This window comes from Nomascus leucogenys, chromosome 10 (genome assembly GCF_006542625.1).
Source record: "Nomascus leucogenys isolate Asia chromosome 10, Asia_NLE_v1, whole genome shotgun sequence".
Classification (NCBI taxonomy): Eukaryota; Metazoa; Chordata; class Mammalia; order Primates; family Hylobatidae; genus Nomascus; species Nomascus leucogenys.
The window spans coordinates 35,268,309-35,556,666 of NC_044390.1; the positions used below are offsets into that span (position 1 = coordinate 35,268,309).

Sequence of the window (288,358 nt, forward strand, 5' to 3'; positions counted from 1 at the left end):
ATGTACAAGATTTAGTCAAATACCTTCCAAAATCTATTGAAAAATGAGTCATGTCATTTCTTTTTTAGCCATTTAATAGAGTAAATTATATCAATTATATCCATATAGTTTTTAATACTGAAAAATTATGTTACTCAAGCATTAGGAACCCAAATGGCACTTTTAGGATTAAAGACTTTTTAAAATATGCTTATCACAAAAACACATTTTTAAAACACTTCCTTTTAAAAACAATCAGTAAGTTCTCACAATACGTAATCCTTGAACTGACCTAATCTGGGAGATTTCAGTGCTCTGAAGCTGATTCACAGTTTATCCATTTGAAAAATGTGAAGCTATCCCAAAATTCCTCTGAAAGAGGAGCTTTCTAGAAGCAGAGCTTTGGACTTTCTGCATTTCAACCACCAGAGCACTGGCTACAGAGCGGATTCTTTGTCCCAAGTGTTTCATAAATCGTTCTCTTGTTGTACAGGCCTTTCCTCTTTAGCAGTTTTACCTCCTGTTTCATTTTGTCCACTTTCCGACTCAAGCTGCCAGTGCCAGCCCACCTGTTTTATGAAAACATTAGTGCTAAAGGAATTAACATTTATTGTATACAGAGACTATTAAAATTTCTTCTTATTTATTTGTGTTCTGGCTGCTAAAAGAAACAACTCAAAGAGCCACATTTTCACTAACAAATTTGTGAATTTATTAATATGAATTTTCTCATAGAAACATAAAAATTAAATCATGTTATTGGACTTTTAATAAATTACTTTTCTCAAACAGTAAATTACATGAAATTAAGGATATCTCAGGAAATTTCTAATCCTTTAAGTTTAAAATGTGCTTTTTCAATTCATTTCTCATTTAATCTCTATGTGTAAACTGGCCTTTTATATTTTTGACTACATTTATTTTTTATTCTGTGAATATAAATATTTCCCGCTGTCCTTGGATTTAGGATGGCAAGGATTATTCTTTTTTCCCATAGATTCCCTTACATTTATGAGTTTTTTTACCTGGATACAGTGGATGTCTGATCTCTCTTTGTGTATACTTTCCTGGTTCTTTAAATGTGCATTCTGGGAACCAAGACTCCCCCATATTGCTGAAGCCAGAGTTCTAAACCTGTTAGGCAATAACTCTGAGGACTAGCATATTATTTCACCAGAACCTCACAACCTGTAACTCTTACTCCCTAACTGCTAGGGGCATTGTCTGAAACTGACAGTGTTTTCTCCTCACTGGCATCTCTAGCTAATCTAAGGCTACACTCCAGAAACCAGCAATAACAGCTGGGCGGTTTATTGGCTTGTATATCTGCTTTGGAAGTGTTCTCTGGTGCCACATATCTGGGCCAGTTATTTTCAAACATTTATTAATGTGTTAAGGCAGTGTCAGACTATCTTCATGTATAATCTTACATGGTAGCCCCAAAAGTAAACTAGATAAAAAGGTTTTTGCTCTGGTTGATGCAGGGATGGGGACTGGAGACCTGGCTGCTCAGTGCACCACATCCCCTGCTCCTTTGCCTGAAACAGCACTCAGAGCCTTGTTGGAAGCTTTAGTGCAAAGGTCTCAAGACAGTAGAGTCACAAATGCTAGACCTCAGGTTAAATGATTCTGTTAATGTATTTGTTTAGTCTGCACAGTGTCACTTATTGCTGCATTTTTTCCCCAGCATTTTTATCTTCAAAAGAACCACACTTCTCTCTTTCAGCTGCTTAACTTGATATTTACCTTCATACTTAATATACATTGTGTTCATTACTGTTTTGGATTTGTTGGTGTTAGACACACTCTATCAACTTCCTGCCATGGAAGATGAAGAGTAGGCTCTCTTCCTTCTCCTTCCCAAATATCCTCCTCCTATCTTCACAGCATAACTATATGAAAACATTATTTATTTAACCAATATTTAGTGTTTCCCTTATTTTGATAATGTAAATATTACACACTTCTGAGTCAAGTAGTACATCAGTTTTAGTACAACTTTTAATTTTTTAAGTCAATAATTGTCATAAATTCATACTTTTTTTGGTACCTTCATTTTTTCTATACATTCGAGTATCTTTTACATACTCGAATATATAATGTTTCAAACAGTCAAACATGTCAAAAAATACCAGTTCCATTCAAGTTCTTCCTTCTCCTGCCTGTCTGGACTACCTGCTCGTTAGGTCTGCTGCTCAGCTAATGTCACAAGCCTTGTATTCCTCCATTTGGGATTACTGTGTTCCTACATGCCAAGTTTTCTTCTTTTTTAGTTTATTTCCTCTTTTTTCTGGAGCACATACTCTGATCAGCCTCCTGCAAAATGATGCATGGAAGGTAAATATTGAATGTTTGCTGTCTGCAAATGACTTGTTTCACCCTCACACCCGATTGAATATAGAATTCTAGCTTGGAAATAATTTTCTTCAGTGGCTTCAAGACATTGTTCTGCTGTCTTCTAGTTTTATCTTTTCATAAGGATGCATATTGCTGTGTGTCTTTTTACATTTCTTGCACTGGATGTTCAGTTGGCCCTTTCAATCTGGAAACTTGAGTTACTTCAGTCCTGGGAAATGTTCTTATAGTCTATACTGTATTTTTGCAGCAAGACATTTAAAGAATTAATTGATTTTTAAAAAAGAATTAGTTGAGCCGGCCGGGTGCGGTGGCTCATGCCTGTAATCCCAGCACTTTAGGAGGCCGAGGCTGGTGGATCACGAGATCAGGAGATCGAGACCATCCTGGCTAACACGGTGAAACCCTGTCTCTACTAAAAATACAAAAAATTAGCTGGGCATGGTGGCGGGTGCCTATAGTCCCAGCTACTCGGAAGGCTGAGGCAGGAGAATGGTGTGAACCTGGGAGGCAGAGCTTGCAGTGAGCCGAGATTGTGCCACTGCACTCCAGCCTGGGCGACAGAGCCAGATTCCGTCTCAAAAAAAAAAAAAAAAAAAAAAAAAAAAAAAAAAAGAATTAGTTGAATGCTGCAGAAGAACACAGATTGAAGACAAGTTAGAGGACTGATTACATTTTATAGTAACAACAATGATTATGAATAGGTAGAATCAGCAAATTAAAATATTAATACATTTCCTGAAGTGGTCCAAACTTCAAATGTTTTGAATATTTAATTTTTGAAAAGAATCCACCTGTAGAATTATATACTATGCTATTAGGAGTTAACCAACTCTCTCCTGGCCTAATTTTTCCTTGTGCAAAAGGTCTGCTAAAGTAATTATACTGGCCTCTCTTTTTACTTGCTCTCTTAGGAGAAAAATTGATTATGTGATTGGCAAATTTTATGAGAAGGAACTGAGCATGCTCAGCTCTGTGCTTTCTGACATCTCTATTTGCATTCAGCCTATCCACAGAGGTATGCATTCCAATTTTTTTGCTTCCATATGTTTAGGAGCTTGTTCCTGTGGGGAAGGCCTATAGTTGTCTATCATGCTTGTGACTAGGTGGGTACATTGTTTAGTTAAGAGGAACATATTAGAAACTTCATTATAATCATGCATCCTGTGTTTTCCAATATCTGTTCAATAATAAAAATAATGTTTGATTTCCGTGTAAGTGACTTTTATGTCTATTCTCAATTGGCTCTGAAATCATGAAAGAAAAAAAAATTATCATCCTTTAAAATCCCAGCATGTAGGTTACTACGCAAAGCATGCATTCATGTGTGTGTGTGTATGTGTGTGTGTGTGTGTTGTGTGTATAATGGTAGAGGATTATTTACAAAAAACCATGAGTAGTTTAAAGAATTCAAGAGCAGTTCTGATACTGCTTGGTTTTCCCTTTCTCACTGACTTTGAAACCAAATGCACACATCATTTGTAAAACTACCACATATTTTTCCCAGCAACAACTGAAAATAGTGAACCTTACATTTGCCAGTGTATTCTCACAGCCTTGTTGAGTGCATCCTGTCAAAGCTAGAAGTGACCTTTTTCATTAATAACACAGAGAACATCTGAAGAGGTTCTCACTGTTTGTGATGAATTCCCGCAGAATTCAGTTTAATGAAGACATTCGTCTCAATGCACTTGTGTGGCAGTCACATATCTCTAAAATAATAGCTGAGACCCTGCTATTAATCCAAACAGGATTCAGGTGTACCAAACTTTTAAAATATCATGTTTGTTAAAAGGGTTTATGACTCCATTACTTTTTCGGTTTGACAAGATTTACCCTATAACAAATATGTAGATATTCCCAGCCCTTACAGATACACTACATGAACAGATCATAAAGTGGAAAAAAAAAATGCTGTCACATTTTTTCTCAGGCCAAAAATAGTCTTTTTAGTCATCCATTTAATTCATTCATTTGTGCATTTATTCAGATATTGCATGTTTATTATGGTCAAGCACTATGCTATATACTTAGGAAATAAAAAGGTCATTATGGAGTAGGTTGACAGAAAATAATTGCAAGTATTATAGCATAATATAAGTTGTATAAAGACATGTACAAATTAGTTTGGGAACAGAAAAGAGTGGGGTGATTTTCTTCAGCCAGAGGAGCCTGGAAAGGTTTCCAAAAATGGTGAATTGCTATACCATCTTGAGCTTTGCAATCTCATAATTAAATATTCATGTCAATTATATTTTGACCAAAGGGCAATGATATAAACAGATACTCTAGTGAAGATTTGTATAAGATTTTGATCATGTTGAATTTGTCTGTATTAAGTATCATGAAAAACATAATGAATAAAAAGAGTTATCAAAAAACAGTGGGGAACAGGAGTAAGACTGTATTTTATTCCATTTAGTATAATGTTTGGTCCCCACAAATGTGCCTTGGAAAAGATCACAGAGAAATAGAAGGGTAGAAATTAGTTATTTTTTGGTAATAAAATAATCTGGTTTAGAAACTAGTTTTTTTTTTTCAGAACTCCAAGTCTAATTTGCCTACTTAGTAGCAGAATTAATTGGTGAGCTATGCTATTTGAAATTAGTGGTTAATTAGTTCATATAACAGTTATTGAACACTTACTACATACTATATATAAAAGAATGCACTAGATCTATGCAGTGGTAAAAAGTAAAATTCTTACAGTGATGAGGCTGATAACATGAACGGATGGATCTGGCTGGCTTTTACACAATAGAGAGTGGTGAAGCCTATGATATAATGCATAATATATTCTGTTTATTAATCAATTATAATATTGTTGATTATAACTTTTGAAATTGAGTACTTAATTTTTTGTTTTCATTCTTTCTTGATACTGTAAACGAGGTATTTAATGTCTTATTAGCATAAATTTGGCTATATCATTGTAATTTTTTTCACATAGTATTTTTCTCTCCTTTTTTCTTTGTCAGTCTAACTAGATCTTTGTCCACTTTATCTTTCCAAAGAACAAGCTTTGTTTCATTATTATTTATTATTTTTCATTATTACTTATTATTTCTTTATTATTTTTCTGTTTTCAGTTTCATTGCTTTCTGTTCTTATTTTTATTATTTCCTTCTTTCTGCTTGCTTTGGGTAAATTTTTTCTCCTAGTTTCTTAAGACGGGGTCATAGATTATTGGTGTGAAACCTTTCCTGTTTTCTAATGTAGTCATTTGAGGATGTGAGTTTCTCTTCCATAACTGCTTTAGATGTGTTCCACAAATTGTGATATGTTGTATTTTCGTTTTCATTCAATTCTGTGTATTTTTTGTTTCCCTTGAGACTTACCCTTTGACTCATGAATTATCAAGTGTGTTATTTCCACATTTGGAAATTTGCTTATCTTTCTATTATTGATTTAGTTCATAAAGTTTTATTCCATTTAAGAACACATCTTGTATGATTCAATTCTATTACATTTGTTAACATTTATTTTATGGCCCAAGGTATGGCCTATCTTGGTGAATGTTTCATGAACACTTGAAAACAATGCATATTCTATTGTTGTTCAGTGCAGTGTTCTGTAAATGTCAATTAGACAATTAAATTTTCTTTTTTTTTTTTTTTTTTTTTTTTGAGACGGAGTCTCGCTCTGTCGCCCAGGCTGGAGTGCAGTGGCGCAATCTCGGCTCACTGCAAGCTCCGCCTCCCGGGTTCACGCCATTCTCCTGCCTCAGCCTCTCCGAGTAGCTGGGACTACAGGCGCCCGCCACCACGCCCAGCTAATTTTTTGTATTTTTAGTAGAGACGGGGTTTCACCGTGGTCTCGATCTCCTGACCTCGTGATCCACCCGCCTCGGCCTCCCAAAGTGCTGGGATTACAAGCGTGAGCCACCGCGCCCAGCCGACAATTAAATTTTCTTAGTCAATGATGCTGTTAAGTTCTTCTATGTCCTTGCTGAATTTTTGTATAGTAGTTGTATCAATTGTTGAGAAAAGGGTCTTGGTATCTTCAACTATAATTGTGGATTTATCTATTTCTCTTTTCAGATTGATTAGTTTCTTCTTAATGCGTTTTGAAGCTCTGTTGCTTTGTGCATATATACATAGGCTTGTTATGTCTTCTTGATGGATTGACCCTTTTATCATTATGTCCCTGTTTGTCACTGCTAATTTTATTTTCTCTAAAGTTGACTTTATCTGAGCTAATATAGCTCTTCTTGCTCTGTCCAGATTAATATTTACATGGTGTATTTTTCCCATTCTTTTACTTTCAATCTATCTATATCATTATACTTGAAGTGAATTCCTTATAGATAGCATATAGTTGGGTGATAGTTTTTGTTCAGCTGGTTTTTGTCCATTCTATTCTGCCAACCATTGTATTTTAATTGCTATATATAGGCCAAATAATTACATTTAATGTAATTATTAATTGGTTAGGGCTTAAGTATGTCATTTTATTTTTTGTTTTTTGTTTGTTCCCTGTTTTTTACTCCTCTGTTTTATGTTTCTTGTCTTACTGCAGGCTACTAGAACTTTTTTTAGAATTCTATTTTGATTTATCTGTAGTTTTAGAGTGTATCTTTTTGTATAGATATTTTAAAGGTTGCCCTAGGTATTACTTTATACATATGTAACTTATCACAGTCTTTTTGTGTCAGCATTTTGCCAGTTTGAGGAAAGTATAGAAACATTACCTCCACTTAGGTTCCTTTACTCTTCCCCCTTTATAATTATTTTAAATCTTTCTTTTATATACACTGAGAAGCACATCAGGTAATGTTAAAATTTTGCTTCAAAGCTATTCTATTTACCCCATGTTTATACTTTACATTGTTGTTTCTTCATTCTTGATGTTCCAATTTTCTTTCTTTTATCTCCTTTATGTTTGAAAAACTTTATTTAAACTTAGGATAGGTCTACTGGGACCTACCCTTCACCTGGGAATGTTTTCCTTCACCTGGGAATGTCTTTTGATTTCCTCTTTATTTTCCTGAAGGATATTTTCACTTGAAAGAAGATTCTGGGTTAAGAGGTCTTTTCTTTTAACGCTTGAACAATGTGTATCATTTCTTTCTGGCCTTCATGGTTTCTGATGAGAAACGTACTGTCATTTGAATCCTTGCTCCTCTGCAAGTAGTGCTTCATTTCTCTCCAGCTACTTTCACGATGGTTTTTTGTTTGGTTGGTTGATGGTGGTTGTTGTTGTTGTTTGATCTTCAGTTGTCTAAAGTGTGATTAAAATGTGTCTAGGCATGACCTTTTTGAGGTTTACCACATTTAAGGCTCACTTACCTTATTAAATTTCACCAAATCTGAGGAGTTTTTAGCCATTATTTACTTGAATACATTTTCTTCCCCAGACTCTTCCTTCTCTCTTTCCAGAAATCCAATGTATGAATGTTAAATATGTCATTTCTGTGTTCTAGGTCACTCCTGCTCTGTTCATTTTTTTTTCATTCAATTTTCTTTCTATTGTTTAGATTGGGTGATTTCTATTTTTCTAACTTCAAGTTCTCTGATTTTTTTTATGTCCTATTCATTCTGCCATTGAGTTCATCCAGGGAGAGTTTTTTAAATTGTGTTTTTTCAGTTCTAAAGTCTCCGTTTTATTCTTCTTTACATCTCGTGTTTCTTTTCTGAGACTTTCTATCTTTTAATGCACTTCAGGTATATTCACAATTGCTTTTTAAAGCATTTTTACAATAATTGCTTTGAAATCCTGTCAGATAATTCCAGTCTTTCTGTATTTTCTTGTTGGCATTGGTTGATTGTCTTTTCTAATTCAAGTTGAGATTTTTTTGGTTATTTGTATGATGAGTGATTTCAATTGTACCCCGATATTTTGGATTTAATGTTATGAGACTGTTTCCTCCTTAATCTTTTTTGAAGGCAGTCATCCTGTTTAGGTTTGCATTTGTTAAATGTAGAAAATACAGTACACTACACTTTTTGAAATCTTGTTTTAGCATTGTTTCACTTTTCTATTCAAAGAGCCTCTCTGAGAAGCCCTGCAGACTTTCGCTCCTTAATTGTTCACTTTAAAATTAGGAAAGTAGGGAGAACTACCACTTGTTGATTTACTCCTCATTTAACTTTTAATATCTCCTCTTCTTTCAAGATCTACAAATATTTTATTATTTATCTTCTCCCACTGAAGGCTCATCCAGGCCATTTTTCTCTCTTACCTAGTCCAGCTATATTGTCAGCAGCTAATTAGAATACAGATATTTAGCTTTTTATAGTCTCACAAATCTTTCTGAGATGTAAAATCTTGTAGCTTTGAGGCTCTCTCACCATAAGTACTCAGTCTGGAGACAGCCCGAGGTTCCAACTCTCTGTCTCAGTTCCTCCTTTTCCATAGCTGTACCATTTTTCCTGCAGGGTTCCTAAACCGCCTTCCAGATGGGCTGTGTATTCTCACACCCAATTTAGCAACAGCCGCTATCAATCAACTTATGCAGGCTGTTCCTCCTGAAGAGTGATATAATGGCTTCTAAGTATTAGACAAAACTTCTACTTTTGAGCATTGTGAGGTTATTCAACTGGCAAAACAAATCAAAGTTAAATAACTTTCCCATCTATACCTAGGCTCTAGGCTCTAGAGGAGGAGTGCCAATGGAGCTTTGAGAAACGAGGTAGGAGGAGAGAAAATTAGAACCCCAGATTGTCTATGGAGTAGGGACTTAGAGTGAGATAGGCCAAAGGCCCCTGAAAAGTTCTAAACCCTGAAAAGGTTTGGGGAGCATTAAAAAGTTAGTTAAATGTATACACTCTAGTTAATGAGTGACAACATGGCTAGACCAAGTGGGATGTGAAAATGGCCTGGGACAGCTATGGGAAAGGGAAAACGGTAAAATAATTGTTGAACTTGAAAAAAGAAGCAATAGCAAACATTAAGTGATAAGAATAGTAAACGAACAAATAGCCAGTATCTTTGTTTCCTTAATTTTAAAATGGAAAGTGAAGTCAGCCAAACTATGTGCTGGGCTTCTCAGAGAGGCTGTTTGTATAAGAAATGAAAAAATGCCAAAACAAGATTTTTAATACTGTGGCATATTTTAATTGTTTACATGGAACAAATTAATAGTCTTGACATCAAAACAGGGACAATGTAATTATGTTCTTTGCAAGAAACTTCTAGATTTTCTCTTTTAAGCAATGAATGCCTGTGATGTAGTTTTCTCAGTTTAAAGTATTAATATATGAGGAGTATTCCCTTCTTTCAGACCCGACTGTGTAGCTTTCGGATAAAGTATGTAACCTTAATAGGAAATGGAAGCCTTTTTCATGGGAAGCTTGGGCCAGAGAGGAACTCCTCCCACCCATCTGGCCTCACAGGTAATGTGCTGAACAAGGTGAGCCTGCTCCTCCTCACTGTTATTCATGAGGGAACTTGTTTTAACTGTGCTTCTCTCATTAGGCAGATCAGTTGCCAGAGGGAGGCCTAGCACATGAGTAAATAAACTCCTATATGGAACTTGGCCTACCACCTCAAACCTGTTTTCAGGCCGGCTATGTGACAGACAGTAGGAAGATAGCAGGAATCAGAGGAAAGGGAAATATTTTTCTGTGAGCGGGAATCAAGGACCTAGGTACCTAACAAGCTGAGGGAATGAGGCCTCTGATATCTGTGCCTCAGAGATGGATGTGTAATTGTGGGCATGCAGTGAGTCTGTTGGCTTGTACAGCAGCTATGTGTGTCTCTGTCTTTGTTGTCTCTTCTGCATTTTGTCTCTATCCCACAGAGATCTCAATAGCTGGCCTCTGCTCAGCTCAGCCCACTTTCTGTGCCTCTTCCTGTTCTCTCATCTTGTTTATGCTAGTGGGTCTGGTTATTTGATCAAGGAGCTCTAGGAAAAATCTATTTCTTTATCAAACCCCAAATTTTCTCAGAGGCAATCTCTCTTTTCCACTCTGAGGGACTCTTTAGTCTCTTACAGTCTCTGTCCTGCTTCTTATCAAATCTGGCTTTCAGAAGATCTGATAAGCCTGCTTGCACTCAGGAGACACAAGTGTGCCATTCCCTTCCCAAAGTTTTTGCATCTTAAGAAGCAACAAAGTTTCATGTCAAATCAAGCACTCTCTAATTGTGCAATTTCAAGCACCAATAGAAAGAGAGACTCTCTTTGGAAGAGTTTATTGGGTGTTTCTGTGTGTTTGGAATTTTAATTTAATAAATAAGCCATCATTTTCTTTATCTATAAAATATAGATTACACTAATACCTACACAAAAGGAAATTTAGGGCTTAAAGTGAGATAGTGCATATGCCTAGCCCAGTGCTACATACAAAAGTCTGTGGTAAATATCATTTGCTGCTGTGGCTGTTAGTATTCAGCTGTGCCTCTATTATAGGCCCTGGGCTAGGCAATGAAGACCACTGGATACAATAACAACAAAACAGTTTTCCAGCTTAAAGAGAAATAATTTGTATTTGGACAGCTTAGTTTACTCTTCCCCAAAAATGTTGTCTTATGTATTAACTCACCCAACTCTCTTATTCTCCCCATTCCCTCCCAATTTCTTTTCACATTTTCTTAATCTCCAAGAGACAAGGAGATTCCAAGTACTTGCCAAAGGTCCACATCTAGATTGAAACAGGTGTTTTTTTTAGGTGAACATGAGTTAAAGGTATGTATATCACAGCAAAATACACTCAAAACAAAACATCCTCACCGAATTACTGAACTCAAGGCTGTGGGAGAGGAAGGCCAAAGAAGCCGAGAAAACCTCCTCAATGTTTTTTACTTAAAGCATGCATGTGAGTTTGGATTCAGAAAATATTATCTCTGTAAATGTAATATGCTAATGGGAAGTGATTAAAAGCTGTTTCTTAAAACTGAGGTATTATTCATATTGTCACATTGGAAGAGCCGTGTGTGTGTTTGTGTGTGTGTATTCAAGTGGAGTGGAGGTTAGTAGAAGGATACTCAGGATGAGTAGTTAGTAAAATAAGCTCTATGTTGCAGTATATCTTCTATAAAAGTGAGCACTTAATTAATTCAAGAGCACACCTGTCATTTTAATTACGATTCTGTCAGTAAATTTTAGTGCCCGTGAGAGGTACTGAAGTGGAATTGCATTTCACCTTCTCTGGCACAACAAAGGAAGACAAACTCCATTGACTCTACCCCTCTTTGCCACCATATGGAACCTGAATACCAGAATCTAGGATTCTAACTGAGTGATCTGTTCCTACTTGTTTCACAGTTTTTTTTGCCATTGTGAAGGGATCTATTCTATTTAAAGGTTAACTGGTTATTGCTACAATATACCACTACATTTCCATGACTTATTTTGGTGAACTTAGATTTGATATTCTCCCAAAGCTCACTCTCTCGCTGTGGCGCCTTGAGAGTGGAAAGTGACCATGATGGCAACAACAAAGCCAGAGGAGAAGACTGCAGGAGGAAAGCAATGTTCTAGCAAATGTGGGGCAGAGACGTCTGCATTCTTCAGTGCGACAGTGGAGAAGCTCTGGGAATTCAGCACCACTGGGACTGGAAAGTAGTGACAGTGGGTCTTTGCTACAGAAATCCCTCCCACCTCCCTAACCCCATCCCCAAACACATATACACATAGAGATACGGGAGGCGGGTAGGGAAGTGCTGGGTGGTGAAAGGCAGGGTCCCAGGCAAGGGCTTCACCCTCGGGCCTCTGCCCACAGACCTAGATGAACACAGGCACTCCCGTTTTCATGCCCAAGAGTTGCATTTTCCAAGACCACCGTGGCCCGCCACACCCCCCATCCTGTGCCTTTAAAAAGCCCGAGACCCTAGGAGGCACACACTTAAGCTGGACATCAAGAGGAACACACCAGCAGAAGAATGCACAGGTGGCTAGATGTCGAGAGGAACAGGGGAGTGGAAAAGCACACCAACAGGCACCGGCAGACGTCAGCGGGCCATTGACTGGCGGAAGGACTCGGACACCAAGGGGAATTTGGCTGGGGTGGTCAGAGGAGAGGCCAGCCACCGAGCAGCCCGACTCCAGGGGAAAGCCACCTTCCCACTTCGTACCCCTTCTAGCTCCCCATCCATCTGCTGAGAGCTACTTCCACCATTCAGTAAAACCTTGCACTCATTCTCCAAGCCCATGTGTGATCTGATTTTTCCAGTACACCAAGGCAAGAGCCCCGAGATACAGAAAGCCCTCTGTCCTTGCAATGAGGCAGAGTCTAACTGAGCTGATTAACGCAAGCCGCCTACAGACTGCAAAACTAGAAGAGCACACTATAACACACGCCCACTGGGGTTCAGGAGCTGTAAACATTCACCCCTAGATGCTGCCGTGGAGTCAGAGCCCACGCTCTCTGTTTGTGTGCCTGCTCCAGCTAGGGGTTTTGAGCAGCGGGGCACGAAGAAGTGAGCCACTCCCACATCGCTCACCCTGCAAGTGGGGACAAGGGAACTTTTCCTGTTTCCGTAGTGTGATTGGCCACGGTTCCTGGCTGTGTGGTGGCTTCTGGCTCTAGTTCTCCTGCCCTGTCGCAAATTCTGTGAACTGGCTAATATCCTTTAATATGTTCCTTTTAAAAAATTTAAACCGATCCCAGTTCCCTACCTAGTCTCTATGAACTGCTGTAATAGTTAAAAAATTAATAGGTTATATGCACTGACATGGAATGCCCAAAACATTGTGATAAAAGCAAAATGCAGAATCAGAAAACAAAATGGCAATTTCTTCGTGTGTGTGTATGTATGTGTATATATATATATATTTAGTATGTATATATACACACACATATATACATATACACACATATACACATATATACACACGTGTGTATGTATATACACACATACATATATACACACATGTATACATATATAATATATATATTTGTAAATGCAAAGAGAACCTCTGAGAGAAAACAAACTTAACTGATATAACTGATAATAGTGGCAATCTCTGGCAGGGGAGTGGGAATAGGAGGTGGAATGGGAGAAATACACCTAGACTTGTGTCTTTTACTCTTTATATTTTTTCTTGAATTTTTATAAGACGATGCTTTCAAATATTGATTATATACTCAACACAGCAAAACAAAATGAACAGAACAATCAGCAGGCTAGAGTGTAGCAAACAGAGAACAGGAGTTGCCAGCTCATTTTCAGCTCGATTCTATTCAATTAATGTTATAAGCACCACCCGTGTGCTGAATATATCATAGATGAAAATGAATAAGAAAGGACCCCACCACTCTCCATGGACTAGATAAGCAGATACACAAACAGATGAAGACCATATAATGTTCTAAGTGGAAGGATAGCAACACAGAGAGTTTTTGTGGGGAGCCCCTAGAAGGATCCTCCTAACCCGCTTGATGAGTTATTCTCTCTAGGTAAGGGATTCATATTTTATTTTTTATTGAGATACAATATTCGTACATTTATGGGGTACATATAATTTTTGCTACGTGCATAGAATGTGTAATGATCAAGTCAGGATATTTAGGGTATCCACCACTCAAGTATTTATTATTTCTATGTGTTGAGAGCATTTCAAGTCCTCTTTTCTAGCTATTTTGAAATATATGAATCATTGTTGTTAATTATAGTCATCCTACTCTGCTACCAAACATTGGAATTCATTTCTTCTGTCCCATATGTTTGTACACATTAAGGAATCTCTCTTCATTTCCCTACTTGACCCTTCCCAGACACTGATATCTGTCATTCTACTCTCTGCCTCCATGAGATCAACTTCTTTAGCATCTACATATGAATGAGAACATGCAATATTTGTCTTTCTGTGCCTGGCTTATTTCACTTAACATAATGACCTCCAGTTCCATCTATATTGCAGCAAATGACAGGACTTCATTCTTTTTTATTCTTTTCATTCTTTTCATGACCATACAGTATTCCATTGTATATATATACATATACACCACTTTTTCTTTATCCATTTATCCATTGATGGACACTTAGGTTGATTCCACATCTTTATTTTTTTTCATATACCTGCTGGCTATTTGTATGTATTCTTTTGAGAAATGTCTATGCGTGTCCTTTGCCCACTTTTTAATGGACAGGAGTTGTTGGTTGTTTGGTTTTTACATAGTGATTTGTTTGAGTTTCTTATATTTTTTGGATATTAGTCACTTTTCATATGAATAGTTTGCAAACATTCCCTCCCATTAATCCTCCCTCTTCACTCTGTTGATTGTTTCCTTTGCTGTGCAGAAGCCTTTTAGCTTAATATAGTTCATTTCATCTACCTTTGTTTCTCTTGCCTGGGCTTTTGAAGTCTTTGTCATAAAATCTTTGCCTAGACCAATGTCCTGAAGTGTTTTTCCTATGTTTTCTTCTGGTATTTTTAGTTTTGGATCTTAAATTTAAGTTTTAATCCATCTTGAGTTGGGTTTTGTATGTGCTAAGAGATAGGGGTCCATTTTCATTCTTCTGCATATGGATATCCCATTTTCCCAGCACCATTTATTGAAGAAAGTGTCTTTTCCCCAATGTGTGTTCTTGGCACCTTTGTCAAAAATCCGTTGGCTGTATATATGTGGATTTATTTCTGTGTTCTCTATTCTGTTTCATTGGTCTATGTATTTGTTTTTATACTAATACTATGCTGTTTTAGTTAGTTTTCATACCAATGCCGTGTTGTTTTGGTTACGATAGACTTTTAATGTATTTGGAAGACAGGTAATGTGATGCCTCCAATTTTGTTCTTTTTGCTAAGAATCGCTTGGCCGTTCATGCTTTTATTTGGTTCCATACACATTTTAGGATTTTTTTTCTATTTCTGTTAAAAATGACATTGTTATTTTGATAGAGATTGCATTGAATCTGTATATTGCTTTGGGTAGTACGGTAATTAAACAATATTAGTTTTTTTTATCTGTGAGCATGGGATGTTTTTCCATTTGTTTGCCTCCTCTTCAGTGTTTTTCGGAAGTGTTTTATAGATGTCTTTCACCTCCTTGGTTAAATGTATTCCCAGGTAATTTTTTATAGCTATTGTAAATAGGATTACATTCTTTTAAATTTTTATTTACTTTTTGGTTTCTCAATTTTTTTTTAATACATGGGGGGGGTCTTACTATTTTGCTCAGGCTGGTCTTGAACCCCTAGCCTTAAGCAATCCTGCTGCCTCAACCTTCTTACTAGCCAGGATTGCAGGTATAAGCCAATGTGCCCAGCTGAGATTGCCTTCTTGACTTAATTCTCAGCTAATTCATTATTGGTGTATACAAATGCTACTGATTTTTATATGTTGATTTTGTATCCTGCAACTTTATTGAGTGTATTTATCAGATCCAAGAGTTTTTTTGGTAGAGCGTTTAGGTTTTTTAAGATTTAAGATCAATTCATCTGAAAAGAGGAACAACTTGATTTCCTTTTTTTCCGATTTGGATGCTTTTTATTTCTGTCTTTTGCATGATTGCTCTGGCTAGGATTTCCAGTATTATGTTGAATAGAAGTGGTGAAAGTGGGCATCCTTATCTTGTTTCAGTATTTAGAAGAAAGGCTTTCAGCTTTTCACCATTCAGTATGTTAGCTGTGTGTTTGTCATATATGGCCTTATTTGTTGAGGTATGTTTCTTCTATGGCTAGTTTATTGAGAGTTTTTATCATGAAGTAATGTTGAATTTTATTAAATGTTTCTTCTGCATGTATTGAAATGATCATATGATTTTTGCCCTGCATTTGGTTGTTGTGATGTATCATATTTATTGATTTGCATATGTTGAACCATCTTTGCATCCCTGGGATAAATCTCACTTGATAGTATTGTGTTATCTTTTTAATGTTCTCTTGGATTTGGTGTGCTAGAATTTAGTTATGGATTTAGTTATGGATTTTTCTATGTTCATCAGGGATATTGGCCTGAAGTTTTCTGTTTTGGTTGCATCTTTGTCTGGTTTTGGTATTATGGTAATACTGGTCTTACAGAATGAGTTAGGGAGAATTCCCATCTCTTCAATTTTTTGGAATAGTTTGAGGAGAATTGATTTTAGTTCTTCTTTGTAAGTTCAGTAAAATTCAGCAGTAAATCCATCTGGTCCCAGCCTTTTCTTTGTTGGGAGACTGTCTAGCTGATTCAATTTCATTACTAATTTCTGGTCTGTTCAGGTTTTCTATTTGTTTCTGATTCAATCTTGATAGGTTGTATGTGTTCACGAATTTATCTATTTCCTCTAGGTTTTCCAGTTTGTTAGCATATAGTTGTTCATTATATTCTCTGATGATCATATGTATTTCTGTGGTATGAGTTGCAATGTATCCTTTTTTGTTTCTGATTTTATTTGGGTCTTTTCTTGATTAGTCCAGCTAGTGGTTTATTGATTTTGCTTATCTTTTCAAAAAACCAACTTTTTGTTATCCTTCATATTTCTTTATTTAATTTAGTTCTACTCAGATCTTTATTATTTATTTACTTTTGATAATTTGAGGTTTGGTTTGTTCTTGCTTTTCTAATTACTCGAGGTGCATCATTAGATTATTTGAAATATTTCTACATTTTTCAAATTTTTAATGTATTTTTTGTGGGTACATAGTAGGTGTATATATTTATGGAATACATAAGAAATTTTGATACAGGTATGCAATGCCTCATAATCACATAGAGTAAATGGGATATTTATCAAGCATTTATCTTTTCTGTTACAAACAATCCAATTATATTATTTTAGTTATTTTAAAATGTACAACTAAATTATTATTAACTATACTCGCCCCACCCTCTTGTGCTATCAAATACTAGGTCTCATTCACATTCTCTAATTACTTTTTTTGTACCTATTAACCATTTCCACTTCCCCACTACCCCCCAACTCACCTTCCCAGCCTCTGATAATATCCTTCTACTCTATTTCCATGAATTCAATTGTTTTCATTTTTAGCTCCCACAAATAAGTGAGAACATGCAAAGTTTATCTTCCTATGCCTGGCTTATTTTACTTAACATGATGACCTCCAGTTCCATTCATGTTGTTGCAAATGACAGCATCTCATTCTTTTTATGGCTGAATAGTACTCCATTGTATATATGTACCACATTTTCTCTATCCATTGATCTTTTGATGCACACAGGTTGCTTCGAAAGCTTGGCTATTGTAAATAGTGCTGCAATAAACATGGGAGTGCAGGTTTCTCTTTCATATACTGATTTCCTTTCTTTTGGGTATATACCCAGCAGTGAGATGGCTGGATCATATGGTAGCTCTTTTTACTTTTTTTGAGGACCCTCCAAATTGTTCTCCATAGTGGTGACATTTATTTATTTTCCCACCAACAGAGGACAAGGGTTCCCTTCTCTTCACATCCTTGCCAGCATTTGTTACTGTCTTTTGAATATTTAAAAATTTATTTTGTGACCTACTATATGACTCATCCCTGAGAATGATACATGTGCTGAGAAGAATGTATTCTGCAGCCACTGAAATAAATGTTCTGTAAATATCTATTAGGTCCATTTAGTCTATAGTGCAGATTAAGTCTGATATTCGTTTGTTGACATTCTGTCTGGAAGATCTGTCCAATGCTGAAAGGCTGAAATGAGGTAAAATGATATCCCATTATTGTTTTAATTTGCATTTCTCTGATAATCAGTGATGTTGAACATCTTTTCGTATACCTGTTTGCCATTTGCATGCCTTCTTTTGAAAAATGTCTATTCAGATATTTTGCCCATTTTTAAATCAGATTATTAGATTTTTTCCAATAGAGTTGTTTTAGCTCCTTATAAATTCTGATTATTAAACTCTCATCAGATGGGTAGTTTGCAGATATTTTCTCCCATTCTGTGGGTTGTCTCTTGACTTTGTTAATTGTTTCCTTTGTTATGCAGAAGCTTTGATCCAATTTGTCCGTCTTTGCTTTGATTGCCTGTGCTTGTAGGGTATTACTCAAGAAACTAATGCCCAGTGCAATGTCTGGGAGAATTTCTCCAATGTTTTCTTTTAGTAGTTTCATAGTTTGAGGTCTTATATTTAAGTCTTTAATTCATTTTGGTTTGATTTTTGTATAAGGCAAGAGATAGAAGTCAAGTTTCATTCTTCAGCATACGAATATCTAGTTTTCCAAACACCATTTATTGAAGAGATTGTTCTTTCCCCAGTGTATGTTCTTGAAACCTTTGTTGAAAATGAGTTCACTATAGGTGTATGGATTTATTTCTGGGCTTTCTATTCTGTTTCATTGGTCTAGGTATCTGTTTTTAATGCTAGTACCATGCTGTTTTTGTTACTATAGCTCTGCAGTATAATTTTTTTTTTTTTTAGATGGAGTCTTGCTCTGTCACCTAGATTGGAGTGCAGTGGGGCAATCTCAGCTCTCTACAACCTCTGTCTCCTGGGTTCAAGCAATTCTCCTGCCTCAGCTCCCATGTAGCTGGGATTACAGGCATGTGCCACAACACCCAGCTAATTTTTTTGTGTTTTTAGTAGAGACGGGATTTCGCCATGTTGGCCAGGCTGGTCTCAAGCTCCTGACCTCAGGTGATCCACCTGCCTCAGCCTCCCAAAATGCTGGGATTACAGGTGTGAGCCACCATGCCTGGCCAGTATAATTTGAAGTTAGTTACTGTGATTCCTCCAGTTTTCTTCTTTTTATTTAGGATAGCTTTGGCTATTTTGTAGTTTTTGTGGTTCCATGTAAATTTTAAGATTGTTTTTCCTCTTTCTGTGAAGAATGTAATTGGTATTTTGACAAGGATTGCATTGAATCTCTAGATTGCTTTGGGTAGTATAGACATTTTAACAATACTTACTCTTCTAATCCATGATCATGAAATATCTTTTTATTTCTTGTGTCCTCTTCAATTTCTTTCATCAGTTTTTTATAGTTTTCATTATAGAGATCTTTCACTTCTTTGCCTAAGTATTTAATTTTATTTGTAGCTATTGTAAATGGGATTATTATTTTACTGATTTCTTCTTCAGATTGCTTGCTGTTGGCATATAAAAATGCTACTAATTTTTACATGTTAATTTTGTATCCTGCAACTTTACTGAATTTGTTTATTAGCTCTAATAGTTGTGTGTGCAGAGTCTTTAGCTTTTTCCAAACATGAATTAATATCATTTGCAAACAAGGATAATTTGACTTCTTCATTTACAATTTGGATGCCCTTTATGTCTTTCCCTTGTCTGATTGCTCTAGCCAAGACTTCAAGTACTATGTTGAATAACAGTGGTGAAAGTGGGCATCATTGTCATGTGCCAGATCACAAAAGGAAGTTTTTCAGTTTTACCCCATTCAGTGTCATACTAGCTGTGTGTCTCTTGTATATGGCTTTGAGTAGGTTGATGTATATTACTTGTATACCTAGTTTTTTGAGCATTTTTATCATGAAGGGATGTAGAATTTTATCAAATGCTTATTCAGCATCAATTGACATGATCATATGATTTCCTCTTTCATCCTGTTGATATGATGTATCATATTGATTTATTTGTGTATATCAAACCATCCTTGCATCCCTGGGATAAATCCCACTTGGTTAAGAGAAGTAATCTTTTTAATGTGTTGTTGAATTCAGTTTGCTGTTATTTTGTTGAGAATTTTTGCATCAGTATTCATCAGGTATATTGGTCTATGGTTTTCCTTTTTTGTTGTGCCTTTGTTTGGTTTTGGTATCAGGGAAATACTGGCCTCATAAAATAAGTTTGGAAGTATTTCCTCTTCCTCCATTTTTTGGAATAGTTTAAGTAGGATTGCTATTAATTCTTCTTTAAATGTTTGGTAGAATTTAGCAGTGAAGCCATTAGGTCTGAGTTTTTCCTTGCTGGGAGACATTTTATTATGACTTTGATCACATAACTTGTTATTAATCTGTTTAGGTTTTGGATTTCTTTATGTTTCAATATTGGTAGGTTGTGTCTAGAAATTTATTCATTTCTTCTAGATTTTCCAATTTATTGGCATATAGTTGTTCATGGTAGCCACTAATGATCCTTTGAATTTCTATATCAGTTGTAATGTTTGTTTTTTCATCTCTGATTTTATTTATTCTCTCTTTTTTTTCTTTATCAGTCTGGCTAACGGTTTGTCAATTCTTTTTATCTTTTCAAAAAACAAACTTTTAGTTTTGATAATCTTTTATATTGTTTTCTTCATTTCAATTTCATTTATTCCTGCTCTAATTTTTATTATTTCTTTTCTCCTGCTAAGTTTGGGTTTGGATTGCTCTTGCTTTTCTAGTTATTTAAGATGGATCATTTAGTTATTTATTTGAAGTTTTACTTCTTTTTTGATATAGGCACTTTTAGCTATAAACATCCCTCTTAGTACTGCTTACATTGTATCACATAGGTTTTGGTATGTTGTGTATCCATTATGATTTGTTTCAAGAAATTTTTCAATTTCCTTCTTAATTTCTTCATTGACTTCCTGGTCATTTAGAAGCATATGTTTCATTTCCAACCTGTTTATATAATTTCCAAAATCCCTCTTGTTATTGATGTCTAGTTCTGTTTCATTGTGGTCAGAGAAGATTCTTGATATTATTTTAATATTTTTGAATATTTTAAAATGTATTTTGTAACCTACAATATGGTCTATCCTTGAGAATGATACATGTGCTGAGAAAAAGAACATATTCTGCAGTCACTGGATAAATGTTCTGTTAATATCTATTAGGTCCATTTGGTCTATAGGGCAGATTAAGTCTGATGTTTCTTTGTTGATTTTCTGTCTGGAAGATCTCTCCAATGCTGAAAGTGGGATATTGAAATCTCTAGGTATTATTGTATCATGGTGTGGTCTATCTCTCTCTTTAGCTCTAGTAATATTTGCTTTATATATCTAGGTGCTCCAGTGTTGGGTGCATTTATATTTAAAATTCTCATATTCTCTTGCTGAATTGACCCCTTTATCATTATATAATGACCTTCTTTGTCTCTTCTTATTGTTTTTGACTTGGAATCTATTTTGTCTGATATAAGTGTAGCTACTCTTGCTTTTTTGTTTTGTTTTCATTGGCATGGAATATCTTTTTCCATCCACTTATTTTCAGTCTATGTGTGTCTTTATAGGCGAAGTGAGCTTCTTGTAGGTAACAAGTCATTGGATCTTGTTTTTTTTTTTTAATCCATTCTGCCACTCTCTGTCTTTTGATTGGGATTGGAGGGTTTAGTCCGTTTACATTCCATGTTTTTATTGATAAGTAAAGACTTACTCCTGCCATTTTGTTATTTGTTTTCTGCTTGTTTTGTGGTCTTCTCTTCTTTTTTTTCTTCCTTCCTGTCATCCTTTCGGTGAAAGTTATTTTTTCTGGTGGTATAATTTAATGTTTTGCTTTTTTGGTATGTGTATTCATTATATGTTTTTTGATTTGAGATTAAAGTGAGGCTTGCAAATACTATCTTATAACCCATTATCTTAAACTGATGACAATTTAACACTGATTACATAAACAAACAAACAGAAATAAAAAAACTAAAGAAACTCTACACTTTAATTTCCACTTTTTAACTTTTTGTTGTTTCTTTTTGTCTTATTGTGCTGTCTGTCTCTTAAAAGCTGTAGTTATCATTTTTTAATAGGCTCATCTTTTAGTCTTTCTACTTAAGAATAATTTATGCACCAAATTTAGTGTTATCATATTCTGTGTTTTTCTGTGTACTTACTATTACTAGTCAGTTTTGTACCTTCAGATGATTTCTTATTGCTCAGTAACATCCTTTTCTTTCTCATTGAACAACTCCCTTTAGCATTTCTCATAGGACAGGTCTGGTGTTGATGAAATCTCCCAGCTTTTATTTGTCTGGGATTTTATTTCTCTTTCAGGTTTGAAAGATATTTCGCCAGATATGCTATTCTAGGGTGAAAGTTTATTTCTTTCAGCACTTTAAAATGTCATGCCATTCTCTCCTGGCCTGTCAGGTTTCCACTGAAATGTCTGCTGAGAGATGTATTGGAGCTCCATAATGTGTTATTTGGTTTTTTTCTCTTGCTGCTTTTAGGAACTTTTATTTATCCTCGACCTTTGGGAGTTTTATTATTAAGTGTCTTGGAGGTAGTTTTGAGTTAAATCTACTTGGTGTTCTAGAACCTTCTTGTACTTGAATATTGGTATCTTTCTCTAAGTTTGGGATGTTCTCTGTTGTTGTCCCTTTGAACTTTCTATACCCACCTCTTTCTCCACCTCCTCTTTAAAGCCAAGAACTCTTAGACTTGCCCTTTTGAGGCTATTTTCTAGATCATGGAAGTGTCCTTCCTTCTTTATTTTGTCTCCACTGACTGTATTTTCAAATAGCCTATCTTCAAGTTCACCATTGTTTTTTCTTCTGTTTGACCAATTATGCTGTCAGGAGACTGATGCATTCTTCACTATGTCAATTGCATTTTCAACTCCAGAATTTTTCCTTTCATTCTTTAAAGTTCTTTCAATCTTTTTTTAAATTTATCTGATAGAATTCTGAATTCTTTCTCTGTGTTATCTTAAATTTCTTTGAGCTTTCTCAAAACAGCTATTTTGAATTTTTTGTCTGAAAAGTCACATATATCTATGTTTCTCCAGGATTGGGTCCTCATGCCCTGTTTAGTTCATTTGGTAAGGCCATGTTTTCTTGGATAGCCTTGATGCTTATCTTTCTTTGGTGTCCGGGCATTGAAAAGTTAGGTATTCATTGTAGTCTTTGTAGTATGGGCTTGTTCGTACCTATACTTGCTGAGAATGCTTTCCAGGTATTCAAAGGGACCTGTGAATTGTGATCTAAGCCTTATCTGCATTAGGGGCATGCCAAACCAAATAACACTGTGGTTCTTGCAGACTCATAGAGATTATGCCTTGGTGATCTTAAATTAGATGAAGAAGAATTTTGTGGATTACCATGCAGAGACTCTTGCTCTCAGCCCTTACTTTCTCCAAAATACATGGAGTCTCTCTCTCTCTCTCTCTGTCTGCTGAGGCACCTGAAACAGGATATGGTGATGCAAGCACCCCTGTGGCCACCACCACTGGGACTGCACTGGGGGAGACTTGGAGCTAGCACAGTCCTGTGTCTTGCCCAAGGCCTGCTGTAACCTCCACCTCGCTACCACCAATGTTTGCTCAAGGCCCAAGTGCTCTACAATCAGCAGGTGGTGAAGCCAGCCAGGCTTATATCATTCCCTTCAGAGCAGCAAGATCCCCCAGACCCCAGGTTGGTCCAGAGATGCTATCCAGGAGCCAGGGACTGCAATAAAAAACCTTAGAAATTTACCTGGTACTCTTGCTCTATTCTACTGTGGTTAAGCTGGCACTCAAACCATGAGACAAAGTCCTTCCCACTCTTTCCTCCCCTTTCCATAGGCAGAGGAGCCTCACCCCATGGCTACCACCACCACAGGCCCATGGTGAGTACTTCCAGGCTACTGACAATGTTCACTTAAGGCCCAAGTGTTCTTCAGTCAGCTTGTGAATACTGCCAGGTGTCAAACTCATCCTTCAAGGCAGTGGGCTCCCCTCTGGCCTAGGACAGTTCCAAAAATGCCATTCAAGAGCCAAGGCTTGGAATCAGGGACCCCAAGAGCCTACTTGTTGCTCTATCCCACTGTGGCAGGTGCAAGACAAAGTCCCCTTTACTTTCCCCTCTGCTTTTCTCAAGCAGAAGGATTATATCCCCATAACCACCACAGCTGGGACTATGTTGGATCTCATACGAAACCAGCACATGTCAGAGTCTCACCCAAGACCCATGGTATCACTGCTGGTTATTCTGGGCCCAAGGCCTCTTCAGTTAGAAGGTGCTGAATCCTGCTAGGACTAAATCCTTCCCTTCAAGGCAATAGATTCCCTTCTAGCCCAGGGTGTGTCCAGAAATGTTGTCTGAGAGCTAGGACCTGGAAAGGGGGCCTCACGACTGCCTGGTGCCCTATCTTGCTGTGGTTGAGCTGGTATCCAAGATGCAAGGCAAAGTCCTTTTTACTCTTCATTTTTCTCTCCTCAAGCAGAAGACACTGCACTGCCTGGGGCTGAGGGAGGGGGTGGCACAAGCACTCCCTTTGCTGCCCCAGCTGGTGTCTCACTAGGTCACTTGCCCCTCAACTCTGCTAGCTCCAACCCCAGCACAGCACTAGACTTGCCTAAGAATTGCAGTTCTTGTGTACTAGACTACCTTTCACATTTATTTAGGACCCCAGAGGACTCTAGCTTACGGGGGTGAGGCTTGCCAAAGCTCAATCTCTGACTGCTAGGATGGACAATCCCCCTCTGGCTAGGGCTGCTCTAAATGCTCCCTCTGTGGTCAGGCATTGGCTGAGTTCAGCCAAGTTTTCTTTCTGCTGTGATAGGGCCACATTGAGTTCAATGCAAAGTCCTACAGTTGCTGTGCTGTCCCTCCCCCAAGTGCACAGATTGTCTCTCCAAACCAAGTAACTGCTGCTGGGAAATGAGGGAGGTGTGGTGTCAGTGATTCAAGACCATCTTTCCTACCCTCTTCAGTGCCTCTTTCAGTATATGAAGCTAAAACCAGGTACTGTGATTGCTCATCTGATTTTTTGTTCTCATGAAGGTGCTTTTTTTGTGTACATTGTTGTTAAATTTGGTGTGTTCCTATTGGGGGACCATCAATAGAGGCTTCTATTCAACCATCTTGCTCTGCCTTTCCACTTTTTAAATGTAGGCATTTAGTGCTATGCTCCCCTCTTAGCACTGTTTTTGTTGTATCCCACAGGTTTTGGTATGTTGTGTTTCCATTTTCATTGGTTTTAAAATTTTTTTTGATTTCCTCCTTAATTTCTTCCTTCACTCAGGAGCATGCTCATTAACTTTTATGCATTTATACAATTTCCAATGTTCCTCTTGTTATTGATTATTAGTTTCATTCTATTGTGATCTGAAAATAAACTTGATATGTTTTTCATTTTTAAAAAATTTTTGAGACTTGTTTTGAGCTAACATATGGTTTATCTGCAAGAATGTTCCATGTAATAATGAGAAGAATGTGTATTCTGTAGCTGTTAAATGAAATGTTGTGCAAATGTCTTTTAAATGCATTTGGTCTAAAGTGTAGCTTAAATCCAATGTTTCCTTGTTCATTTTCTGCCTAGATGATGTAACTATTGCTGAGAGTGGGGTGTTGAAGTCTCCAACTATTATTATATTGAAGTCTATCTCTCTTTTCAGACATAGTAATATTTGCTTTATGACTCTGCATGCTCTGCTGTTTGGTGCATATATGTTTAGAATTGCTATATCCTCATGCTGAACTGATCTTTTTATCATTATAAAATGACCTTCTTTTTCTTTTTTTGTGGTTTTTAACTTAAAGTTAGTCTTATCTGATATAAGTATAGCTACTTCTACTCACTTTTGGTTTCTGTTTGCGTGGAATATTTTTTTCCATCCCTTTATTTTTAGCCTATGAGTCTTTTAAGGTGACATGAGTTTCTTGAAGGCAACATATAGTTGGGCCATGTTTTCTATCCATTCAGCCAGTCTATATCTTTTAATTGGAAAGCCTAATTTGTTGATATTCAAGGTTATTATTGATATGTGAGGGCTTATTCCTGTCATTTTATTAATTGATTTCTGGGTTTTTTTTGTATAGCCTTTGTTTATTTTCTTCTCTCTCATTGTTTATCATTGTTTTTCTTAGGTGGTAACATTTAAGTCCTTTCTCTTATTATTTGTATGTGTGTTCTACTCAGTGGGCTTTATATTTGTGTGTGTTTTCATGATGACATGTATCATCCTTTCACTTCAAAATGCAGGACTCTGATAAGAATTCTTTGTTGAGCTAGTCTAATGGTGATAAATTCCCTCAGCTTTTGCTTGTCTGGGATAGCCTTTATCTCCCCTTCATTTGTGAAAAATAACTTTGTTGAGTATGGTAGTCTTGCCTGACAGTTTTTTTTCTTTCAGCGCTTTGAATATATTTTCCCATTCTCTTTTGGCTTATAAGGTTTCTGCTGAGAAATCTGTTGCTAGTCTGATGGAGATTCTCTTATAAGTGATTAGACACTTTTCTCTTGCTATTTTTATTTTTTATTTTTTGAGACAGAGTCTCACTGTTTCACCCAGGCTGAAGTACAGCAGCATGATCTTGGCTCGCTACAACCTCAGCCTCCCAAGTTCAAGCAATTCTCCTGCCTCAGCCTTCCAAGTAGCTGGGATTACAGGCATGTGCCACTGTGCCTGGTTAATTTTTGTATTTTTAGTAGAGACAGGGTTTCACCATGTTGGCCAAGCTGGTCTTGAACTCTTGACCTCAAGTGATCCACCCACCTTGGCCTCCCAAAGTGTGGGATTACAGGTGTGAGCCACCATGCCTTGCCTCTTGCTATTTTTAGAATACCCTGTCTTTGACATTTGACAGTTTGATTATTGTGTACTGTCTATGTCCATTTGTGTGTTGCTACAAAGGAATACCTGAGGCTTAGTAATTTATAAAGAAAAGATGTTTATTTGGCTCACAGTTCTGCAGGCTGAACAAAAAACATGGTTCCAGCACCTGCTTCTGATGATGGTTTCAGAACACTTCCACTAAAGTTGGCATGAGCAGAGAACAGTTGATGAGAGAAGAAGCAGGAGAAAGAGGCGGGGAGGTGACAGACTTAAACGATCAACTCTCATAGGAAATAACAAAATGAGAACTCAATTTTTACCACGAGGATGGCACCAAGCCATTTATGAGGAATCCAGCCTTATGACTCAAACACCTCCCAAAGGCTTACCTCCAACATTAGGGATCAAATTTCAACATAAAATTTGGAGGAGTCAAACAAACAAAACTGCAGCAGATGACACAGAGAAGACCTTCTCAAATTGTATGTATTTAGGAATCTTTGCACTTCCAGTATCTGGATGTCTAAACCTCTTGCAAGAGTGGGGAAGTTTTCAGCTATTATTTTGTTAAATAGTTTTTCTATTCCATTCACTTTCCCCTTGCCTTCCTAGACACTGAATATTTGAATATTTGGTTGCTTTATGGTGTTCCATATGTCACACAGGCTTCCTTCATTCTTTTTTATTCCTTTTAAAAATTTTTGTCTAATGGGTTATTTCCAAAAGACCCATCTTCAAGTTCTAAATTGTTTCTTCTTCTTCATCTAGTCTATTATTGAAGCTTTTAGTTTTGTTTATTTCATTCAATGAATTTTTGAATTTCAGGATTTCTGTTTAGTTCTTTTTATGATACCTATCTCTTTGATAAGTTTCTCCTTCATATTCTGAACTGTTTCTCTGATTTACTTGTATTGTTTATTGTGTTCTTTGGTATCTCACTGAGCTTCTTTAATATTATTATTTTGAATTCTTTTTCTGGTAATTCATAAACTTCTTTTTCATTGAATTATTTTACTGGAAAATTATTGTGTTCCCTTGGAGTGTCATATTTCCTTGCTTTTTCATGTTTCTTCTGTCTTTACATTGATATCTGCATGTCTAGTTTGACAGTTCCTTCTTCCAATTTTTTGGATTTATTTTCATAAATGAGGACTTATTCCTGAAGATGTTTCTATGGTGTTGGTGGAATAGGGCACTTTTGCTTTTATTCTGGGTGTGCATGATAGTGTAGTATCCATATGATTTCTTCAGCTGTAAATAGTATTGATAATGCCTGTGACTTTTCTCAATGGATTGGGATGCAGTTGTTAGTGGAGACTGTAGTGAAGTTTTGCTGGGGATAGGGATGCCAGGTAGGCCAGTCCTCAGGCCCCAGTGGCAGACAATGACCGGCCAAATGCTCATCCTTGGGCCCCAGGGTGGTATATGTTGGAACCTGTGTTACCATGTCCAGATGGCCTGATTCTTGGGCCTCCATGTGGCTTTCTTGTGTGCCAGCAGTGTCAGCAGTGAGCAGGAGGGTGGGTGTGCCCTTGGGTTTTTGGGCAGTGGGTGTGGCATGGGTGATGGCAATAGCAGTGGTAGGACAACTTCTGGCACCTAAATGGTTCACACTGGTGTTGATGGTGGCTGTGACAAGTTGACTGGGCCAGTCCCCAGGCCCACAGATGGTGTGAGCAGGTAGGTTCCAGCTGTGATGGTAGCAGCAGGTTGGGTGGGCCATCTTAAGGCTTCTGGGAGAAGGGCTTAGGTGCCTATGGTGGTGGATGGGGTAGGGCAATCCTCAGGCCCTTGGATGGCATGCTTGGGCCTGCTAGGGCACACAGAACCAGGCCAGGCAAATCTGTCTTCAGGGCCTCCATGGTGCTTGTGGGTGTTTCCTGTGGGAGGCAGGGCAGGATAATCCCCCGACCCCCAGTGTAATGCTCAGATGGGAGTAGCAGCAGCTGTGCTGTGGTTCTCCTGCTCGGGAGGGCAGGATTGCTTTCAGTAGCAGCAGCCACAGGCAGACAGCTGGGGAGTGTGCACCTCATCCCCAGGTGGTGGCTGCCAAGAAGGCAGCCTGTTTGGGGGTACTTGTAAATGAATGGTGGCCTCACTGCTGGGGGCAGCAGGATTGCTTGCCAGTCGTTCATGTTTCTGCCCCAGCAGCAACAGCCAGCAGTGACAGTGGCTGCAGGTGGAGGAGTCTGTCCTAAAGGCATGTGAAAATGCACAGCCCCTCATTGCTGGGAGCAGCAGGGTTGCTACTAATGGTTCCTGCTTCAGCCCTGGCAGCAGCTAGCAGTGGCAGCAGCTCCAGGAAGAGATTGTCAATGGGGCTCCAGGGATGATGCAGAGGCTATTGGGCCCAAGGGCAGTATGCAGTCTGGTGGGGACCAGGGTCCCAAAATTGTGCCATTCTGTAGCTTCACAGGACTCATGGGGTGTGTGAGACCCACCGTGATCTCCCTCTCTGAAGCAATGCCGTCACACAGACTCTGGGAAGTTCCCTATATTCGTCTCAGGGCCCACAAGGGTTGAGGGGCTCTCCTGTGGCTAGGATTGTAGGAGAAGTGGACAGGTGGACTTCTCGGGGGCAGGGTGGTGTCTCTCACTACCCTTTCTCCACAGGAGGGGACCTCTCTAGGCTTCCAGCCAATTCTAGCCTAGCAGGCTGCCTCACTTTCCTCTCCCTCCTTGACTTAAGTGTTTCCTGTAACTTTCTTGTTGGATTCCAGTGTTCTCTCTTAGGTGATCTATTTGAAGTGTCAAGAGATTCATATTTTAACCAAGTCTTTGGGGCAAGCAATCTCTTACTGCAAAGAAGATCACCAATCTGTGGGAAATTTAATCACAGTATACACCCCCGCCCCAGCCATTGTGGTCAGAATTAATCACCTGGGCTGTGCACCTGCCACGCTAGGTCGTCCTTTTGTCCAGTCAGGTAGGTGTCTGTATCTGTCTTCTCTCTAGCATGTGAGCTCCCTGAGGGCAGCACTTAGTCTTGGAGCTTACAGTAGTGGAGCTCAAAGGAAGTCAGCTTGAACTCACTCACCCAAGAAATCTTTACCAAATTCCAATTGCAAGCAAGACACTGCTAATTCTGGGGGCACAAAGGGAATCTTAAACCAGCCAGTTCAGTGTGTGTACAATGGTTCTGCTTCCTGCTTTTGAAGGGTTTACATCCAATGGGAGATAAGAGGGGGGTCTAGGCATAAATAAACCCACAGCAAAGCAGACACATGTAAATAACAATGCTTCCCACATTACAGCAATAGGTCAGCTGAGTAAAATATAGGGACAGGTTCCAGGTCCCTGGTATTAGAAGGAGAACCATCTTATATTTCAATAGAAAGTCTTGAGGTTTTTTTCCTCTTAGTTTTCTATTTATTAGGAAACTAATAAACATTAGGAAATATTTTGAATGGTATAGATAACAATATGCTTATTCACACCACCTGAATCCAGTGATAATTAAACATTTTGGCATGGCACATTTACTTTATTTCTGTTCTGTTTTTTTTCTTTTTTGAGACAGTCTGGCTCTATCACCCAGGCTGGGGTGCAGTGGCATGATCTCGGCTCACTGCAACCTCCACATCCTAGGTTCAAGCGATTCTTCTGCCTCAGCCTCCCAAGTACCTGGGGTTACAGGTGCACGCCACCATTCCTGGTTAATTGTTGTATTTTTAGAAGAGGTGGGGTTTTGCCATGTTTGCCAGGCTGGTCTCGAACTCCTGGCCTCAAGTGATCTACCTGCCTTGGCCTCCCAAAGTGCTGGGATTACAGGTGTGAGCCACTGCACCTGGCCTTTTCTGTTCTTAATAAGGAGATAAAGATTACAGAAAAAGTTGTAGGCCCTTTGATGCCTCTCCTTAATTCTATTCCCCTCCCTCTTTCCCAGAGATCACCACTATCCTAAAGTTGCTTTGTCTCCTTCCCATGTATAAATACTTTTGCTTTATTTATGTGCTCCAGTAAATATATATAGTATTGGTGTGCTTTTAGAATTTACATAAGTGCATTCATATTGTGGGTAATTTTTTTCCACAATTCTTTTTTTAGCCAACATTTTAATGGCTGTATGGTATTTATTTGTTTGACAAATCTCAATTTACTTTGAGATTTAAGTATAAATGTAACCTCTTGGGACTCCATCTGAGGGCGGACTCTTCCTTGAGGCCCTCCTGATGCTCAGATCTGTCTAAGGCCCTTCTTTAGTAGTCAGTAGCACTTCCTTGGCAGTTATTTATCACATTAAAATATCTTTCAAGAACCATGATGAGGCGTCTGATTATTACAAACTGTCATGCCCCATGAACTGTCTATGTTTCAAGGAAGGATACTGGGAATTATTTCTATTTGACAGCCAGTGCCTAGCCAAGTGCCTGGCATATAGAGGGAGGTTCAAAAATGTTTAATGCATTAATCTAAACTCCTTTTATAGAAAAAAAGTCCATATGTGCTGATGTGTGTCTCTGTGCCTATATCTAAAATCAGGGTCTGATGGCTCCAGTAGCCATCCTGCTCACCCTTTCTTCTAGAATTCTAATAAGCTCATCTATTTTCTTGCCTATAATATGAACAAACAATTAGAACGAAAAAGGAAGGAATGTAATCTGCTTCTAGAGGAGAACATTTATGGTAGCAATAAAAGAAAGCCTAGCAGAGATGACAGAAAGAAAATTAGAAAAAGCATAAGAATCTGAAGATATTTACTGTAATTGATGTATAAGTACAATGCTGATTCGCCAAAAGAAGATTAGATTGTACGCCATATAATCTGTTTGAAAAGTCAGTAAAATACATAATGTTTTTAAGTGTAAAAAGAAAAAGGTTATGGGACATTTAAATTTGTTTTTGGGGGCATGTCATCCCTGTCCAAAGTTTAATAGATGAGGAACCGCTATATGTGTTTTTCATTGATTATTGGTTTTACTCAACATTTTGCTTAAATAGCCCCTGCTTTAAATTTTAAAGCAGATGAATTAGAACATTTTGTATTTCTCCCTTCCTGAAAGATCCCACCAAAAATAAAATGAATTACTTTCCTGGCCCTCAACCAAATTTTTGTCAGAAATAAAATATGACTTTCCTTGGGCACCTTCATGACCTCCCTGAGAAGTGAAGAGTGAAGAGCTGGGCCTCCTCCTGCCTCCTCCTCCCTCCTCTGCCTCAGAGCCACTTGGCGACACGTGCTGCACAGGCTGTAAGGCAGAGGTAAGGTAGAACTCAGGGCCCTAGACCCCTTGGCCCTCTTCCCACACCGCTTGCTGCTACCTGCCCACCTTCTGAAGGGTGATGTTCTGGGCACAGGCAGTCTTTTCCTCCTTCACCAGAAATTAGCACTGGGAAGTCACTGGGGCAGCAGATGTGGAAGACCAATGCATCACCTAGAGCAATTTATCCAAACAGCTTCCCAGAGGCTCTCGATGAGAGCCTCTGACTAGCTTCCAGGGCAGCACACCATGAATCCTTGGCCAGGCTTAACTTTTCAGAGCTCAGAAACAGCTGTCCTGGTCACCCAGTTCCTGATTCCTTTGGCTGGGATCCTGAAGCAGAACTCACTGCCTCTGCCGTCCAAGTCTTCCAGCCCCTCAAAGATCAGAGGCTGCTGCCTTGCAGCCACCTCTGCTCTCTCATTCACTATCTCTCCCCTTAGTACTCAAAGCCCCATTAAGGAAACTGGAGAGGTGACAAGCTCATTGGGCTCTTCCTGGTTTCTCAGTGTGTGGCCCCACTCTGAAGAACTCACCTTTATCCTTCCCGGCAAATCCACACCTTCTCCTTTGCCAGAGCCCCCATGCTCAGTGGCTGAGGGAGCTGCTCAGGCCTTGAGAACAGACTGTGTCAAGGAAGACCCTGATAAGAAAAGAGAACAGGAAAACCTAACATGGAGACAGGGAGACACCCTATCCAAGCAGCTCTTTAGAATTAGAAACACAGTTGCGGCATGTTCATTAACTTCTCTGAATATTTTTGAGAACTAATAACTGTGTGACTAGATACTTATGTCCTAATCCTTGCCTGTTAATAACTGCTTTTTATATAAACAACTGAGACTATTTAAGGACACTACAAGTCTCTACACAGTTTTAGAAACCTAGGCATTTAATTTAACTGTTTGTATTGCTTAACTCAGTGACTAAAGATGTTCAGAGATTAGGCTAGATCTTTGAAAAATATGTTCATTAGAGGTACAGTGTCTGCTTACCTGGGAAAAGAAAAGGCAGGATGACAGATATAAGATATAAGGAGAGAGAAGAAATGGGCAGAAATGACATATGATGTTTCTGACACTAAAATTTGAATTGGCAAAGAATGCGCAGTGCCTAGTAGTTCGCTACTTTCCTACACTTCTCTCCTGTCTAGTGCTGTCACATGAAAGCCTCTTCAAAATGCAATCAGTCATTAGGCAGGTGTAGTATCAGTGCTGTGTAGTTGGGTCATGGGCCTAATATACAGGCCTTTCTTGGGAATCCTGGATTACCAAAACTGGCCACCAAGAGTCTTATACATATCATGGCACCCAGACTCACCTGAAAAAAAAAAAATGGTGAAGGGGACAATCGAGTTGCTCTCATAGCCCTGGTGATGCTGAAATTCCCAACAAACAGAAGAGACCAAGACTGCCCCAATTTCCAAGGACAGAGAGTTATGCAGGAGGGCAGGGACTTCCCTGGGAGAGGCCTCAGCTTGAAATACTCATAGACTCTCTGTAAGAGGAGTGCTTGTAAGTGTGACTCCCTAGGGTAGCTGTAAAGGTGAAAACCACAGTTTGCCAAAGGACGTCATGGTCACCAGCAGAAGAAGGCTTGACTGCAGTAGGAAGGAATGAAGACAATGTATTAAAAACCAAAGAGTGAGACTGACATGGGGCTCTGCTTCTTGGTGAGGCTCTGGAACTACTCATGGCTGCCAGTTCTACAGCTGGACTTCCCAGTTATGTAGCCCATTTTGGTTAAGCTGAATTGAGTTGGTTTTCTGTCACATACAACCGGGAAGAACTGACAGACTCAGTAGTTATTTGACATTATGTGTTTCCTCAGCACTTACGTGAGCAGATCCACAGAAAGGAGAGCTCATGACTCAAAAAGTCTAGAGACCAGTGATCTAGAGTCTAGGGAAACAGAATAAAAGGACTGTGAGATTGAAAACCATTATTGCCATTATATAATTTGTGTTATAAATAACAGTAAGTTGGTTATAACTACTATAACCAAGATATTCTTCTGAATTTCTTTATATATTAATTCACTTAATCCTTCCCCAAAACTAGTAAGGTAGGTGCCAATATTATTATTCCCATTTTGCAGATGAGGAAAACCAAGGCATAGAGGGACTGAGTAAATTGCCTGATACTACACAGCTAGAAAAGGGAAGACCTGGAGTTCAAATTCAAGGTAGTCTGGATCCCCAACCTTAACCACTACACACACTGTCACTCTTTAAACAGAAAAGAATGTGCTGGTCATGACCAGTGCGTCAGGAAGTCTGTTTGTAAGAACGATTATAAATGATGTGTTTCCTTCAATCTATTGTTTTAGCCTTTCAATGACTGATTCCCTTGGAGAAGCTAGCCATGTAAGAAAATGAAAGGTCAATAAGCAAAAGCCTACTGAGTTAGGTTTCATTTGTCTGGTTTTAAGGTAAAGAACACAGAACATTTGTCTGTGTTTTAAGGCAGTTTCACTCATTCACTTAGAAGATTTTAAGAACAGAGCTTGTGAAACTTGTCCCCCAAAAAACTGACAGACAGAACCTAGACTTGGATCCACATTTTTGCCAATTAATATGGAGAGAATTATAAAGAAGAAAAAAGAAGGTAACATGAGAAGAGAAAAGGACCAAGACAGATTTGAAGCTACAAAAAACAGGATAGCAAAGAAGAGAAGGGCAGACATTAAATAATTGAAAAAGACAGAAATGCACAATTTCAGATAAGATACACTGACAAAAGGAGAAAAGCATCCAGAGAAGGAGAGAGGAGTGGGCCACAATAAAACAAAATAAGAACAGAAATAGATAGAAATGGATTTTCAGTTCCTTGAGGACAGACTGTCCATTTTGTTTGCTGCTGTTTTCCCCAGAACAAGCACAGTGCCTGACATAGTCAAGAAATAGCTGTTGGGTGAATAAATGAAAAAGAGAAAGAAAGAAACACATGAAAGACAACAGATAGGAAAGAAATCTGTGTAGCCATTAAGTACATAGACTATGGAATCAGGCAGACCTGGGTTCAGATCTTGGCTTTGTATCTTCATATCCATGTGATATTGGGTAATGTACTCACCACTTTTACTGGTTTTGTGTATTAGTTTCTTCATATGTAAAAATAAGGATATGTTTTAGCTATTGAGTTAGTTTTCTCTTATCTCCAAAACACCTTTTTATACTCTGCTTTATGATGCCGGGGTTGAAACTATATAGACCACACTTTGGCTTTGCCAGTGTCTACCTAGCCCTGCTAAGAGAGGGCACTAGAGGGAGACTGGAAGGGCTAAGTAGGAAGAAGGGACTTGTTTCTCCTCATTTGCTTCCTGTTCCTGAGAGCATCATTTCTGAAAAGCTTCTTCACCGCAGCAGAAGCAGCAGCTGTTCTTTTCTACAGCAGCAACAGAGTCCAATTTGCAGTTTTTCCAACACCTGCAGCGCCAGCTTCACTGTGCCCCCTCAGAGACACCAGCGGTGCACGCGAAGTCGTGCTCTGCAGGTGCCAGCTCTGGAGCTACACCTGCAGCTGCACCTTTGGAGCTGAGGTTCAGCTTTGGAGCTCCCCTCCTCCACATCTCTAAGTTTTAATAACTCCAGCTTCTTCTTTTTGTTCCCCTAGGCCTACAGATGGAAGCTGCTTCCTGCAGTTGCTACCTCTTTGATAACTTACGGTCCTCTTTTTACCCCTTTATGACCTAGTCATCAACTTTATACCTAGATAATAATTCTTCTATTCAATTTTCTCTGTTTAAATAACTAATATGGTTTCTGTCTCCTGACTGGACCCAGATTGAAAGTGGATAATAACACCGACTTCACAGGCTTGTGAAGATAGATGTGTAGAATGCTTAGAATATTGTCTGGCTATAGTAAGAATACAATAAATCTTAGCTATATAATATGTGGACACACTGAAGGACATTTAGACAGTAATACTAGAGGTGGCATAGATGGGATTTCAGAGAGCAACCGCTTGACGTTTTGACCTGTGAAGACTTTGGCAGGTGTGCTCTGCCTTCCCAGCTGTAGGTGCATATAAAGTATCCAAGTCAGATAGTGCATGTCATTGAATTTAGGACACCATTGATTGTCATATACACCATTAATTTTGTGTATCACCAAGAAAACAAAAAAATCACTGCCATTAAACTATGGCATGTTGTAGAATGTGAGGCTCATCCTGATACTGCAGATGTTAAATGTGAAAAAAAAATGTATCTTAGAGGTGATGTAATACAATATTTATACTGAACCATGGTTAATGTAAGATAACCCCCGATTAACCTATAGGCCTATAGACATTCTTTATCCCTCGCTGTATAGTATCAACATCACTAATGAGCGCACACACACACACATACACACAGACACACACACACATACACACAGACACACACACACATACACAGACACACACACACACACACACACACACACACACACACTAGGAAAGGTAAAGAAGAAAAGGATTTCTTGGCCCTGTATGGACCGTTATTCAAGGGTCATCAGAAAGTCAATAATTGGAAATTGGTCTCAACAAAATAAGTCTTTCATTTAGTTCAGTTTGCCTGTTTTAACCAAGTGCTTATCCTCCTCACCTAGCAAACTCTTCCAGCTTTCTGAGCAAAATAACCTAGCATACAAACCAGAGGCAAATCAGAAGTTTGCTTCTACTCAAATTGAGAAAGAATGGGAACTCATAGTGGAATGTTTCCTTGCTTGTTAGCGTGACCGGTGGTCTAACTTAAAATTATACTGTGTTCAGAACAATGTGGGCTTTTATGCGTCATGCTTAAGCTTCAATCCAAATATGTTTCTGGAGTGTAGTTACACCAGAAAAACAAGGAATGTAAAAACACCTTATGAATCAATGTGTTTTCTGCCCAAAATAGTTTGTTTTTTTCTTTTTTTTTTTTGAGATGGAGTTGCGTTCTGTTGCCCAGGCTGGAGTGCAGGGGCACGATCTCGGCTCACTGCACTCCGCCTCCCGGGTTCAAGTGATTCTCCCACCTCAGCCTCCCGACCAAAACAGATTCTTAACATAGCTGGCCCTGCACAGCCCAGATCACCTTGGGAAAATAGCCTGAAATTGACTTTACATCAAAGTGAGCCTCAACACATAAGAATGAAGAGGAGGAGAATGTGGGCTGCATTTCCCGTGGGACACTGGAAATGCTGGCTTCATGGGGACAAGATTCTTTTTCAGAAGCCCTACACAAATTGCTGGAAAGAACATCCAAGGAGGAATGGTAAGGGAGTTACACTAATCGTGAAGGGGTTTTATCCTGTTTATTACACACTTATAAGTAGCATTGTGCTAGGCATTGGAGACACAAAGTCAGATAAGAGAATTCTAGCCTCTATGAGCTCACAGTCTAATCACTGTGTGATCAACCCAGTACTTCCCCAAAGCAAAGCCCCCAGAGTTGAAAGGTCAGGGCCGAGGGGAAGCACAGAGGAGAGAGTGAGGTAAGAAGAAACTGCCCCAGGACCTTTGCACTTGCTCCCTGGCTGGATGCTCTCCCTTGAGATAGCCTCACGGCTCACACCCTTGGCCATGTTCAGAAAAAGACTAGCATCAGGGAGACAAGAGTAAGATGGATAAATTTGTAGGGTCTGTGGCATTCGCCAATAAAAAACTGCGTGTACCAGATCTTTTATCATACCAGTCAGACTTCTTTGTTCATAGCACTGTCTCTCCCCACGCGTGTGTCAGCTTTCCTCTGTGTTAAATCTCTCATAAGTTTCTGTTCAGAATAGGTTGTTTCTGAATAACATTCTAAGATATGCACCTCACAGAACTTTAAGTCACACCCCCCTCCTTGGTGACTCAATAACCAATTATAGTGTCCCCACATAGTACAGATATTGCTAACAGAACTCCAGGGAGAAAAGCAATGGTGACGTGATCAGCAGAGGTCAGGAGATGTGCTGGAGCTGGCTGGCAGGGCTCACAAGAATCAGTGGTCAAAGTCACAAGGATTTTTCAAGCCAGTTGATGTCATGTTGTTGGTAAGCTTAAAATTTAGCCATGGTGGAAGTATTCAAACCATGGAAATCAGCCAACACTACACATCAGAGCTTCTTTGCCTTCCATAAAGCCAGTTATTAACCATTAATTTGCACCCCCTTGTCCAGGCTAATCCTTCTGGGTTTCAGGGAACAGCTTCACCAGATTGTTTCTTTAGCAAAAACCAGACAAAGTATGTGGAAGGAGACAGAGAACGGCGCTGTCTCTGATCCTCAGCAAGGAAAAGTTGCCTGCTGCTTGCCCACGCTGAACAACTTCCTAAAGCAGGGGTCAGCACATTCCCTGTAGAGTCAGATAGTTAATATTTTTGGCTTTGCAGACCATCTGGTCACTGCTACTACTATTCAACTCGGCCTCTGTAGCACAAAAACAACCATAGTCAATACATAAATGATGGGTGTGGCTGCACTCCAGTAGAATATTATTTATGAACACTGAAATTTGAATTTATGTCATTTTCATATGTCCCAAGATACTACTCTTCTTTTGACGTTCTTTCAACCATTTATAAATGTAAAAACCAGTCTTAGCTCACAGTCTGTACAAAATCAGGCATCGCGGTGGATTTGACCCACGGGTTATAGTTTGCCTAACATTGCCTTGAAGTATAGTATATCAAGTAATGTCAAAGAAGGGAAGTTGATCTTCATGTCTCAACTAATTATAATAACAACTCTTGGCCAGGCGCGGTGGCTCACGCCTGTAATCCCAGCACTTTGGGAGGCCGAGGCGGGCAGATCACGAGGTCAGGAGATTGAGACCATCCTGGCTAACCCAGTGAAACCCCGTCTCTACTAAAAATACAAAAAATTAGCCAGGTGCAATGGCGGGCGCCTGTAGTCCCAGCTACTTGGGAGGCTGAGACAGGAGAATGGCGTGAACCCAGGAGGCGGAGCTTGCAGTGAGCCGAGATCGCACCACTGCACTCCAGTCTGGGCGACAGAGCGAGACTCCTCTCAAAAAAACAAAACAAAACAAACAAACAAAAAAAACAACTCTCATTACTGGGTAGTTTATACAAGTACTCTGCTTAAAGAGCTTTATATATATATTAGCTCATTGAATCCTTAAAATGGTCTTAAGATAAATTCTAATATTGAGGCTTAGAGAAGAAAAATAACATGACCAAGGTCACTTCGTTAGAACATGGCAGAGCTGGCTGGGCTTTGGGCTCATTTTTGTCTAATTTGAAAGTTTGTACTCTTAGCTAATGCCACCCTAGTCTGAAATCCTGGACCTTGTTTGCAGAAAATAATCCTGTGCATTCACCACAATCTCCTTGTTTATCCTCCTTCGCAGTGCTTACAGACAGCCTCTCTTCCCCCACTACTTTCTCTACCGGGTAAGGCAGCCAGGATCTCCTGATTTACAGGCCCTGGAAGCCATCCAGCAGACTTACCATAGAGAAAGATAAGCTGGGCAAAGTCACATTTGTAACTTTACCTTTTTTAAAAGAATAATTTCATAAAATATGGAAATGGGTTGAGTAGCACTTGCAATTTATTTCCAAAAATCAGGCTAAAAAGAGACACCTGTGTCACATGAGGATAGATGCCGTCTCTAGACTGGACTTTGTCCTGGACTGACACAAGGGCAAGCCCGAGCTCATAAACGGCTTTTCCATCTCCATGAGCTGTCAGCACAAAGGTAGGAACTCTGCTTCTCAACTTTTTTTTTTTTTTTTAAAGGACAGAAATGTAATTCTTGAGAGGACAAGTGATTCTTAGCGGGAAAAAGTTTCATTTGGATTTATATGTATGTGTGTGTGTTTCTGTATTTATGGAACTAACACAGAATATTCTCAAATGAAAGGAAACATAAATTATGAGACTGAATTATTCTTAGGAGATCCGGTGCCATAATTTCCCAAATTATCTTATGACTACTTTAGTGAAAAAAATTGATGAAGCAGGCCGGGCATAGTGGTTCACACCTATAATTCCAGCACTTTGGGAGGCTAAGGTGGACAGATCACTTGAGTTCAAGACCAGCCTGGCCGATATGGTGAAACCCTGTCTCTACTAAAAATACAAAAATTAGCCAGGCATGGTGCCACACGCCTGTAATTCCAGCTTCTCAGAAGGCTGAGGCAGTAGAATAACTTGAACCCAGGAGGCAGAGGTTGCAGTGAGCTGAGATATTGCGCCACTGCACTTCAGCCTGGGTGACAGACTAAAACTCCATCTCAAAGAAACAAAAAATGATAAAGCAAATACAAAATGTTAATATTATTAGATATGTGAGATGATCTGTTACTAACAAAATTTTTAATTGTCTGAAACAAATAGCATGATTGAACAAAAGACAGATTTTTTTTAAAGGACATAAATAGTTTAGCTAGAATTCCAAGATAAATCAGAGGGATGGTAACCTGGATGCAATTCGGTGGTGTCTTGACAATGATTTTCCAATTTAGATAAGCCCTGACCACAGACGATCCTTCACTTGGGCATTAATTTTACTGAGCTTTAAAATAGGCTCAGTTTATCCTTGCCAGTTAAACTCACAAATCCAGGCACGTATTTAAAGGAAAGTTTAGTTCAATCTTAAAGACCAGGAAAACGTTTCATTGTTTTATGGAGAAAGCTGATTTGTTCCCTCCAAGTAGGAAGCCAGCTCTTTAAATAATAAAGTGCCATGCCTGCTTAACCTTGAAAAAGGTCAAGCTACTGGTGATGAAGCCCAGGCTTCAAAGGAAGAACCAGATGTCAGAATGGGAATGAAAGACTCATGTTATCTAGTGCTGGTGAAGGGTTGGGGAAACTGGCACATGTGTGCCCCTTTTGCGGGAGTGTAAATTGGTACAACCTTCCTGGAGGAAAATTTAGCAACATGTAGAAGAGCCTTTTTAAAAAAAGTCTTTGACTTAGAAATCCCGCTCCTAGGAATTTACCCTAAGCAAACAGTTGGATAAATGTGCTAAGATGAACAAACAAGATGTTAATTGCCACACAGTTTAGAACACTGATAAATCTGAAATGACTTGAACATTTAGCAATAGGAATTTGGTTAAACAATTATGCATATCTACACAGTGAAAACCATGACGCCATTAACTAGGATAATAGAGATCTACATTTATAGATATGGAAAGATAGTTGCTTCTATTTTGCTAAGTGGGAAAAAAGACTGTTGTCCTCTGATTCTATTTGTTAAGGGTTAGGGAGGAGTGTGGGGGAAAGAGAGAAAGAGACAGTGTGTCTGTGTGTGTCCTTTACCAAAGACTTCTCAGAGGTTGAAATATGCTGGCCATTTCCATTTTTCGAGGCTTTTAGCATATATATATATATCTATATATATGTGTATATGAGAAATGACAAAAGAGGGTTATAACATGTTTAGTCTATTATAACTGTTTACATTTAAGAAATTAATGCATTTTATCATCAATAAACATTCTATATAACTAATAGGATTTATGGGTACTTTTTTTTTTTTGAGACGGAGTCTCGCTCTGTCGCCCAGGCCGGACTGCAGGCCAGACTGCAGTGGCGCTGTCTCGGCTCACTGCAACCTCCGCCTCCCGGGTTCACGCCATTCTCCTGCCTCAGCCTCCCGAGTACCTGGGACTACAGGCACCCGCCACTGCGCCTGGCTACTTTTTTGTATTTTTAGTAGAGACAGGGTTTCACCATGTTAGCTAGGATGGTCTCGATCTCCTGAGCTCGTGATCCTCCCACCTTGTACATTTTTATTTGCAGTGTACTATAGACTGTGTGGTCCTCTAATAGACCATAAGTTTAAAGTGGTATGATGACATTCTTCCCCTACCAACCTAATCAAAGTACTTTTTGTTTTTTCTTGAGATGGAGTCTCTCTTTGTCACCCAGACTGGAGTGCAATGGTGCAATCTCAGCTCACTGCAACCTCCGCCCCCGGGGTTTAAGTGAGTCTGCTGTCTCAGGCTCCTGAATAGCTGAGATTACAGGTGCACACCACTATGCCCAGCTAATTTTTCTAGCTTTGGTAGAGACGGGGTTTCACCTTGTTGGCCAGGCTGGTCTCAAACTCCTGACCTTGTGATCGGCCCACCTTGGCCTCCCAAAGTGCTGGGATTACAGGCGTGAGCCACAGCGCCTGGTCTCATTTGCAGCATTTCTGTGCCTGGTTGTATACTCCTTTAGATGTAATATCAAAAATCAAAATTTTAGCCCCTTTGGGAATGTGTGCCTGGCCTCATGTGGTCCTCCTGACACTCTCGTAATGGGCTAAACCTTTGTCCCAAGCTGGAGTCATTCAGTACAATGGCATACTCCATTCCATCCAGCCCTCACGCTTCCCTCATTCCTGCTTTCTCAGACTATACGCTTACTGTCTCGTGTCACAGCTCCCAAAACATATCTGGATGCTCCTCAGGGCATTGCAACCCAGAAGCTTTTACACTGGAGAGTCCAGCCTCTATCAACCCCATGTGAGAAGTTGCCTATTGCAGTACAGTAAGGGCCCAACGCCATGCCATGGTGGTATTGCTTCTCTGTGGCAGCTTATTGTGTGGACAGCCAAAGTTCTGGAAACAGTGACTTGAGAGCCATGGCATGACAACAGTGTCAATAATGAGGAACCACAGTGCTAGGGGTAGTCAATAAACAGAACATGACTGCTGCCTGTGTCCAGGAAACTCCAGGCACAGACAGGCCACAGCTGCACTAATGTGGCATCAAGCTCCAAACTAACAGCAGAAGTCATGTCAACATTTCTATGTGACTGGGAGACCAGAGCCTTTCCCAGATGTCACATTTGGATTCTTGGATTCTTGAGCAGGCTACGCTTCAGCAATCACAGCAAGGCAGGGACAGATCACTCACAGAGATTCCAGGAGTAGTACCAGCTGAGCCAGCCTAATGACACTCCTTGTTTTGCCAAATTTCCCTGTAAGCTGCACAGGAGCAGACACTGGGAACTCAGAGTTCTCAAGCAACTGCTATGGGGAAAGAAGAACAAGGGTCACCATTACAGAAGAAGAAACAAATTTATAATATTCTAAAGCACCTCTGTAAACTATGTGATCTAAAGGCGGCATCAGGGAGTGGCCACAACAGGCAGACAAGTCTAGCAAGTGGGACCACAAACAAGGCAGATGCTCCGGAGAACATGTTTACTTTTGAACCTTCTGTTCAGTGACATCATTGGTCCATGCAAGGCCCCTCCCTTATTATAAATTAATCTACTACACAAATTAATTTCCATTTATTTCCATCACCACCTCCATTCTCCTTTCACCACAGGGAATCATTTAAATGTGTTTAGTGTGGCTCTTTTTATTTGTATATGTTTTTGCAAAACATAAGATGTAATGCTTTATGTGCATGGATTTTTAACTTACACAAATGGTTATGTTAAACATCTTGTTCTGTTTTCTACTTATTCCACTAAGCATTGGTGTGGCTGTATGTTGCTATGTTCCATATTGCTGGATGTATAACTAACCTATTGTTCCTAATCGCTGCTTAATACCCAATTGTGTGCCCCACAATATTTACCCATTTGCTTTTCCAGTGATGGAAGACACCCACAAATATTGAAATTAACATTTTTATATATGTCCTTTTATGCACTTGGGTGAGAATATCCATGGGATATATACCCAGGAGGCATATAGTTGGAACACTGGATGTATGCATACTTAATTTGACTAAATTCTACACGATGGCTTACCAAAATGGCTGCAACAGTCTGTACTTCCATGAGCACTATGCAAAGATTCCTCTTTCCACATCCCCAGGGCAGAAACCATTTACACAAGGTAGGTCACAATAGGGAACCCTCTCCTTTTAGACTATGGACCTTTTGTGTCTAGCTCCAAGGCTCACTGCCTGAGCTCACAGCACCTGAGGAAACCCTAGGAGTTGGTACTGAGAATGCCCTATGCCAGGGCTCCCTAGAAGAAGGATGAATCGATGTGCTCCATGGCTAGTCAGTTATTCAACAAATATTTATTGGGTGCCTATTAAGTGCAAAGCTCTGTGTTAACAGAGAAAAATCTCCTATGACCTGTGCCTTCTTTGTATTTAGAAATTAGTGGGGAATAATGACATTAATTCAAAATCTTACAAATAAATAACCAGAAGCATGCAATGGTGTATGAGCAAGAATTTCAGGATGCCATGGGGAAACTTACTAAAGAATTAGAGTACCATGAAGCCAGGGCATTTTGTCTGCTTTGTTTAATACTGTACTCTAGCTTCTAGAAGAGTACCTGACACATAGTAGGACATCTTAAAATATCTTCTAGCTGAATGACTAAAAGAATAGAAGGTCAGTGTTCAAGGAAGGGCTCCCCAAGGCATGATGTTTGAACCAGGACCTGGAAAATGAGCAAGGACTAGTCAGGACAAGACGGTGGTGGTGGTCTCAGAAGCACTCTTGGGTAAGGAGTTGGGGTTGGGTATATAATGATAGCAACAGCTAAACCCATCTGTGGAAATACTCTCAAATGCCACCCAAGCACATGTGCCCCAGAATGCCGGCCCCTTTTCTCAACAAAGCTGTTGGGACCAAGTTCAGTCCTGAGAAGCAGGGTCATAGACAAGAAACTCTGCAGCAACAGTGCAGAAGACAATGTTTCTATATAATCAATGGGCAATTTTTTTTCAACACTGGGGAAAAAAGAACAAATTTGGGTTTATGAGGACCTGAATTTGAGTCCTCCTATTTTGTCTCTTAGCCGCTAAGCAAATGTGTGCAAGTTATTTAACTTCCTTTAGTTTCCTCATAGTAAAAAAAAAAAAAAGGGGGATGATAATACCAACTGTATGGGGATTTTGAGAAAATTAAATAAGATAGATTATATTATAGATAAGGTATATTACACAATAATATAAAATATATTCTAATGATAATTGCTAACTATTACTGAACATTTATTTGCTAAGCACTTTCCTTGAATTCTCTATCTCTAATACCTCATAGGGTTGCCGTGGGCACATGAGCACTTAGAACAGTGCCTAGCACAAAAAGTGCTCAAAAAGTGTTAGCTATGATCCCACAAGTGTCCGCATCTTACAGATGAGGAAACTGGGGCTTACAGAAGTTAGATAACTTGCCCAAATCCACACACCTAATAAGTGGCAGAAACAGGAGCAAACACAATCTCAGCCTCCACTTTCTATGGCCAGAGTAGTGCAGGCACACAGCAGCCCTCAAAGTATGTCAGCCTCTCCTGCCATCCATGACTCTTCCCACCAACATCCCATCCCTTCCACCTTCCTCCGTTGAGGAGTAGTTAGCAATGAGAAGCTCCGTAAAGGCCTTCAAGTGTGGATAGAATTGTTAGTGAGAGAAGAAGGCATCTAAGTGTTCCTCTGTACACACACACACACACACACACACACACACACACGAGGAGACAGCCAGAAGAGCCCATAGACTTTTCTGTCAGATGCGGAGGGCAGGTCGTAATTATTGTAACTGATCCTAAACAGACACAAAAGAATACATCCAGGTTACTACTGGGCACTCTGGATCTTGTGACAAATAGTAGAGGATTTCATAAGCTTTGTTTCAAGTTCGAAGTAATTTAAATGAAAAGATACTTGAGTCACTCCTCACTTTCCCTTGAAGAAACAGGAAAACTGCTATGGTGTCTGACAGTTTTTACCTATTTAATCTGAAATTGGACAGAATCTAGGTTGCTGAATTATGGGTAGTCACTGGAATGTTATTTTAAACAAAATAAACCCCAGGAATAAAGAAGCTCAAAAATTCTGGGGAGAGGATAAATCACTTGAAATATATATACGGGAGCTTGAAACATTTTTTTTCTTCTTCTCTTTTTGTGCAATTTATTTCCCAAGGAAGATTTCATTCAGATAGAGTAATCTGCTTCCTGAGAGAGTCCAGGAATTCTCTTGGGGTCTCTTGAGGATCTGGTCGAAGGTAGAGTGATTAAGTAACTCAGCCCAGATGAAGAGCCAAAAGTTTTCTATCTGCTTTTCCCAGGCTCCGCTCCCTGTCTCTCCTCTCCCCACAGCTCTCTGAATTTTTAACCCTAGGATTCTCTTGTAGCACATGGATTTTCAGGGAATATACTAACCAGAAATGGAAAGGATTTCTTTTACCAGAGAGTCTAAATATCTTGGGCTTTCAGCCAGGCACAGAAAGTCTGACTGTGGAAACATGCAGACCCAGGGACAAAAATGAAATCCTCAGACACAATATGGAGTAATTCCTGACCAGATTTATGGAGATGTCATCCGTGCTATCAGAAAAGGACTATAGGTTTGAATCTCTAAAGAAGACTCATGCTAAAGAGAAATTGCCAAGGACACACACACGGAATGAAAGAAAAGAAAATGGAGGAAAATAATGGAGATTATTTAGATTGAGCATAGTTCATATTAATGAGACACTAGAAAGCGCTGAGAGAATCGCATGGGGAGTTATGAAAATAAATCTAAAATAAGATAAGTAAATATGAAAGAAAGTACAGAATCTAAGGAATTTGCATTTTATTATGAATAAAGGTATATTTCCAGCTAGCGACCATTTTATAGAATAACTTATAAAATGAATCATTTCCATCTCTGCTTAGGACACTCCCTTTTCTCCTGAATTGCAGCTCCACCAACAATGAAAGGTGTATGTGAATGTGTGTATGTGTGGGCTGACTTACTATCTAGATAAGTGTGTGCTACATGTCATATTGATTTTCTGGTAATTCAACACTAATTCCTGGCAAAGCATCCTGGGAAATTCCAGACCTATGAATGCCTCTCTGGAAGGTCACAATCAAGATATGTTGAAATCCAACTGTATTTCAAACACTTCCTGGATTCTTTATAAAATCAAGAAACAGAGCTTCTGCATTGCTTTTCTTAATCTTTGAGCAAGTACGTTTCGTTAAAGTGCTAGTACTTTAAGAATTTGACCTAATCCTCAAAATACTTCAGTAGGAAATGTGACAAGTGCCACTGCTACAATTCCCCGGAGGTTAAAGAGAATGCACTCAATCAATTAGTGGTGAAAGTGAACATAAATCCTGAATTTCATGACCCATGGTTTAGTGAGGAGTCCATCACATGTCATCATTTACTTGCCTCTAGAAATCAGAAATAAACTGATTTTGCTTCAGTTAACTTTGCAAAAAGTTTACTTCGCTTAACTTTCAAAACTGTTTAACAAAAATGACAAGGCACTATACTTGCATTTTTTTTTTCCACACAGCACCAAATTATTCAGGCAATTCAGCAAAGAAAAAAGAGATAATCTAATTCAGCTGGCATTAATAAGTAAAAACAAGCTAAATTTCAGTTAGCTGCAATAAGTGCTTCTTTCACCTGAGTACTCTCCTTTGCCCCATGTCTCCAACTGCGTGTGTTTTCTTTTTGTTCATTTAGGCTACAGTTAATAAATATTAACAATAGTACTAATACTATTGCTAAAATGTAATAATAGTATGAGCATGCACCCATGCAGACTCTTTGCTTATGGAAATTGGTGTTATTCACGGACACAGGGAGGGGAACATCACACACTGGGGCCTGTCGGGGGTCGGGGGCTTGGGGAGGGATAGCATTAGGAGAAATAATGTAGATGACGGGTTGATGGGTACAGCAAACAACCATGGTACGTGTATACCTATGTAACAAACCTGCACGTTCTGCACATGTATCCCAGAACGTAAAGTATAATTTAAAATTTTTTAAAAAAAGAAATTGGTGTTATTATCATTCCCACTTTACAGATGAAGAAATAGGCTTAGGGTATGTTAAGTAAATCGTGCAATGTCACAACACTGCTAATAAAAGTGGAAGAGCAGAGTCCAAAATTCAAATCTTTACGGTAAGCTCAAAAGCTGACCGTCTGCAAACTCTTCCCTCTAATTAAACTGTTCATTGAACTATGACCCCTCTCAGGCTTATCTACATTTCAGTAAGGACTTTGTAAGAGTATAAACTCCATGAGGGTAGAGACTTGGCATCCCCGTGCCTAGCAGGTAGTAGGTGTCCCATAATCAGGGCCGAATTCGTGGGTCTGTGAGCAGCACAGTGACACAGGGCCACCAGTCAGAAGGGCTCCCCACTTGGATTCGATGCTTCGCATTGCTGTCTTCAGATTCTTAAAATTTTATCTTTGAATTGTGTGTAGATGAAGTCTGATGGGACAATGGAGCACAGGTGGGCACCTGGAGCCTCTGCTCATGTGGGGCCCCACCTCCCGCCGCTTCAGTGCCCATCACCACCTGGGTTATTGGCTGCTTACCCTCCACCTGTGGTGCCCCGGGTGGCAACCAGGTCTTGTGGGGGAGAGGGCAGGACTCTGACTCTGGCCAGAGTCTGGGCAAGGGAGAGGGAAGGGCTGACTGAGGCTGGGTGTGTGTTCCCTGTGGCATCTCAGGGAGTGGTGGCCACAGTCCCACCCTGGATTGACAGCTCCACAGTGCACCCAGTGGACAGTTCAGGAAGTGCAAGCCTGTCACCCATGCTCGAGCCAGGTGCTAAGTGCATTCTGGTTTGGAAGTTGCAAGCCTTGGAGGACTTACCAGTCCCAAGCCAGGGCAGGACATATCAGGCATGGTAAAATTTTAATATGTTGTAGTTAGAAAGAATGAGTAAGACCTAATATTTGATAACGCAACAGAGTGATTACAGTTAATAATAATTTAATTGTACATTTAAAAATAACTAAAAGAGCATAATTGGATTGTTTCTAACACAAAGGATAAATGCTTGAAGGGATGGAGACCCCATTTTCCATGATGTGACTATTACACATTACATGCCTGTAGCAAAGTATCTCATGTACCCCATAAAAATATACATCTACTATGTACCTACAATTTTTTTTAATTTTTAAAAGTTTAACATTTTAGTACCAAAACAGCATTTTTCATGCATTTTGGATGGGGGAGCACGTATTTTCATTTTGCAAAGGACTCCACAAATTATGTAGCTGATCTTGTCACTAATTGTGTATTAGATTAGTAATTTGGACTCGTAGACATCAAAACTTGCAGTTCTCAAAGGAAGAAGGCACTAAGATCCAAGGCACTAAGATCCAGAATCTTGGACTGGAAAGTGTGCCTTTAGATGATATTCAAGGAAAAATGTATAAGAATGTATTATACACCCAAGAACTTCTTGACAATCAGCACTAGAATGGGGTCACCTAGGGACATCTAGGTGAAATCTCCCACATGAGAACTGTGACTTCAAGCTGGCCATTTTTTTGTTTAGCCAATAAAGTTTTTAAAAGAATCAATCTGGTTGCTTTGATATGGGTGTGCCCGTTTCAACCGGGCCCACTTCCTAGAGCTCCCTCTTGTCTCACCTTTGGCTGCTCTCCCATTGGCTCACACTTACAAGTGTGAAACCTGGCCTCTGAACTATTTGTGTTTTACTCCTGTTCTGAGCATCATATGTAGGACAATTGGTCATCTCCCTTTCAGGGTTCTATGAATATGGTAACAAAGAGCATTCATAAATACCATAGCACCATGATGTCTCTGAGAGGAATAGTTATTATAAGGTGTGATTTTTTTTACATTCCTCTCTTCCCTACTGGACTGTAGACTTTTTTTTTTAATGGCGCATATATTAGTCATGGCAGTCTAACTGCTAAAACAAATAAGCCTAAAATCTCAGTGGCTTAGCCCAATAAAGGTGTGTGTGTGTGTGTGTGCAAGCGTGCGTGTGTGTGTGCATGTGTGTTTTCACACATGTCATAGTCCAATGGGAGTCAGTTAGGAGTCATTTACTCCATACAGTCATTCAGTGTTCCAGGGTTCTAGGATCTTCCGTTGGGTGATTTCCTCATCCTGAGGACCTTGGAATCTTCTACTAGTTCATCAGCATTTGGCTGGTAGATGAGGAAAAAAAGAGCCCACAGAGGACTATGAGAGAGACGTTGATAAGTCAAGACTGGAAACTACAGACATCATTTCTACCTCCGCTCTACTGACTCTGCCATATTACCCAACATAATTGCAGGGGAGGTTGCCAGCCCTCATAAACTTCACCTTCCAGTGAAGTCCTTACTGAAATTCAGGTTGGCACAGAACTTACACAGGGAATGTCAGCTAATGATATGCTTTTGATCCTACTACCTAATTTGAATTTTGCTCTACCATAAGTGTGAATTCTGCTCTGCAACTTTACTAGCTATGTAACCTTGGCCAACTTAACCTTCTCTTAGCCTGTTTCCATCCAGCTGTGTGCCTGGAAAGAACAGGAAACACAGTTTGGTGCTACATTAATATTGTCTCTGTCGCATCAATGATCATATGTTATTTTCTTTGTATACGTAATGGCTGGCACCTAGGAAGTATTCAATAAATGATTGAGGTAGGTAATTAGGATGGGCTCAGTTCTTGTAGCAAAAAGAAAGTTGTAATCTGGGTAGATTTGAAATGAGAAAAGGAATCTTATTCGGGGAAAATGAGAATTCAAAGAGTTGACTAGGATTATTGATTTGTGTTTGTCACATATTCAATGACTAAGTGGATAATGTGTGGGCAAAGTCAATCTTCTCTACCTCATTTACTTTTTATCTTTCAGTGAATTTCTTCTTTCCCTATTGGGTTCCTTTCTGCTTGTATTTGTCCATCTTCCAAAGAATGTGCTGAAGGTTTTCCACATTCTGATTTTGCTTTTGCTGTGGTGTCATCAGTTGCCTTAAAAAACACTTCCAACCCTGTAAGTCACTAGGGGCTTAGCAGAGTATGCTAAGTGTGCCAGTGTGCCAGAATTATTCCCTTGGCGTTTCCTTACTTCCTTTAAGTCAACTTTATTTTATTTAAGCTCCCATTTTGCCTGGCTGGTGGAAAGAGCCTGAATCTGCTTGCAAGATAAGACCAGAAAGCAAGAGAATTCTTGGAACCCAGAACCAGGAGAAAAATCTCTAATCTCTAGTTTGTCCCAGTTCCTCCTGAGTTTCTTGTTGCCCAAAAATAAGTCCAGAGGCTCTGGGCTTCCCTGCCATGCCTGTGAATAAGGTGTCTTTGCCTGCACTCAGTACTTCGGTGGTCTAGCCTCCCAAAGACACTACCTGGCCATCCCATCTGAGGTCTTGCCCTACACAGAGGGGTTCAGGGAGCCCAGATTGGGTGTTATTGGTGGTAAAGAGTACAATCAATGACTGCTAGTAAGGTTTGGTGCTGCTGCCCTGATCTGTGCTAAGATGCCATCAGTTTTATGCAGGTTGTTTTTGCAACATCGTGGTGAATGTCAACCCAGTGACTATCTATAGGAAGACCTCAGCTAAATTAATCTTGTTGAGGGATACTTTAGGAAGACAAATTCAATAGCACCAAATTTAAGCTCACACCATGATGAGAAGAAGTCTGGGTAAAAGCTATATAATGTTAAAGCAGGGAAATCCAATGCTGATTAGAATGGGGTAGGTACAAGCCCAGAATACAACAATAAGCCTAAAGAACATTGAACCCAACACCCTGATAGATCCCTCCAGTTCAATACTCCCACTTGCTTTTCTGCTTGCTTTTGTGCTCTATTTTTTTAACCTGTCATAATTATATTCACATAGTTACGTTACATTATTGTTATCTAATCTAATTATAGTTGTCAGCTCTAAATGTGGAAATAACAGGAACAGATTTCAGAAATTCAGACCTTACTTCAGCCACAAAATACATGTGGCCAATTCATAAAGAGTTAAACTTGCATTTCTCAATGATGTTGGAGTTTAATCTTTACCACATGTTGTGTAACAGTCCCACTAAGAAATTAGATTTCACACCCTAGATAACTTGGTAATAGTAATAACAACAGCACCTTATCTACGTAGAAAGCAACTATACACCCGCCAGTTTGATCATCATCACAGCTCAGTGTAATAGAGATAAAATGGATTATTATTAGCCACATTTTGCAGAAGGGAACAATTTCCCATTTTGAAAAATTATGTGATTTGCCAAAAGTCACATATTTAAGTGGCAGAAATGAAATCATAACCCAGGCCATTGTCTAAAAGCCTTTAATCCTCCTTCTTCTCTATGCATCTTGACTCTATTAAATTATATTGTTTTATTTTCCGATTTGCTCAAGGACAACATCTTAGATGAACATCTGGATATAATATCTTTTCCATAAACTTCAGAATTTGTTCATTTAAATGAAGGATTTTTGTCAATAGTTAACCCCTTGGACTGCCTCTTAGGAAAGAAAAGGTAGGACAGTAAAGGTTTCGAAGGGATGATTTTCAGTGGCCAGGGAATAGGAGTTACTTTATGTCATTCTGCAAAATGAATCATTTGCAGTCAAGATAAACCACTGGAGCAAACTTAACCTGTCCAGAAAGGAGGATTCTGTCACTTAGGTTGTATATTTATGTCATAATCCTGACTAGGCATCAACAGAACAGAGAAGACCCAGGAAGTCAAGGATCCCAATATATTTGCAGGGCTAAGCAAAGACCTAGAGTGTGAGTATAGGATGGAGGCCAAGGAAATATCAGTCCTCTGATGGAGGAGGAGGGCAGAAGGGCAATGCATGAACTCAAAGGGAGGTCTAAAAACAGGCTGTGTTCGTAGGGATGGGACAATGGCCTAACAAGATTAAGTGGCACAACAGAAAAATAGCTCAAGCCAAGATCTTTGTCTCAAGCTCCTTATACCCTATTCAGGAAGACATGACATAGCTAGTAGGTGTTGTAGCCAGTATTGCAGCCTCAGCAATCTGGCTCCAGAGTCCCCAGGCACTTAATAGTTCAAGGCATAATTGGTAAGGATCTTAGTCGAGGAGCCAACTGAGTAGTTGACAGGAGTAGAGGAAGGGAGGGAGACAGGCAGAAATCATTTTGCAGGGAGGGAATAAGGAAAGCTTCTGGGAATGACAAAGGCTTCACAGAAAGGTGTATTTAAACTAGGCTTGGAGATTGAAAACATTTTTCATATATGGAGACTAGAATGTGAATGATGGGGCAAAACCCCACACAAAATGGTTAAGGCAAAATGGAAATATTTTGGCTTATGTGCCTGAACAATCTAGTGGGAGTAGCTCTGGCTTTGAGCTGAGCTTGATCAGGGCTGTCAAACTGCATCTTCAGGACCTGGTTTCTCACTCTCTCAGATCTGCTTTTGGCCATGTTGGTACCTCATTCAGGCCCATCCTCTCCTCTTAACAGCAAGATGGGTGCTGCAGCCCAATGACTGGGTGGACATCTCCAGGACTGCATTCTTAACCATTGCAACAGACTTCCTCCTGTGCAAAGAAGCTTAGACTGTATCCTGAGATGAGTTTTGTGTGGAAATAATAAAGCAATTGCCTGTAAGTTTCTGTACCTCAATATGATAATATTTATATTCAGTAGTCTAAATTCACCTTCATATTTGCCCCAGCCTCCAGCTACTATGGCCTCTGTGGGTATATGGGTTGGTAGGAACTGAACCTTTTTGACCAGGCATCAATCTACAAATGGCTCATCAACCGCAAATATTTCCGACAACCCCTCTCCCAAGAGAAAACACATTTAGAGCCGTTAAATGGGAAACCAAGGATCTGTCAATGAACTCTGGGGGTGCTCTATTTACAAGGAAAATGAACTAATCTGAACCTGTAATAAATAACAGGCGAAACAATAGAGCCAGTTTCTTGAGAATTTAGATTTGATGAATTACAAAAAAAACTGTGCAAGGAAGAACTCTGTAACTAGTTTCAGAATTCTTGGAATTATTTTATATAAACTGCTTACTTAGCAAAGCCAAATTATTCAACCCTGAGGTTTTTCGAGGCCCTAATTGTTTTTCTCCAGTTACGTAGTAGATTTTGTTTCATCTACAGACAGGAGCACCGATCTACCAACATTTACTTATTCTACAAATAGGGAGCCACATAAATGTACAAGGACACTGCCAAGTGCTGAAAACAGTCCCTGCCCTCTGGTGAGAATAAACAAAGGAGGAAAGAATAACTGTTCACTATGGAACCACAGTAAAGAGTAGCTTCAGATGCTTAATTCCGAATTTCAGAACATGCCTTTCTTCTTATTGTAATAAGAGCCCATCATCTGGCACTGTATGAGGAGTTCCTTTAAATGATGACCAAACGGAATCTAGGACCCAATTCCTGAACCAACTGGTATTCTCCATAATTGAAAAATTAGAATCAGAATTCATCTGTAATCCTGGCTGTTTCAGGATTTCTGCCACCATTTTGTCCATGAGGAGTTTCAGGGACAGTAATGGCTGAGAATGCTGGCTCTGGGCTCTGGAGACATAGATTTGATTCCCAGCTCCACCACTTACCAGTTGTATAAACATAACAAGTATCTTACCTCTCTGAGCCTCAGTTTATCCAAATATAAAATGGAGGTTGTGATAGTGCCCAATTTATGTGTGAGGGTTATTAATTAATATGGAAGGAATCAGAATATGCCATCTCAGAATCTGCCACTTTGGCATAAAGATTATTTTGAGCTGAAGGCAATTAAGAAACAGCAGATGAAGGAAAAAGTTCTCTATATTCCCCCATTTGCCTAAAAGTGGGGAATAAATTTCCCTTCATGAAGTCGTCCTCCTCTCCCTCTCTCATACCAGGAAGGGCAGAACAACTTTTAATCGCCGGACAACTCTAGACTTCTACCTGTTCTGAGACATGGGAGAGGAATCTGCATAACCAACCTTATAAGACAACCTGTCTTTCATTAGCTTCCCCCACACATTTACCTTCCCCCACACATTTACCTTCCCAATATTTACTACCTAGAGAAGCACAAACCCCTTTTCTTTCTTTCTTGTCACATCTCCACAATTTATCCCTCCTTTACAAAGTGATATTAATATTTAAGCTTCCAGGTTTGACTGCCTCTTTGGAGTTTTTACCTCATTTCTGTGAGGCCCCCTAAATGCATATGAAATAAACCTTTTTCTCCTGTTAATTTGTATTTTGTCAGTTTATTTTCAAGGGTCCCAGCCACTGAACCTAAAAGTAGAGGAAAAAGCTTGTTTATCCTCCCTGACAAGTATCACATATTCAAAAATCTTTACTTATATCTTTGCATAGTACCTGGTCAATAAATGTGGGTGGTTCCTTCATGCTCAAGAAATACAAAATGTTGGAAGGTACAAACATTATCCTAGATTCACTTCTGGTGGATGATATTTTTCCCAAAGGTGACTTCTAAATTATCTCTGTCTATAAAGCAAATTATTATCATCCTTTTCATAATATGATTCATATTTAACATTTATTGAGAGCTTAGTGTTTGCCAAGCCACTAGTGTAAAGTAGGCACTATTCCTATTCCTATTTTACAGATGAAGAAATCAAGATTCAGAAACGTAAAATAACTTGCCAAGGTTACAGAGCTTGAGTGGTTAACTGTTATGTTATACTGCCTCCTTAGTGATAGAGTTGAAGATGGATATAGAAGAAAAGATAAGAAAGGAGGTAAAGGAAAAGAATTCGTAGAAATGGTCTCTTGTTGAATGATACCTTACAAATAACAGATATTTAAATACTGGTTGAATAAATGATTGACATAAAATAAAATGGAATGAACAGCCAAGGAGGCCAGTCCTTCCTTCCCCTGGCCACACTTCTTCAGCCATTTCAATATTATCAGAAAGAGCCAACCTTTCATCTCACCCAGAACTCTGCAAATATTGATTTCCCATCCATTTAAGGCATCTCCTATCAAGGATTGCATGAAATTGCTCTGTCGTTATGTTTTATGTTTTTCTCTTCCTCCCCTCCAATCCCCCTTTATAATATATATGATAGACCAGCTGGCTATATAGATGAAATTCCTTTTCTGCTCCACAGTTAATGCAGCTCTGTGGCTTTGTTCTGTAAGCTAGGCCGGATGGAGTGTGTGTGCAGAGAAATCTCTTGAAACAAAATGTGGTCGCTTTTGCAACCATTTTGCCCCAAAGCACATTTATAAGCAAGTAAATTCCACTTTGTTCCTTTCAAATTCTTGTTTCCATGAGCCAAGCACAAAACTCTGGAAGACTCGATTATTTTAAAGTTATTTGAATATCATTTGCTGACACTGTGCAAGAATTTTCCTGGGCTAAGTAGTTCAGATTCATTCGGATTAAGGACTTTCGTTAGCAGTTAAGTAAAGCCTTTTCTGTCTTTGACCCTGTAATTAAGAGACTGTGACTCTGGACTGGCATCTGAGAAACCTATACAAATGTTAATAGAGAGCCCCAAAATTACTCTCAGTTCTCTGGAGAGTGATTTCAAACAAGATACTTCTTTGTTTATGGTCCATAGGCTTGGGTCAGATCCCCCTTAGACTACAATTTGGCAAAATAAATTCTGTTAGAAATGGTTGCAGTTTTTGAAAGTGGAGACAGAGAGGTCATCCCAAGAGGTAATATGGTCACTCGGGCATGTCTTTGCAGTGGGGAAAGGGGGATCAAGTGGACAGTCTCACTGTTAGAGCTGAGCAATCAGGTCCCTTGCCTTGAGCCCCAGCCTGGCTTTGCTCTGGCTGAACTCCTCTCCACAGCGTGAAAAATCCATAAAGCCAAAAAGATTTATCCACTTTAAGGTCAACCCCTCACCCCCAGACCATCCTCGCCAAATGGCCTGTAGTGAGTGCCAGGTCCTGCTTGGTCCTTCTAAGGTCTTTCCTCCCAAAGGCAGCCATTGCCATATATGGACCTCTAGAGCCAAGAGGTACTCAATGGGTGGCTTTTGGGCAGGCAGGAACTAGGACAGAGCTTGGACTTGGTGGCTGGAGGTCTTCATGCATGCTCACAAACCTCTGATGTGAAGGTTAGAGCCATCGGTGGGAAGAGAAAAAGGATAAAACACAGGCCTGAGCCTTTCATTTGTATTTTTATCCAGGGCTCTGCAAATGCAGAAACAGACCTGCAGGGAGAAAGGGGAGTTAAGTTAGTTGGATTACCTCGAATTTGAAAGCTAATTTGATTTTGTTAGTACACCAGAACATGCCAGTTCTCTGATGGCTGGGCTCATGCAGGTCCATGTCTCTAGAAGGTGATACCCAAACCAAAATCTAGTTCATTCACAGTGAGAACAAAAGCTACCAAGCTGACTGGGATGTTCATGTCAGTTGATCAAATACCTGCTCCCTATAGAAACTGTATATGGAAAGCCAGATTACAACATGAAGTTTTCTTGACAAATACAGATTAGGGGCAAGTAGAGTTAAAAGCAAGATCCACGCATCAGATTGATATGCTGAGATTTCAATCTCCAGGTTTATTGATACACCGGCTAAGTGGACCTAATGCTTATAATGCCAGCTTATTAACATCTTCTCGTAAGAACAGTGCTAAACACTCACAAATGTTTGATCTTTGGATCTTCTGTATACCATTTCTATTTGGTTTATGGATCACAAATTCTATCTTGAAATATATTAATTCCAATAATCAGTCAAACATTTCTTTTTCCATTTATTCGAGATTTGAATACACTTCTAGGATTTGTTTTTTCTACTTGTAAATCATGCCTTTAAAGTAAAAGTTTTAAGAAGAAAATCCTAATCCATGCTCTAATGGACTAAATACCAGTAATGAGTCTGGAAGAAAGTCTGGGAGTCTCCCTTCATTGACCATGAGAAGCCCGACAATTTTGTAAATATTTTGAGTATTATTCCCATCCCTAGGGGCAGAAAACAGGAAAACTGAAACAGGGACTTCAATTTTTATTAAAATTACTTACCAGCATTTTTCTATTCATATTCTTGGCTTATGAACTAGTGAACTTGCTTTGATTATTATAAATGATATTTTTTTTCCATATCCAGAGTTTGAAAGTAAAAATGCAACGGGGATAGTCTTCTCCAAGCTTCCCATCACCCCATCCCTGCCAATACTTTCATCTTTCATTACCTCTTCTATTTCTCTAGCCACAAAGAATCAGAAAAAGGAGGATTCTGGAGTGGTTCTCATTCTTGTAGACAGGAATCAAAAATAAAGTCTGGCAAATAACATTTATCAAGCAATGTCTTCTCATACATCCCCATCTCAAAGTTTAATATGCTCTGATGTGTGTATTCAAGGTCTTAATAGAATCAGAGATGGTTAAATAAAAATCTAGAGAAGACCAATATGTGTGTGTGTTTGCACTTGCTTTGATTCCTTTTGTGGTTGGTTCTTCCGTGTGTGTGTGTGTGTGTGTGTGTGTGCTTTGATTCCCTTTGAGCTTGAGTCTTCTGAGGATCTGCAATACAGGCTAGAGTGAAATTGCTGGCAGGCATTTGACTTTTCTCAACTAGTGACAAGAAAAAGACAAGAGGAGGACACAGCCAAAGGGGACCTGATGGCTAAATGTGTGGTGAGTGATTCCAAGCTTTGTGAGTCAAATACTTTATTTCTGAATGAAATCAATTTCTAGGTTGCACAAATATTCATGGCCTATTTACAAAGTAAATAGAAACCTCAACTGTGATTCTAGAGCTATCACTTAACTTGGTGCCCACATCCACCCTATGGTAAGAGTCTATAGCACACAACATCTAGAGATCTCAGAAAACTCTTTCTAGACAATCCCATGCTCAAGCTTGGCTCTTGCCTTTAATTATGTTGCTCTTCCTTCTTGCCATCTCTAAACCCTACTTATGAATCTTGTGCTATGGTGGCGACTCACATTCTGCTGCTCAATGGGGTTGGATAGAAGCCAGAGGGAATCAATCTAGAAGAACATGCTGCCAGAAGAGGTACAGGTAGTGGAGACATCCACTAACCACAGGGCCTGGCAAATCCTGGTCATCAGCCTAGTGTGGTAATTGTGCCTGATGAAAAATGTTTCAACAGCAGCAGGAAACAGAGCCTAGAAAATAATAACAACAATAACAAGTATTTACAGAAAAATATAATCGTACTGCTAAGCTCAGCTATGAATAATATTTATAAAGTCAGAATAATGAAAACACAAAATATGAATTGTTAGAAAATTTTCATATAACTATATTGGAGGATGGGGTAGAAGGTAGAAGAGCTAAAATCTTCATTTACTTCGATATCTAAAATTGATAAACAACAGCAGCATATGCATATTATTTAGAACTATGGAGCTGGTGCAAGAATAAAGAGCTGAAACAGTAGAAAATAGCTATCAATGGAGAGTGGAAGGATGTACATGAGAATACTATAGTTTCATCAATAAGATTACTAGTCCTATTCAACTTCTGAAACCATGTGCATGCATTACTCTGATAAAACAACTTTCTTAAGTTGAACATTGTCCAACTCCACAAATCAATACATTGGGAAGTTAATATTACAAATGTATTTCTTGTCTAAAAGCAAAGAACTATAATGTCTTCTATCTTGCATACCTTGCAATTTGGAGTCCTTTATCCCATGCAATCCCAAAACATTGTATCTGGGGCAGCAAATTACTATGGACTACAGTAAATTTTGAAGTTTATTCTTAACATTTTTGGGTTTTCTGCACACACAGGCTTCACACACAGGAGGTATTATAATAGTATTATAGACAGTATTGTTGAAGGAGGAAGATGTGTAATAATATCAAAATAATTTGCAGTAAGATTCAAGCATTTGTAATAAAAAGCTTAGTTATTAAAGAAGATACTCCTTAAATTGCCAGCAGTCACCATAAATTTATGTTCTAAATGAAGATGAAAATACAAAGTAGCAAAATGTTAAGCAACTCTTGGTTTTTAAAGATGGGTAATAGCCCCTTAAGGGCTTGCACAATTCCTCTCTCAAATTCATTTGCACTTTTTATTATTGGCATCTACTTCACTTCATATAAGTAATACAATATTTTTATTTCTCTCTGTGTTTATCCTTTAGTTACACACCAGATGCCTTACCTGAAACTACAAGTACAAGAACAGGCTGCTCCAAACAAAAGCACAAAAGCTTAGAGCCGGAGAGTTCTCTGAAGACAAAGGTTTTCAAGTCTTGTTGAAATAGAGCCGCATAATGAGCAGGAGGGGCAGCTGCTAACCAGTGCCCCACCCCCGGCCCAGGGTAACCAAATTCCTTACTGTTCTTGGGGACAGAAATGCCAATAACGCTAAGTTCAGCCAGGTAAACTATGCTGATTCTCAAACCAACAATCTCTGGGTGGGGTTGGAAACTCAGACCTGGGAAGAGCATCAGCAAGCCCTGGGGTTTAAGAGCACTCCTGACCTCCAGACCCACCTCTTTAGCCAGTCTAGGGCACTTAGGGCTCAGCTTAAGGCTCTTTATCTTTCATTCCACACTCCCAGGATCCTCCTGGGACAAATGGGAAAAGAAGATAAAGTTTGATGGCTACTAGAGTCAATGGAATTAAAAGCAATGCTGCCCTTGGAACTGTTGGAAATACCAAAGAACAACTGCAGATCAAGAGTGGCAGTGAGTATGGAGACATACACTCACACTTACCATAATAGAATAGAAACCAGAGGGTTTGTGTTCACTTATCAGCTCCACTATTTATCAACTTTTGCTTAGTCACCAACTAGTAAATATCTGCTACATAGTGAAAGCTCCATAATTGTTGGTTAATGAATGTTGAAATCACTTAAGCTTTTTAGGCCTCTCTGGCTCCATATTAAAAATAAGGAGATTGGCAAGGTGCAGTGGCTCATGCCTATAATCCCAGCACTTTGGAAGCCCGAGGTCGGTGGATCACTTGAGCTCAGGAGTTTGAGACCAGTCTGAGCAACTCAGTAAAACCCCGTCTCTACCAAAATTACAAAAATTAGCCAGCACACACCTGTGGTCCCAGCTACTAAGGAGGCTGAGATGGGAGAATCACTGGAGCCTGGGAAGTCAAGGCTGCAGTGAGCCAAGATCCCACCACTGCACTCTAGCCTGGGTGACAGAGTGAGATCCTGTCTCAAAAAATAAAAATAAGGAGATTGGACTATCTGATTGGTAACAAGGATAGGCACTGACACTTATTGAACACTTAATATATGTGGGGGACTGTTGTGAATTAATGAAATGTATTGTCACAAAAAACATGTTATCTTCTTTTAACATACAAGGAAATCAAAGCACAGAGAGGTTGGGTAACTAGCCCCACATCACATTTGGTCAGGCAGAACCAGGATTCAAAACTCCAGAATCCATGTGTTTTCCCACTATGTTTTTATCAACTTCCAGCTTATGCTATTATAATGATTCCCACTTTGTTACCTGCTCATTATCAATAAGATGTTTAATCTCTTACTCCGACTCTATATATAGTGCCTGTATTACTTCCCAGAGATTAGTCCTCTGCGTATCCATCAATACTTGAGCCTTCAAACATCGATGAAAAGCTTGTATTTATAATTCACATAAGAGAAACTAGACATGTTATACCTACTTGTGGATAGTATAAAGTGGAGAGGGATAGGAAGAATGTTGGATGACAATCACCACCTAAACATACTGACAAGCAACATAAAAGAACCCATCTAACAAGATATGAGGAATGGGAAAAAATGCAGTGGTGTGCTGATGAACAAGCTCTCTGAAAACAAAACCCTGATTTGGAGCATCTTCCTGAGAAGAGTTATGGGCCAAGATGTACGTGGAGGAGGCACAGTTGTGTGGGAGAAAAATCACAGGACTTGGATTCAGATGTCTGAGCATAAGTCGTACCTGCTGTGCAACCCAAAGCAAGTCTGTTTACTTCATGGAACCTGCTTCTACTGCTGGAAGTGGGGATGTGTCAGGTACCTCACAGGCTTGTCATGAGGACTGAGTGAGATGACAAAGGAAAACACTCGCCAAACTTGAAAGTCTTGCTCCTCAGGGTGTGTCTCATGCCAGCAGCATCGACAGCATCCAGGACTTTGTTGGAAAGGCCCGTTCTCAGGCCCCACCCCAGACCCACTGAAATAGAGTCTGCATTTCCACAAGATCATCAGGTGATTGTGTGCACATTAACATTTGAGAAGCCCTGTTCTAAAGAACCAAACAAATGCAGTGTGTTGAAATTTTGGACTCTTTTCATATTCTGCCAAGGAAATACATCATGGCCAAATTTAAAGAAATGGGCCCCCTGCACTTTGGGAGGCCGAGGTGGGTGGATCATGAGGTCAGGAGATCGAGACCATCCTGGCTAACACGGTGAAACCCCATCTCTACTAAAAATACAAAAAATTAGCTGGGCGTGGTGGCGGGCGACTGTAGTCCCAGCTACGTGGGAGGCTGAGGCAAGAGAATGGTGTGAACCCAGGAGGCAGAGCTTGCAGTGAGCCGAGATCGTACCACTGCATTCCAGCCTGGGTGACAGAGCAGGACTCCGTCTCAAAAAAAAAAAAAAAAAGAAAAGAAAAGAAAAGAAATGGGCCCCTCTCAGAGTTTTCCATAATCCTCCTTCCCTGGGTCCTGATGAGCTCCCTAGGTTTTGGGGAGCAGATGCCCATCATGTGGCCAAATGGGTTATTCCTGGAGAGCAGTTCCCTTTGCTCAGGAATGGACCACTTGAGAAAGTCATTGCCTAATAAAATCCCTTATTGTTTTCAAGGGAGGACAACCAATAAAATGCAAGCCTACTGATATGGTTTGGCTGTGTCTCATCTTGAATTGCAGTTTCCATAATCCCTACGTGTGGTGAGAGGGAGCTGGTGGGGGCTAATCGAATCGTGGGGGTAGTTACCCTCATGCTGTTCTCATGACAGTGCATGAGTTCTTATGAGATCTGACAGTTTTTATAAAGGGCTTTTCCCCCTTTGCTCGGCACTTCTCTCTCCTGCCACCTTGTGAAAAAGGACATCTTGGCTTCCCCTTCTGCCATGATTGTAAGTTTCCTGAGGCCTCCCCAGCCATGCGGAACTGTGAGTCAATTGAACCTCTTTCCTTTATAAATTACCCAGTCTCGGGTATGTCCTTATAGCAGCATGAGAATGAACGACTAACACATCTACATATACAAAATTGTCTCAACCCCGGGAAAGATTGTTAAATTTGAGACTGAATGTAATTAACAGCTATCTTAGTCCATTCTTGCATTGCTATAAAGAAATACTTAACACTGGGAAATTTATAAAGAAAAGAGGTTTAATGAGCTCACAATTTTGCAGGCTGTACAAGAAGCATAGTGGCCTCTGCTTCCGGGAAGGCCTCAGGAAGCATCCAATCATGGCAGCAGGCAAATGGGGACATGCATCTTACACGGCCAGAGCAGGAGGAAGGGAGGGGGTGGTGCCACACGCTTTTAAGTAACCAGATCTCATGAGAACTCTGTCACTAGTACAGTACCAAGGGGATGGTGCTGAACCATTCATGAAGCACCACTCCCATGATTCAATCACCTCCCACCAGGCCCCACCTCCAACACTGGGAATTATAATTCGACATGAGATTTGGGCAGGGACACCCAAACCACATCAGCAGCCAAAGTGGAGTTGAGGTGAATTTTAATCTTTCCGGCTCAGAGTGCCTGGGATCAACAGTTAAAGGTAGCAACTCCGAGTAGGAGGATGCCTTATTATAAATTTATCTTTGATTACATCCCTGTTTCATAAGACAGACACATCACAGGTGCTTCACAAATACCCCTTACACAGACTTGAACACTATCAGCTTCCTAACTGCCAAAACGTCCTTTTAATACAATTATGAACCTGTTAGGACACCAGGGATTGGATAGATAGAATGTAAGAACTGCTTGACTTTTGGCTAGCTCAACTTCATTTTACATGCAGAGACACAACACACACACACACACACACACACACAATTATTATTCCTTCTTTTCACCAGTTATTTTCTCCACTTTCCATTCCCCTGATCAAAAATTACCCATCTAACATCTAAACATATAGATTTTAATAACCTGTCAGTGTCATAATAGAAACAAAATGATTCCACTTGGAAATCACTATTTACAAAAAAAAAAATCTTTGCATTTCAAAAGTGCTTTAAGTAGATGTCCTAAATTTGGTTTAAGAAACAGTCTGTTCCAGAAAGTCTGTGACTAAGATGTGAATGAAAAACTGAAACCCATTAATGAAGTATTAGCATACCGACTGGTCTAAAACTTCAAAGGTCAGAGATCTGTTCTGAGCAGAAATGTGTCAGGGGAGAGAAAAATCTTTCAGCTGGAGAGTGTCTCACCTGCAGAATATTCCAGTTGGGTTTGTGTGCTCCTCAAGAATAGTGGTATTTTAAGTTTTTTATCTGTTTGGTTGGTTTGGCTCTTGTCACAAAAGAAAAAAAGTGAGTCTATAAAAGGACAGTAGCACTCTCTCCTTGAAAGTCTAGCTGCTGAGCACAAACTCTCCAGGCGTAAGACATAGCGTTACCTGGGACGACCCTGATCACCAGGATTCCAAGCCCAGAAACACAGGAGCTAAAGTAGAGCATATGTGTCCTGGGATCCACTGCTTTTCCAGTACGAATTAGTTTTACCCTACCTCAGAGGTGGGATTATATAAAACACTATTTGATAACTTTGGAAAACCTGTCAGAAAGTGTCCCATATATTCACATGTATTTGTTTATATTTTCTTCTAAAATCTATATTCGACTGTGATTCAAGTGTGTCTGAAAATGAGGTGAGTTCCCAGGATCTTTGTACATGAAAAACCAAAACGCTCATCCCAGGATAAGCAAGTAGAGGCCAGTAGCTTGGCTCTAGGACAAAAGCAGCTTCTGGGAGGGAGATATTTATAACACAGCAGAGCCCAACTTCCACGTCAAGCAGCATTAATTCAATTTAGGCTGAATCCTAGGAAGAGGAGGCTGCCAACAAAGAACTGGCTTAGCACTTGAGGTGGAGGTCCTTGAGGTGGAGGCCTGACACAGTTAGACCCAGCCCTCCAGTGGCAGTGAGAGCCCTCAACACTGGTTTGGCTAAGGCTGCCAAGGCACAGACACATATGGCAGTAACAGCAGCACCTTGAGCAGCTATTTTTGACATCATCGGTAAGTGTTGATGTGTGAGCCACTAAGTTTGGTAATGGTAGTGACCAAAGATAATTCCCCAAGGAGCCACAAAAGAGAAAAGGAGAATGGCAACTGTCACATCACAACTAAGAACGGATGCTCCGGGACATCAGAACTATTTAAGGTGGGATTTGAGAGTGATGGGATGGGGGAACGGGATGAGTCCTCCAGAGTAGGTCACATTAGAGACGAGTTCCGCAATTTGTATGAATTAAAATTATAAAAATTATATAACTTTGTAATGGTATTAACAAACATTTGCTTTCCTCTCTCTAAGTCTAGTGAAAGATGGGAAGTAAGGAACAGAGTAGGAAAGTCTGAGTTTGTGGGAGCATGAACTATAAATCTGAGATTCAGCTATCCATGTTTACAGAAGACCCAGATAGAATACTTTATGATGAGATCCATCATTCAACTGGCAGCATTTACTGCTCAAACCTATCAATTGGAATTGAATCTCCAGCTGTCTTAACTACCACTGAAACCCCTGCAGCAGCGGTGAGCCACACACATGCCCCAAGCACAGGCCCTCCATTAACCAACTACTTTTTCCTTTGAAATTTTCCCAACAGGATTTTCATTCTTGCTCACTTCTTCATTAATGGATAACAGTGCTTCATCCAAGACCTATGGTTCAGATTTTCTTCTTCAACCTTTTCCTTCTGAATCACTACTATGTTTGACTTAAAACCATAAGTTAGTGCTGTTAAAACAAATCCTTAAAAATCAAGATTGGATATGTTTGTGATGCTCAAGAAAGTGAGACCATATAATTTCGCATTGACAGAATAGTGCTGAGGAAACCACTTGTGATCTGAAGTGAAAGTCTCGAGTTTAAAATGCTACAGTTGGCACCTCCTAGTTGTATAGCCTCAAACAAGCCGCTTATCCTAAATCTTATGTAAAATAGGGATAATAATAATTTCTGCCTCTCAGAAATATGAGGACCAAATGAGATACACTGTCTTTACTGCAAATGCTTATAATTTTCTTCCCTACTTACAGAATCTATCCACCACCACCAACCCTAGCCTGAAAGAGGTAGTCTTACTGACTACCTTTCCCTGGCCACAGCTGCTTAAACCCACATGGATAGCTGAGCACGGTTAAAACAGTCAGACTCTCTTTCATGGGAATTTAAAACTTGAGATTCTGAGTCATTTAGCCCTGGAGAACCAAGCTGGAAGTTAATGGAGACTTGGGGTCCAAGACTACATTTTAGGGTGGCCATGATGGTTGCAAGCAAATGAGTGAGCAGAGCAGCTGGTCTGAAGAAAGAAGAATGAGGCAGCCTTGTAGAGAGAAGCAGGCAGATGTCATGTGGACTCCTAAAGACAGAGATGATGAGATTAGCCTCTGGTGACTGTCTAGGTCTCATGAAGCTCAGCTACACATTCTACATTTGGTGTGCAATTCTTCTACATTCTTATATAATAAACCCACTGTTTGTTAGTTACTTTGAGTTTTTGTTCCTTGCCAAAAATAAAAATAAAATAGGAGAGAGAAATAATTGTAGAACTGTAAAATGAAAGCACTATACAAATATGAGATGTCTTTCATATCCACTTAGGACTTAGCGGCCATTAGGGAATGGAGGAGAGGTAAATGGAGCGAAGCCATTAGGGAATGGAGGAGAGCCACCTTCCAAACCCTGAATGGTAACCAACAACCTCATAAACAAGGTATCAGCATTTGGAATCAGCCAGTTGGGCATCCTGCATGCAAAGTGTTGAAAGAGTCTTCATAAGAGCCAGTATTCATCAGAACTCTTTTGGCAATGTGGCAAAATCCAAATTCAGCCTAACTAAAGAGAAATGGAAATCTGCAGTCCACCTAACTGCTAAGTCCATGGGGGACTTTTATGGGAATTTAAATGTAAATTTCATATCTGGCTTAGAAACCTGCCCTTCTCATATCTCAGTTCTATTTTCCTTTGTGTTGGCTTCATTCTCTGGCAGGCTGCCCACCATGATGGCAAGGTGGTTCTCAGAAGCTCCAGGCTCATTCTTGCCAGCTTAATAATTTCCAAAGAGAGTACATCTTTGCTTATGGTTTCAGTCAGACACCCAAGGATGAGTGTGATTGGCCTAACCTGGGTCATATGCTTACCACTAAAGCAATCACTGTAGCCAAGGGAATGAAATGTTTTCTTTGCCAAAGCCTGAGTCATGTGTTCTTCTCTGGAACGATGGGGTGGTATCAGCCTCACCTGATTCATAGAGACTGAGCGCTAGGGCATGATAGTTCACTAAAGGAAAAATCAGGGTGCTGCTACCAAAAGAAAGGGAAAGGCATGCAGGGAGAACTTAGATTCTCCCAGCCCTTCCCACCATGAGTACCTCAGACTTAAAAATAGAAGTAAACTTTAGGAAGGAAAACTTTTTATTTATAAATGGGTGGAGTGACCAAAAGACTTGTGGCCTTTGCTCACTACACAAATTTTATCTCTATGGTAGCACACAGAGACAGCAGTACCTGTGGATGAATCAGTCATTGTCCTCAGGCTCAGCCTCCCCACCCACAGTCTCATAGCCAGCTCACTGAGTCATCCCATGCTCCATCCAACATGTTTTGCTTTTCCCACAGTTTCCTTGAATCTCCTGGGACAGATGGCTGGCTTTTGGAGCTGAGGAAAGGAAGTGGTGTCTTTCAGAAATAAGAGTGCCTCTCCTGTTAGTAAAGCTAACAGAAGAGCTGGCTTAAGATGGGAGGGGGTAGGAATTACTTTGCAGTTTCTGGTGCACTTAAAATCAGATTCTTTCTTATAAAAAACTGATTCATATGCAATGTCTACCTTTCTCTATTTCTGTTTAACAAAAACCCCAAAACTCTTCTCATCCTTTTAGACCTAGATAGCTCAGATGCCTCTTCCTGCTTGTCTTCCCTTTCCTGCTTCCTCTTTCTCACTTACCTGAAAGGCAGAATTTATGACCCCTTTCCTGTTCTCTCCCAGCACAATGTCAATGCCACAACTCCAGCGCTGTTGGTATTGTGTGATGGCTGACTGTGGCTGCCTGGCTAGTCCATGATGCCTCCAAAAGGTCAGCAATGATGCCACGCTTCTGTTGTATCCTAGCACCTTGTATAAAGTCTGCACACCGAAAGTCCTCCATAAATGTTTGTTAAGTGAGCTAATGAGTGAGTGAATGAGTGAAGAGTGAGTGAGTGAGTGACAATGAATAAGCCAGATTACAGAGCTCAGAGGCAGAAGGAATATGTGCAGGTTCATCTAGGCTGAAGTTTTTGTGTGTGTGTGTGTGGTGGCGGGCGGGGGAGGTTGTTTGGTTTTTGTTTTTTACCTCCAAGAAGTGACTAAGAGCCTTTTTCTTTTTAAATAACTTTGAGTAGCTTCTCTACTGTGGATAATTCCTGATACTTCTCCTGAAACCCAAGCGTGTCCACACTTAAAAGGAAAGGTTTTTCGTAACTGAATACGATGACAGGCCCGCGATCTTACAGCTCACATCAGGGCGAATACTACTGCAGCCTAATTGCTGACATATTGCGTTCAATGTTTAGATATAATATGAAACATTCATTAAATGCTCTACAATTAACCCGAAACTAATTTAGATACTTATGCAGTTGCGCTGAACAGAATTAAATGCAGCAGTATAAATATAAATAATGAATAATAAGCTGTAGTTGACTATCATGGTTCTGGAATCCTCTAACAGACAAATGATAAGCCAATTGATTTTTCTAGTTTCTATGTGAAGTCATTTAGAAGTGTTTTAAATGTGCTTGGGCAAGAGAACAATAACCTATTATTCCAAATAATAATAATAATAATAATCCTATTTTAAACAGTAGCAATAAAAAAAGTCACAGTAACAGGGAGAGGAATTCAAATCTGTTTTAGGATATCATCTTGCCATAGTCCCTGGTAAATAAGAGGAAAATGTTTCTATTACCCACTTTTTGCTTAATAAATGTTAATTGATCATCTACTATATGCTAGGCAACATGTTTTCCAGGTGAAGAAGACGGTAGCTAGAAATGTAAATAACTTACCCTAAGCATCATGGACTGAAACTCATTAAAATAAGAATTTTTAACATCTGATTTATTCATTCAAAATAATGTCTTCCCAGGGACCATTCTTAATGACTTCTGTATTCATATAGCATCTTCCACTTTGCAAAGAGGTTTCATGTAAATATCTCATTTAGTGTTCACAAAAACCCTTAGCAGTAGTCAAAACTATTACAAATCCAATCTTGCAACTGGGAAAGTGAAACTCATAGAAGTTAAGTGAATTATCCACAACAACACCAATAACAAGTTATTGAGCCATTATTAGGCCCAAGTCTCCTGGCTCTGAGTTTAGTTCTCTTCCTAGTTATTTTTGAATTTAAACAGTGGGTCAGTCTGGTACAGCTAAAAATGTCTTGAGAACTCAGCTCTGGCAAAGACATGTTATCAGGAATCTTCCTAAAATAATGATCTCATTTTGTATTTGTATGGCGCCATAAAGAAGTTGAAGGATTGGGACTGTGATCTTTGGCACTCATTTCTGCTCCAATTATATATCTTAAGGGCTGAGAAAGACTTTCCCATTCACAGAATCCAGAATGAGATCCAAAAAAGATGGACTAGTATATTCAACACTGCTGGTAAATTGGAAGTCTCTGAAGCTGCACTTCTTCAAGCTTTAAACAACCACTCAACAAAAATTCACTAGATTCTTTTTTTTCTTTCTTTTTTTTTTGAGACAGAGTCTCGCTCTTTCATCCAGGTTGGAGTGCAGTGGCGCAGTCTCGGCTCACTGCAAGCTCTGCCTCCCGGGTTCACGCCATTCTCCTGCCTCAACCTCCCGAGTAGCTGGAACTACAGGCGCCCAGCTAATTTTTTGTATTTTTAGTAGAGACAGGGTTTCACCGTGTTAGCTAGGATGGTCTCAATCTCCTGACCTCGTGATCCGCCCGCCTCGGCCTCCCAAAGTGCTGGGATTACAGGCGTGAGCCACCGCACCCAGCCTTCACTAGATTCTTAATCCATGGATGCTTCCTAAGAGTTCAACTGGCTCTTTAGAATCAGTCACAAAAATCAGTGACACAGGTCCTTAAAGAAATGAAAGCCAAAACCCTTTTAGTTTTGCCAAGTGAAGATTCTACTGAAGTGTTTCTCAAATGGACGTTGATATTTAGCATTCTCAAGTGAGGTGTTAAGCTCTGGCACAACAGAAGATGTAACTTAGTGGCTGGTGATAGGAGACTCCACCCATCTAGGTCCCTCTGTTCTCTCCCTATTCTGTATTTTGACAAAATGGCCTCTAATTAATCTATCTGCTTAAGAAGCCTGAAGAAATAGCACTTTCCAGAGCCATTGGTGTGTTAGTGACTTTTCAGTGGGTCAATATCTGAGTTGGTGGTCTCTCACAAACTCCAAAGAGTCATGAAGAGAGGAAACAAATCTCAAAGGGGAAATTAAGTAATGGAGTGGAAAGGGATGAAATTTAGCACCAGAAAACCCGGCTCACCTCTTATCCTTGCTTAACCTCTCTGTGCCTGAGTTTCCTTAATTATATAATGGAGAAACATGAAAACTTCTCCTCACTCCCAACATCACAGTGTTGTGAAAATCAAATGACACGTCAGTGAAAATACTTGTAAACTGTTAACAGATTGCTTTTATTTTATTTTATTTTTTGCTTTTCTTTTGAAGATTTTAGTTTCATCATTCAAATAATATATTGTTAAGAATCTGTCACTAATATTGAAATCCAAAAATTATATATGAAAAATATATTAAAATAAAAACAGAGACCAGCCTGGCCAGCATGGTGAAACCCTGTCTCTACTAAAAATTCAAAAAATTAGCTGGGCATGGTGGTGCATGCCTGTAGTCCCGGCTAGTCAGGAGGCTGAGGCAGGAGAATTGCTTGAACCCAGCAGGCGGAGGTTGCAGTGAGCTGTGATCATGCCACTGCACTCCAGCCTGGGCGACAGAGTGAGACTCCATCTCAAAAAATAAATAAATAAATAAATAAATAAATAAATAAAATGAAAACAGAAAAAGAGATGGGTTATGAGCACTATAAAGTGTTTTCAATTTTTAGATGCTGGAGGGTTGAACTCATACATGCCAGTTGTTTGTTGTAAGTGAATTTTTATGGTTCAATTGTTTAAAAAAATTTTGACCGCGCTTTCAAAATCTTGTTTGAGAAGCTTTATTAGAACTCATGAAAAAGTATTGTTAATTCTTTATATGATTATCTTAGAATACTCTCTAATATTTGGGGCTAATTGGATTGATATACAGAATCTGACCTCAAATAATTGTCAAAGCAGGGAACTAAGATACTTTGATGACCTGAAGTTAAATATAGTACCTATTTTTCATGCTTGAACTTATCCCTATGTTATTACAAATGGCACCTGGTAGCAGGATGTGATTTTTCAGCCCAGCTCTTATGAACCTTTTTCTGAGTTTTTAAAAAATAACCTTTTTATTTTAGAGCAGTTTTAGATTTACAGAAAAATTGCAAAGATAATTGTACACAGAGTTGCCATCAACCTCACACCCAGTTTCCCCTATTGTTAACATCTCACATGAGTGTGGTACATTTGTCACAATTAATGAGACAATATTGATACATTATTATTAACTCAAGTCCATGCTTTACTTAATACTTCTTTCAGATTTCGTTAGTTTTTACCTAATGTCCTTTTCCAGTTCCAAGATCCCATCCAGGACCCACATTACATTTAATCATCATGTCACCCTAAGCTCCTTTCGGCTGTGACAGTTTCTCAGACTTTTCTTGTTTTTTTATTTTTTTTGTTTTGAGACTGAGTTTCGCTCTTGTTGCCCAGGCTGGAGTGCAATGGCACGACCTTGGCTCACTGCAACCTCCACCTCCCAGGTTCAAGCGTTTCTCCGGCTTCAGCCTCCTGAGTAGCTGGGATTACAGGCATGCGCCACCACGCCTGGCTTATTTTGTATTTTTAGTAGAGACAGGGTTTCTCCATGTGGGCCAGTCTGGTCTGGAACTCCTGACCTTGGTTGATCCGCCCGCCTCGGCCTCCTAACGTGCTGGGATTACAAGTGTGAGCCACCGTTCCCGGCCCAACTTTCCTTGTTTTTGATGACCTTGATTGACACTTGAAGAATGCTCATCGTATATTTTGTAGAATACCCCTCAGCTGGGATTCGTCTGGTGTTTTTCTCATGATTAGCCTCGGGTTATAAGTTTCTGGGAGGAGACTGTTATAGACACTTCAATTTACTTGATTTTGAGGACATTCCAGTGGAGAGTAGAAAATTCTCTGGCATAAAAGGAAAGTCTTGTGGCCTGAAGCAGTGTGGCCCACAGTGAATATCTCACAACTGGAAAAGTGCTGCAAATACAAAGAGAATCTTCCAGCAAAGTCTGTCCTCCCAATAGGCCTAACTAATCCCAGCATGTCACAGGTTGCCGTAGATCTATTCACTCACTTAAATCCTTCGTTTCTGAAGGCTTTCAACACAATCTCCTATAGAAGTTTTTCTGTAGGAAAATACTTCCAGTCTTTTAATGGAATTTAATGAACAAATGGCACTCATTTTATAGAAATCCCTTTATAGGCAATATTTCTGAACTACATTAGATATCTGAAACCCACCATATTATACCAAGCTTAAGTGCATAAATAAGAACATGGGATTTATGTGCCAAAAAGATCACTTGTAATTCTGCTGCTGACAAACATTCCTTTACTAGGAGAAGAGTCAAATTAATGGAATCTCTCCCACATCAACCACTTAGGATCCCATTTTTAAATGGTGTTACAACTACAGTATCTAGATCCTAAGTCATGCTAGGACAGGCCGACACTACAGCTTAGGAGAACCAAGTTTGAATCTGAATCTAAGAAACTAGAGGGATCCTGAAATGCTCCTCCCAAGAATTTAACTACCTTATTCCATTTTCTACAAAAGTTATGCTATTAGTATTAATAAAAGGGAAAATAATTTTCCAAATATAGGGGGCCAAGTGCAGTGGTTCAGGCCTGTAATCCCAACACTTTGGGAGGCCAAGGAAGGAGGGGATCACTTAAGACCAGGAGTTTGAGATGAGACTGTACAACATAGTGAGACCCTCTCTCTATTAAAAAAAAAAGAAAAAGTTAGCTGGGCATTGGTGGCATGTACCTGTCATCTTAGCTACTTGGGAGGCTGAGGTAAAAGGATTTCTTGAGCCTAGGAGTTCAAGGCTGCAGTGAGATATGATGACTCTACTATACTCCAGCCAGGAAAACAGAGTGAGACCATGTTTCTAAAAAAAATAAATACAAATAAATTTAAAAGAAAAAATATAAACATTATATGATATACATATATATGGTTCTGTCTACAATTTAGGTTTTTTTGTTTTGTTTTGTTTTTAAGATGGAGTTTCACTCTTGTTGCCCAGGCTGGAGTGCAATGGCGTGATCTCGGCTCACTGCCTCCTGGGTTCAAGCAATTCTCCTGCCTCAGCCTCCCAAGTAACTGGGATTACAGGCACCCATCACCATACCTGGCTAATTTTTGTATTTTTAGTAGAGACGGGGTTTCACCATCTTGGCCGGGCTGGTCTCGATCTCCTGAGCTCAGGTGATCCACCCGCCTTGGCCTCCCTAAGTGCTGGGATTACAGGTGTGTAATCCCACTGCATGCAGCCTACAATTTAGTTTTTATAGTTGTTGAAAATGCCTTGATGTATGTGTCAGTATTTACTCAATCCCTTTATAATCCCACTGTAATCTTTATAATTATTCTGTTCTATGAAGATATAACAATAACAGCTCACATTTATTTAGAACCTGTTCTATGGAGATATAACAATAACAGTTCACATTTATTTAGAACCCGTTCTATGGAGATATAACAATAACACCCCACCTTTATTTAGAACCTATCTGTGCTCTACATACATTATCTCATTTCATCCTGTCTGTGGTAAATATTCACTATCTTCTATAAGTGAAGAAATTGCAACTTATGGAAATTAGATAACTTGCCTAAAGATACACAGATAAAATCATGATTTGAACTCAAGACTAAGCCAAGACCATCTGGCTTCAGAATCTCAGCTCTTAATAACTGGGTAAACAACTTTGTGTTAATATGTTTATTTTAAAATGCCTTCTATGAGAGCAAGAGCCATATCTTTTCTTTTCTTAATTGTTGGGGTCTCACAATTAATTTCCATCCATATGGCACATATTTAATAATAGCTGAAAATAAGGAAGAGGATGTTTTACTGCTGCTGATTACCTCTGTGACGCTAAAAAAAAAATCAAATTTCTTATCCTAATTGACCCAGAGACCAACAGTAAGATAAGGCAAGGCCAGTCATTCAGCATCCCTGTTACCTGGAACTACAGTGAGGGTGGCTTGGATCTCCATTTTCTAAAAAATGGCGTATTAATAGAAAATTTGAAGTATAAGACCAGCAGACGAGGAGATAATTGCCATCCAAATGATAGTTTGTTACTCACAGTCCCCAAGACAAGGGGGCATGCCATGGCAGAGGGAGCCACCCGGGGAAGCCCTGGGATCAGTCAGGAGGCAGAGGGAGGAGGAGGAACTGCAGACATGACCCTTTATTGTGGTAATCTGAGGGAAGGAACAGGTGAGGCAGAGTAAGCAGGCTCAGGACTAGCTAGTTTGATTCATTTCAGTGCGCTCTGGGGTATAGGAGTTTCCATCTTTACAAGGGGGCATATCCTACTCACACAGAAAGTTTAGTGTCCATCAAGCATTGCAAAGCAGAGTTGTAATTATTTCTCTTAAATCCATTTTATTAACAAACTACATTCTGTACTCTAGCGTATGTGTTTATACAATACACACACACACAGAGGACAATTTGCCTAAATGTGAGTTCAGCATCTGATACCACCCCCCACAACTCCTCCACATACCATATTACACATTCTCAAGAGTCTATGTTTAGTGGGCCAAAGTCGACATGGCCCTTTTGGTTTTTTCAAAAGCTTTAAAATACATTAAAACAAAGTAGAGGCTAGACCTACTTATTTTGAGCTCACGACTTCCTTAATACCAGGAACAGTATTTTTAAATTCAACAGAACTGTTTCCTCCAGGAAATGTTTTCTTCATAGTCATGGCAAAATCAAACATCACATTATTTCAAGTTTCAGCAAACATTTTATTCTCCTCATTAATGTCTCAAAACTGTTGGAAGCTAAAGCCTGAAAAAGTCCTTCAGCAATAAACGTAAATGTTTTACAAAGAAGAAAAAAGAAGTTGCAAGAGGATATCGGTTTCTGTTAAATGTATTCCTATTTTTCTTTGGTAAAGTCCCCAAACTTGAACAAATCAGGCACAGCGTCGATAGAAGTAAAAGAAGTAATCAGTGAAGAACATCCCAGCAAAATAAGGATCAGTTGAACAGTCAGCTAAATCCTGTCAGAAAAGGAGAAAAAAAGAGGAAGATTAATGTAAAATTAACTGTGGTTAAAGTGATTTTTTTTTTTTTATTGCTCAATTTCTTTCTCACTGAAAAGAAAAAGAAAAAGCAAGCTTACCGGTGCAGCTACGCGGAAATGGAACATGCTGTCAGAAAATGGGGCTACAGGGAGGCTCCAAATGTGCTGATATCCCTAAATAATGAATAAAAGAGGATCCATTTCGTACACGCATTTGACAGTCAGTAGGAAAGAGTACAGGCTGAAAAAGCATTTCCTCAATGACTGTAGGAAAAGTATCGGGATCACAGCTTTTGATGGGTGTTGCTAGAATAGTCGGCAGCTTCATAAGGACACAAGGAAGAGGCTGAGCCAGGCCCTGTGACTAGGGTTGGCCAGGGAGGGAAAACACTGGCAATTTGCTCAAAGTATCCCTCTCTCAGCAGGGAACAGAGGAGGCAGAAAACATTACCTGTGTCATCTCCTGGGAGAATTCTCTGTGGCTTTCCATGCCTTTGGTTTCCCTTTTACTATGGAAACATATATTTCCAAGGGTGAATTTGCACTGGAAGACTATCAATGGCTCTGTTGTGCTTCAACAGACAAAGAAAAGAAAGAGCACCTGAAAAAGCAGTTACCAGCTTCCACTAGGATACACCTTGATAAGAAGAGGGTCTAATGGGAATGTAAATTGGAAATCCATTCAAAGTTCACAATAGGCATTGTATCACACGAAGCTCACTGACGCCAATAGGCCAGCTTGCATCTCATTACTACAAAAAGAAATCCAATCTCAGATAGCTACCGAAATAGTATATGATGGTTTCTTTTTTTCTTTCTTTTCTTTTTCTTTTTTTTTTTATGGAGTCAAGGTCTCGCTATGTTGCCCAGGCTGGTTTCAAACTCCTGGGCTCAAGCAACCCTAACGCCTCAGCCTCCCAAAGCGCTGGGATTACAGACGTTAGCCTGGCTGTGTATGATAGTTTTTAAAACCTAATCTTATGACTTATATCGACTCACATCAAAACTTATCTCCATATGTATTTTTAATAATTTTTGAATATATTCCTTCTCTTTCTACTGGCACTGAGTTTGCATTTATCTGAAGCTTTCAGGATTTTTGATTTTGCAAATTCTGGGTCTAGGCAGATATTGTTTAAAATAAAAAGGCAAATAAATACAGGTAGGAGTTTGGGAGTGAGTCCTATCAGAAATCACTAGATTTTAAAGCTATTAGAGTTGAAAGTCTACAAGAAAGTATGGTTCTTCTTCTCTGGAGGTTGGCCCATTAATCATTATCAAGAGGATGAGATCTATTTGTCTTTGGGAACAATCCTTTTGCACAAGTTGGGGCAACCTACAATCTCAGTTGAGTATATGTGTTATTTTTAAGTTATCCATTTTACAAAAAATGGTTTTTAAACTAAAAGTCCTGATTTAGCGGCTCAAGGTGATCTGCCACTTCAGGGGACATAGCATATAACCTTATTTCCTTCCACTAAAAGCTAAAAATGAATAAGAAAATGTTATTCCAGGTTACTCAAGGAGTGCTAGATAATAGTACTTTCAGTTTATAAGAATAGTACATTTAGCTTTTGCTCTGCCTTGAAATATTGTATGTTCTGAGTCACAAAATATTGGCTGCTTAAAAGAAACCTTTCCAAGGCAAGCAGTTGGGTTGAGTGACATTGGTTCCTCACAGAGGCAAAGTTGATGAGAAAAAGAGTATGAAGGCTGAGTAAGACGGAGGAAGAGGCAGAAGGCATGTGGTGAAGGATGGAGGAGGAAAACAGAGCTGGACAAGCAGAGGGAGAGAGGGGAGGACAGAGGGAAGGGAAAGAGTGATAGAAAAGGAAGGGAAGAAGAAAGGAAATGTGGAGGGGGATGGAAAGGAGAGACTAAAATCAAGAGACACAAAAAACCATTTATCTTCATGGAAAGTAGCTCATTGCATAATTTTTTAGTGGAAAGTCTTTAAGTGCCATAATCATTTAAAATATCTGATAAGAATAGGTTAAGTTAGAGTTTTGTGATTTGGGAGGAAAGGTAGTCCTAATAAAAGCTACCATTTATTGTGTGCTTACTGTGTGTCAGGAAAGGGCAGTGTCCTTACGTGTCTCATCTCACTGGGGAGGCAGGACAGGACAGTGATGGCTGAGAGGATGAACTGAATTTGAAGCCCAGCTCTATCATTTACTACCTGTGATTTTCGGAATGTGTTTTGTTTTTTTTTTTTTTATGTATCCTGAAACTCTAAACCCAAGTGTCCCCATCTCAAAAATATAAACTAGGAAAAAAAAAAAAAACCTGGGAGGGTTGCTGTGAGGATTTTATGACCCAGTACTGAAGTCTAGCATATAGTCTGTGCTCAGCAAATGGCAGTTATCAATTTCACCATTAATAATTCTCACAGCAGCTCTATGTGCTATGGTGTAATGTAATACTTATATTACAGATAAAGAAACGGTCGCTCAAAGAAGATAAGTGGCTTGTCCGAGATCACAGAATTAGTAAGTGACAGAATCCTTGTACCCTGGTCTGTCCAATTCCAAACTCTCGTTCCTTTTTTTTTTTTTTTTTCTGTCTTTTGGAAAATAGGAGTGGTGTCTGCATTAACATTGCTACCGGGAGCTGTGCATCTTCCCATCGGGGGCATGTTATTACTCTTGTTCCCATTCCAATTCTCTCTCACCGAGTGAGAGAGTCAGGGGAAGTCTATAGCTTGTGAGCATCAAACCAAAATCACTTCCACCTTACAGGCATGGGTATAGAGGTTAGGGCCCTTCTGTTCCCTGAAGAAAGCCTGGATGATCATAGCCCTCATTTTGAAAACCTTTCCCTCAAGTGGGCCACCTCTCAAACCATCATTAGTTAACACAAACTGATAGCTTTCTGCCTCTTAATGTACTGACCAAATTGTGAAGTAAATCCAGACTTGATATTCAACTAATGATAAAAATGAAATTGTTTTTTACAGCCATGCACTTACTTTATTTCCAGAGAGAACTTGACATTGGTGGGTGTGTGTTTATTAACAGGAATATTGTAATTATAATTTCCAGATCTAATTATGGAAAAAAATAAAACCACAAATCAAAATATGCAAGAAAGTCTTCAAAGGCCTTTTTGCTACTCATTATATACTATAAAAACTGTGAAATATTATATAGTAAATAATAAATATAGAAAACTGAGTTCAGCCTGGTATCATGTTTTTTGTTTTTAGGATATACCTGCCAAATTTCAGAGTGATCTCTTTCAGGTCTTAATATAAAATATACCATAAAAAGTTATAGTTTTTTAGAACACACAGAAAAAAAACAATGATGGAAAGTCAAATCCTAGACCAAGAAATGGCTTTTTCACACAGGAAATGACTTTAGTCCCCTTTAAAGAGACACAGATTTCTGAAGACAAATGAGGCAAAGGCTCAAACTAACAATGCCCCTAGAATAATAAATACATTTTTTCTACCCTAAATCACTCCATTTTGAGCAACACTGGGAGGAAATATCAGGTACTTTTAGAATCGGAATCTGCTAAAATTGTTATAATTCTAATTACCATTTAGTAATGGAGAAGATTGCAAGACAAATGCTTATACATAGATTCCCCCCACACCTTTCAGAGAGATACTTGGATAAAAGGGAAATTCCTTTGATTAGTATTGTAATGAAAAACTCCAGCAAAAAGACGTATTGTCTCTAAAACAAGTTCTCCTTATGACCTGACCATCCCTTGAATTACATGGAAAAACAACTTAAAATCAGATTGATGGGAAAAAGAGTCAGTCATTTTATTTTTAAGTAATGCTAAACTAAGTTGCTAAAAAGGTAAAAAGCAAAAGTAAAGCAAATGGAAAGATCTTGCATTTTGCATTGGATAAGTATATTACAACAAAACGAAACATTATATACCCTGAATATAAACAATTTTTGCTTGTCAATTATACCTCAATACAGCTGAAAAAAATAAGAGTGCAACTTGCACACCAAATTGAGAACAGTGTTATTTCAGTAAATCGATGTATTTTTTAAAATAGAAAGATCTGCATTGGGATCAGGAGCAGTTTGTTTGACTAGGGGAAGCTTAGATAAATGGAATTCATTTCCTAAGATGTCTCTCCCGTTATCTGCATGCTTCACAGCAACCCAACTCAGTTTTGAAAGTATCCCCATCTTATAGCTGAAAAATGGGTATTTGGGGAGAATAAACATCTTGTCAAAGTTCTAGGACTTGAACTTGAATCATCTGACTCTTCACTATGTCGTGTTACCACATTAATTAGTATCTGTATCTGCCACTTATAGGTGATCTTAGGCAAACTTTTTCAAGCTTAACTGAAATTTAACTACAAAACAGGGATAAATTATACCAACCTCATAGGGATTTTGTGAGAATTCAATGAAATAATGAACATAGAGGTCATAAACAAATCATAAAGCACAATACATGTTACTTTTATAACTCACAGCCATCAACTTAAAGCCCAGATTATATCAGGTTGGAAAAGAAATGAGGCTGAAAACCCACAGGATTTGTGACACTAGTTCAAATTACAGGCCTTGCCTTTAATCTAGCAGGTGCCTAAGAAACAGTTATCAAATTAAGAAAAATAACTCCCCTATTCCGTGTGTGTGTGTGTGTGTGTGTGTCCGGGTTGCACTTTGTCATCCAGGCTGGAGTACAGTGGTGCAAACACACAGCTCACTGCAGCCTCAACCTCCTGGGCTCAAGAGATCCTCCCACCTTAGCTTCCCAATTAGCCAGGACCACAGGTGTGTGCCACCATGCCCAGCTAATTTTTTTTTTTTTTTGGAGAGACAGGATCTCATCACGTTGCCCAGGCTGGTCTTGACCTTGAACTCCTCGGCTCAAGTAGTCCTCCTGCCTCGGCCTCCCAAAGTGCTGAAATTACAGGTGTGAGCCACCATGCCCAGCCCTCTCCATTCTTAATCCCTACAACTGGCACACTGTACTCTTTGAAGCAACTTGCACCCTCTGCTTCTAGATGTATCATTACCTTACACTGGAGATGGATGTTCTGATAACTTTTGCCATATCTGATTTTTTCCTCATATCTGAAAAGCTAAGTTATATTTTTTCAGCAATTAAAATAATGATATCCCTAGTTATTAAAATATACAAATGTCAGCTCACTTGTAACTTGGAGCCATCAGCAACAATGTCTTTCTCGTCTATAAAATTAACTGGCAGCTCTGTGCCCCTGATGTGTGCCCTCAGAGAGTCAGCAACAGAGCTGCTTTGGACTTATCCATTAAACCAGGAGACTGGAATCACTAGGGCCGTGGCTTATTGACATTTGCTAATACCAACCGTTTTATGATTCCTTCTCCCACCATGTAATAAAGATGTTTTCACTTAAGGAGCAATGTAAGCACACATTGATTTTATCATGTAGCTTTAGCTTCCACAGCAGTCTTAAAAACCCACAGCCATGGGTAAATTCCAGAAACAACCAGGGCATGCTGGGGAGGCTTACCTACCCGCACTGGAGGCTTCGACTGCAATACTGATGATCTATTATTTGCTGGATTTCCATAATCTGAATAGAACTGATAGTTGTATCAATCCCTGAATTGAGAAGAAATAGACAAAAGAAAATAAACTCTTCTGAAAGGGAAAAGAATATTGTATTCCAGCCACAGTCCTCAAATTACAGAATGGGAAGTAAGAGTTTCCCAGGTCAAGAGATTCCATTTGTAGTCAAACGGAAAAAAAAAACAGGAGAAAAAGGAAGGGGAGAAGGCTTTTTGGGGGGTTATAGTACATTTTAGAAAAACTAATAAAAACTCAGGCTCCAATAAACATCCCCTATAACATTCAAAACAATTTCTGGACCATGGAAATCCTACGAAATCAAAATTTATTGAAAATGGAGGCGCAACATGAAATGCAATCTGTTTCAGAAACCAGAAAAAAAACTAAAACTAGAGTCAGAATAGAAGAGGGCAGGAAGTTCAAATAAATTATGAACATCCATGGAGATCAACCACAACTTGTCTGACAATGAGTGACCATTTCTAATGCCTCATTAGTGGTTAGGGTGGCATCGATTATAACACACAGTCCCATGGATATACGTGGCAGACAGGCTGCAGCCTTTGTCCCTGCTCCTCACTCCGGCAATGCTTTTACAACTTGTTAGTCAGCCTGGCCCCACAAAGCCAAAGAATAGTGTCACTTAAATGTCAACTTACAGTCACTCTCCCAGTCAGGGCCGCTAAGTGCATTTCTTGCCAAAACTGATTTGCTTTTGTCTTCTGAAAAGGAAATAAGTCTGTCAATCTTGAAGGCTTGTTCAGGAGAAGAGAAGAAACCCCATGTGTGACCTAGTTCATCTCTGTGAGTTGAGTGTTCCCCCACCCTTTCTGTCTCTCATCCTTCAACCCATCTAATCTCTATCCTGTTTCTTATAGATCTAGTTTATTCTCCTCCTTCTGCAAGTAGTCATCTGTTATGGACTAAATTGGGTCCCCTTCCCAGCTACCAAATTCAAATGCAGATAGTGAAGCCTTATCCCCCAGTACCTCAGAATGTGACTGTTTGTTGATAGGGCCTTTAAAGCAGTGATTAAGTTAAAAATAGGCTGTCAGGTTGGGCCCTAATACAATCTGACCTGTGTCCGTGTAAGAGCAGAAGATTAGGAGCCAGGCATGGTGGCTCACGCCTGTAATCCCAGCACTCTGGGAGGCTGAGGCAGGCAGATCACTTGAGGTCGGGAGTTCAAGACCAGCCTGGCCAACATGGTGAAACCCTGTCTCTATTAAAAAATATAAAATTAGCTGGGCATGGTGGTGCATGCCTCTAATCCCAGCTACTCGGGAGGCTAAGGCAGGAGAATCACTTGAACCTAGGAGGCAGAGGTTGCGGTGAGCCGAGATCACGCCATTGCATTCCAGCCTGGACAACAAGAGTGAAACTCCATCTCAAAAAAAAAAAAAAAAATTGCAGATTAGGACACACAGGGAGACCCTAGGGCTATGTGTGCACAGAGGAGAGACCATGTGAAGACACAGCAAGTTGACAGTCATCTGCAGGCCAAGCAGAGAAGCCTCAGAAGAAATCAGACCTGCTGACACCTTGGTCTTGGACTTCCAGCCACCAGAACTGTGAGAAAATAAATATCTGTTGTTTAAGCCACCCAGTCAGTGGTATTCTGTTACGACAGCGAAGTGGACTAAGAAACCATCTCCAACTAGGTCTGCAGCTCACAGATCCCTCCTTTCCAATGCCATAGCATTTATTACCAGACCATCAATGAAGTCATCAATCAGTGATATATCTGTCACCATACTGAAGGGCATATTACCTCTGTATTATTACTTAACTTTTCATGTATTTTTGCCCTTTCCTGACAATTCCAGAATAGGGAATGTCTACTAACATTTTTTGAATCCTCTGCAACCCCTGGCATAATGTCTTGCTCAATCTACGGAAATCATCTTTCTTTGATTAATGACAAGCTAATGATAGTTTTTTTTCCTATCTAGTTTGTGAATGAACATTGTTAATTGAAATTATTATCTTTAGATTATCTGGATTCTTTTTTTTTCCATCTTAGTATTGCTATCTCAGGATCACACACGCTAATGTAAAAAAAGAAATAAATAACCAAGGAATCTCTGTTTGAACACCTCCAGTGACAAGGGACTCACTGTCCATTCTTCTGCTGGGCAATGCTAAATACCAGTTTTCCCTTTTATTGAGCTAGCATCTGCCTTCCTGTTGATTTTCTTTTGATCCTGATACTACTTCTTGAGTGAGTATAACAGGCCCTAAAGTCAACTTCTCTGCTCAACTGAAGCCTGGCTCATATGAAGTTGCAAAGGAATAGGGACATACTCATTAGTCATATTTATTTTTCTGAGTGAAAGCAAAGGCTATGAAAAAAATATAACATCTGGACACTAGCAAGGAGAAAGAATTACTTCTGGAGATCCCAGGAGAAAGCATGGAGATAGGAGATGGACTGTTTCATGGAATAATCCCTTTAGAGTTGAGTCCAGGTAGCACCAGGGTCTAGTATCAAATGTATATTGGTCCCTGTTGGTTTTTCAACCCTGCCTACTTCTGTGACCTCTCTGCTCCTTAATATATCCTGTTAAAATAGAGAATAGTTCAAGGGCAGTGGAGAGAGTGGGTAAAAATGAAGAAAAATAGGAACAAAACTATCCCTACAGTAAAATAATGAAACATTAATCTTCTTCATACAAATAGAGTTTGTGGTCTCTAAAGATAAGCAAAACTTATAAGAAAAATTGAGCATGACTTCCCAATTGCTTAATAACTTGAATATGAAATGTTAGAGGAAACCCTGTGGGACATATATTTTTGCATTGGAGGATAACAATGATAATTACACCTACTATTTGTTAACACCTACTCTTCACTGAACATTGTTCTGAGTGCCTTACAAAAAGTCCAAGAGTGAGGTTATCCCCGCTTGACAGATAAGCTAAGTGAGGCACTAAGGACTCAGCTTGTGGATAGGAATAAAGAGTTTCCAATTCAAACCATCTGATTCCAGAGTCCACAATTTTGCTATTCTGGGAAAATGTGAAGTGTGATCCATGTAGGAAAAAAATTGAGCTTAAAGTCTAAGGCAGGGGTGTCCAATCTTCTGGTTTCCCTAGGCCACATTGGAAGAAGAATTATCTTGGGCCACACATAAAATACACTAACACTAATGATAGCTGAAGGGCTAAAAAAAAAAAAATTCCAAAAAAAAATTCTCATAATGTTTTAAGAAAGTTTACAAATTTGTGCTGGGCCACATTCAAAGCCGTCCTGGGCCGCATGTGGCCTATGGGCTGCGGGTTGGACAAGCTTGGTCTAAAGTAAGGCCTGAGATGCAGCCAGCTGAAGGAGGCGTCAGGCTGCTGGTGTGGGGTCAGGGCAGGCTTGTAGGGAGGGAGCCCAGGGAGTGGCTAGGCTCCTGTCATCACCCAAAAGGCATTTTAAATGCAATTTTGGAAAGGTAACTATTCAGATGAATGTTGTTAAGGCTATTTTTTAATGTATCTTTTTAAAGTAGATAGTGAAAGCAATCATTTAGTGGGTTGCTAAGTACAGCTAACAAAATAACTTTATGAAGTTTTGCTAGTCTTTTTTTTTTTAATTTGCAGATTTAGATCTATGTTCAAGTTTCAGTATCCAATTTCAGGATAGAAAGCAAAAGCAATAGTACACAATAATTGGGGACAATCATTCCTAAACATCCCTATCCTGGTTATAACTCCTCTTACTAGGTGGAAGGACTAGTTTACTTACCCATTCACCTAACTGTGGGCTCCTTGAAGACTACATCCTGTTCACTGTTGTATCCCAGATAGGGTAATGCTGGGCTCACAGTGGTGCTCAATGAATACGGGTGAAAGGATGGAAGGAAGAGAGCCAGGCAAAGAGTAAGGAAAAGAAGAGGGAAGACCAATTTAACCTCTAAGAAACTTTCCTCTTACACATTCACAGGGAAAGTTCCCAGGGGAAGGGTGCAGAGGGATGCTGAGAATGAACATGGGAAGCTAGACTCCTTTACTCTATTAGCAAAAGGAAGCAAGACAGAACTGGGAGGCAGGACAAGTTTCTGAGCCCAACATGGTGCTTTCCATTAAGAAGAAATGGGTCCTGATATATGAGGAGTTTCTAGAAAATTGAATATTTATTTTCCTTTACATGTAAACATTTATGCTGCCAAAAAGGCCTCCAGATTTCTCAGATTCTAGCTATTCCAGTAATAATTTTCAAACACCTCTCTACTATTAGTTTTGCTTAAGACTGCTTCCACAGAAGGTTGTAAATTTACAAGGCAAATGAGGCATAAAGAGAAGTGGAAACCAGGACTTCTCGATCCTGTGTCTTCTTCTCCTACCTTTTGTCCTACTTGCCTGCTGAATTTGCAGAAAAAGAGCTCATTATAAATTCTGGCAACAGAACTACAGATTTGTCTTATTCCACAGAACTGTGTTTTCAGGTCCTGGAGACATAGAACCCTATGAATACAATTGAGTACCTGGTGGGGTAAGGTTTTTTTTTAAAAAAAAAAACAGCAATAAATAGGTGGGAATGAGGAAAGATAATCTTGCAGATCAGAATTATAAAAATGATTTTTCAAATGCAAGAAATACAATTTAAATCTCCCATAAAACACCTTCCATTTGACACTTCTCTGAAACAAGACTATTTGACTCTGAAAGCCTGGTTATAGGAAAACCATAAATCTTCCAGTAGTCATACAGGAAGTCATAAAGGCATACTTTCAGCACCTTCTAGGGTTGATCTCATTTTACAAATGCCTTCCAGTGATATTCATTATAAGCTTCATATAGTACATCCCCTGTGGTTTTCATTATAAAGTTGGAGATACATTTCACAATTGGTAGATCAGCTCTCCCAATAAACTAAATTAGAAACTTCTGGAGAGTAAAGATTTAGGATGGTGCCCAACAAAAGCCTACTCCTGTCATGGTAGAAGGTGTATATTGCACTACTTGTAAGACTGTGTTGGTGGCTGAGTCCAGTACAGCATCTTGGATACCTTTCTCTTCCCTTCACTGAACCAGACTCATATGCTATGAAGAAGCCAATGAGCCCCACCAGTCAATGGCTGAGTCCTTTAACACAGGGGACCATTTTCTTCTGGCCATTCACTTTTCTCAGAGTCGTGGCCTCCAAAACAAAATGAGCATGAATTCCAGATATTTTTTTAAATCTTCACCAACTCTAATATATTCTATAGAATTCCACAGATGCTTTTCTCCACGGGCTCTTTACTTTTTAATATCTAACTCCCCTGTCTACTTAAATCTTTACTGGTTCCATGGATTAAAATCTAATTCATCACATTCAGATGGTTCCTTAGAGTAGAAGCTCAATATTCCAAAATACTCACTTTCCACCTCCTGAGTAGTCTTACCCAAACTTTTTATTAAGTGAGGGGGAGAGGGAGAGATAACCTTTCTGAAAGACACTTTACACAGATACGATCAATTTTGGTCCAAAAGAAGAATAATGACATGAGCTCAGCATGTCATAAAAATGCTGATTTCCCTTCACTTATTTTATTATAGTCTTACTCCTCAGGGAGGAGGCTCATAAATGTGTTTAGGGGTTTAGTAAACTGTTAGATATTACTCTGCATCCCACTGAGAGCTTTTCTAAGTTTTTTTTGTTACTCTCGAATTTCTTTTTTATTTTTGTTCCTTAATTTTTAATTGGTCTTTAATGCCTTAGAAACACCTGGCTGAAAAGAATACTTTCCTACACTTCTCCTCTTTTGTATTTAGAAGCCTGGTGTTATACAGTACCTTGAACAGAGGGGAAGAGTAAACCAGCAACAGAAGAGAAGAAGCTTTGCTCAGACTCCAAAATATCCCACATCAGGGACATTGCAATGGACAGAGGCAAACTTGCCAGGAGGAGGCAGAAGGGGCCATAGAGTGGATACTTTCTGCACCTTCTAGAGTTAATCTCAGGTACATGCACAGCCCATGTCCAAATCAATGGAGGCAGGATGGCAAATGGGAAGGAATCCAGGACAGGGAAGTGGGGGACCCAGATTTCAATTCCAACTTCTCTAGAAACTCAACTGAGGAATCTTAAGCAAGGTCCAGTGCCTCCATTTTATCAGCTGCAAAATGGGTAATTTGGTATAAATCAGCAGTTCTCCTGACATGGGGTCCTTGGAACCTTGGGTGATTGCATAAAGGGGTCTGTGGTGTTGTCTGTAGACTTGAAAAGCAACATATCTCCTATAGATTTGTACTATTTTTCAAACACCACTGTTGGAGTAATAAAAACAATTCAGTTAAAAGCTTAACTGAACTTATAGTTACATTTGTTCTTTATGTATTTTCTCAATCACATCATTGTAAAAGTAGGCTTATAGTGGATTCTTAGGGCCAAAAAGTCAGGTGCCACTTGTGTAGCTGTTCTCTGAGATTCTGTGACTAAATCTCCAAAAGTTCTTGGGTTTTCTGAAGACAAAAGTGAATCAAACATTTGAGTTCTTTCCATTTTTCTCCAGTTGACAAAAGGAAGAGGGAACAACTTTCCCAGTGTATCACAGAGCCTAGTAAGGCAGAACATAAATTTCATTTGTAGTCAAAGAAGCTGTTAGTTTTGTCTAGGTGGACACAGCCTGGCACCATGGAGCAAATTTCTTTCCTTAGGAATCACTTCTTTCTTTAGAAGTTTACACAGCTATAGAAACAAGATGAGCAGACACTCATCTTGTTTCTAGGCTATTGTTTTTAGGGGAACATTTCTAAAAACAATAATAAATTAGTATACATTTGGAAGAATTGTATATAATCCTATGGACATGATTACACTTGTAGCCCTTGATTAAATTTCTATAATTTTTTTAACATGAAAATTCTGTATTGTCACAGAGAGCAACAAGCCTTGATCTGGTTTAATAAGGGCTATTCTTCCCAATACAGTCATGCATTGCTTAACTACATGATTCTGTGAAATATGTCATTAGGCAATTTCATTGTTGTACAAACATCACAAAGTGAACTTCACAAACCTAGATTGTATAGCCTACTACACACCTAGGCTATATTGCTTCTTGGCTGCAAACCTGTACAGCATGTTACTGTAAATACTGTTGGCAATTGTAACACAATGGTAAGTATTTGTGTATCTAAATATATCTAAACGTAGAAAGGGTACAGTAAAAAATAAAGTATAAAAGACAAAAACTAGTCCACCTGTGTAGGGAATTTACCATGAATGGAGCTTACAGGGCTGGAAGTTGCTCTGAGTCAATCAGTGAGTGAGCGGTGAGTGAATCTGAAGGCCTGGGACACTACTGTAAACTTTATAAACACCATATATTTAGGCTATACTAAATTTATTTTTAAAATTTTCTTTCTTCTAATTAACCTTTGCTTACTATAACTTTTTTACTTTATAAACTTCTAAATTTTGAAAAACTTTTTGACTCTTGTAATAACACTTAGCTTAAAATACAAACACATTGTACAGTTGTACAAAGATATTTTCTTTCTTTATATCTTTATTTATAAGCTTTTTCTATATAAATTTTTTTTTTACTTTTAAACCTTTTCATTAAAAACTAAAGTACAAATATACACATTAGCCTGGCCTATACAAGGTCAGGATCACCAAGACGTCACCCGGCAATAAGAATTTTTCAGCTCAATTATTATCTTATTGGGCCACTAGTGTATATATGGTCCATTGTTGACTGAAACATCATTATGTGGCACATGACTACATTCCCTTGATGTGAACAGCTGGTTACTTCAGGAATGAACTTGTTCAGGGGTCAAGAAACCCTTGAAAATGAAGAGTGGACCAGTCTACGAAATCTTCCTATTCAGGATCTGTTATTAGTACATCTCTCATAGGTGAGATGGTCTCTTCTGAGGACCGCTTTGAGAAAAGAACATCAAGTGTCTCTAGCATGGGCTCCCCAGGTAAGAAAAGTGTTTACCAGCCACAAGGTTCCATGTGCTTTCACAAGGGATAAAAGCCTTGGGGATTTCTGTGATAGTTCTAGATTTTTTTCATATTTAAAAATATTGAGAATAAGATGACTGAGATGAATTCCTTTCTTTAAAATGAAGCTTTTAGTTTTACTCTATAGTGATGCATCTGCTCCTAAGTTCAATCAAAAATAGTTTTCATGAGAAAAGCTCATTGCCTCCTATTGCTGTAGTGAAAGAACTCTCTGTGTCTCAGCTTCCTCACTGGAAAAAAAATTGGGATAATAATAGCACCTCGCTTGTAGGCTTGTGAAGACTAAATGATTTACTCATGTAAACTACTTATGACAGTACCTTGCATAGAGTAATACCTCATTACAACAAGATAATCATGACGATGATGACAACTTGTAAAAGTTATTTAACCAAGACTAGGATATGCAATAATGTCAAAAGGGAAAGGAAATTACATTGCACCCCAACATTTCAACCACTGACCATATTCTATGTAGGCCATTAGCACCACTTATAAGTATTCTGGTTCATCTTCTCCATACATGTTAGATCTGTTCTTCCCCATCCGTTTTAAAATTAGACATGACCAATGTGATGTGACTTGCTTTGGCCAATAAAGTATAAACAGAGGTGACATGTGTTATACCTAGGTGGAAGCTTTAAGAGTCAGTACATAATTTGCCTTGTTCTTTTACCACTACTACGGAGACTGTGGAAATAATTATTGTGATGGAATCTTCATCAGCTGGACTTTAGATGACATGATGACCAAGAACCCTCTTTTGATTCACATTTAATATATAGAGTGAGTCAGAATTAAATTTTTGCCATAAGAAGCCACTGTTATTTAAGAGTTGTTGTTATGACAGTATCCTAATCAATAAGCCATAGTAATATGTATCCTTATTAGCATCATCATTAATATTACTATTTATTAATATGTATATATAGAATAAAATTTATAAAACAATAATAAATTAGTATACATTTGGAAGACTTGTATGTAATCTTATGGATATGATTACACTTGCAGCCCTTGATTAAGTTTCTATACTTTTTTTTACCATGAAAATTCTGTTACTTGAATAACATTGGTATGTGTGTATGTGTGTGTGTGTCCCTAGGAGGAAGAAGGAAAGGTTATTCTGAAAGTGGAATGCCAGTCTTGTGTTTTTCACTGCCTTAAATCTCACCCTGAACTCTAAATTAGAGTTTCCAAAGTCTCTTACATTTTGCCCTAGTCGGTTTGGGCAGAGAGCCCAGATACCACATCATTTTTTAAATTCTAAATCAGCCAAAAAAATCCACCCACGTGCATGTAATTACTTCACTTGTGCTACTATTACTATCCTTGTTGGCAGTGGACAAATGAGAACCTTTCACTTGGTGAAAATTATAAGTACTTGAATCAACCAAAATTTCATTCTTGGGCAAGGAACTCAATATTACAGATGATTGGCACTTTGTGTATTTGTGTTTTAAAGATTTTGCCACCCCAAATAGAAGCGTGGAACCATTATCTGGAACCATTAATGATCATCTAAGCAAACTGTGATGAGAAAAACAACCTCAAGTTCAAAGCTCTAGTTGTTTCTCTTTGAACATCATTTACCTGACCATCGCCTCTGATGGAATTCCTTCTCCTCAGATTGTCTTTGCACAGGACTTGAAAAGACTTCTTTCATTCCCCGGATGGGGCAGCAATAAGTCTCCTGACATGGCAGGATTTCACAGAAAGTAATTTCGGGTACTTGTAAGGAGGCCGGTGTGGTTGCCAGGGATGTATTAGATGCTGCAAGGCATTGGGCAGGGGGGAGGGGAAGCAAGAAGGTTAACCTGAAAGGCTGGTTTCTTCTGTTGATGGTTCACTTGAAACTGGGTTTGAGGGTGAGGAATGTGAAGCCTTTACCTGAGGAGGAGGCTGTGGGCAGCAGAGCCGGCTCCTGAGAGCTTGTGATATTGCTGGAGAAAAAGAATGAAATGATGAATGAAAGAGGCCTGCAAAAATCCTTCTCTCCAAAGGAATTTTAGGCCAGAAAATTGAACTGAACTCTCACCTTGGAGGGAGATTTGGGACACGTTGGTCTTGATCTTTTAAGCTAAGTATATAAAGGGCAACTATCGTCAAAGCACTGTCAAAAAAAAAAAGCATTATGTGGCAGATTTGTTTCCAGATATATCTCACACATCCAGCTGGCCAGAGATGTACTCTCACAGGCCACACAGATGGGAGCAGCGGGGAGGGGATGGCCACGGCTGACAGAAACACCATGGAAACCAGCATAGTTATGCTTTTCTGCCCTGGAGAGAAAAAGCCCTCAGCTTCCTGGAGCTCAGAGGCTCCTGGGGTATTCCATGCTGATGGATTTTTCCACAGAGCAGCCCCCCAGCCCTGGCAAGCTGTCTCAGAGGTGCCCGTCACTAGTGGAAGATTACAAGAGGAAGCATGTAAGTTGCTGGAGGCAACTGCTCCTTGCAGAAAAGAGTCAGAGCACAGTTTGCATCCCACTGGTGGAGGGCATTGGGACTGTCGCGTTGGGAGATGGAAGGCGGCACAGGTCTAGTCAGCTGTGGATGCCAAACCCTCTGGCTGCTTCTCTGACATCTTCCTTCCCGCTGCCTGTCTTTTCCGAGCACGATACACTGAACAGGTCAGAGGAAGGAAAAGAACTGCAAGAAAGTATTTGTTTCCACACTGAGACTTCAAAATAATGAGGATGTCTTCTCCCCCATCATCGGAACTTATATAAATAAATGGAAGCTTTCCTTAAGAGTTCCAAGCCTCAGGAAGCTATTCCCAACAATCCTCATGCATCCAAATATTTAGTGTTCTCCTCTTTGGGGGACATCTTTAGAACCCTCTCACAAGTCACACAGAAAGTCTGCTGATGGCTTTACAGCTCCATTTTGTGCTAGGCTTGAAAGAGTTACCTGACTTGACTTCTTGCCAGTTTGACTTCACACCTGGTTCCCCAAACTTGACTCCTCATTATTTTGCTTCTCATCAAAGGTGCTGGATTTACCATCATTAGGATACACATGTGCCATATGTGCTTATAAAGAACAAATTCCCAAAGTGTTCTCAGCAGCAGCTGGCTGCTGCCCAGCAGGCACAGCCCTGCCTGGGAAAAGTAATGATGAACCCCAAAGATGCTGTCAGATAGAGTTTATAGTGTCATCGTGGCAACCGTTTGCTGTGGTCCAGTTAATAGAGGCAGGAGGCAGAGAAATCCTAGGCAGACAGGGTTGGGTCCCCAGTGAAACCCCACCTTCAAGCCAAAAACAGCCTGAAACCCACAGCCCAGAGTGAGAACTTCTATTCCTGTTTTCTCACTCTCTCCCAAGTGGGTCTTTCTGAATAATGCCTTTCAACCAATCGAATGTTGCCTCTTCCAATACTACCTATGGCCTGCCCCGCCCTTATCCTGTGCCTATAAAAACACCAGACTCAGTCAGTAGAGACAGAGATAACCTGAATTTGGGGAAGAGATGACCTGACTTCAGGGAAGAGACGACCTGACTTCAGGGAAGAGACGACCAGACTTCAGGGAAGATGATCTGAACTTTCCGTCCCTTTTTCAGCTCCCCTCTTTGCAGAGAGCTGTTTTCTTTGCTCAATAAAATTCTCTGCTTTCATCACCCTTCAATCATCAGCATGACCTCATTCTTCTCAGATGCTGGACAACAGCTTGGGACTCACCGAGCATGGGTACCCAGAAAGGCTGTATCACTGGCCCTTTGCCCTCACCAGTGGAGGGCAGCTGCCCCATGTGACAAAGCCAGGGGTCAACTGAGCTGCTAATACTCTGCTGTTCATTGGGCTGCAGATGGCACAGCTAAAAGCACTAATTAGCACACTAACACCCCCTCTGGGGCTTCAGGGTCCCAGGCACCCTTACCAGGGCACTGCCACATTCCCCTTGGGGTGACATGCCTGGACTGGCCATGAGCCCTGCATGGAGCTTGCTCCTGTGTCAGCACCTGGAGTGGCCGACCAAATCCTGCACTCACTCTCTCATGTGCTCCCACTCAGCTGAGCACAGTGGGCCAAGTAGGTGGGGCACCACTGCTGTGAGTCCAGCAAAAAGGCTGAGAAAAGTCCTGTCTCTCCTTCTTTGTTCTCCTAACTCTCCCACTCTCCATCTCCCCATTCCAATTCTAAAATATTCTTTATGATTTGTGTCCAGCATCTGCCTCAACGCATAGCCCAGAAAACTTCTAGGACCATATAATGAAATGGACATCTGTTCCATTCTTTGGGGGCAAACCCTGGTTTTGACCCTACTCAGGTATACCACAGGCCAGAAGCAAGATAATAAACCCAATACCTACCATCAACAGTCTTAGTGGTAAACAATATTGGAAATAATAAGATCTAATAAGCATGTTTAAAAAGCAGTCTCTTTACCTTACAATTAGACTTCTTATAACTTTTCCACTGGGCTGGGAATCTGTGTCTCTAGAGAATGCTAAGTATGTCCACTAAGATAGAGGTTCACACTCTCCTGAGTTGGGAATCCCAGCAGGAGAAGACAGGCACACTTGGGAGAATAGGAAAAGTGCAAAGGTTTCTAATGGGAATTCTAGGTAGTGGTGTCAAATACTTGGGTATCTCCCTACAGTGGGCAGTAGCAAGTCAAAAGCAAAAACACTAGGGAACAAGAAGGGCACAGATAAAGCTACACTATCTTCTGTAGCTAGGACGCTGATTTAGGTCAAGGAACTAGAAGCACCTTGAGACCACAGCTTGCTTTGCCCCTGAGAATAATTGTCTCCCCTAAGACAGGCCCCAGAAGCCAGTCCTTTCCCATGCTAACAAAGCATTTTTTGAGTGACAGATAAATACTCTTTCACCATATGAATAGTTAGACTAAGAAAAAAACAGGTGCACTCAAAGGCCCAGAGAAGACAGGCAAGAGAACACAGCAAGATGACCAGGTCTCAAAGGCCCAGTGTGGTGGGGGAGGGGAATCATAGCAGCAGAAGCCTAGAGGCCTGAGAAAGGGCCCTGCATTCTAGCAAAAGCTGCCTCCCACCTTTGCGGGCTGCAGAGGCGGGGATGGTGTCAAAAGTCGCCTAATTCGCATAGCAAATACTGCTGTCCTCACTGTATTTGCTTGGTTTAACTGCTTAGTAGATTTGGCTACAATTCCATCACATGGTATATCTTGGTGTCCCTTTAGTGAAAAGTCTTCACTGAAGAATCCAGAAGAGTTACCATAAATATGAATGACCAGGGGAGAGTGGATTATACTTGATTTCCTATTTACTTCTTTCTCCAAGGTCAACAGAAAAGAAAACAGCGTTTGAGAAAATTCTTTGTTTGCAAAGCTAAGACACACACACACAGACACACACACACACACACACACACACACACACACACGAAAGGCACAGTTTGCTGCTAAACATAGCAGTTAATTGAAAAAAAATCATGTCACATTTAAGGCAGAAAGCCTGTGCTTTTTTCTTCAAAATAAGAGTTTTCAGAAAGGGTTCCCTCATTTCTATGCTATCAAAGTTCAGTGTCTAGTTTAAAGGGCTTCTTGTCTTCAAAGTAAACAGACCAGTCCCCAGTTCATATGTGATAAAAGAAATATGGGAAGGAACAAAAGAGCTTGACATGGCATAACAGTGAACTTTTTCTTACCAAAATGCCATCACAGCAATCAGAGTTATAACCAAGGTCTGGAAAACCCAGTTAGGACACGCCTGTCTTTTTCCTGAAAGATAAACCTATAAAAAGGTTCAGTAATGAGCAGTGATAAATTAGCAACTCTAACTGTGAGAAGGGAGCCTGGAGAATTGCTCCCAGCAGGGGTATTTGCTGCTCTCTTGGGATAGTTTGAGTGCTTGCCTCAATTTACATCTCTTTCCTCCTCCCTGACTCTCTGAAAATAACATTCTTTCAAAGTCTATCTCAAGTACCTCCCTTTCCTTGAAATTCCAAGCTACAGCAATCTCCCTTTTCCCAGACATCCTGCAGACAATGATCTTTGCCATTCATTGGGCACTTATCTTTGCAGTTTTATGAGAAACGGGGACCTGAGATGAGATGTTGTCAGACCACAGATGTCTATCTCTTTGAGTAGGATACTTTTGAAAATCAAAAGATCTTCAAGACATGAAGAGATGAATTCCAATGGAATGATTTCAGGTATCATGACAAATGGTGAAAAAGGTTTTTATAGAATGAAATCCCACTAAACACTTTTTAAAATTATAACACCAGTATTCAATTTGTCACCTGTATATACAGATATCTCTGGGCCTGTGTCTTATTTATTCTCATATTCATTCAACAATATTTATTGAGCAATGTTATGTACAACACTATAGGAGACATGAAAATTAGTAAATTATAGTCTCCAGGACGTGAATAAGACAAAACTTTAGGACTGATACATATTGGCATAAAAACTTGCATATGGGGAACAGGCCAAGAGCTGCAGAATAACAGCTGTGGAATTGCTGGGGAATCTGGCTGAAGAGATAGGAGAAGTTTTCTGCCCACTTAAATGAGGTGCTACTTAAATATGAGTTTCCTATAAATGCAATAAGGAGTATTATGTCCGCTCTCTTCTGGGGATGTGGGATAGAGTCATGCTTTTGGTTAGTAGGGTATTAAAATAAGGAAGTAATAGCTTTAAATTGGTTCTTGGTTTAATTTATTGGGTAGAATAAGGTGGTAATAATTTTAAATTGGTTCTTTGTTTAATTTAGTGGGCTAGTTATCTGACTAAAGCAAATGTTCTTCAATGTAACATAGGGTAGGGGCATAGGATTCCCTATACCATTTTTATCAAGTACACAGACCCTTAAGGCTATTGTAACTGAGTCATCTGTAAGTACAGCTGGAAGCTGCTCTGATGACCAAGAAGTCAATGGTTTATACTGTTCTGAGGTCTCACAGAAACTGTTCTGAGGACATCTTAATAGTGTACTGCACAGAGAAGAAACTCAATGAAATTTGTTGAATTGACTGGAATTAAACAGGATTAGTCTCAGGGTAAGTGCTTTCCCCTTCAACCTACCCCCACAGCTGCTGAATTATTTTAAGTCTCCATGCTTTTCCTCAAAATCCTTTGACCTAATATAGAGAAATGGCCTAAGACCTGGAGTCAGACTGGAGTTGAGTCTTCAAGTTATCTAAATGTTATTGATCCTCATTTTCTCTATCAATAAAATAGGAATAATAAAATAATGCCTGCCTACTTTTCAGAGTTATTAGGCATATCCAATGAACAGTGTAATGGCTCTCAAATTAAGGTGTGCATAGAATTACTATGGTGCTTGAGAAAACCCTAAATGCCCTAAATGTAAAATTCTGATTTAATAGGTTTTATCTGGGGGAGAGTAGGGGCTGGGAACCTGTAAGAGGTAGGACAATAAAATGTATTTATCCATGTTCTTTTTTTTTTTTTTTTTTTTCTTAGATAGGGTCTTGCTCTGTCACCAAGGCTGGAGTGCAATGGCATAATTTTGCCTCTCTGCAGCCTCTACCACCTGGGCTAAAGCCATCCTCCCACCTCAGCCTCCCTAGTAACTGCAACTGTAGCCACCAAACCCAGTTAATTTTTTAATTTTTTGTAGATATGGCGTCTCACTGTGTTGTCCAGGCTAGTCTTGAACTCCTGGGCTCAAGTGATCCACCCACTCTGGCCTCCCAAAGTATTAGGATTACAAGCATGAGCCACCATGCCCAGCCGTCTTCATTCTTTCCCTTTCTCTCTCCTCCTCCAAATAGTCAGTGAATTCTTATTTGAACGCTGGGGAGCTTCCTATCTCATCCTGAGTCCTACCTATAGTGAGAATGACCCACCTACCTCTTGGAGGTGGAGAAAGAGAGGGAAAAAAGAGGAACCCTACCGACTGAATGAGAGCTACATCGGGAGACTTCAATCTTCCTCCAGAATGAACACCATCTTGGCCAGCATTGGGAGCTGTGTGGAAGTAAAGGCAGGGCCCAGCCAGGCTTCTTACCACCTGGTAAGACCCACTAACTGCTCATAGCATCAATTTGCTCATTAACAAGACCCCCACCCTACCCCAGAATACCACTCCCCACTCACACACAAGCATTTCAATGACCCACAGAGTCCCCAAGGAACAGAGGACAACTAGGAGATGGGTGGTGGCATGGAATGAAAAGTCAACCTCACAGGAAGAGCTCAGATCTCTTAGCAGTTCAGCACAGAGGGAGCAAGCACTTCGGTTATTTGTATTTTATTGAGCTCCCTGGACAAGTCTGAAATGAGATTCACTAAAATATTGAGTTTGAACACATTAATAACAAACTATTATGCAGCACTTTCTATGTGCCATGCACCCTTCTAAGTGCTTTACAAATATCAATTTATTTAATCCTCACAATAATCCTCTACAACACTATGAAGCAAGTACCTTTATCAACTCCATTTTAAAAATAGGGAAAATGAGACACGGGAAGGCTAAGTTTCACTCAAGATCACACAGCTAATAAATCACACAGCCAGGAATTTGAACCCCACAAAAATTGGCTCCAGAATCTATGCTCTTAACCGCAATGCTATGCTGCCTCCTTTTTACTATCTGTTTTTAAAGAAAGGAAACTATACAACTTAGATATTGTTATTATTCAAAATGCCTTCATGGCTTCTTTATTTTCAGCCTTATCTTCCACTATCTTCCCTAAACAACTCCCACCTAACCCTTCAAGGAAGCCAGTTCTAGCCACCAGACTTTCATTTATGCCATTCCATCTATAACTTCTCCTTCAATTCCATTGCTGTCTACCCAAAGCTTACTCCTCCTTTAAGGCTCAACTCTCATAAACCTCCTGACACTCTGAGCCTCTGCAGCATTGATGACATCCAGGTACAACTGTTCTTTGTATTTTTTTCCAATCTTCCCTGGCTACAATGCAATTCCTTAGAAGAGACCTGACTCATCCTTTCTGCCTCCCACATGCCCTCTACAGTGACAGCAAGAGGTCTCTGAGTTGAACGGGTGCTCTTTAAGGCCTATATGAGTCCCTGACCCTGGGACCACACCCCAGCTTACACCCCACCCACATAACCAAGACACTGAGCCACTTAATGTTTTTTAATTTAAGTTGTCATACTTCTGGGAATATTTTCACACTGGGCTCTCCACTCATGTATTCATTTGATAAATATTTCTTGAGTGCCTACTATGTGCTAGTCCCTAGTGACATGAGAGTGAGGAAGGCAGACACAGGGCCTGCTCTCATGGGCCATATATTCTAGTTAATATTCTGAGATAACTGCAAAATAAAGAGAACCTCTTATTTTGCAAGATGGGAGCTACACAGATTGCAGGTGACCAAACTGTACCTATCAGGGCTGCCATGGATGTGGATACCATTCCCTCTGTCCCACTGAAAACCGTTTAGTCCAAAGGGTACCTTTCCTACATTCGTGTTTTGTGTTTATTGAGTAACCTACTATGTGCTGAGTGCTGTGCAGAGAGCTTTAGCTCCCTTAATCCCTATTTAAATTCCATCAACAATCTTTGTAAATACTATAATTGTCCCTGTTTCCCAGTGTGGTTGAGTTACTTGTCCCAGAGCACTTCTATGTGTATTTTTACCCGGGTATTTGTGTTTGTCAATACACTAAGGAGCTTGTCAGCTGCATAATACTTTGCTCGCATTTAGTAGAAGAATTTTGAACTCTTTCTGAATCCTTTTAGAATAATTCAACACAGTATAGCATGAGGAGTAGAGAGTAAACTGAGGCAGTGGCACAAGCATCAAGTCAACCTTTAATAGGGTGTCATTTAAGGTCATGGATATCTTCCCCAGGGAAGGGCCACCTTTGGGCCACTGCTGGATCAGAGGGAGCAAGCTGAGTTTTGTAGCTACTTACAAAGTGCCGCTAGAAAGGGTGTATTGCAACTTCTCCCTTACTGATATTTCTCTGTGATGGAGAGGGTGTCCTTCAAGTTAATAAATGATTAACCTTAGCTTTAACTATAAATACTATCCTACTTAATAAATGCTTTCTTTATTCACTAATAAAACCATCACATTTTAACCTTTGCCAGCAAGTAAATACCTATTCTTCCATTTGCATATTTAGTACTAAATATCAAAGGGAAAAGAGGGATTTGAGGATTAACTAAAGTCCCTTTGGGATCTCTAAAGCCAAAGATAAGGGGGTGGGGGTCAAGGCATGTACATAGATCTGGCAGCACAAGGCCATCTGTATGCCGAGGCTGCTGACTTTCACCTGAAGGGGACAACATAAACAAAAACTTGCAGATAATAATTCTGAGATTGATATATTCTGTGCTCGTTTCTCTAAACTTTGCTTTTAAAAGCCATTTAATATCTACTAGAGGGCTAATATTTAAACACATATAGTACATAAGGATGCAAACTAGGGATTTTTCTCAACAAATAAATGAGAAAAAAATTCTTGACTGATTTCTCTAAAGACTTTTTAAGTAGAAAACATCATTTCCTTTCATTGTAAATTTGTCTATTTACCTTGTTGTTTTTTTTATGAACGGCCCTTCTTGGAGAAGATGCACTAACGGCTCTGCTAGATTTGCTTTAAAAGAGAGAGAAAATTGGTTACTATTCAAATACCTCTCCAGAAGGTATATGACAAAGGCCCAGGCTGTCACTAACATAGCAATATGACTTTGTTTTGCAATACAGTGATATTTTGAAAACAAAAAGTCATGGCAATTGAGAGTTCCTTTTGTGAAAAGGAACTTTAGTAAGTATAACTGAATGAATTAAACATTGTATTTCTCTTTTTCTCAAAACTAAACCCCAGGAAATGTACATTTACCTTCTTAAGCAACTGAAAAAAAAATAACAAAAAGTTTTCCCCCGAGGACCAAACATGGTTTTCTAAATTTAGAAATGACCACTTCTCCTCATTAAAGGATAAGCCACCCTTATGCTAAAATTTAGCACTTCCTATAACAACTGCTACTAAACAGATGTCTCATGGTTTTTTTCCACTTTTAAAACAGCAACAGGGCTGGGCGTGGTGGCTCACGCCTGTAATCCCAGCACTTTGGGAGGCCGAGGTGGGTGGAACACCTGAGGTCAGGAGTTCAAGACCAGCCTGGCCAACATGGTGAAACCTGTCTCTACTAAAAATACAAAAATTAGCTGGGCATGGTGGCGGGCACTGTAATCCCAGCTACTCGGGAGGTTGAGGCAGGAGAATCCCTTGAACCTGGGAGAAGGAGGTTGCAGTGAGCCAAGATCGCGCCATTGCACTCCAGCCCGGACAACAACAGCAAAACTCAGGCTCAAAAACAAAAAAACAGCAACAGAAAAAAATAAGAAAGTTATCACATAAGACAATTGTGCTCCAAAATATTCTAAAAGAAAAATGCAGACTTCATTATCAGAAAGTAGCGGTTGCTGTTTGATCAAAAAGACCATTTAGATTGATCTTACTCTGGAAAGAGCTCACTCTCTCCTTTCCCCAAATTTCTATGGCAATCCTGGCTGCATGTACCTGATTGTGCTTGCTTCACTGGCTGATGATTTCCAACTACTGAGCCGCTTTAGCTGGGCCAGCTTTCTGTTCCATATTTCTAACTCTTCTATTCGCTCCTCAAGGTTGTTAGTTAGTTTGCACAGTTGCTTCACTGCACCTACATTTTCCATAAAGATCTGGTCCTAAAAGGGAAAAATCAAACAGAGTGCATAAATTAACAATTTGAAATCACTACAAGGCTGTCCACAGCCCATTCAAAGACAGCTGGATTATACCATTGAAAATGGTTACAGACACACACATCTTCAAGTTCATTCAAGTTAAATCTGGAGAGGTTTGAAACTGAACACGGTCTTGCTAAACTGCTGGCTGTGTAGTAAACTGCTTCTGTTCAATTTCCAATAAAATGAAAATACGACCTTGTAACTCAAAAATGGAGCTGAAGGACATTGGCAAATCTGGAATTGAAAGATTTATTTTCAATGGCCATTATTCCATATTTAAAATTCTGAGGCAGGAGAATCGCTTGAACCTCAGGAGGCGGAGGTTGCAGTGAGCTGAGATCATGCCATTGCACTCCAACCTGGGCAACAAGAGTGAAACTCCATCTCAAAAAAAATAATAATAATAAAGAAGAAAAAAGAAAGTCAAAACAGCCTTCTGAATGTTAATTGTCTGTCCACCACCAAAATTCCTAGAAAATGACTCTAGTTCTCCCTAGTAAAATACGCATCAAATTGCTCATGTGAGGGAAGAAGGAACAAAGACCTGGGCTTTTCTCTGAGTTCTGTCACCTACTAGAAGTGAGACTCCAGACAAAATGCAATAACCTCTCTGTGCTTCCATTTCTTCATCTATAAATGAGAAGATAATTATTGAGGTGTCAATATCTGCTTCAACATCCAATGAACTATTGTATACTGCTTATATTGTAGCCTAACTTAAAAAAAAAGCAATTTTTTTTTAAAGCACATAGTTCTTCCTGTTCACAGAATGTCACTGACACATCAGAAAAAGAAAGGGGAGACCAACCAAACGCAGAGTCCAGGCCATCCTCTTCCCCACCCACACACTTCAGTTGTCATATGAACACATATGCCCATTTCTCAGCCATAACAAAAAGCCTGGAAAGCTCTTATCAACTAACATCCCAACCCCATGACCTCTCCTCCTATCTTTCTCTCTGTTTGCAAGTTCAAAATCCCACAGCACTTTCTGAATTGCAGAGAGGCTGGTCCAAGGCTGAGTTCAAGGGCAATAGAGACTGTTTTGTGGTTGAGGGTCAAACTCAGGGCTATGTGGCTTTGAGATTCTTATCATCCAAATTGAAGCTTTGAGGGTTTCGAACACTGTAGAGCAATCACTCAGAAAGAATCAAAAGCTGAACATTCCAGATTCAAGGCTTAGTGTATGCCGTTCAAAGACAGATGTATCTCATGATACACTGGAGAACTCTCTGAAACTCCCAGAGCAGCCACACAGATCTGTTGAGGCCCCCTGAACACCCTGCACTCTCCAGTGTTTGAGACCTCTTTCCTGTAATTACCTATGATAAAAATGCCCTTCCTCAAGGCCAGTCCAAATCCCATCATACCCAGTATCTCCCCAGAGACCACTAGTCAGAGAGCACCCCTCACTCTACAATGTCCTCAAAGCATGTTCAATTCTATCACCTGGCCATTTGCCTTGTATCAGGTGTTATGTGACTGTCTCCCACCTGGATCATGAGTTTGTGGAGGGCAGAATTATGTTGATTTATTTGCATATCTCACCAGTATTTAGCACATGCCTTTGCCCACAGGAAATGCTCAGTAAGAATGGACACAAGTGAATTGAAAAGTGCTATGAGTTAGCAGCTTAGGGAAGCAGAAAACCTTCGTATTTGGGATGCAAAGTGACCAAAGCTTGATTTCTGAGGCCTATGTTTGCTTTAAGAAAACTTACCAAAAAAACACAAAAAATCCAACAACAAAAAAATCATACTTGTATCAGCTTCTCAAACGTCATCAGAAAACCCTACATTTTTCCCGAAGTCTTACCATACATCCTTCAAAATCCATCCAAATAAAAAATTGATAAAACCATCTGGAGTAGAATTTAGCAATATCTAGCAAAATTACATATATTTTTATTTTTGAGCCAGTAAACCCACTTCTAGGACTCTATTTCACAGATCTCCTGGAGAAAAGTAAGAAATAAAAGAGACCACAATCAAACCAAATGTCCATTAATAGGGGAATTGATAATAAACTGTGGTACATTTGCATAGCAGTATACTATGCAACTGTAAAAAGAAAGGAAGAATATCTCTATATACTGTTATGGAGCAAAGTCTATAGTATAAGAAGAATACAAAACGTCTATATTTTCTGACATTAATAAAATGAAGGATAAACAAAAACTAACTTAAAACTGTTACACATAATGGAAAGGAAGAAACAAGATGGGTGAAATGGATAGAACCCAGATTCTCTGAATGTATCCTGTTTTTATAAATTAACCTTTAGAATATGTGGGTATTTTATGATTTTTTTTTTTTTTTGAGATGGAGTCCCGCCCTGTCACCCAGGCCGGAGTCCAGTGGCACGATCTCGGCTCACTGCAAGCTCTGCCTCCTGGGTTCATACCATTCTCCTGCCTCAGCCTCCCGAGTAGCTGGGACTTCAGGTGCCCACCACCACGCCCGGCTAATTTTTTGTATTTTTAGTAGAGACAGGGTTTCACTGTGTTAGCCAGCATGGTCTTGATCTCCTGACCTCGTGATCCACCCTCGTTGGCATCCCAAAGTGCTGAGATTACAGGCGTGAGCCACCGCGCCTGGCCCATACGTGGGTATTTTAAATACGTATAAAAAATAAACAAAATTTTTAAAAACATCCCCTAGAAACAGAAGGCAAAATAAAACAAATAAGCCTAATTGGGTATTGAGTTTCTGGTTTAACCTTACAGAGAAGATTGATTAAGTGACTTCAAAACATAGTAATTTGACTGCCCATTCCCAGAGAGAAAGAGCCTGAAGACAAAAAATAAAAATTAAAAAAAATCAACCAGCAGGGGAATCTTAAGCTTTTTAATAATCATACTGTTAGTAATAATAGTGATAGATTATACACACATAGACAGCACACATATATATTTGGATAAAACAAATACATAGTTAATAGTGCCATAAACCAAGATTTTTAGCATTTAAGAAAAGAGATCTAAACATAAAATTAAAACATTTAGTAAAAGCCTAGCAAATCTAAACTCAAGTTAGAAATATTACTATTAATTTCTGATATATTTTATTTCTTAAAAGAAAAAGACATTTTCTAGCTACCTTAACTAAAAAGGACTGGAAAAAAACTTCCCACCTACTAACAATGAAGACTCCTCATTGTAGTCTCTAAATACTATTCCCAGTGAAAGGACCCAGATTTTGGGTACTTTTACAGATCTAGGGTAAGATATGTCTGAGGTGAACCTGGAAAATCTTTCACTATGAGAAAATAAGGAAGCTATCACAGAGTACTGTGGTTGGGTCAAAATGACTCAGGAGCTAACTGAAGAAGCTCTTGTTGGCCAAAGATAGAACATCAAAGGGCTAATTACCATGACAGAACAAAGAATCAAATGTGCTTTAAAAGCATCCAAAATCCTATTCAACTTTTAAAAATAGTTTATTATTTACCTTTGGGAGACATTAAGGGCTTAACTCATTTTTTAAAAAATCTTGTAAATAAAAGAATAAAACTTTTGTCCTGCCTGTCCTATATAACATCTACATATTTGAAAGTTCATTTAAAAAGAATTCCAGATAATAAATTTCAGAGAATAAATAAAGAAGAAATGATAGAGTATCACTGTTTTCCAACCCCTAATGAAACAATAGATCTAGGCAATAATCCTCAATGTTTACTAAAACTATTGCACGTATTTGTTTCTTTGTTTTATACATACATATGTAAAAACAAGTGGGGAAATTTCAACACCAACTGGATTTGATAATATTAAGGAATTACTGTACATTTTTAGGTGTGATAATGTTACAGCGGTTCCGGTTTTAAGAGGTCATTTTTCTTTCAGAAAAAAAGTATTGAAAATCTGTAATAAAATAGTATGATGTTGGAGGTTGCTTTAAATAATCTAGTTGGTGGGAGAGGGTCGTTGGTGAGTGATTTAAATAAAATAAGATTGGACAAGAATTGAAATGAATAACTGGGGAGTTTGAGTGAGGCATACATGGGGTTTCATTACTATTCTCTCTAGTTTTTTTATACATTTGAAATTTTTCATTGAAAGTGTTTTTTTAAATCACAAAACAAAAACAAAAATCTCCTAACAAAAGCCCTTCTAAATTTTCTAATCCTGCTACAGGTTTTCCTTTATTCCTAAATTTGTTGTAATAAAAATAAGGCAGAAATTATGAAGATAGAAACAGCATTCTATGATTCTAAATCATGATAAATGTCAAATCATTATTTACTATGTTTACCCTGTAGAGAGCCTTATACTATAATTACAGCTGTATTATTTACAGTGGATCACATGGTCAGCTGATGTCCACCAGCAGCCCAAAACAGATTTCCAGCCGTCCTCTCTGACCCTCCCTGCACCCTGCTCACTGGCAGGCAATCTGCCATGCAGGACTGTCAGTTCGGCATCCTAAATCTCCCAAAGCTACCCACTTCTCTCCATCCTCACTAACAGTACTGATACTCTTTTTATTCCCTTGGTAACCACCTTCTTCTTTAAAAAAAAAAAAATTGCTTAATACGTTAATTTATGATTTAGCTCAAGCCAAAGCAGACTATGGAAAATTATAATAAAGTCCCCTCTAAACTACAGGAAGTTTTTTCTGCAGTATTTTCCTCAACAGGACTTTCAATACTGCCTCATAGGATACAAGCAATGGCTGCAATTGACTGGTTACTTGTCAATAATGATAAAAGGCCAGGTTTAATTTCTCCAACTCAAATTTGCCAGTACCATATATCTTACAGGTAGATCCAATAGGCAAGGAGATAATTCATATGTTTTCCTATTCAAGAGGAAATAAAAGTGGAGAGGAAATTTACTACCACTTTCCTGATTATAATTATGGCTGGCTCTGACTTTATGGATCCATCCAATAGAAAATTACCGAAAAGTAAATTTCCAATACATATCATAGGGGTTGACTCTTACTGAAGTATTTGGAGTTCTGACTGCTGTCCCCCATTGTCACAGTGAATCTAGTATAACTATGTTCAAAACTATAATCTAGAGTTTTTCTGAAAATGTTCTTTTCTACGCAAGTGATTAAGTCTGTATGAGCAGATTTGAACCAAGAACCCATATCACAGATGCCTTAGGAACTTTTTTCTAAATACACATGTCTGGACCCCATGTAGAATCTTGGATTCATGAGCCAGACACATTAGCTCACACTTGTAATCCCAGCACTTTGGGAGGCCAGGGTGGGAGGACTGCTTGAGGCCAGGAGTTCAAGACCAGCCTGGGCAACATAGTGAGACCCCAGCTCTACAAAAAAAAAATGTTTTAAAGAAGCTTGGATTCATTAGGGCTGAGGGGCATTTTGAAGTCTCCCAATTTGATGCCCATCCTTGACGACTAACCATTTTGTAATTGAACCCAACTAATTACTCTACTTTGTCCAGCTATTAACGGTTTTAAATAGGGTCCACTACCTCAGCTGAAACACAACTTTACAGTTGTGATGTAAAAATGATTAAACTAGCTTGCCACCAAAATTTTCTAATGAGATTGTGAAGCAAAAGGTGGCAACTGCTTCAAATAACCTAAGAAACTTTTACTCACTGTTTGAGACTCGCTATGGAGTTAGGGTACATATGGACAGAATGAGCATGTTTTCTAAATGGGCACTAGAGGCAGTCCGGCAAATGTATTGCACATGAAAACAACAGGAAAGCATTCATGAAATCAGAGCTGTTAGTGAGCTCAGAGCGGGTGTCCCTTATCTAAAACTCATCTTCCACTACAGCCCTCTTCATGCTCCATGCTCTCACCATATTGAACCATTTGCCGTTCACGGAACATGGCAGGATTCCTCTAGCCTCTGGATCTAGCACATGCTGCTTCCTCTACCTGAATCACCTGTCCTCCCCTGCTCCCACCTTCCTCAAACTTGGTGTCAGATTTACCTGGAGAGTGGGCTCACCTGGACAGGGCTTACATTTCATCCATAGTTGCCACTCCAGCACAGACTAATAACTCAGTACACATTTGATGATTACATGAATAAATATTCTTACAGGTGGTTCATGGCACGAGGCACTGAGAGGTCATAGTGTTCCTCTCTAGAGAAATGAAGAGAGTACCCAGCGTCTAGTTTATTCTTTTATCTGAAGTATCAGAGAAGCAAAAAACAAAACAAAACAGAACAAAAACAGAAACAAGAAAACACCTAAGGCCCAAATTCCTTTTTCATGTTGGGAAATGTCCATGGAAATGTGAGTGAATTAAATAAACACTAGTGTTTATCATCTAGGGCAATGGGCTGGTGATTCGATGATAACTAACAAACCAGCTTCTACTCAGGTTAGGTCCTGTCCTCTTTGCGAGGAGATTGGCTCAGGAAACAGATGAAAGCCCTTGAGTTCCCTCTCACCCCACCCCCTCCAGGAAATCCCTGGACTCGGCAGAACACAGCTTGGAAGCTCCTGGGTCCATTGCAGGTCTAAAGATAATGTACGCAAGATATTGGGGCACAGCCAGGCAGAGGAGCTGATTTCTCCTCTCTTTGGAAGCTACAATTCATCCTTTATTTAGCGACACTGAGCGAGGGTAACTTAGCCTGATGGCAAAGTGAGCTTCAAGAAGTTGAAATAGGCCTTTATGTCTTTCCTCATAAGAGAGCATTGCAGACTTGAAAATCTCTCCTTATGGTAAATGATGCATCCGGTGTTGCATGGACTGATGTTGTATAATAAAACCATGGGAATAAAACAGCCTGTAATCGAGCATTGTAAAAATGATTGCCAACGGGAGAAAAACTGTCTTTAGCCAAAGGGTGTGTCTGGCAATTGTTTGGGCTTTGAATAAACTCAGCTTTAGATTTTTGTCCAGGAGTTTATTTTGCAGAGAGAGTACTGAACCCTGACATGGATTTAAAAACACAGAATCCTTAAACCAGAAAAGAAGGCTGCTGGGATGGTGTGGAAGCTCAGACTTCCAGGTGGCTTTTCAACAGGTCTCTGGAGGACAGGCTTCCCTAGCATGCATATTTCTCTTGCAAACAGGACAAATCTTGGACTCCTTTCTCTTCTGCTTTACATGGAAAGAGCACGAGATTCATAAAAGTGTTTAAAATTGTGTGCAATATTGTTGCCCTTTGTTTGCCTTAGAATCCTCATTTAATTTTTGTTATTTTCATTTAAGTGCAATTTTCTGTGGAAAGGGCTTGAGTCCTTTGAGACAAGTTTCCAGTTGAACTAGCAAATGTCATAATTTGTTGTGATTCTTTGATTTCTTGTCTTACCAAGATGATTAACAAGCTCCTTTTGAAGGCAGCGACTTTGTCTTGTGACTCCTCAGGGCCAACTCAGTACCTGACACATGCACCTCAATATTCAATTGATGAACACAATCAGTAGTTCTTTATTAAGCACCTATGATATGCTAGACACTCACCTGAGTGCGGGGATAAGACAATTAGATTAAGTAGACAGGATCTCTGCCCTCATAGAGAATATTTTCCAGTGGGAGAAACTGACCAATAACAAGTAAACCACAAATAAATAATACAGTTCAAAGGTATAATTAGCACTAGGAAGGAAGCTAACAAGGCATTGGAATAGAAAATAATTGTCAGTCTCTTAAGCTGTTACTATAGACTTGGTATATTAATTTTATTTTTGAAAGTACCAGGAAAGAATAAAATAATAGAGTCAAGTGAAAAGTTATATTCTTGTCCCGAAAAAGACAAGTTAACCCAATGAAACACTGAGTCAAACCATTCACAGAAGGAAAAACTTAATAGCTAACATAAGAAAGAGATGCACAACTTTATTACTAACCAGAGAAAGGTAAATTAAAACAATATGATGCTCCTTTAACTCAATCAGAATTGCAAAATTTAGAAAGTCTGATAATGTCAGGTGTTGAGGATACAGAGAAACAGTAAGCCTCATGCATTGCTGTTATGAAGGAGAACTGAGCAACAGTAGGCAGTATTTTATAAAATTAAGTCTGTGTGTATCCTGCACCCCACTCCTTGTATTTGTTCCAGAGAAAGCCTCACATCTCATCTCTCTCCTCCCCATTTCCTTATTGATCCTATTCGTTCACTTGACTTGACACTGTGCTTACCCCATGTTCTCTTCTTACTTTCATCCAATCCTCTCAGCCCTCACAGATTCTCTTCTTCCTCTACAGGCCCTAAATGGATGTGTTCCTCAAGGTGTTGCTTTCGGTTCTTTGGTTCTTTTTGTTTCTCATTCCATATAAACTTGAAAGTCCATAGGGCCAAGAAGGTAACAGGTAGCAGTGATGTGAGAGCACATGAAGCCTCACTGGAGGGGCCACTTCCCAGCCCAAGTGCCCCCAGCCCTTCTGATATTTCAAAGGACCCATAAATCTGATATTTTTATGAAGATCTCCTAATTTTTAAATATAGGGAACAAATCTGAAATGTTTTAAAACACTATGGGGGAAAAAATGTCTGCAACCCAGACTTGGCCACAGGCTTGCAACCTGTGACCTATACCCATAACCTTTCCCTCCTTAATTAATGTCTTCATCCATGGCTGCAGCTTCCTCTCTACCCTAACTGCCCTCCCAAGTTCTACAGTCACGGTCACCTTCTGGACTTTTTTTTTTTCTCATCTGAATGTTCAGTTGACATCTCAAAGCCAATATTGACCTTATCTTTTCCTCAGAAAATCACTTCTCCTTCAGATTTCCTTAAGTTAATAAAACCACTTCTCTTCCTTTCATGGAGATTTAAAAACTCTGGCATTAATATACACGAATTTTTATCAGGGGTATCCACAACGTATCAGATACTGTACTAATCAACACAGCATTGATGAGGCAGATTCTCTGACCTCAAGAGTCTCACAGTCCAGTGAAGGAGAAAGATAATGGAAAGAGAATGGCAATACAATGTAATAAATACTCTAGAAGGTGTATATGCAGAGGCCTAAGGCAGTACAGAAACAGGATCAACCAAGGCATCACAGAATTCATTAATTCATGTTACCAATATTTGTTGAATTCCTACAGTACTTGAAGTTCTGGGGTAAAAGCCACAATAAAGTATTGGATAGTTTTAAAAAGCATAAATTTCTGCTCTCATACAACTAATAAGAGAGATTGGCAAAAAAAAAAAAAAAAAAAAAATAAGTCAGTGAATAAACAAGATGATTTCAGTTAGGGACAAATACCCTCCAGGCTGCCCTGAACAAGTTTACAGTTTGTTTACAGCACGTTTACAGTACAGGCCCAACTGAGGGGGCGAATAGGGTCTGCAGTAGCCAGAGGAGGCACCTTTTTAAAATTAGAGCAAAGGCACTACACATTCTCACAGTGGCCCTGACTCTTAAAAACAAAATGAAACCAAGTGACGCAGGGACTGTGTTAGATGGGGTCGTTAAGGAAGGTCTCGGCACTGCTCTAAGGTCCAAATGATGAGATCATCTGAAGAGTCTTTAGGGCTGAGAACCACTCAACAGAACAGCTCTGAGGCAGAAACATACTTGGCAGGTTTGAGGAACAGAGAGAGGGAGGCGCTGGCAAACAAAAGGTACCTGCATCCGGGGAAGGGGAGCGGTGGAAGCTACTGGAGAGAGATGGAAGCTAGGCAGCACAGGGAAACGCCAGGCTTTTGAAGGAATATGTAGGAGTTTTCAGTGCAAAGTGTTGGGCAGCAGCAAAGGCTTCCAAGGTAAGGACACAAACACATCATATTCTGAAAGGGCCCAGCTTATTTGAGAAAAGGTGAGAAGGTCGTTTAGTCTGGCTGCACCGAAGGTATCATGGGATTAAGGGGTTATGGGAGCATTAGGAAACGAGTTAGAAAGAGAAGACTCCATCCCAATTGTGGAGGGGTTATAACAGTCTGTAGCCAATAAAGGGCTGGTGGGAAAGGGAGATTGTATGATCAGAGATTTGTTTTGCTTTGTTTTTAAAGAAGATAATTCTACTGGTGGCTAGCAGGTCAGTTAGGAGATCATTATAATAGTGTGGGAGAAAAAATGGAAAGAATAAAGAGAATAAAGAAGAGAACTGATATACAAAGATACTGCCAAAGGAAGAAAAATAGGACTGAGTGTTTAATTGCATATCATGGACAAGAAAAAGGAAGGTTTGAGAAGCCATCTGTCCTCCCTTGGCCACATTTTCAGTCCCCAAGCTCCATCATGTCTTCTTTTGCTTGCCTCTCAAGTCTTTCCCCTTCTTTTCCACCTGTGAACCTCTGCCCCATCTCCAGCTTTCTTTTCTCCTTCCTCTGAGCTGATGTAGTGCTTTATTTACGCATCCCATAGTATTTCTCACATTATTACTTAGAGCTTTATTACTTGTGTACCTGTCTTATCATCCCCCTCTTAGACCATAAGCTACTTGGAGACAGGAACTAAGGGTTACTTATCATTGCATCATTCAAATAGATAATTCCTGGTACATTATGATTAAAAAAATAGAATCAATGAGTAAAAAGTACCCACATACTAAGCCACAGTAGGGTGGTGTACAGCATGCAATCTTAAATTTAAAAAAATCAACAAGAATTGTCCAAGGAATAATTATTCACAAGACACACCTCACCTTTAAACAGGTTCAGCTGTGAATTACTTTAAGGCAGTACTTATATTTACTGGGTATGTTTTCCTTAAACCAAGCACATCTAATAATAATGCTCAAAAAATGTGATCACCTGCCCCGAAAGAATCACAGAAACAAATAAAGTTGCCAAATAAAGAGACAGATGAACAAGCAGAAAAGGCCAAGCTGCCACCGGTCTAATGCAGGGTTAGGCCAGGTGTCTACAGCCTACAGGTCCCCTTGCTTTCAGTGTCATTCCCAATCCCTCTCACTCCACCTCCTGCCACTGGGCCTTCACTGGGGCACAGGGACACTGTGGGGGAATATAAGAGAAGAGGCAAATTGCCCCAGATAAGTAGTTTGTTTTGTAAGGTCATCTCTCCTGAGAAGGGAGAAAGAAAAGCTGTTTGTACCAACTTTGACAAAGATCACCCACTTTGGTTGCTTGCATAGACAGTCTATAAAGATCCAGCCATTCTTTTTTCCTATTTTGGCATCAGGTTGTGAGGTACCTGCAGAAGTGACATAGCAATCATGGAGAGCAATATTTCAACATTTTCATAAGTGTTTCTAATTTGCATTTGAACTTCAATGAAAATTTCTTCACAAAAAAGGATCAGGTGGTGGGACAGAAATGGAGTGACGAATGGAGAGGCTGTAGCTTCATATGACCTCCTCCACTTATTACAGCACATGAAGCCCAGGACGTCCTGGCAAAGTTCCTTAAAACAAGCAGTGCTGGAGGTGGCAACCAAAGCCACACTGCCCACATGAATAGGTAGAAGTCCAGGAAAGCAAGAGGCTCGCTGTACATCCTGCTTGTTTAACAATTAACAAAGAACATGGGACAAGAGGAGCCACTTTACCTGTATTCTTAACAAGAAAGAATAAGGAGATGCTCTGTGAGGCTTTTATAAGGTAGGCAGGGATGGCCCACCGTGTTGAGGGTTAAACTAGCAAACAAAGTCTGTCCTCAGAAGTGAGGCACAGCACACTGCCGGGCTTCTCCTGCATCATCAGAGTGGGGAGATGTTCACTTGCTTGTGGTGTTACAGATTCTGTGAGTGTGGCCTTAGTGACATCTCCAGAGATTGCATCACTCCAGGATCCTGTTTTTTTGTTGTTTTTTTTTGTTTTGTTTTTTTTTTTTGAGACGGAGTCTAGCTCTGTCGCCAGGCTGGAGTTCAGTGCGTCATCTCGCTCACTGCAGCTCCACCTCCCGGTTCACGCCATTCTCCTGCCTCAGCCTCTCCCAGTAGCTGGACTACAGGCGCCCGCCCCACGCCAGGCTATTTTTGTATTTTAGTAGCGACGGTTTCACCGTGTCTCGATCTCCTGACCTCGTGATCGCCACCTTGCCTCCAAGTGCTGGATTACAGCGTGAGCCACCGCCCGCCAGGTCCTGTTTTTAAGAGAATCACAACATTTCCATCCTGGACTCCTGTGAGTTTTACCAATTTATAAACTGAGTGCTGCCTTGGCATGGTTTTCTCCTCAGGTGACACATGAATGAGGCTGGCTGCCTGGAACAGGAATGCTACCCCCTACCTCCCCAGACCTCTGAGTTTGCCTTCCTAGGAATGAGCTTAGGTTGTAGCCTCTCCTGGAAGAAGGAGGATGGACCTTGGAACTCCTGATAGAAAGAGAAGATTCTGTCTCAACTATTCCCAATCAACTCAACTAGGGAATGGGAAAATACTGGAAACAAAGGAGAGAACTAATTATTTGGCTGCCACAGGAAGACATTACCTACACATTGCCACTCAGGAACACTTCTTTTTTAGTGTTCTAGTGGAGGGTCACATCCAGAAGTTATATAGCTGCTTCCAGAGGGTAACCCCATAAGCCCCCACCTTGGCAGCCTGGTGACATACTCCCAAGGCTGTACCCTGGGACTAATAGCTGTGCTTATACTCCTTTCCTTTCATGACAGAAAGCTTATGAAAAAAAGCTTTAATTTTATTTTAATAATAAAATACTAAAGTTTTCTAATAATTTACTTCAAAAAAAGGACCTCTATATGGGCCCTAGAAATAATAAAACAGGCCCTATTTTATTTTTTAAGTAATTTATTGGAAAACTTCAGTATTTTATTATTAAAAATAAATTTCTCAGCAAAGTAGCAGGATACAAAGTCAACACAAAAATTAGCTGCATTTCTATATAATAACAGTAAGCAATCTGAAAAGAAAACTAGGAAAAAAATCCCATTTACAATCACATCGAAAAGAATAAGACTCTTGTGAATTAACTAACCAACATGGTAAAAGATTTGTACAATAAAAACCATAAAACATTGCTGAAAGAAATTAAAGAAAGCACAAATAAACAGAAATACATCCCATGTTCAGGGATTAGAAGACTTAATATTGTTACAATGTCAACACTACCCAAAGTGATCTACAAATTCAATGCAATCCCTATCAAAATCCCAACGTTGTCTTTTGCAGAAATAGAAAGATCCATTCTAAAATTCACATGGGATCATAAGAGAGCCTGAAAATAGACAAGGAAATCCCAAAAAACAAGAACAAAGCTGTATGACTCACACTTCCTGATTTCAAAACTTACTACAGAGTTAGAGTAATCAAAACAGTGTGGTACTCGCATAAAGACAGACATACAGACAAATGGAATATAATAAACAGCATAGAAATAAACTCTCACATATATGGTTAAATGATTTTAGACAAGGATGCCAAGACCATTCAATGGGAAAAGGACAGTCTTTTCAACAAATGGTGCCAGGAAAACTGGATATCCATATATATAAAAGGATGAAGCTGGACTCTTACCTAACACAAATATTAACTCAAAATGGATCAAAAACATGAATGTAAAACCTAAAATTATAAAACTCTTAAAAGAAAACAAAGGGGACAATCTTTACAATATTGGATTTGGCAATGATTTCCTGGATAGAACACCATTGGCATAGGCAACAAAAGGGAAAATAGATAAATTGGATATCATTAAAATTTAAAACTTTCGTACACAAAGACACTATCTCGAGAAAGTGAAAAGACAACCCACAGAATGGGAGAAAATATTTGCAAATTATATATCTCATAAGGGATTAATATGCAGAATATATAGAGAATTCCTGAAACCTAACAACAGTAAACAACCCAAGTCAAAAATGGGCAAAGGACTTGAATTGACATTTTTCCAAAGAAGATATACACATGAACAATAAGCACATGAAAAGATGCGCAACATCACTAATCATTAGGGAAATGTAAATCAAAACTAGAATGAGATATCACCTCACACCCATTTGGATGGCTACTGTTTGAAAAAAGAAAAAAAAGAAAATTAGAAGCATTGATGAGGACGTGGACAAACTGGAATCTTTGGGAACTGTTGGTGGGAATGTAAAATGATATTGTCACATGGGAAATAATATGGTGGTTCCTCAAAAAATTAAAAATAGAATTGCCATATGATCCAGCAGTTCCACTTCTGAGTAAATATTCCCCCCAAATTGAAAACAGAATATTGAAGAGACATTTGAATACTCACAATCATAGCAGTATTATTCACAATACCTAAAACATGGAAGCAACCCAAGAGTTCATCAACATAGGAATGGATACGCAAAATGTGAATAAGTTGAAAATTATTCAGTCTTAAAAAGAAAGGAAATTTCGATACACACTACAACACAGATGAACCTCAAGGACATTAAGCTAAGTGAAATAAGCCAGCCACAAAAAAAGAAAGAAATGCTCTATGATTCTGCTTATATGTAGTCAGAATCATAGAAACAGACAATAGAATTGTGGTTGCCAGGGGCTAGGGAAAGTGGATAAGGGGGAGTTATTGTTTTACTGGTACAGAGTTTTTGTTTTACAAAATGAAAAAGAGTTCTGGAGATGGATGGTGGTGATGGTTGTACAACATGATGAACGTATCAAACATCAATGACCTGTATGCTTAAAAATGGTTAAGATAATACATGTTATGTTTTGTGTATTTTACCACAATAAAAAACCTCAGAAATAAATATATAAATAAATGTTTCATGATATACCTCTCAAGTGAAATGATAGCCTAGGTCTGGGAGAGAGACTGAAGAATTGCTTCTATCGAAGATATGTTCTTCGGAAGCAGGAGGCAGTAAGTCAACTTCTGCACTCTGCTCTTGCAGCCCTGGGCTGAGCAGGCCTCCCGGACCATTTCATCTAAGAGTTTGTGGTACAGGGGCTGGTAGGTGGAAGATGGTGGCGGTGCCTAACATGAAAAGGCATCCTCTGCTTTGCTGCTCCAAGTGTGGCTTCTGACCAGCAAGGTTGGCAAGATTGGCATTACCTGGAGGCTGGTTGGAATTGCAGGATCTCTGGCCTCACTCCATTCTTGCAGAATCAGAATCCACATTTTAATAAGATTCCCAGTGATGCATGTGCACTTTGAAGTTCAGGGAGCATTACCTCCATTAACTGACAAATTATAAATTAGTCTCCACTCAAGCATCTCTCCCCATGACTACAAAACCCTTATATCAATTGGTCTTTCCTCTCAGCATCAAATATAATAATGCAGTATAAAACAAATCAGCATCACAGTGCATTTGCAAACCTTGCAAAAATGCAGGATTTCATAGAATCAATAGACGTGGTATTAGGGAACTCCTCAAATCATACACACAGCATCAACCAGCAAGGAACTGGCAGATTTAGACCCATTACCAAATGAAGAAGAGCTCATCTACAGGCATGATGGCATTCCTTCAAAAGAGAATGATTTGAATATCAAAGAATTAAGAGAGGCCTTTGGGAAAAAAATGATCACGCCCATGAATTTGTAAAAATGACCCACTTTATGATTATACTGTAAAAGTCAAACACAGTTTTATCAAAAAAAAACTATGCTCAAAAATTCAACACTTCACTTAATCTTTAATCATTCTAAGAAGAAACATATTGTGTAATTATAATTTAAGTTGCATTACATAAAATATAATGCATTTTTCATAAGTTTATTACCATTTTAAAAGATGAAGTCTAATTAAAACTTTTTTGTCAGTATTTATCATGATGTTTGGCCCTTGTTTAAAGTGCATTCATGCTAAGTGGACTTTCCTAGTGCCAGTTAAGATCTGCTGAACTCTAATTCTTACTATTGTGTATGCATTTTTCTTTTTATCATATGGAACTTCTTTTTGGTGCTTATAATCAATTTGAATATCAATTATAAGATAATTGATACCTACTCACTCCACAACTCAGTGAAGAATTATTTTAATGTCCCACCTCCTGGTTGGATGTTTCAGCCCGTTGTGCTATCACAGAAGGGGGTTTATCCCTAGACTGATAGCTTAAAGCAGCTGATATCTTTTCAATGATTACCTTATCCACCATGAGGAAGTTCTCCAAGGTCTCTCCGTTTCCACAGGTGACATCACCAACCTCTCTTACTGCTCTGGGCAGGATTTCTTGCACCTCCTGGGCAATCATTCCTATATACAAAACACTCCACAAGTTTAATCTTCAAAGAAAGACCTTTCTGGAGAAAATCCTCACTAAGCTTTTGCTTTGATCTACAATGCATTTGCAGCAAAGAAGGAATTTTGAGCCAAGAACCACTATAGGATTAAAAGTGGGAGTGTTTTCTGTTTTTTCTTTTCTTTTTTTTTTTTTTTGAGACTCTGGGCCAACAGGGGGAGGTAAGTGCCTTAAAATCCGTCCATAGAAGTAAAGGAGGGAGAAGGTGGCAGGCTAAGTGGATCTAGATAAGAGAAGGGGTAAGCAAAGTGATGTTTATACTCCAATCCAGGAAACCTAAAGAAGGAAGGAATATTTTAGGGGCAAAGGCTTCCTATAGGAAAAGAAAGGAAATCAAGCTAACGCCCCACCACCTCCCGACTGCCCAACGCCGTTCCTCACATAGGTTGAGCTGCCATCTGTCCCTGAACCCTCAGCCCATGAGCAAGAGGACTCCAGTGCAAAGAAACTATATATTCAACCTACTCCACCAGTACCTTGGGGTGGAGGAGTGGGGGTGTTGAGTAAAAATGACACAGAAATTCTTTAACCTTTCCTGTTCTAGTGATTGAGTTTCACAGAGAACGAGTTAGATCAACATAGTGTTGTCAAATGCCATAGCACATAACCTCAAAATAAAGAGGAAATTAAAATTTTAATAGTTGGCAATACAAAATTAAAAGGGGAATTTGTGTGTGTACCTGTTTGATGGGCAGTGTTTATTCCCATTGCAGATGCAAATTCAGGTTTGTAGTCATATTCGACAATTCTCATTTGGGCTATTCTTTTCAGCTGTTCATTTGTGTCAACCTAATTTAATTAAAGGAGAGCAGATTTTACTCACATAGATGTTTGCTATTCAAATTAATGCCCAGAGTGACCCAGAGACATCACTGAATTGCTTTTGGACATTTTGCTGGAGATAATTTCTTCAAGTGGATTCCAAGCCAGGATTACCCAACTGCTGGCCCTTCAGGACCCAGCCACCCTCCTTCCCCTGGACACACCTCCCCCACACCACCCCAGCCAGCAGGGCATCCTCTACCTGCAATCACTGCTCTCACATCATTAAAGGCTGTCCCAACTGTCACTACAGGGTCCCAGCAAAATGATAACAAGACAGGACAGTGAACTTTCCCTAAAGCTAAATGGGTTTGATCCAAAGGATTCCTCTTTAAATTGAGAGATTTTGTAAATGATAGTAACAGCAGAATCTTTTTTTTAAATGTCTTTATCTGACAAAAAAAGTTGGCAGCCTTTTGTGGGTACCCTAAATTTTCTTTTGGAACATAACAGAATTACAAACAAATATAAATATTTATTGAGTAGCTATTGAGGCAATTAAAAGTAAACTGCCTGGGCATTCATCCATGTGATAGAGGAACCAAAAACGCTTTTTGTTGTCGTTGTTGTTGTTGTTGTTGTTTTGTATTTTGTAGTAAAGACGGGGTTTCACCGTGTTATCCAGGATGGTCTCGATCTCCTGATCTCATGATCCGCCCGCCTTGGCCTCCCAAAGTGCTGGGATTACAGGCGTGAGCCACCGCGCCCGGCCAATTGTTGTTGTTTTAAGAAAACCATTGTCATAGCCCTCAGCTCCTCCCTTGACACACTCCCCGAGGTGGCAGGAGAGCCCCTCCACCATCGTTTAGGATTCTCAGCCCTTCACTAGCTGGACTGGCTGTGAAAGATGGTAGCTTGGTGCTTAATTGGCTAAACGGATTAGCTTTACTTCAGGAAGTTATTCCAGAGTATAATTCTGAGCTTACTGCCATCATTCATTCTTTGTTTTATTCGACTAATATTTACCAATCACCTTCAACATATCATGCACTACTAAGTGTGGGGACTTAAAAAGTAATTGCCTTGAGCTGGAGGCCATTATCCTCGGCAAACCAACACAGGAACAGAACACCAAATACTGCATGTTCTCACTATAACTAAGAGCTAAATGATGAGAACACCTGGACACATAGAGGGGAGCAACACACACTGGGGCCTTTTGAAGGTGGAGGGTGGAGGGTGGGAGGAGGGAGAGGATCAGGAAAAACAGCTGATGGGTACTAGGCTTAATACCTGGGTGATGAAACAATCTGTACAACAGACCCCCATGACACAAGTTTACCTATGTAACAAACCTGCACTTGTACCCCTGAACTTAAAATAAAAGTTTAAAAAAAATTGCCTTTTAAAAGTTTGTGGTCTAGACAGGAAGACCCAGCTGATATATACATACATAATCATATATGATTATATTACAATGTGAGAAACACAGTACAATGATGGAATTATGCACAGAGAATCATTACAGCTCTGAGGAGGTGTTGAAAATATTCTCAGGGACATGTAAAGGAAGGCTTCCTAGCGATGATGAAGCCCAACCGAGATCTTGGCTTACTCCAGTTCCTCGGACAAACTCTGCTCCTTTCACTTCCCAGCCTTTGTTCATGCTGTTTTCCCAGACTCAAAAGCTCTTCCTTCCCATTCCCCTACCTTCCCCTTCACCAATGTAAGCATTGTTCCTCAGAGAAGGATCTCTTGACCTCCAAGTCTAGGCAAAGTTCCTCTGCTTTATGTGCTCATAGCACCAGTTCTCCTTCACAGCATGAGTCACAATTACAAGACAACTAATTGTGTCAACTTCATTCTTTGTCTTCTCCTACATCACATATACCCCGTTGAGAGTGAGGACATGTTTAAGGCCATGGTTCACCACCATATCACCAGTTTCTAGTACAATTCCTTGTATGTTGTAGGTGCTCAACTAATTGTTAAATACATTAATAACTTTAAGCATTAGGGAAAGATGTAAGATAGGAAGGGAGGGGGAAGGATGAGACTAAGACAGGAATGCTAGCCAGACAGAACACCATGAACCAAGGCCCGAGAGAGCAAATGCCCTGAATGACATCTGCACAACCAAGGCAGAATTTGGCATTACTGGACTAGAATGGTTAAGGCCAGAGGAGGGACGGCCTTGCAGGTCATACTTGGAAGGAACGGTCACAATCTCATATAGCCCTGTGCATGTATCTATCACTGTGAGCGCCTTCACTCAGTCAACAAATATTTATTGAGTAGCTACTATGTGCCAGATGATCTCCTAAGCACTGGAGATTCAATGAATGTTTCTCATTTGGAGCTTAAAGTTTAGTAAAAGTTTCATTCTTGAGTCTTATTTATCTCAGGACCTGCACAGTACCGAGCAAAGTGTCTGACATGTAATAGGCACCTAAAATTTTTGATGGAAAAAAGAAGGAATAAAAGAACGAAGGTATTAAAATGGCAAGACAATCCCTGACATGAAGAGAATTGAAGAGAGAGCGTCAATCAGGAGGCAGCCTGGACTGGCCTTGCACTGCCTAGGCCCTACCCAGTTCCTCAGCCGTAGGCCCCTGGGAGTTCTATGCCCACTTCCTATTTTCCCCTTTGTTCCTGCCTCACCTGCAGGGCCCCCACTAAAGAAGGAAGCAGAGGCAGTGTTGGTTCCTTTGTTGCAGATGGAAAGCAGGGGAGAAAGTACTCTCATGTAGGCTGTCCAGGCTACAGAGAGGGAAATGGTCCCTGGTTTCTAAACTGGATCCTTGATTCCCCAAGACATACTGCTAGACATAGCATTAGGTTCTCTGGTACTACTATCATCCTCTAGACAGATTTTCAGCCAAGAAAAATTTTGACGGTTACTTGGAGACCTAAACATTTTATATGACAATGTTCCTCAAACAAAATGCTTTTCTAATTTCTGGACTTATAGTCTTCCTAAAGCTGAATATAAACAGCAGACTGTATTGCTTGATCCCTATGTGTACACTTGGCCTAGGGAAAACACTTGAGGCAAAGGGTGTGCCTTCTTTGAATCCTCCCCAGGAACCCTACCCAGGCCAGCACTTACTGCTGTGCCTTGCTCTTCAATGCCTTTGAGTAAGAAACTGAAAACTGAATTTGGGTGTCTGCTTTAACCTTGCCCACAGAAGTTTTTGAAAGTTTTGACCATGAATGCAAATAGCCATCAGCATCATGCTGCCTCACACCCAAGGTTTCTATAATATATCATTAGCTCAAGAATTGCATCACAGAGAACACCTTCCAGTCTGTGGGACTCAGTCTGTTCAGGGAAGGCTATCCGTCATCTGGTGATGGTCCCACAGCCCAGCTGCAGTCTGGACTAGGAGCAGCTTAAATGACACCTGCTCACCCTGAGCAAAGGAACTTCTGCATTTGGCTCCTGGCCCTGAGGGAGACTTTGCATGTTTGACTTTCTTGAGCTTTTTTCATGTCTACTTTTGTCTTCCACTAGCACATGGGTAGTGTGGTTAGGAGAAAATCAAAACAGACTTTGAGCATTTCATCTTAATGATTCCCTTTTCTGGCTTGAATTTTTGAATATCTTGCTACCTTTTTTCAGCCTTCACCACAGAATTTGACTGATGCATTCAACTCTCAACTTCCTCATGTTTTTGGGCATTGACATTGAGGTTCTTCACGTGCCTTTAGTGTTCAGCGTGTCCTTTTCTCCCTAGTTTTGCTCATTTTCCACTGTCAGAGCTGCATGTCCTTCCATAGTCTGCAGTCGCATTAGTAGACACGATGCCAATGGATGGGTAAGTTAAGCTGCTCCTCTGCCCAGGACCTCAACTGCAGAGGTTTCAGTCATATCTGTGTCATCTTCTCCATGTCTTGGATCTGTGTCCCTGTGGGCATCAGAGATCTCCCCAACCAGGACTTTGTAGATAATCATGTTCTTAATATCCACAAAGCAATCTGTGTTTCCTGAGTGAGGAAACACATAGGGCAAAGCAGCAGCCTATATCCATTTTCCCCAATTGTAGTATTAGGTAACATATTTGACCATTACATTTTGTGGCCGCTCATCCATTCAGAAGCCAGCTGTGGTTAGAATGCACTCTTAAAGAATAAGAAATTGCTTCCAGTCCTATGCATGCCATCAAATTGACCAAGGGTCAGACCCCCAGAGTATTTGAAAGAAAGGCTCTCTTTTTAAAAGTTGCGAAAACTAAGTCAGGTAGAGGTGAAGATGAAATTCACACATCTGTCATCAGCATCATCAACATTACCATCATCTCCCTCATCTCTGTAATAAACAGTGGATTGGGACAGACAAGATTTCTAGGAATATATATCTCAAAAATGTGCATAGATCTATTAAAACAAATCTATTAATATGAAATCATTTAATAAATAAATTACATGTAATTTTATTTTGTATAAATAGAAAATAAATTCTCTTTGCTTAGACTTGTCTGGCTAAAAAATACCTTACATATATGAGTTTAGAAAAATCTCTTAATGTGGGTAAAATGAATATGAGCATTTCCTGTTCAGACAACAAAACAGAGTCACAGATCGCCTCTGGGCCAAAGTTCTTGGGCTGGTGGTTGCCAGAGTCAGGACTAAACTCTTAGACTTCTAACCACGGACCAGGATTTTCTTTATTCTATCATGCTGCCATGAGCAGGAAGGGGATACAGAAATTTCACATTTAGAGCCTGGATTGAAGTGACATTTCATTGATATGGAAAAGGCTTTTTAGAAGGGGTGTGAGAAGTTCTCCGGAAGCTTGTTATTTTAAGACAATATATTTTCTTCAAACCAAGAAGCAATATTTGAAGACTTTTGGTGAACGAAGTTCTGTGTTAAGCCTGGTGGTAGCAGGAAGGGTTGTACAGGACTTTTCTCACTTGTTATATTCAATTTACATTTTAATAAGACTTGGTAGTGAATTGTATAGCCAATTGCAAGGATAAATTTGAGTTGGTGTGACCTGAAATGCAAACAGATGATCTCTCTCTAAAGTTCAAAGGCACAATATCTAGGACTGACATCTGGAAATATATGTAAGAACTCTCTAGCTCTGCATTCTCATCTGGTTAGTAGGTCACAGCTCTTCTAATATGAACCACAGTTTCACAATCAGTATAAAAGTCTATAATTACAACCATTCTTTGGAATCCTCTAAGCAAAGGAGGACATTCCTTGGCTGGTTTAGGAAAACCAGTGCAGATTTGCACTGAGAAAGGAATGCAGTCTGGAAGAGGGGCTAATAGTGAACAGATTAGGAGTTCTATTAGCTAAAAAGGAATAAGGAAAGGAGAGAAAAGGAACTTTTAAAACAGAGCTTCACAAATGCTGTCAAGAGAAGTCATATGAGTGAGATGATGGGGAAGTGGTAGAAGCAATGAATGGGAAATAATTAAATGGCAGAAAAGTTGGAATGCGGCGTTAGTAGCTGGCTAACGGATTGGAAGCTTAATCCTCATCCTTATGGTCTACATAGCAGTTGTAGCTTTCCAAGATGATTCAGTTCAACTGGTTAAAAAATAAAAAAGAGCCAAGGGTGTCAGGCAGGCAGGCAGGCACCATTTTCATCTTATAGCTGAAGACACTGAGTTCAAGGAGATTAAGCGTTTTATCCAGGGTCACATAACTGGGAAGAGCCCAAAGCGGAGGAGCCATCTCCTGACATCTAGGCCTGACTTCTGGTTTCCTCTAGGTAACTGCCTCTCCACAGAGGGAAAAGGTCTTCACCCGGAACTCTTGGCGATGAACTGACCAAGTAACGGATGAGGAGGAGGAGCTTCTCAAGAGTTCCTAGAGAAAGATGATGCCTGGGGAAGATAATGGCCAGTAGGGTTGGTGCCAGGGACTCCAGAAGGAAGAGGCTGGAGACATCCAAGAGAAATATGATCAGGAACTGGACTGAGACAGTGCTTGGAAGATGAGTGGGGAGACAGAAAGGAAAAGGCAAGCTCTGGAAGCTGACAAAGTGTGGAAGGAAGGGCAATGGCCTGTGGAAAATAATTGAGACTTGCTGCCTGTGAAGCCAATGACATGCTGTCCTTGCCCACCACTCCTGTCAGGTAAATCCATTCACTCAGGGAGGAACTGCTTCACAATTTCAGCAGGGATGCCCAGCAGCTCAGTCATCATTTTTAAGCAGTGTGTTCATCTCACACCACTGGGTGACATGTAAAGATGCGCAGTACAAGGTGTGTCAGAGGCCAGGAGCACCCAGCACACCTGACTGGGGTGTCAGAGGAGGCGCCAGGGCCTGACTCTGTGCTCACCTCCTGGATATTCTGCTTTGCCCGGCTGTCAGAGGGATGCATGATGGTCCCCATCACTTTCATGTTGCCACAGACAACCAGGGCTTCGTCCGGCGCATCTGTGTTGATTCCTATTCGACCGTGACAGACAACAGATTCTGGAACTTGTCCTCGCTGCCACAATGCATCACTGTCATTTTCAAATTGCCCAGGGTTAGAGGCCTGGAAAAATACATAAATATATTACAATTAAAGTTACAGTAGCAGGAATAGATGATCATCTTAGTGTTTAGAGCAAATGCAAACTGAATATTATCTAAGTCTTTCACAAGAGAATCCTGTATTGAGTGGGACATTCTGACATATCCAAGTAACTCTGGGGCCCAGGAGAGCCGGGGAGGCTTCCCTAACCACTCTGCCTCCCCACTAGCAGAAGCTCTTTATACCCTGATTTGAAACATCCAATCTCTACTGCATCTATCTGGAATTAAGAATGTGATCAGTTATACTAGGTGGATGATAAAGAAGAAAACTAAAAATGGTTATCTTTTCAGGAATAGTCATCATCACATCATCATCATGATTTAAAATCAGAACATTACATCAGAAAATATTACAGGTGCACTAAAGTCAGATAAATAAAAATATCTTGCATTTAGCTAGCCCTATTATAGTTTCAAAATGCTTTTATATTTATGATTTCATACACAAGTGACAAGCAAATGATAATACAAATATATTTAATATACATCAACTATTCCCTAAACACAGAGGATACTGAAGGAAGAATAATAACAGCTACATTTGTTGTGCGATAATTCACAGTGCAATTATATGAGATATGTACTACCGTCCTCATTTTATTGATACTGACACTCTGAAAAGATAAATAAATTGCCCAAAGCCACAAAGCTAATAAGTTCTGGAGCTGGAACTACAAGTCCTCTGATTATTAAATAATGATTTGCCTATTTCATGGCATTGCTTAGAAGTAGTCCTGGCAATCTTCAAAGAAAATCCAAGTGAAACCATTGGACTAGACAAAGGTCTGGAGATATTACTCTTAAATAAAATTCTTTGTCAAAGAATGTTCCACTGCACTGCCTTCCTTCCTCCCTGCTTCCCTGTAGCCACTGAATATATTCCCAAATATTTTAAAGTAGGCATCTCTAAATCCCTCAAAACCCTCACAACAATATTAATTTGTTTTTAAAATTATGACGTATTTTTATGATTGAGGCAAGTTGTCACAACTTTAGACAGTTGCGATCCTGATTATCTAAAAAGTCAGTACTAATACTTGATTTTTTATCTTTCTGGTGGTATATGATACATTGCAAGCTCAGCACCTGAATATGCACAGATTTTCTCTGAAGACTACTCAGGGAACCAGTAACAATGGTTTTCTCAAGGATGGAGCCTGGGAGATGGAGAAACAGTGGTAGGAGGGAGACTCACCTTTCACTATATACTCTCTTGGTATTGTTTGAGTGTTTTGCTATATGCATTTGTTACAATTTTAAAAATAATTAAAAGAAACCACAAAGTTTATTTCTTAGTTTGGGTTTAAAGAACTTTTTGATGTCTTCAATTTCCTAATTCAGTCCCAAGTGTCTGAACCCTGAGCTGCTTGGAAGACTCAACCATTGATACCTGATAGACAAAAGCAGTGAAAGAGGCTGGGTGTGCGGTGGCTCACACCTGTAATCCCAGCACTTTGGGAGACTGAGGTGTATGGATCACTTGAGATCAGGAGTTCAAGACCAGCCTGGCCAACATGGTGAAGCCCCATCTCTACTAAAAATACAAAAATTAGCCATGTGTGGTGGCATGTTCCTGTAGTCCCAGCTACTCAGGAGGCTGAGTCAGCAGAATCACTTTAACTCGGGAGGTGGAGGTTGCAGTGAGCTGAGATCATGCCACTGCACTCCAGCCTAGGGGACAGCACAATACTCTGTCTCAAAAACAACAATAACAACAACAACAAAACAGCAGTGAAAGAATGTAATGTAAAGTAATGGGGTGGGAGGGTAGTGGGGAGTGGGGGAAGAATATAAAGTAAAAGCTTTGAACATTATTTTGTGTAAATTTACTTGAACAAAGAGCTTTTCTGTAAGTTCCCTAGAGCCCCTTGGTTGTGAATGGCAAATTGGCTTTGACTCAAATCCTTTTATAGCAACGAATCAACTAAATCCAAAGGTATGCCATATAAGATGGTGATGTATTTTTCTCTATTTTGAACATAATGAGCCACTTCAAGGAAACAAAATAAGACAGTGATGAATTTTTTCGTAATGAGCTTTGGGATAGTTATTATCATGTTGGTAACTTGATACTGGAACAGCAGATAGAAGTGGATTTAATTTTTTGGAACAATTGCAATATTCTCACTTAGCTTTCATCAGATGAGAACTCAAATCCCTAAAATATATTCACATTATTTTGGAAAGGGCCACAGATTCACAACATTCTAAATATATAGCCCTAGGGAGAATTCCTCATCAGTAACAGGAAATGTTCTCATAAGATCTGTGAACTTATTTCCTTTCTCTGGAATCCACAACCTTCATGTGTCAAAGCAAGCCACAATATACTACCTCTTTGTGGAATGATGAGTTTGTATTCATATGTGACCCAATAGTGGCTGATGGATATCAAACACCAAAACGAATTAATTAAAATTTCTAAAATACTTTTATTGTTTGTCTCATATCCTCTTATTTAGGGAAGAGACCCAAGCATTCTAGCCTATGTTATAACACAAACTAGCTGTGTGACCTTGGGGCAGTCACTTAATCTTTCTGTACTGTGTCCTCCTCTGATGAATAAAGAATCATGTCTCCTTTACCCACCTCATAGGGTTATTGTGGGATTAAGTGAAATCATGTGTGCATGAACAGTTTGCAAAGATGAGGATGAAAAGTCTCAAAGTTATTCTCGACACACTATCCTGGGCACAGCAGCAGCTATTTAACCTATAATTGCTTCATCCGCTCTCCTCAACAACGCACCTGCGGAGTTGCACAATTTCAGGGGGACGCCTTTCATAAAAAATACAATGTAAATGGCGCCCCCTGCAGGTTATTGGAATAGAAAACAGCATCAGCAGCAATTTGAAGCCTATGCTGTTAGAAATGAAAAGTTGGAATTTGTTTTACCATCGTTTGGGATTCGAAAGCAGCCAAAGAACTAATAGAAGAGCTTGACCTGAGGAAGGCAGCTCTTAGGAAGTCCATTTTTGCACCTTTTGAAAGGGTTACAGAAAAAGGACCTAGAAATACTCTCTGCTGGTGCTACTCAAAGCGTGGTCTGCAGGCTAGCAATATCAGCATCTCCTGCAAGCCTCTTAGAAATGCATATTTTCAGGCATCCCTAACCTACTGAATCAAAAACACAGGTATTTGTGTTCTTACAAGCTCTCTGGGGATTCTTATTCATAATACAAGCTTGAGAACTACTTCTTTATGCCATGTACTCCTGGTCATAAGTTGCCCTTCTGTAGTTGACAGAAAGATCTGTTGAGTCCAAAACAGGCATTACTCCATAAATTGTTTTCTTTGAGTAAATAAAAATTCACCTGAACTTCAAAAGAGGAATGCGTGTGTCTGTGTTTGAGTGTGTGTGCATGTGTGCACATATGCATTATTATATCATCTTCCGCAACCCTAGGTTTGGCTTCCCACATCACGCACTGCCATTTTCAGAGCAGTAGAGGAAGAATTCTTGGGGACATGCCCATTTCTATTCTTCTGGAAAAGAAACTGGAATAATTTATTGGTTTTAAAAATGAGGAAACCCTAGAGTGTCTTTGAAAGGCAGACAAAAGTTATCATCCCTCCTGCTTGCAACATTGCACTCCAAACCAGGTTTAATTAAGTATTTTAGAAGGAAAGTGGGGCTGAGATAGAAGAGCCCAGTCATTAACAAGGGGAATCTGAAGGAACTCCACTGGGGAATGCTCCCAGAAACAAAGACTCAGCAAATAAATCTGTTCTTTGCAGTAAGCCTTAATTTTCATTAAATTGGTCAATTTATACTACAGGACCATAATATACTTCTAAAGCTGTTTTGATTGACAACCCAGATGAACAATTACCGGGTTCTGCCCACCATTCTCTCTCCAAGCAGAATTCTGACAAGCTTGGTCTCCTGGACCCTTCCTGGAGGCCTGGAACTCATCTAGGTCTAATCCTCATACAATCACCCTTACCAAATAGTAAAATGCCAATCTCTGCCATTAGGAGGAGTGGTTCTTAGGCCACAGAACAAGTCTGGATTTGCTTAAATGCAGTTTTCATTTCTCCATTTAATGTGGTCGGCTTGTAGTGTCTTTGTCAAATTTTTCTTCCCATTCTTCATTCTGGAGCTTAAACTAACATAACCAGGCCATGGCCTAAGAGGCCACATCTGGCTCTTTTGTAGAATGTTGGCTGGTCTGCCCTCTGCCCAACCCATTTGTATGCACCTGTATAGGCCCCTCTAGAATCTCAGGTGGTAGAAAATGTATTCTGTGGACATTTCTAAAACTCACTAATTCAAACAATAATGCCATTTCTTAAACAATTAAATAAGCTGAAAAGTCTGCATTCATTTTCATTTCTGTGTTTTAGAGTTTGAATGAAATAATATCAATAAGATATTTCTAGTGGAGGGATGAATGGTTGATGTTAGTAATCCTTTTCTTCTCATTGCTGTTAGGGTAACTTTTGTGTTATCCAGCACACTTGTAGAATAGGGTATTCTCGTTTTTTTTTTTTTTTTTTTTTTTTGAGACGGAGTCTCGCTCTGTCACCCAGGCTGGAGTGCAGTGGCGCAATCTCGGCTCACTGCAAGCTCCGCCTCCCGGGTTCACGCCATTCTCCTGCCTCAGCCTCTCCGAGTAGCTGGGACTACAGGCGCCCGCCACCACGCCCGGCTAATTCTTTTGTATTTTTAGTAGAGATGGGGTTTCACCATGGTCTCGATCTCCTGACCTCGTGATCCGCCCGCCTCGGCCTCCCAAAGTGCTGGGATTACAAGCGTGAGCCACCACGCCCGGCAGAATAGGGTATTCTCTTTAACCAAAATTGTGTCTGGGAGAAGACTATGAGATCTGGAATACAATCATTTTTTAAAATAAAAATTTAGTGAATAGCATGATACCCAAACTATGCTGAGTAAATTTAATATTTTTGGTATTCATACCGAATATGAATTATGGAACTTTCTACTTCTCAAAGTCATCATTATGATCTCATTATCATTGTGCTTTGGATTTGAGGAGATGCCAATTAACAGACAGTTTTTGGTAAACAGAATGCTAGAAAGTGGAGCTCCCTCCCTGTCATGTTGCTGTTGTGTGGACTTGCACAGCAGCTGCATACAGCTTTGCAGGAGCTGTCAGCAGCAAATGGAGAAACTTTGTCACTAGGTAAATTATTCCAAGTATGCAGGTGACTAGCAGACTATCTGTCTGAAGTATAAGTTATACAGCTCCGGAGAGTACTGTCATGATATCTTATCTATGCTAACTCTGAAAAGAATGGCATTATCTGTCTCTATTCCTTCCTAAGAGAAACAATATGCAACCTAGGTTTCCAGACTTTACTTTAAATCTGATTTGTTAGCACAGCAAGGCAATTCCAGATTACATCAAATGAGATGTCAAAGATGGCCCTGGCCCCTGCAGAGGCATGGACAGGCACTCTGTGACTGGCTTATGATGCAAGGAGATGGCCCCACCTGCCTCTGCCCCAGATGATCCTCGTTTGCTACATGTTATGTCAGAACCCACAAAAATGCAGCCTGGAGTGTGCATGTCCTTCCCTAACCCTGGGATTGCTGAACACATAAGTGTTTTACCTCATTTCTATCATTACTTCATCTCCATTACAATGCTGAGACACAGTTAAAGGATTTCCACTAATAGGAGGCTTATTAATTTTAATTGACAAAAGGAATTACAGAGGGCCCTTTGTTTCAGAACAGTTCGACACGGGCAAGGAGAGATGCCATTTCCCCAAATGGGCAGATCTTCTTTTCTTCCTCAGGGCCTCAGGTTAATAGCCACATACATGGGCAGGCCCACAGTGAACACTGTTCTCTATCGGCGTTTGCATGCCTTCCTGTATCACTTCAAAGATCCATAACAACACAGCCCCTCCCAGGGCTGCCAGGCCTGTGGCTACCTGTTACTTCATGCCTCTGGTATTTTCAGTGGTGGCCAGCCTGAACTCACACAGCTGCAGCTGCAGCTGCCAACAGCTTTATGTTTTGCGCCTGCCAAGACTCCCCTGCACAGCTGTGACCAATCATTCATTCAGCAAAATGTGCTGAGCCAGCCATTCCCATGTGCTAGACAGTAGCCCAGATGCCCTGGTACCACCAATCACATTTGGCCTGGAATGCTTTCCTACCACTTTCCCCACCCTGTGGGCTTTAGGGTCAGAGAGATCCAGGCTCCATCATTTACAGTTCGTGAGATCATGGGTTAGTTACTTAGCCTCTTAAGCCTCAGTTGCTCTGGGTATAAATAATGTAATGTGAAAGAATAACAATGTAAAATGATGTTATATGTAAATTGTTTAGCTCAGTGCCTAGAACATAGAGTAAAAACCAGAGTTTCTCAACCTCAACACCACTGACATTTTGGGGGGTATAGTTTTTTGTTGTGGAGGTTGTCCTGTGCATTGTAAGGTACTGAGCAGAATCCCTGGTCTCTACCCACTAGATGCCAGCTGTGACAACCAAAAATGTCTCCAGACATTGCCAAGTGACCCTTGGAGAACAAAATTGCCCTCGTTTGTGAACCACTGTGTGAAAACTAAAATAATAGTTTCTGCTATTACTATCATTATCATCGAAATAGCATATTCAAGCACACCATTGAAAATTCAAATTCTGCCTACATGGGAGGAAAGCATGTGAGATCCAGAAAAGTCAGAGAACTGAGCTTACCCTTACAATGATCCTTTCAGAGATGTGGGCAGACAACAGATAGAACTGGTCTTGATTAGCAGCATACAGTCCAACCACCAACATGAAGTATCTAATTCAGAGACAGCAGACCAATGCCAACGCATCAGGAATGCAGACACAATTTGTACAATCAAATACCAGCCAACAGTTGATCAATAGTGAACTTATCAAGAAGAGTTTGCTTATTTAAAGACTGCCTTTTCCCTTCTGTTCTAAGTTGTCCCCCCAGTGAAACAAGAGAGTAGTTGATTCACTTGCTATTGTTCTGGGTCAGCTCTTTGCCCAGTTGGTGGTATTTGGGAGCTGTTTTACATGCCCCAAAAGAGGAGGAAAGCAGGTCACCCTGAGGAGATGTCCCAGGAGGGGTCTGGGTCAGCCTATCCGTGCTGATTCAGCACAGGCCTCTCCACGCTGCAGTCCTGGGCCCTCAGCACAGCATGGCTCACAAATACAACAGGAAGCCACCTTAAAGTCCTTTTGTTCAGAGCCACAGAAGCCACATGGCCTGGGCCTTAATGGAGACTGACTCCTAGAGTCTGCCCTACCACACTGGATCCTTACCAGTTCAGCCTGCTCTTGGCCATATGTCCTGTGCCTTCAACAACTTCAGGGCTTGATTTTAGCCCTTCAATTGCTTCCAAGGCAATTTTCATCACTGTTATTTCAATTGCCTCTTCATATGTACCACTGATGAGATAGTTTTAAGACTAGACCACTTCTTAAAAGTCAAAATTAAAACTATCCTCATCAAAGAAGCTTTTTTCCAAGAACTGCATGAAAAAACTTCACCAGCTTCCTCTGTAACACTCCTATTCTCCTAGAGAACAAGAGTTTCCCTCTGCATCTAAAGTAAATCAGTAAGAGTAGTAACTGTTATCATTATTAGTATTAGTTACTATCAAGAGCTCAGTGTGCCATGTGCCGGGCTAAACAGTTTACCTACATTAGTTTATTTTTATCCCCAAAACAACTTTATTGGAGTAGAATATTGTTATTGTCTCTATTTTATAGGACAGGAAAATGAGTCTCAGAGAGGTTAAGTTATATGCCCGAAGTCACTCACCTAGTAAATGCCAGTATCAAATAGTCAAATTCAATTCTATCCAACTCCAAAACCTATGTTCTAAAACCAGCTGTTCTCAAACTTGAGCATGTATCAGTGTCACCTGGAGGGTTTGTTAAAATACAAATTGCTGAGCCCCATCCCCAGAGTTTTTGATTCAGAGTTTTTGATTCTTCAGTAAGGCCCAAGAACTCGCATTTTTAACAAGTTTCCATCTCTGCTAGTCCTGGAACCATACTTTGAAAACCACAGGTCTAAATCATGAAAACATGTTATTTTCTTTTTTAATCAAAAAGGTCATAGCAGAACTTCAGGACTAGAGATCAGCACACTGGTTGAGAAATGCAGTCAGTCCTCAATCTGTGGATGGCAATGAGACATAAACATGTGGTCACTCTAGAAAACCATGGAGGCAGTCGAGCCAGGCAGAGATAGGGCAGGGCAGGAAAGTGGGCGTTGAAGGGCATGGGGGTGGGAGAAGAAAGATGTCCACAGGTAAAGGAGAAATGTTAATAAACTGAGAGTCAGAGAAGGGAGGAAAGTGGCTTAGAGGACCTGTGTTCTGGCTGGTAGCACTAGGAGGATCAGAGGGGCCCCAGGAGGGCACTTCCTGGCCAGATAAAGTACCCAGCCACACTGCCATGCACACAGTGACATCAGTACCTCTGGTCTGGATTTGGTTTTCCCTTTTTTCTCATATTATTTGCTGTGGTTTCACTGAAGTGTAATCGTCCCAGCGTTACTTTGGTGACCTGGTCAGTCAGTAGATCAATTCTAAAACAAACAGCAAAAAAAACCAAGAGACTATAAGAGAACACCAAATCTCTGATCGTATCTAATCCACTTTCAGACTCCCAGCTATGCTTGGTTCCCAGTTCTCACCACACTGAAAGAACAGTTTATTCTAGTCCCCGATTACTAACTTCTATCCACAGCATGGTCAGCAATAGCTGCCAGGAAGGCCATGGAATATCTTGAAGGGTAAGAAATGCTCAGTCAGTAAAAGCTCAAGCCTGGAGTTTCCAACTCACAAGGGCTGTATGCTCCATATACCCAGCATGGGTTCTTTCACCTCCACAGTGGGGAAAGAAAACCTTTCATTTCTGCCGCTGCCACTGTTGTGATAGCACTCACCTCCTGACTGAAGCAGTTTAGGTCTCACGTGAATGCCTTTGCATCCCCTTCATGTATTTGCCTCTCTTAGCCTAGCAGTGGGAGGCAGCTTCTTCCAAAGGAAGGCCACAAACACCCTGCCCAGGCAAGGGAGAACCAGATGCACCACGCACATTTAGTGCGGTGTTTGTACAAGTGGCTTCTGGACTGTCCAGGCCATGAAACCATCTTCTTCTCAGCCCAAAGGGGGTTGACTCAGGGTCAAAACCCTGAAATGTCTCCACTGCATCCCTGCCAAACCATTCAAAAAGCAAATCCCACTCACTGTAAGTCATCCTACAGAGAGGACTCTAGCTTGGACTGCCATATTGCTTTGCATACTACCAGCTATATATGCTTTCTATATTGGAATCTATTCAGCAAGCAATCAACATGGCTTTAAAGAATAAGGAAAAATGACTTCTAAGTACAGCATGGATATACAATCTTGAAATTAATTCAATCAACATCATGCTGATTTAAATGAAAAATTAAAAGAAAGATCTAGCCATAATTTATCTCAAGGAACTAAAGTTGTTAGTAAGGTTGTTAGCAAAGTTTTTAGCAATAAACTATATAAAAATAACAGTGGCTTTAAAAATGGATCGTTTTATAAAGAATTTTTGCAACAGTTTCAATGCATAGTACAACTTCACTTTTGTTGATAAACATATATTCATAAGATTAACATTAATACTACATTAATGGCAGGGCGCTGTGGCTCACACCTGTAATCCCAGCACCTTGGGAGGCTGAGCCAGGCAGATCACCTGAGTTCAGGAATTCAAGACCAGCCTGGCCAACATGGTGAAACCCCATCTCTACTAAAGATACAAAAAATTAGCCAGGCGTGGTGGCTCATGCCTGTAATCCCAGCTACTCTGGAGGTTGAGGCAGGAGAATCCCTTGAATCCAAGAGGCGGAGGTTGCAGTGAGCCCAGAGCATGCCACTGCACTCTAGCCTGGGCAACAAGAGCAAAATTCTTTCTCAAAAAAAAAAAACCACTACATTGACATTATTAATTTGGATTCTATTCTATGGTAGGTTTCATTTTAAATAAGCAAAATAAATTAGACAATAAATAAAATTTTATATATATATATAAAAAACAAAGTAGGTGTTTATTCACAAAACATTCACAAAGGAATTCAGAAAATAAATTCTTACTTAACAGGATTGAAAATCTTTTTGCTCCTATCTGCTTGGGACTGTTCAATAGCAATTATTTGATTGGTGGCTTCTACCTGTATGAAACAACAAAAAGTAAACTAATTAATTAATTAATTAAAATGTTAATTAGCAAAGAATGTTCGAGTACTTAAAAAGCTTTTCAAGACATCATCCTAGGCACTGGGCAGGAGGAACAAGTCACTGAAAAGACACATAAGACAATAGTCCCTACCTTAATGCGGTGTTCTGTTGATGAGGAAAGAAATAAATACCTGTGAAATTAAACAATGAGAACACAAGACAACAGAGTATTTCAGGTAGGCAGTGAATACAGAGAGGGCTGGAAGATGGCTGAAACATCAGGAGTAAGGCAGCCCCTTATTTATTCATTCATTCTAGAAGTACTTATGGAGCACCCACTATGTATGAGGAACGGCTTTAGGCATTAGAGATAAGAACTGAACACAATTAACAAAATTCCTGTCCTTGGGGAGCTTATTATGAAGAAACAATGATATACAATATAATAAATAAAGCATAGGAATTAACATTTATTCAGCATCTGCTACAAATTTTTCTTGTTCTGTGAATATTGGAAAGGGCTTGTGAGACCAGCCCTGTAATATACAACTGGTGGGTATTCACATTGTAACAAATCTTTCTAGAAAGCAATTAGTGGCCTATATCAAGAGTTTTAATAATATGTATCTTTCATGTGTAAATTCCCCTTCTGGAATATATCCTTATGCAAAGGTTGGTGGATGTTCACTGAAGTTTTATTAACAATAAAAAATGGAAAATAAACAAAACTTCTAATAATAAGGGAATTAACATGATGCATCCATACAATGGAAAACTATATCATCTTTGTGAACAATATTTTTGTGGGGTCCTTAATAATATCATATAATGTGATGTTCACAATATATTACTAGCAATATGAGATTAATTTTAATAACAGAAAAAATAAGAAAAAAATAGGCTACCAAATGGTGGATCCCAAATACAAATGAATTTTATCTTTTTCATACATTTCTATTATGTTCCAAAATTTTCATAATGAACTCATATTACATTCATAATCATAAAAGGAATGTCTTTTTGTTGCTTGTTTGTTTGATGTTTCTATGTGTTTTTGTTTTTGTTTTGTTTTGTTTTTAAGAGCTCGGTTTGGTGCAAGAACAGTTACGTGTGCAGCAGCCAAGCCTTAGTGCCTAAGCCCAGCTTAGCTATCAGAATAAAATGTGTAGGCCAGGCAGAATGGCTCATGCCTGTAATTCTAACACTTTGGGAGGCAGAAGCAGGAGGATTGCTTGAGCCCAGGAAGTTGAGGCTGTAGTGAGCCATGATAAAGCCACTGCACTCCAGTCTAGGTGACAGAGCGAGACCCTGTCTTAAAGAAAACAAAACAACAACAAAAACAACTAAATATGCAGATAATGAATGCTTCTCTCTCTTAGGAACTGGATGTAAAGTTACAGTTTAAGAATTACTTTTTGATCACTCAGAAGTCATATTACCTGCATTCTGCTCTATCATTTACTACCTTGGATGAATTGTGTAACCTTATTGGTCCTCAGTCTCCCCTCTGTTAAACTGTAGAGGAGGGCGTTGACTAAATTAGTGGCTTCTTGGCTTTTTTTTAGGTCACAGATCTCTTTGATAATCTGATGAAAATAATGAATCTACTTCATATGAAAATGCATCAACATCAATAAAAATAAAATAATTAAGAATACATTTAGTAAAAGAATTGCAAGAGTATTCACTGAAAACTATAAAACTATCATTTGAAGTGATGCTGTGCCATTTTCTGAGCCCAGGCTTATGAAATTGACATCTTGGCTGGATATAGTGGCTTATGCCTGTTATCCCAGCACTTTGGGAGGCTGGGGCAGGAGGGTCACTTGAGCCCAGGAATTCAAGATCAGCCCAGGCAACATAGTGAGACCCCATCTCCACAGAAACAACCAGGCATGGTGGTACACACCTGTGGTCTCAGCTACTTGGGAGGCTGAGACCTAGAACTCAACTACTTGGGAAGCTTCAAACTATACTTTGAAGTGATGCTGTGCCATTTTCTGAGCCCAGGCTTATGAAATTGACATCTTGGCTGGATATGGTAGCTCATGCCTGTTATCCCAGCACTTTGGGAGGCTGAGGCAGGAGGGCCACTTGAGCTCAGGAATTGAAGACCAACCCAGGCAACATAGTGAGACCCCATCTCTACAAGCACAGTCAGCATGGTGGCACACACCTGTGGTCTCAGCTATTTGGGAGGCTACCACTTGAGCCTGGGAGGTCAAGGCTGCAATGAGCCATAATCATGCTGCTGTGCTCCAGCCTGGGTGACAGAGAAAGACCATGTCTCAAAGAAAAAAAGAAAGAAAGAAAGAAAGAAAGAAAAAGAAAGAAAGAAAGAAAGAAAAGAAAGAAATTGACATCTTTCACTTCACTTGTCTTGCAATGTTTATCCTTAGAAGCCAGCCACCATGCTGTGAAGAAACACAAGCTTTCCCAAAGAGCAGTTCACATGGAGAAGAGCTAAGCCCTGTCAGTTACAGCCCCATTTGAGCTCCAGCTGATGGCCAGCCCAAACTCAACAGGCATCTGAGTGCTTCTTGAAAATGGCCCAGTTAAGCTGCCCCAGTTGATGACTTCTGAGCAAAGATGAGTTGTCATAGTCACACTCTGACCCAGTTGCAGATTTGTGACCAAAATAAAGGACTGTTATTCTTTTAAGTCATTTTGGGATAGTTTGTCATGCAGCAATTGACAACTGAAACAAAATAAATGTTGACTGATGTAAACTGAACTAAATAAAAGACATACCTTAATGCCAAAAGCTTTCAAGTAAAACATTTCTATTGGCTTTAGGCCCATCTCGGTTTCAACAAATTTTGGACTTCCCCAAACTTGGATGTGAATGGTTATCTGAAAATGATTCTTCTTTTGGCAAACAAAAGCTTCATCTGCTGGTGAAAAATTAAATCCTTTGTCTATTACAACTCGATAGCCCACATCAGGTCTATGAAAAGAGAAACCAAGAAGCCAGTTTTACAAATGTTTTCTATATATTTATTTTCATTAACAATATTAGTTGTATAAACATTTCAAGAAAATGTACTGTAAGAAGTGCCTTTTGCTATATTTAATCAATTGATTTCTTGAATTTTTAATGAGGAAATAAAAATAACATTTCAAAACACAGCTGGCTGTTTCCCACCTTTTTATTTTCTCACAAAGAAGTACAATCTTTTTTTTTTTCTTGAGACAGTCTTGCTCTGTCCCCTAAGCTGGAATGCAGTAGCACCAACTTGGCTCACTGCAACCTCAGCCTCCTGGGTTCAAGCAATTCTCCTGCCTCAACCCCGTGAGTAGCTGGGACTACAGGTGCGCACCACTACGCCCGGCTAATTTTTGTATTTTTAGTAGAGACAGGGTTTCGCCATGTTGGCCAGGCTGGGTTTCAAACTCCTGACCTCAAGCGATCCCACCCACCTCGGCATCCCAAAGTGCTAGGATTACAGGTGTGAGCTACCGCACCCAGCCAGAAGTACAATTCTTGCCAAATGGAAGCATTATTTTTTTCAGATTGCCTTTCCCCTTTGTACTTTTTAGACTTTTGACTCCACAATACAATAGAAAGATGTAGGCTAGATGTTGAGAAGTCAACACATTACTTAGACTTGTGAAATATCTGGGGTAGAATTAATCTCTTTTCTCCTTTAGGAAAAAAAAAGTCTCAAAATTTCACCAGCAACACCATATTTAAAAAGTCACTTGGATGAAAGAATATTCAGCCTATTGATGATCACATGAAAAAGCAGACTTAGCAGAATTACCAGGAATAGCTCTTAAATCAAATCAATCAGAGCCAGTTATGCAATCGATTGGAAACCTGTTTTCACTAGAGTATGGTCATTTCCTTTTTATTCTCCCAATTTGGTAATAGCACTGAAAACCTACAACGGTGGTTACTTCTGCAGAAAGAAATGGGATAGTGGCAGGGTGGCTAATCAAATTTTTGCTTTATTGGTTTTATCATTGCTATTTCTAATAGCAATGCTTTGTGTATATAAATTGAGCATCCCAAATCTGAAAATCCCAAATCTGAAGTACTCCAAGATCCTAAACTTTTTTTTTTTTTTTTTTGAGACAGAGTCTCGTTCTGTCGCCCAGGTGGAGTGCAGTGGTGTGATCTCAGCTCACTGCGACCTCTGCCTCCGGGTTCAAGCAATTCTCCCAGCCTCAGCCTCCTGAGTAGCTGGGATTACAGGCTCCAGTTACCATGCTCGACCAATTTTTGTATTTTTTTAGTAAAGGGGGTTTCGCCATGTTGGCCAGACTGGTCTTGAACTCCTAACCTCAGGTGATCCGCCCGCCTTGGCCTCCCAGAGTGCTGGGATTACGGGCGTGAGCCACTGCTCCCAGCCGATCCAAAACTTTTTGAACACCAACATGATGCTCAAAAGAAATGCTCACTGGAGCATTTCAGATTTCAGATTTTTGGATTAGGGTAAATATAATACAATCTTCCAAAATCCAAAAAAGTTCCCAAATCAGAAATACTTCTGATGTCAAACATTTCAGATAAGGAATACTCAAACTGTAATAGCCTTAATAAAATAATTCTAAAATGTTAATAAAAAGAAAATATATTAAATGTATAACATTATCAAATAGAGAATATAAAAGTTAAAAACTTCTTTGATGAATTTTTCCCATGCATGATGAAAATATGTAGCAGGATTTTTAATTCATCAAGCTTCCTAAATGTGGGTTTCTTCTCAAGAAAGAAGCTCTCCACAAGCAGAGGAGGGCAGTACTCACTGCTCTACTACTGTACAGATCTGTGCATCCTGGGATCTCAATTTGGATGGCTGCTATTATAATGAATAACACAGAGTTTCTAAATTTTCCTCTAATTCCAGAAACAGAAAAAAATAATGGGTCTCTTGGGAGAAGAGTGTTCATGTTCTTTGCACCTTCCCAGTGGATCAAGTTACTGAGTCATTGGCTACCCTTAAGGAGCCAATCAGTCAAAGGCTCCATAATCACTGTGCCTGCCAGCAGCAAAAAGAAAATCCACTGAATGAAGAATTTGATAAAGACTACATGTCTTATGCCATCTGGAAACTGCTTATTGACTCGAGTTTCTAGAATTAATCTGCTAATTTGTTCATCTAAAGGCTAGATGGATAGAACTATATAGATTTTACTACAGAGGGTAATAAGAACTGTCTTGATTGAGAATAAAACATTTTTGGTGATGTTTTATGCTTCACTGTCAAAAACTCTGAAGAAAAAAAGTACAGCTAAGATATGAGCGTTAGGCTGAAATTTAGGACAGCAATAATCAGAAATAGAATCAATCAATAAGAATTATACTGTTGATGATTATTGTGAACCTTAAACACCAATCTCTGATTATAGAAATCTGCTTACTTAAGAATGGCAATTCTGCTTCTGATATCAAAATTTAAGTATAAAGTCAATTAAACTGGCTTTTTAAAAGTTCTTTGATAGCCCTGAAACATTATTCAGAAAAAAATTGATAAAATTTTAATGCCCTAACTGTACTGTTTTTAGGTTACTTAAGAAAATGATATTTTTGTAACAAATTAGACCTAACTATAGAAGAAAAGACGGGTGTTTTTCTGTCTTCCTAAAAACTTATACCAATATATTGATATAAGTAGTGAAATTAGGAGGGCCTGAATTCTAAACTGGGTAAATATTGCCTTCCTTTTTTGCTTAGGAAAAGTGAATTATGGCTAAATACTCAACATAAATCTGCCTCAATACTTTTGAGTTGATACCATCTGTGTTCTCCTTTCTTTCCATATCCTCTGTGTTCTCCATATTTTTCTAGATTATTGAAGCCAAGATAGGCTGTTCAAACAAACTTAAAAATGTTTTCAAATAAGAAGAGGGATAACACTTACCTTGAAAACTTGATTAACTTGTTGCATAGAGCCTGGGAAGCAGTTAAGTTTTAATTAAAACATTGAGCCTGCATGTGACAGTTTCATACCTCAGTGCTCATATTTCTTATAGAACATGGAATGTTCCCCAAAAGATAATCTAATGAAGGCCAAGCCTCAAAGCCAAAACCCATGGACCCCTCATTTCTTTTTCTAATTGCACACAGTAGAAAAGACACAAAGTCATGACATTTCAATGATATAAAGAGCAATGAGCTTCCTTTAGCTTATTAAACACACCAACTCCCAAAGTCTGTTTAACTCCCTAGATTTTGTTTTAAGGAAAATATTTCTTCCCTCTAGTACATCCACCATAAAAGTCCTAGTGATAAGCTTTACTGTATTTGAATTCGGAAAATTTTAACTTAAGTTATAGCCCAATGAAAATTCTAGAAGACTTAAGTAGGTAAATTACATGCTAAGAAATAAAGAAGTTTAAAGGATGTTTAAGAGTAATAATATAGGATTCCATATTTATTTCTTGAAAGTATATTATGTCATAAAAATTGGGTGAAGCTTTTCCACTTTTTTAGGATGTTTTATATGATTTGACTTCAGACTCCTTAACATAAAGAAACCACCTACCACGATTGCTGCAGGATATATTGTCAGTGAACTTGGTAATATTCATTCACAGCATAAATGTTGGGGGTGGTCATTGGCTCACAATTTAATGTGGCCCCCAGAAAAGTATTTTATGGCATTATAAATGAACTGCAGGATTAAATGTTAGTGATTTGGGGAATGTCTATATTCCAGTTTTTAGTTTAAACTGGGCATGTGATCCCAGAAAGATTCCTTCTTTCTCCATCACTTAGTGGTTAAATTATAATCAGATAGAACTGTAAGTCTGGCTTTCTGAAGGCCAGAAACCCATGTTCCAACTATTTATTTGTTAGGGTGCAAAACAGACACTTTCTCATTGACTTGCCCCACTTGACCAGAGGTGACATCAAAGCTCCAGTGCTTGAACTCAGTACTGAGATTTGGCACTGCCTTTCTCCCCTCACTCTCCAGCACACCCAAGGCCACTTACAGTTTTTCATAATGGCTGTTTAATAAGCTGTGCCAAGGAACACTATGGTATGGCTGCCACTTCAGAGCAGGAGAGCACTGGTCTGTAGGCATTCCGTTCTGTCCCTCACTGTCAGGGTCCTGGACTTCACTGCTGTGACTCCTACTTGTCACTGCAAAGAAACAGGTGGGTCAGAGCCTTCCTTCCAGGCTGCTTTTCCTGGACTCACAGCTAGCAGCATGAAGCTGATGAGTGGGCCATGTGTAAGGCAGAGTGACCGGGGAAGTGTCATGTGCTGGGGGTAGGAGGTGTGCTGCTGACCTCATTTTCTCATCTGTAAAAGGAGCAGCCTGGGGTCAGTGATGCCAAAGGGTGGGGGGTGAACACCGGTTGGAAACTTTGTCCCTAATATCTATCTACCCTACATCCTGCATAGCTTCTCCTCACTTTCAGTCTGTGTGGTTGCAGTGAAGTTCACTCCCAGAGCCGGGAGGGTAGGTGACCCAGCTCAATCAATCAAAGTAGAGCATTCAGTCCTTGCATCAGTAATTGCATCAGCGGTGGACATGTGGCCTATCCCAATTCAAGCAGAGTGGATCTCAGCACTTCAGGGATGCTCACTCTTCTCCATGAGGTTTGAACCTGCAAGATACATTGCCAACAGCTGCTGGCACCATTTTGGGACATGAGGGAAAAGCCCATCTGGGAATGATGCCAGCACAGCAGAAGGCAGAGTTAAAAACGAAGGGCACCCAGTCCTCATGGTGTCATCTGAGTTCTGGGACCCAATTCTAAACCCTCGTGTTACAGGAGCCAATAGTTCCCCTGATTTTGTTTTTTGCTTGTTTTGTTGTTGTTGTTTTATTTTGTTTTTTTGCACAAGGTAGTTTGAGGGTTTGCCTTTTTTTGAATTTTGGTTTGTTTTTGTTCATTGCAACCAATATATTTTAATTCTGGCAGGTCTTTTGTGGCTCCAAGATTCTGTGGTCCAACTAGCTTTTTGAACTTAGACCAGTTATTTATTCACTTGGAGTCTTACTTCCCTCAACTGCAAAAAAGAAATTAAAAACATATATCCTGCCATCTTTACACATTACAGCATTACACAAGCAGAGAGAATGACATAATGGAAGTGAAAGCACTTTCAGAAGCTAGAACCAAGATAAAGTAACAGAGAAAATCTTGTTAGTGTGCAATATCAACTGTAGAAAACTGCCACTTTTCTATGTCAAAAATGGTCAAATAACAGCAATTTCACATGTGCAACCTCCTATTTTGCATAATCCTTGCAACTTCTCTTAATTTGAGTATGCCTCCTAAACCATATGGATTCAACCTCAGATAATTTTTATGCAAAATGGTATTGGTACAGTTGCTGTTCCCTTTTCTTTTAACTCCTCTACCATCACTCATGCCTGGCAACAGGAGGGAATGGGAAACAGTGGGTGTTTGTGAGACCAGGTGCAGGCTCTCAGTAACAATGTACAAATAGGACATTAGCTTCTATTGAATGTATCCACCTAGCCCACAGCTTGAAGAAGGCAGGAGAAAGGAGCTGGGTTGTTTTTTAATCTTCAAACTTTTCCTTTCTTTATACTTCCGTTGAGGACTTCCTAAAATAAATAAATAGAGCTGCTTCAAGCTGCTTTTCATACCAAATGTCAAAAAAAAATAGTATTTCTCTTGGACTATTGCTATTAAATGTCACTTAAGCAAAATATGCATTTTTTTGTTTTTATAAAATACCCATTTTAGAAAGATTTCTCAAAACACTGAAAAACTTTTTTCCCAGCTACAAACACAGGAAGTGGACAATGCAAGGAGCTCTTCATGCTCTCACTCCTCCAAAAGCTACCTGGTCTAAAATATTTTCAGAAAAAACAAAAAGGAAAGAAACCCTTCTATGGTTATCCTGCTTACACCAAATTGAGAGAAAAAGAGAATGTAATTCTTCCTTTTTTTTCTTCCTCTCTCCTACAATGAAGAAAGGGTCAAGAGCTTGGAGTTTCGAATCAAGACAGATCTGGGTTTGAATCACAACTCTACACTTAAGGGCTAAGCAATCTTACAAAAATGATTTAAGCTCTCTGAGCTTCAGTTTTTTCATCTGCAAAATGGGAGTAATTATGTCACCTCCCAGAGTTGTTGAAGGGGTTCAATGAGGCCATGACTGTAAAATGCAAAGCACAGTGTCTGCCACTGGTAAGAGTTTAAACAACAGTGCCTTCAGCTATTACTAGTGGCACTGTCATTATCACTGTACTTGTTTCAACTTAGGTGGCTCAGTATTTCCTAAGAAGCCTTGGGAAATACTTCTGTTTTTGGCCTCCATGGTAGCTCTATCTAATGTGAAATAACTAGCCCATGTTCCTGACTGAATACTGGCTAAATCATGGCCCTTTCTCACTCAAGCATGGCAGCAAGGTCAATGTTCCCAGGCATGCAGCCAAAAGCCAGCTCCACCCCTCCAGACACTGATGGAGAGGGTGGACAGGGGCAGGGAGGATTGTCCTCAAAGACAACAGCATTTCCTGCCCTTTGTCAGCACAACAGTAAGGGTATCAGAGCAGCCGCTCCAATAGGGGTGACACATTGTGGCTTCCCTGGGAGATGGCTATCAGCTGGGAAAAGCCTAGGTACCAGAACCTGGGATTACAGGCCCACACTGAAACCCAAGGCACACACCTGAGCCTAGTGCTAGAACTTATTGATATTAATACTACTGACAATGTCTCCTACTTTGAGTGCTTTCTGCACCACAGGTGCTGTCCCAGACACTTTATGTAGTATTCCATCAGCTCCTTAAATTATCTCCCAGGTAAGAATCCTTTTGTTCCATAAACTTTCTTTTTTGAAGGACACTGTATATCAAGAAGAGTACACAGATCATGAGTACACAATTTTATACTTTACAAAATGATCTAGTTCTATGGGATGCTTTGAGCCCTGCAGGAGACACCCACATGCCCCCTGTCAATAATTAGTCTCTCCTCCCCAAGACTGACCACTATCCTAAAATCTAACACCATAGCAGAGTTTATAGAAATGGAATATTATGATGTAATATATACTTTTCTATGCTGGGCTGGCTTTTTTCTTCTTCTTCTTCTTTTTTAGACAGGGTCTTGCTCCATCACCCAGGATGGAGTGCAATGGCACAATTATAGCTCACTGTAGCTTCAACTTCCTGGGCTGAAGCTATCCACCCACCTCAGCCTCCCATGTAGTTGAGACCACAGGCATGTGCCACCACATCGGCTAATTTTTTTTTTTTTTTACTTTTTGTAGAGACAGGATCTTACTTTGTTGCCCAGGCTGGTCTCAAACTTCTGGGCTCAAGCAATCCACCCACCTCAGCCTCCCAAAATGCTGAGATTACAGGCATGAGCCACCATCCCCGGCCTCACTGGCCTCTTTTGCCCAACAGTATGTTTATGGGATTCATTTATTAGTGTTGCAAATGGCAGTCCTTTGCTCATTCTCATTGCCATATTGTACTCCATTGTATAAATATACCACAATTTATCTTGCCATTGATGGCCATTTGGTATCTTTTTGGTTTGTGATTGTTATAAGTAATGATGCTCTGGACATTCTGATGCATGTCTTTTGGTGGGTATATGTACACATTCCTGTTAGTTATACTTCCAGGGGTGGAATCACTGGGTTGTAGGACATGCTTTAGTAGATACTGCCAAAAGGATTTCTAAAGTGGTTATGAGGTAAGGATTCTTAATCTCATTTAACAAATGTGGAAACTGACTTTCAAAGACCTGAAATAACTTGCCCAGGGTCACAGCTGTTAAGTAGAAGAGGTGAGATTCCAATATTCCTCTTCACTTCATGCTAGATTGAGGAGCTCTTGAGAAAATTTAACAGAAGTGAGAATGTAAAAGCAGCAAACTGCTTAAGTCCAGACCTTTTGGAGAAAACTGATAGCTTGCATTTGAATGCTTTTCAAAATATGTTTGCATAACTTACTTTAAAAAGTCTTAGAGATGGGTAAAGTCAAAATTATTATTCTCATTTCATAATCAAGAAAAATAAGGCTCTGGGAATCCCAGATTCCTGGAGAGATGAGATAGGTACATTTTCTGATGCTACAGTGTGAATTCAGCCAGTGCACCTCTTACTGTGGGCCACTGGCCATGACTCTAAGGCTGGAAAACCCTTTTGTATTTGAGGTTCTAAATAAGAGAAGATTGAAGCCTCCCAGGGAGGCCGTGAACACTTTTTTTGTTTGGGGTTCAGACCAAGTAGGGCCAGGAACCAGCTGGTAGAAGCCTGCCTACCAACACTTCCTCTCTAAGCAAAATTTTACATTTGCCCACGCCAACCCAGTAATTCTACATTTTCAGCCCTATAAACGAGGATCTTGGAACCCTTGGCCAAAGTGTACTACTTGGGAGGAGGTCACTAGAAAAGCTTTATTGATTGATTCAGGACATCTCTGATCAAAAATTCGTGATCTTTCTGCCTGTAAGACTGGCATAACCTCCTCCTTCCTCTAGCAATGTGCTGTTTCCCCAGGGCCTTTGTAGAAACCTTGGCCCCTGCAACATCAAATAGGAATTATTGACTAGAAAACTTTTGCTAAAAATACAAACTGTAATAAGAATGTGGCATTCGGATTAACTAAATGCTTTGTTTTGTGTCTTTTTTCTTTCTTTCTTTTTTCTTTTTTCGGCCTTGGGAACCTGCTCATTTTCATTCTGGAACTGTTGTCTGGAATCAGTTATCTTTAGTCAGCTCTTCAGTGACCTGTGAATAGGACTTAAACAAGGGATATAGGATTTCATATCTGCTGGAAATCCTAGTAATTTCCATCACTCCTCCATGGTTGTTCTCTGAAGATGGTGATGAATCAATGACCTTTCTGGGACAGGCAGCAGAAAACCATCAAAGGATGGAGCTTAACTCTGGGATGGCCAGGACAATTTGAGCAGCAATCTGGTTTGGAGAGGAAATTCTTGGAAGGTTTGAGTGACTTGTCCTGTATCCCTTAGTGAGCTAGTGCATCTGCAGGAGAATGAACAGATGGTTCCCCCGTCTGGCTAGGAACTTACTCAGCCTTTTATGTCTGAGAATCATAAAAAAACCTACAGGCTAGATGTGGGGATCCCTGAAGAAATTAGGGTAGCATTGTATAGGAAGGTGGATGGAAAGCTCTAACTTATCCACAAATGGGGCTTTAATTAGCATTTTGTGTTTCTAAGGTTGGAAAAAAAAATGGTGAGCAACTGCTGACCATGTTGGATGCATATACAAAGAAAGGAGGCAGTTTGAGGTTTAGTTGATATGAGGGATAGATGCCCAGTGCAATTCTGAGACCACACTCCCAGGAGATGGGTGGGACTTGACTGACAGGGTGAAGTCATCATCCACAGAAGGCCTCCACAGCCCATGCTGGAGCTGACGCCAGAGGTCCCTCAGAGAATCAGCTCTTACCATAGGGCTGTCAAAGGCAAAGGCAGCAGCCCCAGCAAGAGAGACTGTGTTTTTTCCCACTCAGGTGAAGCCACGCACATCTCCTTTCTGGACAGTGTAAACCTCTAGAATCTGGGGACAGTGGTGGGATGGGGGAACCCAATAAGGAAGTCTTCAACCTCTTGCTAAGCTGACAAACTGGGATAGAAGAAATGGGACTTGGTATGCTGAATTTGTTCACACTGCCCACATTTGAGTGTTTACAGTTGCTAATAGAACTGGGTTGAGGCCAGACATGATGGCTCATAACTGCAATCCAAAGGCTGAGGTAAGAGAATCACTTGAAGCCAGGAGTTCAAGACCAGCCTGGGCAACTTAGCGAAACCTATCTTTACAAAAACAAATAAGCAAACAAACAGAAACTGGCCTAGAGTGTTATCCTTTTCCCCTAGTATGTGCCATAGCATTTACTCTGAAAATTTTGAAGTTCAAGTCTTTAGACTTCAAAGGCTACTTTGTTAATCAGGTCTCTTGGCTCAAAACATGATGTGTTACACGTTATATAAGACAAAAAAAAAAAAAAAACAGGAAGGCTGACCGCTTGGACATTAGATGACTCGGATGAAAGACTTCTAAAATGATTTTACAAAATTTCAAGCATCCACTGGGAACTTGCCAATTTGAAATGAGTTTGAGAAAATTTCAACTTTCCACCTCCCTGTTCTAGTGGAAAAACCCTGTAAGTCTTGCTTCTCAGAGTGCCTTCCATGAGCCAGCAGCATCGCCATCACCTGGGAGCTTGTTAGAAATGAAGACCTCAGACCCTAGAGACTGAATCAGAGTCTGCATTTTACCAAGATCCTCATGCTATTTCTTGCACATTAAGGTTGAGAAGGATTGCAACAATGCAATGGGCACACCAGCAGGCTCTTGAAGGCACTGGCATATTGCACAGCTTCCACAGGCCTGGAGTCTGGATCCTCTGAGACACATTGTCCCTGAAATTGAAAGATTGGCATTTCACCCGCACCTGAGAAAGAAAACATCCTCTCTTCCTGGGAGGAACTGTGTGACCCCACCTGCATGAAAGGTACATCAAGAGGGAAGAACCAAACTACCAGAGCTTATCATTGCTCTTCTGTGAGAGGGAAACTTTTGTAGGGCTGCTCAAAGGCTGGTAAAAAGCCTTGATTTAATGCCCAAGGCTTTGATGGCATTGCCCTTGTCCCCACCCAGGTTTGCTCACTCGGTCTGCAGTGGCAGGCCCACACTCGGCATTTCCCGGAGTCCTCCAGTGCCTGCGTGCACTTTCTCTTCTTGGCTGGAGGCAAGGAGGCTCTAAAATCAAGACACCAAAATGAAGGTTAGGATTCTTCCTTGCGTTCCATGTTATGTTAAATAAAATTTAATCTCCCAGGCTCTCTGCTTTCCTAAGTCTAATTCCAATTAGTTAAGGTTCCTTGAGCCCTACTAGGCTGAAACTCAGTTACCCTTGATCAAGTGGATCTGAGATTCACCAACCTAAAAGATAAGCTGACAATGTTTATAATGGCAGAGGACTCATTGAGACAGGGAAGATACAGACTTAAAATACAGGTATACATTTTACACCCGACAACATTTTTCATGTGGAGTTTTACCACAATTTTTGATGGCCTTTACTCTTTCTGGCACCCTCTAGATCCAGAAGAGGAAATAAAAGAAAGAAAAGGGGAGAAGACAGAAGAAAAGAACATTAGTTAATGCTTAATTAGCAGATATTTCTCGGAGAGCTCATTCACAATCCCTTTGGGTAGTCTAGCTGAGGCTACATAAGCTAACAGTGCTTCCTCCATCATCCAGAATCTCACTGTATATTTCTGACATTTTAGCTTTTGGTTGAATGAGGACCTTGGATTTGGAGGGTTTTTAATTAAAAGATGGTCTAAGCCAAGAACACTGGGACCTTGCGACGTTCTATATGCGTCTCAACACTGCCATCTCCTGGGCAGGACTCCATTGTGCATGCTCTCTAGGTCCCTGCCAGAGGCAGGCTGCTCCGAGGCTTTCTGCAGAGGTCTTTGATAACTAAATATCTTTTTCTTTACCCAGGGCTGTGACACAGAGGCTGCTGATGGTAAGAACAACCTATCCCCAGATGAGAGGACACGGATTGGTCCAGGGGGGTGGCAAGATGACTGGCGTTTGAGTGGCAGCTGTGAAAGCCTCCGTGGATTTGGCTGGAGTCGCCCATTCCAGAGGTGCTCTGCAGCGGGTGCATGGGCAGCACCGCAGGAGCAGCTGTGGGGTGGAGAAAAGGAGCTGGAGTCCTCCTAGCTGTGGGCCTCGGGGCTCGGTAGCATGCACCTGGGGAGAGACACAAGCAAGAAGTGCCCCTTTCTCACCGCCCAGAGTCAAGGAGGAAGAGCAACAGTGCAAGATGTGCTGAAGGTGGATCGCACTCACCTTTGACCTGCGGAGGAGAGCAGGAGTGGGATGCAGAATAGGGCGGGGTGTCCGGGAGCTGGCGTTGCCTGAAGATTAGAGACATACATTGCATTTTTGTTTCACTCTAGTCCATTATATTTTTGTCACAAATAGGAGGTAACCCTCAGTGTACAGCCCCCACAGTATGGTTCCAGGTGCTGGGCATGGGGGGTGAGGGGGTTGGGAAGTGAGAGCCCAGCAGACCAGGCCCAGGGTCGTGTCCTGGTTAAGTGAGTGGGCTTTGGGTCCCAGCTCTTCCACTTCCTAGCTGTGTATCCATGAACAAGTACATAAACTCTCCAGGCCTCCATTTCCTCATCTACAAAATGGAAATAATCATTACATCTACCTCACAGCATTGTTGTGAGAATTAAATGAGACCATGTATATAAAGCCCATAACATAATGTCCCAAACATAGCGAGTGCCCAATAAAGTTTAATATTATTGCGTCTTATAAAGGACAAATATTTAAAGTGACAGATATCCCAATGGCACTGATTGAATCTTTACAAATTACATGAATGTATTAAATTATCACATTTACCCCCAAATATATATACATCTATTATGTATCAATAAAATTTTTTAAATAATTACTTCTTAATACTCCTATACCAGAAAAAAAATGGTTGTATATACTGTTTGGGCTAAGGAAATGTAAATTGCTGTCCCTACAGCAATGATTTTCCATCTGGGCGCCAGGGGATCCCAAAGCTCTTCAAAGGAGCTCAGGGGTTTCATAACAAGAACACTTTAAATTGCTGACGAGAAAATAACTTTTTTCTGTTGTATATGTTGAAGTGCAAGTAATGCTTTTTTTTTTTTTTTTTTTTTTTTTTGAGATGGAGTCTTGCTCTGTTACCCAGGCTGGAGTACAGTGGCATGATCTTGGCTCACTGCAAGCTCCACCTCCCAGGTTCAAGTGATTCTCCTGACTCAGCCTCCCAAGTAGCTGGGATTACAGGCGCCTGCCACCACGCCTGGTTAATTTTTGTATTTTTAGTAGAGACAGGGTTTCACCATGTTGGCCAGGGCTGGTCTTGAACTCCTGACCTTAGGTGATCTGCCCATCTCAGCCTCCCAAAGTGTACGGATTACAGGCGTGAGCCACGGCACTCGGCCAGTAAAATTTTATTTTTTAAAAAATGTGTACTACCACTAAAGAAGTGTGAAAATCTCTGTTCCAAAAGACCTACAAGTCGCTTATAGCTCAGCATCTCTGTGATGCTGCATCATACATAAGCACCCCAACCTCTACTTGATTCTCTTGCTTGAAGAGGAAGCTTCAAGTTTAGTATGTTGTCTAAAAGTCCAACATAATATGATGAAAAGCTTGCTTTTATCATTTATCAGAAAAGTTGTTTTCTCCTCAAATTACTTCTTTATAATTTATTCACTTCCTATTAATAAGAGAAGAGAGAACACACATCTACTCTCCTCCAAAAATCCCACTCAAATAAATGTGAAGCAATAAAGAGACATAAATACCAAAGCATATAGAGAATATGAGCAGAGACCCCAGCAGACCAAATTTTAATAACATGGCAGCAGACAGAAATAGAATAGATGATAACTGAACTAGTAGAATGGACAAAACACAACCAAGACTGCCTGGAAATGGTGGAGGGAACAGAGGGAACCAACAAGAAGTTTTCAAATCAAACAAAACTCAAAAAGCCCAGGACGCAGAAGTCACCATGAGCTTCTGCATTCAGGGCTAAGGGTGGAGCTGAAAACAAAAGGATTGTTTGAACATTTGAACAAGAAACAACTGGAAGCCGGGCGCGGTGGCTCATTCCTGTAATCCCAGCACTTTGGGAGGCAGAGGCGGGAGGATCACAAAGTCAGGAGATCAAGACCATCCCACCTAACACGGTGAAACTCCGTCTCTACTAAAAATACAAAAAATTAGCCGGGCGTGGTGGCAGGCGCCTGTAGTCCCAGCTACTCGGGAGGCTGAGGCAGGAGAATGGCGTGAACCCGGGAGGCGGAGCTTGCAGTGAGCCGAGATCGCGCCACTGCACTCCAGCCTGGGGGACAGAGAAAGACTCCGTCTCGGGAAAAAAAAAAAAAAAAAAAAAAGGAAGAAAGACCTGGACCCTTACATCAGCTTCCCCACCCTGTAAAGCTACCTCCATCACCCCAACAGAAGTTGGAAAGCTTTACTCTCTAGAGAAATGGCCCCAGGGAAACTGGTACAGGGTTACCAGGCACAGTGAATGCTGTGGCTGAGCTACTAGGCTGAAAAAATAGAAGAATTCATTAAAAATCTAACCACTGAATTCTGAGTCTTTTCCTTAACTCTGTTTTGCATGTATCCTAGCAGATTTCCCACAAGTAAGAAATTGGAATAATGTTCCCAAGAAAAATGGAATGTACTCGAGGAAAACGTAGTATTTTCAAGTTACCAAGGAAATAGCCATCCCCTCCTTGATCACTCTACCAAGAAATTCATCCTTTGAGAACACTGGTTTGCACACAGAACTTTTTAAACAAGAACAAACAATAAAGGACCAGACATTTTGAGAAAGCCTTTAACGTTAAAGACAGAGAACAAAACCAGATAAATAGGGAATGCTAAAGAATCACAAAGAGCTCTTTTTGTTTTTTTTTCCCCCTTCTTATATGATGAGTAAACTCCTACCAGATCTGACCCTCCCACAGAGAAACACTACAAACGCTGGAAATACTTAAAAAACAAAAACAAAACAAAACAAAAAACACCACCTACCCAAAGACACTGGAAACTAGACAAAAGCAAGGAGATTGTGGCGGGCACTGAAACTTGGAGAAGGTACTGCCATACAGTGAGTTCCTTGTTTACAGCATTTAGTCTGAGGGCTGGTTGAAGTCAGAGCCACAGGACAGCTAACCTCTGATAGAAATCCACAGCCTTCCTGGCCCGAATAACCAGAAAACAGATTTTGGGGCAAACACATCTGCTGAAAAGTGAAAGAGGAATCTTGGAAAAGAAAGATAAGAGGAGGGGACCCCTGGATTCTGTGTGTAACTCTGCCAAATCTATCGCTGACTCCTGATCTATCATATATGGGGTAGACTGTGCACAGCCCAGCCAAAGACAACAGGACTGAACTGAAATTTGAGTTACTTCCTGAGACAAAGTTTACAATTTGAGTCTAAGCAAAGTGATTGACTACTAAAACAAAAGTATACATACTCTTCTGAGGGATATAAAAGAATCCAGCCGTTCACAATGTCCAGGTACAAAAACTACAGCAGCAATCCCCAACCTTTTTGGCACTAGAGACTGATTTCATGGAAGAGATGGACGTAGTGGGGGCGGGGGATGGTTTCGGGATGAAACTGCTCCACCTCAGATCATCAGGCGTTGGTTAGATTTTCATAAGGCGCATGCAATCTAGATCCCCCTCGCATGTGCAGTTCACAACCGGGTTCCCGCTCCTAAGGGAATCTAATGCCGCTGCTGATCTGACAGGAGGCGGAGGCCAGGCGGGAATGCTCTTGCAGCCCGGTTCCTCTCAGGCCATGGACCCGTAGCAGTCCGCCGGCAGGGGATGGAAAAACTGCTCTACAAAGAACCAGAAAAATACGGCCTAGCTTGGAGGGACAGAACAACCAGTGAACACTAACCCAGAAATGATCCAGATACTGGATTAGCAGACAAGGATCTTTAAAGCAGCTACCATAAGAAGCTAAATGGAGCAGACAAGCACATGCTTGTGAAAAAAATAAAATCTCAGCAAAGAAATCAAAACTACAAATAAAAAAACTAAATAGAAATTCTAAGATCAGAAAAATTCCAGAAATAAAAATTTTAAAAAATTATTAGATGGGCTTAAAACAGAACTCAAAGATACATCAATAGACATCATCCCATCTAAACAACAGAGAGGAAAAAAAATGAACTTTAAAAAAGAGAGAGAAAAAGAGATTTATGAACCTGCAGAGAGGATGAAACAGAAAAAAATTAAGATATAACAGTCAAAATCTTCCTAAATTTAGGAAAAGATATAAATGTATATATATTTTACATTATATCTTTAAAGATATATACATTTATATCTTTTTAGAAGCTCAGCAAAATAAATACATCTACCGCATCAGAGTGAAGTAACTGTAAGCCAAAAATAGAGAAAGTCTTAAAAGTAGCTAAAGAAAAACAGTACATTATGTGCAGGGTCATAGTGATTCAAATAATCACTGACTAATCAAAATCTCCAGAGGCCAGAAGACAGTACAAAAACATCTTTAAAGTGCTACAGAAAAACAAAACTGGTAAGCCAGAATTTGATATCCAATGAAAATAGTCTTCAAGAACGAAAGCAAAATAAAGATATTTTGAGATAAAAGAAAACTAAATGAATTTGAGAATAGACATGTACAATAAGAAATGTTAAAGACAGTTATTCAGGCTAAAGGGAAATGGTTCTAGATGGAAATTTGAAACTATGAAAAGGGATGAAGAGAATAAAAATGATATATTATTGAATGTAAATTATTTTTTATCTTAATTTTTCAAAATATGGCTGAAGCTGGGCACAGTGGCTCATGCCTATAATCCCAGCACTTTGGGAGGCCGAAGGAGAAGAATTGCTCAAGACCAGGAGTTTAAGACTAGCCTGGACAACATGGCAAGACCCTGTTTCTACAAAAAATACTAAAATTAACAGGGTGTGGTGGCATGCACCTGTGCTCCCAGCTACTCAGGAGGCTAAGGCTGAAGGATCACTTGAGCCCAGGAGACTGAGGCTTGAGTGAGCCATGAGTTGCCACTGCTCCCTAGCCTGAGCAACAGGCTGAGACCGTATTTCAAAAATAATAATAAAATAAAATAACAAAATAAAATACATTTGAGTGCTTAAAGCAAAACTTATGACATGATTTTGTGAAGTTTATAATGCACATAGGTATAATACTTAGGACAACTATAGCATAGGGGATGGGAGTCGGAGATCAATGGAACTACATTGTTGATGGTTCTACATTTTATGTAAAATGATACAATATTAACTCATTAACTCTAAGTAAACTGTAAAAAGTTAAATAATGCAAAGAAGTAGAACTAAAGTCAACAGATAAAATGAAATTCTAAAATTATTCAAACAATACAAAATAAACCAAGAAAGGAGTTACAGAAGAATAAGAAACAGAAGGGGCCAAAAAAAAAAAAGAGAGACAAATAATTAAATGTCAGACTTAACTACAGATATAGTCCTCCCTTATCCATGGTTTCACTTTCTAAGGTTTCAGTTACCCACAATCAACCTTGGTCCAAAAATATTAAATGGAAAATTCCAGAAATAAATAATTTATAAGTTTTAAATTGCACACCATTCTGAGTAGCATGATGAAATCACAAACCATGAATCATCCCTTTTTCCAGTATATCCACACTGTATCCACTACCCACCCATTGTCTTAGTAGCCTAAGACAAAGACAGATTGCCTGCCACGATATCACATTGCTTGTGTTCAAGTAACCTTTATTTTACTTTATAATGGTTCCAAACACAAGACATGTAAAGTTGGCAATTTGGATATGCCCAAGAGAAACCACACAGTGCTTCCTTTAAGTGAACATTTGACTTGACCTAGTAAGGAAAGAAAAAAATTGTGTACTGAGATTGCTAGAATCTACTGCAAGCTTGTCCAACCCGCCACCCATGGGCTGCATGCAGCCCAGGACGGATGCAGCCCAACACAAATTTGTAAACTTTTAATAAACGTTATGAGATTTTTTTCTGATTTTTTTTGTTTGTTTAGCTCATCATCTATCATTAATCTTTGTGTATTTTACATGTGGCCAAAGACAATTCTTCTTCTTCCAATGTGGCCCAGGGAAGCCAAAAGATTGGACACCCCTGATCTACTGTGAGAATTAATCTTCTATTCATGAAACTGTAAAGAAAGAAAAAGAAATTTGTGCATAGCATATATAGGGTTTGGTACTATCCTCAGTTTCAGGCATCCAGTAGAGGTATTGCAACATATCCTCCATGAATAAAGAAGTCTATTGTACAATACTAATAATTACATTAGATGTTAAAAGATTAAACACTCCCATTAAAAGGCAGAAATTAGGCCAGGCACGGTAGCTCACATCTATAATTCCAGTGCTTTGGGAAGCTGAGGCAGGAGAATTGCTTGAGGTTAGGAATTCAAGACGAGCTTCAGCAACATAGTGAGACCCTGTCTCTAAAAACAAAATGTAAAGGCCAGGCGTGTTGGCTTTCACCCGTAATCCCAGCACTTTGGGAGGCCAAGGTGGGTAGATCACAAGGTCAGGAGTCTGAGCCCAGCCTCGCCAACATGGTGAAACCCCATCTCTACTAAAAATACAAAAATTAGCCAGGTATGATGGCGCACACCTGTAATCCCAGCTACTCATGAGGCTGAGGCAGGAGAATCGCATGACCTCAGGAGGCGAAGGTTGCAGTGAGCCGAGATCGTGCCATTGCACTCCAGCCTAGGCAACAGAGCAAGACTCCATCTCAAAAAAAAAAAATTTTTTTTTAAATCAGCCAGGTGTGGTTGTGCACACCTATAGTCCCAGCTATTCAGGAGGGTGAGGCAGGAGGATCACTTGAGCCCAGAAGTTTGAGGTTACAATGAGCTGTGATCATGCCACTGCACTTCAGCCTAGGTGACAAAGTGAGACCCTGTCCCTAAGGGGGAAAAAGGGCAGAAATTATCAGAATGGATTTTTAAAAAGCAACTCTCTTTTGCCTGCAAAAACACTTGGAATACAAAGACACAGATAAGTCAAAAGTTAACCAAGAGAAAAATGTGTACAAGAAGGGTGAAGCAGTTTCATGAATAATAGCTAAAACTGACTTCAAAATAAAGAGTACCACCACAGACAAAGAGGCTAATTTCCTAATAATAAAAGAGTCATTTTTTAGGAAGGCATAGGAATCATGATTGTTTATGTACTTAATAACAGAGTTTCAAAATATACGAAGCAAAAATTAGTGGAACTAAAAGATGTAGACAATTGTATAATCACATAGCTAAACATTTTAACATTCCTCTTTCATCGATGGTAGAACAAAATGGGGAGAACAAGTTGACAGAACCAAAAAGTCACTAAAGACATACACGGATTGAGGAGTTTATTGAAGAGGAAAAGAATTGATTATTTTTAACATTGAGAAAAATTTTCAGCTCTTTTTAGAGAACTTGAGGGAACCAAAGCCAAACAAATTGTAAAAACAAGGCAGTGATTCAAACAAAGCAAAAAAAAAGAAAATTATATGTGACACATCATGATAATGTAAGCCCTGGATACTGACATAACTAAAAAATTTTAGACAATTTTATGATATTGGGAAGCTGAGTGTAGAAGTGAATGTAAGATGTGATATAAGAAAATTAAATCTTCCCAGAAGATTATATTATGTTCTTCAAGTGTATACAGCAAAAAAGCAATATAAAAACATTATTTAGATATAGGGCATAGAAATATCCAAAAAGAGGGCCGGGCGCGGCAGCCCACGCCTGTAATCCCAGCATTTTGGGAGGCCGAGGTGGGTGGATCACAAGGTCAAGAGATCGAGACCATCCTGGCTAACACAGTGAAATCCTGTCTCTACTAAAAAAAAATACAAAAATTAGCCAGGCGTGGTGGTAGGTGCCTGTAGTCCCAGCTACTCGGGAGGCTGAGGCAGGAGAATGGCATGAACCCGGGAGGCAGAGCTTGCAGTGAGCTGAGATTGTGCCACTGCACTCCAGCCTGGGCGACAGAGCAAGACTCCATCCCAAAAAAAAAAAAAGAAATATCCAAAAATAGTTGGAAAGTGGCTGCCTCTGGGGGAGCCAATTTAAAGACGGGGTAGAGCAGGGGGATTGCTGGTAATCTCCTATTATATGCTGTATACAGTATCATTTGACTTCTTAAATTCTTCACATGTATCACTCTAGGTCTATAAATTAAATTTTGTAACTGACTCTGTGATCTCATAATTCCACATTTAAGGCTCTAGGCAGTTGTTTAGTTACCCTGACACTACAGGCATCATTGAATTCAATAATGTAATAAAAACTGAAAATCACAAGTAAATGATCAATCTACTAAAAAAAAAATGACTTGGCATATTGTAAACAGGAATGCAGTCTCCATCCAGCAGTCTCTTAACGAGAACCAAAAGTCCCTGCATTGAGTGACAGGAATATGTGTTGGTGGTTTTAAGATGAAGATTTTAAAATATTAAATGCTGTCTTTACAGTTCCTTCCCCTTCCAAAATTCACCACAGCTACTCCTTTATTTCATTGTATTTTATATGCTTCCATGCTCAATGCATTTAAATACAGTTAGAGAAATTTTGCACTTCTTTTCAGTGAATTTGAAGGGAGAATTAATGATAGCTACCTTCAAACTGACCAAATTGTTAAAACAAGAGCAATGATTAGCTCCTAGTAAAACACTTGTTTGGTATTTTTTCTTCACTTCTTAGCGCCTCTTACTCACAATCATCATGTCAAGAATCCCAGAAATGCACACAGACTGTGTTTCAGTCTTTGTGCTCCAAACTTGTCTATTATACCAAAAGGATTTCCATAAAGCAGACAAACACTAGGGAGCAACAGACACTATGGGTCATATCTTGAGCGGCCAACTCTGTCTCTAGCTTCAGCAGGAAAGAGTTGTAAAAATCAAGAGATTCGGGAGGCCGAGGCAGGTGGATCACCTGAGGTCAGGAGTTCGAGACCAGCCTGGCCAACATGGCAAAACCCTGTCTTCACTAAAAATACAAAAAAATATATATATATTAGCCATACGTGCTCGCTTGAACCCAGGAGGCAGAGGTTGCAGTGAGCCGAGATCTGAACACTACCCTCCAGCCTGGGCGACAGAGTAAGACTCTGTCACAAAAAAAAAAAAAAAAAATAATAGGGAAGAAAAATCAAGAGATTCTTAGCAGCTGATAAAAATAAAATAATTTGCCTTCTAAACCCCTTCCTCTCAGACATACAACTTGTTTTTGTCTTTTGGAAGATGAATGGAGAAACAGTCTCCCGGGGTTGAATTTACGTGAACCAAAAGAGGGCATACAAAGTAGACTTTGCCCTCCAGCTAGTTGAGGCGATATGTACATCCATGACATACATGCTGCCCTCAATGCAGCCAGTATTTCTTTCATATTGCAACCAGGCTTGCTCAAGTCTTTACTGAGTGCCTACTGTGCTCATGACTCTACCAGGCATTAGGCAAGTCACATACACAGTGTGTCTTCATGTGAATATCTAGGTGGGATACTCACAATTGAGCCATCCAATCCTAGTTTTCTCCAATGAATCCCTCGGTGCCTTCACACAACACAAACCGCCCCTTCTCTAAAGCTCTATTGCACCTCACACTGAGCTTGGCTCAGCACAGTGCCCAATACAGAGTTGGTGCATAACAAATACGAAAGACTGTGTTAAACTACATATGACCATGAACATGCCATATATATAAATCCATATATCAAGAGAGAGCTTTCCTGACCACCCAATCTAAAATGGTAGCTTCTCCTCCTTGTCTTACTCTTATTTGTCTTCATCTTACTGACTGACTTTAGACTACCTGCCATTGTCTTTTTCTTCCCACCGGAGTGGCATGACAGCAATGGTGTGCCAAGGATGAGGGGATGGGAATTGCTCACCCCAGGTGCAGGCAATAAGGAAATGCATTGTCTGTAGACAATTTGAAAACAATACTAAGCCTACAAAGAGTCAGTCTGCTTTTTAGTATCACCATGCATCACCAATTCTAAGAAAAATGCCTGGGTGCCCTGCCAGGGCAGACTGTACCCACCACAGTGCCCTTGGTGAGCTACTGGCAGGGATTACATCTGTTTTGTTCACTGTTTTACCTCATCCTCCAACTATAAAAATGGTTGTTATTTAAAGTATTTCCTCCAATTTTTCATGTATATGATTTATCTTTTCGCATGAACTTTCACATTAAGAATATGTCTTACTACTCTGTGTGTGAGTGCATGTGTGTGTGCATGTGTGAGTGCGTGTGTGTGCACACACATGTGGGCATGTATGAGTGCATATCTGTGTGTATGTGTGAGTACGTGTGTGTGAGTGCATGTGTGTGCACGTGTGCATGCTGTGCATGTGTGTATACATGTGCACTCCATAGTGCTCCAATGGGGAGACTCTGACAGGCACTCAATAAATACTTGATCAAGGTCCGTTAGGGCTTGTAGCCACCATCTAGAAGTTGATACAGGAAAGGGTTTTGGCAGAAATGTTGTCAATGAGTATGATTGCCCAAGAAAACCATTTCATGATAGGGCAGCAAAAAACAAGGCAAAGGAGATGCCACTCCTCCCCTTCAGCTCTGTGCTGGCAGACTGCAAGGATCTGACCCTTTCACACCCCTCCTCTGCTGCTTTAGATATACAGAAACTTTTTTGAGAACCTACTCTGAGCCAGGCACCATGCTAACCCTTTGCATGTGTGTCTCATTTAACCTCCACAACTCTCATATGAAAAGGTACCATCATTGTCCTTAATCCTCAGGCAATGAAACTGAGGCTTGGTCTGGCGTGGTGGCTCATGCCTGTAATCCCAGCACTTTGGGAGGCCGAGGCGGGTGGATCACAAGGTCAGGAGTTTGAGACTACCTTGGCCAGCATGGTGAAACCCCATCTCTACTAAAAAAAAAAAAAATACAAAAAAATTAGCCAGGCATGGTGACGCAAACCTGTAGTCCCAGCTACTCAGGAGGCTGAGGCAGGAGAATTGCTTGAACCTCGCAGGTGGAGGCTGCAGTGAGCCGAGATTGTGCCACTGCACTCCAGACTCGGCGACAGAGTGAGACTCCATATCAAAAAAGAAAAAAGAAAAGAAACCAAGGCTTGATGAGGTTAAATAATTCACTCGTGATTATTCATCTGGCAGTTAGTCAAGCTGGAGTCAGATGGTCTACCACCAGAGTTTATCCCCTAAATAACAGGGTATTTTAAATACAGACCATTCTAATAAAATTACTTATTATTATAGGTCATTTCATCTGGCACAGATATCCTTAGAATTAAGGAGTATCAGATAATGTTTTAACCCAGTCTTCTTCTTCAGGCTTTCTCTTATTATATCAGTTTGAACTCAGAAGTCAAACCAGTCACTGAACTCAAATAGTCTTTAACAAGCTCTTCTCACAGAACTCCACGTACTCTCTCACTCCCTTTTGAAACATCACAGTAGAGCTTATCAACCCCACTGTAGTGATGGCAGAACCAAGACATGCAGCTGGTAATTGACTCCTAATTCATCTTGCCATCCAAACCCAATAAGCCAAGTCCTAAGTTAAACCCATAATGTTAGATGCTTAAGCTCAAACATTAGAATGAAATAAAATGAAACCTGCAGTTGATTCCTTCACAGATCTAACATGTCTCTAAGTTTCCCCTCCTGTGATGTCACCTATTCGAACACCAGTGTCCTCAGCTAGTTCCCTCCTTCCCTTATACCAGATCTCAAAGCCTAAAGCTCATTTTATCTACCCCTACTAAGCACACTGACTCAAACCAAACTGCATTAATTTAGCCTGTCTTGAAGATTTACTAGTCTCTTTTCTAGACCCTTGCCTTCTCTACACACACATGCATATAATGCTTCTTGCCCTTTTTCATTGTAATTTCAGGGTTTTATTCTTCCTCTAAGTCTCTCCAATCTCCCTCTCTCAAAGCAGCATTGCATACCTGGACATTTCCTAGTATGTCCCACCACCGTAGCTCAACTGTGTACCAAGTGGGTAACTGTCTGGCTAACCTAGGAAATCAGAGAGGACCTCAGCCTGCTCCTCCTAAGCAGACAGCTAACCCAAACTCTACCACATAAGGAAACAAAGAGTTAAGGGCAATTTACAGAAACCTTCACATGTTGACAGGACGGCCCTCAGCTCTGCATACACGCCTTATACATGTTCATACATGAATAATGCATCCCAAATGGGGCCCATGGCCAAATAAGTTTGAGGAACACTTCATTACATTTCTCTTCCCTAGTTGCACATTAGCACATGAAAGGCACTGAGAAGTCCTGCAGTAAAAACACTCATGTAATTTTGTTTAAGCCAGTGAGTCACAAGCTAATTTACTGACCATGGAACATTTTTCCTCACAGCATTTAATGGGACAAGCTTTTCATAGAGTATTTGGTCCTTTTTCATAAGGCCAATAATGCAATGTTTTAATATATTTAAGATCTGAAAATCTGCCTATGAGATTTCAACTAGCTCTCAGAAATTTTGCAGCCCAATGGTCTCTTAGATTTTTGAGATAAAGGGTTGTCACTGATATCTTTAGAAGACACACATTGTAGGCAATATGGTAGAGGGGAAGTAACATGATTTGTAGTAAACCCAGGTCTGAATCCCACCTCTAGTACCCAGACAAAAAAAAAAAGAAAAAACAAAAAACAAAACCCTACATCCCAGTGCTGTTGTGATATGAAACTATGAAATGAAACTAACCTGCATAAAGATGCTGGTATTTAGAAATACTTAAAACTTGGAGTATTTGAACAGGTTGTACAGATCTAATGATCATTGAACTAGCCCAGTGTCCCTGCGGTCATAGACTAGCCATGTTTCTGCTTGTTCTTACTGAGATTTTATTGCAGTTCCACTTAACTGCATGCATCTGAGCATTTTTTTAATCAAGTAATGACAGGTTATCTGATCATAGGGCTCTCCTTTAATGAACGTGAACTCTGACAATCTTTATGAACTATGGCTCAGATCTACTCTGAGTCACACCATTTGGCAGATAATTTTAGACACATTTCATGTATTTCCCTGAGATTCACATTCCTTTAAAATATCAATTAATCTAAAAGTTTCATGTGGAAGAAAAGGCATGTTTCTAGAGCCAGGCAGATTTTTATCTCAGCTTTGCCATGTATTGACCTATGGAGAGTTACTTAACCTCTCTGCACCTTATCCTCCCCATCTGTAAAACATAGATAATACACATATTTGGAAGAGTTAAGAGAACGAGGTGTATTACATCAAATATATAATTAAATAAGTGAATATATGAAGTGCAAAGAATGCCCAACACTTAGTAAATGCTCAGCAATAGTAACTTCCTCTTCTACCTCACCTGCAAGCCCCATCACCCCCCTCAAAGGTAGAGAGTGAAGCCCCTTGGGCAAACCAGTCCTGAATCTCAATAGCAAGGGGGAAGCCTATGGGTAGATATTTCTGGTCTGGTAGGAAGGACCATTATTATCATGGAGACTAATATATAAGGCAGATTTCAGACCTCCCAGGTAGCTCAGAACACAATACCCCAAAGTATGGTGCCTTGGCATGCTGAGTACTTTGAAATGAAGGAGACTGGAAGGACCTCAGAAGCAAGGTATCTCTGATCTTCCTCTGTCCTCCTGTCTCTCACCCCCTTTTCTCCCTCAAAGCAAATCACAGAAACCATAATTCTTCTTCCCCAAGATGGTTCATAGATACTAGAACTCCTCCCCATAAAGTGAGACATAAAACCCAAAAAAGTCATTCTCCCCCTTCTGTCTCATTCCAAGGGGACTCTCATTCCAAAGAGACCCTACCTCATACCTTGGAAGAAGCAATGCTACATAGAGAAGCCAAGAAAAATCTGAACAGACCCTGCTGGGTTTCCTCCTTCAGTCTATTACCATTAGATCACACCCTTTTGTCCACTTACATTTCTACACAGCTGTTCATTCCTCATTGAACCCAAGCATAAAACTAAAAATAGTTTTCCCTGAGTCTCTGGGTTTCATTTCTGAAGACTCCTGCATCACATAAAACTTTAATTAAGTAAATTGTGTATGCTTTTCTCTTGTTAGCCTGTCTTTTGTTATAGGAGTGTTGGTTGTGACCATTATGATGGACAAGGAATGGTATCACAGATTTCCATCCCTATAAAAGACAGCTCTTTGATGAAGACCTTTGTTCACTTTTCCTTCTAAACAGCTAAAGGTCTTTCTGTTAGTTATAAAAAGTAGTCTAGATGATTATACAGAACCCAGGTGGAATCAGCGGAACATTCACTTTAGGAGAAGACACTTAGAGGAGAGAGACTATACAACTTTTGGCAGGTTGCTTCCAGGTCAGAGAAAAGGATATATCCATTGTCCACAATTCATACAAGTTACTGGGATGTAGTGAGAGGAATGTGAGGGCAGGCACAGGGGCAATTAGTATCTGAGTTCAGCCCATGCAGTGCCTAGCACACAACAGCCAGCTCAGAGTGTGGGCTCAGACATTTGGCAACCTACTAGCTCTGTGTGTGTGTGTGTGTGTGTGTGTGTCTGTGTGTGTCTGTGTCTGTGTGTAGTTGAACTCACCTTCTTCCCACAGTTTGTTGCCAAGGAAGTTCCTGTTGGCAGACAGTAATAAGAGCCAGGTACCAGAAATATCTGCATACAGGTTTCTCCACTACTATTGAGGATTCAGGCCTGGTTTCACTCTCTGTCTTAGGAGGGTAGGGGCATTTGCAGGTATGCTGAGGTGGGCTCAATAACAGAACAGAGATGACAGTGACAGTGGAGAGTCAGTGAACTTAAAGTCAAATCAATAGAAATTATCCAATATAACCAACAGAGAGAAAAAAGATTGAAAAAAAAAATGAACTGAGCCTCAGTGACCTGTGCAAAATATCAGAGGTCTAACATTTGCATTCTTGGAGTTCTAGAAGGGAAAAAGAAAGACACTGGTAAAGAAAAATAAATGTTAAAAAACGATGGCTACAAATTTCCCAGATGTGGTCAAAACTATACATTTACAGATTCTAATTTGAGCAAATCCCAAACAGTATAATATAAAAAAATGCTCATACCTAGAAATATATAATCAAACTGCTGAATACCAAAGATAAAGAAAATATCTTGCAGATGGAGAAAAATGATGTATTACATACAAGGGAACAATGATTCAAATAGCTGTTTATTTTTCATCAGAAACCATGGAGGCTAGAAGGCAGTGGGTCAACAGTTTTTAAATGCTGTGGGAGGAAAAAACTCTAATGACCAAGTATTTTATATTCAGCAAAAATGTCTTTTAAAAATGAAGTTGAAATAAAGACATTTTCAGTAGAGGAAAACTAACAAAGTCTATCACCAACAAATCTGCTCTAAATGAAATTCTGAAGGGAGTTCCTAAGGTGGAAGAAGAGTGATGCCAGAAAGAATTGTGGAACTTCCCAAACGAAGATGATCAACAAAAATGGTAAATGCTTGAGTCAATGTAATAGCCTATTTTTTCTCTCTTAAATTCCTCAACGTATACATGAGTGTTGAAACCAAAGATTATAGCATTGTCTCATAGTTTTAAATATATATAGATGCAATACACATGATAGCTACAATATAAAAGGGAAAGAGAAATAGGACTTTTATGGCTATAAGCTTTCTACTTTTCCCGTGAAGTGATAAAATATCTTTAAATTGACTACAAGAGGTTAGGTATGTAGATTGTTGTCCCTCGAGTTACCACTGAAAATAAATCTATATAAAGAGTTTAAAAGGCAATTAATATATTAAGATGGAATACTAAAAATCTTCAAACAATTTAAAAGAGGGCAGGAAAGGGGGAAAAGAAGTACAAGAAGCAGAGGGGATAGACATTTTTTAAAAGAAAAAGATAGACTCAAATCCAAACATATCAATAATTAATTTAAATATAAATTGTCTAAGTTGAGACAGAAATTGTCCAATTAGATAGAGAAAAATACCCAATGATATGCTGAATAAAAAAAACTAATTTGATATATATAGGTTAAAATTAAAGGATGGCAAAAGATATATAACACAAACACTAATCAAAAGAGAGCCGAAACTATTCACAATAGCAAAAACATGGAATCAACCTAAATGTCCATCGATGATAGAATGGATAAAGAAAGTATGGTAATATACACCATGGAATACTATACAGCCATAAAAAGGAATGAGATCATGTCCTCTGAAGGGACATGGATGGAGTTGGAAGTCATTATCCTCAGCAAACTAACGCAGAAATGGAAAACCAAACACCACGTGTCCTCACTTATAAGTGGGAGCTGAATTATAAGAACACATGAACACAAGGGGGAACAACACACACTGGAGCCCATTGGGGGGCCCAGGCGTGGGGGGCAGATGGAGAGCATCAGGAAGAATAGCTAATGGATGCTGGGCTGAATACCTAGGTGATGGGATAATCCTTGCAGCAAACCACCTAGGCACACGTTTATCTATGTAACAAGTCTGTACATCCTGCATATGAACTTAAAATCAAAGTTGAAGAAAAGAAAAAAAAGAGAGCTGCAGTGGCTAGATTAATATCAGACCAAATAGACTTCAGAATAAGAAAAAAGGAGATAAAAAGGAACATCACTCTGATAAAAGACTAAGTTCACCAGAAAGACAAAACAATACTAAATGTGTTTACACTTAACCACATAACTTTTCAATTCAATACAATTATGCTTTCACAAAATCCAATAGAATTGAAGGAGAAGTAGAAACATCCACAATCACACTTGAAGACTTCAACATTTCTGTCACTGTCGTAGATAAAATTAGTAGAAAGCAATCAGCAAGGATATAGAGGACCTGAACAAGAATGTCAACCAACTTGACCTAAGTGATATTTATAGAATGCTATCCAACAACAGCAAGTGAGCATTCTTTCAAGTGCATATGTAACATTCACCAAGATAAATCATATTCTGGGTCATAAAGCAAACCTTAACAAAATTTGAAATCATACAAAGGATGTTCTCTGTTCATAATGGAATTAAACTAGAAACCAGTCACAGAAAAATATATGGAAAATTTCCAAACATTTGGAAGTTACATAATATATTTCCAGCAACCCATGAGTCAAAGAAAGTCAAATAAAATTTCTCAAAAGAAATTTGAAAGTATTTTGAACCGAAAAAAAAATATATATATATAGTATATCAAAAACTGAGTGGGGCAGCTAAAGCCACATAGAGAGGGAAATGTACAGCATTGAATGCTTAAATCAGAAAACAAAGAATAATCTCAAATCACGAACTCACTTCCCACTCTAAAGAACTAGAAAAATAAGAGCAAACTAAACCCAAATTAAGCATAAGGAACAAAATAGTAAAAATAAGAGTAGAAGTCAGTGAAACTGAAAACAAACACCATAGAGAAAATCAATGACATCAAAAGCCACCTATTTGAATCAATCAACAAAATTGATAAATGTCCACATTGATTAAGGAGAGAAGAAAAAAAGAAATAAACTACCAATATGAAGAACAAAAGAGGGAATATCACTACAGACTCTTCAGAGATTAAAAGGTTAATAAAAAATACTATGAATAACTCTATGGCCATAAATTTAACAAATTAGATAACATTGATCAATTCCTTGGGAAAAAAGTAAAACAAGCTAACTCACTTAAGTAGAATGAGATACCATAAATAGCCCTGAATCTACTAAATAAATTAAATTTGTATTGAAGGCCCTCCAACAAAGCAAAGGAACAGATTATTTTGCTGATTAATGCTACCAAACATTTAAGCAAGAAATAAATCCAATTCTACACTATCTCATCCAGAGGATTTAAGTGAGGGAATTTCCCAATGAATTTAAGAAGGGTATAGTTGCTGTGATACCAAACCCAGAAAAAAAAAATATAAAAAAACAAAACTGCGATCAATATTCTTATAAACATAGATGCAAAATGCTCAACAAAATTTTACCAAATTGAATCGAGCATTGTATCAAAAGATAACATATCACAATTAACTGAGGTTTATTCCAGGAATACAAGGCAGTTCAATAGTCAAAAACTAAGCAAAGTAATCCATTATATTAACAGATGGGAAGAAAAAAACATATAATCAATAAATACAGAAAAAAATTGACAAAATTCAACATCCATTTATGATAAAAATTATCAGCAAACTAACAGTGAAAGAGAACCTTCTTAAGCAAATGAAGGGCGTGGTTAAAAAAAATGTATCACTAACATTACACTTAAAAACTAAATGCTTCCCCTCCAAGGTCACGGACAAGGCAAATATGTCTAGTCTCACTATTTCTTTATTCAATACTATACCCAGGTCTTAACCTAGCTCAGTAAGGCAAAAAAGTGTCAAAAGATATACAGTTTGAAAAGAAAGACATACAACTGTCTCAATTTGCAGATGACATGACTGTCAACATAGAATATCCCAAGAAATATATATTTTAAAAAGTTATTATAACTAATAAATGATTTAATTAAGATTGCAAGCCCAATATATAAAAATCAATATTTCTATATACTAATGATGAATAATTGGAACTAAAAATTGAAAAAAAAACCATGATGTTCAAAGAAGAACATGAAATATTTAGGAAAATATGTGCAGTATTTTTATGTTGAAAACTATAAAACACTGATGAAAGAAATCAAAGAAGCCCTCAATAAATAGAGAGATATACCATGTTTATAGATTGGAAGGCTCGATTTTGTTAGAATGTTAAGTCTCCTTGGATAGATCACTAGGTTTAATAAAATTTTAATCAAAATCCCAGAAGAATTGTTTAAATATTGACAAGCTAATTCTAGTGTTTCTGTGGGAAGTCAAAGAAACTAGAATAGCCAAGACAATATTGAAACAGAAGAAAACTTCAGAGGACTTACACTATATGATTTTAAGGCTTATAATAAAGTGCCTGTGTACTTTATATGTAATACATACATGTAATAAAGATCACGTACAGTAATCAAGATAATGTTGTGTTGGCAAAATGATAGGCACATAGATCAATGGAAAGGAATGAAGAGTCTAGAAACAGACCCACATATATTTTGTCAATTGATTTTTTACAACTGTGCAAAGGCAATTTAATGAAAGAAAGTTATTTAACAAATGATTCCAGGATAATTGGACACTCACATACAAAGAAACTAATATAAATCTATATCTCAAGCCTTATACAAAAAAAAAATCAAAATGGATCATAGACCTAAATATAAAACTCTAAAACTTTTAAAAGAAAATCTTTGGGAACTTGGATTAGGTAAAGTCTATATTTCTTAGCTATAAACCATAAGCCATATAAGAAAAATTCAATAAATTGGACATCATCAAAATTAAAACTTTTACTCTGAGAAAAACACTGTTAAGATTGTAAAAACATAAGTGACAAACTTGGAGAAAATATTCATGAATAACATAGCTAACAAACTTTTTATATCCAGAATATCTAAAAATTTTTCTAAACTTAAAGAAAACAACCCCAATTTTTAAAAATGGGCAAAAGATTTGAATTAACACTTCACCAAAGAAAATGTATAAATGGTGAACTAGTACATGAAATGATGTTCAACATCATTAGTTATTAGGAAAATGCACATTAATACATGATATGTCACTACAAACCAATTAGAATGGCTATAATAAAAACAATTTTAAACTCATAATACCCAAGAATTGGCAATGAAGAGAAGCAACTGGATATCTCATGCATTGCTAGCAACACAAAGTGGTACCACCACTCTACAAAATGTGGATATTTTTACAGTTAAGCTTACATTTACAACATGATCCAGCAGTTCTTATCCTAAGTATTTATCATAGAGAAACTTAAACTATTGATCACACAAAAACCCATACTTAAATATTTATAGAAGCATGATTTACAGTTGCCAAAACTGGAAATAATTCAAATGTCCTTGAACAGATAAATGGCTAAACAAACTGTTATGACCACTTAAAGGTATCTTTCTCTGTAACAAAAAAGGAATGAAATATTGATCAAAGATATTATGCTAAATGAAAGGAGGCAGACTCGAAGTGTTATATCCTGTATGGTTTCATTTATGTCACATTCTGAAATAAATCAAAACCATAGGAACAAAAAACAGACCAGTGATTACCAGGGGACAGTGTAGATGGTGAGTCTGATCACAAATGAATGGCATAGGGAAATTTTTCAGTGTTGTATGTTATGATAATGGTAGTGGTTATATTACTATGAACTTGTCAAAACTCATAGAAATTTATACAAAAATTTGAACTTCAGTAGATGTAAATTAAAAATAAAAAAGGCTAGAGTGCCTATATTAATACCAGAAAATAAGAGCAGAAATCAATGAAATAGAAAACAAAAAGTAAGAATTTAACTTTAACCAAAAGCTGGTACTTTGAGAGATTAAGAAAACTGATAAACATCATGTCAGATTAACCAAGAAAAAAAAAAAGACAAGTTACTGACATCAAGAACAACAAATGAATCATCACTATAGATCCCACAGACATTAAAAGTATAAGGGAATATGAAGAACTTTATGCTGATGAATTTGACAACTTAGTTGAAATGGACAAATTCATTGAAAGACACAAACTGCCTAAGCTGATTACTATCAATAGATAACCTGAATAGCTCCATATCTATTAAATATACTGAATTTGCAGATGGAGGTGAGGAATGAGTGGAATTTCTCACAAAGAAAATTCTGCAGTGGTGATATTTGTCAAAGATCCATAGACATAATAATATCAACTCTACCCAAGTTATTTTGGAAAACAGGAGAGGAGGGAACACTTCTTAGCTCATTTAATCACTTCATAATATTTTAAACATCAGCTAGAGAGCAGTGCTCTCATTACTTACAAGGCCCCCAAATCAAAGTCATTGCCCAAGAATTCCTCCAACAGACTTGTGTCCAGGGCTGGGTTCTCCAGAGTACCATTGGCTCCCTGAGCTGCAAAGGCAAATTGAAAATCTTGAGAAACATGAAGATTTCAGTATGGCCAATGGCTAAAAACACTGACAAATCTTTAAGGTCAGGGACTGTGTCTTTCTTATTGTATCCACAAGGATCAACAGCATGGAAGAGGCACAAAGTAAACATTTATTCAACGGGTGGATGGATGGAAGGATGGGTGGCAGTTTTGTTGGTAGGCCAAATTATTTCCAGTTAAGTTCAACAAGAAGTTCAATATCTTGTTTCACACTTTTTTTAGACCTGCCGAAAGGTAGTAAGATAGTTCTGTCCTTTTCCTTAGTTTACAAAATGAAAATAAATGTACTGGTTTCTTACTGACCATAATAAATATGTTGATATTTTTATAGAATAAAATATAGGGCTACATACTATAAAAAAGACAAAATTTTTTTTATTTGCAGATAACATGACGCTATACAACTGATAAACAGAAATATTCAGAAAATTAAATAGGGGTTTTGGGTGATGGGTACACTAAAAGCCCAGACTTTATCAGTATGCCATATATGCATGTAAGAAGTCTGCCCTTGTACTCCTAAATATATAAAAATTAAAAACTTAAAAATAAGCTGGCCAGGCATGGTGGCTCACGTGTGTAATCCCAGCACTTTGGGAGGCCGAGGGAGGTGAATCATTTAAGGTCAGGAGTTCAAGACCAGCCTGACCAACATAGTGAAACCCTGTTTCGACTAAAAATACAAAAAAATTAGCCAGACATGGTGGCGTGTGCCTGTAGTCCCAGCTACTCAGGAGGCTGAGGCAGGAGAATCGGTTGAACCCAGGAGGTAAAGGTTGCAGTGAGCCAAGATCGCACCACTGCACTCCAGCCTGGGTGACAGAGTGAGTCTCCATCTCATAAACAAAAAAATTAAAAATTAAAAATAAACAGCCTGCCTGTAAGCCTTTGAGCTATGATTTAAAATAAATAAATAAATAAATAAATAAATAAATAAATAAATAAATAGAGTAGGTGGTTAAAATTAAATATGAAAACTAATTGCTATATATAAAGAAATAAGAACCATTTAATCATGCAGATACATATACTGGGAAAAAAGATTTTATTCAAAATAACCAAAATAACAAAAAGCATAAGATACCTAAATATATATTTAGAGACAATTCGTTTCACTAAAAAATCTATGAAAGGCCTTAAGAAAAGATTTGAATAAATGAAGAGACCTACATTGTTCTTAGGCTGAAAGACAATATTGCAAAAATCTTACTACACATTATTTAGGATGCCTGCCAACCCCACATATTTGTTTTCAGAGAATTTCCCCTTACAAAGATAGTCTCCTGCAGCCATAATTGTAATACATAACCTCTACAGGCATCTGAATCAGGGAAAACCAATCCATTGGTTGGACAGTGACCAATTCAACTATTTCTCCCAAGAATTTGAACTCATGGACTTTAAAGCTGGTAGTTGAGATTAAGTCATACAATAGCTAAGGCAGAGGACTAGAGTGATAGTCTAAATATTTCTGATCCTGGCTGGGTACCACGGCTCACACCTGTAATCCCAGCATTTTGGGAGGCCAAGGCAGGTGGATTGTTTGAACTCAGGAGTTGGAGACCAGCCTGGGCAACATGGCGAAACCCCATGTCTACAAAAAATTCCCCCAAAGATGAGCCAAGTGTGGTGGTGTGTGTCTGTAGTCCCAGCTTCTCAGGAGGCTAAGGTGGGTGGTTCTTCTGAGCCCGGGAGGTTGAGGCTACAGTGAGCCATGATCGCACCACTGCACTCCAGCCTGGGCAACAAAGAAAGACCTTGTCTCAAAATAAAATAACATATTATGTAAGTGATATTGTGTCCTTCTTAGTGACTTACATCAGGAGGATAATAGTGCTCTGTTATGACTGATGTTAATGTTGATTCCTTGGTTAAAGTACTGTCTGCCAGCTTTCCTCACTGTAAAAGCTCTCCTTTTATAATCTGTGGGGAGATACTTTGAGATTTTGCATACATACTGTTTCTCATCAAATTTTTACCCAATAGTTTTAGCATGTTTTGATGTTCATAAGTATTTTAATACAAAAAATGAAAAACAAACTGAAATATTTTCTGTTTTGGTTTAAGCCTTGGTATTCAGCAAAAATTATTTTTTTCAACTTTGATTTTAGAAATAAAGGGTGTATGTGCAAGTTTGTTCCATAGGTATATTGCATGATGCTGAGATTTAAAGTATAGATCCCATCATCCAGGTAATAAGCATTTATAGACATTTTTTTCCAGTCCTGAATCTAATCCAGAATAACATAATGCATTGGGTTATCATGTCTTTTTAGATTTTTCAAAAAGTACAGGCTAGTTATTTACAGGATGTCTCTCAGTTTTAGTTTGCCTCCTATTATCTTATGGTTAAATTCAAATTGTATATGTTTGACAAGAATATTACATAAGTAAGGTTCATTCCATGAAATATTATGCAGCCATTTAATAAATTTTACAATGTCTCAAGAGAAAAAAGTGGGTTGCAAAATCTTGTATGCAGTGAATTTGTTTCCCAATATAAAGGCAACAGATAGACAATTCTAAAATGAAAAAGTTGAGGGTATAAGACTCCTTTAAGTCCCTCTTGAAAGTAGCTCCTTAACAATAAAATTCAGCCAATCAAGAATGAATCACAAGAAAAAAAACAAAGAATACAGAAACTGAGGTGAAAAACAACCATGGATGAAGAGCGAATTCAGGTAAATATAGGACTTAGACTGAAATTCTAAGGGGATTTTGGCTACAGATCAAAATGGAAAAGTAATAAACTCTGACAAAGAAAAAATAATATAAACAACAAAAACTGGAAAGCAGGGAGATGGGAGGTGGGAAGAGATATAATACTAATTATCTCACCATTCATATCTCAGAATGCATCTTTACTACCTAAACCTGTACCATTTGGTTAAAAAAAATTCTTCAACTTTTTTGTCATTTTTTAAATCCCCTTTCCTTAATCTTGGAAGAATCCTTTAGAACTGATATTTTTAACAGTAAAGAATTACTTTTTTCAGAATTAAAATTCTGTAATTCCTTTAGTTTTCCTTCAAGTTATTTTTATTCTGTTAAATTCAAGTAAAATTAATATTTTATATTAAATTTAATATTTTATTAAAATTGTGCATATAAGATCATTTCTTATAATGATAATTTCTATCCATTTATCTACCTACCCATTGTATTAGTCTGTTTTCATGCTACAGATAAAGACATACCCAAGACTGGGCAATTTACAAAAGGAGGAGGTTTATTGGACTTATAATTCCACATAGCTAGGGAGGCCTCACAATCATGGTGGAAGGTGAAAGGCACATTTCACATGGTGTCAGACAAGACAAGAGAGCTTGTGCAGGGAAACTCCCATTTTTAAAATCATGAGATCTCATGAGACTCATTCACTATCACAAGAACAGCACAGGAAAGACCTCCCCCTATGATTCAATCATCTCCCACCAGGTCCCTCCCACAACACGTGGGAATTATGGGAGCTACAAGATGAGATTTGGGTGGGACACAGAGCCAAACCACATCACCCATCCATCCATCCACATATCCTTCTATCTGTAGATATTCATGGAGAGATGATGAAATAACATCCCACCACCATTAACACTGGTTAGATTATAGGATTGAGGGCAATTGATCATTATTTTCAAGTCCTAATTTTAAACTTTGGAAAAATATTTTATACAACTTTGGGTAAAATTATTTTCTAAAACAATTAAAAAATCAAGTTGCCAAAATCAACTCAAAGAGAAAGTCTGAAATGACAAATAGCCCCGGAATAAATAGAGAAAAATTTCACCCATAACCATCACCCTACCGCTGCATAAACAAGCAAGGTTCCAATGACATCAAGGATCATGCTTTTAAAACTTTAACAATATAACTCTTCTACCATTTTCACAATTGTAAAACAGAGAAAGAATAAAAATATCTAAAGTATTTTCATGAAGCTAGCATAAAATGAATGCCAAAATCTGACAGAGATGAAATGCATAAAGAAAACCATAGACTAATATAATTTGTGAATGGTATACTCAAATCCTAAATAAAATGCTGTCAAATGAAATTCAACATTAAAAGAAAAATTTATCATCAAGAAACACAAAGATGACTCAATACTAGAATTCATATATCAAAGGTAAAATAGTATTTGACCTTCTTAATGCCAAAAGGCATTAAACATTCAACATCAATTCCAATGAATATATCCTTAAGATTATATATATTCATATGCACATATATATTATGCATGTGATAGAAAACTAACATCAAATAAGACCCAGTGTTGGCTGGGCACAATGGCTCATGCCTGTAATTCCAGCACTTTGGGAGGCTGAGGTGGGCAGATCACTTAAGCCCAGGAGTTTGAAACCAGCCTGGCAAACATAGTGAAACCCTGTCTCTACTAAAAATACAAAAATTAGCTGGGTGTGGTGCCATGCACCTGTGGTCCCAGCTACTTGGGAGGCTGAGGCATGAGAATCGCTTGAACCCGGGAGGTAGAGGTTGCAGTGAGCCGAGATCCCAGCACTGCACTCCACCCTGCGTGACAGAGCAAGATCTGTCTCAATAATCAATAACAAAAACAAAAACAACTAAGAGCCAGTGTCACGTTTAATGATTTAGAAAATTAGAACTACTGTATTTTCATTAATGTTAGAAATAAAATAAGTATTTTAGTTATCATGTTATTACACAATACACTGCTAAATGCACTAGCATCCCACTTAATCAAGAAAACAAAGAGAGGTATGAATGTCAGAAAGGTGGAAATAATTTGCATATGACATATATTTTAAACTTATAAAATCAAAGAATACCAATTAAAACTTGTTTAAAATAATAGGCAACTTCAATAAGGAGACCACCACAAAAGTAATGTATAAAAAATAGATTTCTATATTCAAACAACAGCTACTGAGAAAATGTAATGCAGAAAGATCCATTTATAATAGGAATATAATTGTTAGGAATAAAATTAAATCAAAAGAAGAAACTCTAAAATTCTGATATAATGAAGAGAAGATGAATAAATTAAGAGCATATTTTGTTTGGATAAAAAAAGGCAATAGTATAAAGATGTAAATACTCCTAAATTAATTTATAAATTTAATATATCTACAATCAAAAATTTCTTAAGGAAACAAACTGATTCTAAAGTTTATCTCAAAGAATGTTAATGTGAAAATACCCATGACAATAAAAAACATGTGCGTAAAAAAGAGATATTTACCAACAAGATGTACAAAAGTAATATAAATATTGTGTTGCAACAATAAACAGACCAATATTTTGAACATAATAAAGTCCAGAAATAAACCCAAAGATATTTATGAGAATTTAGTTTGTGATAGATGTATCATTTTATGTCCATGAAAAAAAGCTACGTTCTATACTAGAATCTCACTTCTACACCAAAATGAATTCCTAGATGTATGGAGGATTTAGATAAACCGTAATATTACTAGAAGAAAACAGGCACATATGTCTGTATATTTTGGAAAGAGAAGAAGACTCTTAAACCATAATAAGAATACCAAAAAATATACAGAAAAAAAGGTCTATAAATTTGACTACATAAAAATTGAATTTTTCAGACTACATGAAAAGCAAGGTTGAAAGCAAATGCTGCTTCTAAGGTTTTAGACTAATAATTCTCAAATCAAAGCTTCTTAATGATTGCCTATATCTTACTCACTAGAAAACGTTCATGAGGGCAAAGATCATAGTTGTCTTACTCGTCACTGTAACCTCATAGTACTAAAGCTTTTTTCTTTTTCTTTTTTTAAAGACAGAGAGAGAGAAGTCATTTGAAAAGCGAGGTAAATATTTTCTAGGACTCCAGAGCCAGCTAATGAGGAAGTTTATGTGTCTGGATAACAAATGCATAGAAAAGCCACAGAGATGGAATCCAAAATGTTAATGGTGATTATCTTCAGTGACAGTGCTTTGTTTTGTTTTCTCTTCTTTATACTTCTGTTTTATTCTTTAAATGTATTACTTTTGTAATCATAAAGTTACAAAAGAAGTTCATCTCTGAGTAAGAATAAAATGACATTTTTCTTTGAAAAAAACAATATTTGTTGAATGAATGAATGAATATCTTCACTAGCAAGGACTGGATTGACAATCCTTAGTAAAGACGTGACATTACTGGGGCATATGCTCTCTGTTCTATATGCCCTCCTTCACCCCATCCTTTCTGCAGTTTCTGAGCAGAATACATTAGCACCCAATAACAAAAGGGCCTTGAAATGTGAGTTTCCTTCAGAGCCCTCTGACTAAGCCTTTGTCTTACTGCAGCAGTTTAAGTGGCACAAGAACCTCCCACCCCACCAGACAATTACCAAAGAATTGTAGCTCCTGATTGCCACTAGTTGATAGTCAATAGCCAATATCTAAAAGCCAGCATCCAAGGGTTAAACTAAGGCAAGGAGTTTATTTGTGCTGAATGCAGAGGAGAGCCAGTTTTGCTGGAGTCAACTGTTCTCTAAGCTGCCACGGATAAACAAATGCACTCAATCCCATCATTTAGAAGGGTGTCAAGAGCACTGCAGGATGCAGGTATTATCTTTGGAAACTCCCAATCTCCATTCTGTGAGGTACGCTTTGTTTCGTGCTTTGTTTTGCTAGAGGATTATAATATTCACATCTGTAAAACCTGTAATAACAAGGTTTTGTTTTTTTGTTTTTTTTTTGCTTTTCCCAACAGTGGAAAGTCATAAGGTTTTTCTTTCATCTTATTAAAATCTGAAATAGATGACAGATAATTGAATGAGGTCTTAATAAATTTTGTGGGTTTTTTCCAGGTACAGTTTAAATACATAATAGTTCTGCTTTCTATCCCTCACTCCAATACTTCTCAAGTTTTATGCTGGCTTCATAAAAAGAATTTGGAGGCTTTTCTTCTTTCTCTACATTTTAGAATTGTGAAAATTGTGGAGGAGACATCACCAACTCAATTTGTTGACATGAGCTAAGGCGAAAATGGATGGAATATATCCCACATGCCTCCTGGATTCACAGGAGTGATTCCTAGAGATTTAGATGGTCAGAAATGACCTCATAGTGGAGTTGAGTCTTCAGTTGGACTTTGAAGAAAGGCTAGGATGGACAAGACAACTTCATTCTTTCATAGATTCAACCACAATTTACTAAGGACCTACCATGTGCCAAGTATTGCACAAAGTTCTGGGGACCCAGCTGTGAAAAAGAAGACAAGAACCCCTTAGAGGGCTTGCATTCTAAGGGAGGGAAAGGAGGCGACATTGGGGGTAGGGTAGGACACATATAACATATAAAAATAACAAATAAAAGTATATTTTTGGAGTGTGAGGAAAACAAAACAGGCTGGTATAATAGACTGTGATAGAGGGAGCACTTTTCTATGTGGATGCCTCTCTCAGGAGGGAGCCAGCCATGCAGGGATCAAGGGCAGAGTGTGCCAGGTGGAGAAAAAATGGCAGTGGCAAGAAACAAATCATCCAATGGGTTAGAGCACAGGAGCATGGGCGTAGGACAGGAGGGCAGAGCAATAGGAAGCCTTTGGAGAGTGACATCATATACTTTATGTTTTCGAGGGTCATTCTGGTTGCTTGTGGGAAGATTATAAGGGGACAAGAAGAGAAGGAGATCAATTTAAATACTTCTGCAGTTATCCAGGGACACTCAGAGTTTGAATTTCTCACTCTGAGCCAAGCAAAAGAACAAGCACTTTGCTTATGTGATCTTATTCACAACAGCCCTAGGAGGTGTCCATCAATACTACTCCCAGTTTACAGATAAGGCCAAGTGATTACACAGGTTAACCAGCTTGCCCAGAGTCACACAGCTTGTAAGTGACACACAGGGAAGCCAACCCAGGCTACTGAGCATGCTCTCACCACCGCCCCATGCCCCGCCACCTCCCCAGCAATGCCAGCCAACTGCAGGGAGGACTGCCTTGCTTCTACTGCTTCACTGGGCTTAAGGCAAGCCGACTGCTAACAGAAGCAGATGGAGGGAGGAATCTGTTTAGTTTTCCTCTGAAGCCCCTGCTGGTGTCCCATCTGCTTTATATGGCACCCTTCACTCTCCCCTCCACACCCGCCACACAATTGCTCAGGTAGAAATAGGAGGTGGCCCATAGATTCGAAGACCTGACTCCTGCGTCACTTGCTTTACATCACCCACCGGCCCCCACCTGCTCCCCCAAGTAGAAATAGGAAATGGGCCACAGCTCTAGGACCTGCCTGATGTGGCTTGCCCAAACGCCTTAATGAATAAGGAGAGATGATCCCTGCAGTAGCTGGCTTCCTCTTGGACTCCAAAATCCTATCTGTAATTTCCAAATCCAAAGGAAATTACTCAAAAAGAGAAATCCACAGTGTCAGATAAAATTGTTTTCAGGAGGTTTTACACACAGAGAACAACTCTCAAATGGCTCCTAAAATAAATCTCATGCTTTTAAAAATAATCGCTTTGCTCTAAATGTTTTTAACACTTGTTTATAACACCCAAGCCTGCCAAGAGGGCACCCTTAAGCATCCTATCCCCCATCAGGGAGGCTCAGTTTGAAATCAGGTTCCACTCTTTACTTCTGTAGCTAGGAAGGGCTGTCACAGTTTTGCTTACAAAGGGAGAAGCTGCCTAGGCCTCCTGGGTGTGTCAGAGAAGCTGTCCCCGTACTGCTTTTGTAAAGCAAAGCTCTTCCTCATCCTCACCCTCATTCTCTGCCTCCCTTTCCAGGTGCAGCAAGAGCTATAAGATAGTAACATGTCCTGCTGCTCTTGGCCTTAGGAAGACAATAAAAAGGCACTTGGTTATGAAGATGAGTCCATCAGGGAGTACTACAAACACACCCAAGTTGCATCCACAGGACCTACTAAAAAATCTACGTATGCCTATGGGGCTTCTCCAAGGCATGAGCAGGGAAGGCACAGCAAAGACCTTGCTTTCAGGACTCCCTGCCTTCTCCACTCACCACCTGCCAGTCCTATATAAAGATCTTTTCTTATTTCCATCCAACAGTTTTCTTCATCACTTTCCCCAACACTGATAAGGCCCTCTTCTTGATTTATTCTTTCACACTTGGTGCCACACAGTATGCCCAGAGAATTCAGACAACTGGCAAGATGACAAAATTTGTTCCAACAACTCTAGTTGTTTAAAGGATTTTAAAAATAATAATGAAGGTCTCCCAAATGGTTGCCTTCTGGATTTAAACATAAAGATAGTTTCCCTCTGACATGCCAGTGTTCATGAAAAACTGGAGTGGAAATGTTAATAGATATTTCGAAGAAGAAGGAAGAGGAGAGGAAGAAAAGAAGATATAGGAGATGAAGAGAAATAAAATACTCCCCTGCTCTCATTTGCTTAGAATACTTTTGCCTTGAAAAATCCATTAAATGTAGTACTGGATCTAAAATCTAACATTGGTGTGTAGAGACACAACCAGTCCAGAGTTAGAGAAGTAAGGATGACATTTTCCTAGAGATATTACCAATCATTAATTGACTAATTGCTTTATTCATTTACTTACGCATTTACTTATTGTTCATTCTGTGTCCTGAAATAAAATCAGAAACAAGCTCATGGTCCAGTGAGAGGACAAGAAAATCAGCTGTAGCAATGCAAGGTGTTAAGTAATGATGAATGTGTGCTTGGATACCATGGGAGCCTTTTAATTAGGCTGGCCTGGGGTGAGCCAAGGACTTCCTATCACACTTGAGAGGGCTTTTTAAGGTTAAGTAGGGATTCACTAGGTAAAAGATGATAAACATCCTAGGAACAAAAAAGGCATGTGCAAATAAATTCAAATAATCAACAGCAGGACTCTGTGGAAACATGCCCGTAGTCTGACCACAGCCAGGAGGCAGGTGAAGAACATGGTAGAGACTGAGGGCCGCACCATTCCTGGACCCCACTGCCAGCTGCATGTGCTTTTATTTCAATCACCATAGCAATTACGTGTTGTGTATCTCTTTCTCTCTGCTCAACTCTAGGCCTTTCTAGGGCAAAAATTATTTTTTATTGTACAAATCCTAAGCATCCAGAACAGGATTTAGAATATTATAGCTATTCAATAAATGTTGACCTTGTTAGATGAGTAAATAAAGCTGTGAATGAATAAATGTAATTATGAATGGTGGAAAGTGTATTATGATAAGAACTTTATTTTGAAAGTGATAGAGTCATTGAAAAACTTTAAGCAGGGGAGTGATGTGATTAGGTTTATAATTCTGAAAGATCATTTAGCCTGCAGTTGGGAGACTGCACTGAAGCTGGGCAAGACTAGTTCGAAGAGACTAGTCAAGGACGTTGCCAACATTAAGCTTCCCACATTGCATTTCTTAACACAGTGGATATGTGATATGGGCCAGGCATAGTGCTAAGGGTTAGAGATCCAAACACAAAGAAGCAATAGTAGTTAAGGATTCTGGTTCTATAGTCAGGCTAGGGCTTACATCTTTGCTGAGACTTAGCTGTGTAACCCGGGATAAGTGAGCTAGCCTCTTAGTGTCTTCCTTTATTTACTTTCCTTATTTTCAAAATGAGGCTAATACAAGCATCTACCTCATAGAGGAGTTGTGGGAATTAAATGAGATAATACATGCAAAGTGCCTAGCATAGGTCCCAGCTCAATAAATTCTACCCCTGGTCATTACCATTAGTTTCTGTGCTCAAGAAGTTTATAGACCAGTAAGAAAAACCTGACACAAAAACATATCATAGCAAGATAATGTGACAACAGAGATGCACACAGGGCATTGTGGGTCACTTTAATGACTCAACAGGGCAAAAAGATGCCAGGAAAAGCTTCTAAGAGCGGGGGTCAACAAGGCTACAACTATCAACAGAAACAGATCCTAGGGCCTTGAATGCTGTGAAAGTCTGACCTGGTGTGGTGTGGTCAGGAAAGTGGAAGAATGTGCAGCAATGTGCTGGAGCCAGGTTGTACAAGCTTGTGCACATCTCTTCCAACTTCATATTTAACATCATGTGAGTAGCTTGAAATCGGCCATAGTGAGAGCATTTACACCATGGAAATGAGGAAACGCTACAAATCAGGGCTGCTTCCCAACTTTCCCTTCCCCCAAACCTAGAGAGTTGCTTATTAAACATTGACCACATCACTGTATGTGGCTAGTATTTGGGAGGATAAGCCATTGAATTTTGTGACTGACTGTAAGAAATCTAGGTGATTCCCCAGTCCCTGTCTTGATGGTCATGCTGGTGACTTGAAATAGGAAATATGAGAGAAGTGGATGAGGAGCCGGGGAAGAAGCATGAGTTTATCTGCATGGGGCCATGTACTCTTTTGTACTCTTGGAGATAGAAGTGAGCAGCAGGGCACTGCCCCCAAGAAAAACTCCACCTATCAACCTGGAATCCTGGGAATCTCCCAGTCTCCTTGTACAGATAGTTTTACATTGACCCAAGAAGAATCTAATCAGTTATTTCAAACAGAAGTAACGTAACCCATTGTTGGAAATAATAACTGAATTAAAAGACTGTCTCTAGCTGGACTTTAACATGACATGAATCACCTGGAATTTATGTGCCTGATAATTGAGAGATAAAATAAAAATTAACCTTTATTCAACTTGAGTAAATAAATAGTTCAAGCACATTGTGTAACAGGATGGCAACCCCCACATGGGTTTTCTAAAACTGTCACAGATGCAAAAATTTGGCAAGGATTATTAAAAACTTGGCTGCTGGACTCTAAGAACAGCAGAAAACATCCAGAAACCTACACGTGTCCACCAAGAACTAGCCGTGCAAATGGACTTCATTGCCTTTCCTGCTCAGCTGCCTGACTGGCAGATTAGGAGACTCCCGAAGGAAATGTATATTTTTATTTCAACTAGATGCTAAATGAACTTACTCATTCATTCAAAATTCATTGCGTATGTAATGAAGAGCAGTGTGCTAGGCACCAAGGATACAACAGTGAGCAGCACTAAGGCAGGAGAGGGGAGTACAGGGAAGTCAACAGGCAGGAACACTGCAGTGGGATGTCAGACCCAAGCAGACATTTAGAAGGAGCTTTTGATACAACTTGGGGAGTAGAGAGGAGAGGTCAAAAATGGCTGTATTTATAGCTAAGATGGAGAAATGTAGAGGAAATTATGCTAGAATCAGGTGAATTTGTACCTGGGAGAATAACTGTCCCCCCGAGAGCCAACCTGAAGAAAATCCTAAAATTCAGCATAAAATTACCTGCTCTCATCCTTCTCAATAATGTTATTTGTAATTTGGAAAAATATAGAGAAGGCAAACTTGACATACATTCAGACAGCCTGAAGGAAGTGGGCAAGGTACAATATAGTAGAAAGCGTCAGACTCTAATCTTGACTGATTGCATTCATAGCTGACTTTGGCAGGATAAGATTTACTAGGTTAAGCATACAGGTTTGCACTGGTTTTTCTGATTATGTAAATATAATATGGGGAAATTTGGCTTATGAATGAATAGATGACAAAGACATGGGTGTTTTAGTTTTGTCATAGGTTTGGAAAAGACAAGGAAACTAATGTAGAGTTATAATAATAAAAGTATTGAGTACAGAACTAGGATAGTGCAATTCCTGTTCCTCTATGCATAGGTCAGATCTTGAGGATGTGGGACCCAGATTTTAAAAGGAACGCTAACAAATAGTAGGGGATCCAGAGGAGATCCAGCAAGGAGCAAAAGAATCATGAGCTAAGCCATTTGAGAGACAATCAATGCAGAAGATTGATAATAATTGGTAAGTTTAGTGTTCTTTTATTATGTACCAATACTATGATAAGAATTTTACATTTACTTTCTCATTTAATACTCAAAACAATTTTATTCTATGAGATAGGTACTATTATTATCCCTATTTTTCAGAGAAGTTGTCTTAGTGAGCTTAAGTATTGCTCAAGTTCAATAACACAAGTGTCATTGCAGGGGCTCAGGTGTTTTCTACTATAACACAATGTACGTGTTCCTGAACAACCTTGCTTTTTGCAGAATTGTAAAAAATAGCAAAAGAATGCAGAGTTGAAGAAAAACACTAAAAGTTAATAAAAACAATGACATGTCTAATGCAAATTTAAGACATGTTAAATTATTGTTAATATTGCTAAGTACTTCAGCAAATATTAGCATTTAGCCTTTATTTAGAAATATTAGAAGGGGTTGCAAAAAAGAGTTGCAGTGCTGAATTATGAAGACCAAGGGAAAAGAGAGGGGGAAATTGAGATGATAATAACTAGTTTAAATGAATTACAATCCATCTGATAAAGCTGAGTCAGAACCTGTTCTTTCTAGGTTCAAGGACTGTCCTCCTCTATCTGACAAATTTGGCTTCCGTTTGCAGGAAAGAAGGTGGGTGTGCCTGCTGGTGGGGTCAGCCATACATAACTTTAAAATGTTATGGATCTACGTTCCTTTAGCATTACAGTTACTAAAATGCCACATGAATCCATTCTTCATTGCTTTTTCACAAACTTAGGAATCACTCAGGGTAAAGAATAAATGACTGCTGGTTGGCTCGATGTCTTTAGAGAGCTGCACTTGTGGCTTTGCACAGCTTCTCAGTGAATAATCTAAAAATTTTAATGGGATTCAAACTAAGAAAGGAAAGTGACTAGTTCATTGCATCATGTAACCTCTATCATGGTAAAAGTATTTCAGGGTCTTTACTAGTACATTATCAAGTTCACACTTCTCCTTTTAAATTAGTGATTTGAAATATAAATTAAGCATGATCTTCCGGCCTTTCTGGAAGCCTGGGAATCAATTTTTCCAGCAGTTTGAGAAACTTTACAGCTAAACCTTCTTCCAGTCCTACAATGTGAGGATTAAACTTTTATGTTACATCCATTTTTTCTTTGACAACACACATTAATGTTAATATACAGAAGAATAAATAAAACAACAAAAAAGAAATAAAACACCATTGACTACATGTTAAGCAATATTAACTTTAGCCATAGAAGATAAATTTGGGAAAGAGAAGCTGACAGTTTCTTTTAAATGACAGGAACATGTCTCATAGAAATGAATAATCTCATTGATTTTATAACCAAGGTTTGGAAGAATTATTATTTCGGTTTGTACTATTAGAAATTCTAATTTGCCCAAGGCCAAAAAAGGAGGAAGAAGATGAAGAAGAAAAACAGAGAGGAGAAGAGGAGGAGGCAGGGGAGGAAGGGAAAAAGCCTTTCAAAAGGAAGGACAGCTAAAGAGGAGACACCACCCACAGGCTCTGCAGGTGAGTTGGCTCACCTGGAATGTACAGTGTTAAATATTAAATCGATGTTCCCCTGGGCTGACACTGCATGGCACAAGTTCAGCAAGATGTGACAAGAAAACTGCTCACCTATGGCTTTCAGGAGTGCCTGTCCTTCCCCAGCAATGCCTTTCTGTCCTTGCAAGTCAGGCAGAAAGGGAAAGGGCAGTCAAATAGAACACTGTCTGAGGGCCTAGTCTTCAGCCAGTTGCAGGATAAAGAAGGAAATCCAGAAGACTTGGAATCCTGGAAAAAGGATTTCAGTTTTTTATTTATTGACTCAACACATACATTTGAGTGACTGCTATGTACCAGTCCCTAGGTGCAGAGGCTACAGGAATGAAGAAGGCATAGTTCCCTCCTTCCAGGTGTCCATAGGAGACAGACACGGAAAAAAGGTATTCATTACATACTTTGAAAGGTGAAGTGCAAAGTACTGTGGAAACACACTGGGAGCCCCTGAGGGAATGACGCCAAAGCCAGAACCTTGAGTGAACCAAGTTAACCAAGTAAACAAGGCAGGAAAGTGTGCTCCAGAAGGAGGAAGCCCCATGTGACCCAGAGGTAAGAAGAGCATGAGACTTAGAAAACTGCAAGTCAGGCAGGCCTGGGTTAAATTCTACTTTTACTTAACTTCTCTGGGCCTACTTCCTCATCTGGATGAAGGAGATGGGTTTTACCACCTTACAGAGTTGCTTGCAGATGAAATGTGATAACATATGAATCTGCTCCTGGCACATGGCACACAGTAAATGTGCATCCCTTTCCAATTCCTCCCCTGCTCCCTGCCTCCACTCCCCCGGAGACAGGGCTCAGAACAATGAACCGATTGTTGAACTCATGACAGATCAGTTACATCCAAGCAGGGGGTTAGGCAAAGTCCGAAAAGATGGAAACTTTGACTCTGTCCTGAAGAGGGAGTTGGGTAGCCAGTGGCCAGTTTGTGAGCAATTATACAATGGCTAGGGATAAGTAAGTGACAGAAGGATAGAAGGGAGGCAATTTTCCCAAATACTGACTATATTTATTGACATCTCGTTCTAGAATACGGAAGCTAATGGGCCAATACGTGTCTTTCCCTGCTTTTCCCTCTGGGTAGGCGGAGTGGTGTGCAGATGAAGAGAGTGTTGGACTTGGAATGAAAAGACAGGGTCTTGCCTGAAATTTACCAATCCGATTTTAGGCACATCTGTCAATTTGTTAAGACTCAATTTTTTTTTTTTTAATGTGTGAAGGACCAACAAGTTGATGGAAATGCAAGAGTTTGTAAAATGTCAAACTCTATAAGCAAGCATAACACAAATGGCAGAGTGAGAAAGAAACTTTGAAGTTGAGTTAAGAATGAACTGGCAAAATAAACACATGTTAATATTGGTGGCCGTCTATAGATTTTTGCTTTTTTTAAACACTTTCACAAAAAGCCAGCAAAGAGGAGGACAGGTCCTGAGCATTGCTTCACAGACCTGACCTCCTCACCACCAGTAAAGGTTATTTCAAATTCTCACTCAGAAACCTGCCTCTCTCAGGAGAAGGAAGCAAATTTTTTTTGTCTTATCCTTATACAGATAAAAGGAGCTAACAGCAGTTCTTCAAATGCTTCTTAAGGAACAACACTTGAGATGAATGGACAATAGATTTTAAATTGTCCCTCTTCTGATTGACTGGAATTAGCCTGCTCATGCTAACAGCTAGATCTTACTCTTATATTCACACAGAAAAATCATTCCAAGGAATATTTACTCTTAGCAGAAGAGCTTTGACTAGCTGTTATCTTGTGGAATTATAATCATTTGTGTCATTTCTGCCTCTTCCTGAACATAGGACTGATGCAGGAGTGTGGGAAGAGGAGGGCGTGTTCCCTAGTTAGGGCTCCACCTCCATGGACCTAGGTGAGGACAGGCATTTCTGTTGCATTTCCCAAGACCACCTGGCCTGCCACATCCCCCATCCTGCGCCTATAAAAACCCGAGACCCTAGCAAGGCAGAGACAGAAGCAGCTGGAGGGCAAGAGTTGCACATTGGTGGAGGAACACACAGGCGGCTGGACGTCAAGAGGAATGGACCCACACCGGCATGCCGGCTAGCCACTGACCGGCAGAAGCACACGGAATTTGGCCAGGGCAATCCGGGCCACTGAGTGGGAAAACCATCTCCCTTCTGGTTCCCCCATCTGCTGCGAGCTACTTCCAGTCAATAAAACCTTGCACTCATTCTCCAAGCCCACGTGTGATCCGATTATTCCGGTACACCAAGGCAAGAACCCGGGATAAAGAAAGCCCTCTGTCCTTGGGAGAACGTAGAGGGTCTAGTTCAGCTGGTTAACACAAGCCTATAGATGGCAAAACTAAAAGAGCACACTGTAACACACATCCACTGGGGCTTTAGGAGCTGTAAGCATTCACCTCTAGACACTGCCGTGGTGTTGGAGCCCCACAGCCTGCCCGTCTGTATGCTCCCCTAGAGGTTGGAGCAGCAGGGCACTCAAGAAGCGAGCCACTGCCCCTGTCACACACCCTGTGAGGGGGACAAGGGAACCTTTTCCATTTCAGGAACTTTCATGAGACTTATCAATAGATTTGTTTCAAAGCAACAAGCTTCCCTAACCCAACAATGGAAGGAAAAAAGAGGATCATTGTCTTCACTCTTTCCATCAATGGAATCCACTACATATACAGAACACAGATAGGAACAAGGGCAGTAAAATTCCAAAGATGTCTAATCTGCTTTTGCACTGTTTTAATACAGATGAATAAAAAAATAGCTATGCAAATTAAAAAACTGTTTCCCATGCATGCTTTTATGAGCGGTTAAATACATGAGTTGTACTGGAGTTCTTTATGGGATGTTAAATAGTAATATATCCTTCTGGGTTATATGGACTTTCAAACCTTTACTTCTGGTTTTTCATGAACAAAAACAGCAGAAGTAGTTAAAAACTTCTATCCCTTTTAAGGAAGTAGAGAATTTAGTTCAGATCTGAGCCAGCTTCCCCAAACCCTACCAAGGCATGGCTGAATGACCTACTTGAGGTCAGTGATTAACAAGGTCAGCAGATAGCATTTTTCTGTATGAATTTTATACCACCCCAGCCTTTCCTGAAAGACAGTTGATAGATAAAAGAACCGGTCCTTTTAAAGTGAGAGCATCATAGAACATAGGTAAACTGAAAAAAGTTATCTCCTTAAAATGAATTTGCAATCTCTCAACTTCAGAACTTCTTACAGATTTACTATAAAATTAGAACAAAATGCTTCAGACGATCTAAGAACAGGACAATAATAACAATATATTTCTTTCAGCTTTGAGTCTATCCCCAAACAAAGAATGCCAACTAAACCTTGGAAATATATTAAGTTTCACTGTTCTGTGTTTTCTGAAAAATGTTGATTTCAAGACCAACATGGAAAAGCTGAACCTTTTGCAATAAAAGGAAATACTCAGTACTTTGTCCTTTGTTGCTTGGCAACTAAGGGCTATAAATGGATTTTATGATTATAAATTCTCTGGAATTAATGTGAACATGTAAAACTTGTAATAACTCCCTGGAGACAGGAGTGTTTCTTTGAAAAAGAAATGTATGGATCTATGTATGTAGCTGTACTCGTTCTTGTTTCACAATAAATAAAACAAGCAATTTGGTTCCTTCACACTTGCAAATACTATAATAAAAACCACTACCATTTATTCTATCATTTTAATGTTTTATCATTAATCTTCCCAACCATAAGAGGGTAGGTGTTATTATCCCCATTTGACAGATGGAGAACATTGAAACTTTAAAAGGTCGTACAATTAAGATGCAAAGAAACCAGGATTCAAAGCCACGTGTGCCTGAAACAAGGCATATGCCATTAGCCTGCATACCACAGAGATTCCTAGGAAGCGTATTTCTCAGCTCTTAATAGTTGAGCTATTGGTAGCTTTAACCCTACGAGAATGACACTAATTCTCAGCATCAAGTCACATGATGCTCTCTTCAGAACACATTACTTCTTATTGCCACATATGACATTTGTTTCTTATATTGTTAATACCAGGGTATCAACCACTGGGGTCTCATCTTGCTGGACTTTTTGTCCTGAGTCCGGTTACCCAAAATTACAAGATTAAGAGTTAATATTTATACTGCACTTCTGAGCATAGCCTGCTGCCTAACTTTCCTCTGTATATTTTTGTTATGCACAGAGCAGTACTAAAGAACAGTGATGGTGTTCTGATATCTTTGTACTCTTATTAGTGGACTTACATTATGAGTTTCTGGAGCTGCCTGCTCAATGAACATAAGCCATTACCTTTTTACCACTAACACCTCATCTTATTGTGCTAGAGCTGGGATTTTCTAAGGAATAATGGCAGATGGCAGTAAAGTGCCAACTGCTAGCAGTCCGGAATAATTTTACATGCAAATTGTACAAAAAAAAAGAAAGAAAGCCCTGCTTATCTTCTGCTTATCTTAACAGGAGACATGAGTTCTACAACTACCTCTATAGATGTTCCCTGTGACCTGATTAGAAGACAATGTGCACAGTGGATAGGGACACAAGCCTTCAGAGCCAGACAGACTTCCGTCCAAATCTAAGCACTTCACATACATAATAGCTGTGTTACCTTGGGCAAAGTACATAACTTCTCTGAATCTGTTTCCTCATCTCTAAAATACTGACGACATTATCATTCATTGTGTTGTGCAAATTAAGAATTAATATAGCTAAAGTCTTAGTACAATATCTAACATAAAGTAAAGCATTCATTAAATGGCAGTGGTTTTCCTTCATTAAATGATAGTGGTTTTCTTACTGATCACAGGCTGCTGTCTGCAACCCACTGACTGGACACCCTTCTCCACTGCACGGAATCCTTTTTTCAAGGTCACATACAACCTTCTTTTCCCCAGATTCTATAGGCAATTGTCTTGTATTTCAGAAACATTTGAAACGTTTGACCATATTCTTCTTGAAACACTTTCTTTCCTAGTTTAACACCACACTCTCCTGGTTTCCCTCCTACCTCACTAAACATTCCTTTGCTAGTTACTTTCACTTGGATCTCAAAATGTGATCTGGGACCCTTTTCTCTATCTGTACCCTTCTTGGTGATCTCACTTAGTCTCAGGGGCTTTAAACTGATGACTCTTTAAGCTGATGACTCCCAAATTATCAGCAGCTCTAATCCTTCCTTGAGTTTCAAACTCAATAATCCAACTGCCTCCTCATCGCTTCCACTTGGTTGTCTAAAAGAAATCTCAAATGTAAAATGTCCCAAATGAATTCTTAATTACACACACACACACACACACACACACCTGTTCTTCAGTCTTCCACATCTAAGTACATTGTACTACCATCCATGAATTGTTGACACCAACACCTAGGCATCATCCTAAACAGATTCCTCTGTCTTCCTCACCCCCAAGTCCCACCCATCTGCCCCTGCCTGTTCTCCTGCTTAAAACTCTCCACACTGAGAATAAAAATCCAAACTCTAATGTCATTTTCTACCACCCTCCCCATTGTTACTCATACTTCAAGCACTTCCACCTCACTGTTCCTTTCCTACCCCTCTGCCAACCACTTCAAGCTCAGTGACTGCACAGTTGTTCTTTTTACCTAAAATGTTCTTCTCCCAGACAGATGCATGACTTGCTTCTGGTCATTCTTCAGGTCTCAGCTTGAATGTCATCCCCTCAGAAACCATTCCTGATTGTCTTAGCTCAAGTAACTCTTCATCAGACTCTCTGCACCACCATCCGGTTTTATTTTCTTCATAATTAATGACATTTTGAAATCATTGTTTTATTTATCTCCTGTTGTCTTCTCCCTTCATCTAGAGAAGAAGCCACTATAAGGCAAGGATTCTGCTAATTCATCACAGAGTCCCTGGCTCTTAGGAGAGCAGCAGGCTCATGAGAGACAGTCAAATATTTTTTGATTGTGTGAAAGTTGATCACACAAATTAGGTCATTCTTGTCATAGCCAACTAAAACAGAGTCATGAGGCCAGGGGGAAAAAGCACTCAGGGCATATAACATTGCTCAAAAAATGTAATTCTCTACAAGCCTGGATGCTGAAAGTGCTTGCTATATAAACTTAGACCAGTTTTATATCTAATCGTTGCTGAAACAACCTGCTACAACGCTTAAAACTAGTTTTACCCACCACTGTCGCTCACCAACCAAAACTTGCCAGCTCCCTAAACTTTAATAGTGCCAATTAATTTCCTCAAAGAACAAAATATAACATTTCTCCTTTCTATAAAACCTCCAGCCTCCTCTTTATTCTTCAAGCATACCAAAGACAACCTAGCCTGCTTCTATGCTCCAAATTGCAATTCTTTCTCTCCAAATAAAACATTAAATTTAGAGATTCATCTCTACATTTTTATTTTGACTTTGACAACTGACTGAATAAACAAGGTAAGGAATAAATGACCTTGCAGCCACTTACTATCTGGATAACCCTCAAGCAAGTTACCTAACCTCTGTCAGCCTCATGTTTCTCATACAAGGATAGAAATCCCCCGGAGCTGCCTTGATGCTGAATGGAGAAAATAATAATTAAGAAACAATGAGAATAATAGTAACTAAAAATTACTGTCTCTCTGTGCCAGGTATAGTGCTTCACAACCACATTTTGAGATAATAGGGTTATCCCCATTTTACAAGCAAGGAAATTAAGGCCCGCAGAGCCTTATGAACCTATCCATAGTCCCAGAGGTAGTCAATGGCAGAGCTAGGAATCACAGCCAGGATGAATAACTCAGAACCCATGTTCATAAGGATGATTCTGCACTCAGCACATAGTAAGTGCTTGGCAACAGTTATTATGATTATTAATTAGGTTGTAGATCAGGGGTTGGTAAACTTTTTCTGTAGAGCCAGATAGTATTTTAGGTTTTGCAGGCCATATGGTCTCTATTGCAACCATTCACCTCTTCGATCACAGCATCAAAGCAGCCACAGACAATATGTAAAAGAGTATGTTACAGTAAAACTTTATTTGCAAAAACAGGCTGCAGGCCAGATTTGGCCTGTGATCCATAATTTACTGACCCCTGTTGATGATGAATAACTAACATTAAGAGATGCTTACTGTATGTTTACTAAAAAGCACAAATTATATAATCCCATTTTTGTTTTAAAAAGCACACAAGATAGACACCAAACTGAACACAGTTAGCACTAAATAGTAAAATTACTAGTGATAACTATCTTCTTCTTTTAGGTTATCTATATTATCCACAATTGTCCATGCATTGAATGTTTAGCTTCCAAGACGTTGTGGAGTCTTCCAGAAACCAGGTTCTAACTTCAAAGTTGAAAGATGACGATATCACTAACACCAAAGAAGGTGGGGAGTCCTCCACTCAGAAGGGTTTGTTTGGGTGATTTTGTTCCAGGGCTCCCCAGAGATGGTGATAAATCTAACAGGTCTCAAAGGTAGCGTGGGCAGGTGACAAAGGTCAGCTCTAATCTCCTTATGGCACACTTCAAATTCTAATTAAATCATCTTCATTTTGGAGATCCCAGAATGAAAGAAGAAAGGTATTTCTTAGAAATGTTCAGATAATTTCATAGAAATGTTCAGATAATGCTAAATTCCTTGCATGACCTGGCTGGTTCTTCCTGTCCTTGGCATGTTCTTGTTCCCAGTCTCCTGGGAAGTCCATGCTGTTTCCACACAGAATCAGAGGCTGCCTGCACAGATGAACAATGAATTCTTGCATCTCTGAAATTATCCCACAGGGATATATATATAGATATCTCTATATATCTATATAAATATATTATCTCTATATATATTATCTATAATATATATAGAAACTATATCCATAGAAACCTCCAAAAATAGTATAAACAAGGACAGTACAGGGATCCCATAGAAATAAAACCTCTTTCAAAAACAGAAGGTAGAATATATCTATATAGATATATTATCTCTCTATATATTATCTATATATAGATATCTATATCTATATATATATATATATATGTGGGATAATTTCAGAGATGCTGGGTACAACATAATACCTAAAATTCCACCATTAGAGATTAACCAGACCTGTTCCTGGAGGAGGTAATCTTTCTGCTGCTTTTGATCAAGACAGCTTCAATGTTCTGTGAAAGAACTTTGAATACAAGACTCTACAGAGGTGTAAGGTGGTGTTAGATCATTTGCCATTTGCTCCTCTGTGCAAGCTTAGGTTTTATTAGGACAGAAGGAAGAGGGCATAGGCAACTGGTTGTCTAAGAGAGTGGGAAAGTGGTGGCCCCAAAGACAGAGAATTGAGAGACTGTCCTGAGGCCAGAGATACTCTTTACCCATAAGACAGACTTGCCCAGTGCCAGCACTGGGCAGCTTCTGTCCTCTACACTGCATTCAGCTTTCAGAGCTTCTGATTCTTCTGTCAGAAATTCAGAAACAAGCCAATCAAAATTGTTTTCACATTTTGGAGAAATAATATACAGGAACCACTTAAGACATTTATCATTTTATCTCTGCTAATAATGGAATCTGAGGCATTCTATCAACAACTCTGTTCTATTCACTGGACCATTCTGCTACTGGGCAAGTTTTCCCTCTTCATACAGTTGGACTTGCTGGGTGCCACAGCCCTGGTTAGAATTCAATATCTGCTTGTTGAATGGACAAGTCTTTTGCACTGTTCTTTCGTTCATTCACTACATAAATATCAGTAAGTGCCTACTATATGCCAATATCATATAGGCACTTTTTCCAAGCAATGGCTCTCCTCTACACAGCAATTCTGCTTAACCTCCCTGAAGCCCTTCTAGATTAATCCCATCTGAATTAAACACTTCAGGCACTGCTTGTCTGCTCCAAAGCCTTCAGCATTTCCCCCATTTTCCTGAACATGGGGTACTTCTGTGGTATTCCTATACAGCTTATGGACAGCAGATGTTTCTGCCTTCCCTGCATCCCCACTGCCCGCTTTTGATAATAGCTACCTGGGGAATTTAAATCTTAAGCAGCGAGACAGGGGCAGAAAATGTTCAAAGCTTTTTTGATGGCAGCTTCCTGAACAGACTATTCTTCCTCGTAGATCTCAAGAGCTGCCTGGTGGTTACTGTCCTTCCACAGGTTCTAGCAGCTACTCCCACAAACCTCAACAAGTGAGCCGGAGTTTCTGCCAGTTTCCTTCTTGAGCTTTTACTTGTGATCTTAGTATGTAGTTTTTCCCACGGCATACTTTTCCCCACTCTGCTCAATCTGGGCTGGAATCTCCTCTGCTTTCAATGCTAAGCCAACAAAGCATTTGAGCATCTACTTCAGGATGAAGAGGATAAATAAGTAGCTTCTCAAAAATTTGTTCTTTAGAGATTAAATATAATCAACAATACTGTTTTCAAATAATTTTTAATAAACTACTTTTAAGAGCTTGGAAACAAATAATGAGTCCTCTGATATCAAGATAGTACAAATTAAGAGTCTAAGATTATAGCTATCAAAGATAAATGAAGTAAAGTGAGGAATGGGATTTACTGTACTTCATTTTTTAATTCCTTTTTATCCAGAAGGTTGTTGTTAGAATAAAATGATATGATGTAAAGTAAATAGCATGGCGCTTGGCACATGGCAAATGCTCAACAGATGTTATTAATCTGGTTCAAACTTGAGGTGAAATTGACGATGTTTTCAAGTTAACTTAAAACTTTGCAAACGTTAAAGTTTCAAGTTAACTTAAAACTTTGCAAACGTTAAAGCATATAGATTTCTAAAGATAAAACCATGACTCTCATAGAAATACAATATGAATGCATGTCAGAGATTGTATTTAACTACTTAATTAATGAAGGGACCAGGAAGATGTTACAACTGTTTCAAAGGAGAATTCAAACATCAGATGCACACATACACTGTACAGAATGAATTTATAAATAAATGCAAAAATGGCTTTTACTGAAACTATTGATCCCCCTAAGAACATATTTCATTTGCATATCTATATATAAAAATCATTTGCATCGATATCAGTTAACTGCAATTTACAGAGTTTTAAAATAGCTCTACCACACTGAAAGGCGCAAACACCATAGAATCCCATAGCCCAGAATGATGTGATTTAGGCACAGTTTTCTATGGAAGACACCCAGTAATCCTTTTAATCCATGTCAAAATCTTTTACAATTTTTCTTGACACATGGATCTTAAACAGAAGCGTTTTGCTGAATTAAACCTATTCTACTTTAAGATAAACTCTTCCCTGATTATAACATTATATATTCAAATTATAAAGCACTTAGATAATAAAGTATAAAGAAAATAAAAATCTTCATAATCCTATCACTCCGAGGTAGTTACTATTAATGCTTAAAGTATATTAATACGGTTTTTTCTATGTATTTGTGTGTGCATGAATGGAAATATATTAACTGTTTTCAACCCAGTTTTAATAAACTTTGTTATAGAAAGTTATCTATATATATCTAATTGTGTTTATATATTCCACATTGTAATTCACTTTTTTCCTTAAGATCATAAACATTTTTCCTTGTCATCGTTTTTAATAGCTACAAAATATTCCATTATATGTTAGAACCGTAATTAATAAATCCACCACCATTAGAAATTTAGGTTGTAACCAGTTTTTAGTTATTATAAATAAAACAATGCACCGGTCTTCTGACAACCTTTTTCTTGAAGTGGTACCGTTTTGCTGAAAAAGCCAAACATCTCACATGGCGTCTGAGTTTCCAGACAATGTTGCGATCTCCAGAGTGCCTGATGGCGCCTCTTCTGCTTTAGCTCATAAGCCTACCTATTGCATCAGTAGCAGACGGGGATTTGAATTAGAACCAGAATTATCAGCTAACCAGAACAACCACCCTTGTCATTTTCCTGAGACACCATGAAGATTTAGTCACGTTTGGAAGTTTAAAAAAATAAATAAATAAGATCATCATGAGCTTTGACAGTCAAGGCCATTTAATTCAAGATAATTTTTAATACAAAAATGTTTATAAGGAAAACATACATTATTTAGGGCTTAGTTTCTTAGAATGAAGAGCCTGAGGAAATGGAGAAAATAGCTTTCAGGTGGGTAACAAATTGTCAGAATTTTTTCTTGATTTTCAAACCTTGAATTTTTTATATATGAGATGGTATTTGATTAGAAACAGTAACACATCAATAGGAGCATGACATGAAACAACTGGCTCTTCTCATTAGAATATCAGATTCAAGGAGAGGGTATAGCTCAGAGGTAGAGCACTGGACTGCAGATCAAGAATATCAGCTTCAGTTCAGCTGTCTTCATTTGAAAAGGGTCAAGAGAAAGGAAATTATTAAAATGTAAGAGAATGTATCCAAAGCCCTACAAGCTACCATTTAAAGAAAGTGGTTGTTGAACCTGACTCAGAGTAGGTGCTCAATATTTGCTGAATAGTAGAGGTAAGAAAAAATTGACAATTAGCTGTGTGATTTTCAGGGGGATGGGAATCACTTAAGCTAGTGCCTTCATTTTAATTTGTGAAGTCTACCACCTTTTCCAACTATTCACAGATAATGTAAGAAAAACACTGACCATTTTATTCTCTTTCAATAGAGAATGGACTTTCTCCATCAAAAAGGCTTCAAATTGAGCCACAGAGTTTGGTTTGGACTAAGACAAATACTTTTATAATAACGATCAGATAATTGCAACAAGCTGCAGAGGGGACTTGTAGAAACTATATCCATAGAAACCTCCAAAAATAGTATACACAAGGACAGTATAGGTATCCCATAGAAATAAAAGCTCTTTCAAAAAACAGAAGGTAGACCAGATTCGATATTCAGGTCTTCCCTAGCTCTAGAAGGAAACGGAGTAGATTTTTGCATGTATACAATAAATTGCTGGTTTCTCTAAAATAGATGAAATGGTAGATTGAAGCTTGCCACCTGCTGCTCAAATGAAAATTATATATGATATAAAATCAGGCAATAACAGTCTAGCAACATTAGTGTGCCTACCATGTGCCAAGCATGACCCAGGTAGACAATACCAACTTGGCCACTGTCAGAGACAGAACACTCAATGGGATGGATGGTAGGACGAGATAATGTGATAATTCTCTTGGTCTTATGTTTCTTCTTGCCATTTCTGGAAAAATCCAAGCCACAGAAACTACCCCATGGTGTTGATTCCTCCCAATAGTGACATAGAATCTCACTATTTCTTTGGTATGCCCCGTCACTCTTTAGTGTTCAGCATTGTTTACTATTCAGCCCATTCCATTCAACTTTTAAATATATATTATTTGTCAGGCACTGTACAAAGCACAAGAAATACCAAAAGCGCTTTTCTCAACGTGCTGTGGACTGATCCCTAGATTCTGTAAATGAGCGGGTCTTCCCTCACTTCTTCTCATACTCCCTCATGCAAAATACCTTACCGTGTAAAAATGATGGTCACGTTTCCCCTCACATGGAATTTGAGCATGGCTATGTAGTTTTTTTAAACATAGGGCATGGGAAAAAATAAAATCTAGCACAGGACAGGGACAAGTAATAATAACATAAATATGCTGACTCCTTGATTCTAACAACCAAACTATAAGATGAAAATCCTGTTTTGCTTAAAATCTCTATCAATACCATTGATTTTTTGCTTCCAATGTAGCAAATAAACCCCTACTTTCGATATTAGGAGAGTTACCTAAGTATGATAGCATTTCTTTCAAAACAAAGTTTAAGTGAATACGGAAAAGGTGAAACAGGGATAGTGAGCATTTCTCAGAAGCAGCAAATTCATGCTGGAAATCGGCCTCTTACCTTCAAAGAACTGCTGCAGGGCCTCATTTTCGCCTACCACATCCATGGTACTGTGATCCTAGTACTATTTCCTCATAAAACAATGGTTATCAGACCTCAGGAAGTAAGTACTGTCCTTTTGATTCGAAGCCTACGAATGCTCTTGAAAAATCTTCATTTTCTTTTTATTGGAGTGAAGCATATCTTCGGCCATCAAGTTGTGCCCAGAAAGATGGTTGAGTTTTCAAATGTAATTATAAAACTGGAAGGATATACAACCATACATTTAAAAAAAAATTCATGAAGAGGGAAGAGGTAGCAAATTCATCTATCTTACTGTAGGGAACTGTTTCTACTCTGCTTTTTGTCTTTAAGGACCTTTGTCCTTAGTGACACATGTAATTACGTAAATGGGCAATAAATACATAGTCTTATCTCTTATTGTCCTTTTACACCAACATATTTATATCTCCACCTTTATCAACTAGATCCACTTAGCTACCACCAATAAAACATACTTATTTTTTTAACCTAGAAAAAAGGGATAAATCAATATAATTACTTTTATAGATACCTATAATCACAGGTAATTTTAAAAGTCTTGTGATAATGAAAAGTTAGAATTTGTTAAGTATTTCCAAACTTACAGCAAAAACTTAAATTCCTTATTACATACCTGTTCCATTTCCTCTAGAGCTTATTTGCTTCCAAAGTATAAACCATAAAGGATGAGAAGTCTCTCTAACAAGCAACAAAAACTGCATTACCAATTTAATAATTCTTACAGTTGAGTCACTAGTAACTGGATTCACTCCTAAATATAAAACCATACCCAAATAAATGTTTTGTTTTCACTGCTTAGCTATAATTCATTTAATAATAGCCTAAGAAAATACAATTAGGAAATTAAATTGTCCTTTCAGCCCCTTCCTTTTCTCTTTTTTCCCAACTTTCTCTTTGGAAAAAAAAATAGTATCATAAAATATCCATATACTCTTCACCTACACTTACCAATTATTGACACTCTCATATATACATATATATATATATGAGACAGAGTGGTAGCAGTGGATATGGATATGTGTGTGGATATGGATATGGGTGTGGAAGGATATGGATATATATATCCATATATAGTTTATATATATCCATATAGTTTTTATATATATAGTTTATTTCTAATTTTTATGGATACATAATAGTTGTACATATTTATGGGGTACATATATTTTGATACAAACATAACAATGTGTAATGGTCACGTCAGGGTAATTGGGGTATCCATCACCTCAAACATTTATCATTTATCATTTATGTTGGGAACATTCCAAATCCACTCCTTTATTGTGAAATATACAATAATTGTTAACTGTATTTACCCTATTGTGCTACCAAACACTAGATCATATTCCTTCTATATATTTTTGCACCCATTACCCAATCCCTCTTTATCCTCTTACTCCCTAACCCCATTACCCTTCCCAGCCTCTGCTATCCTCCGTTGTATTCACTACCTATAGTGGTAGATTCTGAATGTATATATATATATATATATCCATATCCTTTCTTTGACTGAACCATTTGAAAATAAGTTGGTGACATCTTGATATGTCACCCTTAAATAACTCAGTATATGTGTTCCAACAATAAGGACATTTTCCCACATAATCGCAATATCATCATTATACCAAAGAAATGTAATATTATCATCTCATACATAATTTCTTCCAGTCTCCAAAATATTTTTTATGGCTTTTGATTTCTGATTAAGGATCCAATGGATGTCCATGCACTGCCTTTGGTTGTGTCTTTTTAAAATATAGAACAGTCCCCTTGTCATTTTGATTTGTGCTCTTCATGATTTTGACTTTTTTCTATAGTCCAGGCTCATTGCCTTGTAGAATACCCATTTTCCAAATTTGTCTGTTGTTTCATTACTAGAATTAGTAGGTGACATAATTCCAAACATATATTTTACACACATATACTGTTACTTGAAAATGAGCAAACTAAGTTTAGCTTAGAAAAGGTTTAGGAGCTTCTTTTGACAGTCACACTGGCTCTCAGATCTGTAAGGACAAATCATCAAGTTGTTTAAAGAAATCATTTTCAACAATTGTGTGAAGCTATCTGCTGGGTGCAGGAAATAAAAAGATGAATAAATAATAGTCCCTGCCCTCCATAAACTGAAATCTAGGGCATGAGAAAAACACAAGTGACTGTAACTCAGGGCAGACTGATAGCTGGGAAAACGTCTCAAGAGAACAGAGAAAGGACAGTAATTTAATCTGGGAGGATCTGGAAAGGTGCCACAAAGAGCTAGGATGTGGATACACTTAAACAGTGGGTAGGTCTTTTTTATTTTTTCATTTTATTTTTTAAATTAACAAATAATAATTGCCCATATTCATGGGGTACACAATGATATTTCCATACATATAATGTGTAGTGATCAGATCAGGGTAATTAGCATATCCATCATCTCAAACATTTATCATTTCTTTATGTTGGAAACATTCAACAACCTCCTTCCAGCTATTAGCTATTTGAAACTACACATTATTGTTAACTACAGTCATCCTACAGTGGTACAGGATATATTAAACAATAAGTATGTTTCTTAAAACATGAGCAATGGCTTGGAAGACAGAGAGCACAGGTACAGAGATTGTGTGCCTAGTATGGTGCGAGAGGAGATTGGAAAATAGCCTGAAGAAAGATGGTGGTAGTTTATTTCTAATTTTTATGGATACATAATAGTTGTACATATTTATGGGGTACATATGATATTTTGATACAAACATACAATGTGTAATGATGAAATCAGGGTAATTGGCGTATCCATAACCTCAAACATTTATCATTTGTGCTGGGAACATTCCAAACCCACTCCTTTATTGTGAAATATACAATAAATTATTAACTGTATTCACCCTATTATGCTACCAAACAATAGATCATAGTCCTTCTATAGATTTTTACACCCATTACCCAAACCCTCTTTATCCTCCCACCCCCTAACCCCCATTACCCTTCCCAGCCTCTGCTATCCTCCGTTGTATTCACTACCTATAGCGGTAGATTCTGAATGTAATTTGATTCTATGCATATTCATTCTAAGTGTATCTATTGACATTTTCTACCTGCGTGGGTGTGGGGCGTGATACAATCCCATTTAACTCAGAGAGATCTCTGTGGCAGAATGTGTTGGCTGAGGCAACAACCAAAGTTTAAGCAGTTTAAGAAGCTCCTGCAAAATCCAGGTAGGCTGTAGTAAAGCCTGAAGCAAGGCGATGTAAAACAAAGCAATGGTTACTGGCTGGATGTAGGGACCAAGGATGAAGTCAAATGATTTTTTTTTAAGGATTTATATGCCTTTAGGTAAAATATGAATTAAGATGCCTAAAACATGTAGCCTCTGGCTAACCCTAGACTCCAAGAGAAGCTTCCAGCCAAGTCTCCTGGAGGCCACTGGAAATGAGTCATCACACTATAATCCACTGCCAAGTAATGATTCTGGATCCCGTCCACCAATTCACCCACAGACTTCATGTTCTCAGCAGCACAGTGATGTGACAGGAAGCATCATAGAAATGAGATTTCATTTAATGGCCTGGGAAGCTAAGGTTAGAATTGGGGTTCCGAACTGAAATACTTCCAAGGCCCGGCAGATAAGTGAGAAAAGTGGGTCCCTTAGCCTTGGTGTCAGGGAGACAATCCACGGTGGTGGGCCATAGAGCAAACCACGGACTGCATACCCTGAGCAAGGGTGTAGCCACCCGACAGGTGGAGTCACTCAGCTTCACCCAAGTGTTGTCATTCAAGAATGTGAGCTCAGTGTTGTCAAAACGGCACATTTTAAAAGAGCAGCTTGAAATGCAGATTTTAGATTTCCTCATTTTTATATGCTGGCAACTGTTCAAAAACAAGATGGACAAACAGAAAAATAAACCAAAACACTGTGAAGGACAAATAGCACATTGTGTGAAAACACAGTGGAGCCCACAAGATGCAACCTTGGTGCCGAGATCTGCGGAAAGTGAAGAGAACTGAGAAGGAAGTCTTTGGGAGGACTAGAAAATCTCTATTTATCAGAATCCAGAGCACTCTGCTGAGAGCACAATCCAGCTGGTAGAAATGGGATTTAAGTGGAAATTCCTCCCTCTCAGTGAATAGCAAATACGATGCGTATTTTCCTGATTACGGTCTTTACGTCTCTTACATTTTCCAACTCTCTTGATATCCCCATTTTGCACAGTTTCGGTAGAGAATCATCCTCTTGAATAGAATCTAATTTAGTTGTGATTTGGGTTTGCTTTGGTATTGACATTTCCTAGAGACCTCCAATAGATACAGATAAAAGCTGAGCTGCTGCGGTTAAATCTGGGGATGTGGTGATGGGAGCCCTGTATCCCTCTTGAGACTGTCCCTGAGACCTGCAGCTCTAGAATCTAGTCCTCATGACCTCAGACGTTCCTCCAGAAGTAAACTGCGTGTGAACTTGTGCTCCCTTGAGAAGCTGCCTTTAGGAAGGGTTTCAATTCTTTCAACATTTTATCAAGTTTACTCCTCTTCTACATTTTTTTTTTTAGTTTTGCAAATTTTCATGAAGTTTTTTAAAGCTTTCATTGTTATTTCTCTGTTAACGACTACCACTATGAAAACTTGATTTTCTATTGAGTTTGGGTTTTTTTTTTTTTCCAGACGGAGTTTCACTCTTGTTGCCCAGGCTGGAGTGCAATGGCGTTATCTCGACTCACCACAACCTCTGCCTCCTGGGTTCAAGCGATTCTCCTGCCTCTTATCTCGACTCACAACCTCTGCCTCCTGGGTTCAAGCGATTCTTCTGCCTCAGCCTCCCAAGTAGCTGGGATTACAGGCATGCGCCATCACGCCTGCCTAATTTTGTGTTTTTAATAGGGACAGCGTTTCTCCATGTTGGTCAAGCTGGTCTCAAACTCCCAACCTCAGGGGATCTGCCCGCCTCGGCCTCCCAAAGTGCTGGGATTACAGGCATGAGCCATCGCACCCGGCCAGTTTGTTTCTTTTTTTTTCTAAGTGCAATGGGAAGCCACTAAAAGGGCTTTAAGCAGGGAAGTGACATTATCTGATTTTCGTTTTATAAAGATCCCTGTGGCTGCCGTCAGTGATTGTAGGAGGGCAGGAGTGGATGCAAGGACAGCAGACATTAGTGCAGGAGTTCAGGTGAAAGATGATAATAGCTTGGACAGAGTGGTAGCAGTGGACATGGAGGGAAGTGGACAGATTTAAGATGTCTCGGAGACAGCTGATGGAATTTGCTGATAACTGGATTGGGAGTGACAATAACAAATAAAGGAACCTAGAATAAGCCCCAGAATTTTGCTTAAGCAACTGAGAGTTCAGCATGGCAGATTTGCTAAGCATAAAAGTTAAACACAAATACAAATTCATACTGCATTGGACTCTTTTAAGCAGTGTCTTACAGAAAAAACATTTTATCTAGGGAAAAACGCAACAACAAAAATCTTTGAAAACAAAAGCCTATGAATAAAAGCAGACCCGTTTTAGAATCTGGATGCACAAAACAAAAACACACAGGATTCTTGTGGTGGCGATGTGAGTAAGTGAAGAGGTAACAGGTTGCAAGTTACTTTAAGGACTAAGACCCAATGTTCAGAAACCAAATCTTGTTCTTCCAGTGTGGATGCTTAGTCAAAGACTGTAAATTGTCTTCAAGCTGAGAGAAACCATGAAGAGAGAGGAGTGGCAACCTACCTCACCTTCCCAGTTTTTGGGAGCCAAACCTAGACCAGAATGTAGGTCTAAATGACTCCCAATCCAGAGCTGTCTCCATTAGGCCAGGCTCTCACTCCAGCTCCAAACCAACTTCTAAAAACTTGTCCAAGAGTCTTCCTCTTCTTTAGAATTGGTAATCTTGGCAATTAAATTCAGCGTAGAAACACTCTCCTGAACATAATCAGCATGTTGGTTCTTCCTTTTCTGTTGCCTTGCTCTTCCTAACAGCTTGTCCTTTTGTCTTTGCAGGCTTCTTCTGTTACAGGAACTCAGGGCTCAGTGCTGTACTTCATCTCCAAAGTGTCCCTAAAGCACCCATCTGATCCCATGGCTAACTACTCCCCATATTATCTCCTGGACTGACCTTACTGAATTTAGACTTGTATATCCAATACCTACTTAACATATCCTCTTTGATGCTCAGTGGGCACCTCACACTTGATGTGTCAAACACTGAATTTCTGTCTCTGTTATGCACGTACCCAAACTTTCCCCCAACATGTACTTCCCCATCTCAATAAACTGCAATAGCTCAAGCCAAAAGCCTAAGATTCAGACCTGAATTCTTTCCTTTCCTCTCTCTCAAATGCAATTCAACAATTTTGTTACCTTTTATTTTTTGTTTTGGAATGAAGGCACATATAACTGAGCTAATAATAATGCTTGATTCATAATACACCTCCGATGTTCCATGCATACCTCTCTTGCTCATTTGTTCATGCATTTATTTTGTTTTTGAATTTTTTTTAGGGGGGGGCACGGTCTATGTTGCCCAGGTTGGAATATAGTAGCTATTCACAGGTGAAATCATAGCACACTACAGCCTTGAACTGGCCTCAAGGATCTTCCTACCTCAGACTCCCAAGTAGCTGGGACTATAGGCACGCACCACTACACCCAGCTCATGTACTTACTTTTAATGACAAATGAACCACCCAAAACCCACCACCTAACCCAGGGACTAAAACATTACCAGTGACTTACCCATAGATTTGCTCCTCCTCTACCTCTCCAACACCCAGAGGTAACCACTATCTTGAACTTTATTACTTTTTAAAAGTTTTGTCACATGTCAATGCCTAAACAGCTGTTCAGTTTCAGTTGTTCATGACTTTTATGAGAAAAGTATGTCATATATAGTTTTCTCAGAACTGCTTTTTCATTCTGAGTTACTGTGCTGCAAGTAGCTGGTATTCATTCATTTTGCTGCCATGTAATAATCACCCATTCTGTGAACACATTACACCTTCCTAAAAATAGATATTTTAATTTATTCTAAAACATACTTATACGTGTGATCTGGGGGACTTGTGCAAGCATTTCTCAAGTATATACTGAAAAGTGAAATTGCTGGCCCATGGGTATACCATTTTTTTTTTTTTAAGGCATGATCTTACTCTGTCACCCAAGATAGAGTGCAGTGGCACAATCACGATTCACTGCAACCTCAACCTCCTGGGCTTAAGCAATCCTTCCACCTCAGCTTCCCAAGTAGCTGGGACCACAGGCATGCACCACCATGCCCAGTTAATTAAAAAAAATTTTTTTTGTACAGATGTGGTCTCCCTATGTTGCCCAAGCTGGTCGTGAACTCTTGGGCTCAAGTGATCCTCCTACCTTGGCCTCCCAAAGCCAAGAGGCATGAGCCACTGGGCCTGGCCCAACTTTCCTAGTGAATGGTTTTTCACAGTGGATATACCAACTGATACCCCCATCAGCAATATGTGAGTGATCCTATTGACTAAAACCCTCTCCAAAACTTGACTTTATTGTGTTTCTTCATTTTCACCAATCGAATGAATTCGAAGATGTCATTGTCATTTTGATTTACGTTTTCCTGACTGAGAGATGAAAACCTCTTAATATGTTTATTGGCCCATATGCACTTCTAATTGTGTGGAAGGCCTGGTTCAGTCTTTTGCCTATTTTTCTGTGACACTGTCCTTTTTTGTTGGTTTGTAGAATTTCTGTATACATTCTTGATACTAAGCTATTACTGGTTATAAATGTTGCTGATATTGCCTCAGTTTGTAGTTTGGCTTTAGTTTTTTTTTGCAGATATTGCCTCAGAGTTTGTAGTTTGGCTTTAGTTTTTTTAGAGACAAGGTCTCCCTATGTTGCCCAAGTTGGACTTGAACCCCTGGGATCAAGCAATCTTCCCATCTCATCCTCCCAAGTTGATGGACACAATTTGTGTGTGTGTGTGTGTGTGGAAATGGAGTTTCCCTAATTTTCCCAGGCCCGTCTCAAACTCCTGGGCTCAAGCAGCTCAAGTAATCCTTCTGCCTCTGCCTCCCAAAGTGCTGGGATTACAGGCATGAGTCACAATGCCTAACCACTGATGCACAATTTCTAAGAATTTATAATATAGCATAACTTATTTTCTTTTATGGTTACCTTTTATGGTTTTTTTTTTTTTCTGCTTCCAGTTTAAGAAGTTCTTCCTAAAGGGAGTAGGATCGGGAAGATAATCACATTTTCTAAATATGTTTCAATCACATTTTAATCTATAATTCCACATATATTTTCTACATCAAGTCATCATTCTGTTGCATTAATTTTAAAGAGCATGCTTCTAGTGTATAAGGTTGAAAAGCATTCTTCCCCTTATAGATTACTAAAGATTATTAATGGGTATACTGATTTTCTTTAGTCTTATTTTTCATTTATCCTTTTTAAGTCATCAACAAACTTTTTCTGAGTATTTGATTACCTTTCTTTCAAATCTTACAGTATCTCCTGGATTTGTTTCTCTTTTTATTTAGGTACTTTCTTCAAAAGTGATTTTAGTTTGTATGGAAAATCTTCTGAAGCCTTGATGGTACATATTCTTATTAATGCCCTCCCATTAGAATAACTATTTTCAGAACATAAAATTGTAGGTTCAAAGTTTTTTTCAGGTTCAATTTCACATTCTTGAGCTAGGCATGGTACTGATGGTTTTTACCATAACATACACCAATGTCCTTTTGTCTGTGGGCTCCCATCCAGCCTGGTGGCTGAAGTCATCTACAGGTAAGGTTGACCAAACCTCTGAACAGAACTGAAAAAAATGTTATCTTCAGAAAACCAGCTCTCTTATACACTGCTGCTGTGAATACAAATTGATTAACTTTTCTGGATGGCAATCTAGCAATGCAGATCAAACATTTAAAAATACATAAATATCTTGACACAATTTTATCTCCACGCATCCACACGAAAGAACTCAACAATGTTCAAAAGTGTACAACTAAGGATACTCGTCACAGCATTATAATATGAAAAATAAACTGAAAACCACCTCATCTCCAAACACAATTAAATTATGTTAAAATTCTATAAACAGGGATTAGGATGTGTAGGTTTACCCAAGGGAAAATGTATTTAATGTTTAGGTTTAAAAAGCAAAAAAAAAAAAAGCCTACTTTTTATTTTAAAAATATGCATATGTAAGTAGGAAATATCTGAAAGCTGAAAGGCTACTATCCAAAAATATTAACAGCAGCTTTCTCTAAACAGAGACTAAAGTGGTTTCTCATTTTTTCTTTTTGCTTTTCTATACTTATTACATTTCTACCACAAACCTCTTTGTTGTAATTTCTCCAGTTGAGTCAGTTTTACAATTTGGAATGCAGAGGTCAAGTGGTTCTATAATCAGTGTATACTTTGCACGTACCATTCTTTCAACCCAAACCCCTTAAAACCCCTTTGACACACATCAAACTCATTTACATCTATGTCCCTCCAATGACAATATAGTGGTCAACACATATAAAACACGAATACACTACATCAAGACACTCAGGAATACATCTCTGGGATAAAATCTGACTGCCTTCTATTATATTTTAACGAATCACCAAAATAAAGGGATTCTTTTTTTTTTTTTTTTGAGATGGAGTCTCGCTCTGTCGCCCAGGATGGAGCGCAGTGGTGCAATCTCGGCTCACTGCAAACTCCACCTCCCGGGTTCACGCCATGCTCCTGCCTCAGCCTCCCGAGTAGCTGGGACTACAGGTGCCCGCCACTACGCCCGGCTAATTGTTTGTATTTTTAGTAGAGACGGGGTTTCACCGTGGTCTTGATCTCCTGACCTCGTGATCCGCCCACCTCAGCCTCCCAAAGTGCTGGGATTACAGGCGTGAGCCACCGCGCCTGGCCAAAGGGATTCTTTCAATTACAGAGAGCAGAATAATTAAAACAGTAACTTTCAAACTTTGTAGCAGCAGAAATATTTCTTCAAATAAAATCTTTTTTGAAACCCAATATAGAAAACAGACAAAAATAAAGCCATTCTAGAGGTGGGGGCCTTGGAAAGGGAGTACTATCCACTCAGACTTCTTTCTTGCCTCTCACAAGGAAGGAAGCTAATGTGTAGTTTGAAAATTACTATTTAATACATTCTGCTAACCCTAAATGCCATGTCAGAGCTAGAAGAGAAAATGTACACACACTCAATCTAACATTTATTTATTTCAGGTTTTTTTTTTGCAACTATAAATTACATTCACTAGTACACCTGGAATTCTTCATAGTGTGTTCAACTAAATAAGCAAACACAGCATAGATCAGTTTAAAAGAAATCATGGTACTTCTTAGAGCAATTTGCAAAAGGGGAAAAAAGTCTTAGGCCCACTCCTTGGAAATAAATATCAAGTAACCATAAAAATATTCATCCATTTTTCAGTTATTCGGGGAGTTCAGGCATGGTCCCACGCAGAGCATCAGAGTTCCTCTTTGAAATAACCCAGCTTTGCCAATGACATCTCTTTTCTCAACTGCATAACTTCCCAAAACATCTGATCAACTATACAAACAGAAAAGAGAGATATTTAAATCATAAAATACCATCTTCATTATTTTTAATGTTTCGCTGAAAACTTAAGTTAGCTGAAATGTCAATTGTGCATTTCCTAAAGATGTACCTACATTTTTTCAATAATTCACAAACTTTTCCACAGACTTGTGACCATCCCAGTTTTATCAATAAAGCAAAAGTCACCAGTTTTGTCACAATTATTTGTTAAATACATCAGAGACTATCATTTTAGCCCAAGAAAAGGTAGACATTCAGCATCCTGAGTAAATGTCAATGCTGTTACCTTCATTAAGTGAGTATACTCAATACTCAATTATTTGAGTTATTCTCTAACTTACGAATCTTCTTGCTCTAGTTTGTTATATTGTGGCCATTTTACTCTTCATTAACACTAACAGAGGGTGGAGGGGAAAAAAAGAAAACAAGACAATCCAGAAAACTCAGTAACATTGTTTGTGAGAAATAACAAGGCCGGGCGCAGTGGCTCACGCTTGTAATCCCAGCACTTTGGGAGGCCGAGGCGGGCGGATCACGAGGTCAGGAGATCGAGACCACGGTGAAACCCCATCTCTACTAAAAATACAAAAAATTGGCTGGGCGTGGTGGCGGGCGCCTGTAGTCCCAGCTACTCGGAGAGGCTGAGGCAGGAGAATGGCGTGAACCCGGGAGGCGGAGCTTGCAGTGAGCCGAGATCGCGCCACTGCACTCCAGCCTGGGTGACAGAGCGAGACTCCGTCTCAAAAAAAAAACAAAAAAAATAACAGAAAGGTTTTGTGTATGGCTCAAATTAGAAACAAAAATGCATGTGGAAGATGAATTGTAAATTCAATTACCTATACTTTGGTAAGTTCCCACTACAAGTGGAAAAACGTTGGCTCCTTATTTCAGACAATAAAATGTCTTCGTTTGATATATGATCAGATTACATTCATTTAGATCAATGGTTCTCAATCATGGAAGATTCCACCACTACCACCACCACCACTCCTCACCCCCTGGCCACTCCAGGGTACATTTGGCAATGAATAGATACATTTTTCACTGTCCCATCTCGGGGGTGCTAGAGGTAGCTAATGAGTAAAAGCTAGGGATGCTATTAAACATCCTACAAATGCACAAGACCGCCCCCCACAACAAAGAATTATCCAGCTCAAAATGTCACTATTACCAAGGTCGAGAAATTCTGCTTTAGATTTAGCTGCCCTAAATCCTTTGTTCACAAGGCACATATAATAAACAGATTTTAAGACTAATACCTGTTTACAACAAACACACATAGTAAATGATATGTACTAAATATCATAAAGTGGAAGAGGGACAGAAACCAGAGAAGATATACTACTTTTATTATCATCACCCTCACCATTCATTACTCGTAACACTTTCTTCCTGTTTTCATAAATTATCTTTGTCTTTCCTACAAGCTTCTTATTTAAACAAACAGAAAAATATTATATTCTTGGCAATTATACTTAACATAAATTTTCTGTTCTCTGGCTTAAATTATATTATCCATCAACAGGTATTCAAAAAGAATTCAGTTTTATTAAAGTCAAAAAAAGTATTATACAGTTTAAAGACTGTTTTTATGTTATTAGGCCTTTTGAAATTCAACATTAATTAGGTTATCAGGTTATTAGGTTAACAGGTTTTATCTCTATTGTTTTAGGCATTAAAATCCAACTATATGGGATTTTAAAGAAATACAACATTTTTCAACATACCAGACCTTGAGAAAGGCTAAACTAAGCTTTTATCAGCGTGACTAACTTCTCCATAGAATTAAGATTCATTGCTTTACATGATTGAAAGATGGTAGGCTTCTACCAGTGTCTAAGCAAGATAATATTTTCAGTGCCTAAAAAATATAAACAAGGAAATTTTGTAAAACTTTAAATACGAACTGGCACAGACTTGTCCCTAGCCTAGTATCTGCTATTTTTTTTTTTAAACAATCATTTGTGCTCGAGAGATACTGCTTTGAAGTTGTCAGGCCATATTAGTTTTCATGCCTGATATTTAAGATATTTTGCTATAAAATTGTATCAAAAATATTAACACACTTTCATGAGGTTGGTTCTCCTGGATATATCACCTGCACATTTCTGCTGATTTAGAATATGGCAATCTTTATTCCATTCAGAATTATCCTCATGACTGCTTTATTAATTCACACAAAAAAAGTAGAAAATACAGGGAAAACTTAATTGTGAGCTCCATCATGGTTTCCATCAATTAAAATAAAACTGACCACTTTGCCGGCCTCCTCATTTTCATCTCTTAAAGAGTCAATTCAATGAGCTTGGAACTCTCTTCTCATTTACCATCTGGTTTATCATATACCCTTTATGAGTTAAAACTGACCCTGCTTAAAGTTCAAAATTAAGGGTAAAATGAGGCAAATAAAATAATTAAACACAATATTTTTCTAAAAGACATTTGTTCCCAAATTCTCCACAAATTTTATTAGATCTATAGAGGGATTCAATATAAATGTGCCAACAATAAACTTGATACAAGCATTACTACTACGTCCTATACTTTTTGCTGAACTTTTATGTAAAGACTTACATTGAATCAAGAACACTCACCATCCTGCTGTTTCACGAGTCCCTGTTGAATGTATCGAATGTATGTAAAAAAGTTACATACAGAAGTGATCTAGGCCAAATGGAGAAAATGTCATGAATTGTCAAATGTCTCATATCAAAGCAAGCTTTATTAAAATTCATGGTTAAGTCACTTACCCTGTATCTGCAAAAAGGAGAAATATAATAATAGTTGCTTGAGTCCCCTAATTTAATTCTGTGTTTACAGGACTTACTCTGGCCAGTGAGAGCACATTTTCTGTGAAATAATGACAAATTTCAGTTTTTTGAAATTAAAAGCATTTGCCCCTACCTTCTGTACAAGTTGCCTATTCATTCAGTTAGGTAACAAATATTTGAGAACCTACTGTGTACCAGGCACCGTTCTAGATGCTGGGCTAAAGTGATGAAAAGGACAAAGTCTCTGCCCTTCTGAGACTTACATTCTATTAGTAGTATAAGTTTAATGCCACAACATTAACCATGATTCTAGAAACAGAAACTAGGTGTTTTCCATATATGTCCCATCTTGGAACAAATTTACAAATCAGTAATCAGCTGCAGGACAGCTCTCAGCTTTCCATCAGATTTCAACTTCTCAGCTGAAAATATCCTCATGATGACTGTTCAAATCTCAAAGCATGTTACTGATAGCTTGCAGGGTAATAGTTTCCAGATGGGGTATTTGTTTATTTGGTTGGTTGGTTGCTCTATATGCATTTAATGTGGGACCTAGGGAGAAGTACAAAGGAATAAGCCACCTTATAAAAATACTGAATCTTAACAATCATATAACAAGTTCACTGAATTTCACATGATCCTTTCTATTTGCATATGACAAAAGCGAAAATTTTATATGAGGGCTTTCTGGCTGGGATTAGGCTATCAACCTCTTGAGGGCAGGGACTTTGATTCATCTTTAAATGCCTGGCACCAGGCATGTGCCTGGCACACAGCAGACATTCAATGACTGCTGAATAAGTAATGAGCCATCTGTTACCCTATGGCTCCCTGAGATAAAGCTAGCATGTCTATCAGGCCGGACTTGCAGCAGCCCAGCTGTCACCCTCCTAAGCTAGGAACCTGGCTCAATACAACTATCACTCCCCATCAATGCAAAATTAGCATAGCTCTAAGTAAAGTAAGTGGCCAATAGCATTTTATATGACAGTATAAATTATATAGTAAATATATTAAATAACATTACATTTTAGCGATACAAGAAATATAATACAAATGTGCCTTTATATTAAGAAAACACACAACAATGTGTATTTGAAACAGGATAATTTTTGAGGAGGGGGCAATTCAAACCACAAATCAATTCCTATCTTTTTTCAGATAGATATTTATTGTTCATTAGCAAATTCCTTTAATTATCTGTAACAATATTTAAAAGCACTAACTACTAGCTTGGGGAGGATAGAAGATCTAGAAATTTAAAGCACAAAGTGTTGGAAGTCTGTGGAACTTGCAAAAGTATAATTTGCGTAAGAGGAAAATGTGCCATCAAGCTGCTAAAAACCAATTTATACACTATTCTTCTGGAAACAGACATATGCCTGCTGGTCTACTATCTAGCCTAATTTTGAAAGGGATCTGGTAAGGTGGCTTTAAGTATCAACTTTTAAAATAACAAGTGTTTCTTTTTTTTAACTTGTAAGTTCAGGAGGACACCTGCAGGGTGTGCAGGCTTATTACATAGGTAAACGTGTCATGGGGGTTTGTTGTATATATTATTTCATCACCCTGGGTGATTCAGGAAGAATAAGTATCCATTACTCTTCCTGATCTTCTCCCTCTTCCCATTCTCCACCCTTCCATAGGCGGCAGTGTGTGTTGTTCCCTTCTATGTGTCCATGTGTTCTCATCATTTAGCTCCCACTTATAAGGGAGAACAGGTGGCATTTGATTCTCTGTTCCTACATTAGGTTACTAAGGATAATGGCCTCCAGCTCCAGCCATGTCCCTGCAAAGGACATGATCTCATTCTTTTTTTTATGGCTGTATAGTATTCCATGGTGTATAGCTTTTCTTATAAGATCTCATTTCTAAGCTATTTTGTGAATTGGACACACCTAATGTATTTTTAGTTAAGCCAGGATTCAATGCAAATAGACCTCTGACCTCCAACTCCATTTTTTTTTTCAAACATGCTACACTACATTAATAAATCTCTATAACTCTAGTCCCAAGATTTCAAATCCTTGTTTGCCATTTTCATGTGACGATGTCATCATGTCTAAATCTAGACCGTAATCTTCTTCCACAAACCAAAGCCTTTTCTATTAATTTCCACAATCACTTCAAATCAGTCTTCCAGTCAGATATCTCTAACTCCTTTCTCCTTTACCCAACCCCCCACCCCAATCTAACTTTTCTTTCTTAAAATCTGTCACATCTTCCCTTTCCTCTCCATACACTGGCCATCCTTTGAACACACTTTGATTTGTTTCTAGGCCTTCAGTTGTATGTACTGCTCTTTATCCAAATTACCCTTATGCTTCAAAAACCTAAACCAGTTTTTATTTCTGGAGGGTGGAGCCAAGATGGCCAAATAGGAACAGCTCCAGTCTACAGCTCCCAGCGTGAGCCACGCAGAAGACAGGTGATTTCTGCATTTCCAACTGAGCTTTGAAGAGAGTAGTGGTTCTCCCAGCACAGAGCTTGAGATCTGAGAACGGGCAGACTGCCTCCTCAAGTGCGTCCCTGACCCCCGAGTAGCCTAACTGGGAGGCACCCCCCAATAGGGGCGGACTGACACCTCACACAGCTGGGTACTCCTCTGAGACAAAACTTCCAGAGGAACGATCAGGCAGCAGCATTTGCAGTTCACCAATATCTACTGTTCTGCAGCCACCGCTGCTGATACCTAGGCAAACAGGGTCTGGAGTGGACCTCCAGTAAACTCCAACAGACCTGCAGCTGAGGGTCCTGACTGTTAGAAGGAAAACTAACGAACGGAAAGGACAACCACACCAAAAACCCATCTGTACGTCACCATCATCAAAGACCAAAGGTAGATAAAACCACAAAGATGGGGAAAAAACAGAACAGAAAAACTGGAAACTCTAAAAATCAGGGCACCTCTCCTCCTCCAAAGGAACGCAGCTCCTCACCAGCAATGGAACAAAGCTGGATGCAGAATGACTTTAATGAGTTGAGAGAGGAAGGCTTCAGAAGATCAAACTACTCTGAGCTAAAGGAGGAAGTTCGAACCAATGGCAAAGAAGTTAAAAACTTTGAAAAAAAAATTAGACGAATGGATAACTAGAATAACCAATGCAGAGAAGTCCTTAAAGGACCTGATGGAACCAAAAACCACGGCATGAGAACTACATGACGAATGCACAAGCCTCAGTAACCGATGCGATCAACTGGAAGAAAGGGTATCAGCGATGGAAGATGAAATGAATGAAATGAAGCGTGAAGAGAAGTTTAGAGAAAAAAGAATAAAAAGAAATGAACAAAGCCTCCAGGAAATGTGGGACTATGTGAAAAGACCTAATCTACGTCTAAGTGGTGTACCTGAAAGTGACGGGGAGAATGGAACCAAGTTGGAAAACACTCTGCAGGATATTATCCAGGAGAACTTCCCCAATCTAGCAAGGCAGGCCAACATTCAAATTCAGGAAATACAGAGAACACCACAAAGATACTCCTCGAGAAGAGCAACTCCAAGACACATAATTCTCAGTTTCAGCAAAGTTGAAATGAAGGAAAAAATGTTAAGGGCAGCCAGAGAGAAAGGTCGGGTTACTCACAAAGGGAAGCCCATCAGACTAACAGCTGATCTCTTGGCAGAAACTCTACAAGCCAGAAGAGAGTGACGGCCAATATTCAACATTCTTAAAGAAAAGAATTTTCAACCCAGAATCTCATATCCAGCCAAACTAAGCTTCATAAGTGAAGGAGAAATAAAATACTTTACAGACATGCAAATGCTGAGAGATTTTGTCACCACCAGGCCTGCCCTAAAAGAGCTCCTGAAGGAAGCACTAAACATGGAAAGGAACAACCAGTACCAGGCACTGCAAAAACATGCCAAATTGTAAAGACCATCAAGGCTAGGAACAAACTGCATCAACTAACGAGCAAAATAACCAGCTAACATCATAATGACAGGATCAAATTCACACATAACAATACTAACCTTAGATGTAAATGGGCTAAATGCTCCAATTAAAAGGCACAGACTGGCAAACTGGATAAAGAGTCAAGACCCATTAGTGTGCTGTATTCAGGAAACCCATCTCACGTGCAGAGACACACACAGACTCAAAATAAAGGGATGGAGGAAGATCTACAAGCAAATGGAAAACAAAAAAACGCAGGGATTGCAATCCTAGTCTCTGATAAAACAGACTTTAAACCAACAAAGATCAAAAGAGACAAAGAAGGCCATTACATAATGGTAAAGGGATCAATTCAACAAATTCAACAAGAAGAACTAACTATCCTAAATATATTATGCACCCAATACAGAAGCACCCAGATTCATAAAGCAAGTCCTTAGTGACCTACAAAGAGACTTAGACTCCCACACAATAATAATGGGAGACTTTAACACCCCACTGTCAACATTAGAGAGATCAACGAGACAGAAAGTTAACAAGGATATCCAGGAATTGAACTCAGCTCTGCGGACCTAATAGACACCTACAGAACTCTCCACCCCAAATCAACAGAATATACATTCTTTTCAGCACCACACCTATTCCAAAATTGACCACATAGTTGGAAGTAAAGCACTCCTCAGCAAATGTAACAGAACAGAAATTATAACAAACTCTCTCTGACCACAGTGCAATCAAACTAGAACTCAGGATTAAGAAACTCACTCAAAACCGCTCAACTACATGGAAACTGAACAACCTGCTTCTGAATGACTACTGGGTACATAATGAAATGAAGACAGAAATAAAGATGTTCTTTGAAACCAACGAGAACAAAGACACAACATACCAGAATCTCTGGGACACATTCAAAGCAGTGTGCAGAGGGAAATTTATAGCACTAAATGGCCACAAGAGAAAGCAGGAAAGATCCAAAATTGACACCCTAACATCACAATTAACAGAACTAGAGAAGCAAGAGCAAACACGTTCAAAAGCTAGCAGAAGGCAAGAAATAACTAAAATCAGAGCAGAACTGAAGGAAATGGAGACACAAAAAACCCTTCAAAAAAAATCAATGAATCCAGGAGCTGGTTTTTTGAAAAGATCAACAAAACTGATAGACCACTAGCAAGACTAATAAAGAAGAAAAGAGAGAAGAATCAAACAGATGCAATAAAAAATGACTGATCCCACAGAAATACAAACTACCATCAGAGAATACTATAAACACCTCTACACAAATAAACTAGAAAATCCAGAAGAAATGGATAAATTCCTCGACACATACACTCTCCCAAGACTAAACCAGGAAGAAGTTGAACCCCTGAATAGACCAATAACAGGCTCTGAAATTGAGGCAATAATTAATAGCTTACCAATCAAAAAAAGTCCAGGACCAGATGGATTCACAGCCGAATTCTACCAGAGGTACAAGGAGGAGCTGGTACCATTCCTTCTGAAACTATTCCAATTGATAGAAAAAGAGGGAATCAGCCCTAACTCATTTTATGAGGCCAGCATCATCCTGATACCAAAGCCTGGCAGAGACACAACAAAAAAAGAGAATTTCAGACCAATATCCTTGATGAACATTGATGCAAAAATCCTCAATAAAATACTGGCAAACCAAATCCAGCAACGCATCAAAAAGCTTATCCACCATGATCAAGTGAGCTTCTTCCCTGGGATGCACGGCTGGTTCAACATACGAAAATCAATAAATGTAATCCAGCATATCAACTGAACCAAAGACAAAAACCACACGATTATCTCAATAGATGCAGAAAAGGCCTCTGACAAAATTCAACAACGCTTCATGCTAAAAACTCTCAATAAATTAGGTATTGATGGGACGTATCTCAAAATAATAAGAGCTATCTATGACAAACCCACAGCCAATATCATACTGAATGGGCAAAAACTGGAAGCATTGCCTTTGAAAACTGGCACAAGACAGGGATGCCCTCTCTCACCATTCCTATTCAACATAAGTGTTGGAAGTTCTGGCCAGGGCAATCAGGCAGGAGAAGGGAATAAAGGGCATTTGATTAGGAAAAGAGGAAGTCACATTGTCCCTGTTTGCAGATGACATGATTGTATATCTAGAAAACCCCATCGTCTCAGCCCAAAATCTCCTTAAGCTGATAAGCAACTTCAGCAAAGTCTCAGGATACAAAATCAATGTACAAAAATCACAAGCATTCTTATACACCAATAACAGACAAACAGAGAGCCAAATCATGAGTGAACTCCCATTCACAATTGCTTCAAAGAGAATAAAATACCTAGGAATCCAACTTACAAGGGACGTGAAGGACCTCTTCAAGGAGAACTACAAACCACTGCTCAATGAAATAAAAGAGGATACAAACAAATGGAAGAACATTCCATGCTCATGGGTTGGAAGAATCAATATCGTGAAAATGGCCATACTGCCCAAGGTAATTTATAGATTCAATGCCATCCCCATCAAGCTACCAATGACTTTCTTCACAGAATTGGAAAAAACTACTTTAAAGTTCATATGGAACCAAAACAAAGCCCGCATCGCCAAGTCAATCCTAAGCCAAAAGAACAAAGCTGGAGGCATCACACTACCTGACTTCAAACTATACTACAAGACTACAGTAACCAAAACAGCATGGTACTGGTACCAAAACAGAGATATAGATCAATGGAACAGAACAGAGCCCTCAGAAATAACGCCGCATATCTACAACTATCTGATCTTTGACAAACCTGACAAAAACAAGAAATGGGCAAAGGATTCCCTATTTAATAAATGGTGCTGGGAAAACTGGCTAGCCATATGCAGAAAGCTGAAACTGGATCCCTTCCTTACACCTTATACAAAAATTAATTCAAAATGGATTAAAGACTTACATGTTAGACCTAAAACCATAAAAACCCTAGAAGAAAACCTAGGCAATACCATTCAGGACATAGGCATGGGCAAGGACTTCATGTCTAAAACACCAAAAGCAATGGCAACAAAAGCCAAAATTAACAAATGGGATCTAATTAAACTAAAAAGCTTCTGCACAGCAAAAGAAACCACCATCAGAGTGAACAGGCAACCTACAAAATGGGAGAAAATTTTTGCAACCTATTCATCTGACAAAGGGCTAATATCCAGAATCTACAAAGAACTCAAACAAATTTACAAGAAAAAAACAAACAACCCCATCAAAAAGTGGGCAAAGGATATGAACAGACACTTCTTAAAAGAAGACATTTATGCAGCCAAAAATCACATGAAAAAATGCTCATCATCACTGGCTATCAGAGAAATGCAAATCAAAACCACAATGAGATACCATCTCACACCAGTTAGAATGGCAATCATTAGAAAGTCAGGAAACAACAGGTGCTGGAGAGGATGTAGAGAAATAGGAACACTTTTACACTGTTGGTGTGACTGTAAACTAGTTCAACCATTGTGAAAGTCGGTGTGGCGATTCCTCAGGGATCTAGTACTAGAAATACCATTTGACCCAGCCATCCCATTACTGGGTATATACCCAAAGGATTATAAATCATGCTGCTATAAAGACATGTGCACACATATGTTTATTGCAGCACTATTCATAATAGCAAAGACTTGGAACCAACCTAAATGTCCAACAATGATAGACTGGATTAAGAAAATGTGTCACATATACACCATGGAATACTATGCAGCCATAAAAAATGATGAGTTCATGTCCTTTGTAGGGACATGGATGAAGCTGGAAACCATCATTCTCAGCAAACTATCGCAAGGACAAAAAACCAAACACCGCATATTCTCACTCATAGGTGGGAACTGAACAATGAGAACACATGGACACAGGAAGGGGAACGTCACACACCGGGGACTGTTGTGGGGTAGGGGGAGTGGGGAGGGATAGCATTAGGAGATATACCTAATGCTAAATGACGAGTTAATGGGTGCAGCACACCAACATGGCACATGTATACATATGTAACAAACCTGCACGTTGTGCACATGTACCCTAAAACTTAAAGTATAATAATAATAAAAAAAATTAAAAAAAAACCTAAACCAAATCTCCCTCCCTTCAGGAAGAGTACTTAATCATAGTTTGAATGATCTTGTCTTCCTCAAAATTCCTACAGTGCTGTGCCACTCACTTAGTCATTATCTTCACACTCTAGCTCACAAGAGCCACGGCCAGAGCCACACTTCACATTTCATAAAGGAAGATAATATCTTCCTTTAGCTTTTGCCATATGATATGCATCACCTTGGCTTCTGGCCCCATTCCCACAAGCACAATATCCTTAAACTTTGTAAACTGTTCTCTAAATCTAAACTATAATTATTTTACTAAAGATACTATAAATCCACTTTAATTTGGTATCTCCATTTGTTATCATTTGATGATATCTGCACATATATGTGATATATAATGCAAGCACAATTTTTAAATTCTATAATGAAAACAGTTATATGCTGTATTTAAAATGAGGCATGACACAGACCTTAAAAATAAGAAAACTGCTATGATTAAATTTAACTCTCCATATTTGGGGTAGAAGGATCAGAATAAAAATACTTGGGTATTTGTAGAATTTAAGAATGTAAATTCTTTCCCTAAAATTCAGAGGCCAATGTGCTACAGGTGTGGCTCACAGAGCAAACATATGACTAGGAACCCTCCAACAAATGGTCACCTTAATAATAACATTCTGTAATCTTGCTGAGACTGTAACGTGCGTAACAAGGAATAGAAAGAAGCACACAATTCCTACAACAGCTTTAACACAGACCTATTAGTTCATCTCAACCAGTCTTTTCCTCTTCTGGCTTCAAAACAATCCTGACAGCAGTCAGTTATGCTTTCTATGAGCTCTCTCAGGCTTTCCAGTCCCCTATATTGATCTGGCTCTAAGCACTTAATAAGCATCTTTCTCAAAAGCTTTCCAAGTCATTTTTTAAACAGAAGCCAAGACACAATTTATGCCATGGTTTTAGGCAAAACCTTTCACCTTTGCCAGATGTTTTAAGCACTGTTGGTTTCAGTCATTCCTCCTCATAGGACTGGATGGAAAACAAGTCTGCCCTGCTATGAAATGTGGGAGTCTTATCTCTGAAGATTTCTAATTCTCAAGTAAGACTCACATATGAAAGACAAACCTGATTATTTATTAAAGTGAGAATCCTTTATAAACACAATATGAAAGGAGAGATCTCATCAAGTCTTTTTGGTACACAGTTTTCATGATCAGTAAGACTCAGTCTAACTCAGTAGCTTCCCAAACTATTTTTGATGGTCACCCTCAGAGAGAAGTATTTTATACAGAAACCCAGGACACATGGCTATACATATACGTGTAAAAATTCTGCTTATGACCCACTAAACTGATCTCACAATCCACTAATAGGTCACAATATGAGGTTAAAAACAAAAACAAAACTCAGGTTTCTATTTCTAGTTTACCTGGATCTCTATCATATATGTATATTATTGTATTGGGTTGGTGCAAAAGCAATCGTGCTTGTTGCCATTACTTTCAATGGCAACAAGCACGATTACTTTTGCACCAACCTATAATTAAAAGGGCTCTCCTTTAATGCTAAATCTGAAATACTATATTCCACACTGTCTCAGGAATTTGTCTTTGGGCTACACAGATGCTTAAGAGAAATCTGAGGGAAATATAACTACATTTAAAACCAGAAAAACTAAATAACTGCAACCCATAACATTTCAAAAACTCAGTCACTTTCACAATTTATGCACGTAAAAACCTACTTTGGTCCTCCGCATTCAACTGCAGAAGCTTTCACAAACCGGATAGGTTGTAATCCCACTGGTTCAATGCTTAGAGTATTGTTTTCCACAGCCTCCAGAACAGCTGAAGCCAACTTAAAAAAAAAGAAAAAGTACTAGACGCTATACTGGCAGAAAAATATCAAAATTGTATTCTACAGTAAACTAATTTTATAAATTATTCTTCTCCCAAGTTCCACTAGCTTGGCTTTAGCAAATGAAAAAGGAAGAAATCAGATAATTTTGGTTTGATTTATTTTATAATCCAAACACTGTTATGAATGGCAATTTACTTATGGTAAAATAACTTTCCTCATTATCTGGATGAGGATTAAAGGCATTAATTCCACTATCTGTTCACTCCTTACCCACGATTAATATCCACAGTTAATGCCACTTCAAAATGAATATCCTAAAGCTTTATTCTGCTAAATGTATACAATATTTTTAAACATTGGTCATTTATACCACAGCAATATATATTAATTAGCTGCATATTTTCTGAATTTGTATTTATGTGCACAAGAGTGAGTCTACAAAAGAATTAGCTGAATTATCAAATATTAAATGCCCAGATGAAGATGGTAGCAACTGATGAAACAGGAAAACCTCTTTAGTCTGGCAAAGTTACTAATACTGAATGGCCTACCTGAAACCAGATACAGAGCCACAATGAACAAGACATATTCATATCAAAAGTGTGAAAAATGTTCACCTTAACTTCTCCTGATAAGTAACGTTATAATTAAATGCTTGAAAGACTTAACATAAAACTCTTAGGATTAAATTTCTTATACTTTAATTGACAGGATATTTGTAGACAAACCTTTCACATGTAAGAACAAATTAAAATTATAGCTTTAAATTTTTATACTGCCTTATTTTTCTAAGGTTTTTGCATCTACTTAATCCACTTCATTTTATCCTTTTAACAATCCTGTGGCACAGGCAAAGAAGGCATTACTTTTCCTGTTTTAAAGATAAAAAAATAAGATTTTTAAATCATGTACAGATAGACACAACAAATGCCTTTAACAGAGTGTGTAGAGAACTTCCCAAATTACACTGAACCTTGGACTGCAAATCAAGAAATAAGTCCTATCCCCCATACCTATTTAATACCTGGCACCAATACAGTACACATTTGAGTGTGAATGATCCTCTGCTCATATAAGAAAAGATGTTCAGTAACTGAATGCCAAGAAATTATCATGATTCTAGTATGGAATGGCAAAAATAGTAAAACATGACATTTTATAATAACTTATTTATGTAAGAGATATTAAAATATGTAATATGAGTTAGTTTAAAATAAGTACAGAAACAACTATAACGAATTCCTACTAAAATAAAAAAAAATTACCTCGCTTTTTGAGAATGTTAAACATGGAAAGATATCTTCCTGGTAGATTTTGTCTAAGAAAGGACATGTCCTGTCCATTGTGGGCTCATCCTTCCACAATCGGAACTCATTATACAAGGATAAGTCAGCCTAACAGACAAACCAAAGGAAAACACAAAAACATGTTTTAAAAAGTATAAACATAAAAACCACTTTACAAAACCAAAACTAATTTAAACATCACTGAAAAAAATGCTCTTCATTTAAAATAATAAACTGAGCCACTATTGATTAGTTACATAATACCTGGTAGCAGTTTTCCTTTTTAAAAAATGACTCTCAAATAACCAATTAGCCTTTTTCCAAGCATCATCCACTACCATGTTCAATAACGCTACTATTATCCTCACCCTGAGCTCCTTCTCCCATCCCCACCAAAAATGCTGGAGTTCCTCTTAAGACACAGGTGGCACACTATTCAGAATATAATAAATGATGACAAGTCTTTTCTGAAAACAATAAAAAGGTAATTTGGAACCTAATTAATTACAGTGTCTGAATAAACTGAGACTGGCTGAACTGTGAAACCTAGTTTGGGATCAAAAATGACACTAATTGTTCTACTATAACTTGAAGGCATTCCAAAAAGAATTGTCAAAATGTTATTGCATAAGCAACAGGATTTAAAAAAAGAACATGTAAAGCCTTCTAAATTACCTTAAAATACAACATTTATTTAGACATTTTTGACATATTTTTGGCATCCAGTAACTCCCATCTTAGGCATCAATAATAATCCATTGCTGGCACCTGCCTTCCTATTCACTCCTCCAGCTGTCCCTCTCTTTCTCACCTCCCTAATAAATTTCCCCCAAGTATTCTTCCCCACAGATTCTCAGATTCCCTCAGTCCAGCTCAATAGCATCTGACATCAGCCACCCAAACTAGAGCAGTCTCCCCCATCCTACAGCTCTAAGCTGCTCTTGTCCAGAAGCACTGGATATACCGTAAATGATGCACTGACTACAGCTACAGGCTGCCTCTAGGATAGCTCAATCGGATGTGCAAGTAGTCTACAAAAATGTAACATAGAGCTGAGTGTAGCCAAGGCTTCCTACAGACTTCCTTTTAAGGTGTATAAGGGCAATCTCCATGTGAATCTTTTTTCAGCCCAATTCATAAATTCCTTGAATCAAAGCAAAAGCAACAGGATAAATAATATTAGCATATAAGCAATACTTACATTTTCAAATGCATTTTCTTTGTAAAGTTACTGAGAAAAAGGACACTTCCTCAATTCCATTTATCTTCTAAATAAGACTCTTTTATCTTTGTTCCTAATTCACTTACCTCCTGGCTCTGATAAGAGATGTCACATCTCCAATTCAACTTTTAATATTAACTTCTGTTTAATATTAACTTCTCAAATGTATTTGTTCCCAACATATATTGATTTATATGAGCACACACTAATGACCTAAGTCTGTTACTCTTTCTTAAGAAAGATGCAAATTTATCAAAAAAAAAAAAAAAAGAAAAGAAAAAAAGAAAAAGGACATAAACCCCAAAGCAGGTAAGTGGTATTCTAAGGAAAGATTCTAGTTTAAAGGCTGTAATTTAAACCATTTATTAAGAGCTGACTCTGCCAGGAACCACCGTAAGCACTTTACAAACATTTAATCCTCACAACTGTGCAAGACAGATATTATGATCACCATTTGTAACTTGCCCGAGATTGCATAGCAAGAAAGCAGTAAAGTCCGAATTCAAATCTAACTGGCTTGATCCCAAAGCCTTGCACTGGGAATGTATGTCTGCATGCATGCATGTGTATTTTAAATGTTTGCAGAAGACATGTTGCTAATGTCATAACTGAGTGCCCCATCATATTTTCTACAAAAACACGGACATGCTTCATTTTCTTCCAGATTGTTACATATTTTTCTAAGACTTACACAGGTCAAATTTATGTAATTCCTTTGCCTAGTAAGACTTTTTGACAAGTTTTTCATGAAACATCAGAATATAACACGTACCTGAAGAGCAAAGGTTATTATTTTGAAGTTATATGCTGCCTACGCACATTTTAAGGGATTTCAAAAACTGAAAATGAACCTTTACCATGTTCCATGAGAAGACACTTATAATTTTGTTAGTGTAAATAGGTGGGAAAGCTACATAATTACTTACACATACTGAGTAAGAAACACCAAAAATACAAGTTGTACCAGGCAATTAAAATTGCTATTTAAATTCCAAAGAATTAGAATTAAAGTTAGGATAAAGAAGTTTCTTAAATCTTTAACAGAAACCAATGTGAATTTTGGATTTGGTTACATTCAGATTTAACCAAGTATTGAACTTCTCTCTTACCAGCATCTTTTTTATTGATAATTCGTCAAAATGCAATTCAATTAAAACAGGTTAACAACACTGATTATTCCATTTAATAAACTCCTGGCTTCCATACAAAAATTTAACAAGCACACACATTTCTTCAAGATTAATGATGGACGTGAATTTAACAATGTAAAAGATGGCTTCTAAGAAGAAATGGGAAAGCTTCATAAATTATTGATCAATCCTCTTAGAAATGCATTCTCACAGTATACGATGATTAAAAATTTTTACTCTAAAGAGCTCAAAATATTTATATATTATTTCAGTTATCTTTATAACATATCTTTTAAAATAAGACTATTATTATTATTATTATTTTGAGACAGAGTTTCGCTCTTGTTGCCCAGGCTGGAGTGTGATGGCGCAATCTCAGCTCACCACAACCTCCGCCTCCCAGGTTCAAGGGATTCTCCTGCCTCAGCCTCCCGAGTAGCTGGGATTATAGGCATGAGCCACCATGCCCAGCTAATTTTGTATTTTTAGTACAGACGGGGTTTCTCCATGTTGGTCAGGTTGATCTCGAACTCCCAACCTCAGGTGATCCTCCGGCCTCGGCCTCCCAAAGTGCTGAGATTACAGGCATGAGCCACCATGCCCAGCCCGTTATTTCATTTTTTAATTTTTAATTGTTATGGATACATGATAATGGTAGCCTTACATAGTTGTAAGTGTCTGAATAACAGACTGGCTGAACTGTGAAACCTAATTTGGGATCAAAATTGTTCTACTAGAACTTGAAATCTCACTTAGCAAAATGTATTCCAGCTTTATGTCATTGTAAGGCTACCATTATTTCTATTTTTTGTTGCTTAATTATCTAAATTAAATCTAGGACTCCCTCACTGACATAAAATTCTTTCTCTCTGAATTTAAATAAAAGCAATGTATTGATCTTTAAGAAAATCATCTTATTTTCACATATTTCTTATATCCATACTTTGTAAGCACACTCTAGCAATAAATTTTGACTAGCCAGATCATTAAAGCCACCCACTCTCCTCTAGACAACACATGAGAGTTTCCTCCCTTAATGAAATACTGAGATTAAGAAACTTACCAAGTTTCCAGCAGGTACTCCAAGGTCAGCCAGGTAGAAAATGGAACTGAAGAATCCCTGAAAGCAGCTAGCTCTAGATAAAGCCTCCCCCATCTTAATACTGCATATTTTGTACTAAAAATTTTGCTGGCAAAAATGGTAACTGACACCTCAATGATGAGAATTAACAAGTATCAACAGAGTCAGAGGGGACAGTCCTTGACGAGTTACCTCTTTGCAGTCTTTTACAATTGGCTGTATCACACTGAGGTCCTGATGACTGCCACTCATAGCACTGCTTGTGCTTTTATTTCTTGTATGCCCCTTTTTAAAAGGTGTCTTTCCACCTGGCAAAGGCTCCTGCGTAGGTGATGTTGGAGAACTGGACAATACAAGTGTCTTCAATGCAGCTACTTCAGCTTGAAGTACATCAATCTTGGAAACAAATCAACATAGTCACATACATTAAATATGTTTCATGACAGATGCAGCTAAATATTAGCAATCTGGTCAAAACACTTTCAAAGATGAAAAGTAAGTTTAATTTGTATTTCCTGTGGAGTAATAAAAAGAAACTAAAATCAAGTTTTTTGATATTTCCATATGGTTTGGATTCATCTATTATTAACAATGTCAAATGAAACTGTGAAAATTACCAAAATATCTAACATTTATGTGAATTTTCAAAATCTTCAAAATATAATAGCTTATGATTAGTTGTAGAAGTTCACTCCTAAAACAGTAAAATCTAGTAACATTCAGGTGGCTTTTCTCAGTGAATTTAAAAACTAAGTATTAACATTAAAATGTGATTCTATAATCCTTTGGATAATTCATGTGATTTACAAGGCTTTAAATCATTTGGTTCTCATATAAATGGACACCAAATGTTTACTATTAATTATATCTACATAGTAGCTATTTTCTTCTATTTTTCTGTAGTTTCCAAATTGAAAACAAGCGCTACTTTACAATCAGAACAAAATCCAACAATGTTAAGGTATCTTTAAAACAGTTATCACTAATTTATTTTATACTATTAAGAGCTGCAAAAACTCACTTTTCCTTGTGCTTCTTTTAGCTGTTTTTCTGCTGTTGCCTGCTTGATATTTGCTTCTCTCACCATTTTATGAGCTTCCTGAAAAAGTTAACATCTCAAATTTTAGAAACAAAGTAGCATTTGTTTTCAAAAAGCTCTTGCCAAGTGTTTACATTTGAAGCAAAGATATACTACCACAAGTTAGCCTGACAATAAGTATTCAATGTCAACTATGGAAGCAGCAGTTGACAACAGAGAGACAAACTATGAGACATTAGGAATAGGTGCCTTCTTTTACGACCTATTACCACTGAGGCAGCCGAGTTGAGATCAATCATCCTGATAAATGCTTGTGTAAGGACTGTGAATGTGATGAAGGCAAACAATGACCAACATGCCAAAGCCAACTCCTTTGAAGTCAGCTTTTTATAATGTGGTCACTATATATGTTCTTATTAGTCATGGCAAAGACATACAGGAGGGACAAGTAAAAACATTAACACGCCAATGTTGCAGTTTACAGTAATGACAGCTAAGAAGACTTAGAGCTTTCAATAAAAACATTCACAAAATTATATTATGTGACAATTTTGTGCAGAGCAACCTAAAAAGGCAAATCAGTTTACCCTTTAATAGAGTTTTAATCTTCTAGTACCACAAATATGAAACTCTAGGTATTTAATTCCTTTTTATTCATATAATGTTTATTCATGAGACATTTACTCATGTCATCTCCTTGTGAGGTACTGCTCCAGATGCTGATTACATACTGGGAAAGCACAAAGTCCCTGCTCTTAAGGAGCTGACATTCTGATTATATGTATCAATCAAATAAAATATCAGAATAAGAATTGCGGGTTTTATTCTAAATGCAATATGAAGCCTTACAGTTTTTTTAAGGAAGACATGATCATTTTATTTTTAAAAGAGTATGCCTTTGTATAGAATAATCCCTGTAAGGGATTAAGAATGGACTGGAAGCTTATATAGGGTGCTTGAGATTGTGCCCTGAGATTTAAGAACTTATGTTTTAGAACTTCAATTTACAATTTATCAGAGGAAGGAAGGAAACGAGCTTCAAAGACATTTAACGAATAGTTTGACAATGGCACCCTCACTAGATCTGTCAAAATGCACAGTGGTAGAATGGAAAGGTGGAAGTTCTTTACATCAGAGTTTGACCGTTTGTTTCCCATTTGTTCATTTGCTTTTACAGATTGTAACAATTGCAGTTTGTGTGTGCCCATGAATGTGAATTTGCAGCTTATATTAGTTTAAACAGGAGAATCTTTACTATCAATGATTTATAGCAAAATGATATTAACCATGAAGATATTCCATGCACTATTATTCTGGCTATCTTGGCAAAGTCCTTAAGAGCTGTCAAATTTAATGAGTTAAATATTCTCCTTTAAAAAATAACAAATGTTTCAGATTTGCTGAATTTTTCTGGGACAAGTGGCTGTCAACACAAGACTATTTGGCCATGTTTTAAAAATAATAAACACAGCTAATCTGACCCTTCAGGATAAGTAACATTTTAACTTTAAATGCAAAAGTAATTCATACTATGGAGAGAATAGTTGACTAAATTTTTGGAAATGGACTCTGCTTTCATTAATAGTGGATTATGCAATTTGGACCAAACCTCCAACGAAGAACGATTGGAAAAGCTAGGTAAGTTTTTTGTTTGTTTTTAAAATGTGTTTGAAGGTATTTGAGAACAAAATAGTGAAGTAAACTTAGAAGTGACGTGAAATTTTAGGTGACTTTTAGTGAGCACTAGACTGGGGCAGGATCAGTTGCTAAAAAGATGACAAGCAGAATTTTTACAGAATTTTTAAAAAATTGACAAAAAACATCAAAAGGTAGACTCAAAAAAAGTTTGAAAATTTTCCATCACACTGTCCTTCCAAAGCAGAAAATGATATAAGTATCACCTATACCAGGAGTCAGTAAACTTTTTTTGTAAAGAGTCAAACACTATGTATACATATACAGCCTCAGTTGCAACTCCTCAGCTCTGCCGTTGCAATGTGAAAGCAGCCATAGACAATACACAAATTAGTGTGGCTGTTTTAATAAATATTTATTAACACTGAAATATATACATCATTTTGTTTTTCTTTTAGCATATCCAGCACCTCTCAGTTACCTTTTTTTTTTTTTTTGGAGGGGAGGTGGTGAGCACACATGTGGTCTACCTTCTTAGCAAATTTGTAACATACAATATAGTCATGCTGTACATTGGGTCTTCAGAATTTATCTATCCTGCATAACTGACACTTTGTACCAATGACCAACATCTCCCATTTCTCCCACTTCCCAGCCCCTGACAACCACCAGTCTACTCTGTGCTTCTATGAGCTCGACTATTTTACATTCCACATATAAGTGAGATAATGTAGCATTTGTCTGTGTCTTGCTTATTTCACTTAGCAAAATGTCCTCCAGGTTCATGCATGTTGTTGCAAAAGGCAGGATTTCCATTTTCTAAGACTGAGTAGTATTCATATACACACACATACCCCCCACATTTTCTTTATCCATTCATCAATAGACATATAACTTGTTTCCATAACTTTGCTACTGTGAATAATGCTGCAATGAACATGGAAGTACAGATAACTCATCAGGATAGCGATTTTCTTTTGGATATATATCTGGAAGTGGGATTGCTGGATCATGCAGTAGCTTTATTTTTAATTTTTTGAGGAGAAACTTCCATACTGTTTTCCATAATGGCTGTACCAATTTACCTTCCCACCAATAGCGGACAAGTTCCTTTTCTCCACATCCTTGCCAACATTTACTATCTTTTGTATTTTGATAATAGCCATTCTAACCAGTGTGGGGTGCTATCTCATTGGGGAGCGACTGGCATTTACCTGATGATTACTGATGCTGGGTACCTTATCATATACCGGTTGGCCATTTGTATGTCTTCTTAGGAGAAATGTCTATTTAGGCCCCTAGCCCATCTTTTAATTGGGTTGTTTTTTGCTACTGCATGCCTTATATACTTTGGATATTAACTCCTTATCAGATACATGGTTTGCAAATATGTTTTCCCATTCAGTATGCTGCTTTTTCATTTTGTTGACTGTTTTTTGCTGGGCAGAGCTTTTTAGTTTGATGCACTCCCACTTGTCCATTTTGTTTTTGTTGCCTGTGCTTTTGGTGTCACATCCAAAAAAATCACTGCCCAGACCAACGTCAAGAAGCTTTTTCCTTGTTTCTTCTGAGTTTTACAGTTTCAGGTCTTATGTGTAAGTCTTTAATCCGTTTGAATTGATTTTTCTTTATGGTGCGAGATCAGGGTCTAATTTCATTCATTTGCATGTGGATATCCAATTTTCTCAGCAGCATTTATTGATAAGACTATCTACTCCCCACTAGGTGTCCTTAGCATCTTTGTTGAGGGTCAGCTAACCATAAATGTGTCATTTCTGGGCTCTCTGTTCTCTTCTATTAGTCCACATGTCTGTTTTTATATCAGTGCCATATTGTTTTTAATTCTGTAACTTTGTCATGTACTTTGAAATCAGGAAGTGTGATGCATCCAGCTTTATTTTTCTTGCTCAAGATTACTTTGGGGCTGGGCATGGTGGCTCACACCTGTAATCCCAGCACTTTGGGAGGCTGAGGCAGGTGGATCACCTGAGGTCAGGAGTTCAAGACCAACCTGGCCAACGTGGTGAAACCTATTAATACTAAAAATACAAAAATTATCTGGGTGTGGCGGTGCACACCTTTAATCCCAGCTACTCAGGAGACTGAGACAGGAGAAAAGCTAGAACCTAGGAGGCAGAGGTTACAGTGAACCAAGATCGCACCATTGCACTCCAGCCTAGGCAACAGAGCAAGACTCCACCTCAAAAAAAAAAAAAAATTACTTTGGCTATTAATGTCTTTTGTAGTTCCATATGAATTTCCTACTTCTGTAAAAAATGCCATTGGGATTTTCAGAGGGATTGCATTGTATTTGTAAATCACTTGGGTAGAATAGACATTTTAACATATTAATTCTTCCAACCAATGAACACAAATCTCTTTCCATCTGTGTCTTAATTCCCTTCATTAACTGTATTATAATTTTCAGTATACAAGTCTTTTTGCCTCTTTGGTTAAGTTTATTCCTGAGTATTTTATTCTTTTTGATGCTTTTTGACACTGAAATCATGAGATTGTTCTCTTAAATTCCTTTTCAGGTAACTGGTTGTCCATGTATAGAAAAATCATTAGTTTTTTTATCCTGCAACCCTATCAAATTCATTTATTAGTTCTAACTTTTTTGTTGTTGAATCTTTAGAATTTTCTACATTTGTGATCATGTCATCTGCACACAGAGATTGTTTTATTTCTTCCTTTCCAATTTGGTTGCCTTTTCTTTTTCTTGACTGATTGCTCTAACATTCCAGAACTGTGCTGTACAGAAATGGTGAAGAGTGGGCATCCTTGTCTTATACCAGATCTTAGAGGAAAAGCTTTCAATTTCCCCCATTATGATTGTTAGCTACAGGTTTTCCATATATGGTCTTTATTGTCTTAAAGTAAGTTCCTACATCTATTTTGTTGAGAGTTTTAGCATAAATGAATGTGGAATTTTGTCAAATGCTTTTTCTGCTTCTATTAAGATTATAATGTATGTTACTATATCATTCTATTACTGTGGTTTATCACACTGATTGATTTGCCTATGTTGATGCATCCTTGCATCCCAGGGACAAATCCCATTTGATCATAGTGTATATAATCCTTTTAATATGTTACTGAATTTGATTTTCTAACATTTTATTAAGGGCTTCTGCACCTATGTTCATTGAGAACATTGGCCTATAGTTTTTTCCTTGTGGTACATTTACTGGCTTTGGTATTAGAGTGATAGTGGCCTCATAAAATGAGTTTGGAAGTGTTCCCTCTTCTATTTTTCTAAGAGTGTAAAAAGAATTGGCACTGATTCTTCTTTGAATGTTTGGTAGAATTTACCTGTGAAGCCATCTAATCTTGGGCTTTTTTGTTTCTACTTCTTGATTCCATTTTCCGGAATTTGATTCCAGAAAACTGATTCAGTTTCTAGGAATTTATCTATTTCTTCTAGATTATCCAATTGATTGGCATGTGGTTCATAAAAGTCACTTATGATCTTTTTTATTTCTGAAGCATCCATTGTAATACCTCCTCTTTATTTCTGATTTGAGTCCTCTATTTTCTTGGTTTGTCTAGCTAAGGGCTTTTATTTTTTTCAAGAAACAAACTCAGGTTTTCTTAATATTTTCTAATATTTTCCTATTCTCTATTTCTACTCTGATCTTTGTTATTCCCTTCCCTCTGCTAAGTTTGGACTTAGTTTGTTCTCCTTCTAATTCTTTGAGGTATAAAGTTAGGTTGTTTGAGATTGTTCTTCTTTTTTAATGTAGGCCTTTATCCCTCTTAGTACTGCTTTTTCTGCATCTCTTAAGTTTTGGTACGTTGTGTTTTCAGTTTTATTCGTCTCAAGAAACTTTTCAAGTTCCCTTTTGATTTTTTCTTTGACTCAAAGGTTGTTCAAAAGGATACCATTGTTTAGTTTCCACATATTTGAGTTTTCCTGTTTTCTTACTATTATTGATTCCTAATTGAATTCCATTGTGAGTGGAAAAGATTCTTAGAATGATTTTGATCTTCTTAAATTTGAGACTTGTTTTGTCACCTAACATGAACTATACTGGAGAATGTTTCACGTGCACCTGAGAAGAATATATATTCTTTTGCTGTTGTGTTAAAAGTTCCATACATATCTGTTAGATCCATTTGGTTTATAGTGTTATACAGTTCTGCTGTTTCCTTATTAATTTTCTGTCTGAATAATCTACTCATTAGAGAGACTGGGGTATTGAAGTCACCTACTATTAATGTATTACTATATCAGCCTTCAGATCTGTCAGTTTGTTTTATACATTTAGGTGCTTTGATGTTGGGTGCATATATACAGTCATGCACCACGTAACATTTCAGTGAACAATGGACTGCATATATGACAGTGGTCCCATAAAATTATAATACCATATTTATTTTTACTTTACTTTTTCTATGTTTAGATACATAAATATTTACCATTGTGTCACAAGTGCCTACAGTATTCAGTATAGTAACATGTTATACAGGTTTGTAGCCCAGGAGCAATAAGCAATATCATATAGCCAAGGTGTGTAATAGGCTGTACCATCTAGGTTTTACCACATCTTGGTTTGTGTAAGTATACTCTACCAATTTCTGCACAATGAAATCTATAATGACAAAATAATGATTTAAAATAGGGAAAGATGTATTTCTTATATTAGACCAATAGATGTGTGAGTTATCAGCAGTTATTAGATCTACTTTTGAAAATGGAACTTAGACCAGACCTTCATCTGGATAATAAACTGTTAAAACAAGATCTTCTAAAATAAAGTAACATATTCAATCACACTCCTCTCACTAAGTATATATAAAACATGTGTGTGTATAACTGTTTTAATGAGAATTTTTGTACTGTAATAAAAATGTTAAGCATTTTTATTGTCTTACCTTTTAAAACTTGTATTTACAATGTATGTTAACATATTAGTATGTCCATTAGCAAGTGTGTGTAATTTATAAATACGCATACATGTTCATATAGAACACTACCTATATGTGCCTAGCACATAGGGAACTCTCAATAAATATTAGGTATCTTCATCATAATGGAGGTAACATGCTCAAATTTTTCTTGTACTGATCAGGTACAGGATCAAAAAGTTTGGCATCTATTGATTTAGCTAACAAATGATGGCTTGGAAGGCAACGTGCTCTATGTCCTGGAGGTAGCATCAAAAGACTTAACTGATCATCTGAGTGTAGAATGAAGAAATAAGAGGCCCCAGTGATGACTTCTTTTCCGTGGTTTGAAACAAACAGAAATGCCATTTACGATTTTCACAGTAGATAAAGCAAGAGTTAGGATCATGAATATGAGTGCCTGCAATGCTCATTAGCCTCTCTGCCTCACTTTTCTTCTCAGATAAAATGATAATAATCTGCCCTATATGCATCATAGTATTGTTGGGAGAAAACTAGTCATATCATAAACATTTACTAAAACTGGCTTATGAAACATAAACTTCTTAAGACTACTATCTTTTTTTCTCCATGTGAGATATAGACTGCTTTGTATTCTTTCAACTGACTTAATTTTATATTATCTCAAAATTGGAGGCGTTAGAAGAAAAACATAACTTTTGAGGTTTGTTAAGTATTTGATACTTTTAAAACTCAACTTTGTTACATACGAAGTATAATTATATTGAAAATTAGGATAATAGACTCCTAATTTGAATATACATGTCAGGCTTACCAAAACTGTGCATATTGAGTTTATTCGGAATAATCTTTAATTCTTAAAAAGATATGCACACACACACACACACACACACACAAAGTGCAAAAAAAGTATCTTTTCATAAGACAATGGTAAACAGATCATGAAGGCACGATTAAGACCAAAGAAAAACTTTGAGCACTTTTTCCACGATTCATAAATAATTGGTTCGAATACAACTTTCTTCATTACCAACATCATCTTTAATCAATGTACTTTGTTTTCCAGAAAGTAGCCACAGTGTCAATGCTAACAGCCACCATTGGGTTAGAAAAAGTTAGAGACTCCAAACTATATTTTTTAGATATGCTTTTTCACTAATTGCATAAGCTGCATTTCTGGCCCTTCACATCCTGCTACTTACAGGGAGAAGTTTCTTTCTGTTTTTTCTCCTTGTATTTCATGTAACAGAATATACATACATGTGCAGATGGGTGAAACTAAGCAGGGCTAGCTAAATTAAATGCAAGTAGTCAGGAAATCAAAATTAACATAAATAGTTTAATATATTTGCTTTCTTACCTAATATCCGTATCACTACAAAATTTTCTTCCAGTCAGACAATACTGGAAGAAAAATGTAATGTTTCTGTATAATCTTCTATTCAGAAATGTAACAAGTCACATAGCTTCTATTCTATCTCTTTAACTTTCCACTCTTCCTATCCTTATTCTCCTCTCATCTCTGATGACTAGCTAGCTAAATAAATAAACAGATTAGTTTTAAAATGTTCATGAAAGAAAATGACCCCAAAAAGACAGAAAAGAAGGCAAAGGGGTATGGAGCAGAAAAGGCACGGAAAGCCCTACATGTCTAAAGACATTCAGGGCAATGTTACTTGTAATGATAAAAGTTGTGTAACAGGCACCTAGTAGATTATGACTATCATTACAATTAGTGATGGTGCAGCAACATTAAAAATGTTATTTAGAAAAACACAAAATATTAAATTACAACTAGGTAAGAATATATACATACCTGAGACTGTGAAATAGATTATGAATAAATAATAACAAAAGGTGATGGAATTTCCACCCCCAAGCTTATTATAATAAAAGTTTTAAGAACAAATCTTTAGGAAAAAAAATACATATATCGTTAAATGATAATGGCATTAGCCATTCCAGTAACACATCAATGTTTTTGTTAAGGAATTTCTAAACACTCAAGGTCTTAACCCAAAGGAGACACTTTATGGCAACGGTTCTTACTCATGGAAGTACTACCCTCACCTCATCCCCAGGGGTATTTGTATGCTGTCAAAATGACCAGAGGTATTACTAGCACTTTTTTGACCAAAGCCTATTATGATGGTTAATTGTGTATGTCAACTTGACTGAATCACAGGGTGCTCGAATATGTAGTCAAACATTATCCTGAATGTTTCTGGATAAGAATAACATTCACATTGGTAGACTGAGTAAAGTAGACTGCCCTCTAGAATGTGGGTGACCCTCATCCAATCAGTTGATGGCCTGAATAGAACAAAAAAGGGTGACCCTCCCTCAAGGAAGAGATTTTTTTTCTGTCTTCAGACTCAAACTGAAACATTTGCTCTTCCCAGTTCTCAGACCTTCAAAGTTGGACTGGAAGTGCACCATCAACCCTCCTGGGCCTCCAGTTTGCTGACTCCCACTGCAGCTCCCTGGGACTTGCCAGCCTCCATAACAGCAAGAGCCGACTCTCCCTATAATAATGAGTGCCTCTGTCCTTCTCTCTCCCTCTCTGTATCTCTCTATACATGTATATGTATATAGGCTCTGTTTTTCTGGAGAACCCTGACTAAAACACCAAGGACACTAAATGTCCTACAATGTTAGTGGCACCCCTATGGAGAAACACTGCTCCAGTTAGGTAGAAATTTTTCCTGGTGGCGGGCTGGATATAAAAAGTATGCCTTCTTACAAGTAGATGTGCCTTCTAACATTTCTCAAATCATCCCATATAAGATGACTATCTCAAAGAGTTTGCCCTCTTAGTTGTACAGTCATATGTAGTTAATCTAAAGTAGCCCATAAATACTTGGCAAAATAAAAATCAATACTAAAATTTGCCTCCTTTCTTTGCACACATACATTTTTAAATAATCTGATACTGGTAGCCCATAGTTGTTTTTTATTTCTTTTCACATCATCTTAAGTTGTAAACTCTACATTGCTTAAAGATTTCTCTTTTGCTTAGAGGACTTATAAATATACATGAAGCTAAGCAAATCTTTTTCAAGATTCCCTCAAAATACAATTTTGTCAATATATAAAAGTCAAGATGTTGCTGTTGGCCAAGATGTAAATAGACCAACCTCAAATAGACTAGCTGTGAGTTCTTCCAATTCCTGTCCAAGTTGATCTCGCACTTTTGAAAGCCTCTCACATTCTTCATCTTTTAACTTCAGTTCCTAAGAGAAATTGATAATTTTATTTTGGATCTCCATAGTTTGAAGTTAGATTCAGCAGACTATATAATCTTTACTAATAAAATTATAAAATATGAATACTGTCACTTCCGACAATGTTCACATTGAAAATATTTATCTAGCACCTGCTATGTGGAAGACAATCAGGCAAGTCCAAAATTACAGAAAATCCCAACTAACGAATTAAATTTTCACATTTCTTTCATAAAATATCCAAAAATTGAAAATATATATTATATATAATATAAAATATATATAATATATATTACAGGTGAAAATAAACAAAATGACTTTTTTTCCTTTAACTTTTTGCTATACATATTTATTTCCATCAAGTAAGGAATTTAATTATGCATATTTCAATAAAAATTCACTTTTTTTCATGTTTACTTTAAAAGCTATTTACTTATAGGTAACTACATGTACCATACTGCAACTAATCTAAAATATCTATTAGGAGACTATATCCATTAAACAGTGTAACCAGATAGAAATGATGCATATTTGCATTTAAAATCAAGAAAAATGTTACCAAAAATCACATTCTACATTTATATTCAACTCCTCACCAGGTCACATATAGATGTTTTAAAATTCCTTTATTCAGATATTAAGCATATGCAATTTTGTATACTTAAGTAGCCCTAAACTAACCTTTCAAACATAGGGGGGAAAAATCTAAGCTCCTTACATATTAGTCACAATTAAACATAAAATAATGAGTTAGTGGTGTTATAATTGTGGCAGTATAATCTTTTAATCCCCCAAAGATAACTCCTAAAAACCAGATATACCAACAGGGATATGAGAAGATCCCAGTGAAACTAAGTAAAAGAGAATCTCCATAATTCTCAGAATATTAAGAGAATGTGGATAAACTGCTCACAATGCATGATCACCAGATGTACAAAAGCAGCAGGAAATTAAAGCTACAACAGAGGTACCCTACAAAGCAACGAAACCCAAAAATCACTAAGAAATACTCCACAAGCACAGGACTCTATCTTTGGAGAAAACGCGGAGAGCAAATCTAAGAATAAATGGAGAGAAAGGAAAAGGTTTTCACAGGCTCCAACTTGCAGGTGACTGCAAAAACCTGTATAGTCAGTCCTATACGCAGCAAAGAGCGCTATGAAGCTCTAAACTCTCAAGCATCTTAGAGGAGTACGTAACAAAGAGCCCTCACCAGAAGGACGGAGTCTCACCCTAAGGGGAAAAAAACTCTCAAGTCTCAAACAAAACTGCAGGGCAATGAAGACAGGGAGAAGGAAGGATCAGATATAAAGAGGGAATGGAGTGGCAAAGTTCCAAAGGAAACTGTTGACAGAAAATACTGGAGAGAGAAAATAAGTATCCTATGATGGGATGCTAAGCATGTAAAGCTCTCAGAAACAGTGCGCTAGAAAAGAAAAACCTTTTTGCAAGGATTACCTAAGAGACAAAAGGGGCTACACACACACTCCAAAAACAACAGAGGAGAAAGACCTTCAAATGTAAACTGATAAAGCTATCCTGATTTATTCTTTCATAGGAATCTCTTCCTAATAGTCCAGGGAAATCCAGATCATTTAAACATGGGACACAAAAATATGTAAAGTTATCACATTAACAAAGTTATATACAAAGCCAAGTCACCTATAAGGGAAAGAAAATCAGACTGGTACTGAATTTCAATGGCAACATTTATGTTAGAAAACAATGAAGTAACATTTTTAAGATACTCAAAGGAAAAAATGTGAGCTGAGTATTTTATATCCAGCCAAAGTGTCCTTCAAGTGTACGATCACAAAGTCATAAACCTGTAAGACCTTAGAAAATATCTCTCCTATGAGCTTGCCTGAGTGGAGCAGAGAATGTTTCAGATTAAATCAACAAAAAAACAAAAAAACCTGGAGAAGCTGTAACATGATGGACTGGGGTAAGAAGAAAATACATCTAACTTTAGAACTAAAACTAAAAGATGGGAATATCAAGAGAATGAGAAGACAAGACACAAATTGGGAAAAAAATACTTGCAAATAACCTGTGTGATAAACTACTGTTATCCAAAATATACAAAGAACACTTAAAATCCAACAGTGAGAAAAGAACAACCCAATTAAAAACTGGGCAAATGACCAAAACAGACACTTCACCAGAGAAGACAGATACACAGATGACAAATAAGCATGTGAAATGATTATCAACATCATATCTTATTAAGGAATCACAAATTAAAACAGTGAGATGGCTGGGTGTAGTGGCTCATGCCTGTAATCCCAGCACTTTGGGAGGCTGAGGCGAGTGGATCACGAGGTCAGGAGTTTGAGACCAGCCTGATCAACATGGCGAAACCCCGTCTCCACTAAAAATACAAAAATTAGCCACGCATGGTGGCACGTGCCTGTAATCCCAGCTACTCAGAAGGCTGAGGCAGGAAAATCCCTTGAACCCGGGAGGCGGAGATTGCAATGAACCAAGATCGCACCACTGCACTCCAGCCTGGGTGACAGAGCGAGACTTGATCTCAAAAAGAAAAAACAAAACAAAAAAACAATGAGATACCCTGCATACCTACTAGAATGGCTAAAACTCAGAACATGAGTTAGTGGTGTTGTAACTGTGGTGGTAATATAGTTTTTTAATCCCCCAAAGGGGGATTAAAACTGGTAATATCAAATGCAAAAGAGAATGTGAACGAATAGGAACTCTAATTTATTGCTAGTGACAATCCAAAATGGGAAAGCTACTTTGGAAGATAGTTTGGCAATTTCTTACAAAGCTAACCATACTTTACCATGGGATCCAGCAATCACACTTGTTGGTATTTGCCTAAATTAGTCACAAAAACATGTCCACACAAAAACCTGCAAACACACATTTACAGCAGCTTTATTCACTCATAATTGCCCAAACTTAGAAGCAGCAGATGGCCTTTACTAGGTGAATGAATAAACTGTGGTACATCCAGACAGTGAAATACCATTTTGTGCTAAAAGAAAATGAACAAGCCATGAAAGGACATAAAAGATTAAATGCACATTACTAAGTGAAAGAAGCCAATCTGAAAAGGCTACACACTATATGATTCCAACTCTATGACAATCTGGAAAAGGTAAGACTACAGAGATGTTAAAAAGATCATTGGTTGCCAGGGTTTTTGGGGAGAAAGGGATGAGCAGGCAGAGCACAGAAGATTTTTAGGTCAGTGAAACTATTCCGTAAGATACTATCATGGTAGACACATGTCATTATACATTCGTCAAAATCCACAGCATGTACAACACCAAGAGTAAACCCTAATGTAAACTATGAACTTTGGGAGACAATGTGTCAATGGAGGTGTATTAATTTTAAGAAACGTACCACTCTGGGAGGGGATGCTAATGGGGGGGATGCTGTGCGTGTGTGGGGACAGCAAGTACATGGGGACTCTGTACTTTCAATTTTGCTGTGAACCTAAAACTGCTCTAAAAAAGTGTCAATTTTTTAAAAATGGAGATAAAACTGACAAAATGGTATAAAAATGATATAAGCTCAAGGGATGTAAAATTAACACATATTATTTTTAAAAACCAAAAAAATTACAAGAAAGGTGAAACTAAGTGTACTAACTTCTTAAGTGTTACTTGGAAAAAGAGTTATAACTTGAAGCTCTCAAATCAACTGGGATAAACCCAAGTACATTTACGAACATAGTGATTGGCATTAAGATAATACTTGTAACTAAAATTAAATGATACAGGAAAAGGGAAGAAACAGTTTAGTATTGTTTATGGCAGGAAACAAAGGTAGAATATATAGAACTTTTAAGATACATAAATGTATTTGATTAAAAATAACAAAACAAAAATCAAGCCTTCCAAAATACTAATTAAAAAAAAAAAGATTTAGGAGGAATCAAGCACACTAGTGCCTAGGCAGCAAGCTTCATCTGCCCACTGACATTGGTCTTGGCAGCAGACCTGAAAGTTACCCTGTAAATTGGCTCCAACCCTTCTGCCACCCAGCCATGGGCCCAGTTTATTACTGCTTGCACAAGGACCCAGAAGATTTACCCATATCCCACAACCCAGGAATGATTTGTCTGTCTGAGCCTCCTTGAAGGACCTGTCAGCCTTTGTCCCAAAGCAGGTCCTAAAGGATCCCACTCTCCACTCCAGCCTCTCTCACTACAGTCAGGGAAATGTCCCACCTGTGCAGGGAGCTTCTAGGGGAAGCTTGCCTGCCTGGGCTACCCTGGTGGGTTTTCCAGCCTCTGTCCCACAGCAGTGAAGGGGCCCAGACTCAGCTCCAGCCCCTCTCCCTGCAGTTGGTAAACTGTCCCATCCATGCAGGAAATTACTGGGAAGCATGGATGTGGGCCACTGGGGCAAGCTCACCAGCCTCCATCCTACAGCAGAGTGTAAGGGGTCCCAGTCTCAGCTCCAGTTCCTTTTGCTACAGTTGGGGAACTATCCCATCTGTGCAGGGAATTGCGGGGAAACATGCATCTGTCTAAGCAAATCGGACAGGCTTCCAGGTTCGGGTCACTGGCCAACTTCCTCACAGTCAGGGTACCCCTACCTTGAGTCATCATCAGGTATATCATGGCTGGAACACCATGTCATCCTGGAAGCCCTCATTAGACTCGTGGTAAAAAAGGGCTTAAGGCGCCCTCTACCGCTGAAATGGCTGCAGCAGTCACAGACTTGACAACAGCCAGTCTTAGATCTCTAGATAGGCCCACTGAAGAAGGATGGGCACAAAGTCACACTGCAAAGACTTGAATAAATAACTAATTCGTTAATAAGACATCAATGTACATCCACAAGCATTAAGAACAATCAGGGAATTATGACCTCACCAAAGAGACAAAATAAGGTACCAATAACAGACCCTAAAAAGATGGAGATGCGTGATCTGTCAGAATAAAAATCAAACTAGCTGTGTTAAGGATCATCAGTGAACTTCAAGAAAATACAGATAAACAATTCAGAAATTTAGCAGAAAAATTTAACAGAGACACTGAAAAAAAAAAGTTCCCTAGCTAGAATGTGCAGCGAAAGCAGTGAAAAATGCAATAGAGAGCTTCAACAACAGAATTGACCAAGTGGAAGAAACAATGAGTGAGCTCAAAGGCAGGATAAGTGAAAAACATACAGGTAGTAGAGAAGAAAAAAAAAAGACTAAAGAGGAATGAAGAAAGCTTACAAGATCTATGGGATAGCATCAAAAGAGAAAATGTTCAAGTAATTTGGAGTTCAAGAGGGAATAAAGAAAGACAAATGGGTAGAAGGCATATCCAAAAAAATAATAACAGAACATTTTCAAAACCTAGAGAAAAATAAAATCCAGATAAAGGAAAGTCAAAGATCACTAATCATATTCAACCTAAATAAGACTACCCCAAGGCATATTACAATCAAGCTCTCAAAGATCAAAGACAAGGAGGGGATTCGGAAAGCAGCAGGAGAAATGCAGCAAGTTAACATACAAAAGAATTCCAACATGCCTGGCAGCAAACTTCTCAGCAAGAACCTTGCAGATCAGGAGGAAGTAGGAGAATATATTCGGAAAGCTGAAGGAAAAAACAAACAAAAACACCAAGAATACTGTACCCAGCAAAGCCATATTTCAGAAACGAAGATTAAAAGTTTCCCAGAAAAACAAAACAAAAGCTGAAGGAATTCAATACCATCAGAATTGTCTTACAAGAAATGCTAAAGGGATTTCTTCAATCTGAAAGAAAAGAATGCTAACATGTAACAAAGAAACTTCTGAAGGTATAAAAATCACTGGCACAAGTCAGTAAACAGACAAATTCAGAATACTCTAATATTGTAATAGTGGTATATTAACCACTCCTATCTTTAGTATTAAGACTAAAAGACAAAACTATTAAAATTAAGAACTATAATACTTTGTTAAGAGATAGACAATATACAAAGATATAAATTGTAACATCAAAAATTCAAAATGTGGGAAAAGAATGGAGTTGAAGTGTACGTTTTCTTTCTTTGAGATCAAAATTAAGTTGTTAGCAGTTTAAAATAACTGGTTATGTTTTTTGTAAGCCTCATGGTAACCACAAAGCAAAATCCTACAATAGATACACTAAAAGTAAAAGGCAAGGTGTCAAAACATATTACTAGAGAAAATCATTTAACCACAAAGGAAGACAGAGAGGAAGGAAGGATCTACCAAACAACTATAAAAGAAGTACCAAAATTGCAGTAGTATGTCTTTACTTATTAATAATTATCTTGAATGTAAATGGATTAAAATCTCCAATAAGAGACAGAGTGACTGAATGAATTTAAAAAACAAGACCCAACTCCATGCTGCCTACAAGAGACTCAAATCCTCTGTAAGGACATACAGAGACTGAAAGGGAAAACATTCAATGCAAATAGAAAAACAAAAGAAAGCAGGAGTATCTACCTATACTTATATTAGATAAAACAGACTTTAAGCCAAAAATTGTAAGAAGAAACGTGAGTACTGTATAATGATAAGGGGGCCAATAAAGAGGATATAATAATTGTAAATATATATGCACCTTACATTGGAGCAAATATTAATAGACATAAAAGAATAGAATGTCATACAATAACAGTAAAGAAATTCAGCACTCACTCACTCCCAGAAACAGAAACAACTCAATGGCAAAAATACAAATAACATAATTTTAAAATGGGCAAAAGACCTGAATAAACATTTCTCAAAAGAAGACATACAAATGGCCAACAGGTATGAAAAAATACTCAGCATCATTAATAATTAAGGGAATGCAAATCAAAACCACCATGAGGTATCATCTCAACCCACTTAGAATGGCTATCATCAAAATGATGAAAAATAACAAATACTGAGGAGGATGTGGAGAAAGGGAATCTTTCATACAGTGTTGGTGGTAATATAAATTAGTACAGCCATTACAGACAACAGTATGGAGGTTCCCCCAAAAATTAAAAATAGAATATCCAGCAATTCCACTACTGGGAATAAAATTCACAGAAAAATCAGTATGTCAAAGAGACAGCTGCACTCCCAAGTTTACCGCAGCACTATTCTCAATAGCTAAGACATGGAATCAACCTAAGTGTTCATCAGTGAATGAATTTATTTTTTTTTTGAGACAGGGTCTCACTCTGTCACCCAGGCTGGAGTGCAGTGACATGATCACAGCTCACTGCAGCCTCAACCACAGAAGCTCAAGCAATCCTCCCACTTCAGCTTTCCAAGTAGCTGGGAACACAGGCATGCACCACCATGTCTGGTTAATTTATTTTTTGCAGAAATGGCATCTCGCTATGTTGCCTAGGCTGGTCTTGAATGCCTGTGGTCAAGTGATCCTCCCACTTTGGCCTTCCAAAGTGCTGAGATTACAAGCATAAGCCACCACACCCTGCTGGATTATTTTAAATGCACTATATATACAAAATGAAATACTATTCAGCCATAAACAAGAATGAAATCCTGTCATTTGTCACAATATGGGTAAGCCTAGAGGACATTATGTTAAGTGAAATAAACCAAGTTCAGAAGGACAAATATTGCATGATCTCACTCATATGTGGGATCTAAAAAATTTGATCTCATAGAAGTACAGCAGAGAATAGCGGTTATCAAAAGCTGGGAAGAGTAGGGAGTAGAATGAGGAGAGGTTGGTAAACAGATAAAAAGTTAGTTTAAATGGGAGAAATAAGTTCTGGTGTTCTACTGCACAGCAGGGTCAATAGTTAATAATCTATCATATATTGCAAAATAGCTAGAAGAGATTTTCAATGTCTCATCACAAAGAAACAATAAATATTTGAGGTGACGGCAATGCTAATTAGTCTGATTTGATCATTATACAATGTGTGTGTGTATATATGTATGTGTGTGTATGTGTAAATATACATACACCACACTGTGTTGCATAAATATATACAATTACTACCTGTCAGTTAAAAATCAAACTTTTTTTTAAATGGTAACTTGGACATTATGGCTAGGTTAAAAAAAAAGACCGGAAAGAGACAAAACTAATCACCGCAATATTTCAAGCAAGAGATATGGATGCAGAGTGGTAATACTGGAGACAAGAAATTTGAGAGATACAGTTGGCCCTCTGTGTACACAGGTTCTGCATCAGCAGGTTCCACATATGCATATTCACCAAACCACAGATCAAAATGTTGAGAAAAAACAATAAAAATACAAATTTGTATAAGACAATACAGTATAACTATTTACACAGCATTTATATTATATTAGGTATTATAAGTAAGGTAGAGATGATTTAAAGTATACAGGAGAATGTGAATAGGTTATATGCAAACACTATGCAATTGAGGATCTATCGATTTTGGTATCCCTGGCGGGGGGGGGGCGGATTTGGAGGACTGGAACAAAATCCCCAACCACGGGATGCGTATATTTACAACACAGAGTATCAGGACTCTATAATCAAGTGTATTTCATCAAATCCAAGACTTCATCATTTTTTAGAAAAACATTTTAGACATTAAAAATATGTTATTAATGAATCTATAATGTTCTTTTTTCCAACTGGAATTTTTATTTTCAACTTATAGGAAGACTCTTTTAAACGGATGAAGATATAGACTTTTATCATATGTAACTGTGTTTTGTGCCTTTCTGTTTTGATGTCATATCACAGTGAGATCCTTTTGAAGATATTTAACTTGGTAATTAAGATCACAAATATGGAACCCAACTCACATAATTCAATTAAATTTATAACAACAACTTCACACACAAGAAGGCAATGATAAATGTCATGATTAATGTCTAGCTGACTGCAATTTTAAGACTTTTACTGATTTCAGAGATGTTAGTTGAAAAAAATGTACAACTCAGAATCAACGAAACATCACCATAAAATACACACTACTTCTCCCCAACTAGTAAACTCCTTAAAGAGAGACATATCTATATTATTTTTGCCCCCTACACAACCTAGTGTAATGCTGTTGAGTACTTTGGTTATTCAATAAATATTTGTTTCTGGTTTTCTGTTTCCCCAAGATGGTGGATTAGAGGATTTGAGCATGCCTCGGCCACTTGGAAGTCAGAAGATAAGGCATAAAAGGAAAACAGCAATCCACCAGAATCACAAAAGACACCCCAGATCCCAGGGAGGAGAACGCTGACAAACAGCCCCCATGATAGTGTCTGGCTGATAAAAGTGAGTGAAGTCCAGTAGATGAGAGAGGCAGAGAACTTCCCTCTGTGATTCACCTGTCCACTGGGGTTCCCTATCCTGGCTGAAGGAGAGCACTTTGTTTCTCCCAATCCCTGGAGTTAACTTGGAGAGGCTTGGAGATGCTACGAAGGAAAGGCACTGGGAAAAGCTGCAGACATGTTCCCAAATCCAGGACCAAGAGCAGAATGCCATTTTTAATCTGGGCATGTATTAGTCCGTTTTCATGCTGCTGATAAAGACATACCCAAGACTGGGCAATTTACAAAAGAAAGAGGTTTAATGGACTTAACAGTTCCACATTGCTGAGGCTTACAATCATGGCAGAAGGTGAAATACACATCTAACATGGTGGCAGACAACAGAAGAGAGATTGTGCAGGGAAACTACCCCCATAAAACCATCACATCTCGTGATATTTATTCAGTATCACGAGAACAGCTCAGGAAAGACCTGCCCCCATGATACAGGGTCCCTCCCATGACACATGGGAATTCAAGATGAGATTTAGGTGGGGACACAGCCAAACCCTATCAGGGCACATACAAAGTTAGCCATTCTTTGATAACCTGGCAGCATGGCCATTCATGCATTTTAGTCTTAGGACAGAGATTGGAGCACCTGTTTTAGAGTGAGGTCAGGGCCTCCACAAGCAGAACTGTGGAAAGTACCGCAGTAGTAGGCACTGGAATTGTGCTCTTCCCTGTCACAGGGTTGGGGCAGGAGGAGAACTATTACCCCAGCAGTTTCTCCTGGGCAGCAAGGCTTGCAGCCAGGGCCAGTATGGCAACGTGAACTGATCCACGTGAGACACTGCTGGGTGCCTCAGCCTGTTCCCGAGATCACGGTGCAGTGGAGTCCTCTCACTCCACCCCAGGGAGAAATCCAGGCATTCAGAGCACCCACCTGCCTGGACCAGCAGCCTGAGCAGCCCCACCTTTCCTGGGCATACACTGTAGCATAGCAGGGCCTTCTATGCTCCATTCCCAGGAAGATCTCCAAGCATTTGGAGCACCCACTTTTCTTGACCAGCAGCCTGCACCACCTCACCCGTCATGGACATAGATTGTGGTGCAGCAGAGCCCTCTCCACTCCATATCCAGGCAGATCTCCAGGTATCTGGAGCACCCGCTCACCTGAATCAGTAGCCTGAACCGCCCCATCCTTTCCTGGACATAGACTGTGGTACAGCAAGACCCTCTCTGGTCCATGCCCAGGCAGATCTCCAGGCAGAGTGCCTGCACATCTGGTTCAGCAGCCTGAGCTGGCACCAACCTTCCTGGATGCAGATCATGGTACAGTGAGGTCCTCTCCACTACACACCCAAGCAGATCTGCAGACATTCAGGGAACCAGCTTGCCTGGATCAGCAGCTTGAGCTGCCCCACCACCCTTCCTGTGCAGATATCCTGGTGGAGGGGTTCCCTTTCTGTTACATGTCCAAGCAGATCTCTAAGCATTCAAAGCACCTGCTTGTCTGGTTCAGGAGCGTGAGTAACCTCACCCCTCTTGTGCAGAAATCTTGGTGAAAGGGGGTCTTCTCCACTTCACACTGAGGCAGATCTCCAGGCGTTCAGAGATCCCACTCACCTGAATCAGCAGTCTGAGCCACCGCACCCTTCCTGTGCAAGGATCCTGCGGTAGGCAGGTTCTCTCCGTCACATGCCCAGGCAGATCTCCAGGCATTCAAAGCACCTGCATGCTTGGTTTGGCAGCCTGAGTTGCCTCACTCCTCCTGTGCAGAGGCCTTGGTATGGGGGGGGTCCTCTCTGCTCCATGCCCAGGCAGACCTCCAGGCACCTGGAGCACCAACTCTCTTAGATCAAGAATTTAGGCCACCCCGACTCCCATGCAGAGAACTTAGGGTTGAAGGGGATTCCCAGCTCCATGCCTAGGCACACTTCTGGGTACTTGGTGGCCGCCCATTGGATTCACCATCAGCACTGGTATTTGTGCTTGCCATGAGTGAACCTTTGGCAGATGTGCCCAGTCCTTCTCACCAATCATGGCCCCATCCCCCTGGGGCTGAGCAGGGAGCTCAGACCACTGCCTGAGGCAACAGAGAGTTTCTACCATTAAACAAGTATATACCCAGCAGCATTGGCTACAGCCGACTCTTATCAATAAGCACGGTCTACTGGCTTGTAGGTCAAATGCACAGCCCAATATAAAACATGCTGAAAGAAGTGCACAGAACTATAGAAGCAAAACCAAAAGACCCTACCCAGCATTCTCTACAGTCACACCCCAATAGGGAGGAAAAGAAAGGAAAAGAAAAAAACAATTATAGGGAAAGAAAAAAATCCTACTCACATGAAAATAATTACAAAAATTAGAAGTGCAATCATCTCCAGATGAGGAGAAACCAGTGAAAGAATTCTGGCATGATGAAAAATCTAAATGTAGTAACACCACCAAGGGATAGCACTAGCTCTCCAGCAACAGTTCTTAACTAAAATGTAAACTCAGAAATGGCAGATGAAGAATTCAAAACATGAATTGCAAGGAAGATCAATGAGATCCAAGACAGAGTTGACAATCAACATAGAAGAAACTTCTAAAGCAATCCAGGAAATAAAAGAAGAAATAAACATATTCAAAAGAAATCAGAGCTTCTGGGCCGGGCGTGGTGGCTCACGCCTGTAATCCCAGCACTTTGGGAGGCCAAGGCAGGTGGATCACCTGAGGTCAGGAGTTCAAGACCAGCCTGGCCAACATGGTGAAACCCCCATCTCAACTGAAAATACAAAAAAAAAAAAAAAAAATAGCTGGGCGTGGTGGCAGGCGCCTGTAATCCCAGCTACTTCGGGAGGCTGAGGCAGGAGAATCACTTGAACCTGGGAAGCGGAGGTTGCAGTGAGCCGAGATGGTGCCATTGCACTCCAGCCTGGGTGACAAGAGTGAAACTCTGTCTTAAAAAAAAAAAAATAAAAGGAAATCAGAGCTTCTGGAACCAAAAAACCAACATAAGGAATTTCAAAATACAATTGAAAGCTTTAGCAACAGATGGGACCAAACAGAAAAAAGAATTTCAGGGCTTGAAGAATGGTCTTTTGAATTAACCCGGTCAAACAAAAATAAAGAGAAAAGAATTTTAAAAAATGAACAGTCGTTGAGAAATATGGGATTACATAAAAGAAACAAACCTATGACTTATTGGCATTTCTAGGAAGAAGAAAATGTAAACAACCGGGAAAACATATTTGAGGGAATAATTCAAGAAAATTCCCCTAACCTTGCTAGAAAGGTAAACATCCAGATACAAAAAATCTAGAGAACTGCAAGATACTATCCAAAATGAAGATCGTCACAGCACAGTCACCAGACTGTCCAAGGTCAATGCAAAACAAAACAAAACAAAACAAACAAAAATACTTAAAGATAGAGAAAAAGGTTAGATTACCTAATCACATAAAAATGGAGCCATACCAGGCTTTGGACTTCTCAGCAGAAACCTTTCAAGCCAGGATAGATTGGGGACCTATTTCCAGCATTCTGAAAGAAAAGAAATTTTAACCAAGAACTTCATATCCTATCAAACTAAGCTTCATAAGCAAAGGAGAAATAAAATATTTTCCAGACAAGCAACTGCTAAGGGAATTCGTTACCACTAGACTAGCCTTACAAGATACCCTTAAGAGAGTTCTAAACATAGAAACAAAAGAATGATACCTGCTACCACAAAAATTAAGAGATCCTCTCTGCCACATGCTCAGGCAGATCTCCAGGCATTCAAAGCACCTGCATGCTTGGTTTGGCAGCCTGAGTTGCCTCACCCCTCCTGTGCAGAGGCTTTGGTATAGGCAGGTCCTCTCTGCTCCATGCTCAGGCAGACCTCCTGGTCACACTTAAGTACATAGGCCAATATCCCTGGTGAACACAGATTCAAAAATACTCAACAAAATACTACCAAACTGACTCCAACAGCACATCAAAAAGTTAATTCATCACGATCAAGTAGGCTTTATTCCTGGGATGCAAGGTTGGTTCAATATACACAAGTCAATAAATGTGATTCACAACATAAATAGAATTAAAAACAAAAGCCATACGATCATCTCAACAGAGGTGGAAAAAGCTTTCAATAAGATCCAACATCCTTTCATGATAAAAACCCTAAAGAAATTAGGCATCAAAGAAATGTACCTCAAAATAATAAGAGCCATCTATGACAAACCCATAGCCAACATCATACCAAATGGACAAAAATTGGAAGGCTTCCCTGAGAACTGGAACAAGACAACGATGCCCACTCTCACCATTCCTATTCAACATAGTACTGGAAATGTTAGCCAGAGCAATCTAGCAAGAGAAAAAAGTAAAAGGCAACCAAACATGAAAAAAGTCAAATTACCTCTCCTACAGACTATATGATTTTATACCTAAAGAACCATAAAGACTCTGCCAAAAGACTCCTGGAACTGATAAATGACTCCAGTAAAGTTTCCAGATACAAAGTCAATGTACAAAATTCAGCAGCATAGGTATACACCAATAACATTCAAGGTGAGAGCAAATCAAGAACACAATCTCATTACCACACACACACACAAATACCTAGGAATACATCCAACCAAGGGGGCGAAAGATCTCTACAAAGAGAACTATAAAACACTGTTAAATCATCAATACCACAAAGAAATTTAAAAAATATTTCATGCTCATGGACTGGAAGAATCAACATTGTTAAAATGGCCATACTGCCTAAAGCAATCTACAGATTCAATGCTATTCCTATCAAACTACCAATGTCGTTTTTCACAGAACTAAAAAAAAAAAGTATTTAAAAACTCATATGCAACCACAGAAGGGCCTGAATGGCCAAAGCAATCCTTTGAAAAAAGAAGTCGGAGGTACCATATTACTTGACTTCAATCTATTTTATAAGGTTACAATAACCAAAACAGCATGGTGCTGGTACAAAAACAGACACACAGACCAATGGAACAAAATACAGAACCCAGAAATAAAGCCCTGGACCTACAGCCATCTGATCTTTGACAAAAATCAACAAAAATAAGCAATGAGGAAATGACTCCTTGTTCAATAAATGGTGCTAGGATAGCTGGCTAGGCATACGCAGAAGAATGAAACTGGAATACCCATCCCCCTTCACCATAAACAAAAATTAACTCAAGACAGATTAAAGATTTCAATGTAAGACCTTAAGCCATAAGAATCCTAGAAAAAAACCTAGGAAACACCATTCTGGACATCAGCCTTGGGAAAGAATTACCACCATTCAACCCAGCAATCCCATTACTGGGTATATATCCAAAAGAAAAACTATTCTCCCAAAAAGACACATGCACTCACATGTTCATCCCAGCACTATGCACAATAGCAAAGACATGGAATCAACCTAGATGCTCATCAACAGTGGATCAGATAAAGAAAATGTAGTGCATATACACCAAGGAATATTACATAGCCATTAAAAAAGAACAAAATAAATTCCTTTGCAGCAACATGGATGCAGCTGGAGGCTATTATCCTAAGCAAATTAACATAGGAACAGAACATCAAGTATTGCATTTTTTTCACTTATAAGTGGGAGCTAAACATTGGGTACTCATGGACCTAAAGATGGGAAAAATAGAAACTGGGGACTACTAGACAGGGGAGGGGGACAAGGGCTGAAAAACTAACAATTGGGTACTACGCTCAGTACCAGGGTGACAGGATTATTCATATCCTAAACCACAGAACTACACAACATATCCAGGTAATAAACCTGCACATATACCCCCCTAAATTTAAAATAAAAGTTGAAGAAAAAAAAAATTTTAACAAGTGAGATCAAGATCCTGAAGCATTTTCAAAGAATTGTAATAGGAGATGAAACATAACTTTTCCTCTATGATGCTGAAGACAAAGTACAATCAAAGCAATGGCTACCAAAAGGTAGAAGTGGTCCAGTCAAAGCAAAAGTGGACTGATCAAAAGCAACAGTCATGGCAACTATTTTTCACATGCTCAAGGCATTTTGCTGGTTGATTTTCTGGAGGGCCAAAGAATGGTAACATCTGCTTACTATCAGAGTGTTTTATGAAAGTTAGTCAAAGTTTTAGCAGAAAGATGCCCAAGAGAGCTTCACCAGAGTCATTCTCCACCACAACAATGTTCTTGCTCATTCCTCTCATCAAGGGCAATTTTGTGAGTGTTTCCATGAAAAATCATTAGGCATACACCTTGCAATCCTTATTTGGCTCCTTTGGAATTCTTTGTTCACAATCTTAAAAAAATATTTTAAAAGCATCCATTTTTCTTCAGCTAATAATGTAAAAAAGACTGCATTGACATGGTTAAATTCCCAGCACCCTCAGTTCTTTAAGAATGAACTAAATGGCTGGTATTCCTTATAAAAGTGTCTTTAACTTGACAGAGCTTATGTTGAGAAGCAAAATAAAATTTATAGTTTTATCTCATAAAAAAGAAAATATTTGTTAATGTTTACGAATGTCTTTGGCTACAGTTAGTAGAACCAATACTGAATAGGGTTAGTGCAAGTATGTGTTTTTCAATGACTCTCTTTGCAAGCTATCCTACTGGGCTTTATTTTCTAAGTCATTTCATTTTCTTTTTTTTTTTTTCTGAGATGGAGTCTCCCTCTGTTGCCTAGGCTGGAGTGCAGTGCGCAATCTCGGCTCACTGCAAGCTCCACCTCCTGGGTTCACGCCATTCTCCTGCCTTAGCCTCCTAAGCAGCTGGGACTACAGGCGTCCACCACCACACCTGGCTAATTTTTTGTATTTTTAGTACAGAAGCGGTTTCACCGTGTTAGCCAGGATGGTCTCGATCTCCTGACCTTGTGATCTGCCCACCTCGGCCTCCCAAAGTGCTGGGACTACAGGCGTGAGCCACTGCACCTAGCTCATTTTCTTTTAAGAAAAATAAAAGTTGAAAATAACCTCTTACAGCAGATTTCACCTTTTAGTGAATGTAAGAATCAACAAGTTTGATGAAAATGCATATTCCCAAACCTCAACATAATAATTTGATTTCAGCAGATCTGGAGTAGAGTGCAAGGATCTATACTTAATAAGAATGCACTAAAGCCCAACTTCCTCCTGAGAATTCCACTAAAAGCTGCTCTTCAGCAATATCCTGTGGAAGGCCAAACAGCTAAATGACTACATCATCATCTCTGGCATCCCTGCACCTGAAAATAAATGACCACATGATTGGTCCCCCTACACACACAGTATGGATTAAGTGGTTGTCCACCCAGGGATTACATTACCCAGCCCACCATACACCTAGGTATTGGCATGAAAGAGGTTCACACCAATAGAATGTGAGCAAAAGTGATGTGTATCATATCTAAACCAAGGTTTTTTAGAAGAAGCTGTACCTTCTCTAAGCTGTCTTTCCCTTTTGTCTCATTGGGTAGATACAAATAACAATAAAACCCTAAGAAATTACAAAGGCCCCAAACAGAAGAGAACAGATCTCTGAATTATTTCACAGAGAACTGCCTACCAACTATGAACATCTGCTTCAGAGTGTTAAATGAATAAAAATGAATTTCTATTAGGTAAAGTCACGAAAATTTGGGGGTTACTTATAAGCATCACCCTAATATATCAGGCATGTATGTATACAAACACTTGTATAACTGCATATACATGTATATATTCATTTAATCAACAAAATGTATTGAAAACCCATTATATGCTCAAGATACAATCATGAGCAAAAACATATGCAATCCTTATCCTCATGAAACTCAGAATTATTGAAGCATGTGTGTATAAATGCAGGTTTTTCTATGTGGATTACTTGAATGGGGTAGACAATGAAGTAATATAAATAAGTACAATTTTTACTTCCAATTAAGATAGAGGAACAGGGATTAGATTTACCACCCATCTGACACAATTAAAATTCTGAAAAAATATATGGATCAACAATTTGAAGCATTTCATATTAGGCAATAAAAGACAGTGATCCCCCAGAAATGAAAAACAAAATGTGCTCTCCAGATCTACCCCAGATTATTATCTGAAGAGATGAAATAGTTATTAGAAACAAAACATTTATTAAACTGCATCCCAACATATTAAGCAGAGCAAGTGAAGTATAAAAAAGATCCAAATCAAACTTTTGAGATGGAAACTACAATGTCTAGTTTAAAAATATACTGTATGGGATTAACAGATTAGATATTTCAGAAGAAAATAGTAGTGACTTTGAAGACATAGCAATAGAAACTACCCACAATGAAACACAGAGAGAAAAAAAGATTTTTAAATGAAAGACTATAATACCAGCAAGCTGTGAGATAAGTTTAAGCAGCCTAATGTACATGTAATAGGAATCCAGAGGAAAGGAGAGAGAGAGGAAGAATGGAAAACTTTTTGAAGATATAAAGGCCAAAATTTCCCAAATTTTATGAAAACTAACAACCTACAGCTTCAAGAAGCTCAACAAATCCCAAGCATAAAAAAGCTGAAGAAACTACACCAAAGCAAATCACAATCACATTGCTTATGCCAGTGAGAGAGGACTCTCATAAGCAGCCAGAGAGAAAAGACCTAATATGCAGAGGAACAAAGGTAAGGGTTAACAGCAGACTTCTTGTGAGAAACAATGTACATGCTTGAAAACACTGAAGCAACATCTTTACAGTACCAAAAGAAAAAAAATTATCAATCTTAAATTCTTTACTCAGCGAAAATATCTTTCAAAAACCAAAAATGAACACAGACGTACGAAAGCCAAAAGAATTTATCACCATCAAACATGCACAACAAAAATGTAAAAGGATGTCCTTCAAGCCAAAGGAAAAATGATACGAGTTGGAAATCTGGATCCACATGAAGAAATGAATACCAAAGGAATGAACACACAGATGCCCATGTAGCTAACATTTCTGATGTTTATCTATGTAAAGAAATATAAAGATTCTTTGTTATTATTTAAGTCTCTTTAAAAGATAATACTGTTTAATACAAAACAATAGTGTTTTGTGGGGTTTAAACACACAAAGAAGTGAAATATACAACAATCATTGCACAAAAACTGGGAGGGGAAAAATAAAAGTATAGTTTTGTAAGGTCTGTACACCAGATGTAAAGTAATATATCACCGGAAGGTAGAGTGATAAGTTAAATATGTCTACTATAAACCCTAAAGCAATCACTAAATTAACACAACAAAGATAAAAGCCACAGGAAGATGAAATTGTTTTAAAAATACAGAATTAATTCAAAAGAAAGGATACAAAAGGGAAAAAGGAACAAATGAGACAAACAGAAAACAAACAGTAAGATGGTAAATTTAAACCAAACTATACCATTATCCATTAAATGTAAATGGTCTAAACACCAATTAAAAGACAGAGATAATTACAAAGGATCAAAAGAACAAGACCTAACTATACACTATCTATAAGAAACTCATATTAAATAGGAAGACACAAACAGTTAACCAAGTAAGTAAAAAGTATAGAAAATGGCCTCTCTTAAGATAATAAGACTAAAGAAAACGGCTGTTGACATAGTTTTGATTCACAAGTTGTCACAATTCAGGAAGTATTTTTATATTCAAGAGTCCTTTTCAAGCCTTGAGATCTAAGTAAATATTAATACTAACTTATACTCTTCATAAAAGTCACCACGTGTTCACACATCATCATTTCAATTATCTCAACAGTATCGCTAAATAAAGCATATTAGATTTCAAAGGAAATTCTCAAGTGAGCTAAGAAATTGTTCTGTTCTAATCAATCTGTTCTGATCAATCTGTTCTGATCAATAACCATGTGTTCTCAAAGATGGATACATATACTCAAAATTTTACCTCTATATAATGTGTGATTTTACTAAAATACTGTCTATTAAGACAAAGTCTGAGCCAGATGACAGAAACAAAATGCAACCACATCTCACCACATCCTTTTCCTTTGGGAAGGAACTGGGGATTAAAAAAATGAATATACTACGCTCATGAGAGACAAGTATGCTAGGGAAAGAGTGGGAATATGTTTGTGAAATGTCATGGTAGGCTGGAAATCACACCTATAAATGTCTGCCCTACCTTCTCAATTTTCTACATGTGAACTGGTATTTCACCTAGGTTGTCAGGTTTATATATGCAGTTTTTCATATCATTCCATTATACTTTCAATCTGAGTCTCCAGTGACATCCTGCATTTCACTCCTGCTATTGATAATCTGTCTTCTTTGTGTCAGTCTTGCGAGAGGCTTGCAATTTTATCAATCTTCTTAAAGAACCAACATTTTGTCTCATTCATTTTATCTATTTTTTCTGTTATCAATTTCATTGATTTTTACTCTTTATTATTTCCTTCCTTCTACTTGCTCTGGTTTTATTTTGCTCTTCTTTTTACAGATTCTTAAAGTGGGAGCTTAGATTGTCCATTTGAGACTTTTCCTGTTTTCTAATGTATGCATTTCATTCTATAAATTTCCCTCTGAAATTTAACTGCAGACTCAGAAAAAGACTAAGATATGGCCACAAGTTTGGAAATAAATAGCAGAAACTTTAAAGATGACCAAATGGGAAACACAACAACTTACCAAGAAAATTCTCCAAGGTAAGATACAGAAAATATTCAAACTCAGCTTAAACTCCTCAAAACAAAATGACTTAGACTGAGTGACTTCAAGTAAATAACCATTTAGTCAGCCATGAAGTAAGGAGGTAAAACCCTGCATGTGGAATATAGCCCACTCAATCTGCATTAAAATAATACAAGACAGGGAGCAGGCAATGCAGTGGGGCATAGAAGAGTTAACAGAGCCACATTTTTCCAGTTAGTAGTCTTAGAGGAACTTCTTTACTACCCAACCAATTTCACGGATTCCTAAATGCTGCCTAACAGGAGCTGAGGCTGGGCATATGTGACGGATAAATGTACAACTGTCATGATTTCATTTCTGTAGGTTGCCCCACCCCGTGGAGAAATACTCGTTTCTAATATAATATATGGAAGAATAAAATATCTTCTTTCTTACCCTCTGAGCTTTTGCGAGTTCTTCTTTTAATCGTTCATAGCCCTTTTCTCTAACTTCCAAAACAGATGGGCTTCGTAAACGAGACAGACTATCAGTACTCAACCCAAAAATATCATCACTGCCATCACAAGCCTCTGTTACAGTAGCACCCTGTAAAAACTCTCTCTCTGCATTATAGTTGTCCTTTCTTGTAGTTAATTTAGTTAATCCAGCTGTGACTCCAGAGGTAGAACAAGGTGCTGGGTCTGTAACATGAAAGCTGTAAAGGAGAGAGACATTTTTCAGAAAGTATCAGCATACGCTCCAATAGAACTGGCTTAAACACACAGCTCTAGAATTGTACTACCCAATTTGTTAGCTTCTGTATTTAAATAAATAGTATGTCCTCAGTCATATCAGCCACATTTCAAGTGCTCAATAGCTACATGTGGTTAATACCTATCATTCATATTAGCACAGAAATAGAACATTTTCATCAACACAGAAAGTTCTACAGGACGGTGCTACTCAAGAGCCGGGGTTAACAAACTATAGCCTGCAGGCTAAAGCAAGCCTTCCACCTGTTTTTATAAGGCATCAATGAGCCAAGTATAGTTTTTACAATTTCAAATAGTTGAAAAGAAATCTTTAAAGGAATATTTTGTGACACATGAAAATCAAATGAAATTCAAAATTCTGCATCCATATATGAAGTTTTATTGGAACACAGTCACTCTCATTCATTTACATACTGCCTATGGCTGCTTTCAAACTCTTAAGGCAGAGTTGAGTAGTTGCAACAGAGACTGTATGGCTTGCAAAGCCTAAAATATTTACTATCTGGCCCTTCACATAAAAAGTTTGTCAACCCTGTTCTAGAACACTATCATGTCATGTATTTCTTTACCTAGGCACACTTAAGTTATTCAAATTTTCTAAAAATACTAAAACTTAAAATAGAGTAACTAAGCAAACTGTCCATTTAAAAAAAAAATCAAATAAGTGATTTACTTATTTCCTACCTGATACTAGATATTTCCGCACAATTTAAACGTCTGGGGGATGAATACACGGGTTGTGTAGGAAGTTCAGAAACATCTAATGCATTTGCCTGGATAGGTACAGAGGATAAAGCTGAAGGGTGTGGCCGGTAGATGACACTTGGTGAGGTAGTCTGCTCTTGAGTTCCTGATTCATACACACCAAGAAGGTCCGGAGAAGTAGGTGAAGCAAGGTTTACTTCATGGAAGCCTTCCAAGGGATCATTAGCCATAGCAAAAGCCTCATCATAAGATAACCTATGTTAAAACAAAAAGCAGATACTTATTTTTAGATAATAACACTTAAAACTAAATTAAAATGTATAAATTATAAAATGTGTTTAACAGTCCATTGTAAATTATAAGCTTACAATAAAAGAGCCTTTTTTAAAACAACCACAATCACATGGTGGTATACGCCTGTAGTACCAGCTACTCGGGAAGATGAGGTGGGAGGATTGCTTGAGCCCAAATGCAGGTTGCAGTGAGCCGTGATCACAGCCCTGCACTCCAGCCTGGGTGACAGGGCAAGACCTTGTCCCACTCAAAAAACAAAAAGAAAAACAAAACACCACAATCACTTAACATTTACTAAGCAATCTCAGAGTACTACAAAAGGCAAACAATCTGATTTAGAAGAAACCTGAAAGTGATGAGCGATGCTGTTAAAGTGAGAATAATCAATTAGTATGAGGAATGAATAAAAATTGGCTTAATTTTTAAAAATATTTTAAAATTATTAAATGTTCATATTAAAATAAATTATCTCAGTATACTATTTAAATATGAAAATACTAAAAATAAAATCTAACAGTATTATGCAATCTTAGACTCAGTAACAATTATGCTGTGAAACTCTTAAAACAATTTTTTTAACAGAGAACATTGTATTTATCATGTACAACATGTTTGAAGGCACATACACATTGTGAAATGGCTAACTAGCTAATTAACAAATGTATTACCTCATGCCATTATTTTGTGATGAGAAAACTCAACATTTACTCTCTGCATTTTTCAAGAATTTACAATATATCACCAGGAACTACAGTCATCCTGCTGTACCACAGATCTCTTGTATTTATATTTAACTTTGTGATTATACATGACCTTGGTTAGAGTAAGTAGAAAGGCAGTAAAGACACACACATACTCTCTCATACCTGTCACCCAGATTATGAAACTTAACATTTTTGAGCCATTTGAGAATGTTTCAGACATGATGCCCACTTAATATCTCAATGTATACATATACACTGTGTGTGTGTGTGTGTGTGTATCTGTGTATGTGTGTGTGCATCCTAAGTACAAGGACATTCTCCTATCTAACCACAAAATCATCATCAAAATCTGGAAGTTAACAGTGATTAAAATTACCATCTAATCAACAGGCCCCATTCAAATTTCACTAATTGTTCCAATAATATCCTTTATATGTACAGGATCCAATCCTGGATAATGTGTTTCATTTCTATAAGCCTTAAATTTCTCCTCTGATGAGATTAGAATGGGGATAACACTAGCCCCTCCCTTGTCCTGGTTGCCATGAGGATTGAAGGAGACAATCCATGTAAAGTATTTTGTAGAGTATTATGTACCTGACACAGAGTATGGCCTCAATAAACTTGAATTATCATAGCACAGGCACTAACAATACCACATATGCTTCAGGTTCTCCATAAGCAAAAAACAGTTCACGTAACTATTCAATTGCATCACAAAGTTTACATGGAAACTAACTTGAGTGTACCACTCAAGTTTTTCCTCTGAGGAATTCAAAGCTAAATGGCATCTTACAAATTCTTTATTGATTTTCCCTGTCTGCTGAATAAAGACCAAACTTCTTAGCCAAAAAAGTAGGGTCTTCTAGGATCTGAATCCAATCTCTCTTTCCAGTTTTTTTCCTTCCTATGATAGTACTTTGACAGTTGTGGATAATATCTTCCCGGAACTTAGAAAATGCCAAACAGGTCAGGCTTGGTGGCTCACACCTATAATCCCAGCACTTTGGGAGGCCGAGACGGGTGGATTACTTGAGATCAGAAGTTCGAGACCAGCCTGGCCAACATGGTGAAACCCTGTCTCTACTAAAAATACAAAAATTAGCCGGGCATGCTGGCCCATGCCTATAATCCCAGCTACTCGGGAGGCTGAGGCAGGAGAATCATTTGAACCCAAGAGGTGGCAATGAGCTGAGACACTGCACTTCAGCCTGGGCGACAGACTGAGATTCCAACTCAAAAATTAAAAATAAAAAAAAAATGCCAAACCAAACAATATAGCACATCATTTCTTCCATAAGATGCAGAAGTATTCATTTGTTAAACTAGATGAAAAATTTAACTCTCAAATCCTTAATAATAAGTGTTAAAATAATACAAGTAGAGAATAAAAACAAAAAAATTTCAGCAAAGTTGAAAGAGATCTGACTCAGTATCATTTCAAAATTACAAATTAGTATGTGTCACAAACTTTCCAGCATATAGACAACCCAAAGTGCAACAATTAAATCTACAAATGACAAATTTCAAATCCAATAAGCTGTTTATTAAAATTAAATAGTTAATTCTTCAAAATGAAACTAGTCCTTGTTTTTTCACATAAAATATTCACTATGCCAAATGAAAGATGAGATTAATAAGGAATGTAAGGTGTTTAATACTCCATTAAAATTTATTATTTTTTCACCCAAAAGAATTTTCATTTTTTATTCATAATCCATATACCCACATATACCAAGAAAACAGCTATATTCAAAGTACGTAATTCATTTTCACTTGAATATAGTTCAGGCAAGTACACTAACCAATTCATTAACATAAAAAAACTTTGTATTAGGTTTGCATTAAACTTCGACATTTTAATCAGTAACTATTTATGATTCTTTCTTCTATCCCATATACTATGAATTCACCTCTCTATATCCTGAAGGTTCACTGAATCATAAAACGTAAAAGCATTTGCATTTCTGGAAATACAAAATAGTACAAATCCTATGGAGGAAAATTTAGCAATAACTTCAAAATGATATTAAACCTGTGACCCAGCATGCCACTCTTGGGGCTTTATCCTAAAGATAAACTGGCAACATGACAACAGCACTCTTTGTAATAGCAAAAAACTGATTTAATGAACCAGGGTACATCCTCATAATGAAGCACTGCACAGATGTAAAATACATATCCATATATCACTATGAAGTGACATCGAAGATATACCAGTAAGATAAAAAACAGGATAAATAACAGTAAACTACCTTTTATCTAAAAAAGGAGAATAAAAATAAAAAATTAATGTATATATATAATTTTTTTTTAATGGAAAGGCTGGGTTCAGTGGCTCACACCTGTAATCCCAAAAACTTGACACACGGAGGCAGGAGGACAATTGTGGCCAAGAGTTAAAGACCAGCCTGGGCAACATAGTGAGATCCTGTCTCTACAAAAAGTTGTAAAATTAGCTGGGTGTGATGGTGCAAGCCTATAGTCCTAACCACTTGGGAGGCTAAGATGGGAGGATGGCTTGAGCTGAAGAATTTGAGGGTACAGTGAGCTTTGATCATACCACTGCACTCCAGCATGGGTGAAAGAGCAAGACCCTATCTTTAAAAAAAAAAAAAAAAGAACAAAAGAAAAAAAAGCAGGCAAAATGGTTACCTATAGGAGAGATGACAGAGTGAAAAATATGAAAGCTAGACTTTTTTCTGAAAGTACTCTGCTTTACATATTTGATTTTGAGCTTGGAACCATGTAAACAGTAAAAATTAAAGTTTAAAAAAGAATCCCTACACATAAAGCAAATAAACTTGTGTATTGAGACGGTAGCTTAACCACACAGAAAAGAACTACTTCAAGTGATTTTAAAAAATAACAACATAAATATATATCCCTAATGGAATGTATTCTAAAAGCAAAAGGAAGTGAAAAAAGTCATAACCTATTTTCAATGTTCATAACAGTAGTAATATTGAAACTGTGATTCTGAAACTTTGTTATAAGATGAAGCAAATAAGTTATGCCAGTGTCATTTGGAACTAAGATTTTCAGCATATTAGAAAAAATACAAATAAAAAAATCAAAGAATTTAAATCCTAGAGGCCTAAATTTGACTCAGAAACACCAGAAAAAAAATTCTAAGTTTATCCAATGAAAAGGCATAGCAACGCTGACCAACTCAGGAGCAATGCGCACCCGTGTGCTCAGAGTAATACCATGTCCTCCAAAAAAGAACACAGGCTCCTTGGGAAAATGGCTGATTCCAGCCTGGGACAGAAACATACGAAAGGACCCTGGAACATCGTTATACCAGAAAGCAAGTATACCATCAAAAACTACTGGACTGATATCAAAAGGACTCCCACTAACCAAAAACGGGACAATCTGAACATCAAAAAGGATATCTGCAAAGAACTGAAAGGCAAATATTTTTAAATCCATGAGGTCATAATGACACTAAAAATAAAGCAAAGTACCTCACTGGCCTTCTTTGATCAATGCTATGGAACCAATTCATTATTTTCAAAACTGGTAAATAAAATGAAAGAATGAAGTATTTTATCTGGCTTTCCTGTATATCAAGGAACTGAACAGCTCATGAGAAAAAGTTCTTTTTAGCAGAATTCCATTTAATAAATATAATTTTGGAATCCTAATGAAATAATGCATTTAGGGCAATAATTATTTAAATAGCTATTAAAACCATAAGGTAAAAGGTTGTTTGAGGAACTTTATAGTTAATCAATCAGAATGACAGTACCTGAACTCACTGATCACATCTTGTCACAAAAACGGAGACAATCAAACATTATGTATATTATGTGGCAAATAAGAAATGAACATCACTGCCATTAATGAAGCATTCTGGCCTCTCTAAGAAAAAAAAAAAAAAGAAAGACCCCAAACCAAACAAGCCTCTTGATGGTCATCAGTTTATAGTAAATACAGAGGAGAAAGGAACATGTTAAATAACACCACAGGGACAAAAACAGCAAAATCTAGACTTTGGGAAACTCTCATCATAAACAAACTACCTGGTTTTTCCAATAAACTGTAAAAAAAAAAAAAAAAAAAAGAGGTAGAGGGAATTTATAGACTTAAGAGAAGTAACTAAACACAATCTGTGGGCCTTGTTTGGATTCTTCTTTGAATAAACCAACTGTAAAAACAAATTATGTTATTAGGAATGATAGTTAATTTTAGGGATAATAATGGTATAATGGTTATATTTTTAAAATCCTTATCTTTTAAAAAAGATACACACTGAAGTATTTATAGATGAAATAAGAAGATTACTTAGATTTGTTTCAAAATAATCCAGGGAGAGAGGAAGGGAACAGGAAGCCAAGGAGCCAAGTCATTCAACTACCAGCCCCAATCTCACAGGAAGTTAAGGTAGCTCCTCCCCGTAACAGCTAGTATTTGTTGAGCACTTACTAAATATTAAGTATAGCGCATCTATGGTTGAGGAAACTGCAGCTTATAGTCAGAATTAAAGCCTACCATTATTAGACTCTACCGTCCAAGCTCTTAACCACCACAACACACTTACAAGTAGAACTACTTTGCCACTCCATTGTTCCACTGTTCTAGAGAAAATGTTTCTCTTAGTTTTGAATTAAAATCCATCATGCCTGCAACATTAACCCTATTTTTCCCACATATAAACACAGTATTTCAGCCATTCTTTCAGCGAGTATTTACTAATGACCTACTCTGTGCCAGGCTCTGGGGAAAGAAGAAAAATCTACTCAGCCTTCAAACAGCCTATTAGAGTAGCAGACTGACAAGTAGAGGCAATAATATGTGATAAATGCCACAGAAGATGCAAATAAACTCAGAGACCACACGGGAAGGACAAATAAATCACAGGCAAAGGATTCTCGAAAAAATAAAGCCAAAGGAAAGATCCAAACAAGAAGTAGGAAATGAGAAAGACAAAACCTTTGTAAGGGCTTTCCAGACATGTCCACCATGTGAAAGCAAAGCATTTATACAAAACGCAGATACTCCATTAGCTGCAGCACAAGCTAGGAATATAAAGTACAAGTCTCCAAGAGACACAGGTGGGAATCCCACTTCTGTCAAATTACTGAGACAATCTGAGCCTAGGTTCTCCCATCTGGAAATCTGTGCCTTGGTTTTGCTACCTAACAGAATGAAAATTAAAAGAGATAATACTATATAACAGCGGTCCCCAACCTTTTTGGCCCCAGGGACCAGTTTCATGGAAGACAATTTTTCCACAGACAGGGCAGAGGGTGGGAGGGGATGGTTTCGGGATGAAACTGTTTCACCTCAGATCATCAGGCATTAGATTCTCTTAAGAAGCACGCAACCTAGATCCCTCGCATGTGCAGTTCACAATACGGTTCACACTCCTATGAGAATCTAATGCAGCTTGCTGGTCTGACAGGAGGTGGAGCTCAAGTGGGAATGTTCGCTTGTCCGCCACTTACCTTCTGCCACTTACCTCCTGCTGTGTGGCCCAGTTCTTAAGAGGCCACAGACCATTTAGGTCCACAGCCCAGGGATTGGGGACCCCTGTTATATAGCACTTAGGACAACGCCTCTGAGAAGTGCTTCTAACCTACAATGTTCCCCTTCTGGGGAACACATTTAAACACTGTCTAAATTCAAGTCACTTCTGAAAAGGAGATTATTTTGAGATTAAATTTAATCCCTTTTTCAAGCACGTGAAATTTCCATAAAATGTAATTTAGCTGGTAATGAGCTGCCAATCTCACTGGTCTGAAAATCTTTTGCCCTTTAAATATATAGAAGCTTTAAGATTTATTTCACATGCAACATCTTTATAAGAGTAAAATAAACTATTTTTAAGCAGTAGTATCTTTTGCATTAAGCAATGAATGATTCAAAAAGAACTAATTTCAACTGATTATCCCAATTAATAAATTAAACTTGTCAAGGATCATGACCAATATGTAAAAAAGATGATCACATTAAATTCTTATGGGTGAATTACCAACACAACTTGGCTGGCCTTATTACTGAGCTCCAGGTAGTAAAGCAGACTGCAGACCACAAGAAAAAGTTGATCAAAACAATTTGCTTCTGATCCCTAATATGCATTTCCTGTTAATTTTTCTTTCTCGAAATCAGTACTATCACAGCAAAAACAACAGTCAATCTTTACTGAAGGTTAACTATGTGTCAGATAGTGGTGCTAAGAATTTCATATATATTAACTCATTTAATAAATGCCTAGAAAGATCCTAACAACTTCTTATGAAATTTACTTATTCTAATTAAAGTGAATTTTTAAAATGTTTCTTGAAAACAAAAGGCATCCCTAGGACAACTCAAGAAATCAGGATTAATGGGAAAATATTATCAATGAAACATCTGAAGAACATGAATAAAATGAATACACATATTTTAAATGAAATCTAGCAACTTGATTTATATCAGTAGTCAAAAAGAAAAAATAAAATCCATTTTTCCACACGAAGCACATTCCCCTAATTTGGACTTACCTTGACAAATGGGAAACATAGAATCTTAATTTTAGAAAAAAAAAAAAAAAAAACTAAAGCTGTGATTTTTATCTTTTTTCATATCAATTTAATACATGTGAAAATTAAATAATTTGAGTTCTATATTTACTAAAATTCCTCAAAGCACTACACTCAGAAAGTAAATCATTTCCAACAAAGGAGGTAATATGGCAACACAGCAGAGTAGAAGCATCAGTACCTGAAGAAGAAAGCTAAGGCTCCTGATCAAGCTGAGATCTATCTATGAACCTGGGCAGGTAACTTATCTGAACCCAAATATCTTCATCTATTTCACTGTAGAATTGGATCAAATAATCCTGGTAGATAAAGGAATGTACTTGTCTACTAGGAGAAAGGCCAACAGGGTAACTTAACCAGTATTCACTATCTCATGAAATAGCTTGTACTCTGGAATCAGTCTCAAATCTTGGCTTCACCAGTTACTAATAAAGTGACCTAGAGATCTAAGTCTCAATTTCTCATCTAAAAATGGAGATGACAGGTCAGGCACAGTGGTTCTTGTAATCTCAGAACTTTGGAAGGCCAAGACAGGACAGCTGCTTGTGCCCAAGATGTTTAAGCAACAACCAAAAGCAACATAGCAAGACCCCATCTTTACAAAAAATTTAAAAATTAGCAGAGTGTGGTGGCACATGCCTATGGTCCCAGCTACTCCTGAGCCAGGGAGGTTGAGGCTGTAGTGAACTGTGATCGTGCTACTGCACTCCAGCCTCGGCAACAGAGAAAGACCTCTCTCTCTCTCTCACACACACACACACACACAAAGGGCAAGGGGAGATAACTGTACCTAAGGTAGTCATGAGAATTAAAGAGCTTAGCACCATATCTGGCACTTAGCAATTAAGACCGGCTGTTACTATTATAATGATCTCCAGGACATTTCCTAATACTTGCCAAATATTTTGATCATACTGTATCAGCACAAGCACTATCACTAAGAACAAAAAGTAATGATTGTTGAGTTTGGGTTTAAATATTAAAAATTAAAAGCTTATTGTTTTGAATGATTTTCCTCAAAAAAGTAAACATCTATCTATTATACTGTAGTATAATTTTGTTTTACTTTTATTATCACAATAATAGAAATTAAATATTCCAAGGCATGTCAAAAGAAAAGGTTTAAAGATTATGTAACCACTATTTTCCTCTTTCAATTTATTCACAGACAGTTGTGGAAGGGGGGCAGGGAGGAAAGTCCAGATGCTTTTTAAATTCCCAAATGACTTCTTAATTTAACATGAATTATGAAAGAAAGTTTCTGAGATTAAAAATGAGACTGCTACTTCAATAGCATATAATGAATTGAACTGTTATAAATTCCATGAATTAGTTACAAATTCCATCACTTCTTTAAAAACCTTCAACATTTACTATATATATTAAATACATTTATTTCATACATATATGTGATAAATTATATTTATTCTTGTTGGAATGGAAGGATGATTGCCAGCTTCAAAACCTCCAGGCAAATCCTGACACTAAGTGCTAAGAATACAGATACAAATGGACCAAAGAGATGGCACACAGCCTCTAAGAGCCACGGCATGATTATTCTGAGGGTTGTGGGGAGGGAAGAGGGAAGAGGAGAATGTCTCAAGGAGAAGTAAAACATAAGTCAGATTTTGAATGCTGAATACAAGTCCAGTAGATGGGCAGGGGAATAGGATAGGACAGTCAGGGAATAAGGGTCTGGCACTAACAAAACTAACAAAGGAGAGAGTAACAGAAAAGCAGGCTGGAGAGGCAGACTATGACAGACCATTAAAAGCCTTCTTTAAAAGAGAAAATGTTGCTTAAAGTTTATCCTGAAGAGATGGTGAGATCTACATTTTAGAAAGTATAGATGTATTGTAATGTAGTCATTTAAAAATGACTCCCAAGGCAATGAGAACTTTACTAAAGACTAGAGGCTGGTTAAACAATTACTGTCTGATCTAACGCCAAGGTCATGCACTGGAATGAGGGGATGGAGGCATATATACATACAGAAAACATTCAGAACAGCTTCATTTATATTTATTCACAAACACACAATTATTCCAGTTAATCTTCAGAGCATTCATTTGAACTGTAAAGTAGGGACTTTACAGATATAAAAAAAGGGAGGCTTGGAAAGATTAATTTTGTCAAATAGACAAAAAGTAACAGAGCTAGTATTCAAACACTGGTATGTCTGACTCTAACACCTAACTCCACTACATCTGAGACACGCTTAGAAGGTGAAATGGATAGGGAGTAGGGAGATGGGAATAAAGGTTAAATCACAACAAAGGATCTCTAAGAAGTGAACAATCCTGGGTGCAGTAAACCACAATGGCACGTGTATACCTATGTAACAAACCTCCATGTTCTGCACATGGTATCCCAGAATTTAAAGTATAAAAAAAAAAAAAAGAAGTGAACAATCCAAACAGAATAATAATGTTTAATTTCTGAACCCTTCTCTTACTTTCACAAAGACAAAACTGAAGTTTCTCTAAAGCACTGCTACCAAAATGAGCATTTGCTATTGCTTTGTGTTCTATTATTTTCCTCTATATTATTTTTGTTATCATTTCCTCCTCTGTTTTGCTACTATGTCAGAATTTAAAATACTTATTCAGCTCCTTACAGGACTTGGAAAAAAAAAAAACAGCATATAAATCAAAATAAGCAGAAACTTGAATTTACTATAGTACCCATATTCCTGTGTATTTTTTAAAAAAGTGTAGATATTTTATATCAAGGAATTAGTGTTTTTTAAAATTTGTAATAATAAAAGCAGGAAATATAGATTAAAATGAAAAAATAAAGAACAAAGTTTGTAAAAGTACTGTAGTTAACTGCTCTTATCTTTGGGAAATACTGAAATATCTACAGGTGAAATCACACAGGACTTGCAATTTGTTTCAAAATAATATAGAAGTGGAGAAGTGGATGGATGAGGACTGATCATTGTTGATAGTTACTGGGCTACATGATGGAAACTTTCAGGTTCATTATACTATTGTGTCTACTTATCTTATTTGAAACTCTCCATAATTTATAGTGCTCTCAAAATAAAAAGGAAAGTTCAAAATTTATTCAAATACTGTATAATAAAGGAGGAAAAAACAAAACAAGTATATACATAAAGTCATTTTTTCATTAGCTTTCACAATAATTTTAAAGTTGGCTTCCCAAACTAGCATTTTAGTTATGACAAAAAAAATCACATTTATCTTTTAAGAAGCGTTCTATGTTTATAAATGCGAATGTAATTAATAGCCCAAGAGCAAAATTAGTCAAATTAGTCAAATGGTCAATCAGGCTACACAATTTTCCCATTTTTATTATAATAGATCACAAATGAATTCCCACTAATTCCACAATACTTTTTTTTTTTTTTTTGAGATGCAGTCTCGCTCTGTCGCCCAGGCTGGAGTGCAGTGGCACAATCTCGGCTCACTGCAACATCTGTCTCCTGAGTAGCTGGGATTACAGGTGCCGGCCACCACACCCAGCTAATTTTTTGTATTTTTAGTAGAGATGGGGTTTTGCCATGTTGACCAGGCTTGTCTCGAACTCCTGACCTCAAGTAACTGTCTGCCTCAACCTCCCAAGTGCTGGGACTACAGGTGTGAGCCACCATGCCCGGCCTAATTCCACAATACTTCAATGTACAACCCGACACGTGTAGAGACGTTAGTCATTGCCGTGTGTTATGTTGACGGTTTTCACAAAATGTTCTGAACTTATGAGCTAATATTATATTATATTTAATTACAAATATTTATTTGTAATAATACAATTAATATTTGTAATTAAATATTTATTTAAATTAACAGATTAATTTATTAAATTAAATTAATTTGTAATAAATTAATTACAAATATTTATTTGTAATTAAATATTTATTTAAATTACTTTAATTTTAAAATTATTTTAATTAAATAAATATTTAAATTTAAATATTTATTTAAATATTTATTTAAATTTAAAAAATATTTATTTAAATATTTATTTAAACTTAAATATTTATTTAAATTTAAATTATTAAATATTTATTTAAATTAATAAAATTTATTAAATTAATAAAATTAATTTGTAATAAATTAATTACAAATATTTGTAATTAAATATTTATTTAAATTAACAGAACACCGCATGTTCTCACTCATAAGTGGGAGTTGAACAATGAGAACACATGGACACAGGGAGGGGAATAGCACACACCAGGGCCTGTGGGGGGAGTGGGGGACTAGGGGAGGGATAGCATTAGGAGAAATACCTGATGTAGATGATGGGTTGATGAGTACAGCAAACCACCATGGCAATGTAACAAACCTGCACATTCTGCACATGTATCCCAGAACTTAAAAGTACAATTTTTTTAAAAAATCATTTTCCAAATTTCTTTTTCTCAATAATGGAAGCCTCATTTTATATATCCTCTTAAGAATATATGCCAACTAAACATTCAACAGGTGCTGAAGTACGCACTGACTGAATAAATAAACAAGAGTCTTTAGAGAAGGAATGAATAGCAAAGCAGTACACAGTGGAGACAGTTATTCAGGCTACATTTTTGCTGAAAAAGATAGAAATGAAACAGTAAGTACTTTGCGAGAGTATCAAAACTGGAGAAACTGAAGTTTGAGAAAACCTGAGCATTTTAACAGACTAACTTCAGAAAACCTTCCTTCTAGTTCAGATTCTGTCACTGACAAGCTGTGTGAACTGACGCAAGTCATTTAATCTCTCTAAGCTTCAGTTTTGACATCTATAATGGTAGTGATATTATCTCCCCTGCCTACATTTGAGAAAATCAAATGGCAAATCAATGTAAAAATGTTGTATACATTGTAAAGCACAACACAAACGTATGATTTTATAAAGATCTAAGAAAGAAAAAAATGTAATGGGAGAAATAGCAAAAGCATACTGAGGGGTTTGTCTTACAAATCAGAAGGGATCTTTATTTATCTTAGATAAAAGGGAAAGAAGGGGAAAACTAGTCTTTCTGAGGCATGTAGTTCAAATATGATTCTTTTCCCCACAGGGAATTGATATAAATTTGCTTATTGTTTTTTCAAACTTATTTTGGTTTTTCTTTTATACTTTATCCTTATCTGACAACCAGGTGCTCCCAAACAAATATTCAATACTATTACTTTTATCTGGGCATATCAAACTACAGTTCACTTATTTAAGTGGTTCTAAGCTATCATCTATATGCTCCTTTATGCTCATAGGGCATTCTCACATTCTTGAACAGTTTCTTCATACTAAACTGTCAATTCATATACTTATTTGTGTATGTATCCATACTCCTCAGGGGAATTTCATCAACTGCCATTTTGATTATATTTACAATCCTACTGTTAACGACATCAAATCTTTCATGAACTTGAACTATTTGAATAATTTTCATTCTTTTTCCTCTAAGTAATATCAGTTTATGGCTATAGTTATCTAATTTCGTGTTGCCTATATTCTAAGATAAATCAGATTACTTTTTCCACTTTAACCATGACTATGTACGATGTAAACTTATAAAACTACCTCATTTAGTTGTAAGTTGAAAAGGAAAGCAGAAGGGAAAATAGAGATAGCAAGTTAATGCTCCCAGTTGTATAAGTATCTTCCTCTTCTTTCCTTTGTCCCTTCATTTCTCAATGCTCATTTCAACTTCTACTGCTAGAGCAGCTTCAATACATCCTAACGTTCTTCAACTGATCATCCATCACCAAACACAGCACGGTACTTTTACCTGGCCCAATGTTAAAGCTATAAAATGAGGTAAGCCCTACTCTCGAAGCACTTGTAGACTAGAGGAAGAGACCACCTTGTCAATAAACATGTTTCTAGGGCCCTAGAAACAATTACAAATACAACACAAATATCAAAGTTCATAAATACCAAAAAAGAGGTACTCAGTATTATAAAAGCATAAAATTTTTAAAAAGAGTACCATCTGGTACAACTAAGGATAGTAGTATAAAAAAGGAGAAACAAGCTAGAAAGCAGTTTACAAAAGCTCAGATATTTTGTTTTTAGGATATCAAATGCGTAGTAACCAATTTACTATCCTTTGATGAATTGCATCTTAATCAGAATTATATTGGAAAAAAGTTTAGTTTGAAAAAGCGTACTCCCTTGGAGTATCTTCAAGCTTTCCCTCATTACCTCAATGCACAAATATCTCTACCCACTACCCATCTGTCCTTCCTCTCCACTACTCAACTATCCTAGCACTTTGTCTTAGTTGACTTTCATTAAAATATGTAAAGTGCGTTCTACATTTTGAAGAACTTATAAAAGATATGGGAATGATTATAAGGCCCTACCTTCCATATTCCTTAAGAACAGTTTCCTTTAACCCCTACTGTGACTTGCAGAGTAGATGCTCAATGAGTATTTGATTTAAAAAAATCTCTGGTGACACAATGAGAATTACATATTACATTAACATTACGTATCTCATAAAAGCTAAATTACAAAGTTCTTCAGCATTATAAGCTACACATAAAGAAGTGATAATATAGTGATTATGAGCAAACAATTCTTCAGCATTACCACTTATACATGAAGAAATGACAGAGTGTAGTGGTTAAGAGCACAGACATGGAAGACAAACTGTCTGACATCTAATCTAGACCTGTCACTTAATTAACTATGTGACCTTGAGCAAACTACATAAGGTCTCAGCATCTCAATTTTCTCAACTACAAAATAGGGATAAAGTATCATCTCCTTGCTCACTGTGAGAGTAAATGAGTATAAAGCTTATACCAGGACTTGGCTTGATAAGCACTAGACTTAAAAGTAACTGTAGTAGCAATGCTGGCATCACCGTCTTCAGAAATCTTGGATATTTTTAAACCAGAAATACAAATGGTAACACTTGTCATCTGTGTGCCTCCTTATAGTTACAAAGCTCTTCAATAGAAGGTGCATACCAGGAATGTAAGAAACAGGAGCACTACGTTCCATTTTGGGCAGTCAGATACAGTTTTTAATACCGGCTCTCTCACTGGCCAGCTGTACGACCACCTACAACTAAGTAACTACAGACAAATTATTGCAACTTTCTAAGCCTCCATTTCCTGACTTGTAAAATTTTATAAACCACCTATATCGCGGGAATGTCCAGAGGACTGAGGAGTCAAGGTATCGAAAACAAGCACACACAGTGCCTTGCACACAATCAAGCTCACATTGGTTCCTTCTCCCCTTCCCCACATCTCTAATAGAGTATCTTATTAAATCCTCATCTTACCATTATGAAGTTCGTATTAGGTTGAAACATAAAAAACAGCAGAATATTAGCAATTTCAACCTAACAGTATTTCCACTGACAAATGGAGAAAATAAGCTCAAACAGGTTAAATGTTTTACTCAAGGTTTTATGCACAGTAAATGATGGAGCTGAACATTAATTTTTCATTCAGCCAGCTCACTAATTTGTTCACTGACTCCTGCTGAGGGGGAAAAAAGTATACTACTATAATGCATATAAAACTACTGTAATCTACAAGGTATTTTTTCCTGCCATGTTTAAAAAATGAGGGGGTGAAACAGATTTCTAAGAACCTTTCCATTTTAAAAATTATTTGTAGAGGATGTGTGTGTTGGGGGAGGATGAGAGTTTAGACAAAATCAAAGGTAAAGAATATTAAAGGAAGCATAAGGATAACTACACTAATTCAAAAAGTACAATAGGATCTATTCAGAAATACCACAAAGCAGCTAAACATTAAATGGCCATCCTGGTGAAAGGTTACAAGTATTCAATACCACAGATGAGTTGTTTGCCAAACACAGAAGGAAGCGTTATATCAAGCACTTTGGTTCACAAAGGTATACATTAATATGTAACATTACTGTAATGGAAAAAAGTGCAATGGCTTTTCCTTTAATAGTTAAAAAATGGACTACTTAATTGTATAACTTTATTTCTATAAATTCCACAAGGGCTTTAGGATTAGATCACATAAACCACATCTGGAATACATTGTCCAAACATCAAAAGTCCTATCAAAATGCACAGTACTAGTAAATAAATAACAAATGATAACAGAACAAGGCCCCATAAAACTGGTGAAATATTTAACAGTATCAAATATTTACTACGATTGGTCTACAACCCTATTCTGCCTCTTTTCTCCTTGATTTGTCATTCACCACTGAAAAAAAAAAACCTTCATGAACGACAAAATGAGAAAAAGGATAATGAACAAGAACTGGGTCTTTCAACTGATTTACAATGGAACAGTTTTGTTGTAATCCTCTTATGGGCCCCTCCTCCAATTATGCAATCATTCCACTACAAGAGATTACAAGGCTTTCAACCCGACAACGAACGGAAGGAGTTGGGGTGAAATAGGAGAGTATATAACAGGTAGCCTCCGAACAGGCAACATTTCCATGAAACTAAATTGCCTCTCAGTAATCAGTACTAACTCAGCGCTCGTGTCTTTCAAGACCTTACCCATCTTTTTTAATCCCATAACAACCAGCAACTCTTCACATGCTGGGGATTCCACCCAGCATCATCACTTCTGGAGCCAGGAAGCTCGCGCTTTCCTGGCGGTCGGGGCGAGTTGTCAACGCTGGGAGGGCAGAGCCATGCAATCCCACCCGCGCAGTTCGTCTCAACTCCCCCGAACACAAGTCTGGCGGCACGGAGCTGCCTCCTCGGGAGCGACTCCGGGCGCCTGCCCGGAATTTCCCACCAGGTTTCACCGAAACCTCCCGAGGGTGACCTCTACGCCTCAGCACGGTGCCTCGCGCGTCGTTTCCTAAGACTGGGGCACAAAACCACCCCAGCTCCACAGCCCTGCCGGGCGGCGTCCGGTGTTGTGAGCTGCTTCCGACTTGTTCGGGAACTCTCTCTTCACCCTCTTCGCGACCGCGGCCCTCCGCTCCCGGACGCGCCCGCCCGCCGCCAGGTAACCCGCTGGACTTGGGCTCCCTGCCCCGGGCACGCGGGACCGCGCAGTTAATGTGTAACGCGTCCGTGCCCCGGGAAGGAGCCGCCGCCCGACGCCCACCAGCAGCCCAGGGGGCGGCCGGCTGACCCGGGGCGCCGAGGTCCCCCCCACACGCCGCCCCCAAGGGCCCGGAGCCCAAGTGCCCAGGCGGAGAGCGCGCTCACCGGGCCAGGGCATCCCGCCGAACCCCCGCGTGCCGCGCCCTCCACGGCGCCAGCACCTGCACCTGCCGCGGCCGCTCCTCCTGGCCAACTCGCCAGAAGCGGGCGCGCGGGCGCCAAGGGGGGCGGTGCTCCACGCTCCGGGCCTCTCCCTCCCGCGGCCGCACTCACCTGACGAGCCCACCGCGGCCGCTGCCGGCGCTCAGGGGCGCTCACAGAGCCGCAGAGAGCGCGCCCCGAAGCAGCGAGAGACGGAGGAGGACGACGAGCCCTTCCCGCTACACTCCACCGCGGCGGGCTCACTACGCCGGCAGTCGCCGAGGGAACGCGGGACTGCGCCTGCGCCGGAAGCGGGGCCGGGGGCCGGGAGCCGGGAGCGGCCGGTCCTCACGGAGGGAGGGCGGGGTAGGGGGGTGTGGCCGGCAGGGGCGGGGCGAGCCCGGCGTGGGGCCTGGGGGCGGACGCGCTTCCGCGCCCCCTGGCGCCAGGCGGGGTTCGTCGCAGGTGTCACGGCCCTGGCCCCAGGTTCCTCCGCGGGCGGTTTCCCTGGGAACCAGCGCGAGCCGGAGCTGCGCTCTGTTTCGCGGGGCCCAAGAGGCGGCCTCGGGTTGACTTAAGGCATGTTGGGCTCTCCAGGAGGGAGAAGAGGCACCTTTGCCGTGGGTTGAGGACTCCTAGAACCAACCTGAGACTCCGCGGCCAGATACACCTTACGACGTGTGTGTGTGTGGCGGGGGATGGGAGGGGAGGAATCCTGTAGAACCCAGATCCCATCATTCCAGCAACTGCCAGAGCGTTCGAGAATGTCATGTCTGTACCTGTCTTCTGTCATCTTTTGTGCCAACTGTTTTATCAAACTTCTACCCCACTTTAAGTCTTCCAGGTAGGAAAAATACAGAAAGAGCCAAGATCCCAAAAATCAAAAAATAAAAAGAGGCAGTCATAGTATGTGTCTCTATGTTTAGCAAAAGAGAAACGCGCATTTATGTGATACACATATTGAATAGGACCATCATTCTGGGTATTAATCTCATCTATTAGAGGCAGTAAAGAAAAGTAGACTATGTGTACGGTTGTTGGAGTCAGAATTACTGGGTTTGAGCCTGCCACCTGCTAGCTGAGTGACCTTAGGCAAATGAATCTCTATAGCCCCAATTTTCTCATCAGTGAATGAGTATCCAGAACCTGCCTCACTGAGTCATTAAGAGTTTAAATGGCTTAATTCATGTAAACACTTTGCGTACTTCATGACACAGAGTGCCTAATGAATATTAGCTATTGTTATTATACCATTATAACTATTATCATGCATCTGTAATCCAGAAACCTAGAAAGTCAGTTTTTCTTATTTTATACCCCATCACCAATATATCACCAAGTCTTATCCTAATTTCTAAATCTTAAATCTATCTTATCTGGTATTCACTGCCACTAGAAATGACCTTTCTCATTAATGGACTCCTAACTATTCTCCCTTACACCTCATTGCTGGTCATTTATTCATCAAACATTTTATTGCACTCTATCTGTGTGCCTCCTGTTAGAGGGACAGAGAAACCATTACAAAGTCCCCACCATCCACGGACTCGAACATATACAGGGAGACAAGTATGTCAATAATAGCTACGTGAAATGAATAAATTAAATATACAGCAAACCACTTAGGCTCCCCAGTCTTGCCGTACTCACATACAACCATGTATTTGCATATGCTGTTTCTTTTTATGTCTTGATCTCCTACCTTTTCCTTGCCTTGCTAATTATTTGTTATTCATTATTTAGCCTAGATATCAATTCCACTGTGAACCCTTCCCTATTGTTGGCCACTCAGCCCTATCCCAGCCACTCCAGTGTGGACTAAGTGCCGCTACCAGTGCTTCCATAACACCGTATCTCTTTGTAACACTTATCACACAGAGTTATAATTGTAGCTGTATTTCTCCATTTTCCTAGACTGTGAGCTTCTTGAGAACAGGCACAAGGTCTGACATGCGGTAAGACTGACTCAGTAAATGCAGAATGAGTGAATGGCATGCATGCAGAGTGTAGTCTTGGTATGTGAATGTTTAGAGGACAAGTCCTATGATATATTCTACATAAGACCTAAGACATCATGATCTATAGGAAATAGTAAGCAGTAACCATATGTCTGAATCCTGTGTTGGTCCATTTACAAATCACCTACCATCCATGAGGCTTTTTGAAATATACTGAAAGATGTTCCTCTTGAATACTTAACCTATTAGCACTGTTTGAGAAGAGTGATATTGTTACCTATAATAATAATTCAGTGTTCTTGCAGCACAGAGACCAAGATACGTTACAGAATGTTAGACACTCAGAATCTCAGCCTACAAAGTATGTAAAGGGCTGTGAGCATCTTAAGTTTGATAGCTTACCCATATATAAAAAGGACAGCTATTTCACAAAATTAAAAAATGTGAAAGATTTGGACGGGCACGATGGCTCATGCCTGTAATCTCAGGACTTTGGGAAGCCAAGGTGGGCAGATCCTTGCAGTAAGGAGTTCAAGACCAGCCTGGCCAAGGTGGTGAATCCCCATCTCTACCAAAAAAAAAAAAAAAAAAAAAAAAAATTAGCTGTGCATGGTGGCGCACACCTGTAGTCCCAGCTACTTGGAAGGCTGAGGTGGGAGAATCACTTGAACCCGGGAGGCAGAGGCTGCAGTGAGCCGAGATCACGCCACGGCACTCCAGCCTGGGCAACAGAGACCCTGTCTCGAACAAAAAAAAGGCCGCACGCAGTGGCTCACACCTGTAATCACAGCACTTTGGGAGGCTGAGGTGGGCAGATCACCTGAAGTCAGGAGTTCAAGACTAGTCTGGCCAACATGGTGAAATCCCATTTCTACCAAAAATATAAAAAATTAGCCGGGCATGGTGGTAGGCACCTGTAATCCCAGCTACTCGGGAGGCTGAGGCAGGAGAATCACGTGAACCTTGAATCACTTGAACTCGGGAGGCAGAGGTTGCAGTGAGCTGATCGCACCATTGCACTCCAGCCTGGGCGACAAGAGTGAGACTCCATCTCAAAAAAAAAAAATGTGAAAGATTTTATAGTGTGCGCAAGGTTGCCTTTTTCTCTTTATTTTTTAAAAATGTAAATTATACAATTAATGTCAAATATAACGTATAAAATAATTTTTTTTTAATCTTAAGACTTGCTCATTTATACCTTGGGCCAGAAAAAAAGCAGATGAGTGCAAATATATAGACATTTTAAACTGAACAAACCATTCTAAGGTTGTTACCCTTAGTTATAACTTTTATTACTTGTTTGCCTCTGTTTTGTTTTCAGAGTTAAGAAAATGTGTATTTTCATGGTATTTTCCAGTTGCAAAGTGACGTCATGTTAATGATTACATGAGTCTTGTACAAAAAACAATTTGATGCAGGTGGAAAGGTAATTATTCTTCATTTTTGTGGATGGGGAGCTTAGGCCACCAGAGTTAGGGCCCTGGTGTTTGGAATGCAATTAATATCTTATAAATGAATGAAGTGAAAACATATTGAACTTTTGTGTCCAGTAGTATGGCAGACTAGAGACTCTGGCTGATTCTCAAACCAAAAGCAATATATAAAAATATATATAAAACATCTTATCAAACATATCAAAGAGTTGGCAAGGATATAAGAAACCCTGAAGGGCAAAAACTAGGTATAAGCGAGAACGCAGACTGGTAAATAATAACAATGCAAAAATGAAATGGAAAAAAAAGACAGTTATGGGAAAAATGTACCAAAAGTAATTAATCTATCATTTCCTTGTCTGCCAAAATAGTTAGTGAGTGCCAGTGCTTGTGTTCTCATAAAAACTGGCCTTTCCAACTCCTGTACAAAAGCAGAGCAATCTCAAAAGTGTCTGTCATGATATTAGTTGTGGACAATCCTGTATTTCAGGCCCCCTTTCTGATGTTGGAATAAGTGACTGGGAAAAATTGGAAAGCTGAGAGAAAGGGTTTAAGAGAGAGCTTAGACTCTAAAAAGTATGATTCCCCCCTTCAAAAGAATCACTTTAACAAGCTATATACATATAACAAAACGTTTTGAGAATTGACTTTAGATCCAGTTTATCACACACACAAATTGCCATCCATCAAACAAATATTTATTTGTAGCTTCTCTGTGCAAACTATGTAATTTTCAGTAAGATGGAAGAGAAGGAGAGATGAGACACAATGAGAGGGCTTCCTGGCCTCCCCTCACTTTTTAATTCCAGCTGTCACTCTATTACTGAGGCTTCCTTCATCCCTTCCCACAGGTTCTGTGAGAAATCCTTCTGTCCTTAAAATAATTCTCCCTTTTGGCATTGCATAGCTTTGAATGATTCCTATTACTGCCACCAGAAAATTATCCTAAACAATGTATTTTCATACAGGGATTGATTTCTGTAGCAGTTAAAAAGCTCAAAGTAAGAGTAGCTTAAAGAAAATAAAAGGTATTACTCTCACATCAGTGTAGGTGACTCGCTAATCAGCAGATCCATGGGCTCCTTCCATCATGTGGCTTTACCATCCTGAAATGCAGCTTCTATCTTATGATCCATCATGGCTGCTCAAGCTCCTTACATCCTTTTTCCAGCGAGCATAAAGGAGGTAGGGACAGAAAGGAACATATGCCTCTATTCTAGGCCACTTGCAGAAGTTGTATACATCACTACACTATACTGTCTTGGCCAAGTGTAGTCTCTATTGGGTAGCCATGTGCCCAGCTAAAAATCAATGGTTCTAACACTAATGAAGAAGGGGAGAACATATATTAAAGAGAACTAGCAGTCTCTACTTCATCACCTGGCGTGAGACTTAGGATGAGAGAAATGGTGATTGGGTAGAACATACAAATAGAACAAAGGCAGTGTTAGGAAAACATGCAGTGTGTTCAGAAATGGTAAGCAATGCAGCTTAGTTGGCTCATGGAAAAAGTGCAGGTGGATAGATAAGCCTGAAAAGATATGCAGGAGCCAGATTGTGGAAAGATCAGAAATGCCAGACTGAAGAATATAGAATTTGATAGAAGAAGGTTTCTGAAAGATTTTTGAGCTGGAGAGTAAAATGATCAAAACAATGCTTTAGGAAGACTTGTGTTGGCAATGGCTAGAATATATTTGAGGAGAGAATGACTACAGGCAAGGAAATTAGATAGGACGCTACAATGAAATAGTGCCTATACTTCATCAAAACAGAGAAGAGGAAACATTTCAAAGGATGTTGTCTAATGCGACAAGTAATTAGATGTCTCACACCTCATGCACACATACACACACACACAGCTTACTCAGCGTCCATTATACCTTTCTGAGATCAGCACATTGATGTTACTTGGAGAAGCATCTTTCCACCATATTTAGTCCATATGATTCCAGTGGAACTGAATTCCCCCAACTCCAGGGGTGAATACGTGACCCAGTCTTGACCAATCAGAGAATCCTAGTCTCTGTGGTGGATTCATTGATAAGCAAATGACTCAAGCAGAGCCAATAAAAGTCAATTCTGGGACTTTTGGGTTAATGTTGGGAAAAATGAATCTCTCTGTGTGGATTGCTGAGAAAATCAAATGTAAGCTGCTGGCAACAATCTTGCCCCCATTGGAGAATATGCCTAAAAATGGAACTAACATGGAGAAGGCAGATCTGAGAGATAAGAAAACCAAGTGTGAGTCCTAATGACATCATTTTACTTCCTGGATCAACCTGTGACTGAAGCCAGAGACCCTGGACTTTTTAGTTACATGAACCAGTAATTTTCTCTTTGCTTATGCCAGATTTATGTTGGATTTTCTGCCACTAGCAACTGAATATACAGAAAAAAAGATGAGAAAGGAATCAATGAGAATTCCAAGTTTTAAAAACAGTATCATCTACCTTTGCCATACATAGTATTAACCAGACTTGGCTGTGATCAATTTTATCTGTTCCAAAAAAATCAAATCTACATTCAAAGGAGGGTGTTTGGGGCTGGGCATAGTGGCTCACACCTGTAATCCCAGCACTTTGGGAGGCTGAGTTGGGCAGATCACCTGAGGTCTGGAGTTCAAGACCAGCCTGTCCAAGAGATGGTGAAATCCTGTCTCTACTAAAAATATAAAAATTAGCTGGGCGTGGTGTTGGGCACCTGTAATCCCAGCTACTAGGGAGGCTGAGGCAGGAGAATCGCTTGAACCCGGGAGGTGGAGGTTGCAGTGAGCCAAGATTAGGCCACTGCACTCCAGCCTGGGCAACAGAACGAGACTCCGTCTCAAAAAAGAAAGAAAGAAAGAGAGAGAGAGAGAGAAGGGAAGGCAAGGGAAGGGAAGGGAAAAGAAAGAAAAGGTGTTCGGTATGATTGGGAATGTTCACAGTAATGCCATGAAAACTCTGAAAATAATTACAGTCATAGATTATTGGAGTGAGAAGAGACCTTTAAGTCATCTCCCCTCACCATCTATTTTCACAAATGAGAAACCTGAGACCCTGGAAGAGGAAGTGATTTATCCAAGGTCACAGAGCTAAAATGTCCCAAAGCTGAGTCTTGAACCCAGGTCTTTGCAGTACTAGTCTATATATTTCCATTGTATCATCCTGAACTTCAAAACAGGACATCTAAAAAATGTTGTTGAGTACATTTGAGATACATATAACACAAATACAGGCAACCTCCCATGAAGCAACTATTTTGAAAAGACAATATTTATTTTGAAAGCATGGGAGTGGCAGCAATGTTCACCACATTCTTGTGAGGATAGATGGTCTTCTGCACAGTATTGCTGTGACTCATGCCATTGTACATTAAGTGAAACCAACCATGCTGTGTTAACCACTAATAACTGGACCTGGATAGATACCTGAGCCAAAAGCAACCCTGTGTGGCTAGATTGAAGATGAGAAAGGTCAAACTTTTGAAGTGGCATGAAGCTCTCCCCAATAGGGATCCTCCAATCCGTTGAGAGAAATCAACCCAGTCAGTCCCCCTCCCTTTGAAAATATGAATGCTAAGTATGCACACAGAGGGTGGTCATTCAAGTTCAACTGGTAACTCAAATCAAGATAAACTATGCTTCATTAGGCTCACTACATCCTCATTATAGAAATACTGGGGTCCACATATCCTGTAATACCTAATCTCTATATTTTTGCAATAATTATGCATGAATTCCTTTACTTATTGAGTGTGCTTTACATGCCAGATACTTTTCAGCTACTTGGAAAGTGACAGAGAATAAAATAATGTCCCTGCTTTAATAGCTTTTACATTCTAATGAAAGAGACAGTCAATGCAGACATAAATATATAACATAATGTCAAGTAATAATATGTGCTACGAAGAAAAATAAAGCAGGACTCATTACTTCATGAGAACTTTGTCACATAGCCAAACATGGCTATAAGGGAAGACAGAAAATGTGGTCTCTATGTCAGCAGTTATCTGCTCAGGAAGAAAGAACTAGCAGTCTGCCGCAAAAAAAAAAATTAAAAAATAATAAAAATTAAAATGAAAAAAGTACGGGTAGAAACAGGGAAGAAGTTACACTTTGATGTATCTAACACTTCCACAAATTAACGAGCAATTCGTCTTTTGTTTAAATTAACCTTAAGGTAATATTTGCCTGATTATTCACATAAACACATAGATAATTTGTATTTCTTGGGTTACTTTGGGGGAGTCTTTTCTCTCAGTGTTTGCCCAATTTTCATGCCGTCATTCATCAGTTATTTATTGTGTGTCATTAGTGGACTAGGTAATATTCAATTAAACAGATGACAGAATATTTCCAAGATAGAAAAAAAAAGGTTTCTTTATTCTCCAAGGAAAATATCCCTGCCTCAGTACCCCCTCTATTGCTGCATCTTTTATCTCAGCCAGTGTTTTTTTATTTTTTCAAGTGACAGGTAAAATTGTATCTATTTACTGTGTACCCTCAGCCAGTCTTATTTATAAAAACAATATCTACTCTGTTTCCTATACCAAGCGTTCTCACATAAATACCCATGCCCTTGTAAGTCATTCAGTAAATTATTGAGTGGCCACTACGTACAATATCCAGCTGGTAAACCACTGGCATCAGAATCACCTGAGATGCTTATTTAACTCAGGCTTTATGAATCAGAAGCTTTAAGAATTGGGCCCTATCTGAAATTTTTCAACAAACTTTAGAAGCAATTTTTATGACACTTAACTTTAGGAATCAACAGTAAAGAATGCATTGTACAAAGTAAAGCAGAAAATTCTCCAAACTACAATCTAGTTGGATTAACATAATATATACATAAAACAGTGATTTTAAAAATGTATCCAGAGAGTAAAGATAGCATCCTCTATTCTTCCACCTCTCAGAAATTACTCAGTAACAAGGATAATGACAATAATACAAAATTCATTTTCATTGAAAACAGTAGATACCTGAAACCCTGAACTACAATATATGTGAAATACAGTGAATGGCAGAAATACTTTGATAAAAGATGTAAATGCTACAGACTGCAAAAGACAACATCAACAAAGCACACTTCACAAAAGTAAGTGACTTACCTTAGAGACAAAACAATCTTTCATTTGAAATAAAGGAATCAAGTATGTGGACAGGCAGCAGTGTCTTCCCTCAACCTGGTTTATTATAAAAGAGAAGGTGATAGGGCACCATTGGAAGAAGAATCATTCAGACATACCACATATGCAGGAAGCATTGTGTTTGTGAGGCAAAATGGAAAAAATACATATAGACTGTGATGTGAGCAGCCCTGTGATTGCCAATTTCTCTTAGTTAAAAGTAGAAGCTAAAGGAACTCATCTACACAACCTCTGTGTCATAAGCAGAATTCCTATTAGGCTGAAATATGGTCCAGGCCTCTCAGCACAAACTTTACTGCAAGCAGCATTTCTTAGAAAACCTCTCCTCCAAACATGAGCAATCAATCAAAAAGTAATCAATCATCCAGGCACGGTGGTGCAGGCCTGTAGTTCCAGCTACTTGGGAGGCTGAGGTGGGGGATCTCTTGAGCCCAGGAGTTCGAGGCTAGCTTGGGCAACATAGTAAGATTCTCTCCAAAATATTTTTTTTAATTTTAAAAGTGCGTATATAAAAACTATACACATTTTACAAAAATATATGCAAACAAAAAGATACACATTTAATGCATTTGTATGACTGCTTATCCAGGGGAGGATAGGAAAAGGAATAAAAAGGAAACCACAAATAAATAAAACTAGCCTTCCATGAATCAATTATGATAATGTGGCATGAACTAATAAGTATGACTAACTCAACTTTCTTAAGTCCTCTCACTTGAAAATTTTTTTAAAAGCAGCAGAACCACAAAAGGAACTTAAATATGAATTGAAAAAGGGAGAGGAAAAAAATAACTATTTAAAAAATGAAGACAAAATTAACACAAACTTGGAATAAACACTTGTTAAGGGGGAAAAAAAAGCAAAATAAAAAATGTTTTCAGAATCACAAAATACCAGATTGAGAAAAGCAAGTTACATGAAATGAAAATGAAAAAAAGGGATTAGAGAGAAAATTATGTAAATGGAAAGAAACAAAAGAAATCCAATATGTATATAATCTAACAAAAGAATCTAGAAGTTGGAACAGGAAAAAAAAAAGCAGATAAATATTTTGAGACACTTTCCAGAAATAAAAGACCTAAATCTACAGATTGAAAGAGCATATCATGTCCCAAATTAAAAAATGTCAAGAATAATCAAACCAAGACCTAGTCTAGCATAGCTACTGGATTTCAAAGATAATGAAAGAATCTTTCGTGCATCCAGAGCAAAATGATCAAGACATCTATAAGGGGGAAAAAAATTAAAATGTAATTCTAAAGGTTTCATACCCAAGGATTTCATACCAGAGAAACTTATTCAAATAAAAATATAATGAACACTTTTGAACATGCAAGCAATATGGTTTTCATATTGCCCATTTTTATAGGATGTTCGTAGAGAATGAATTTCAACCACCAAAGAGATGAATTTAGAAATATGGGCAGTGGAAGGAGACTGGTAGCAATCATTAAATCCATTATCTAGAGAAGTAAGTCTAAAATAACGTTGAGAATTATGGTCATAGAACAGAGAGTAACTGTTGTGAGTCTTGACAATATCACAATGAAACAACCAACAAAAGCTGAAAGAGAAAAGAAATAAGGTAAACACTATAAAAATAATATAATTAGGGGGTAAAGAGGTGAGGAACAGGAAATACACTGTTCAATGCTTTCAATAATATATAAAAAATAGTTTCAAAGTTATTAAGATGACCACTGGAACAAAAATGCAAACCTTTCAAGTTCAAAAAACATGCATACACAAAGAATATATATACAGGCCATATAGTGAAAAATAAATGAGCACTACAAACAAAGCCTAACAAAAAAACAAAAGATAGGTAAAGTAAGATAAAACATGACATGACTTTCTTTTCAATAAGCACTGAAAATTTTCAATTAATTTTCTCAACTGGGATATCAGGGCAAATCTCAACCTTGTGCTATATACATAAGATACAGTGAAAATAAAATGATTTAGAAAGGTGGAAAATAAAAAGATAGGTGAAGGCATACCAAGCAAATTAAAACCAAGATCAAGATTTTATCTCAAATTCAAGAAAAAAGTATTAAATGACACAAAGATAGGCACTTTATAAAACATGAGATGCAAAATTAAGATTTTACACTTATGAATATCAATGTACCAAATAACATAGAATTGAAATTTATAAAGGAAAACTACATCAAATTCAAAGAGAAATCCACAGAAAACGTGACTAGTTAATTTATCTCATCCAGAACACACTAAGTGGTCAAAAACTAAGTAAGGATATAGAAGACCTAAATAACATAATTAGCAAGGTAGACTGTATATGTACATTTATATATTTATAAGTTTATATAAATATGTGAGCGAGAATAATACATTTTCTTTTAATGTACCATAGACTAGTCACAAACATTGATTAAGTATCTAAAGGTGCTTCAGATAGGCCTAAAAATTTTGTCTCTAATGGGCAAGGGAAATGCTCCTTTAGTCTCAGCCCCCTTTATTATTTTTTTATTTTTTTAATTCAGCTCTTTTTTTTAAATTTAAATGAGTACAAATGAAGAAAAAGAGTGAAATAAGATTGTACACACTCATTTCCAATTTTAACAATTATCAGTGAAGTACCAATCTGTTTCATCTATATCTCCAACAACTTCTTGCCATCCTGCATTATTTTATATTTAGTTTCTTTATTAACTTTATTAAGGTATAATTTACATACCATAAAATTCACTCATTATAAGTATATGAATCAATAATTGTTAGCAAATGTATAGAGTTGTGCAACCACACTACATTACAGTTTAAGAACATTTCCATTATCCTTACAGATCCTTCATGTCCATTTGCAATAATTTTACTCTTACCCCCAGGTCTAGGCAACCACTAATCTGTTTTCTGTCTACATATTTGTCTTTTCTCTCAACTCCTTTTAACTACAGCTAGCTTCTCTTTTGTTTCATTTGCATATTGAACTTCCAGCTTGGAAAAAAAAAAAGTTTGAAAACCATTGTGACACACACTTACTTAAATAACAATGTGAAAATATATTTTGTTTTAAATTTAAGATGTGCATCCCATGTGCAAAATACATGGAATGGAATGCTCCAAAGCAGCAGTATCCAGTATGTGATCTAACTGATGCTGGTTAGGTAGAACACAGAAACTTTGCAAAGACTATCTCAAAAAGGAATTTGAGAAGTTTGGTCTAAACATGGATGTTTATTGTATGTGGGGTATCTACAGTGAAAGAGGGGAGAAATGCTTTAATACTAATTTAAGCATTAAAGTGGTCTGATGCTCCTTGCATCATTCATCGGGTGTGTTTTTGATTTGAGCTTTGCAAGAAAGCTTTTCCTGGTCTAAGAATAGAAATTATCGTGGTTGTCAACACTCTTCATGCCTGTACTCCTAACCTAACCGTCATCAGTTTGGGCAAAGACAAAACAGCATATGCAGTCTGGGTTTATTTTAATGCAGTCAGAAGTGTAGGTTATGGGTATTTGTTAAAGAGATGTTTTGAGGTCAAGAACTTTGGGGAATTAAAGAGCTCTCACTCGCCCAACTTATTCAACATTCAGGGGCCCAAGAGATTGTGCTTTCTTGTTCCGATGAAACATCTGAATATACTGAACTTGAAACCACAGGGGAAAGGAAGGGCTTTTGTTTCAGAAAGTAAAAATGTCAGGCATAAACCAGGCATATGAGTTGAGCTCAGGTCAACCGCCTTGAGCTTAATGGAATTACAGATTTTGAGGAGTTGCTGTACTATTTTGGTAGAAATAAAGTCCAAATTTTAGAAGACATATTCTGATGAACATGAATCATACTTTAAGTTTCCGCAGCTGCTTTTGGTGTGCAAACCCCAAGATGTGTTTGAATTACCAAGTGTCTCCCCTATCTGTGCAGCTTGATTGCAAGAGGAATTTAATTTCACAGACCTGAAAGGGAAACATGCTATCAAAAAAGACAAAATTTAATTAGAATTTGAGTAGTGGTATATGAATCACAAAATTATTCTAAATTTTATTCTTCCATGAAACTACTGAAATCCAGACTTATGGCAATCATACTATCAGAAACAAAAATTTGGAGTAGAAATTCAGCTATATACTACTTGAATACAGTCTAGATGGTTCAAGAATTGTTTAGTCACATATATAACTGGATTATCATTGACATAATCAAAATTAATTAACAAGTTTCTGAATCAGGTAAGTATCTTTCAGGACCAAAAATACTCTGACACTATCCCTGTGTGAAATTATTCTTGCCAGACAAGCAGGCACTTTTGGCCACAAGAAATGGGCATCTGTCCCCAATTCAGTGCTAGCAATGCCAACTTAGGGCCCAGATGATTCAGGTAATTGTAGAACCTGACCTTGAGGCAAAGAGTTGGAAACAGTGTTACAAGTACCTGAATATTGCTTAGCCTGATATTTTATAAGAAGTAAATGAACAGCACATACTCCTAATTGGTCTGTCTCTTGGGGTCCTGAAATTTCCAGCATATTGCAATTATGAGGCTTTTTTTTTTTTTTTTTTTTTTGAGATGGAGTCTCGTTCTGTCACCCAGGCTGGAGTGCAGTAGTGCAATCTCAGCTCACTGCAACCTCTGCCTCCTAGGTTCAAGCAATTCTCATGCCTCAGCCTCCTGAGTAGCTGGGATTACAGACACCTGCCACCACACCCAGCTAATATTTTGTATTTTTAGTAGAGACCAGGTTTCACCATGTTGGACTAGGCTGGTCTCAAACTCCTGACCTCAGGTTATCTGCCCGCCTCAGCCTCCCAAGGTGCTAGGATTACAGACCCGAGCCACCACTCCCAGCCCAATTATTAGGCTTTGAGTAACATCTAGCCAAGAGATATGAGTCATACCTCGTTTTGGTAGGCTATATGTGCATTTTTATTAACAGAGTTGATTAGGAGAGAATTCAGGCCACATGCTTATAGATTTCTAATTATTCCTAAAATGTAAACATTACTATTCTAAAGAGTTAGAGAAGACTTCTGGCATGAACATGAGTGGGTATATTTGTATTTTCTCTTTTCTATCTTTGAAAATCATTCTAGATATAAAAGGATAAAAACACAAACCCCACCTTCCAAAATCTGCAAGTCCATTTTTTTTTCTTTTGCAGAGTACAACACAAATATACTGCCCAGGTTCTAAAACATGTATAAGAGTTGACAAAATCAGCTGAGGTTGAACAGAAATTGTATAGGAAAAAATAGGAAAAACAGAGACCAATCTCAGCTGCAAGAAGGCTCAGCTAGACACTGCAAGCAAAAGTATAACTCCTGAAGGTAAGAGACATCCTGAGTTATAGAAACATTATCCTTGTTTACAAAAGTGGATGTGGGAACTGGGGCAAACCATGCTGGCAACAAAAGTCCCCTGTACCCAGTTTGATTCAAAAAGACAGTGCAAGTGAGACTACACAAAGAATCACACAGATAAGCCATATTCACAGGAAGCAGTCTGTTCATGTGGCAGCAGAGAAGTGAGTCTGCACTTAGTCAAAAACAGCTTCTTCCTAACCTTGCTCCCATACATACCAGAACTCTTGCAAATAGTTGGTCCAGGAAGACCCAGTTGACTCAATGATAATAAATAGGAAAGGGAAAGGAAGTAGCACATCACCAATACAAAGAAACAATAACAAAATTTTAGAAAAAGGAGCAAAAGCTAACAGATGAAGAATGCTTTACAAGTGAAATGGTAGCTTTGGCAGATGAAATTTTTAGAAATAACTTCCCCCTGAATCAGAGAAAAGAATGAACCATAACCTCAATAAAAATACAATTATAAAACATAAATATAGGAATTTGAGGAAGATTTAGAGAGATAGGAGGGGATAAAATGCAACGGAAGAATTCAGAAAAGAAGTAGTAGAAAAAACAAAACCATCACAGAAATAAAGACAAAATTAGAAGGGAAGTGAGAAAGAAAAGAAACATAAGGGAAGATAATAAATATAGAGAAATGAAAAAAAAACAAGCAAAATGAAATGAAAAATAGAAAGGATTAGACACAAAATAATATATACAGAAAACAGGCAAAGGAGGTTTTTTTAAAAAAAAACTTATAACTAGTGCCCCCAAGGAAAAGATCCAAAATAATGGAACAAACAAATACTTAAAGATATGACTGAAGAAAACTTTTCTCAAAAAAACAAAAAGTACACCTATTTATTGAAAGGGTGTAGTATACGCCAGGGACATTTTACCTGACATAATTACTGACTACAGTGAAAAGGAAATAATCCTTTGGAGAGGTTACAGATAATCAATCAAATCCTTTGTAGAGGTTGCAGATAATCAAACCACTTATAAAGGGAAGTGCCAGGCTGTCCTTAAATCTCTACACAACAACATCTGTTCCAAGAAGACATTAGAGCAATGTATACAAGATACTCAAGTACAAAAAGTGGACACAAAGTCTTTATGTCTAACCAAACTGTCTTTCAAGTATAAAAACTACAAAGAGTTTAAAATATGCAAAAATTCAGCTAGCACTGTTTCTATTAGACCTTCTTAGGAAAAATACTAAAGATGAACTTTAGGTAACAAAAGATAATGGGCACAAGGCCAGTAGAAGGACTGCTTGTGAACATTGTATCATTAACGAATGATGGCTTTCCTTTGTGCCCTCTGGGAATTCATCCATCACCAGCCAAATCCCCTATATCCTTAGCCTCTTCTCTGAACATTTCATTCACTCTCTTGCTCTAGAAAACCAGCTGTCTCCTGAGGATATGCTTCCCCTGAAGCCATCTTACATAGTGGCTGCTTTTTTTCTTCCACTGTCTTTATATATCTGGGCCTACATTTGGGGAAGGCCGCCTCTTTGCTCCTCATTGCCACTTTCAGACTTTTCTCACTTGCCTCCCTAAAATTCTCCCAAGTTAAATCTCATGTTATCAAATTAACTCACCCAAAAATGTTCATTTTTGATGTCATCTATTGACACCTAGGTCAGTCTTTTTCGTTTCTCAATGCTATTAGCTCCAATCTGATAATCTCTCTCTTTAGTCTTAATTCTTAGTGATTTCAACAACTAAGGTAGGTGATCTTTCCAACACCGTAGTTTGTCAGCTTTTTTAACTTCTTTGCTCAAATAACCTTGTTTTCCACCACA

At 38.6% G+C, this 288,358-nt stretch overlaps 2 protein-coding genes and 2 long non-coding RNA genes across 8 annotated transcripts in view; 2 read left to right on the forward strand and 2 right to left on the reverse strand.

Annotated features, from left to right (window-relative positions):
- Nucleotides 1–3,253: 3,253 nt before the first annotated feature.
- On the forward strand, nt 3,254–60,301 carry LOC115836936. Its single transcript, XR_004031940.1, has 3 exons — nt 3,254–3,352; nt 9,557–9,668; nt 59,484–60,301. It is a non-coding gene; the product is annotated as an uncharacterized LOC115836936 (long non-coding RNA).
- Nucleotides 60,302–74,684: 14,383 nt separating this feature from the next.
- Nucleotides 74,685–197,210, reverse strand: MYRFL (myelin regulatory factor like). Its single transcript, XM_030819994.1, has 25 exons — nt 196,197–197,210; nt 169,062–169,152; nt 148,457–148,524; nt 148,099–148,357; nt 147,258–147,349; nt 140,606–140,756; nt 136,415–136,610; nt 133,580–133,656; nt 131,923–132,033; nt 130,176–130,266; nt 123,261–123,461; nt 116,877–116,985; nt 116,041–116,150; nt 99,944–100,107; nt 98,950–99,013; nt 94,108–94,193; nt 90,515–90,589; nt 90,367–90,419; nt 90,070–90,249; nt 81,186–81,248; nt 80,472–80,559; nt 77,954–78,028; nt 75,437–75,557; nt 75,085–75,159; nt 74,685–74,962 (listed from the first exon to the last, which is right to left on the reverse strand). The coding sequence occupies exons 1-25, from the start codon at nt 196,240–196,242 to the stop codon at nt 74,876–74,878; spliced, it is 2,733 nt and encodes a 910-aa protein (XP_030675854.1). The 5' UTR covers nt 196,243–197,210; the 3' UTR covers nt 74,685–74,875.
- Nucleotides 197,211–206,389: 9,179 nt separating this feature from the next.
- On the reverse strand, nt 206,390–273,064 carry RAB3IP (RAB3A interacting protein). Of its 5 annotated transcripts, none has more exons than XM_030819995.1 (11): nt 272,847–273,064; nt 256,006–256,281; nt 255,005–255,263; nt 234,738–234,833; nt 225,076–225,153; nt 224,247–224,450; nt 220,601–220,729; nt 219,220–219,332; nt 209,502–209,601; nt 209,346–209,415; nt 206,390–206,742 (listed from the first exon to the last, which is right to left on the reverse strand). In XM_030819995.1, exons 2-11 carry the CDS (start codon nt 256,254–256,256, stop codon nt 206,660–206,662), a joined length of 1,383 nt encoding a protein of 460 aa, XP_030675855.1. In that variant the 5' UTR covers nt 256,257–256,281; nt 272,847–273,064; the 3' UTR covers nt 206,390–206,659. The 5 variants fall into 5 exon arrangements, with proteins under 5 accessions (XP_030675855.1, XP_030675856.1, XP_030675858.1 ...); XM_030819996.1 differs by lacking the exon at nt 272,847–273,064 and adding an exon at nt 272,679–272,747; XM_030819998.1 differs by lacking the exon at nt 209,502–209,601.
- A 204-nt stretch (nt 273,065–273,268) lies between these two features.
- The window catches only part of LOC105738361, a 25,373-nt gene continuing 10,283 nt past the window's right edge, over nt 273,269–288,358 (forward strand). The window contains exons 1-3 of the long non-coding RNA XR_001114154.2: nt 273,269–273,558; nt 281,064–281,186; nt 286,359–286,524. This is a non-coding gene — a long non-coding RNA (uncharacterized LOC105738361). The remainder of the gene's footprint in view (nt 273,559–281,063; nt 281,187–286,358; nt 286,525–288,358) is intronic.

Coding starts and splice junctions, on each gene's coding strand:
- MYRFL (XM_030819994.1), bottom strand. CDS start 196,242: ATGGATGTGGTAGGCGAAAATGAGGCCCTGCAGCAGTTCTTTGAAG. Junction 116,986..123,260: donor CAAAGCAGAATATCCAGGAG/GTGAGCACAGAG, acceptor TAATTAAATTAG/GTTGACACAAATGAACAGCT. Junction 99,014..99,943: donor AGTGAAGCAAGCACAATCAG/GTACATGCAGCC, acceptor TCTCTTTTAAAG/CAAATCTAGCAGAGCCGTTA.
- RAB3IP (XM_030819995.1), bottom strand. CDS start 256,256: ATGGCTAATGATCCCTTGGAAGGCTTCCATGAAGTAAACCTTGCTTCA. Junction 234,834..255,004: donor AACTCGCAAAAGCTCAGAGG/GTAAGAAAGAAG, acceptor AATTTCTCTTAG/GAACTGAAGTTAAAAGATGA. Junction 209,416..209,501: donor CTCCTTTTTGCAGATACAGG/GTAAGTGACTTA, acceptor CATTTGGCCTAG/ATCACTTCTGTATGTAACTT.